The sequence below is a fragment of the Solea solea genome, chromosome 3, assembly GCF_958295425.1.
Source record: "Solea solea chromosome 3, fSolSol10.1, whole genome shotgun sequence".
Classification (NCBI taxonomy): Eukaryota; Metazoa; Chordata; class Actinopteri; order Pleuronectiformes; family Soleidae; genus Solea; species Solea solea.
In genome coordinates this window covers 17123819-17357727 of record NC_081136.1, presented here as the reverse complement: position 1 = coordinate 17357727, position 233909 = coordinate 17123819, and the positions used below count along the sequence as shown (strand labels likewise).

The following is a 233909-nucleotide window of genomic DNA, read 5'->3' as shown; positions in this document are numbered from 1 at the left end:
GTCTATTGTGTAGTATGTGATTTGACGTATACACTGGTTTTTAATGACTTTTTGACCTAAATGTGAAGAAATGAGGTCAGAGTAGTTGCTGAGAAAGCATCCTATTTTACACAGAATCATATAAACTTAACAAGCAGGGAAGAGAATCATCACCTGTTTAGAATCACATGTGCCGTCTGGAGGTCACCTGAGTGACGCTAAAATGTACTAGTGATACAATAGCAGCAGATGAATTCATTCATTAATTATCTACTGCTTTATCCTCCACATGACATAGGGTGAAAGGGGGGGTCACACCTTGGATAGGTCACTTTAGGTTCAACATAAAGAGACAAACTACTATTCACTCTCACATTCACACAGGAAAAATATGCAAATTCTATACAGAAACAGACGAGGTCGCGAACCTGAGCCTTTTTGCTGTAAGGCAACAGTGTGAGCCATTACTCCCCCATAAAAATAAAAACAGTTTGGGAAACTTCACATCATGACGTGAAGGCAAACACAAAAGTGAAGACTTTGGAGACTGAAACCATGAGCTGCAATAAGAAAGTTAGGTTAAACTATATGTAAACAATGCAATGTATGTATAGATCTGGGAGCCCATTATCTTTTGAGTTGTTTTTATTTGTATTTTTTTGCAGTGTGCTCTTACATCAAACTGACAGACAGAGAAACTTAATGATCCCTGAGCCTTTGCATGGAATTACTCTGTAATTCAAACCTCGGGAGACTCCATTGTGTTTACAGCAACTGTCAGATCTCTGCAAGATCAATCCACTTGTTGTTTTTCCTGCTTAAGATGTTTCCCACGCTTCTGAATTCTGCTTTATATCTGCCTTTATGTCATGCAGCCTCACACTGTGGCTCTCTGTGCTCCTGTTGCACAGGTCAGAGTTTCATAAAGATGTATTTTAGCGGAATTTCAATTGTTGAGCAAAAAGTTCAGACAATCTTCCTCCTGGCATGACCTTAAAAGATAACAGAGCAGAGAGTGGTAATTGGAGGCACCACTGCTTGTGACCTTCACTCCCTGTTTGTAGTCTGCCTGTGAAGTAGCTCCATGCTTCTCCGAATGCAGCAAAAGCTGTTGTGTTTCAGGTTACTAATCCATATCACTTCAGAAGAACCTCCTGTTATGCCTTGTCAGAGATGCCTGGTTGACTGGGCTGGCACGTGGAACGTGCTGCCTGTTGCACCCACTGCCTCTGTCCGGTGAAATGTAACAGGAGCCTTTTTGCTGAGTTGCAAAAAGAGAGTTGGTTGCACATGGAAAAAATATCCCTGCTTGTCTTGCATCATCTACTCAATCTACTAACATATTTTCTTTTTTTAATAAAGCGCAAAGTTGCTGGCTTGTGACCTTTCTACTGAAAAAAGGTTCTATCGTGAGTGTAGATGAGGGTATGTTGGCCCACATAGGCAGATTCAACACTGTGGAGCTGAAAGACAGAACGCTGGCACCACTTTCTGTCACTCGGCCGATGCCACAGCTGGTAGGGCTTTATACTGAAGTGTGATCGGCCCACGGCCAACCGACTCACTGTCCCTCTGCCCACAGTCGAAGCTGTGACACAGTGTCAACTTTCAAAGGCCACAAATGGAGCAAGTGTGGAAAAACACTGTGTGTGTGTGGGAGAGAGAGTCCATTCAGAATGTAGGTCAGATTCTTTCCAAGGTTCTTGTGTAATTCTTAATAAAGTGGAAGAAATTTCAATTTTATAAGGAAAAAAAAAGCCTTTGATGTGATTTAAGTGACTTTCTGGTCTGAGTATTAATATGTTTTCATCCACAAAGCAAAAAAGTTGTCCAGAAAAGAGAAAATATGCTGTGAGTGTCAGTATCCTGCGTGAAAATGCCCTGTTGATGCCAGAGGTCAAAGGAGAACGGACAGATTAGTTGACCTCTGTGTCTAATGAAGTGGCCAGTAAGCATAAATATACATGAATACAATGATCAAGCAGCTACACAGAGAGACTTTCACACTGGTTGACCATATCTCACTCCTCTGTGAACAATAAACACCAGCTTTCAAACTGTAGCCAAGGTGACCGACGCCTTTTGTTGTCCACTTGCTCCCTCTGGTGGTGAATCTTTGAACTGGCAGACATAATTTACAAGAAAAAAAGACAAAAGACGGGTATATTTTTTTTCCACTCTTAAGTGGCAGTGAATGCATTCAGTGAGATAATGATAATAAAAGCCTACAAATGTATAATAACTGTAATGTAAATGAAATTATAGAAACCAGAAGTCTCAAACTTGTTCACTATCCAACTGATATCAAGTCATAATGTATGACATGAGTATTAGGGCCACATTGAGAAAAAAACAAAAAAAACAATCACAGACAGAGAATAAAGTCGTAAATTTACAAGATTTTTAAAACTCATGATGGAATATTGTGATATAATTTTAAGCCCACCCCGACTGAACAGTTGCTTTTTCCCAAAACGTCTGACAATTTTTGACTTGAACCCGCGCGGCAGCCCAGCTCGTTTGAGTTTGAGACCCCTGACAGACACCATCACTGCTGTCAATATGTCAAATTAATGTTGCTTATTGTTTAGTTAACGAAAACTAAACAATTGTACAAATAAAATATCATATCAAACTTAATAAATAAGCAAAGATGCATTTATTATGTAATCTGTAGCATTGAGAGAAAAATCCAGCCATAAAGTCGTTCCAGTGTCTTAAAATACAGCGTTCTGAATTGACATATTCATATTAACAAACATTAAAGTTACTTCCACTACTGCAAAACTCTTCTTAGTGAAATACAAAACTGATGGTGAATGTGTGGTGTTGTTGTTGTGCAGTTGTCTGTTTGGGGCTATTGAATGACACACTCACACTTGTTTTTATAACCTCGTGAGGACACATCATTGACATGATGCATTCCCTAACCCTAACTCAAACACATGTACACAAACATAAAAACATAATAATATAAGAACAGTCGCTACACCAAATGTGTGATGATGTGAGGTCAGTGCACAGTTTAAGAAAATGTAGGTAAGGAGGTTTGCAGTTTCATGTCTTAAGTGTTTATGTATAAGTTCACTCTCTCTCTCTCTCTCTCTGAGTTTGACAATCACAGTCACACATACACACACAGGGCCGGCCCAAGCCTTTATGGCAATCTAAGAGGAATTTAATTTTGTGTTCACCCCCCGCATCAATTAAGAGTAGCTGGTGCTTTACTATTATTGATATATAAATTGCATTAAGTATAGCTGAGTTATTTACACCAAACACTATTGTTTTTTAAACCCTAGAAGGGGCAGTAAAATCCCCCTAAATGTGGCCTCGTATTAAATTAAATTATAGAGTGGTGATACTAACAGATGTGCAAATGTGCACTAAATGAGCAACCTATAACTCCAAAATAAAACCAAATAACTTAAGATCAACACTATTTAGATATCTAAAGATATCTACATTTCTTTAATATGTTCAAATGTTTATGTTTTTTTCCACACACACTATTGGCCGCTTAGTTGGCTTATGCCTTGGGCTGGCTCTGTAAACACACATACAGAAGTCATTCAGTAAAAAAACACTGTTCAATGCTTTTTCTGCTTCACAGAAAACACAACGTTTCACTGAATTTGAAAGAAGAAATATCAAACATCTCAATAGTTCCTCCGTGAGATCAGCACGGGGGGGAAGTCGTGACGAATCCACTGATCAATCTTGATGTCACTGCCCTCCTTTTATTTTTATCTTGCTGCAGCTGAAACACACAACAGAGTATTCATTAAAACAACAGTGGTAAAACTGACACACTCTATATTAGAAGACAAAAAGACCAACCCTTTATTTAAAAAGATCATATAAATTCACCAGATTGTTGCTTTTTGGATTTCATTTGGTAAATTTTGATAATCAAACAGCAACATTCTCCTAAACTCATTAGAAATGACTTTGTGTTGCTTTTCGTCTGCACTTTGTAACTGTCTATTTTAGTTTATTAGTTTTTATTCTGTGTTTTTGAACTTGTATTTATTATGATTTATTATATACGTGTGTTACTGACCTCTTGGGCCAAGTCGCCCTTGTAAGAGAGATAAGCTCTTGATGGGATCAAACTGCTTTTTTCATCAAATTCTGATGTCTATGAAGCACACTTGCTTTGATTGATTATAGTCGGAGCCTGAAGATGTCAATGTGGAAATGTTCAATTTTAGAAAAATACCGCCCCCTGGTGGTGTCAGAAAAGTACATCTGTTGCTCTCACATGAGAATTGGTGATCACTAAAAACACATTGTATGTTATTGGTGGTGAATTATCATGATAAAACCTAAAATGATGTTACCATGGCAACGGTGCAAACTCAAATAGTGGTAAAAATGACAAAGAATTGGTCGGGAGAGCCAACAGATGGCCACATGCTCACAGAAGTGAGGACTGTGCATGGAGAAATGGCTCCACAGTGCCCCCTAGAAAATCAACAGTATCTGCAGCTGGTTTCAGCTAAACACTTGCAACTGGGCAAATATGATTATCAAGATAATAATTAAAGTTGTTGGTCAGTGTCTGTGTCAAAGTCACTCCAAACCCTGACGTGTTCAGTAACAATCTGTTTTTGTTACGCTGTATAACAGCGTATAAACTGTATACAATACTATTTATTTGTTTTTATAGTTATATTTGCTTATATATCTCTGTTTCATTGAGAATAAATGGCCTAACTTGTTTAATTTGTCGTATTGCATTCTTCCTGTTTTTCCTTCCTTTCTTTATAATTAAAAAAAAAGGATCAACAAAATGGTCAAACCTATTTAACCCTTTAAAACCTTAAAGCCTCACAATGTTTTGGTTTATTTTAATCATAAAAGGGCCAGAAAATGTCCTGTTTGTGTAGTTGCATTAATGCAAAGTGCGCTTGCGCAAACGTGTCGCCTGCTCGGCGTTAAAAGGTTTTAATTAAAGATGGGAAATGATCAGATTTGATTTGCTATTTAAGATACTTTTAATCAGTAAAAATGCGATTTCTTTGCTGGGGAAAGCTTTCAAGCATGAAATCCTTTGATGTTAAAGCTGCAGTCCAAATAAACCCAGTGAGCTGTGCACTTTTTTTATTTCTTCCCTCAGTCAAATTCCGACAGAATGACTGCATTTCCCTGGGAAAGTCATCCAGGCCTGATTGTATTAGGGAAGGAAGGTAGTGGTTTAGTGGCCACGTTTAGTGAAACGTTGTGTTTTGTGCGTGGATGTGCGTGGATGTGCGCGTGCATCCACCCTCAGCAACAAACACGCACACGCCTCGGCAGCGTCTGCTCCACACTGACATTTACTGGCCACACAATAGCTCCTGTCCAGAATAATCTGTGTTTGTGTTAGGAAGTCACTATCTTTCTAGCCCTGCTGCTTGTTTGAGGGCGGAGGGCCCAAAATGACAGGAAACGCCTTCCGTTACCCATGCTGCACAATGAGATATTAAAAGCCTGCCACTTCCCTGAACTGAATCTGTGCCTGGAGACACAGCTTCAGCGAGCGATGGAAGAATGCACAAACAGAAGGACCCTGGAAGGAACTCTCGCGGGAAAGAGACGGGAAAGCAGCTCACCATGTTCTTCTCCGCCCGATGACTTCACCCTGAGGAGCATGACACCATCTTTGCTGCTTTCAGGTCTGCTCTGGAAAGATGCGCTGTGGGACAGACAGATGGAGGATTCACTCGTTTACAAGCCTTTAAAATAAGGTTTTTCATATTATAATAAAAGGCTCAGACTTACTTCTCAGTTCCGGTGTCAAGGGTTTCTGTTAAATAGAAATGGAGAGAAGGATTTCACAATCATACACACACACACACATATGTATATACATACATGACTTTGGTGATAGGTACGTTATAATCTGATTATACAACACATATAAATCGACATAATGTAATTAAGTGTATAACAGCAGAACTTTTCAGACCTTTAATCCGTCATAAATAGATTATTCTGAGAATATTGCTGTCCAGGTAATCCACTTAAATGTTGGCAGTAAATACTTTATATCCTGACATAGATTCCATATACAGTATCATATCACATGGCCGTACGATCTACTCTAACACGTACCTGTGTGGTCGTTGATCTTCTTGCTTTTAAATTTGAAGAAAATGGCAGCAGCAGCTGCAACGAGGAGAGCAGGCAGCAGAATCCACCACAGCCTTTTGTCTGGAGAGAAACATGAGAGAGAACTCTCACCATTAACAAGTAACAACGTCAGATATATGAAATAAATAACAGTCACTTAACATGTAAAGCATGATATGTCTTCAAAGAATACACTTTGAATGCAGTGCAAACAAGTGAGCCTCTTGTTAGCACGACAGTATCGACAAAGCAGAAATTAAAGCTCACCTGATTTGGCAACGGACAAATCACCCTCACTCCCTTTCTGAGAACCTTTCAAAAACAATACATTCATTGACTGAAACACAAGCTTCAATTGGCAGTTTGATGTGTACAAATGTGAAGTAGGCCATAACTTACCAGCCCCCTTCTCTCCAGCACCTTTTGGTTTGACTTGCACGCCTAATTCATTCAAATCAACAATTAATACCAGTAAAAAGTAGGCGTAGTAATCAGGGTTACATGCTCATGTAAACAAAAAGAATAAGAAATAACAATAATAATAATAACAATAATAATTAAGTGTAACAATGACGACTTTACCTGGGGCAGATGTGTTTTTGGGGGCAGATGTGTTTTTGGGGGCAGATGTGTTTTTGGGGGCAGATGTTTGTTTGGGGGCAGATGTTTGTTTGGGGGCAGATGTGCTCATGCCTGCAGACACAATAATAACATTGTATTAATAATTTGACACTACATTTATAAGTTACACTACATTGACTCTAATGCCGACAAAGCCCCCCAGAGATTTGACTACATTTTACTGACGTTTGCGACATATTACCTGGACCAGATGTGGCGCCCACCTTTTTTATAAATCAAGATTTCTACTTTTAAGGTTTCTAGTCCGTCGAGATCTACTACATTTTATAATTCGTTATAACCAATGTAACCAATATTTGGAGAAAGCCAGAGACGAGAGCGAGAGTAAGTGAGCGAGCGGATTTTTACGAGCATCAGTGAACGCATCACAGAGGAGACGAGAGAGAGAGAGAGAGAGAGAGAGAGAGAGAGAGAGAGAGAGAGAGTGCAGGTGACTTTTTAGCGCTCTCAGTCCAGACCTTAAGCACACAGACATGGTTCAAGCTCGGGCAGAGATTCTGAACTCTACCTGGCTGAGGGGGGAGCGTGGCGTTGGCGTTGGCGTTGGCGTTGCTTTGGTTTACAGGCGGAGTATGTGCTAAAACACAAAAGAAAACAAAATAGGTGAGTGTATCAAATCAAATTGGTGATCCGACTTAAAAGAACTATCTTTATGTTGAATAATTATCCATGATACACATGATTTCATACCTGGAATCTCTGTTGTCACAGATCGGTTGCCTTGGTTGTGGTCGCGATGGCTTCTTGCTTGCACCTCTTGCGTGACATTGTTGACCCCTAAAAAAATGGATGAACATCAAGCACTTTATTACTTCAAGTGTCACTAACAACGGTACTCAAGTCATACTTTTCTGAAGTCATGGAAGTAAAATGATATGTACAACAAATTCCTCTGCAGCACTCATTCATCATGCATCTTCAAACAAATCTGTTGACCAGTGTAAAGTGAATTTGAAGGGAGTCTAACGGTTTTCAACGGTGGTTTCTAAAGGTGGAAAATTTGTAGGTCCTCCTGTGACTGAAGATGTGGTCAACACTGGAGGTTCAGTTGAAACTGGAGAACAAAGAAGGAAAATTCAAAACCATTGTACAAGATGATGGTGATGGAACTGTTATTGGAAGGAGCAACTTGTTTCTCTGTATTGATACACGTGTTGCTAATCCATGCAGGTCCCTGCACTCACCTGGTGTTGTTATCCTTGATGCTTGCAGTGTAGTCACCTGTTCAGACGTTTTGGTGCTGTTACCTGTGAAGGACGCAGCGACGACAGTTGTCAGCTGACAGACGTGTATTGTATTTATATTATTATTTATTATGAGCTGCCAACAATGTCATTTTGTTTTCCACTGGGGAGTCATTGTAATCAAATGGAAATGTGTGTGTGTGTGTTGACTGCGGAGGGTTGTGACGTCATCGTGTGCGTGCGTCAGTGTGGTTGGAGATACACTATATGTACATAACTCCTGTCTTCTAATAGAGAATAAGCAATAAGCGGATGTGTCTCAATGACTAAGCAGTTGGAAAATACTTTAAGATAAGTGATGACAACTAAAGTAACTAAACACTAAATATGAAGTATTATGAATTACAATCAAATTCAAGTCAATATGTTCTTTTAATTTTGCACAGTTAAAGTGAGGCAAATAACATTTTTTTTTCAATATATATATTTTTTGCTGTAATGGTATTATCAAGTACTCAGTATTGGCAAGTACTCAAGTTTAAGTAATGGTACTTGTACTCAGTCAGAAAACTGTGGGTATCATGAAAGATGGAAATCTGGGCTCTACTTGATATTGCAACAAGAATCGTGGAAACATTTCCTTATAGGTATGAATGGAGAAGGTAAATTCCAGCCAAAAACCACTTTGTTTAAATACTACAGTTTTAAAGATTTATTCCTGTATGGAAGTTCAGCCATGTCAAATTTAAATGATCTGTAAAGTAACAGTGTTTTAACTGTAACTATTTAATACTATGCAGAATATCTTTAATCTCGCCTATAGGGCGCCAAACTGCATAGGGCCGGCACCAAGACGCAGGCACTGTTTCAATTTTGTACTTATTTGTACATCCTCTTTTATTTTGGTGTAAAGTGAAGGTGAGTGTGTGTAGTTTAAAAAAAGAAGGGAATAAATATATTGTGGGTGAGGGTGGGGGGGTGGGGGATCAGCTTGGCACAGCTTTAAAGGCCGATGTCAGACAAGTGTCAGACTGGGGGATGTAAAGTCAAAATAAAGGTGGAGGAGGAGGAAGAGGAGGTTGACATCCTCATCTCGAAGCACCACAGCAGTGTGAAGCTGCATCCTGTCCCCCCCACACACACACACACACACACTATTGTTGTCTCCCTGACCTGAACAGCACAGCTTCCTGTCTTCACTGCTGTCAGCCGAGATCCCGTTTCACAAATCTCACAGCAGAGCAGTCGGCGAAGTGTTTTCTCTTTTTTTTTGCCTTTTATTATTCCGACTACATGCAGCTCTGTCTGCATTCATAATCCTTCAACAGGGGGAAAGCGGATGTCCTAGTGGAGCGAGGTCTCATGTCCTTTAATGTCATTTGATAAGTCGGGTATTTCAGTTACAAGGGAAGACATGGGTTATTTGAAATGAGTCCAAGTTATGATTTGTGTATGTCAGATCAAATCCAAGGTCATTTCAACGTTTGAAGTCCAACTGAGTATTTTGGGAGGAGTTTTAAGTCAAGTTTCTGAAGTCTTAAATGTTAAAAATAACAGTCACATCTGAATGACATCTCTAATCACAAATTCTTTACTCATTATTTCATTTCAGAACTTGTCTTATATTAATTTGCGGAACATTTTAAAATCTTAATCCTCTCTCAAAATAGACATGTTCACGTTCCTGAAGTTTATTAAACACGTGCTCACCTGGTGTCTTTGAAGTCACATTGACCAGGACATCACTTGTTGCGTTTTCTGATGAAACTGTAAAATGTAATAAAAAAAAAAAACCCCACAAAGATTTAAAAAGGAATGATCTTTACATTAATGTTTGTGGATTGATTTTGGGGGCAGCAGTGGTGAGAGTGAGGGTGTTTCCTCGACATGTTTATGAGTAACTGCTGGTATTCTGGGACGTTTCAGTCTCAGGACAATACTCGCTATCTGCTGTGAGATCACCTATCTGCCCAGCACGGAACAAATTAAAGGAAAACAAACAAACCAAAAGCCACCTTTTTATTTTCAACCAAGAAAGCCTGATGTGTCACGTCAGCATAGATATCCTCCAAATGTTAAATACTAACAATAAAACAAATACGTTCTCTTTCTTCCCTTTTGACTAAATATGCATCCTTTTCCCAAATGTCTGGTTTGATAAAAGTGGAGCACAATTGAAGGCGTGGACACACACACAATCTAATCTCAGTCTGGATAAACAGAAATACTCTCTGACTGCACGTTCCAAGTTTGAGTTGTCTTTGCACGTACCAAAACCAAAACTATCAAACAATCATGCACTTATTGTAAGTCGCTTTGGATAAAAGCGTCTGCTAAATGACATGTAATGTAATGTAATGTAAAAAAAAGTCCAACACACTCAAGCTGAATGATTTCTGCTGCACATTATTCAAAACAAACAAAAATAAATACTCTTAGTTTCTTGCGACGGTGGAATAGAATAGAAAACACCAAAAAATGTGGAAATATTTCTGATTTAATTACACAGTAAGTTAAGCTTTGTTTTATTGACACATAAGGGAAGCTAAAAGAAAATTACTCTTTTCGTAGTAATTATACATTGAAAATGGCTGAAACAAACACTTCAAACAGGCAAAAAGCAGTTTGAAAAGTTTCCTCACCTGGTGTGAAGACTTGAAGGGACGCGAACAGAAGGAACACAAGCAGCTCGGTCGTCTTCATGATGATTCTTCGCCCCTCAGACTCCAGACTGAAGTGTCCAAGCCTCGGCTGTCCTGCTGCTGCTTACTTTGGCACAACCTTTCAATAAAGACGGAGAAGGAAATACACTGGCTCCCCTTCCTGGCGTAAAGTGGTCGTGTTTGAATGCATCGTCAACTCCCATCACTTATCACAACCGACCAGTTGGGAGGAGACTTGTCCAGAGGACAGGGGAAAAACAACACCAACATTTCAGTTATTGATCACTCTGTCAATTAGAAGAAAGTCAATACACTGTAAATATAGTAAAACAAAGTGAAGAAAGACAAGTTACATGATAAAGATTGGAATAATAAGTGAAAGGAACAGCAATGACTCAGAGGTTTCCACTGAAAAACAGGAAACGCGCGCGCACACACACACACACACACACACACAAATATCACCCTGGGGCTCAGACTTCATTCCACTTCTGTTTGACTCATGAGAGTTTTTCATAGTAAGAAGAAAATATTTGATTATTTTAGAAAAATAAACACACTTAGGGGAAAAAAAGGCATTTAAATACGCAGCTCCTTCTTCCTGGAACTCACTACAGGACTGTCTGAAACTGAAAAACCTGCACTTGTTTTTAATTGAATTGGTGGCAGAAACATAAGTCCAAATGCATGTTATTGATTTTATTGAATCATTTACTGTGTGATTTTATATCATCATCACATACATTTTAAGAGGTCAGTGGTTCTCAAACTTTTTATTCCAAGTACCACCTGAGAAAATATTGAGCTATAATAGGCCGAGTGTAAATTGACAGGAGGCAGATTTATCCCCAATAAGATCATTTGCTCTCTCATCATCCTCCTCTTCCTCACATATACTTCACACACTGGTATAGAAAAATAAAATAGTGTTGTTGTGTATGCTGTAGACTTGAGTGGTTGTATCTGTATGTGCTGCCTGTCTTGGCCAGGACAAAAAAAAGAGATCTTTAATCTCAACTAGTTTCTATCCCTGGTTAAATAAATAAATCATCAAAAAGTCACTTTAAGTCTCACTTTTCAGACCTTGCTCCTCCAAAAATGAAGCCACTGTTAACCCACCCTTCCAAAATAAAATAAATAAAACACCACATGATTTATTTCTCTTCCTATTTTTGCTGCTAGAAAACAAAGAAAGATGCAACTGACAGTGAAGACAAGAAAGTCTGGACTGCTTCTATGCATGAAGTTGCTTCTTGTACATGTTAATTTTGCATTTATTTGGAGAGTAAACCAGTCAGTGTCAACAAATCAGATGTCATAATGCCCTAAAGAGACTGGAGTTAAGAAAGAGGAAAGTAAATTCAGTAAAAATGTGTGTAAACAGGAAGCCTGTGCAGCTCTGGCTCTTCTGTGTACATGCAGGTAAACGTGTGCGCACTTGGCTTTGTCTCAGAAGTTTAATCAAAGAAGTCACTGAGGTCGAAGAAGAGGAAACACTTTTGCTGTAAAACTGCCAGAGAACAATTTTCCATCCTCGCAGTGGCCAACGATCACAATGGCAAACAATGGAGAAAAAAACAGCCATCTCAAAAAGTCAGCTCGTACAATGCAACCTTAACCCTAACCTCTTGCTAATCATACAGAACGTCTTCACCTTAAAATGTAATAAATTACATTATGGGGATTTGCTTTCAGTTTGTCCCCATGACGAGGCCAAGTCCCCCAGGGGTCTCAAATTCAAATGATCTGGGGGGCCAATGAACATCTATGGCGTGTTTCGAGAGAGACGTCCGACACAAAAATCAAGCCCAACAATGCGGAACTGTAGGTCAGTTTAAAACGTTTACATTTTACATTTTAAAAGGGGGCTGATCTAGAGAAGAAAGTAAAAAAAAAAACAAAAAAATAAATATTCAGTAGGGGGTGGGCAATATGATCTTAAGAATATAATACATACTTTTCCATCATGATATTTCACATAATTTCTAAAGTAAAAGTGTTTGTTTTGATTAGAATATTGTATACTGAAATACATAAACATATTTATGATGCAAAAATAAATCCAAACACAGACTAAAATTAGGTAAAACGCTACACAAGCTTATAGACAGTATATATATATACACATATATATATATGTATAATGTGTGGCCTGATTAGAGGGAGAAGGTCATGGGTCATGTTTTCGTTATAAGATGATATTAAGTAGCGGGCCACATATGCAGGACACCTGTGTCATAATATGACTGTGTAAACAGATTTAGGTCCCACCAATATGAGTAATACCAGGAACACAAGGTCAGTGTTTATGTCCTTGTGCTTCATACTGTAGGTTTTTTTTCTCTTGCTGTCTATTATTTATTTATTTATTTATTGTACTTATACAGTTTATTTGATAAGGACAACGCAGGTTACCATAGTACAACTCCAGCCTGCTACAGTATGTACATGCTACAATGCTACGTACATGCTACAGTATGTACATGCTACAGTAGCTGATGGTTTGCACATAAATATAAATACAACATGTCTTCACCTTAGAATTTAATAATGTCAATTATAGGGACTTGTTTTGTCCCCATGAAGCAGATAAGTCCCCATAATATGTTTGTGTGAATAAAGTCCCCACAACATAAGTAATACCGGAAACACAAACACACACACACACACACACAGGTTTACGCAGCTACTGTTGTTGAGACCATGCGTCAACATCCATTTATTTGGACAGTCTAAACAAAGCATTATCCTTCACCTTAACCATAACCAGTTGATACTGAACCAGTTCCCCTTTGAAAGGATGTTCTGCCTCATAAGACCAGGTTTTGGTCTCCATGAGGACTACTGGTGTCAATGCCAGTGTGTGTGAAGACCAGCCAACATTTCCTCACTTCCTTTGGTTTAAAGGTTTCTTAAAGGTTTTGTTAGAAGTCCAAACACACATTATCGCACATCTTGTTCTCAGTGTTCGCTGAGGACACTGATACATTCCTTAGCTCCTAACCCAGAGGTGGAAAGTAATGAATTACATTTACTCCAAATGCTGGCCTGAATAAAATGATGAGGACAGGTGAATTGGTGCTCATTAACGTCCCTGAGTGAGTGAGAAAGTTAAAGCATTTGTGACCTTTGACCTATTTTGACATGTGTTTACATGATTTATTTTGTCAGCACTTTAATTTGTAAAGGTTTGCCTTTAATTAAAAACAATTAATTAATGTGAGATTTGTGTACCCTTGTCCTTTTTGCACGACACAAGAAACCTTATTTTTTACTTAACTTGAGTATAGTTTTAGACTAGAGTACTTTCACTTGTACATAAGTAAAATTTTTAACTAAATAGTGGTACTCTTACTTGAGAATACTTCAGTACTCCTTCCACCTCTGCTCATACCCTAACCGTAACCATCCCAACTAAATGCCTAACCCTGACCCTAAAAACAATTAACCCTGACCCTAAAACTTTCTGGGACCCTTAAGTCCCAGAAAGCCCTTAAACGTTGTGAGGACCAGACAAAATGTCCCCACTCCCTATGTTTAATACGCCTCACAAAGAAACACATACAACAACACACAGATACAGAGGTGAAAGAGACGGGTCCATTTCAAGTTGAAATTCATGCACATTTTTATTGAACAGTTATATAAAATACTTTTCATAGTTGCAAGTGCATGCCTCATCTGCCAACAGTTCTGGAGTTAAATTACAAAAGCAAGGCTTCATGTTGTGTAGTGAATTACTTGGGCACTTAAAGCAGTTCTTAAAAAAGATCGACGTACGTGGTTTGTTTTGTTTTATCTTAAAGTATTGAGCAGTATCAAACCTATAACCCATATACAAAGCAGAGTTCCAAATAATAATAATGGTAATCATGGTCAAATGACACGCTCTGTGGCACGTTGAACAAAAAAAAACCCCAACCAAAGTGATTTTCACCTGTTAATATGTCACAAACAGCTAAATCATGCATTTTTGAGTTCCACATGTAACCACACACCTCACAAGAATTGTCAAACATGCGTAATTGGACTGTGTGTACTTACAAGCGCAGGTTAAAAACATGATTTCTCATCCGTCTTGGATCGTTAAATGCTTCAATTACAAAAAAGAAGTTGAAGGCATAGAGCATCATGGTGTTAATTGAAAGTATGCAGGTATACGTTTTCCAGTATATGTTCACTAAAGCGCGATATATTTCAAAACAGGCCTCCACAGCCGAGGTGTTCGGATTTACTATTTCCTTTGTTTGATTTTTAGAAAACATGCATAGGCAGACACTTTTAAGTTTATTGTACTCTCTTTTTTTTTTTTTTTACACAATATAAGTTCTCTATTTTCACTTTGTTCGCAATACTTAAAAAGAGGAAAAATTAACACTCAATTCCAGCAAGCCACGATAAATCTGCCCCCGCCCCCGCCCGCCCTCGCCCTTCCAAATAAGAGACAAAAAATAAACATATTTGCAAATGATAGATAGATAAATGTAAATTCCAGTTATGAAACTCAAGAAAATAGGTATTCATTACCAAGTTATTTAGCCATTATACAGAAATAAAATCAGGTCAAAGCACACACCAAAAGAACCTGAGGTAAGCATAATATGTACAAAAAAAACCATAAAACGTTCCATGATTTGGCATTTTGACAACATTGCAACATTCTTTTTTTTTTTAAGACTGCCTAATTCATTTCAGAGCTATTTTATAAGAGTAGCAAAAAAAACGTCATCAATAAATAGTCCTTATTTAGTTTGTACACCCTTATATGTTAAAAACATCATCTCATGTTCCGTCCTCTTTTTTTTTTTTAGTGCTGTATTTTTGTAAACGTACAATAGTTAGTAAGAAGTTACACGACGTTCCATTTCCGGTGTGTAAATGAGCAAGGGTCTTCCAAGAAATAAAAATAAAATAAAATAAATCAACCTTTAAGGATGCATGTGTGTCTATCGCTCTCTGTCCTTCTTCCGTTCCCTCTGTCATACTGTGGTGTGGTGCAGCATCAAGCACAATAACGGCCTGAGCGTACAGAAATGTGAACCGCCAATAACTTAGCAGATTGGACTAGGAGCTAATTTTTTTTGAAGGCATAACCAAAGACTAGCAAGTGAGATGTCCCCTCCCCCCCTTCACACTACAACTGTCCCCCTCCCCCACCCCTTCACCCTTTGCATCGTTCATGCCGTGACGGTGGGCCGAGATGAGGCAGGGGACGGGGCCTCCCCGTCGGCCAAGGTGGCGTCCGCTGTTGCTGGCCTTCACTGGATGTTGCTGCCGCCACTGCTGCTGGTGCTCCCCTTGGCGTCTGTGCCGTTGGTCTCCGAGGACAGCGCTTTGTTGAGGGAGTTGAGGCTGGCGTCGGAGGGCAGGGCGTCTCGCCGCGGCGGCATGCGCTCGTTGATGCGGTCCAGGCCCTTCGCCTCCGCGAAGCTAGTGATCTTGTGCTGGGGCGAGAAGCCCTTGATGGCTGTGGAGATGCAAGGAAAAGGTAAAAAAAAAAAAAAAAAAAAAAAAAAAAAGAGGGGAAGGGGGAGAGAAAATTCAGGAGTGATTTTTAAGAGGGAGGGATTAGACTAAGATTACATGAATGTGGGTGGGGGGGGTCACACTTGCTCACATTCATCCACACCTCTCTTTTTCGTGTTTGTCTGTGGTTTGATCTTAGTTCATGGAACTGTTTACATGAAATACTTTCACTGAGACAGTGACGACACAGAGCACCTGTTCTCCATGACAACTGAGGAAGTGAGGGCCCTAGTGACACTAGTGATGAATGCATGATGCTAATCCATAGAGACATTGCTTTAAAGGAATAGTTAGACAAACGCTTAACTCTTATTGCAGCGGCTGTTAGATGACAAGATCTTTTTCATTCTCTTTGTTTCGGTGCTAAATTATAGCAAAAAAGATTTTATCTTAGCCAAAAAAAGAGCGAGACAAGCTCCGCCTCTTAGTAAGTGCTGTCAAATAACTTTTACACTAGAAAATACGATTAATGTGCTTGATGATGATCCCTTCTTAGTGGATCATCTGCCTCCATCTTGTGTCCTCTTCTGTTACACCCACTGTCCTCATGTCCTCCTCCACGACATCTATGAACCTTCTCTGTGGGCTTCCTCTTTTCCTTTCAGCTCAAGCATCTACGATTTTCTACAGCATTAAACAATTGTACTCGAAAGGACACGTAGACTGTATATGAAAATGAACGTATTCCTCTGGTTTGAAAAGTGAAGCCAAGAAGTAGAAAGGTAGTGGCAGTTGGCCACCAGGGGGCGACTCCACTGGTTGCAATATGAACGGGTTGAATGGACGTTTATGGGAAAATGAGCTTCTACTTCTCACTGGATTCATAACGTTAGTGAAGAAGAGTTAATGGATGTCCATTTTGTAAATGATGTTTCCATTTAGAGACAAATCCACAAGTGGACACACAAGTGTGATTGACAGCTGGTGTCACCCAGTAGGTGCCTGGTTGCAGGAGATGTTTGTACATTTTGTTTTGCAAGTGGAGGGACTACATCCATTTTTAGATCCGGTCCATGCACACGTCTAAAATCTACACATGATGCCTCTGCTGGGATCTTTGAAAATTCTCGTAGTCAATTGTAATTAATTGTTCAATAGTTCTTGGCAGGGTGGAGTAAAGGTACTTTTTACCTTGAAGTGTCATATAGAGGAGGAGAATCTTCTTATTTAATTGTACGCAGGGAAGTCTGTAGAGCTCCGTTAGCTGACGCCATGCGACTAAGGCAACAGCGTTTTGGCAGGGAACAACTCTGTTCACGTAAACAGAGATATTTAACGGCATATATATTCAATTTATTAAAATCGATAATTAAAATAGTTGGCATCTAATTTGATAATCGATTCGTTGGGTCTACGTCATTACACGTACAGTTGCTGGGGCAGTAAGCACCAGTAAGCTGGATAACACCCCTTGTGTAGCTCACGTGATCCTGGAAGAAGCGTTTGAGAGGGTTTAGCAGAAGGAAAAATGTACGTCGTCAAAAGTATGTGGAGCACTTTCCATTAAACGCCGTTAGGTGCAAAATGTGCACGGCAGCACAACATCGCTGCATGAGCCCCTGAAGAGGAAGCAGGTTGGAGCCATGGGTGAAGGAGATTCACAGTAAGTTCGTAGTAAGTTAATTTTATCAGATTAATAATCGATGAATCGGAAAAATAATGGACAGATGAACCGATTATCAAAATAATTGTTAGTTGCAGCCCTAGGAAACTTGTCTCTTGACTGGCTGAAGATGGTGGATAGATGTTGTGAGGCAGGATGATGAAACAGTTGGGTACAGACTCATGGGAGAACATTTTACTGGAGGTCTGCAGGTCTGGAATAATGTCCGCTGCAGCTGTTTCCATACCCGAGGATATTCTTAGCATCAGATATATTCTGTCCATCAGGTTCTGTGTTTATTTTTTGCTTGATCTCTGTGGATTTAATGTGCTTTATGAACTCTAAACTGTTGAAAGCAGCACTAATGCTGTTAATCTTTCAGTACATTTTCCATCCAACACGACACTGTGAGTAAACTGAGTCACGTGACATTCCAGAGCCCTGTCATGAATCTGCACTACTCATAAAGCCGAAGTCTTCAGAGCTCGACATATATATTTGTTGAAATGTGTTATTTATGATCAATAGTCAACATTTGGAATGTTTAGTGGTTTAGCAGTAGCTGGACAATCAGTATAAAGGACGCAGCTCATTTTCATGAAGTGACCACACATTAAACACACATTTATCAGATTCAACATAACGTAACTTGACAGAAAAGAAAACACAAAACGATTAAATAATGCTTTTAAATCTATGCAAGGCCCTCCTGGCAACAGGGTCAACAGGTTTTCACTGTGCCATCAATCCATGGGGTATTGAATATCTGTAAAAAGATGAAATGGTAATCTGGTACTTTGTCAAACTAAAACATATAATGGACTATATGAAATGTTAAAAGTTACCAAAAAAAAGGAAAGAAAACAAAACCTTGACTCGGGCACATTTCAGAACACCTGAGGACCCCACATAACATCCACATTACCCCATCACATCACAGCTTTGAACGACAAAAAAGGGGAAGAAGGAGAATGATCAAAGAGACGTAACAGAGAGAAAAAACAAGAACAAGGGAGGAAAAGAAAATACTTCACTTCCACAAACTAGAACCATGTTGAGACTGAGCTCACGTACAAGGACACTACAAAGGTACTTGGGGTGCTAACGACTTGTTTAGTCTGCTTGGAGCATGCAGCAATTAAAGGTTTTCATTGGAGGGTTATGAGGGGTGGAGGTCACATGGTGGTCTGGGACGCGCCCACACCTGGTGTTAACATCTGACCTCAGGGATCTGATTGCAGTGGGACAGGGTAAAATAGGACTGTTCACACCTGGATTTAAAATATGTCCTGGATGTGACTACATATGATTGAATCTGGTGTCCCCACCTTTTACTCAAGTGACATCTTAACTGTTTGTAAGAAAATTGCATGACTTTACAGATTGTTATTCTTATTGTAAGTCGCTTTGGATAAAAGCGTCTGCTAAATGACATGTAATGTAATGTAATTTACAGATGTGTCTGCTGTCAACATGTGTGTGTGTGTGTGTGTAGAAAATAAAATCCTAGGGCGATCACTGTTGTTTCTGTAAATAAATGAACATATGAGAGCTGGTCAGTGTCATAAAACTGATCTGACATGATGAGTCGGTCTTTTATCTCTACTAAAGACGGAACGTCTTCATGCAGCTACGGTTTGTCGTCCTCAAACCACATCCAAATGTGGTTTCTGTAATCAGATACGAGGACACATTCATGATCAGATCACTCCACTGCCAGCATGTCCACGAGGGCCCCATAAGGAATATATTCAGGGTGACAATATGGGTCCCAAGAAGGTCTGTCCACGGTTTTCATGGTGGTCCCACCTGTGTTTGCCCACTCTGTACCCACTTAGTACCCAGGTAGCCTGGACAGTGGGTACAAAGTGGGCATATTATGGAGGTCTCATATGGTTTCAGTAACATGGGCTCCACAGGGGAAGTCCATGACCACAGACAAACTTGCCTGGGGCCCATATTGGCAGGACCCTTATGTGGCCCACATGGACATGCTGGCTGGGTCAAGATGGATGTTAAAACCAGGTCTGAACGGGGTCTTGGGCTGGATCAAATTACACTAATTAGAGTAATGGAATTATAAGAGGAATCAAAGACAGGAAGATTAAATCACTGAAATGAAAAGATCAGACTGACCTGCTTTCATATTGTCTCTTAAAAATCATATTCAATTTGATCGGAAACATTTAGTATTTTAACTAGAAGAACTATTGTAATATTCAGCCTGATCAAGTTTCATCTCAGCCAATCTCCAAGCACAAAAAGGTGATTCTTTTCGGTTACTTCCACCTTTCATAAAGGTATAATGGTAATTAAATCTATGACTGGAAAAGAAGATGACCCTTCACTAGGATGGTGGGGGGGGGGGGGGGCATTGTTTTTAGAGGACGAATCATTGAGCGTGGTGAGGGGCATGATCGGTGTTGTGGTGTTGCTGCATAGCACAGGTCAGACACAGGTTATTAGCAGCTCACGGGGGAAGAAAAGAACACGACACAGCAGAGCCACAGAGGATCCACATGGAGAGAAGAAGCACAGAGAGATGTCTCGACACTACAATGGACTGTCCTCTCGGAGGCTTCAAGAGGAAGTACTAGACAGTTTTATACCTAAATAGCAGCTAGCAAACTACTATTTAGCTCGCAGTTGAGATTGTTCTTGCGCCTAAGGACGTGTCAATAATGAATGATTGTTTTTCGGGAGAATCCAATTTGGATTTTCGAGGCCTCCAGTGGAGTGTTGGTCTCTACCAATTCAGATCAAACTGTAGACTTACATGTAATTATATTCAGAGGACAGCAACAACAATGCACAACTGCTTCCATGGTTCCAAAGGGGAAATGCCAGAATAAGCTTTCATAGCATGACTTCAGTGGATTGTGTGAGGGCAGAGCAGGCGGGTACACTACCTCGGAGAGTTGATCAACCACAGTAACATTGCACTGTGGAGTGACTTAACTGAACACTTTAGACAGCAATCCATTAAAAATACTGACAGGATCTACTGATGGAAGTCTGTGTAAGTTGTATATATAAAAGTAGTGACCAGTATTTGATTGTTGTAAGCTGACATTTATGTTTGTCTGGTGTGAGGTGGACAAACATAAATGTCAGAAGTGACAGACTTCCGGTTTCCGCTTCTGGAAAAAACAGGTATCGTGTGCAGTCAGGGGTTGATACAACAGCAGCTGGTTTAAGCAAAAGGCTTTTAAGGAAACGGGATTTTAATCTTCAGCTGCAAATAACATGGGAATGTGGATGCAACGCGCCGTACAAATGTAAAAGTTGATATAGTTGTGTCATTAAAACTATTCATTTATTATTTCATTGAATGAATTTATTCAAAGCACAGAATCATTTAAAAATATCCTCAGGCCACTTCCTCAGGTCATCCTCCCACACTATAAGATTACACTGTTGTGGAATTGACCTGACATTTACAGTTGTTATTAATAATCACGAGTGGTTGCACAACATTGTCAAGAAGGCAGACTCGCGTTCACAGATACGCGGAGGAAACGAATACCGGAAGTGCTGCACATAAACAGGAAGTCGGACCCTTAGTTACTTCCACGTTCAAAAACAAGGTCTGCAGGAGATGGGATGAGCCACAACTTCTAGTATCTGATAAAATTATACAGTTGTATAAAGTGCCATGTTTTTCCAATGAAGAGATTCATTAATAATTATATCTACTTATAAAATTAAAAGTAGGACTCAACAGTGTAGAATACATTCTTGATGACATGTTTATTTTTGCTTTTGGGTTTGTGGTAAGATTAAGATGTAGTGTAGCATTTGCTTTGCACTCACTCAAAATCACAGTGTCTGTGATTCTGAAATCTCTGCCCTGAAAACCATTCCCCTTTAAAAACACGTGTGACCACAGGATTTCCTAATTACTTACTTCTTTTCCCTCTGTTCCCAAACACTATGTCACAGTTCTGTTAGCCCAACACACCCAACACACTCTATTCAAGCACCAGCGAGATGGATGAAAAACCCAGTGGAGCCCCCTATCTATTGCTATTAAAAGCAACAGAAGAGGGCAGCCAGACCCATTTACCTTCGTCAGCCTCAATAGCTTCAATAGTAGCTGAAGAGAAGAAGAGGGGGGTTGCAAAACGAATGAGAGAAGTGAGCAGGAGAGTTCATTTTTGTCCCAGGAACAAAGTCAATGAGCAGCAAAGACAGCCAATGCTGACAACAAAGGTTAACGTCATCTCCACATTTTTACGACAATGGACACATGGATGTCAGCAAAGGCAAGATGGGGGGTGGGGGGGGTGAAGGGGGTGAGGGGAAAGGATGTGCCTAAGCTTTCTGATGAGTTCCAGATCTGTCGAGGAAAGGTGACACATTTGTGGCGATGAGGAACCTCATATGGAGGATTTGACGACAGATGTTATGATTGATGTAATGCTGGGAAGTATATTAGCTATTTCACTCATGAACAACACACATGGAGTTTGAAATCACACGACTGGAAAGCAGAGCTAAATGTCTGACTCCATGTGTAAGTGTGGGTTCATTTATTCATGTGAAATCGAGGCGACATGGACACAGAAAGCTGTGTAACTGTTGTGTGCAGCATGAAGCAGCATCTGGAACAGCAAGATTAGCATATTTTGATATGAAATATCAAAAGAATGAGGGGGAAAAACCACGGTGTTTTAACCACTTACCAATTTCCTACAGTCATCGCCATGGTTACACATTAAGTACAACTGCGTAGATGAGAAGGTGGCAGCAAAGTAGCAGCTAAACAACATGACGAAAACACTGTGCCACGAGGATGAAAGGACATTTACAAAAAAAAAGGCATGGAAGCAACAGTGTGAGTTGAAACAGAATGATGAATGGAGTCAACATTACAGTAGAAGCACACTGGCGTCTGACTAATGGAAGGGAACAATGTGATTCTACCAATGTTGCAACAGGAATCTCTGAACATCACTCTGCCTCCGGTGGGGTTCTCTTTACTCTCAGCTGCTTCTGAACGGCTTAACTGCTAAAACTCTGCACCATCTACAGTCGTACGTTACAGAATCTCAGGACCGGTCAATGACAGATAAGTGCAATCAATATTTGTGTATACAGCTTTTGAATGTGAAAGGAAACTGGGGCTAAAACTAACGATTCTTTACTCAGTCGAGTGATTGTTCGGTCCATAAAATGCCAGAAAATGTTGACCGTTGGTTTTCAAACGTCAAAATGATGATGTTGATGAACCAAAATGATTCGGTCTTAATGATTTCTTTCATTAAATGAAGCAAAGAAACCAGAACATATTCACGTGTAAGCAGCTGAAAAAACCCCCCAAACATGAAGATTCACAGCATCTTAATTTGCCGTAGCTGAAACACACCGTGATGTTGGGGCACACAACTGAACACGTAGCAAGCTGAACAAGTGCAGTGCCAAAGGTTCAGAGATTGTAAAACATTTTATTTTACCTCCCATGACTATACTGCAGTGTACTACATCATTTTTAATGCTTTAATAGATATTTAATAGGCATTTAAAGGCTAAAAATGGCTCGTACGTGTGTGGTGTAATGGCATGTGTGGTCGTTAAAGTGCTAGCTGATGCTTTGTGAGAACCTGGGAGAGGAGAGGGACATTAATTGGATTTCTGCTTCATTCTGTGAATGGAAAGGCAGACAAGCTGACCCCCTTTTCATTCACAGTTGGCCGTGTCAATTCCAGTTCATCCTTTGAATCACAGAGAGTCCTGCGTCTGTCCTGACGGAGCACTGCTCAGATTCATGAGCACTCAATTTAGGACAAAGAAGCGTCCATTTCTGTCAAGAGGGCGACTGAATTTGAAGTGTTTGTAAAAGCTTTCCCCAGAAAGCTTTTACTTCCTCGCTACAGCAGCTGGCTGAGACTCATTTGGGTGGAGTGTTTGGAGTTCAACATAAGAGGGTGAACTGAACTCTAAACTCGTCTTAACATAAAGAAAGGAACCAATAAAATCAACAGAATACTTGCACAACCGATTATACCTGCAGTTTCTAGGGAGAAAGGAGAAAGAAAAAGATACAGGTAATAATTGAGATTAAAAACCAGTGGTATACAGAGAGAGACGGGACTGGAAGACAGTGTATCAATGCCAGACATCAAGACACATTTGAGTGGACAAAGGAACAAAGAAATTCTGCTGTGCATGAAGATCTACATTGCTTTGTGATTTATTCAGGAAAGAAAATCACCTAATTGATTCTTAAGTGGAAGACAAACTGCATAGAGCAGCTGCTATTGCTAAGTGGTATTAAACTGAATATACAGTATAGAAAACAGTCAGAAATATTTATATTTACAGTTTTAATCTGAGGTTGCAATATAAAATCCCAGGATGACCAGAGATGGGAAAGATGGGAAAAGTTGATAAGGTTTTCCCTAAATGCTGAGCTAACACTTTATTCAGTGCGCTGCTGTTAAATTTGTGAGTGTGTGTGTGTGTGTGTGTGTGTGTGTGTGTGAGAGACAATGCGTTCATAGCTAAGGGTCTCAGGGGAACACAGCGGCATTCTTACCATTCTGCAGCTTCTCTTTGCCACCAGCCAGCACTCCACACGGCAGCATGCCTGTCGGAGTCAGTCCCTTCAGTGTCAGCACGCTCTCACTCTCCTCTCTGTGGTGGGAAAAAATAAATATCACTACACCGTCTACGTACAGTCAAATATTCAGAGGTGAGAGCTTTGGAGAGTCTAACTCTGATTTAATCACTGAAATACTGACCAACTACATCAACACAAAACAGACGCACAAATAATAGACTTAGAACAGAATAGAATTTGAAAGTTTTAGGATGGACTGAAGCACAGAACGGTCCTTCAGTCTGACCCTGTAACTTGGACAGTAATAGTTTGTAATCACAGTTATATGTAATGAAATCTCTAGATCCATTGTTAATATATCAAATACTCACAAGTGCATCTCTTAATATTGAATCATGTGTTTGGCAAACGCAACCGTGTTGAAGGATGATGGTAAACTACACAGGACACGTTAGCTCACCTGAGCACAGAGAATACTCTGGCCATCTTCCCAATGGCACGGATCTTGTTGCGGATGACCTCCTTACGGGCAGAGGCCGTGGCACCTGAAAGGGTCATACAGAGGGTGAAACGTGTACTCAAAACCCAAAGTCCTGTCCTGCAATGTATCTGTGTTTTCTTTCTTCTCATGTTTGTTGCACTTCGATTAGTTTAATCCAAAAGTGCATCAGAAGACCACGATGCAAACACAATGTGGTTATTAAAGCCTGAAGTTCAGTTTATACTTAATAGTCTGCACACATCACAACAACTGAGTCATTTTCAGCAGTCAGTGCATTCATGCTATGTGTATGATGATTATTATTATTATTATTATTATTATTATTATTGTACCAGTAATAGTTTTCACATTTTAGTTCTTTAAAATTAGACACAGAGTGTTTCCCATGTCGTCCTTTTTTAAACCTTGTTACATGATCTGTAAACAGCCTGTTGCTTGCCCAGACGTGTCTGATGATGAGCGCACGCTACATTCATTTTCCTGCACTGTGTTTTGGTGGCGGAGACCCAAACAGGATTTTTCCTGGACTGGAAAAGAAAACTTTGTTTAAATGAGAGACTTTTGCAGAATAACATTTTGCAGGCCCTGGGGAGCCAGTATGGAAAAATATGAGAGTATGGAGGATGGAAATGAAGTTGGTGTGTGGTTGAGAGGTTGGGTAAAGAGAAGAGAGGACAGTCAGATGTCTGTACAAAATATGCATGCCCTAAACACTGATCGCATACATCTTTTAGCTTTGTTGAAGCTTTCTTCATTTGATATTTCTGTGAACTATAGGACTCTATTCTTGTTATCCTGTAATTTCATGTTTTTGTGACACCTACTGTATGTCGGTGTCTATAAAGCAAGCAAACAAAAGATCGATTTGGTGATATATCATCCTCGTGTAATTTAAACATCGATACACCAAGGCAAATATCGATATTTTAATTCATAAATGAAGGGGCTCTAAAGTAAACTGGCTGTTTACTCATGCTGCTCATATAAATAAAGGAAACTTTGGGGCAGAAGTTACCTGGATGAAGAAGAGTGAGCAGGATAATGGCGGAGAAAGCTACACTTTGAACTTTTCATGGATATTTTGTTTTCTTTAGTTCGACAGATATTGTGATGTGTCACAATATGATTGTCTTGCAATATATTTTTCCATTACCACAAAATGTTTCATGATATTATTGGGATTGTGGACGATGTATCGCGTATCATATCGTGAGGTACCCGGTGAATCGCAAGGCAAAATGAGTTTGAGATGTTGGGCTATATAAATAAAAAAATGTTTTTTTACCTCAAATGTGGGAAATGTTTGGTCTTTTCTGTCCATAAAAAAAGGTTAGAACCCTGATTAACTAAGTTATTAGAGCTGGGCCGATATGATACTCAGTGTCAGTATTAGTCCAACAGTAGTCGAAATCACTGGATCAGATATTGGATGGATAAAAATGTAACATACAAAACAATCCAAAACAAAATTCTATGTAAAACATTTTATTGACTGTAAAAATGTCAATAAAAATCAGCGACAGCATTTCAGCTGAGTCGTATTGTGAACTGTTTATTGCCATCCCTAAATAAACCATTTGCAATAATTACCAACAGATTGTCTAATTAACTCTAAAATGATCGTGAGAATGTTTTTGGCTGTATCGTCCACCGTTTTAGAGAAATCTATAACCACTCCTGGAAGGACCAAAGTTAACAGTCTTTACTTCCCGATTGGTTCTTATCAGCCACTACTCGACTGACAGAAACCTTCAGTTTCAGCTTGTCATGGTTTCAGCGTGTTATTCTCACTCTCGTTGTTTCTCATTAGTAATACTTTCTGAAACAGCTTCCTGTTTACACCGGAATGGTCATGTGGTATACAGTTTTAGGTGTGTTAGTATAGACGCAGATTACTTCTGATATGGAGCTGACACGCAGATTGCTTTTATTTAAACATCTTCTTAAAATGAATGTATGGATGTAGCCCGAGTAGAAGTGTTAGAGGATGACATTAGTTCAGAGAACAAGCACTGGACAAAAGTCTAATCGACTGCGGCACACATCGGTGTGGCTAGTGTTTGTACCTTTTTTAGGGGGATATATTAGCTGTCCTTCTCATGAAAACACCCCCAGAAGAGAAGAGAAGAGAAGAGAAAGGACAGAGAGATCAGTGGATGGCTGTAGAATGAAAGAGGAGGCAGTGACAGGGGTGGCGCATGGTGAAATAAGAGGCAACAAAGCACAAGTGTAAAGGAAAAGAAAAAAAAGCGATGCCATGAACACAGAAATCTGGAAAACATAGAGAAGAGAAATTAGATGAGGTAAACCAAGGTAGTGACAACATCACGGCATGAGAGACAGAGAGAGAGATGCAAAAGAAATCGTGTGAGAAAGTAGTGAGAGTTTAAAATATCACTCATGGAAACATGGAAACAATAGCAGATAAAGAGCAGGGTAACAAAACCATAATTGTTAAACGATGAATGGGGCACAGAAAAGAAGACTGAGAGAGGAGAGAGAGACAGATGAGAAGAACAATCCCAATGTCAACTCAGGGAAAATGAAAGAAACACTTGGAGATGAAACGTGGAGATGGCTCCAAAGTCCAAACAGAAAAAGAAAGGAGGAAAGAGGAAACAAGTCAGAGGAAAGTGATGATGTTAAAAGCTAAAAGACAGCTTATTATTTGCTTGAATATTGTATGAATTGTGCAACTGTCTAAATCAGGGGCGTCAAACTCAATCACAGATGGGGCCAAAATTAAAAACGTTGTTTTACGTAGAGAAAAAAATAAATAAAAAATTAAAGACGTGTCAACATTAAACCACTGTTTTTAAGTTATATACACATAAGTTGTAGTCACAAAATAACAGAAATTCAGAGCAGAGGTATAAAGCTGAAAGAGAGGCAGCAAAACACAAATGAGAGTCTGAGCCCTCTTTGTAACCCCCCCCCCCCCTCTGGTTCTGGCTCTCTGAAGTCCACATTAAATCTTAATTAGTTTATTCCTTTTACAGTGGAGATAACTTGATAAGTGTGTCAATGGAGGAGCAGGAAAGACATCACAAATGATCTCGTTGGCCGAATACAACAATATGGCGAGCTGGATGTATGACACACGTGGTCTGAATCACATAAATTCAATGTATTTCTTTTTTTTATTGGTTATTTAAATGCCTTTCTAAAAAAAATACTATGACTAAAAATGACAAAACGTAATTTCAAAACAATGGATTTTGTCTTTTTTATATATTTACCAATTGACTGTATATTCGCAGAGGTCACATTAATTTATATTTATTGTCATGGAACTTAGAATGTCAAATCACTTATCATTATTTGTGTATGTATATATTTTAACTGCTGCTAATATTGTGTTTTCTTAATCTTGTCTCTTATTTTCTGTCCTGAGTGTTATTTTAATTCTGAAGGAGCAAACATACCACGCCCAATTCCCCCCTGATTCTAATTTTAGAGTCAAAATGGGACATAGGGTTGAAATCAGGTGATATCCTCACACACTTAAAGAGAGAGAGCGAGGAGGAGGAGGAGGAGGAGGAAGGACTGGTGAGATCATTTCCCTTTCGGCAGGAAGGAGTGGGGCAGGCAGAGTCAAACTCATTGTCGATGAGCTTTAAAGTCGGGATGACTGGATCTTGTAAACATCTTTTTTTTCTGTTTACTGTATGACTTTCTATGTAGGTTGCACCTGTGGGGATGGGCAGGAAAGAACGATGTTGCCATATTCAAATTAGTGCTGGGCAATATAATGATAATATATCTATATCATGACTTAAGATTTTGAATACCGTCATATCATGACAGGGTAGTTGTGATGACTTTTCTTGGTTTCAAAGGCTGCTGCATTGATAATCATCATCATTTATTATATTGAATACATCTGTGAAATATACTAAATACTATATATTGATTAAAATACATGGAATCACCTAAAATATATTAACTTAATAAGTTTTTAAGCCTACTTTGTGTTATAGCAGAATTTGACCATATTTATAGTCATTCATTGGTTCTAGCACACATAAATATGCTTCATTTAACATTAACAAGTATTAAAACTGAAATGCAAAACGGTAATAAGTGCATTTTAACATCATGTAATACAGATCATTTTATTTTAGAGTGTATTGTCACAAGCACAAAAATCTTTTCATGAGTCCAGAGAAACAACTTGTGTGCAGCTTTACATCCCCATATCTCTCCTATATCAGGATAAAGCCTAAACATATCCAGATATTATCTATAAGCTGTATAACCCAGCCTTACAGAAATATTGATTTGATTTATTTTGGGATATAATCAATATTGAATGATATTTGTGCATGTGTGATTCGGACAGAGTGTGTGTGTGTGTGTATGTGTGTCTCTGACAACTATGAGCAGAGGGCTCCCTCTAGCAGAGCCACAAGTCACTGCAGTGAGAACAGTTATGCTGCGCTTACCATCCAGCTCCTCATCAGTGGTCAGCTCATCATTGGAGCAGATGCTCAGTACGTTCACAAGCATCTCAGTCACTGCAAGGGAAAAAAAACACATTACACTTTACACATGAGTGTTCTTAAGTGGAGGGAAAATGTTCTGTTCTGTTCTCTCAACTTTTTTGGACAGCAGCAAGCACTTTTATTGTGTCCTCTGATAGTCAGAGCAATGAAGTAGGTCAAACTGGTCTTTGTCGACTTAACTTTGAGCCTCCATCGCACAAACAAGCTCCAAAATCTGTAAACCAGGGAGAAGATGCACCAAGACAAAGTAAGTTTTTTCTTTTTCCCACACACTCATTGATCTTGAACTGGGATTAGCTCCAGCGACCAACGGCCCTCATGTGGAGGATAAGACAGTAGACAATGAATGAATGAATTAGTCATTGAGCTGTAACACCACTGAGGGAAATACAGCGCTGGTAATCCATTGTCTTTGTTTTGATCTTTGTTACTTAGTCAAATGTTCATTCATTCAGTGAGGCTGCAGCAATGTTGGTCACCTCAGCAGTTCCCTGGTTTGTGTTGCCTGATAAATATGGTTGCAAAAGGAGTGCTACTCCACCTTGTTAACACCTCTGGATTCTTTCACACGTTTTTCATGCATTTTTAGGCCCTAAACATGAATGACACCTTAGTTAGACAGACTTAAACATCATATATCAAAATAAACATTAATTCATGCTTGTATTACGCTGGCTTCTGGTTTCGTTTAAAATCAATCGATTTAAGACTTAGTTATTAAGGCTCTTAATGGCCTTGGAACCACTTTTCTTTCAGATGGGCTTTAAAAGTATGAACCTGTTAAGAACCCTCAGGTCTTCAGGTAGCAGCCTTTTAATTATATCCTTTTTATTTATTATTATAACATTATTATTTAGTTGGTTGAGGTCTCCTATTTAATCCCATTTTATTGATTTGCATTTGGCCAAGTAAGTGCATCAGGTAATTATTATGCTAATTATTATTATCTTGCGTCATGTTTCTCGCTCATTGTTCTGCATGGAATCTTTTTTTTCTTTTTTTTTAATTCACAAACTCCATGTAATGTTCTTTTACCCTTTTTTACCTCATGTTCTGAGCAACTTACTGTTTTAAATGCCATATGTCATGTGTTTCCTGTGAAGCACTTTGAGCTGCATTGCCTTGTATAAAAATCAAGTTTGACTGATTAATTGATTGACTGACTGACACAGGTTCACCAGGATGACACATCCACACATGCTGCCTGCAGTGACTGTACAACAGTGCTGGGAAGGGCTTGTGCAGAAGGGTCACACCTAAAACAGGCTTCCTGGAAGGAGTGCATCAAATTAAGTGACATGGATTTTTGACACATGACGTTGGGAAACAAAAATAACTTAGAAATCTGATACTACAGCCAATATGAATGGATTTTCCACATTTCTTGAGACCAGGACAGACTTACAAACTAACTCATGTTCCTCTCTACTGTTCCATATGTTTGCATTGCTGCTGCTCACCCTTTTCACCGACAAAGGGTAGGGACCAGGTGAAGACATCCATGAAGTTGGGCAGCCAGTAAGGGTGAGGTGAGCAGTTGAACTGTCGGATGTTCATTACGTTGTTCTCGTACTTCAGCACTGCCGCTGGGAAAAAAAGACACAAAGACAGTTCAAATGTCTCCCAGTGCTGACATCCTGCAAGGAACTGCACCAATTTTACTTTACTGATAAAAATGCTCATGATATTAAATTAATTAAAAAAAGAATCACAGTCGTCTTGGGTGACTATCTCTTCCTTCTTCTCGTACGGCCTGTACGGAGACTGGGTCTCGTTAACAGTCTGAGACATTCACCAGGTCTCTTCATCAGACCAAATTAAGGTTAAATCCTTTATCAGAATTCCCAAGCACTTAGTTATACACTATGTATTATCACCACCTTACCAATAACCAAGAATATGAGAGAAATCAATCGAAAAACGGATCTGGAAATGAGATTAAGATAAGAAATAAATAAAACCTGCCGTTTTGCTCTTTAGTTGCGTGATTGAATGTTTCCTGGGAGTACTTGGTGGTTGAAAGATTTTTATCTATGTTTTTTTACAATAACAAATTAAATGAATAAAGACTGTGATTGTCATCAAAAGCGAAAGTGAAACCTGGATAAAAGTCAAGATGTTGTCACATTCCAGGTGATGGCAGCAAATAAAATGACTTTGTCCAAGTCTCTTCCTGTCAGACGGAGTCATTTAGGCAAAATGACTGGCCAATGTATGTAAATTAAGGCTTGAAAATGCACATATGCATCAAACAGGAAGGCAACCAACATTTTCGGAGAAAAACAAAATCTATATCCTACTTTCACCCACGCTGGAACATTTCCTCTGCGTATTGATTACTGCCCCCAGTTGGTGAATCATGTCTGTCATTTACACTATTGGATACATGACTAACATCACAGAAACACACAGCTCAGCATTTGGCCTCTTTCAGCCCCAGTACTTTTCATTAGTTAACGTTAAAAACATCAATTTCTGTTGAGTGGGAGTGGAGGGAGTGGGTAGAGACAGGAACCTAAGGCAACGATGGGCAAAGCTTACAACAGTCATCATCGCTATACTTCCCCTTTCCAGGCAATTTCATCAAGAAATGCTGACCAAACAAAGAGTGCGCCTGAAATGTATCTAAATCTAAATCTTATACTTTATTAATCCCCTTAGGGAAATCATTTCTCTGCATTTGACCCATCCTAGAATTAGGATATATATATATATATATATATATATATATATATATATATATATATATATATATATATATATATACACATATACATTATTTAAACAAATCACGCACAACAATAAACTAACAAACCATCCCATTCTGTAAAGGTGTTCTTAGATCATCATAGTGAGGACAATACAGAAGAAAGTGTTACTCATTCTCAATTTCACCTAATTCATACAATTTGTTTTCTTCATGATCAGTTTTTAAATCTGCCAACTTCAGGGGAGAAGGGTAGGATTTCTGTTCTGAGCGACTAAGGACCGCTGACCCATCGATAGATTTACGTTAACATAAGGCAAAACACAATAATTGTGCTTGACTTGAATATGCAGTATGCTCTTCAGCATGGGGAATTGTGTGATTTACTCCATATGAAAATCTTCTTATTCACCCTGTTTTCTGATATATTAAGCAAACACATTTTCTTCTAATTGGCCCAAGATTGACACCATTTCTTATCACATTTGTCCACCTAATAAGAAGCTAAAGCCAGCTAACGGACTGGAAACAGGGAGGAACAGCTACAGCTTCCAGTGACTTGCTGGAGAGCCTATCTGGTTGCCCGGCAACTGCACAGTGACAATAAAAATCAAACAAAACTCAAACCATGAAACAGTCCAACACAGAACACCTCATAAAACCAGAGCTTCCCTTTGTTTGAGGGTTCAATAAAGAAGATAAAACATGTTTACAAGGAAACTTCAATACTGTCAGGTTGCATATTTGACCATACTTAAGAGTGCAGTTTAAGAGATAATATGTAATTTATTAAATTAAATAAATATTTTTTGCATTAAAATATAAAGACAAGACTAATGTTATATATTTAGTTAAGTAGTCTACCTAAATGTTTTCAAAACAAATCCATATTTGATCATCTCTGCAATAACTTCCATGGCAAACCGCCTACGAGGAAGGACATTAATTTGTTGTCTTTTGTTTTAATTGTCTGACAATTTGTTTTAATTGTCTGTCTTTTAATTACTGGATCTACGACTAACTAGGGGTGGGAATCACATGGTACGTCACGATATGAGATCCATGGTCCACGATAACAATAATATCATGTTACAACTATTCAGTGATAATCCATATATTGTAAGACAATCATATAGCGTTACGTCATGATATCTGACGATAACATAGAGAACAAAGTGCATAAAGTCTATGTATTGAACGTGGGTGTGGAACCTCTTAACGTAGCTTTCTCCGCAATAATCCCACTGAAAACACTTCTTTAACCAGGAAACCTCCGTCCAAGTTTAGCAACGCCCGGCAAGTGAAACTGGCAGGAACTTTTTAGTTTAGAGTGCCTTAATTTGTTTTAATTTAATTTTAATTTGGAATTAAAATATCGATATGGGAATGAGTCCCACTCTAAGACTATTTTCAAACTTTTTTTTATTTAAGAGCCCCTAAAATGCTGTTTTCATGCAAACGTGTGGATAAAATGCCGACATGACAAAAAAAACCCCACTAAAAACCTAAAACAAAAAACAAATTTTCACACGGACAGCCCCTCGATCTTTTGTTATTGTTTTCATCAAGAGACTCTTTGCAGCATAATTGACATATTATGCATTTAGAAGGACACTACACTTACACATTTCATACAGAGTAACTTTTAATATTTATTTACCTCTTTAATAGCCTAAATACACCACTGCCCCATCACCAACCTCCTGGTTTGTGTGCTACAATGTCCATCTTGGAGTGAGAGAAGATGAGATCTCTTCACGTGGTTCAACAGAAACATTTTACTGTCAAATTGTTGGAATCTTTTGATCACTTATGTTAAGAACGTGCTGTTGCTGAACTCTATATCTTGTCAGGGCAGGACTTACCTTTTTTTGTTTGTTTTTATTCACTTTTATTCTATTATTAAATTGGTTATTTAAATGTCACTGCATTGCACTGTTCTATTTGTAATGATTCTAAAAAGTGTTAAAAAAAGGAACTTCAAGTGATTGAAGCAGTTAAGACTGGTGCTTTGAGCTGCTGTGAAACATTAAAGCATCAATTTACAAAAAAAATACACAGCAACAGAGCAGCACTGGCTGGTGTTTAGATGTCACAGGGCGACACATGGACATTACATGTATTTATGTCTGTGGATATCACTTCATGTTTTACAACACCTTACCATAATCACATGCACTCAGGTGGTCTCACCAACATGGAAACCACCTCCCAAATAGTGACCACGGGATGCCCCCATGTGACCTCACTCATGATTAAGGCGTGTGTGTGTGAACGCGGGTGTTGTTGAGAAAATCAGGAGAGCCGCCAAACACAAATATATCCCTGCTGTATATAGCGGCCCCAGTCTCACACATACACGAGGACCGCCTGATGGCCCAGTGATCCGCGGAAAGCGGACACCGCGGCTGGGTCACTGTGGGGGACTTTCCTGCCTCGGCCCCTTTCAGGATCAGGAATAGCAAGTCATCAAATCTGGCATCCCGAGCAGTTAGAATAACTTCGGCCGCAACATTAAATGGGTCAGAGAACATCCAGCCAGGCCAGGGTTTGCCTCACAGTGTATATGTGAGACTGTGTGTGGAATCGATGAGGCATGGTAATGCATAGAGAGCAGTAACTATACAATTCAAGTGCTCCCTTAAGTATTAAAAAGCATTGCATTCCACTGCTGTCACCTCTTCGTGGCTCGGAGACACATCCTCCAACACAAACAGTGCAGGGGGAGCCTTCATAGAGTGTAGAATTAATGTGGCATTATTATCAATATCAGCAAAACACTCCGTCCAACAAAAAAACATTGTTATTCTGACACTCACTCAGATCGCACCGTAGGTGTTTATGCATGTGTGTGTCGGCGTGTATGAAAGCGATTGTACGCGTGGGCAGCCGTTGCATAAACATCACATTCTGCATAAACACCGTCAAGGCACTTGATTGAATACAGTCATGGAATCCCAGAGGGAGAAAGGCAGGGTGGGTGGGTGGGGGGGGGGGTTGGAAAGGTCACCTCCCCTGCCATCGCTCCTTCAAAATCAGATTCCCTTTAAAGGAACAGAGACACGCCGAGCAACACAAATCATGTTTGTTGAGCTCTGGGTGCAAGCAGTTCAGACGTTCTTTTTTCAGATTATTACAGGAAAAAAAAAAATGCAGATTAAGGCAAGAGAGGAGCAGAACTTTGCTTCCCTGAACCCTCATTAATATAAAATGTTATTTCTCACACCGAGCAGAGTGGGTCACTGCCCTTGTGGCAACCAGCTGTGATTTCTGTTCAACTCCAACTGCTAAATTTTAAAAAACTGCATGGCAGCCACTAGATGTCTCCGCTGCTCCAATGATGGCGTTAAACAGGGTAGCTGAGGCCAAGGCCTGCTGCCACGGTAACACAGATATTGCCAGGCTACGCCTGCTCATTAATTATTCATAAGGGAGTGCCTTGAGCCAGTTTCCCTGGTAACAGGGACTGTTAGATCTGCTTTAAGGTCAGGGGGAGATTCCCACTGTCCTGCTCTGATGCTTCATGCTGACTATATTTCTCTGTTTGAGTTTATTCCACTACAGATGTTGACACCTGTTCATACTTCCATTTGATGTCAGACATATAGGGGACTGAGTGCCACCAATGCCTCACATGGATACACTCCAAAAATGTTGACCTGATGAACTTTCAGGTACGCTGACTGTGACAATAAGGCAAATGGCAGAAAACACCCGACAGAAGATAGTTGCGAATGTTGTCAGTGTAATTTCACGGAAGATTGGACGTCCGTCTACAGCGACATAACATTTACAGCAGCATGGTGCTCTCCTTTTTCTTTTAAATCAAAGTTTTATTGAGTATTTACAAATGAAGGTACAATAAAGGAGCTCCCATTTTGAAATGAGAGGACCATCATCCCTACTCTGCCACTGTTCTACAAGAATACAGTCAATGGAGCAGTCCTTTTGATGTGCCCCATTCACTGTCATAATGTCCAAAACAATCAACTAATGCAACTGGCAGTTTAACACACTGCATGATAGGAAATGATTGTAATGTAATCAGATTCCTGTCTTCCGCAATCGATGAGTATTGCGGAAATGAAAATCTCACTCAGCCTGCACTTTTTTCACATCCCATGGTCATTTGTTTTCCTCTTTAAATCACAGCATGGAAACAGCACTAGTTACCGACGACCTTCTCTTGGCGTCAGATATTGGTTTAGTCTTTATACTTGCAATGTTAGATCTTATGGCGCTTTTCCATTTTACAGTTCTAGCACCACTCAGCTCGACTTTTTTTTTTGCTTTTCCGTTAGTGACAGTACCTGGTCCCTGGTGCTTGTTTTGGTACCTGCTCTGGCAAGGTTCCAAACGAGCTGAGCCGATACTGAAATGTGACGTCAACAGACTGGCGGCCACTGATGGGTCAGAGTATCATCACTGGAAGAGTCGACATCCGACACAAGAATCAAACACGGTGGAGTGCTACAGCAAGCATACATGGCTGCTGCCCACAAAAATACACCTTGATCCGTTTAAGAAAGTTGAGTCGAGTCGAGTCGAGCCAAGTAGTACGAGAACTGTATCATGGAAAAGCTCCATTAGTGACACTATTGAATATAATATTCTGGTGCAGCCTATTAGGATCAAATGTACTGCTCTTCTGTTAATGATAATACCTCTGTGCTCCTTTTGTTCCATAACAGTTCATCTTCTTTTTTTCCTATTTGATGCCTTATTTTAGTTGCCCATGTTTACAGAACACTGAAAGGAAGCCCAGAAATAACCAGAGAGTAGTAACAGATGGGTGGGCATCTGTAATCAGAGATAGTCTTCTCACTGGCATCCACAACAAGGGGGAAAAAAATGAATTCCCTGCTGTGCCGGTGTCATCACTGCCCTAACGTCCATCCTGCTGTTCAGTCCAGTGGAAGCAGGCCCAAGAACCAGTCATACCACTTAATTTCTCATCTTGTCAAATCATCCCATCTCTACTACCTACCAAATCACCACATGACAGCAATCAGGCTGCGACTAACGCTTATTTTCAGAATCAATGAATGTGTTGATTATCTTAGTGGTTTGGTCCAAAAAGTTGAACATGTTTCATTAACAAACCAAAACTATTCAGCAAGGAACACAGAATATTGTCACATTTAAGAAGCTGAAAGATCAGATAACCCGCTTTAATAATTAAAACATACTCAAACCGATGAATCCATGATTGCATTCTTTGATTATCATAGTAATCGATGAATCGAAGCAGCCCTAGACAGCAAGCAAGAAAATGAGAATTATAGAGACCATGGGGAACCATGGGTGTCTTGAAGTCCTGGCCCTTTCTTTTAGCCACACTGCATACCTCTTTTTTGTTTAAAAAAAAAAAAAAAAAAAAAAAGTGTTACCCCCATTCCTCCTTCTGAAACAGTCATTCTAAGATTAAGCAGGTGTGCGATGAACCTAAATCATCTAATCACTGTTTATGAGGTGAAGTTAAAAAATAAAGCATCAGCAGCACTGGAAACTTCAAAGTGATTCCACTTTCAGTCCATTCCAGCACCATAACCATTAAGACTAAGGCTGCTGGCTTGGACCAGTCAATAATGATGCAGCAGAAAAATAGTCCATTAATACAAAATTGAAAGCAATCTCCAAAGTGAACAACTGCCAAATAGCCAAACCCCTCCCGCCCCCCCTCTCCACTGCAGTTACTTAAGGATTTGAAATGGGGAAAGCTCAAACAGTGCAAACTGCTAAATCACTGCTGTGGCGTTTTCATTTAATGCCAACCACACAAGTGTGCCTCTTTTCTGATTTCACTGAGGGGGGTGCAGGGGTCAGAGCTGTGACGGACAGCTGGTCAGCGCCTGACGCTCACAGCAAAACCAACAGTCGACAGAAAGAAAGGGGAGGGATGAGTGGCATCTTGAACCATGGGTTGGATTATCCTGACTCAGCTACAAGTTCAAATTTATTGAAGTGGAGGAGGATTGCCTTTTTGATATCCTACGCCCCCCCCTCATGTCTGAGAGGAGATACACTTTTTTCTCCTCCTCATGTGGAGAGATCCGATTGGCTCATCTGGCCAACTCCCAGAACCAGATTGATGGGACCTGCTGATGTCTCCTCCCTCCTTTTTTTAAAATATATGTGCCCACTCGACTGGCCATCAATCACAGGGCTGCATGCTCAGTGGGCTCTGAGCTCAGGCAAGAAGCTGAGAGCAGAACAATTCATTACAGAGGCTTTGCTTCTCCCAGTGAACCCCACCCACATGACTGATTAGAAGAGCATCAACAGGACTGATAGGCCTCTATTGGTTAGCTGTGTGTGTGTGTGTGTGTGTGTTTGTTTCCATCGAGTGGAATGAGTGTGGCCCTCTTTTATTTACATTATTACCCGTGGACGAGAACACCGCACAGATGAGCGCGCGGCGCTGTCTGTTTGTACACAGGTATTTATGAGACAGCTCTCATGGTGAACTATATATTTGTTATGAGAGGAGATAGCTGAGTCTCCCTCATGTACATGTACATGTTGTCCTCACTGCTCTATTCTGTTGTGTCGCGTTTGATGTCGCTCATTGACGTCGCACCAGTACGACGTCACACCATCGGATACAGCCCACACTCCACCTTCTATATAGAAGGTTTTCAGTCAAAACGCAAGCCTGCCCCAGAGCTTTACCATTCCAAACGGTACCATGTGTACCAAACTGAACTGTACCATAATGGAAACACAGCAATAGATGATGTTTTCATTTTAAGCAGGCAGTAATGAGAGAACTACAGCTGCCATACGGTAAAACGCAAGCGTGTGATTAATGAACTCAGTTCTTAAAAACAAACATAATAATCTTTTTTCCTCCTGCTCTGGAAGGCATTTTATTGACTGCAGTGCAACAGGTTGCAGCAGATTTCCCAGGCAACTGCTTGCCAAAACTAAAAACAATATGCATATGACACCGCTTTGTTTGTTTGTTTGTTTGTATTGTTCTGTGTTGACGGCAAGACCTTGAAAGATTAGTTGGCATGGAACAAATGGGGTCCTAATAATAAACAGCGAACCAAATGAGAACACACCGGCCGGCTCTCTGTTTCTTGACTATCTTTACTGCACAAGTAGGGAGGGTGTGACAGCAGCTCGCAGGAAAAAGGAGCAAACACATGCCACCTCATCTCAGATCGATGAAAACACACCTGCAAATGGACCACTGCAGAAAAAAAAGATGGCCCTGGCTTACTTGCATAATGTGCTCACACCAGCAGCACTGCAGTATAAAGCTCCATTATGGCATTTCATTATGAGAGGAATTTAAAAAAAACAAAAAAACAACCAAACATGCCCCCACAGCCACAGCTACTGTCTGTTCTCGAGGGGGGAAAAGTGCTGACTCACAGCTCATAGCCCAGCCTATCTTGTTTTGTGGGCACTGTAGTGCAGCATAGGGCAGCACCGGGTGCCAAGTGAAGTGGTGGCAGCAAGCCATTTCATCTCACAGCAGATCAGACACTCGCCGCATTACACTGACTCCAGTCAGTTTTATACTTTGTATTATGGGTATTGGGTAGAGCAGATCTTCAGTGGAATACCAATGAGCTACACACGCTCTTCAGTGTGATGACTACTACTGTTAACACACCAAAAAATGAAGAAAGGCCTCATCAGCCATTATCCTTTTTTTTTTTTTTTTAATCAAACACTAAATATAAACTTTACACAAAACACACAGCATTCTTACTGAAGACACTCATAGACATAATGAATTCCCTAACCCTAGAACCAGGTCTTCATCCCCAAAATGCCCTACACAAAATGTACTCACTCTCTCTAGGGATAATATGTTTTTTGGTCCTCACAAAGATGCACATACAAAAACAACACACCCACACAGAGTCTGGTTTCTGTGACTTCAGAGGAAAATATATTGATTTACTAACCACATCTTAACCATGCAACATGCCTTTAGCTAAAAATGTTATCATTTATATCTGTTTACCTATAATGTGACTGCGTAAACAGATTTAGGTCCCGACAACATGAGTAATACGCGAAACACACACACAATGCTATTAATATAATTTTCCTTATATGAAATGAAAAAGGCATTTTGGGAGGTAATAATATTTTGCCTGAGACCAGAGATCAACAGCTCAGAACCAGTATCTGTGAATGTGACGGTGATGTGAGGGCAACGGTGTGGCTGTGATACTGTGGTAAACCACTGTAGATTAATAATGACGGATGACTTTATCATCTTACCTTTGTTGTTGTAGACATCTAAATAGTTGGGTGCAGAGAAGATGGTGATAAGGGATGGGAAGCCAGTGGTCTGACTCTTTCTGTACATGCGATATCTGGGGGAAATGTCCAAATGAGAAGCAAGCATTAGTAAACATTACAACATTTAATCATGGGTTACTCACTGGTGTTCACTCCCAAGGATATGATTAACCACTAGAGTGTTTTTCCTGGAGCGTCTTGTTTTCACTGTCACTGTGTTTGTCCCATGAGCTGATGCATCAGCAAGGGTGGGAGAGGCAACCCTCCAGAGAGCAAATCCTTGTGTGACAGGTGAAACGTGCTCTGATGAAGTCGTGATAACCAACAAACTGAACATCCGAACCGGACTGTGCTATTAGGGCTGAAAGATGGATCTGGATTTGTAACGACATTAACACACTGCAAAGGCTGGATTTAGGGCTGAGCAATATATTTTTTTTATCATTTGATATTGATGTACTGTATATCACAATATAAATGAAATCAATATGTCTGTAAGGCCGGTTGATATGGCTTATAAATAATATCTGGATATTTGTAGGCTATATCCCGATATGTACAAGACATAAAGCTGCACATGGATTGTTTCTCTAGTCAATACACTTTAAATACAATATCTACTGTTTCTGTGTGTATTACATTATCTTAAAATACACTTATTACCTTTTTACTTCAGATAATACCTCCTTTATTTATTTATTTTTTTTTAAGTTAAATGAAAGATATTTACGTGTGCATACAATGAAATCGTTAAATGTATCGTTATGTATGTATTAGTGAATGTAATTTAGTGTATTTCACAAATTTAAGCAATATACTAAATATGATGATTATCAATGCAACAGCCTTCAAAACCAGGAAAAGTCATCACAGATACTTCATAAAATCCATGTCTCATGTCACGATATAGATATAATATTGATATATTGCCCAGCCCTAGCTGTAAAACAGTAGTTGATATTCTGCAGTGAGCAAAATACGTCATAAACACTGTGATTAGACATTTTACCCACAAATCTTTCATTCTACCTACACCTTGTTTCTTTAGTCTCACAGTCTGTGCTGTGTTTGAATAAAGTAAGCCTAAGTTAAACTCGGCACTTAACTCTTTAGCATTATTTATTCTCTGCCCCACATCTTGCAGCAACTGTTTATTCTCAGATGTTGAGAAAAATAAAACTAAAACTAAACATCATTATAACATTTGTGGACTTCAGTGGTCGGTTTGGGACAGCAACCTCATTTGAGACATGGCCAAGTGTCCCATGTGACCAGGTAGTGGGAGTGCAAGGGTAAACAACTGCACGCTGAGCCTCCCACCACCTCAACCTCACTTAGAGGGAGATCAGCTCGACACATCCACCCACCTGCATGTTTTTAAAACCACACATTTCAAAGAGGCTTTCCGAGGCGCGCTGTTACTGTGAAAAATTCTCATCGTTACAAAAAAATCAAATAAATAAATGATGTTGACAAGATCTGCACAAGTCACATGAAGTCTGACAAATTGATCCCTCCTGCTGGTTTCATATTCTTGGATTTACACGTCTTCTCTCAGAGTAAAGTGACTCTGCTCTCAAAAAACCAGTACACACGGGAAGCTTTTCATTTCATACTCTGGTCTGAATCACTCTGCTGTGTGGCAGTGTGATGGGGAAAAAGGCGAAGAATTTCAAACACTCACCCAGCATCCTGTGCTTCATGGGCCCGGATGATAGATAATAAGTTATTGTGTTGTAGAAAGTCACAGACTGCAGGGTAGCTGTTGAAAAAAAAATGAGACAAACATGAGGTTTACTCACAGATCAGGGAAAAAAGGATCAATGGAAATGTCTAAATAAGTCATGGGCATTATTGATTAAGCCTCGTGAAACGGTAAATATACAGTGCAAAGTACATTTGTTTTGAATGCAGCTGTGCCTCAGACAATTAGCTGTAGAGCTCTTATATATATGTATATGAATACATATATATATATATGTTTTTTTATATATATATATGATTTTTTTAATATTGAGCAAAGAAAATGAAAATATTCACTTTTAAGAAACTGAGGAAAAAAAATAAGAAAACGTCTAAAAAAACATTCTAACTGATCAATCAAGGTATAAAATTAGTTAAATAATTAACCAATCAAGGAATGAAAGGTTGCAGTCCTGTATAAATTGTCATAAGCAGAGGGGTAATGACTGTTAATCTGAATAACTGCTGAAGATTGCATTATCCTTCTGTAATGAAGCTTTTCATTTTAGAATGAAGCACAGAAGAAATGTTCAGAATGACACATGATTCACAGCAGACTGTTTCTTTCAGGAAAAAAAAAAAACAATTCCTTGTGAGTGAACGCTGCTGTTGATCTGTTCAGGCTGTGAGCACAGAAACTAAAAAAAAAACAAAAAACAGTCCAAGTCCAGTCCAACATAAGTCATGTTTTCCATCCTGCAGCCTTTGATCCTCCAGCAACGCCTTCAACTCCCAGTTTCCTTGAATTAATATTACAAATATGCACAGATAATTCATCTAAATAAAACTGTGTTAACATGTTGGAACCAACAAACATGTTTGAAAGCCCAATCATGGACGTCAGGATTTATGAATCGTGGGATGAGTAGAGTGACAGCTCACCATGAATGAGTGACACGCTTGCATTACATGTGAAACACTCCGTGATTGTGGGAGGAATTCTTCAACAAAAGCAGAGGCTAAAACTCCGGCGTCGTTGGCCATTTCATCTCTCTGCCTGATTAACATAACAGTCACTTTCACAGCAAAGTGGATGGAACTCTGGGACGTGTTTCAGTCTCTTCTGAGACACACAATAGATAAATCAATTGAGGGCAGCTAAATTATAATGTAATCTGCTTCCCCATGTTGTCGTTCCGCTCGGTGACGCTCCAAACAAACAGCAGCACCGCGCTGCATAAACAAACCCTACCACGCCAAAACCTCTGTGGTTGGATGAAGAAATGTGATGATGATGATTCTGTACTAAACTTCTGGCTTAACGCCTCTGCTAAATCAAAGCACAACAATGAACACCACCCACATACAACAATTCAAAACCAAACTATACATTTTGGCTTTAAAAAAAATCAACAAAAGAACAATGGGATTGGTTTTTTTTTTTCTCAACACAACAAAACGTTTTTTGGTGATTTTGGTCCACCTGCTTTTTAAAACACAATAACGCCACTGAGACTGTTGTGGAGGCTTTATTGCATCACTTAATATAAAGTCCACAGGGAGGGGTCTGTAATGAAGGCTTATTCAAATAAATCAACTTTAATTTGGCTGGCTTAAGGTAGATCCTTTTAATTTGAAATTGAAGGAGTCAGAAAAGGTCCAATAACAATCATAGTGCATGTAGAGATGAGAACACACAACTGCTGGGGAGAGATAAAGAAGAAAAATAAATCATTAAATATATATGTATTATTTTAATTGAAGAAAACAAAATCTGGAATAACTGCTTTCTTTTTTCGCACTTGATTTCCTGCAGCAGATGCAGATTGGTGCCATATGGAGCCATTGGTTCGACAAACCAAATTTTGGCCTAATTTGTTTTTTGGCAATTTGCATTTCGAGTTCAGAGCATCTCCCATCTGTCTTACAACAGGGCATGGTGTTAATGAGCTCCTTGGACAATAGTTACACAAATTCATCAACATGTTAAAATAAAGATTAGCTTAGATCATCATCAATGGGAAGAATCAGTTTGTTGTTTTCTCTATCTATCTATCTATCTATCTATCTATCTATCTATCTATCTATCTATCTATCTATCTCTATCTATCTATCTATCTGGTCAATGTTGACCGATACTGATTTTTCAGGGCCAATAACGATACCATACCGATATTTGGAACCGATATGCATTCATAGTAAAAATTTGAGCTTAAGTGGCAAGATAGCAAATGGCCCTGAGGAAGAGATGGCAGTGGAGCCACAGTAGTACACTTATGTACATCGGTGATCATTAAAATAAAATACTGATGCCCATAATGGGCAAAATGCCAAATATCGGCCCCCAATAACCTGCAAAATCCTTGGTTCTTCTTGTGTTTACACGGACAGATAAATGATTTAGGTTTTTTTTGGAGTCATAGGCATTTTCTAGCAAGTGGGAATATCCAAATATCGGCATCCAGAGCTAAATCTGCATTTTGGACAAGAGCGCATGACAAAAATAAGATGGCGCACTGACCCTGTTACTCAGTTTAGAAAAAAACACATACATATGTATAAGAAACATGTCATTTCAAGCAGGAGTTGTGTTAGTAAAAGTGTTACAAGCATTCCTGAGGGGAATATATCGGTGGTTGCAAGACTGAAACCACAAAGAGGGCTAATGGCTTCTGGGGAGTGGTGTTGAGGAACAGCACTCTTTCATTCTGGCTTAAACCGTCTCATAAATCCTGGAGGCCAGTGTGATGCCAATTAGTGAACATCTGACTGATGAAAACAGGACTCTGCTGGAATTCTGTCCAAGTGGCAGAAGGTTAACAAGGATGTTGGTGCAACACAAACATCTGTCGTTTGAGGTTAAAACAAGTGTGTGTGTGTGTGTGTGTGGGGGGGGGGGAGTGTTTCAGTTAGGCCTCTGCTCAGTTGTAACATTAGTGGCAAAACATTCTTTCAGTGCAGAACTAGTGGTATCAACAGTGTAAACTAAGGAAAGATGTACAAAAACATCCAAATAAATCCTCAGCAGCAGCAGCAGTAGCAGCAGCAGTAGTAGAAGCAGTAGCAGTGCTGGGAGTTCATTTCTTAACATGGACATTAAAATACCATTAAGTCAGTAGTTAGGAAACACCTGCTACTAAAAAAAGAAACAACAACAACAGAAAACGGAACGCATATCTGGAGCCTCAGGACATTTCTGTTGGTTTGCCCCAGGCACACCAGGCCGGCTAAGCATCGCTCAGGATGTAATGAGCAGAGGGAGCACCCAAAACATTCAGAGACAGGACTGTGCCTTGTGCTAATGTGCCAGTTCATTACATTCTGTGACAGTGCGAGCTGCCTGCTCCCAGCATTTCCTCTGTTTGTTCAGTCACTCTGCTCCATCAACTCCAAGCTAATGTGGGTTACGTAAATACTGGCGGAGGAGTCTTAGGGATGACGCTAGTGTGCAACATGTTCTAAGAACTGACCATCTCCTCTTTGCAGTGGAGGAATCCAAGGGATGAAAAGATGAGAAATGGAAAACTGGAAGTAGACTTTCTTGATGTATTACCTCTCTGACAAGATGACGGCTACTTTCTTGTTTTTGTTTTACGACATTTGTTGATGATTAACCGTGTTTATATCAAAACAGTCTTTTGTGATAAAGGTCCATTGTATTGAAAATCACTTAAGTAATAAGGTTTCCACGAAAAATACAGCCAGAACTAATCAGCAGCTGATTTATTTTCCCTACATAACGCACCAGACGAGAAGACAAGCTAAGATCATGCTCTTGTCAAACAAATAGCAATGAATAACAGTGTACTTATCTGCATTAGCCTGGCTGATGCATCTCAATCTCATGTGAGATTGACTATGAGTCTGGAAAGAGTGTAGTGAAATGTCACTTTCAGGCGTGACAAATGGACATGGATAAAAATGCCTCTGTATGCAATTGGATAGACCTGCATCCAATCAGACCAGTGATCCAGATGACGTATGCAGAGCGACAGAAAACGTGTCAACAAACGTGCTTGTTGTAGTTTTCTAGGAGTGATGGCTATCTTGTAATGGCGTCTAATGACTTTTGCCCGGGGGAGCTCCGTGGAGCAAGTCGCTGAAAGTGGAAGCAGAATTGAAAGACAGCTGCTCTTTGGTTGTCACCATGTTGGATGTATACAAAAGCTGCAAGATGTTGCTTTGCTGTCATCATCACATTAAGTCCACCTCAAGAGCCAGGGGTTTGTGATTGCTTCCCCTTTTTAGGAGATTCTGATGTTTTCAGGTGTGTCTGCAGAGAGAAATCAAGTCGATGGCAGACTTGGCAGACATTTTTTTTCTTTTTTAAAGCAGAATTATGCAGGGTTTTTACCCTACTGTCTGTTAGCTGAAAACCAGCCTTGCACCTTTAGGGCCGCAGACGCAGAGTCCTCAGAAGCAGGAGGTTTGGTGAAGTTTTGAGTCTTGCGATAAAACATGAATTGCTTCGCGGCACTACACACCACGCACCCCAGCCAGGTACTGGCTATAAAATCAAGGCAGCAGTAGCGACATTTTAGATGTTCATAATGGCACCGGCTCTGTTGAAGCCCTGGAGAGGGCGGGGTGGGGGAGTGTCAACAGTGAGCTTTTACGACAGTGAGGATGCAGCAGTAGACAATGGACGGATGGATTGATGTTTATTGTGGTGTAAAAAAACATGTGCTCTGAAAGTTCTGCTTTAATTGTTAAAGTGACAGCATCCTCACCTGTAAAAGTAGGAACACCCTCGCACTGTGTTGTGTGTGAAATGCTCTTGGCTCTTCTCGTTTCCAAAGTCCTCCAGGGGGTCAGACCACAGCAGATCACACATCGGCCCGTATGCCGGTGGCTCTTTGAATCTGTCTAGCTGTGGAGGAAAATGTGAGCACTCTCATCAGTCTGTTGGACTGGAAACATTACACATGCTGCTTGCATGCAGCTGCACAGAAAACACTGTGGGATTTGATTTTGCTTGTGAGAGTTACAGTGGCTGCTGCTCCACCTGCTCAATAAATAGTGACTTCAACTAACACAACTGAAGTGCTGTTCAATTCTGATCCTGTATGGATGGTATTTAATGGATGACAGCACTACTCTTTCAGTACCTACAATGCTTTTTTGCCATTCTTGGAGCAATGAACATAAATGATTTTGCTTTCAGCCCAAGATGGCTCTCTCGAACTAAAGCTTGTGGATGTACTGGATGGGTATCGTGATGGACACGTCAATAGAGAAAATTCTATTATGTATGCCCTCTGATTGCAGCCACAAAATCCATTTGGAAAGATTGAATTAGTTTCAAAGCAGGATCCTTCAACATTTTTTAATCAGTGGGACGACCAGACCAGTGCGTATCCACGTCCAAGTCCTGAGTAATATGTGAGACAGATTGGGGGGGGGGAGTTGCTTCACACACACTGCAACCAAGGTTGATTTCAAAGCACATCATGCTAAAATGAATATTTTCTTTGCTCATTAACTTTGAATTAATGCAGAGAATACATGAAGTGGACAGAAAGTTTCAATTTTCAACAAATAAACTGAATTTCTGGAGTTATTAATGGCCACCAGCTGCTGTATATTCCAGCATGATTTCAGAGGACATTACACTGACTTACATTAATTTCCTAAAGACTTACTCTAACCTTAACCATAACTACTACTGGACAAACCCTAACCTTTACCTTAACACCATAAAATCTAATAATTTATGTATGGGGATTTGCTCTTTGTCCCCATATGGAAGACAAGTCTACATAATGTAAATGTGTAAACAGATGTAGGCCCCCACAACATGTGAAATACAGTTACACACACAAAAACAAACAGTATATTCATATAATTGTTAGAAAAAAAATGGTTTCAAATCAGACATACTTTCCTGATGTCATCAAGATTTGTGATTTCTGGAGACAGTCCTCCGTGTACACATAGGAACTGCTGGTTCATAAGTGCAGCCAGGGGAAGACAGTCGAAGGCGTCCATACATGCGTCATACACCCTTTCTGAATACTTAATTCTACCTGTCATGGGGTGGAAACAAGGAAGGGAAAGGAGAACAGGCCAAGTCAAACAACGCAGCTCTCATACATTGGGGGCAGTGTGCTCGTCTGGGACCAGGAGGCTTTTCAAAGAGCCAAAAACTTCCCTAAAACACCTTTTAATAACAGCACAATTTCACAGCACATTTGTGTTTTTTTCCTTCTCTATACAAGTCCAATAGAAACAGTTCTGAGGTGTGTAAATATCAAAAAAAGCCAACTAAATCCTGTACCAGGCCAGAGGGCACTTTTAAGTGAGTGTTTGAGGTCAGTGGCTGAGCTGGATGCATAATAAACAGCTTTTTACAAAGAATAACTCAATTCTCCTTCCACTCTGTACAGTGCTTCACAGGCAAATACTCAATTAGGATCAAAGGTAGAAAAAAAGACAACATCATTACTTACATTCCTGCTTAAATGTGAAATACTCTGTTAAATGTCTACATTCATGATTCCCACGAAGCAAAAACAGTGTTTTGGGGTACAGGATCTTTAAGGCCCACAAGTACAGCACACACTGAAACAAAGAAGAAACAAACAGGCAGAGTGGAAGGGTTAGCTTGTCATCTGTGTACAGTACGTCAGACGTTTGTCTAGTTCAAAGTGTGGCAGTGATACAAGCAATTCTGCTTATAATAAAACATTCATGCAGTACATTTTTGTGGCACATTTCCTGCTTGAAAAAAACGTCCATCTAAAGACAGTTGCAGCGCACATACTCCATTAAAATATGTTTTATTCATGAAAGTACTATCTTTCAGATGATGTCAGGAAATGTAAACAGTCTTTAAGGTGATGACTAAATGAAGTGTCAGATTAAATACATGTATTGGGCTTCATGTGCCTCTCTCTCTCCACATAAACACTGAGATGCACTGTGACTTTTTGCTATCCAGGCTAAGTTATAAGAAAAGTCTATTACCTGCAGGCCCATTTGATCTACGCTCAAAGAAGCCTATTAATAAACACAGCTTCAGTCGGGCACACGGTGTATGTCACACCCGTTTTTAATGGTCCTCGTGAGAGCACAAACAAACACACAGAGAGACTCACTTCAATACTGAAATATCCTCTGTCAACATAGTCCCCCAGGAAAAGGTAGCGCGTGGAGGCTGGTGATCCTCCTACTTCAAACAGCTTCATCAGGTCAAAGAACTGCCCATGGATGTCTCCGCACACTACAATGTAGCACAGAGAGGGGACAAAAATACAGTTTGTCAGCTATTTTTACTACTGAGTGACAGCAGATGAAAGAATCTTTGACGCAATCAGAAGCTTCTTGCTTGTTTCCATATTTTCCATCAGGTGCAGAGTCTGATCTACATTGCAGGGTAACTAAACCTCATCTTCTGCAGCTGACTCCGCCTTGATTTAGAAAAATACCAAGAAGTGGGCTGAGAGCTGAGTGAGTGAGAGAGAGTGGAGCAGTGAGGGGGATGTGGTCCGGCTGTCTAACGAGATGCACTGTGCTTCACGTGGTGGAGAGAAAAGTATGAAAGAGTGAATTAGTGATGCAAGCTTGGACTAAAATAACCAAAAGATTGAATGCAGTAGCTGGTGTTTGACCAGAGAGAGGCAGTAGAAGCTGATTTGCACCTGGATCGACAAATAAAAGTACTAGATACACATATACACTGGTTACACTTGAAAAAGGTGGTTTAGGGGTTTAGTTACTGTCATAATGGATTATAGAAGTTGTTGTTATGGTCTGTCTGCGTTTATATAGTGTTTTTCTAGTCTTGATGAATACCACTCAACCATTCACGCCCATTCATACAGCACATCTACAGTATGTGCAGGACATTACTATCACAACCTTCCATTTGACAGACGACTCGCTCTACCACTGATCAAACATCGTTGCATACTGTAATCTGGAAAAAGCCATTTAATTGGCCATTTGTAATTATAGGGGAACAACAATATTTTCTATCTGACAGTTTACACAATGAGCTTTATTTAATACATTTTCTTTTGGCATGTTTTTCCAAAAAGTGCCTGTTTGTAACTGGAAAAGGCAAAGGCATAAATAACCGCTGCTCGACAGCTCTACTCACGCTTAGTCTTGGAAATTATTCAAAGGCAAAACCAAACATTTAAACAAGGGTAATTTGTGTCATGGGGTGAACATTCCCAAGTGCTTTTCCCACCTGAATCCATTCCATTCAGATGACAACAATATACTGGTTAATACTTTTGTTTCTATAATTCTATTGAATGAACTAATTGTTATGTCAAGGGATAATAAATCACAAAAACTGTGGTTTTTGACGTCTTTCCTTTTTACTACTTCCTCTTTCTGCCTCTTTACAACCAACCAGACATTTTAACTAGCTAGTAAGACTTAATGTGAACACACACCTATATTTGCCAAATAGACTAAAAGTTAATTGGCTGGAAAAGCTGTCAGTGGTATCCGTTTCTAAACATGCACTATGAAGCTAATATGGTTATAAATGTGGTAATTATGAACAGCTAATTAAAAAGTACATAACTACACCACTTGACATAGAACTGGGCAATAACTTTATGACCTGGGCAATAACTTAATAATCTGGATCTAATGAGTAAAACAAAGATTCAATACATATAAAATCAGCGTTTAAGCATTGTGCATATACATTGTGAGACACAACTATGGTTGTAAAGGGGCGGAAACTTTATTAACCAGAAACCTTCCATAGGAACTTTAGATCCAGAATTTTGTGAATATTCCAAATTGGAAACTTTCCATGGGAATCATAGGAAACTGTGTCATATACAAATATGAACATTTTGTTTTGTCATGAGCCGACATGCATGTAGAAGGATACAATTAAAAAAACGTGACACAGATTAATTTGTGAGTAGAACTTTGACAACGTTTAATTAGTTAACTGAACAATCAATTCCTTCATTGAAAACAATATACTTGTGCAATGAGCTCAACAGTATAGCTTCAATAGTTCAGGTTTTTAGAAATCATATGTGCCTGTGATTAGGGAATAGCATTGGTATTCAATGAATTTACATCAAATCTGATTGTTTTAGCCAAGGTTAGGCTGTATTATACTGTTTACCAAGTATTTTTAATTTCCCAAAATTCAATTTTGAAAACTTAATTCCCATGGAAAGGAATTCCTGGAATTATGCAACCCTAGAAACAATACATAATTGCCTAAGTGTCTAGTGCTTGGTTCTCTGCTCTCAATGATGTTGTCTATGTACAGTGCCTTGAGAAAATGTATGTTGTTATTCGGTGCTATACAAATAAAACTCAATTGAATTGAATTGAGCCACACAGTTGGTGTAGAGGTTAGCACTCTTGCCTTTGCAGCAAGACCTGGGTTCGAGCCCTGGTTGGAACAAGGGTCTTTCTGCATGGAGTTCACATGTTTTTCGTGTGTGCGCATGGGTTTTCTCTGGCTTCCTCCAACAGTCCAAAAACATGCAATATGGGGATTAGGTAAATTGGACACTCTAAATTGCCTGTAGGTGTGAGAGTGGATAGTTAAATGGTTGCTTGTCTCTACATGTGGCCCTGTGATGGACTGGTAAACTGTCAGCCAATCTCAGCTGAGATTTGCACAGCATCCCCCCGCCATCCTTGTGTGGAGAATAAAGTGGTAGAATATGGATGAATTGAACGATTTTTATTGTTTGGACTCCACTCTACATTTTAAAAACACCATGAAGTGTTTTTTTCTTTGACTGAGGAGCAAAACTTTAGGAGTCCAACTGTAACTGTATTATAACTTTATTTTTATTTTGAAAATGTTCTTGGCCCATATCTCCCAGTCCGACTAACAGCACAGCAGGCGGCTGTTAAATGGTGTCAAGGGAGTTTTCTGTGGCGAATGGATCCACATTAGACATCAGCAACCGCAAATCAATCTACCTGAATTGGTTTTCTGTCACCCTGTGTGACCCCTTTACTTTATTACACCCTGGGGAGACAAGAAGAACAGAGGCCACAGGAGATTTGCTGCTTAACCATCATTGGCTGACAGGAAACGAGAAGTTGCTAAAGTTTGGCTTGAGGGGGTCCGATACACTGGAACTAATTATTTATTACTGATAAATTGCATCATCAGATGTGGATCCAATTTGAGTAGTTTAATCAACTTCCTTGAAATTGGGGGACAAACTACACAATAGTATGCTTTTAATGGACACAATGATGGTGTTTTGAAGTCTTTCTTCCTTTTCCAATGTCAGTAGAGCAGGATACTATTTTTGACATGAAAAATATATAATTATGAGACAGCTGCAATGCTACATAACATCACTAATTAAAGCCTCCTACATCATTGGCTGCAAAAAATAAAAGCGCCATAATACAGGCAGTATAAACCAGCTGCCCTGCTCTCTAAAAATCAGCACAACCAATGAAAAACCCACAATGGTTGACCATTAGGGTTGAAACATTTGGGGAAAACATTGTTTTTCTGATTTGATTTGCGACAAATGTTTTGTTAAATCAAACTGTAATGCGAGGATTAAAACCTAAAGATATGATTTTTCTCCAAATGTGTACGTATTCAAATTTTTACTTTTTAAATTGACATAGGCCACGCAGCAGGGAAGTGGCCTATGACGCCTGTTCTCACCAATGTGTGCGTGGGCTTTGTCCGGATTCTCTTGTTTCCTCCCACAGTCCACAAACATGCAGAGGTTAAGCCCCTCATGTGGGGGATAAAGTGATAGATAATGAATGAATGAATGAATAAATTGACCTACAGTACAACAATCAAAAATAGAAAAAAAAATGTATGCACCCTTAGCAATTTGCAAATTGCATTATTTTGAATTAATTAAACTAAAACTCCTGAGTTTCTGATGGTATTTTACTTGGGATGTTGGTTCCAAATTAGTTGGAAAAACTCCAGGAGATCCCTGGATTTCATTGCCCACCATCCAAGCAGCCTTTTCCTGAAGCCAGTTCCCTTCCACAAGAAGCCAGACAGAACTGACACTGAAATATTCGTCTCTGTGCTGGCCTGGGTTAAAACCTGGCTTGAAAACAACTTTTATTAATTTGCTGCACTGCAGTTGTTGCAGTGTCCTGTTGCTTTTGATCAGACAAATGTACATGAGCTGTGAAGACGTGTTATAAAGGCCTGGATTTACCATAATTACTTTAGCTAAAAGGGGCCACACGGTGGTGTAGTGGTTAGCACTCTCGCCTTGCAGCGAGAAGACCCGGGTTTGAGCCCCGGTTGGAACAAGGGCCTTTCTGCATGGAGTTTGCATGTTCTCCCCGTGTGTGCGTGGGTTCTCTCCGGGTTCTCCGGCTTCCTCCCACAGTCCAAAAACATGCAATGTGGGGATAGGTAAATTGGACACTCTAAATTGACCATAGGAGTGAGTGTGAGAGTGAATGGTTGTTTGTCTGTCTCTCTGTGTGGCCCTGCGATGGTCTGGCGAACTGTCCAGGGTGTACCCCGCCTATCGCCCGATGTAGCTGAGATTGGCACAGCACCCCCCGCGACCCTCTGGCAGAGGATAAAGCGGTAGATGATAACTGACTGACTTTAGCTAAAAGTAAAAGTGTGTTTGAAAATAAAGTGCTGGTCAATGTGTGGGGTGTACCTACTAGGGTGGGCTGAAAAGACCATGTGGTTTATTTCTCAACATAGTCTCTCCTATAGTCTACAATGCAACACTGATTGAAGAAGTATGTAGACTCTACATATGTAGAGTATGTAGACTCTACATACTTCTTCAATCAGTGTTGCAGCTCTTGGACCCCTCTGGTATAGAAGCTCTCATCCTGATAGTCCTTGATCTGCTTCAAAACGTGCCAAGTTCTTCTACATGACCAGTCTGTTGTGATTTTGATCGGGGGTCAAAAGTTGTGGCACCCACTGAGATGAAATCTTCAGCAAGTCCTTTGTGCAGAATGCTATATACTCCTTCATGGGATTAACAGTCAAACATCTGTCATCAATCACCATGTGGTGAACACCATCGATGTATTCTTGGGTGATTGCTGTGGCAGGACGTCCGGACCATGGGTAATTTGCAAAGCTCTCCCTACCCCTCTTGAATACACCTGCCCACTTCTACACAGTTGATAAAGCTGGGGCACAATTCCCTATTGTAGCCACCATGACAACATGAATTTCCTTAGCGGCTAACCCCTTTTTCTGCAGATGTATGAAAATTATGTCCATAGTCACAAAATGTCTTGTACTAATGTTCAAAGTTTTTAATTAGCTATCAAATGTGGGTTTATCTACAAGGTAACATTGTATCTAATACCATAAAAGGTTGAATTTATTGCATGCCAAGCTCTGGCATTACTCTACCTTTATTCAGCCTATGAACTTTTCAGCCAACCTTCGTAATTTCTAAGGCACGGGGTTGACATGGACTGTGGAGAACGCTGCAGACTGTCAAATGGTATACGTTTTAGCCATGACCTTTGATGCATTGACCCACCATCACTGAAGGTTAGTTTCAACAAATACCAAGCCGCGACTAATTAAATCTCCACACTGAGTGTGAACAGAATGACACTTAACCCTAACAGACATGCAACTCTTCCCGGAGCAATCAGCCTTTTCATTGTGAGCCACTTTCTTCACCTGGGAGCTGTAGTAATAATAGTTTGTACTACTACTACTACTACTAATAATAATAATAGTAATAGTAATAATAATAATAAAATAAAACAAAAAACATGCACTGAACAACCCGCAATATTCACAATGAACAGTACTGCAGTGATATCAGTAAAAAGCCTGGCATCCATATCAGTTGTCAAAGCAATTCATCTATTCTTCAAGCAATTAGCTAATTATCTGATTAACGACAGGGTGAATTGATAGCAATCCAATTTGAAAAGGACACACGTTCCTTTTGCTTGCTTGGGTGTTTGTAGCTTTATGAACTGTATCTAGCGGCAAGAATTACAAGACGATTCAGTGAAAAAGTCTGTCAGGAAGACACCCAATTAGTCGGAGCTGGAGGACAGAGTCGGAGAGCAATTATCTCCAGTTACGAGGCTCGTGAGACAGCTCTGAGAACCAGTTCTCCTTGACTGTATCGTAATCCTACGCTTTACCATTTGTTTTGTTATTAAACCCACACTGTGTAACAGTTTAAATCCACAGTGGGGACCAACTTCAATTTGTGTCCGATTTCAAAAGATGTCCTTAATCAGTCTTGCAATCAGGCCCAGTCTACACACAAAACAAAAAAGGTTTTTCTGGTAGCAAGAACACAAACAAAAACAGTGTTTATATACTGATGAAGCAGAAACTGATCTTATGATAATGTTAACCTCATATTTCTATGTATGAATAGGTTGCATTATGCATTCAATTTACCCTGACAATGTAAATATCACTGTTTTCATATGAAATTAGGAAGGCTTAAGAGAATCAGCACAGCCCTTTATTTTTAACTTGTGTCTAGCTGTGAGGAAGGAAAGACTTGGTGCTTCTTGTGTTTCATCCGATTTAATTTCTAAAGGAAAGTGTCTCATTTGGGCCAAATCATGCAATATCCGTTTTAAAATTGCACATGATTACATGCTGAGTAATGATCATTTTATATCAAGCACAATTCAAATGATTGGTATTTTTTTTATTATGATTTGTGTTTCTTTAACATGGATGATACAGTACAAAACATCTTTTGGTATAGGCAGACTTATCGATTATTAATCATTCCTAAATTAACTGATACGTTGAGTGTTAATGTCAGCAGAGACTGGCGAGTTGAGGAGAAAATAAAATGTTCGAGGGTGCATCTTTTAAATCTGCTGTGTGAGACTATTTTGCATTTAGTGTCTATGGCAGCAAAGAAACGAAGCTCACCAATAAAAATAGAGAGCGTCTGCAAGCACTGTTAAACGTGAGTACTGTGTATTGTGAAAACCTTTAGCCATACTGGAAGCATTTTGTTTGGTATGAAACAGAAAACAAAATTGCTTTTTTACAGGGTTCCCGCATGGAGACAGACAGTGTGCAGTGCTCATAACACAGCTAATAATTACGACTCAACGTTTGTTCTGCATCGAACTAGTCGACGTACATCAAGCAATGCAGGGTGCATGAAACAGTAGGTGGTGCCGTAACAAACAAGACATTTACCTAAATATCAGCTTCCATTATTTATTGCACAAAATGCAAGCACTTTCAATTACCATGTCGATTCAGGGCATCTTTCGGAAACATTAAAATTTCCTTCAAAACTATTTTTCTAATTCACAAACTTTCAAGGATTTTCAGGACCGGTGGGAACCCTGTTATGGAACTATGTAATGCCACTACTGGCTGAATTCATTTTGCACTTTATGTTGTGAATATTCTTGAATAGAACATGTTATATTTGCACAAAACAGAATATGGAGAGACTGTGAACATTGCAAATGTTTTTTGCAATTTAGAGATGCAATTAAACAGAAATAAGCAGTTCTGTAGATTCATTCTACATGGTGATGGATATGAGAGGCTAAAGGCTAGTTATTGCTATGGAAACATCACAATGGCAGTATCTATCACTGAAAGGTAAACACACACAAAAACAAATCTAAGCTGTGGCTGACCTGATAAAGAACCACTGAGAACATCACCAGTGGCAACAAAGAAAAGCAACTATTGTGAGGAAAATGTTCTGAAAAACCTTCATTCGGCTGAAGGAATGACCAACAACAAAATAATTATAGTGGAAAAAATGTATTGGGAAAAGCTTCAGGGAAATGAAGAATATGTTCATATTTTCAGAGGCCAGGAGTACAGTGAGGGAGTGAGAGGCTACAATTTCACCTGAAGCGCACACACTGTGTGGGAGGACAGCACCCTCCAGCTGACCTTTTAGAACAACTGTCACTTGCTGGTGAGGAAAACAGAGTCGTGATTGCAAGAGTTCAATCAACTGCTGAAAAAACCCAAACACCTGATGTAATGATCTCTGTGAGTTGTAGTCAGAGGACAATGGCTGATGCAAATCCACCAGAAATGCTACAGTGGCTCACTCCTCCATCTTACGGCTCTGCTTTATTACAGCAAACACACAATCTGCTCGAGTACACCTACAGACACGCTCTGCCTCCCTCCCTCTTGTCACACAACACACAAAAACGAGGTGAGAACCAAAGCCCACAGAAGAAGAGCAGGTGGGTGTACATTATCTGGAGTGAGAAACAATTTGTTCTGGCCATCTCCGGCTTCTCTGCTACAGTGATCTCCCTGAGTAGCAGCATATCAGCGGGCAGCAGCTACTGAGTGGGTGGTGGGCATTACACAACCTGGCTTCAGAACCTACACAGGCCACTCCAAAGATTGGGCTCGTTGAGCGAGGGGGGGGGGGGAATACACGGCAATACAGACTGTGCCAGCTCATGTTTGGATTGAGACTACATAACAATACCACAGGTTTTATGATAGCTCTCTTTCTGAGAGATAACATCCTGCAGAGACGGTGGGGGCGGAGTTTATAGTCTGCTGTCAACATGAATCTGTATAGGATGTTTAAGAAGCTGCTATCAATGGTACAAATCTACAGTTTGTGACTCTGACACAAGGTAATTCCTTAAAAAGTAAAAATACATACAACACAACATGGCAGAATGAATAAACCACGAGTCGTAATTTCAAAGTTATAACATAAACCATGATTGACCCTTTACATTTGTTTAATAAAAGAGCTGCTACCAAAATGTGTTTCTGTTATGGATAGAAATTCTTAATTCATAAACATAATGGAATAATTTGATGTAATCTAAGCAAACTAAGTATATATATATATATATACATATATATATATATATATATATATATATATACAGTATACTGTATATATATATACATATATAAGCTATATAAAGCTGTTTCTCTGGAAAACAGATGAACATTTTTGAGATTTTTGTGCTTCTCAAAGAAGAATGACAGTCCACAATACTGTACACTGTAAAATCTAATTATATTAAAATATCTGAATTACACAATCCTAAAATACAATTATTACAGTATTTCATCTCAGATAATACCTGGTTTATTTCTTTGGCTTTTTAATGTCCAATAACGGACATTTAAGTGTGTTAGAAAATGGAGTACAAATATGGTCAAATTCTAGTATAACACAAATAATTAGGCCTAACATTAAATAAGTGTTATTAAATGACTTTAATTTTGGCAAGTCCATGTATTTTTTGATTTAGATAATTTAGCGTATTTCACAAATGTATTTCAGTATAATAAATATGATTAGCAGTGCAACATATTCTAAAACCAGTCATCACAAGTACCTTATCATGATATGATGATATTCAAAATCTAAGACCATATCTTTTCTCATGTCACAATACAGATATAATATGCATATATTGCAGAGCCCTAACCATGATGATAATGCACAAAATGAAAAATATTAGGCTCTATTGTTTATTTTGTTGGGCAACGATTAATTGGTTATTAATTGATTACTGATACAGACTAATTGACTACCAACGATTGCTATAATTGATTAATTGGTTTGCATCAAATGATTATTTTTTTATAACTGGTTAATGTTTAGTTTATTTTCTTGATAAAACCATAACATGTTTGGTCCATAAAATGTCAATCAATCAATGTCAATGTTTTCCAAACCTGGAAATAATGATGTTCTCAAATATCTCGCTCTGTCCACAAACCAAAGATATTAATTGGAACATAGAATATTTTCAATTTCATTTAGAAAGCCGAAAAATCCCAGGGCTAATAAGAAATACAGAAAAAGAGTATTCTGTTATATCAGCCATAAATTTGCATAATCTTGAACAATTTAACGTCTGGTGTTTAACCGCATAAGTGTGCACTATAAGACTGTTTCATAAAACTGATGGTTTGATCTCCTTGTAATGATACACAGAGTAAAGACACTTTACACAAATGGCATCATCAAGGTCCTAGTTACAATAAAATTAATCAATTCTACACCCAAAGTGTTTACATGTCCTCAGAGTAAAAATCACTATTTCATTAGACTCACTATTAAAACAATACTCAGGCTGCAACTGGCGATTATTTTCACGATAAATCAGTAAGTTGTTGCAAATGACGATGTTCTCACATTGTTTTGCCCACAAACCAAAATTAATTAGTTGCAGTTGTTATATAAAGAAAAGAAACCAGAAAATATTCACATCTAAGAAGCGAGAAAAAAGGTGAAATTTTGTTAATTATATTAAAAATCACTCAAACGAGTTAATGATGATCAAAATAGTAGTAGTTGTTGCAGAATTAAATAAAACACCAACAGCTAAGGCAAAAGTGTTCATAAAAATATACCAGATTCTACTGTGGAGGTACCTCAACACCTCAAATCAAACGTTTTCATGTTTTTTTACACACCAGTCACTAACGGGGGCCGAGTACATACACTGCAAACAAGTGCATGTGCAGTGGAGAAGCTTGCTGTTGCCTGGTGATGTGGCTGGAGGAGCTTTATTGGTGGGTGACTTGTGCGAAGGCCATAGGAGCAGCTTGTACTCAGTGTCCTAAGCCAGCACTGTTCCGTCTCACACACACAAACACGCACACATACACACCCTTCTCTTCCCTTCCTCCCTCCATGAAAACCCCACCTGGCCATCTGGCTCAACCAGGAAGAAAATAGAGGTAGCTGGCATGTCATGGTGCTTTGCATCGAAGATAAATATTTACATACTAATTTGCAGACCCCGTGTCAAGCTCACATTGGAGGTGTGCTAACAGAGAGAGACAGAGAGAGACAGAGAGAGAGGGCAGTGTCCCTGAGAGTGAAAAACGTTTTTAACAAAAAGTTAAATACATGGCAGACAGAGGGAAGCAAAGGTTGGCGCCTGTGAACGTGTTAGTAAGGGAGACACGGCAGGTTCACATGAACACGCAACAGAGAAATCCTTGTTGACAAGGACTACTGGGTGGGAGTGGGGTTGAGACACAGGTGTTGAGTGGGAGGGAAAAAAGTCGCCATGCTCATGTGCACACACACGCACACAAACACGCACGCGGACACACAGAGTCTGGTTTCCATGACTTCAGGAGGACATTACATTGACTTATATTTATTTCCTGGAGGCTTAACTCTAACCTTAACCACAACTACTACTGGCCTAACCCTAACCCTAACCTTAAGCTAACCCACATGTCCAACTCCACATTTCTGCGCCGGCATTGTCGTATTTGAAACAGCAACTATTACTTTTTAATACTTGCTAAAAAAAAATGATTTGAAAATGTTTTCACAATTTCTTTGTTATTTGGAGCAAATAAACTAGAAAAAAAATGAAACCTGAAAACTTATTTTAATAAAAAACAAACAATCAAACCGATTACAAAATAATTCAGTAACTAATTAATAATTGAGTATGCAAATACTAATTAGTGATAGGGCTGCAACAATATTGTTTATTATTACATTTCTGTGATTTTTCAGCTTCTTAAATGTGTTCATCTTAAATGTTCTGGTTTCTTTGCTCCATATAACAAAGACACCAATTAAAATAATAAATAATAAAATAGTATGGTTTGTGCACAAAACAAGACATTTGAGAACATCGTCAATTCCAGGTTTTGGGAAAGACTGATCCAACAGTTGTCAACCTTTTAAGCCATTTTATGGACCAAACGATCGATTATGAAAATAATCAATAGTTGCAGCCCTAATTAACACAATGTCACTTAAAGAGGTTTATGTTGTTGTTGTTTTTGCTGTGATCAAGGGGACAGTTTCCTACTGTGTGATTTTTACAAATAGAACCACTATCTCGCAATTGAAATTCAATTGGGGTGTTTTGGTTTAAAATGAAGGATCTTTTTGCAGAGTTTCCATTTGAGGTAGAATTTATTTGCTTGGTGCACAGCTACTTGGAGCGATTATTCCTTTCATCTCACACACATTCGCAAACCCAAAGACATAGGCAGCACATAAATCATTATACAAACCTGTTTTCATCTTTTTTTTTGTTGTTGTTCTTTTTAACAGCTGGACGTGATGTTCTCTAAACATAAGGACCTCTGTAAATGTTGCAGACCCTTGCTTTTGTTAGAAATTGTACAATTGGGAATGCAAATAAGAGCGAAGCCTGTCTAATATAAGCACTGTCCATTCTGGACTACGTTTTGGGAATGATCCCGCTGATCTGGGAAATGATGGGTTGCCATAGATCCTTTGAGTAGGTCTCTGCCTCTAATTAAGACGACATCAAAGACACCTCATCAGAAAGTCTAATGGAGGAACAGTCCAAGAGGGACAATGGGGGACACTTGACCAGGAAGAAAGACAAAACAATGGATTGAATCTGAGCATATGTATTAGTGAGCCTATTCCACCACAGATGCAGGGATGAATAATGTGTATCCTACAAACTAAAGAGGGAAAATGTTTCAGTTTCACTGCAGTGCTTAATAGTAAATGTGACTCTTTAATCACAAATATTCCGTCGAGCTTTTCCATTTTAAAAGGACGTTTCAATGCAAATGAGTGGGAACAAGCCAAACTAGATGAACTGAAGTTGAGTGGTTCCTAATATAACATACACGGTATTGGCTAACTGTAGGACCCCATTAAATGATTCATTTCATTAAGAAAATTCAGCATGCACGCACACATGAGGAGAACACACTCTATTTGTTTCTATTCAAACACATGTCTACAAGTAAATATCCTAACACATAAAACAAACAGATGGGGCAGCACAAGTTATTTTAAGTAAGCAGAGTGTGATCTAAATTGTGATTTGGACTGGTGTACTGTTAATTCTTTTGGTAAACCTACAGTGGATTGAAATACAGACACACTAATGATCGCGACAGAAGTTTGAGTGCAGCACAATCAATAATTATAATACGAATACAGTGAATCACAAAGAGCATTTTGAAACGGGGTTTGCTATCGATCAAACTTGGGTGTGTGAGACAATTCTTTTTTATTATTATTGTTGTCCTGAGAAATTTGGACAATTTGAGATTTTTTGCTTCTTCAATGTGATTATTTTCTGGTTTTTTTTTGCTCTGTATAACAAATAAATTATTTAAACTGGATAACATAACATTTGAGAACATCATGATTTTGAGGTTTGGGGAACAACATTTTTGACATTGTATGGGCTAAACAACTACTTGATTGGTGAAGCGACTAATCGACAGATTAACCGATTATGAAAATAATCGTTAGTTGCAGCCCTAATCCTAGGTATGTTTTCATTTTTATATTAGTCTATTTCTCTGTATTAACTCCTGTGAAAATCTCTCCTGACCTGTGACAGGAGCATCGATGTCCAGCAAGTTCTTCTCTGAGCGCAGGATTGCAGCACCCTCTCCTATGAGCCTCAGAGCCACCGCCTCCTCCACACGGCCCTCCTTGGTTAGGTGAGCTTTCAGCACGTCCACTTTGGGCTTCCCCTCACTGTCAAACACCTCTTTAGCCGTCAGCCGGTGACTGGGGGGGAAGGGGACAGCTGCAACAGTAAGAAGAGGAGGAAAGTGTAATTATTACAGCTGATAACATGTCTGCAGAGCTTTTATATACACTGACAAAAGGCTTGTGGGGACACACTCTTAATTCCACATTACATCGAAGCCGTTTGATAACAAGGTTCTTTGTACCTTCCAGGGGAGTGACTCTCAGCAGGAGACGGAGTCAGCCCTCCCTCTGAGATAATTTACCAGATTGCTGCTATGATCTGTGACTCATTCAATTCCCAACATTTGTAACAGACCCACACAGTTTCTGGTTTGCTTGGCAATATTCATAGATTATACTTTATAAAATAGAGAAGAGAGACGTCACGTTTATTAACATAAAACGAGGACAAAGTCTCAATAACACAAGTGTATTATCTTGCCGGGTTTAATGTGTATCCGTCGCTATAGTTACAAAAGCTTGCTGTTTTTGGTGTGTGAATAGAGATGTAGAGACATAATATTTAGTCTGACACATATTTACTTACATAAGATTACAATGAAGTCTTGAGTCAAATAATATCAGAGTTCTCTTTGGCACAGAGACCTGTGAATCAGTTAGGTCGACTGGTAGATACGTTCTGGTTCAACTCAAATTCTGATAAGTCAACTTGTTGCCGTGTTAATTTCATACAGTCTTTGGTTAATTTAATTTCATCTGGAGGAATGTACCAAGTGCTAATGGGGGTGTTTTCAGAGCACCCCTGTTCAAGAGAACACCCCCATTTTTTCAGTATTTTGGATTAGCCCAACCCACAGGAGACAGAAAGATTAAAGAACGTCTATTTAGAACGTTTATTTAATGTTGAGCTACAGTCAGTCATCCTCTAACATCAATGTCAAAGACATCGGCAGTGTGGCAGCATTTAACAAAACTAAATAGCGATAAAAAAGTCAAATGCAAAGTTTGCCAGCAACAGTTTGCATATCACAGCTCGACTACAAACATATCATATAAAAACGTTAAGCTAACTCGTCTTCGTTATGTTGCTCCGTCCTTTTTGAGTACATGATCATATCAGAATTGGCATATTTCTATGTTTTAGTCTACAGAAATACTGATTTGATTTATATAGTACTGTGATATATATCAACATCAAATTATATAAAAGAATCTAAAAAATTATGTTTGCCCATATAAGCTGACATCAAATGAGTGAAAAGGAACTTTACTATTTCCACTATATGAAATGAAACCACTATATAGAGGGAATTTTAGTGGCCTTCTCATAAGCAAAAGCCTCTCATGTGTTAATATGTCTCTTTGACCCTTCACCTCACAGGCTTATTACTTACTGACAGAAAAGAAACACAATTAGAGACCACATTCTGTGGACTTTTCCAATTCAGAGGCTTTAAAGAGTTAAAAAAAAGAAAAAGAAAAAAAGAAAAACAAGACAAGCTCTTAATTAACATCCACTTGCAGAGTGTATAGCACATGGGTGTAACAAGTGCAGTAAGACAGCAGCAAAGACTGTTGAGTTGGTGGCTGTGTATGTGTATGTTATTGTCCATCCATCCTAAATGTGACATTGGTGGTAATTAGACCTGTGCTTTATTATTTGTGTCACACTGTGCTTAGTGACACAGTATTTTGGATGTAGGCTGCAGTAGTTAAAGCTCTGTAACAGGAGTATGTTATAAATCTTCTTCTTCTTTCAGCTTCTCCCTTCAGGAGGCACCACAGCGAATCAATCTGCCTCCTTCTGGTCCCTCACTCGTGTCCTTCTTCCAGGGTTCCTACACCTTGGTTGACATCAAATTTAAGGACATTTCAAGAACTTTCCAGGACCAATTTCTCTCAAATATGAAGACCAAAGACCATCAAATTTAAAGAGGGCAACTTATAAGAGCTGCTTCACCCATGGCTTCCACTTTTACAGATTTACAGCACGCTCTGCATCTGGCCAAGTGATTGTCCTTGGGATCTTGGGCAAGCCAGTTTTTGTAATTTTCTTTGGTGAGCCAGAGATCTTGGAATTTACATTTCACAGGCATCACGTAATTTGCTCTCTCTTGCATATCGTTACTCATTAATTGTTCTGCATGCATATCTAAGATAATATCCTGATTGTTGTTTTAAAGATGTGCAAAATTACATTCTTAAGTAATGACATTGCATATAACCCTAATAGATGTGATCACATGACCGCTCTCTGGCATCCTCCCTGCCACACTGGTTAGCCTCGTGACAGGGAGCCCCTGCAACTAAGTCTTTGAAATTGTTTTATTATTTGCTCTTGATTGTTTGCTGCACAATTTACCTTAAAAGAGGAGCCTCTGAATATTTACCCATAGTTCAATGTTTCTACAATGAGTTAAATTATAAATCTTTGAATTTTTACTTGAATGCTTAAGTTTAAAGAAAAATAAACAAGAGTTGTTTCCCCTTTACATTGTATCAATTGAAATAATCTGCAAGCAACAATTAGTGAGTTATAACTCAGACAATTACAATCACATATTTTGATGACATTATCATTATCATCAAAATCCATGTAGCCCACCCCTACTCTGAACACAAAGTTGGTTCAAATCAAATAAATGCTCAGCTGAGCTTCAGGGCATTTTCTGAAACAATATAAACCCAGTGTCTGGCCACAGGTATCTGGGGCACTCCAAAACTCCCATCTGAGATAGAGTTACCACAGGCCCCAGGTTGGCCTCCTCTGAGCACCTGCTGTGCAACTCTAGCCTGAGGCCAAGGCCTTGGTGCTTGAACGACTATGTCACGCTGACCCATGAAATGTATAACACGTTTGAATGAACACCCACGAACTGATATGAATCTGTGAGGGGGGCAATTTTCCACCGTTTGGGAATAATTTTGCAACATGACTATGTCCCAAATACTGAGCAAATGATCAAAAGCATTATAAATCACTAAATACTGGACTGTTCAGCTTAGTCTGCTGTCGTAAAATAAAAAACCAACAACAATGTAAAAGTGTATAACTGTCAGAAATGGGCATTACGGAGGTATTTAGAACATTTATTGTATTTTTAGCGTGGTTAAATCCTCGGTTCCACCTTTGCTTTCAAAAGGTGTTGTTTCGATAAGTATTTGATTCATCATCGAGATTGTGACACCACTAATCTCTGCATTAAAATATCTTAAAATCTCATGTTGTATATTTTGTTAAGTGGGAAACTTATATTCACAAAAAATAACTTTTCCAACACTTTGAAATCCATTAAATGTATCGATTTAAGTTAACAGACTGTTTTATTTTGGTTGCCTTTGAATGAAATCATCTGCTTTATTCATCTCTTCAACATTTTTTTATTGTTTGTATTTCTCACTATCGGGTCACAATTATTATTTGCTGCCCATCCTGCTGTCGAAGCTCTCCCCACATACACACGGGCAGCCAAACGCGACAACAAATCCCATAATCCCACGTCTTTTTACAGCTCCACATCTGCTCCAATGAAAGTGACAAAGCATCAAACATTATTCATTCATTCATCCACACATTTTCTATCACTTTATCCTCCACATAAGGCTCGCAGTGGGGGAGGTAGAGCCAATCCCAGTTGACATATGGAGAAAGGTGGGGTACACCCTGGACAGGTCGCCAGTCCAAGCAGAACATTATTCAAAAGAAATTAACTTGCATGGAAGCTGTGGTTGTTGGCACACTGGCAGCCCCAACACATCATCCCTCCATTTCCTACTGCCATGACAATGGAAACACTATGAACTTTCCCCTTGTGGAATTTCTAACAGCCCCCTATTAACAAGAGTAACACCAGCCTCTGCCAAAACATTACATGGCACATTGTAATTGTAGGTTCTACATTCTAAAGAATAAGGCGTGACACCCATGACAGACGAAAAAACTGCAAGTCCCAATCTAAGGAAAAAGTACAACATGGATTAACACCTCAATTCGTAAAGGAAACTTCTGTTGTGTTCAATTATAGGAACAAGGAAGATTAATGGCCGTGTCAAATGCTGGTTTATGTAATGGTTCTCATCTTTCTCAGTCAGTGCAGTAATTAGCCAAACATGAGCTACTGATTGTTAAAGAACAGCAAAACCTGAACATCCTTCCTCTAAAACAACAGCATCTGAAACATTCCCATAAAGAAGTGGTTGAATACTGTAAATAGCCCCGTGAATCACTGTTTCATACAGGGCTTATGCAGCTGTGAGAGCATAAACTGACCCGAGGCAATCTGCCTGGAACTGGCAAACTCCAAAACGGTCTCCATTAGCCCGTCACTTTTTGCCTTCATTAATTTTACCATTTCTCTGTGTTCCCTTCTGTTATGTAAGCAGGAAAGTGCACTGCAGCCTTGAGTCTAGCATGAGAGAGAGAGAGAGAGAGAGGGAGAGATGGCAAGTGAGAGCACCAGAGAGTGAAAAAAAAAATCTGATTTTAAGCAACACAATGTAGGATTTGCTCTCAGGGTCCCCCTACAGTTGGGAAACACTATTGGGACTGAAACATGAGCCATAAAGAATAATTCTGCAGACGCATTGAATACGGCGGGACATCCAGCAGCTCTTTTTATTCAGGCTCAGTTTGTGGCTGTTTGTCTTTACAAGACGTTAAGCTTTGTATGAAAATAGACTGAGGGCGTTTGCCTCGACTTCCATGGCATATTTACACCAACTGCTTGTAAAGGGAGTGACGTTTTTCTGTCGCCCAATCAGCTGACTGTCGTGGGTGGAACCAGTAAGAGCCTGTCAGGTTGTACTGCACCATTTACTCTGGTACAACCAAGGGAAGGGTGACAAAAAATGGAACGGTAGGAGCTGGGTTTTTTTGGTACCACTCCTAAAGGAAATGCAAAAAAAACACCATTCCAAACCTGAAAACCCAAAGGTCCATAGTGCCAATGCAGGTGATGCAGACCTGCTCAGGCTTTGGCAGGGGTGCCATTCTTTTGGAAACTGATGTTTGATAATCCAATAACGATGCTGTTTCCTATTTCACGGAAGAAATATTTAGGGCTGTAATCAAGCAAAGACATTCTTGGTTGACTGAAGCCCTGAAATTTCGACTAATCGGTGGGGGGTAAATTCCAAGATCTCTGGCTCACCAAAGAAAATTGTGTGAAATCAATTTTTAGTCAGAATTTTAGTCGAGTCAGAACCTATCGACTCATAAATCCACCAGTCGACTGGGACTTTACAGCCGTAGAAATCTTACATTGTGTTGCTTTAACTTGGTGTGATCATTTCTCTGAGATTTGACATGCTAAATCAGCTTGAGCCTTATTTAATAAGGTATAATATCCTGTCAGGGTCAGCAAGATTTACAGCCTTGTTTAGACAATTTCCTTTCTACAGTGGATTATCACACAGTATTAAATTTGAATTTTGCACTCACAAAGTTTCAGATCATCAACCCCTTGCAGCCACCTTTATTCAAGCTGCAGTCATGAATTGAATAATTTCAGCAGATTACCGGAGACACTGAGGTGTGATTTTCTTGAAAAGTGTGCACTGCTGGGTGTGCATCTGAATTTACTGAGAAGCAGTGGGAAATCAGGCAGCTTGAAATGTTCAGGTTGGTGTAGTTCAGAGCTGAGGCAATCTCTCTGAGGAACGAGACAGCGGGTGGTGTGTGCAGTCATATGGAGCTGGACAGATCAGCTTAATTGGAGAACGTGAGACAGACTGTTGCAGAGCTCACTGAGTGGCTCCTGGCTTCATTTAATGAAGAACACAGAGTGCAACTGTGAGCCTGGCCTCATCCAGCAGTTCAGATGTTTGCAAAAAAGTGAATATCATTTTCCTTCTTCACCCGGTCAGTCTTCGTAAAGTTGTGTGCCCTCTACCTCAGAGTAAAAACTGGAAAAAAAACAACAACCCAGCAGTATGCACAGATAACTGTGAAAAAAAAAAACTTCAATTAAATGTCTGTACTTTGTGGTTATAAAGCATCAGAAATCCTTCATTTGTTTTAAATGATACTACTTACAATTAGTGCCACTACTAACAGCCATAGTGCCGCACAGCAATACCTGTAGCAAAACACTGGCTATGTTATGTTTATGTGCAACATTCATTCAAAATTGTTATGATTGGAATTTTCAATTCCATTGTTTACAAGGATTAATCGATTATAAATTGATTACTAAATTAATTGTCATATCGTTTGATATTCAACTTTGGTTCGGCTGTTATTTATAATAATCTAGACAGGTTCTCGGATTTTTCACCTTCTTAAATGTTTATTTGCTCGCTTTAACAAAGAAATCAAAGAAATTATAATCATCTGAATCATTTTGGTTTGTGGTCAAAACAAGACATTTGAGACATCATCAATCAACACTTTTCAACCAAACAATTAATTAATTAAGTAATTGTAATTGTCATTAGTTGCAGCCCTACACAGCTATCTAATAATTACTTAAAAAAAAGGAAGTGGGCATTTGTCTGAGCTGGCCTGGGATTGTGGCCAATGAGTGGGTAATGACACAACAAATGAAATCCTTTAAAAAAAAAAAAAACACACACACACACAGATACAGCAGACTGCTTGGCAAGAAAGGTAACAACCAATGATGCATTCTTTCAATTCCAGAGCCAGAAACGCACATTCTGCGATGCACAGCATCTTTCCATCAGATGGTGAATTGATCCCCAAGAAAGTGCTTGACGGAGCATGATGCAGCAGGAGACTCTGGATGTCACTGCCCGCGTCCAACCCTACGCCCACTTCCACTAGACAAGCCAACACTAGCAGTTTTCCTCCCCTAAGACTCAGCATGACCAGTGGAAATCTCAGCTGGACCAGAGTCAGAACAAAGACTCCAGAACTATGTGAGTGCAACAAAGGCCAGTTCATACCAAACTACCAGAAGAAACCTGACTGCGTGATGATATGTTTGTATGCAAAAGGCAGTGCAGCATCTGATCTAACACATGATACTGATTCACAATGCTTCTTCCTTTAACACACCAAACAACACCCTGATCCAGTTTCCCTTTTAAATAATGGTGCTGTTTTTTTGTTTACCCTGAGGCAAGGTAAGACGCAAGCTAGATCTCTGTTGAATGAATCAACTGGAAATCCACAATCTGATCAAATGGTATGTTAAGACATGCAGCAGTATTAATTTGCCATATGCAGCCCACGAAGAAAAAGAAGAACTACACTCTCTGCCACTGCCCCACTGACAAATGTAGGATTATGTGTAACAGTACATGCATGTGTGAGGGAAGAAAAATCCATCCAACTCAGACATTTCCACCTTTATAATAAAACAGCCAATGTGTGTGCCGTGAGGCTGAAATACTTCTTATCTAATTGCAATTTTTCTGACAGGTATTGCAACTGCAAATTAATTGTGACTTCTTAAAATTCACCTTCAGTTAGTATACACTGGGTGTGAGTGGTATTGTGATACCACTTTTGTGTGTCCACTACCACAAACTCGAGCACCTACAGATACCGGTATCAGTCCAATTCAGGCATTTTACACCTTTTCATCTGTGAAGGTGTTAACACCACATTTGTGCTGGCCATTTCAATATATTTTAAAGACATAATTCTCCAACTGTGTAACACATTTTCTTCTCTCATAAAGAAGCCCAGAACATGGCCCATTATTTTATTTACATGTTTACAGCAGATTGAAGCATATCCCATGCTTCACTCTGCACAGACTCTAAACATCTAAATAGGATTTTTGGATTTTGGATTATATTGTATTTTACATTTTTATCTATCCAATATACGATATGAACCCAGAGATTTTGACCAGTACCGATGAGACGATACCAATACGTATCGTAGTATTCCTCAGTTATTAACTTTCAAGTGATATTTAATTAATTAAATTATAATATGGAATATTATATTTTATTTTTTGTTAATAGAGCCCCTGAATTCAACACACTGCACTTTAGGTGTATTCTTATTCGAGATGAGCCGAACACAGTATCTGTATCGGTCCGATACTGGTCAAAGTCACTGGATCGGATATCAGCCAGATAAAAACGTAAAATCCGATACAATCCAAAATCAAATCAAAGTCAAAAAGACAAAAAAGAAGTGATAATGTGCCATCCCTAATTCTAATGCAAGAAGTATTATTATTATTATTATTTTTTTTTTTTTTTAATTTGCATAAAACATAGAACAATTAAATAGCAGCCTTTGCGATTTGCAAACTTTGTTTCAGATTGCGTTCAGCCCTATTGTGCTGCATGCATGAAGGACGATACATATGTTGAGTAGGACACCAAGTGTGAGTGTGCAACTCACTCTCCAATGATAGCCGAGGTTTGTTAATTAAATTACATAACGACATTGAATTAGACCGGGATATGTTTAGGATGTCCAGGATGAACAGACCGCCTGAGTTTCTGTAGGTGGTCACAAACACAGGACGCACCGCAACTTCAAATGTCATCTGGCAGCAGTTTTATTGCTTCATTAATACAGTACCAACAGTCACTTCAGAAGCTGATTATCCGGCATGCATAATGCAAAAGATTGACATCCTATGGCTGTTTGCTGACAACAAAGAGCTGCAGCAGCCGAAACAAATGACACACTATAATCACAGTGTAATTAATTATTTGTAATATGGCCGACCTCACACAGTGAAAACACTAACCTAAAAAAAAAAGCAAAGAAAACACTAGCCTAATGTCGACAGCAGAACCGAATTACGTTATTTTACACTATGTGCAGTCAGTTTTACCATAAAAACATCAAATTGATGCCAGTAAAAATACCAAAATTGCGGAAAGTATGCCACCAGTCGGCTTTGAATTCGCGTAAAAACTGCCAACTGCCGCGTCGCCAGCCATTTTGCTCTGCAGTAGCAAAAATTGCATAATACATATTCTCACGGCAAGGGTATCCAGTATAAAACCTTTGCCTAATCAAATATGCGGCTCACTGAAAATACCTCTGGCAAATGCTCCGCTTACAGTATCATGTGACTTAAAATGAGACTCTTGCGGCCTTTAACCAAATTTTGAAAGACAAACTTTGGTGCTTGTTTACGGAGTTGCATTAATTTCCACCATAGGGAGCCTTCGAATGCCGCCTTCTCACCTCGAATTTTCAAAAGCTCCACCCACTCAGTCACTCTGTGCCCTCACCATCTGTATTGCCCTCATAATCCTTTTTTTACTCATGTGTTCGAAAAAACTGCTGTACAGGATGTGAGTAGAAAAAAAGACATAGAAATGATGCATTTCTCAAATGCAATTAATACAATATAACTCCCAGTTGCAAGTAGAGCTGAAACAATTACTCGATGAATCGATTATTAATCGATTACTAAATTAATCGACAACTATTTTGATAATTGAAAATTGAAGCTTTTTTCATGATTAAAACATGATTTCTGATTGTTTAAGCTTCTTAAATATGAATATTTTCTTAATTTCTTTGCTCTGGATAACAAATTAATCATTAAAAGTCAATCATTTGGTTTGTGGACAAAACAAGACATTTGAGAACATCATCATTTCCAGTCCATAGAGGTGTATTATAATTATTGTCACACCAGCAAAGCTTCACTGCCAAGCTCACATCACAAGTGAGATTTCAAAAAAGCAGTCATCTTCTAAAAAAAGTGTAAACAAACTTCACTCACCAAAGAAAGTATCATACTCACAAAATGACCGAGAAAACCCATTGAATGAAAGGATGGTAAAATAAATAAATTGTCAACTGGTGACAGCTGTTCATCATTTAATCCATAACAATTATCAGTAACTAAATGAGCTCTTGCCTGGATGAGAAGCCATTTCATTTTCTTCTCAAAATCTGGTCTTTAAAGCACCAAGCACATCACTGAGCACGTGGAACTTGTTGCAAGATTCTGCAAAAGCAGGTATTAACAGGCTGGATTGTGTCACTGAGCTGGTGTCGCAGCTGTATCCATGTACCTGGCGATTACAATATTACCCAATACAGCAAAGGAGGGGGAAAAAACGACACTGTTCTTCCAGTATTTCACCACATATGGTCAAGCTATAGAACACTGGCTGCCATCTGGACGTCAGGGGAAAAAAACAGATTCAAAAGGCCTCAAGGCTTTCGGGCTAGCGGTACAAAGGTCACCTCGAAATTGGCATGAACCTCTTTACCATGCATTAGCAGGGATAGAAGCCGGCCCTGACCGAAGCGCTTAGCGGTGTGTGGCTTTGAAGCTTGGAGCTTTTGAGTCGGCCGATTATATCTGTGTGCAGTATGGGAATGGAGTGGTTACTCCAGTGGTTAAGGCAGGAAGGAGAGCAGAGCCAACAGCACTCACCTTCTTTCAGTGACAGACAATAACAGAGGGAGCGGAGGAATGCAAAAGTGTGCAGAACTGTCAATTATGACTGAATTTATCATTGTATTCAGGAGAGCAAATTGAATCATTTGCATACACAAACTATCAATCATTCCTTTTAAGAACTTGTAATCTTGTACTGCTTAATTTGCTCCCCGTCATTAATAATACATGGCCTTAAATTACTATATTATGCCTTCAAATTACCCCATTCATCCCCAGCCTCTCAAATTAGTATAGCAGGACAGTGAATAAATTGCAGTAAGTTGGAATGGAAGTCAAGAGTATCGTTGTGGTTAGTCCAGGAAAAGGAAATAGCACCCAGACTGTGTTTTAGAATAGTAATGCCCTCAAACTACTGAATTTATTACCATAAGATTAATAGTGTTAAAGTTAAAACATGTGTCTTTGTTTGTTCAATACTCCACTACAACTGGAGCACAAATGTTCCTGTATAATTCAGTGAAAAATATACCCTATAAGGTGCTGGATAAATGACAGTCTAAATGGTCCAAACAGTTATACAGGACATGTTATATTTGACGTTTTGGCACACTTTTTCAACTCAGTTTAATGTTGCAGAACTTTTTTGTGGCACATCTTCACTCAATTTGAAATGCAGTAAGATTAGGGGTGGGACAAAATATCAATTTCCTTCCTCATGCAATAGGGGAATCGATTTGCCAGGGCAAATATCAACATTTTAATTGAAAAATCAAGGCGCTCTAAAGTAAACAGTCCCTGCCAGTATCACTCACCGAACGCCGCTACTTGATGTCTACTCACGGCAGAACTGCTCAAATGAATGAGGGAAACTTGCAGAATAAGAGTAAGAGTACATTTTGTTCTCTATGTTGTGAATAAAAAAATCCTGCACTTAACTGACAGACTTTTGTTTTATTCAATTAGACAGATAACGGGATGAATCGCTATATGATTGTCCTGCAATGTATTGATGATAACAGAATTGTTGTATCGTGATGTTATTGGTATCGTGGTCCATGTATCACGTATCATATTGTAACGTGAGGTACTCTGTGATTCCCACCCTTCAGTAAGATGCAATTATCTCATCACTTTAGAATGGTTTAATTATTGCAATCAAATTAAAATCGTGAGGTACCCAAGGATTTCCAAGTATAAAACGCAACAAACATTTGACTGCATTGCACTTGCATGTAGAAAGTACAAGCTTTGAAAGTATAATACATTTCTCTAACTACCTTAGTCTATGGCCTGTGGTCAGTCTCAGAATCAATTGAATTCCTGATGAGCATGATTAAAGCTAACAGCGGACTCTTACGGTTACTTTAAAGAGCTGTTGACTATCATCATCCACTGCAGAGATATGAGCTTTTACATCGCATTGACAAGCAGGAGAGATATTAGATAAAAGCGGTTGCCAGGGAAACAGCACTGTGGAGTCTCAGTCGAAAATCTTTCATCCATCAAAATATTGGCTTAAAAATTAGTCGCCAGCAGCATGTTATTGCTCTGCGATGGTTTGATGAAATCTGCCTTATCGTATTCCACCGGTACATGCTTTAAAAAAAAAGGATACATCATTACAGTTTGGTGGAACCCAAACAGCAACAGAGTGTGATAGAGCATCTGACAACTGTTGGCTGTAATAACATGTATGGCTGACTGTACACCCGCAGCTTCCCCATCACTGCCAGTCAGTCATCGAGAGATCCTCATTATTAAGATAGACAGGTCGCGCACACTAAACAAGACAACACTACACCCAAGACCTGCATCCACCCTTGCATTGCTGTCAGGGCTATCAAAGGCCATCAAGCTCTGACAGAATATAGCCCATAGCAGCGTTTCACAGACACTGGCGACAGCAACATGAGGCTGACTGACAGGCAAAACGTTAATCCTGCTGTTGGCTCAACAGATTTTTTTTTTTTTTTAGATGAGAAAAGTAGAAAGCAACAGCTGGTGATCAAAATGCACCGCTGCTCAGACAGCACTCTCACTAAGACCTTGATTAATAAGTGAGGTTAGAGTTGAAGCGTGGTTGTCATGGGTTGAGTGGATGGATGGATGAATGTATGCATGTATTAGGGCTGGGCAATATATGGATATAATATCTATGTCGTAACATGAGACAAGCTATGGGCTTACATGTTGGATTTTGCCATCGGGATAAGGTAACTCTGATGACTTTTCCTGGCTGTTGCATTGATAATCATCATATTTATTATAATGAATAGATTAGTACAATACAGTAAATACTATAAAAAACATTTTTATATTAAAAACCCCATGGAATTGACAAAATTATATTTAAAAAGTCACATAATAACTTTTCTTTAATTTTAAGCCAAATTATTTGTGTGTATTTGTGAATTTGACCATATTTATAGTTGATGTCATTGTTTCTAACACATATCCTTGAATATCCTTCATTTTACATTAAAAAGCCAAAGAAATTATTATTATTCTCTGAAATCGTTCTGGGCAGTATGACCAAAAATGTATCATGTAACAGCTTCACGGTATACAACAGGATTGTTTTATGCATGAGCATGAGTGAGTGGTCAAAAGAAAACTTTGACCACTTCCTCAGTCCAGGAAAACAACCTGTGTGCAGCTTAATATCCCCATATATCTCCTATATATTATATAACAATATTTTTTCCATATTGCCCAGCCCTAGCATGTAAGGATAGATGGATGAGAGTAGGCGGGTGATGATGATGTGAGGGCTAGAGGGGCATTTTCAAAGGGAAGTCCCTGCATTGGTTTTCTGGTGGTGATTGGGCGCGTGGCGAGCCGATCAATGACACAGTGAGAGGCCGCCAGAGACCTGAATCACGGCTGGCAAATGGCTAAAGTGATTTGGGGGCCAGAGTGGGGGGAGGTGCATGAGTCAGCGAGAGAAAGAGAAAGAGAGAGAAATCAGTCAATTAAATAAAAATGCAGCAAGAGGCTGGATGAAGAAAAAGATCGTGGTGGAATGATCATCTTTCAATCCATCAAAAACACCCAGTCCCTGGCTCACAGTCACACATGCACCTGCACATAAACATCCTCACAGCAGATTACAGACTAGGGATGAAATTAAAGATTATTTTCATAATCGACTAATCTGTCCATTATTTGTCGTTTGATAGACAAATGTTCTCAAATGTCTAACTTTGTCCACAAACCATTTCATTTATTCAGTTTTAATGATTTTCTGTTTGTTTTATGGAGAAAAGAAACCATAAAATATTCACTCTAAAGAAGCTGAAAAAATAACTTCAATAGATGAATAAATTATGAAAATAGTTGATGAGTAATTATTATCGATTAATAGTTGATTAATTGATTTATCGTAGCAGCCATTCTACAGATCATAAGACACATAAGACAACATGAGGAGCCTTTGCTTCATAAAGTACTGTAAGACCCAAACATGGTCTAAATAGTTTTATGGCAGAAGTAGAAATGGGACAGATGGACAATTAATCACATTTTTTCTTTTTGTCATAAATCACAATAGGGCTGCTGGTTAACTATTATTTCCATAATGGAATTATCTGGTTATTATTTTCTGGATTAATTGAGCAAATTTTATTTTAAGAAAACTCAGCTTGATTTAATTATTATAAACACTCCAGACGAACTCAAGCACATTATCGTGTGACTGATTTCTGTAAGTGTCATTAGAAATTTTGTGTTTCTGAAATGAAGTACAGGAAAAAAATACATTTCTGTTATGGGGTGCATACATTTAAGATTTTGCCAAGAAGACAACACTGATTAAGTCGTGAATTCCGAAAAAAAATTGCTTTGTTTTTCCCAAAGAAGGTATTTTCACAACCAAACCTTTATGTACTGTCCAAGAGGATAAGCCAGTCTATCACATTAATAAAGAAATGGACTTTATAAGGGAAAATAAATCAAAATCAAAATAAATCAACTCCAAATAAGAGGTTTTTACGAGCTAGAAATGCAAGTGTGCACAATGCAAGTGTGTCTCTGAAAAGTGATACAACTTTCAAGATTGCATTTCCAGACAAAAAAGGATTTCATCAATAATACTTCAGAATTTACTGTACAGTACATATTTTTAGGTACACATATCAAAATGACAGTGGTCACAGGGAGTTGGGTGCAATTCCACAATAAATAGTGCGCCAACATTGGAGAAATTTAACCAGTACGTTCCAGCTGCTATAGGAAGCTTTGATGAATGACTGGTCTGTTAAAGTGAATTATTACAGGCCATTACAAGTTTGGGCACGACTGTGTGTAAGGTGTTGAGAGCCAACGGGCCGGCACAAAAAAGCCTCAGTCTTTTATGTAAAACACCTTGCACATTTCCAGGTTTGCAGAGATGTTAACACTCTCTGGCATTTCCTCTGAAAGCCTCAATGACAAGCCCTGAAGAAGACATTCCCTGCTAGCTTTGCCATGCTGAGTCCGCCCACCCCTCCGCATCCCCCTCCTCCTCCACAATACCGTAACACAGGATTAGCTTTCATTAGAGAAGGCGCTGTAATCAGCTTTAGAGCAGAGCAGAGACGGAACAATGGAGGAGGCTCAAAGGATCTGGAAGACAGAGTCGTATGCCATATGCAAGAACCTGTAATATGTCAGTTTTTATGGCCATACGTATCTGCATATTCCTCAGTGTTAGTTCAGGAGTACTACCTGGACAAAAAAAAGCATAAAAACAAAATGGTATTCCTCTTAAACTTTCTTATGTGAATCCGCTTTCTTTTTTTTTTTTTTAAATCGTATTGGCTTTTTATCCACAATTTTTTTTTTTTTTTAAGAATGGGTCCCAGAGTGGGGAAATCCCATAACGCTAAAAAAATTATATCATTCTTCCCTATCTCTTGTTCCGGCATTCACTGTCACTTATCTTCGTCGCTGTCGTCATCTTCTTCTTGTGTTTTGGAGATTGTTTGGTCTGTTCGATTTATGATTTTCTGTCCATAATCAGAACCATTGTATACATTGTAATGTATACTTTTTTGAATAAAGCTTAATTTAAAAAGAAGTTTGTGTAAACATCTTCTCTGCAAACGCCATCTTCTCTGTTTTTGGTACAGCAGGGTTGTAGTGCCACGTAAAGACCTGCCATATGTGCTACATTGTTGTTTTGCAAAAATAGGGCAGATGGACAAATTCCCTGATTATTCTATTATTATTTTCCATTAGTCTGGTGAGAATTTTCTCGATTAATCAAGTACTTCATTAGTTCACCAAGTGTCAGAAAATGTTGGTTTTTATAGGGGGTTTGTGTGGATGAAGACATTTTTTTTTTTTTGTTAAATATATCATGTTCACGGAAAACTTCTATCCATTAGGAAAGGGCCTGTTTCTGTGTGAAGCCTTAGGCCAAATCAAGCAGTCAATCATTGAAACTGTTGAATAACTGACTGCTATTTCAACACAGTTTTGTCTTGTACAAAATTAAACAATGCAAGACAACATGTATTAAATGTTTTCTGTATCTATAAAGCACTTTTCTACTTCTCTTGATGACCACTCAAGCTGCTTTACACTACAATTTTGCCATTCACCCATTCACTCAGCATATCTCCCATCATTCACATGCCGTCAGCAGCAATGTGGGCTGAGCTGACCACTGAGCTGCTGTGCAGAGCATGTGTTTATAATAATATGTTGCAGGTCTTGTTCTGTCGTCAAGTGTAACTAGTTAGGCAGGCAGCTGGGTGTCCAGATTCCAATCTGCAATCTGGACACAAACCTGGCCCTTCCCGGGCACAAAAACACCTTTGTGGGAGTGGTGTCAAGGTGGCGCTTTGACTGGGAAGGACTGACAGAATGACTCTGTCATATAGTGGGTCTGTCAGGAAAACTATGTCCCCCACTCACTCTGGAGAGGTCCACCAGTGTCCAGACAGCTGCTTTACAAAGTGTTCTTGTTGGTGGCTTGTTCTGTAAGTGTGCAGTGACTTGCAGACAGACAGCTGGACATGACACAGATCCACTGGACATTCTTTGCTTGTGTTGCAGTTGTTAAATAAGTTAAACATATAAAACCCAAAAGAATGACTAGTTGCAAGCACTGAATGGGCCCTCAAACCCCTCATGCATATAAGTGATGGTAATTATATGGCACTACCACCGATAATTTGTTTTTTCATAGCAAATGCAAATGCAGACCAGTACCTGAAAGCTTTATGGGAATGAAACAGTGTTTGTCATTGAAGGCGTACTTCCTGCTGCCAGTAGGTGGCACAGTGAGTGGAGTGCCTGATGCATGAAACATCTGTCCATCCATTTTCTACCGCTTTATCCTCCGAGGGTCACGGTGGGTAAACCCTGGACAGCTCGCAGTCCATTGCATTCCCTCTCACTGTCACACCTACGGTCAATTTAGAGTGTCCAATTTACCTAATCCCCATGTTGCATGTTTTAGGACTATGGGAGGAATCCGGAGAACCCGGGCAAAAACCCACGCACACACGGGGAGAACATGCAAACTCCAAGCAGAAAGGCCCAATACAGTGATGACAGTATGAAGACAGGTTGACGGATTAATTAAGGCACAGCTAGATACGACTTTTTTTTTTGTCCGATAGCAATGTTTTTAAGTATTTTTTCAAATTACCAAGCTGTTAACAACACATTATGCTGATTCATTCATTATCTTGACCGTATAACAAATATTCCACTCTTATGAAGAAGAAACACATTACCCACATGGTTACAGTCTGTGCTTAATGAAGCATTTATGTCAAATAAAGCTTTGTGATTTTGTATTTTGCCTTAAAAAGAAATCACTAAAACTTCCATTATTTATCCAAAAGACCTTATTTATAAGACCTTATATTAAGTTTATACATTATTATTATTTAAAATATGTTCAATAAATATTAATTTAAGAGACTGTAGCCCAAATCGGTTTTTTTAAGCATATCCAGATTGTATCTAGTTGATTTTTTGGCAGTGTGGACAGCTAAAAAACACATGAATTCCGATTTTTCCAAAAGCTGATTCAAACCATGAAACATGGTTTCAAATGTTATTCTGATCAGACTTTTACAGATGCGTTTAAATCTGAACGTCTCTGTCACTCATATAAGTTTTCAAAGTGTCTTCTGTCTTCAACGGCATAGATACTGGAGAGACAGAAGGTAATTGGAGGTGTGTTAAACGATCAACACCGTAGAAGACGATGGTGTGGCCCATAATTATAGAAAGGGAAGACTTTCAATGTCAATATGGACAGATGTAGATGTGGATCTGATCACTTGCAATATATAATGTGATCAGTTGGCCAAAGTGTGTCAGGCTGCTAATTGTTGAAGACATTAGCGTTATATCTATCTATAAAAGGCCTCAGCTGCCTGAAAAGTCAAATCAAAAAGACATCGTGCTTCAACACATTGACACTGCACATTTATGCACTATTTACAGTAGCAACAAGTGTGTTCTAAGCCATACACATCTGTGACATGTATGCAGATGTGTATTGCTAATGAAGTATAATACTAAAATTTTAATGTTATGGTACCAACATGTAAGCAGCTGTTTAGGGAATCCTTCTTGCTCTACAGTTACAGGAGGTCACCGCTTGTCTTGACCGAGGTTGCACTTCCACATCTCAAATGCCTGATTAGAGATTTTGTTAATGTAAATATGACACGCAAATTAATTGAAAAATGTTTCAGGAAATTTAACTGACTTGAGTGTTTTCTGTCCTCATTCACAGCTTGCCTCGGAGATAATATGCCTCAACAGGCGTGATCACACCTCCCAAGGAGGGCTCGTTGGCAGCTGAGATGTTGGCATTTCTAGAATGCAATTACTACACACATACAGAGGGGATGAGGCCAGTCTATATTTGCGTCCACACTTGGTAAACGGAGCACACTGGACCTGAGACTGACCCAAATAAAACACCTTCTGAACTGCAGATAACATTCCTCTTGATTACTTAACCCCCTTCTCCTCCTCCACCTGGACGGAGAAGGTTACCTGCTTGGTGTGAATACGACACAGCGACTATCAGGATCATCTCTGGACTTGGACAAGCCCTCTCAACCATACAAGAATAGCCTCATCGCATATGTGAAATGGCATTCCTCCATGCTGTGTCAAAAGGACGAGGGAGGGTTGGAAATGGCAAGCAAAATTGAACTGGTTTTAAATAAACAAATGCATCAATAAAGCGAAAGTATCTAATTTCAACAAATACAAAAACACACATTTGATGTCATAAAAATCATTTTTCTGGTGTCAAATATTTTTTGTCCAAGAGATCCTTGGTTGAATTTTCATTTCTGGCAGACTGTGTATTTTCAAAAGACAGGTGGTGAGGCAATGGGATGGCACAGCCAGCCACCTCCTGCTACCTCTTGCCAAGACAACAAAACCCCTAAGAGTCCCCTGCCTTTTGCCATTGCTTCTTTTCCCCCTTGCCCACACCCAGCTCTCAAGCCCATCTCTGTATCTAGGCCATAACTGCATGGGTGTGGTGGGTTCTCCTGCCTGCAGGGGCAAATGAGTGCCAAGAAAGAGAAAAAAACGCATGGGCCGGGATAGGAGGGACGGAGGGAGGGCAACAAAGCATTATTTATCTATAGACCAAAGTAATTCTGAGTCAGCAAGTGAGAGATAACCGCACACACACATCTTGTCTTGCCATTCTCTGCTCCTTGGAGGAGCTCTATATATCAGCAGAAGCTGTGACAGAGCCTCTGAAGTAGCAGCTATTATGCAACCCATCTGGGCAAAAGAAGTGACTGTAAAGTAAATCATCCCTCTCCGCCGCCAGCCTGACCTCCATATCGCAGAGAAAGCACTTTTAAAATTCACTAACGGAGTATTACGCAGGAGGCACCATCTGTGCAGGCTTTACTACCAGCCCTGAGATTAAAAGCAGTTAAAGCATCACATTCAAAAGCCATTCCCACAGTCGCCGTTCCAATCAAAGATGGGGAGGCTAAATAAGGGCCAGTGTAAGACTCTAGGTACTGCTAGGGGGTAGTGTGGGTCAAGCAGTGGCAGGCTGCAGGTCTTGTCCCCAATCCCCTCAAGCCAAACAAGCCTGGTACCAAGGGTAATGCGTCCTTCAGGTTCAGGTCAGTGAGTAAAGTCGCAACCCAGACAGGTTTACTTGACAGCTTGACTGCCCAAAGGAAGTCTTGACTCCTAGACTCTTTTTTTGTCTAGTGCATATATAGTGCATTTGTCTAGTGCATATACATATCTTTTTTTAAATTAACCAGATACACAGGGTTCTATAACCTACGCTTTTGGATACACGTATGGTCCAAAACAAACAGAGAGTTAAGGGACAGCAGTAATCAATCTTCATATTAGCCATTTCCTTCGCTAAAGGCAAACAAAGACACACAAAATCAAACACGACCAAATACACTGGCAGTGTTTACCAAAGGTATTAAAGTTTGCAAGCTCTCAAACACAAATATGTTTACTTTCAGCAGCACTGCTGCACAGCATAATACTGTGCAACTGCATAGCTTTGCACTGTATACACCATCTGTTCGACTAAAAAAGAAGTTCCTGCCCTTTTAACTGCCAGCTTCAAAACAGACAGTACTCAACAGAGGTTTAATGCAGCTTACAGCCATTAACAGACAAAGTTGCTGTCGTGAAACGTTCGAGACAGAAAATAACCACGAATCTGGGCTGGAGGGAAAAAAGCTGAATTGATTTCATTCCGGAAATTGCTGCCCTAGTCTTGGATTAAAATCACTTGGAGATACATTATCTGCCAACCGACCGGCTGATTTGTACCTCAATTTGGCCGTCCACAGGGCTTGCCACATTCCTCCAGGGGGGATCGAATTACGGTCTATACAGGGAGATGGGCCTGATGCATTATGGGCGTTTTGGTCTCACAACATGGGCCTGACACAGTTGAAAAAGCAGCATGAGCAAGCATGTGGAACGAAAAGAAATACTCAAATGAAATGACGGTGGCTGAGAGGAAGCACTGCAGTACCAGTTGAAACCAAGGATGGCAAAACCACAGCAAAAGAAAAAAAACTGGAGGAAAAAGACAAGAAATGTGTTTGTTGGAGGGAGGCTACAGGGGAACATGACAAGGAGACAGAAAACAGTTGAGCCAGTGAAAAAGAAAATAATCGGCCTCACACAGTATGTGTCACTTTTTTTACAGGACAGGGGAAAAAAAGCAGTGCTGCTGACTAAAGCAACTGTGGAGCTGTCAAAAACATGGTACCCTTTAGTATTCTTGAGACTGTGTGCCACAGACATGGACAAACCTGTGTTCACAGCAGTAAGTGTACACCAGTGAGGGCTTCTGTGTCACTCAACAACCATGCCAGTTTCTGTTAAGGCTGAGCTAGCACGAAAGCAGTGGTCACCAACCTTTTTGAGCCCAAGATCCCTGACCTTGGCCAGCATTGAGAAGAAAAAAAATACTTCTCACTCAAGGCCTTTAATTTAGGCAAACACTGGCATATTAATTAGATCTTGGCCTTTACTCAAAGAACAGTAGCTGAACTGAAGCTGAAAGCTGAAACAGGACCGTTGACACTGGTTTGCTTGAGTTTGGTGGCATAACATACATATACATGTCATTAACTAATGTAAGAATGAACTCTTCCTCCCATTCTGGATCTAAATTTGTATATTTTTGCCTTGTTTCATCCCAACCATTCCCTCTCATCAGTCAAGTTATCGACAGCTGATTCAAGAGAGAGGAAGGCACTCACGAAATGTTCACGAAAAATAATCAGGCATAATGTGATTTCTTTGGAAAATCGGTTTACTTATTACTGGAAAAAATATTGGATTGTGAAGCACCATGCAGGCCCAGGGAGGACAGGGCTCTGTGTGGGCCAGTCAAGTTCCTCCACACCAAACTCCTCAAACATTTCTTTATAGTCCTTTGTAAACTGGGGCACAATTGTCTTGGAATAGAAAAATATAGCATGTAGAATTTGCAAGGCCGACCTCACATATCGTGTGAGCATGTCTGTAATGATTTATTCTCCTATTAGTTGAGTAAAGGATTCAATAACCAATGACTAGTCGATTACGAAAATAGTAGCTTGTTGCAGCCCTACAGGAATAACAACAACAACTTGATCTTTGACAAACTGTATCTTTGCCAAAAAAAACAATAGTTTGTGTGTGCATGGGTGAGTGTGTGTGTGTGTATATGTGTATTACCTGGGTGTGACAATGTGATAAATAACCAGCAATGGATCACATTTTGGCCTCAGGTGTTCACACAGAGTGGGGATTAGCTTGTTGAAACACTGAATTGTATAAATCCAGTTTCAGGGAGTTAAATGAATACAGATTAAAATGTAAATAAGTGGTAGAGGAGGCTCCTGCGTTTGACATTCTTATGAGTCACTGTCAAAAGAATATGAAGACACACATGTATGGACATGCACAACAATGCATGAGCTGGAGTCAACAGGGAAACAGGTTCTCTCTGCATGCAATCAATAAAAGCAAACTGCAACCATTCATAAGCACGCGGCTCCACTTGACAGCCAAAAAGATACAGTAGTTCACGAGCCCTCGCTGTGATGCTAATGGTCCGACAGGGAGTGGTATGGCATTAAGGCTTAAATGATTGGTCATCGAAATGTATGGCTCCCTGGCTGTGTTTGGACAGGCACAAAATCAATTTGAGCCATGGGACACACTAACCTCTCCACAATCTGGCTGGTGGAGACACACTGTGAGCTCAGACTGACGCGATATCAGTTTTCACTATGATCGCACTCACCCAGGCCCGACAACTGCGGAGGCCAACATCGGCTTTACTTTCAGGGGGGGGGGGTCATGACTGTCTTGTGGTGAGCTAGTACAGCCTGTCACAAATAAACTCTTGTGTCAATTAGCCTTGAAATTACAAGCAGACTATTCCCAGAGAAAATTCATAGCTGAGAGTCAGCAGCTAGTGAGGATATGTGACTTTTTTTGAGATGACCCCAGGGCCCAAATCAACAGACAAAACAGCAAAGGCAGAGTAATAGATCCACAGTGCATCTACCCCCGAACTCCCCACTAATACACTCACACATCTCCCTCACGACTCTGGCTGTGGTCAGCCTCTGCAGAGGGCGTTTTGAGAAAGAGAGGGAGAGTGGGCGAGGCAGCGTTCCTCCTCCCTCTTCTCTCCACGTGGGCGGGAGTGACTGAGTGGCCTTCCATCATTAGCTCCAGGCCAAACTTAACCCCTCTTTGCCTGGTTGTCTTGTGTGAGACATTTTTCAGAGTAAGTGTTTGTCACAGAGCCAAAACAAAACCAGCTTGATGCTAACGTCTTGCCAGATTCATTAAAAAAAAGAAGATGAAGATGCTTGAAATGTGGATTAGAGCAGTGTTTCCCAAACTTTGTAGACAGGGACCCACTTTTTAAAACTTTTACGACCCAACACAACATAAATTTAGTAGAATTTCTGTTTGAGATTTACCAGGTGTTTTTTTATTGAGCAAGAATTTTTTCCAACTGTCCTCATGTGATATCAATTACACATCCTAAATATTCAGTCCAGCCCCTCTTATTTGCATTCTCCATTTGTGGACTTTAGGTTATTCTAAGTGTGCTTTGTAGCCGGTGTGAGTATCTTTAATTCATATCCTTTAATTCATTTTTTCAACAAAAAAAGAAAAGCCACAAGCTTGTCACAATATTGAAAAGAAATCCAAATACACATTTTCAAATTGTGTATTTTCCACCAACACGAGGAATAATAAGAGTTAATTTTTTCAGCCAGGTGTTCTATAATTAACGCATGTGAGTGAGTGTAAATAAACCTTGGGCCTTGCCTCACCTCCAGCTGTATTTGTATAGCTGGAGTTTCTTTCTCGCATGCACGCACACACGCACACAGGGTTCCCTAGTTAGTAAGCTAACAACAGCTAAAAGAAAGAATAAGTCCCTTATGGGTTGTCTTTTTGTGCAGCAAGTCAGCAGTGAGTGAACAGAAGAAAAACAGCACAGCATATACTGCTAATTTACTGTAATTAGGACTTTCCCCAATTAAGTCATTTTATGTAATGGAGCTGTGAAGTAACAAAAACTATATGAATATGCCAACACATCCATTATAAAAAAGAAAAAAGAAAAGTGGCTCACACAAAGTGGCTTCTTTTCCCCACTGTCACTTTAATGAAGCTTATCCATAACACTTGATTAAACATATTGACTGATCTGTTAATTAAATGGAAGCGTGTGAATACAGCATGGCCTCTCTCTGTCCTCATCTGATAAAAATCTGTCAGGCAGTGGATCCATTCCTCGAGCTGCAGCTGAAAAGATGAAGTGGCAAATAAAAAGGCGAGGGAGTGGGTTTGATCCTGCACTGCATTCTTTCACAGTGCAGCAAACAACTGGCAAAAGCATCGCACATGATACTCAATACGAGTCCCGCACATTCTTCACTTCACTGGTCTCCCGGCTTATGATGAAGAGTGGCCAGTGTTGCAAACGCCCTGAAAATTGTCAAACTGCGATCGAGCCCCCGTCACTGACTGAGAATCACTGGGCTACTGCAGTGGTGCTGATGCCATGTTGGCTAATGCTGTTCCCGGTGGTGCCTATGCTTCAGTGATCAGCCGAACCAAACTCCCGCCAAAATAAACCTATAGTGGAATGCAGTGGTACACAGTGAAGTAAAACCCGAGTGAATTGTTTGAGAAATCTAGTTCTACAGCTACACTTCAATAGCTACGATTCATTGTTTAAACACGCTGGGGAAAAAGAATGTAAATCTATAGTCATGATTAAAACATGGCCAAGAATTGCTCAGTTCATTCATCAGTGTCAAACAGTCAATGTGTTTACATGACATTGAAAAAAAAGAGTTATTGTATTGGTCTGACTAAAATAGGATTTTTTAGTTACATGTGAGTCAAAGCAAAAACGAGTTTCCTAAAGTCAGACTCTTATACTCATAATGTGATTGGGAGTCAGATTGTTATATATTATATACATTTTGTTGGAGCACTGTTTGCGCCCAGTTCCCGTCCCCCACTTTAAACCCCGAAATAACAGAAGACGCTGGTACACAGAAAAATAAGGCCCTATCCTCAAGGAAACAGAAGATGAGCAGATTAGCAACATTTTCTTTATAGTTTTAAAAATGTTTTCATCCACATGATGGCTCTAAACACTGTAGTACATATGCCAGGCCTTTAAAATGATGGAAAATGATGTTGTCTAACACTTTCTTGTGTTTGGCGATATTTTTTCTTGTTCGCCATGGCTTTTTTCATTCCATCACTGTTTCTGTGATTGTTTACAATGTAATGTATACTTGTTTGAATAAAGCCTTATTTAAAAAAAAAAAAAAAAAAAAAAGTTTGTACACAGGACACATGCCTTAAGTGCAAACTCAGTGTCTTCTTCTCTGATTTTGGTGTTGCAGCACTGTTACACCGACTGTTTGAGATGTACAGTAGTTATATGATGTAAACATGACCTTGCAGCACATGTTTGACTCATCTGTGACACCTGTAATGTCAGAGAAAGGCTGTATACTTCTAGCATCTCCTGTGTTTTCCTTGACACGCACACACACACATGCATGCTCATGTGGTGGAGATGAAAAAACAAATCAGCATATTCATCAGGTCTTCATAAGAACAGCATCGGGTATGATGTGTGTGTGTGTGGGCGTCAACAAGTAGCGATGCCTACGCGATAGCAAAGAGGAGGCAATTTCGACTACAGAGTGTTACCATGACATATTGCACACCTTCCCCGATGTTATTCCCCTGATATGTGCAGTGAGTAGATGAGCACATCCCTCCCCCTCCTTCACTGACTTTTCTCGATTTGCTAATCTACTATTTACAGGCAGCACACAGATGGCTTTATTCCTTTACTTGCCCATATTTAAATACAAACGACCATTTGGCACAACACAGGAGAGTTTGTCTGTCTTTGCATCCGTCATACAGCAGCAACATTCAGAGGCCTAACATCCAATTAACACCAAGTTTTATGTTTGTCTTTAAATTACTACTGTTGGATTATTAATTTTTTTGGTCCTTATTTTCCTTGTTGGTTTTTGTGGATTTCCTCTTTTATTTTGACATTTCCTGCTTTGACAGTTTGACACACAGAAGCTTTACCGTGATGGCTGTCCATGGAAAGACTTTCCTAGAAAATCTATGAAAATACTTCATGGAAAAGTCATGGAAGAAAGAGGCATGACACACTCTAGAATCCATTAAAATGTGGAGTGAATCAGATAAAGGAGATCTTTTTCATTTGCAAAATGAGGAGTTTTAGGTGTAAGATCTTGGATCACTTACTGGTCAACTATTACTTCATTTGCCAGCTCCCAGAGATAGTTGACGAAACTGCCTCTGTAAGTCTAGTACTACATAAGTGGGATATTTCTTCATCTGCCATTTTCTGAAATATTGTTAATCAAACAATCCTGTCTGTTAAAAAAGAAAAACATGCAATAGAATAAAATGTGAAAATAAAAGCTAACCTTAAATAAACAAGACAAAAGCATATTAAAGTTGAATAACGTATTTGATAAACTAGCACTAAAGATAATAATTCAAGATAGAATACCCTCCACCATTCTCTCCCAAACGTTTTTGGGGCTCGCTTAACTTTAACTTGACAAATTAACTCCACTGGTCAATTTCTGAGGCTGCAGCTGCAGCTGACCGCACACGCAGTAAGATCACTGCAAAAAGCCAGAGACAATTAATCAATTAATATATTATTATTCCAGTACTAAATTAACCGCCAATTATAGTTGTAGCCCTACTATCATGTCTTTTACTAGATTCATTGGCTTAAATGTATGCCCCGGCACTGTTGTCAAAACTGACCGACCGAGTGGAATAATAACTCAACTGAAGTGGTATCCTTGTTCAAAACCTGAATTCACGCCCACAGCTTCATCCACAGTCACGCTGAGCCACTTTGATTTGCTTTTTACTCACATACTCACAGCATATACCCACTCCCACACACACACACCAAGCACAAGGTGGACATGGTTGAGAAACAAAAAAAAGTAGAAATGTGTGGCAAATTATCTGTTTACTTTGAATTTAGAACAAAAAAGTTGTTAAGCTTGATACAGTGTTATGAGGAAAACTGTCCTCTTTTAGAGCCAGAACTAATAGTAACACTATTTTTTTGAATTGTTGTTACTTTATTAATCCCCATTTATTAATCCTCTACAAGAACCTTCCTAGTATAAGGAGCAACGGGTGTTCAGGGACACCCCAGCCTTTTCTTTTGACCTGGTGAGGATTCAAACCAATGTTTGACAATGTTTTTAATGCATAAATCTAACTCTTTGTGATTCATAATGTGGAAGAATATGCTGTTATTAATTTTAGATATTTAATTTTTGTTTAATCAATTTACAATTTAACTTAATAGTTTCCAGATATGGCTGTGATTCACAAAATCTAATACATACATAGTTATCACAAATTACTCATTCACTTCACAGTGACTCACAATCCTTGAGACCAGCTTTTGGCAACAACGGCCACTACGGATTGTTTTCTGCATCTATATTCTTGATAAAATTCTCAATGAAGAAGAAATGACCCATATTGTATCTAATGTGCACATGAATGTTCTATTTTTTTCTTTTCTCCGTGCACAATGTGCCCTCTGAGAGAAAGCTGAGTTGAGAAAGTAGATTAATTTACTCTTTTGGCCTCTAATACAACCCAGCGACCCAGTTGCTCTCAATCACTGGGTCAGCAGCCTCTCCTCCCCCACACACTGTTCTTGGTGCCCAAAGTGTAGTTACATGTGTTGTAGATGGTGTTTTGATTGATTTGTGACTGTGCTGCGCCGAGTGCTGGGTAGGGATCTAATGACACACAGCTCCTATCTCTTCCCAAAAAGGCTTTTGTTAGCCGCTGTGGCTCACAAAAGGACTGTGTATTGGCGTCTACCAGGCATGAAATAGCAAATGCTGATGATTTGTTTATACACAGGCTATTTTTTGTTTTTGCTTTGGTGCAACATTATCATCTATGGTACAGAGTGGAATTCTACCATTTGGCCCTCAGGAGAATGTGGTGCATGTTAAAGCACCATATGAAAAAGCCTTGGAAGTACTGAGTACTACTAGTACAGATTTTGACTGCAATGGCTTGCAAATCCTGAGACTGTGCTCATAGGCTTAGTGTCAATCAAAAAATGCCAAGGTAGGTAAACAGTTTTTCTCCTCTCCCCGTATAGCTTTACTGAGACCAAACATCCATTTGTTCACATGAATTAGCAAAACCAGCCGCTAATGCATGGAGTCAGATTACAACCTCTGAGTAGAGCCGCCCTTTATCCCCCTATATAGAGCTTAATCTGTCCAAATCCACTGCTTTGCTGTGCCCTAAATCCACCACAGAGCCTAATTCCTCCACAGTATCAAGAGTCACAAAGGTGAACACTTAGGTTCAGACTATAGCCGTGTTTCCAGCGAGTGGAATGGTTTGGTACCATACAGAACGATTTTCATTAGAACTAGTACCAAAATAACTGGCCCCTAAACAAACAGCCACAAACCAAGCAGGAAAAGAGCTTCTGGATGTTCTCCAATGTTGTTGCGTTCAATGCCGCGGGTCACTGTTGTCTAGAGCTGCAACTAACGATTATTTTCGTAATTGATTAATCTGTCGATTACTTTCTCGATTAATCGTTTGGTCCATAAAATATCAGGAAACCTAAAAAATGTTGATCGGTATTCGTCAAACCTGGAAATGATGACGTTCTCAAATGTCTTGTTTTGTCCACAAACAAAAATGATTCACGTTTAATGATTTCTTTGTTATCCAGAGCAAAAAAATAAAGAAAATATTCACATTTAAGCAATCATAAATCTTGTTTTAATCATGAAAAAAGCTTCAAACCAATTAATCGATTATCAAAATAGTTGTCGATTGATTTAGTAATCGATTAATAATCGATTCATCGATTCATCGTTTCAGCTTTACTGTTGTCGCACCTGTACAACATCGCACTACACGGCCATTGGGCACAATCTACACACCACCTACCAGGTACTGTTCTCAGTTGAAACGCAAGCCTGACCCAAACTGTAACATACTGTACCAAACCGAACTGTACCGAGCATGTAACACAGACTGAGTGTGTCATCCCTAGGCCCAGAAAATGAGGGCAGAATCACACAATTGAGCGATTACAATCAATTGATGCGGAATCTTACAAATGTTACTAACAAATTCATGTTTTTAGACTAAACACGATAAAATAGTGCATTGTTGTGATACATAAATAAGTTCATTTTTAATTATGTTGTTGGTTTTCATTCAGTTACATTTTAAATCACATTTTGGTAATATATGTGTCAAATATGTAAAAAAAACAAAAGAAAAACAAAAAGGAATTTGGAAAGAAGAATAAAATGGATTTCATAGGGCTCTACGTCACAGTATTGATGATGATGACACTGTGAACTACATTGTTAACAGAAACTGCCAAAGACGAGGCAGGGACATGACAGGTTTTGATCAATGTTTGGTCATCATCTTGTCACTCACAATTTGTGCTGTGGGCAACATGTCCAGGTCATTTTGACTGTCAAAAGATGCTGAGGACAGGATGTAGCTGGTGGGTGATAGGTGTATTTAGCTGACGGACAACTCTTAATTACTTATATTATGAATTATATTGCAGATCTTCTTTTTTTTTATAACTGATTACATGTGCCAGATATAGATGAAAAATGTCCTACATTTTAGGGCTGCAATGATAAATCGCAAAGCGTTTTGATAAAAGATTAATTGGTTTGAGGCTTTTTTTTATTAAAACAAGCTGCTCCATATAACAAATAAATAATTCAAACTGAACATTTTGGTTTGTGGACAAAACAGGACATTTCCAGATTTGGGAAACAGTGGTCAACATTTTTCAATGATTAATAGAAAACAAAAAAATGTAATAATCGACAGATTATCGAACCAGCACAGCTTCCCTTCACGGCTATGCAAGACAAACACGCTGACTAAAAAGTAGCAAAATTCAAATCTAATTCCAGAGCAGAGTCAAGTGACATGTTCTGTGAACGCCAGTCCAAAAACTGACAGATTTGGGGATGAGGCAAACTGGACACTCAAATTGACCATAGGTGTGAGAGTGAATGGTTGTTGTCTCTATGTGGCCCTGTGATGGACTGGCGACTGGTTTTCCTCCGCCCTACTGTATGTCAGCTGAGATTGGCACCAGCTTCCCCCACTACCCTCATGTGGAGGATAAAGCAGTAGAAGATGAGTGAGTGAGTGAGTGAGTGAGTGATATCTCGTGAGAACTCTGCACGCCCATCACATCACCCCTGTCCTCCAGAACCTGCACTGGCTTCCCATCCCACAAAGTCCTTCTCCTCACCTTCAAAGCCCTAGATAACCAGGCCCCCTCTTACCTCACTTAACTTCTACACCCCTACACACCATCCCGCAGCCTCCGGTAGCCAACCTGCTACAGCCACCACCCAGGACCAAGCACAAAACCGGGGGAGACAGAGCCTTGTCTTTTTCATTCTTGTGCTTTTAATGTAAAGAGACTTTGAGTTGATGAAAAGTGCTATATAAATAAAATGTATCATCGACACATTCACTACAGAGTCATCAATAACTAATCACAGCTCTAGGGCTGGGCAATTTATGGATATTATATCTCTATCATGACATGGCCTTAAATTTTGGAAATAGTCATGGTGATAAGGTAAGTGTATTTGATCATGTAATACAGATCACAAACAGTAGATATTTTTTTATTTTAGAGTGTATTTACAGTGTTTTGTCACTCACTTTTTTAAACATTTCAGAAGAAAATATTTCATGAGTCCAGAGAAACAACCTGTGTGCAGCTTTATATGACAATATAGCTCGTATATAGCTTAAACAAGTCCAGATATTATTGATAAGCCATGTTACCCAGCCTTACAGAAATATTGATTTGACTATGTCATGATAGCCATTGACATTGACAGCCATTAACAACATAGCTGTTCTCAATGTCTCACTTTAAAGACCTTGAGTGGATCAAAAGCTCAGTTAACTCACACAGATCAGCTCTATCCAAAGCATTGTTCAGTATCTTCATGAGGATATTTGCATTTGTTGGACATCCAACTTAAGTCAACTACAACTGCCCAAAAAAAACATAAACCTCAAATTCATAAATACAGTTCATGATCATGTAGACTGTCGTCTCCATTCCACAAGTGCAGCAAACATGTGTCACTATTTGCTGTCTACCATCAAGCTTAATAAAAAAATTACAGCACTTGCCAAAAAAACAAATTGAGGATGAAATAACTGACAACTTGTTTTGCACAGTTTTACTAACACCAGGGGACGTCTGACTCCATAGAAAGTATGACAGTGTACTTCCACAAATACACAAATTCACGTAGTAGCAGACTGGCACGGGATTAAAATCACAAACAGCCTCAGCAGTTTTTAAGAATCACTTATCTTTCCCACAGCAACTGTAGTCCCATGTAAATAACGCTTATGACAATGAGTAGATGTTATTCAGATTCATTACAGCTTAAGGAGAATTCATAATAAATGGAAATGCTATTATATCTCTGCACGTTTACTCTGCATGTGGAACACATAAGGCAAAAATCTGTATCTGTAAAAGTATGAAGCATTACTTAATCTGTTCTATAAATGACTCAGCTGGGATCAGTGGCCAGGGATCAGTGGCTGGCATTACGTCGCCGTCACCGCCACCATCTCTCTCGACCCATGCCTGTCTGAGCATTGGGGCCTCTCCTCAAAAGTCAAATGTCAGATGTTATCCATCCCCTCTCATGGAGAAGGACCCGGAACACCATCAGGGGCTCGGAGGCCCTGTTTCCCAGCTGGTGATGGAAAATCATCATTACTGAGCTTTTTTTTTGGTAAACTTTGGAAAGCAGTGGTTGTCAAATTTAGTTTTCACATGCAATCCTACAGTGTTAGTTAAGCTGCAATACTTCAATATTCATCCAATATCTTGCCCTAAATCTACAGTGTGTAAAATTTAGCAACATCAATCTGTGAAATTGCATGATGCAACCGAATATTCCTCAGTTTGTTGGAAAACCTATGCAGCCATTACCACTTAAACTCAATATATGTTTCGTTTGTCCATTGTGGGCTACTGTAAAACATGGTAGAATTCATGCAATTAGATGAATGTACACAAATAATTATAATATTTTTTTAGCCAAATTAAAATAGTGTGATCTAACTTGTACACAGTGGACCTTTAAGATACAAATGCAACAAATGTGAGCACAATGATAATAAAGTGAACTAAAAAATATTGGTAGGCATGCACGATGTTTGACTTTTTGCCAATATCCAATATATCAGCCGATAATCAATACCGATATATCCTTTTTTTCGTTAGGTAATTTAGTCTCTCCTGTAGTTAAATTAACATCATTTTTTGCATACATAAGCTTTCTAAATTTTGCAAAAATAAATATAAATAAAATGTACACATTTTGAAGCCAATATCAGCTGATTACAATATCATGCATCCTTTAAATATAGGGCTGCAACTAACTATTATTTGCATAATCAATTTATCTGTCAATTACTTTCTTGATTAATCAAGTATTTGTTTGGTCCGTAAAATATTGAGAAATGTTGATTGGTGTTTACCAAACCTGCAAATTTCTTATTTTTGTCAACAAACCAAATAATTTATTTTCTTATATGGAGTACAGAAACCAGAAAATATTCACACTGAAGAAGCTGACATTTTATTGAAAAAATTACTGAAAAAACTCCAGATAAATCAATTATCAAAATTATTTGCTAATTAATCAATTACTAATCAATTAATCGAATAATTGTTGCAGTCCTACGTATTAGCCAATCATTTGAAACAATCAATTATAGAACTGCTTATATTATCCATTAATAAGTTAATACCCTTTAAATATAAGGTACTTCATAATAATTCATTGCTGACAAACAAATAATTGCTTACGGGCAAAATGGGATAAATAAACTTGTCAATCAAAATAATAACATAATAGCTGTCAATCATCATGGCTAGTAACGGGCATAAATGGTTAATAATTGTGGTACAAAACCAAGACAACCAACTCTGATCAAGATGAATCCTTATTCAACTTCAACTGGTAGCTGTGTGCCAGGGTCAAATACTGATCAATAATTCTATTCAAGAACCCAAACGGGAGTTACAGTTTTTACATTTATTGGTCTTGTTGTGAAAATTCCTCATATACTTTCATATACTTCTGTCAGGGTGGAAATGGTGTGACTGCTCCTGCTTCAGCTGATAAGTCCCAATGAGTAGTTACCATTAGGGCTGCAACTAATGATTCTTTTCATAACCGATTAATCGCTTGGTACATAAAATGTCAGTAAATGTTGAAGGTGTGTTTTCAAAACCTGGAAATGATGATGTTCTCACATTTATTTAAGAAGCTAAATAATGTGAGAACTTTAATTGAGTTTTAATTGGAAAAAAAACAAACCTCTAACCAATGAAGCTATTATCAACATACAGTAGTTGACACAGTGTTTTGCAGGTGCATTACAACAATAATAACTTTTTGAAAAACATGCAAAGCACTTATGATAAGTTGTCCTGGCACCTTGACACCATGCCTTGCAAACAAGACAGCTGAAAACACATTAGTTCACACATTTAGCCTGCAGTTATTTGGGGAGGTGCTTTGTACACAGACAGCGTTCATGTTGTCACAATAGTGATGCGTTACCAAAACACCAAACTCCTCAAAACTCTGATGGATGAATAATGAGTGAAAATTCTCTGTTGATATCAGCTTCAGGTTTTAAAGTGAGTGGCCTCTCAGATTCCTCCGGCAGCCCCATCTAATGACTAATCGATACGTTTTAATCTGATTAAGACCATTGCGCAGGGAGGAGGAAAATACAGCTTTGAGATGTTCAAGGTGATGGCATCTCCTCGTATGATAAACAGCCTCAGATCCATATAACGTGACCGGACAAGTCTCCCGCTGATATTTCTTAAATCTCTTCAAAAAGCCGTACTTGTCATATCTATTTTTCATTAGCCTTCAAGTTGGTGGAGGGGGGAGGGGGGGCGGGCGGCGATCTCTTGAAATATTCATTCCAAAAGCACCCAAGACAGGCTGTGGCTCCCCTTTTAACACTCAACCCTCATTTTTTGAACAAAAATGTAGCCACAACATGAATGTTGAGCTCTGCACTCGCTGCAGAGAAGACATTGGCAAGATAATTTGATGAGGATTTTTCCCTTTTCAAACAGCACGAGCCTAAGAAAGCGATGAAATGGAACCACAATATTAGTGATAGAGCTTAGCGAGGATTGTCTTTAATGCGGTGTGTAGAGTCAGTGATTCCAGTCATGCTCTTTTGAACCTTTTTCTCCTCTTTAAACACAATCCTAATGGTCACAGAGAGATGATCTAATCATTTCAACCCTGAGCGACTAAGCCAAAATAAAATCCACTCAACAATTCCTCCCGGTGCTTGAGCTCACTGGGATCACAGCACATGCATCATATGTCTGTGATGTACTGGTGCTGGAGAGGATAATGGTTGCAGTGGGGAGGGAAAGGCTTTACGTTTAGTCTTCCACAGTGAGAAATTTCATTTTGAGTGACAAGACGGTGCATGTATTCAAGAAAGGAAAGAAACAGGCATTCGGGGAGAACTCAGGTTGGAGAACTGCCTTCAACTGGTGTATGAAAGTGTGCAGGCTATATTGACTCTAATCTGTGCTTGCTGGCTAAGTCGACTTGATTATGATCTTTATTGCATTCTTATGGTAGACTGCAAAGGTGGAATGTCAGACCTGCAAACACAGGAGGGCAGGAAGAACCAGCCCTTATGGCATGAGCCCAAAAAAAAAAAGAACACACCTACAGATAAAACACACAAAATACATACAGTAGTATAAATGTGCTGCAGGTGGAGGGGGGAATAAATAAAATATGCTTTGTGGTGCATGCAAAATGAGGGTAAATCGCCCTTGGGTCGAGTGCGATGGTTGTGCAATATCTGCATGCACACTATGAAGCTGTGCACTGTATACAAACACATTTATATGAATGAAAATGGCAGTGTATCCGCATGTATTCACAGCTATTGACAACAGTGTGCGCTCACACAAGCGGCAATATGACGCCTCATGGGCACAATGTGACATATTTCGTGCTAAATGCTCCACAAACTGAAGTTACCCTCACTTCCTAGTTTACTGCTGCTGCTGTCACAGCTCGGCTAACACCCTCCGTGGCCAGCAAACAGTCCCCCCCCCCCCACCCCCCCACTACATTCACTGTTGCTGCTGCCGCTGCTGCTGCCACGACCGTCAAGTCCTCCTGTGCTGCTTCAGAGCTGTGTGATAGTGTGTCTTTCTCAGTGTGCCATGAAGAGTAACACTTACATTTCACCACCCTGTCCGTCGTAGATAACTTCGGCTCATCATTCGGCTTGTTTTCGGACATTTCCAGTGTGTGATATAATATTGCGATATAGCAGGGGGGTAAGAAGAGACCGAAAAAACGCTCCTTTTGCGTTGCTCTTGCCTGAACAACTCTCGAGTCTATCCGAAGAAATAGACCGCAGTGAGCTCACTCGGTTATCTGCGGCCAAAAATACTTGCAACAGGGTTACAATTTCACTGCTGCTGCTGCTGCTGCTGCTCTGGAGGAGCTGCCGTCTGATTTACTGTTATTCTGGATCAAGTTGTCTGAGGGTAGCGCGCACTCTAACCTGCTGGCACGAAAGACCCGCCCCCCAAATCATACGGGCTCCTCCGATTGGCTGAGAGCGACAGGCTTGCCATTCACTTTTTTTTTTCTTTGCTGAAGGGCTGTTCCTGTGTCAGTCCAGCCTGCTCACAACAACTGCATGAATTACTTATAACACATTTGTAGGTGGATGTGCACAGCAACACAACAAACAGCAAAGAAATGAGTGAGCGGATAATAAACACGGACAGCTAGACATAAGTCATGTTTACAAATGCCCAAATTAAATTGATTATTGTAACTCTTCATATAATATATGAAGAATTACAATAATTCCTTTCAATATTAATATACCTATATTATATGTGTGTGTGTGTGTGTGTGTACGTAAAAACACAGCCAAAACGTAATTAAATGAAAACATGAGCATGATCAACCATTAAATCAATCAATAGTATATTTAAAATTTTTGATTTAAAGGTAGCTGCTAACAAAAATTAGCAAATAAATGAATGCAACTTCGATTTGGCTTTGATTAAATATACATTTTGAACCTCCCTTAATATGTTTTTTATAAATTATATTATTTTGTCAATATTTGTTTATAGATAGATTAAATATAATTAAGTTTAAGTTTCACTCTGAAAACCCTTTTTTATTCATATTCAAATTCATATTCATATTATTATTATTATGATTATTTATTATTGTTATTATAATATATGTTTATAGATTTGATGGGTTGAGATAGATAGATTAAATCTCTTCTGGATGTTTGCAATCCCCTCAGGGTGAATCCTAAAAGTTTTACGACACTGTGACCTTCTCAGTTTAGGTTTCCCAAGAGCTCTTGTCTAGCGCCACCTTCGGGGCAAAATTGTGGCATTGCACCAAAGAGATGTCGCTGTTTCAAATTGCCTTGTTACAGAGGTGAAGTTCTGAATGTCTTTTTTGTGTCAGGATCTGCATGCATGATCTGGTGACTCACCAGGTTCACCTCAGCGTTCACTCACTCTTTCACTTCGGTTTTTTTGCATTTCAGTGACTCCACTGCAGAGCTAAAGGCAATAAAGAAATAATCAATGGCATAATGCTGTTTGTGAGAAGGTAGTATGGTGAGAGTCAGGAGGCAGTTAATGAAGCTCCGACTTTAACATTTAACATGTCGGGGTGTCTGTGTGTGTGTGTGTGTGTGCGTGTGTGTGTGTGTGCGTGTGTGCGTGTTAGGTCAGACCATCAGACATTCACACCACATCAATAGTCTCTGGCTCCAGCCTCAGGCTCCATTGCTCTCTGTTTTACACTGATGGCGCTGCAGAATTAATTCAACTCTGGTCAAATCTGTGACTCAGGTTTTTCACTTCCTATTCACCTGTTGTATGCTTGAGAGTGGATTTAACTTGTAATTTCAGGTCATTTACTTGTTTGTAATTTGGTTTTGTTAGTTTCTTTGCTTACATGTAGCATAGTGAAGTGAGAAATATATATGGCACTTATATATATATATATATATATATAAGTGCCAGTGCTACCTTTATGTGTGTCTCTCCTATATATTAAGTCCATATTAAAACTTATGTTACACATTTTGCCAACTTGTATATTTAGATTATCCTTAACATTTCCAGCGATGATTTAAACTTTGTCATTTTCATTTCATTTTGGTTTTATTATGCTGTTCCTGAAGGACACAAATGTGGCAAGAAGTCAGTGAAGCTAACTCAACATTAGTGAAACATATTTAAAAACTTCCAATAGATATTGCTCTTGTTTAACAATTAAAAAAAACTGTGGACACTAAACTAACTAAACTCTTGTGAGAACAGGACATTTTATTACTCTGGGCCATAATAATGAATTGGACAGATAACCAGTACTACTGGACAATTCAAGTACTGCTTACAGCCAAATGTGTCTTTATCTTGTGAAATATTATGAATTATAATATAATTTATCTTTATTAATTGAGCGCTAAAGTTTGGGTTTTCAGTTTGTAGTCTAGTTTTAACTTACACGTCTTCCACTGCTGCTTTGGTATGTTTTAATTAACTGCATAAAAATATAGAAACTCTTTAATTATACATTAAGTAAACATAGTCATTCATCTTCACCCTTTTTTGATTAAAAAAAAAATTAGCACATAAATGAATGCTACTTAGATTTGGCCTTAACTAAACATGCATTTTCAACCTCCCTTGTTGTTTTTTATAAATAATATTATTATTATATTTATTATTAGATTTGACAGGCTGAGATGAGGTAGGTAGTTAGTTAGTTTGTTAGGTAGGTAGGTAGGTAGTTAGGTGGTTTGGGTAGTTAGGTAGGTATGAGGTGGTTTGGGTAGTTAGGTAGGTAGGTAGGTTGGTTGGTTGGTTGGTGGTTGGGTGAGTTACTTAGGTAGGTAGGTAGGTAGGTGGTTTGGGTAGTTAGGTAGGTAGGTAGGTTGGTTGGTGGTTGGGTGAGTTACTTAGGTAGGTAGGTGGGTAGGTAGTTAATTAGTAAGGTAGGCAGGCAGGCAAGTTAGTTAGTTATGTAGGTAGGTAGATATGCAGGTTAGTTAGTGAGTTAATTAGTATAGTATAGTAGTTTACTTAGATTGTGACAGTAAAAAAAACAAGTTCTGCAAATTTCAACCCTACTAAAACTGGTTAAATAACATTTAATTGGACTGAATAAATTGCCTTGAATGAAGAAGGAAAACCTCTCATCCAGTCTTGTTCCGTCACCAGGGCAGCAAACAGCCTTATTTTACTTTGGTAATGCTGGTATAAGAGGAAACTCTCTTATCTGATCCCCCCAGACAATAGCAGTGCTGTTTCCCTGATGATACTCTGAAGTCAGACCTGCGGACACACAGCACAGCACAGCACAGCACAGCACAGCACAGCACAGACATGAGTCACACAGGTAAGCTGTTTCTGTTTGCATTACTCATTCACTAATTCATTATTACATATTTCCCTAGGATTAAGGAGTTGATTAATTACTTTAATATTGTATGTGAGTCTTGTTGATTTATTACTTGCAAAGCCTCAGAGCAACAGCTGAAAGTTAATATTGGTGCAATACATCTTAGGAACTATAGTCCAAAAACTTTTTCGTTTGACCTTTGTTGTTTTTTATGTTTTTTTGTTTTTAATTTCACATAGTTGAATTATTTTATTACACTGAATTTACTTTTTAAAAAAGCTTTAAGATCTATTCACAGTCAAGCCATGTCACTGCTTCCTCTACATTAAGTTTGTTAAATATTGTTACAGGGCGATACTTTTGTACATCTTTTGGGGTCATCGTCATATCTGTTATCCAAAATCTAAGACCATAGCTTGTCTCGTGTCACCATATTCATATAATATCCATATTTTGTATCCATCTAAGGTTAAAAAAAACACAAAAGTGATATTGAAGAGCTAAAAGCATTCAGGTCAAAGGTGAATAAAGTGAATGCCTTAGATCAGTGTCTGGTACGAAGCTGCACAAATGTGTATGTTAAGATATGTTAAAACAAACAATATGACAACCAATGTTATTCTCCATGACAGGTGTGAATAACAAACTGGGGGCCCAAAATCTAATTCAGATTAGGGCCCCATAAAGGCTTGGGCTGGCCCTGTTGCCGTGCCTGTATTATGTTTGAATGTCAATAGGAAGAATGAGATGGTTTATAGAATGATCAAAACTGTCTTTTCCCCATAGCTACAGAGCTGTTAATCATCTATCACACTGAGGCACAGCAATGGGCGACCTACCTGAAGTCAGTCTTCACTGGTCCCATCTCAGAGACTGGGATCTGCTGCTACGACATCACCGCAGTGTCCAGCCGACAGGCCGACTTCCTCGGGTTTGCTGAGTACAAGTGCAAACTCCTGATCCTCTCCACAGGCGTGCTGGAAAGTCTCTCCAAGGTGGGCCGCTTCTTCCTGGCCCGTGTGCTGAGTCCTGCAGCTCATGTGGTGGTGCTACTGTGTGGGGTGGACGGTCTGACCCCTCTGCTGGAGCAGGTGCCTCTGGACAGCCATGAATGCCTGCTGATATCCAGCGAACAAGAGCCTCATGAATACCTGTCCACTGTGACTGATATTGTGAAGAAAGGTATGACACACTGGCTCCAGAGAGTGTTTTTGTTTCACTTTTCCTCACTTTGTCTCTTCTCTCAATGATTTTGGCCTGATACTACATGGTCAAGATGGTACATGGTACAGAGAGGAGGGTAAAAGAGTAAAATAGGGAAAGGGCAAAATGTCTAATTGCAATATTTATCCTTGCAATTTGATTTGCAAAAAAAAAAGTAAATATGCCATTCAAAATTCATAATGTAAGGGATTTTAAATGTGTATTACAAAACTACTACAAAGATGAAAGCTTACACGACAAACGGAAATAAAAAAAAAATTAAATTTGCATAGAAGATAGAACAATAAAGATTTGAAGAATTAAATGGCATTGCTTTGTAATTCAACTTTAAAAAAAAAAAAAAAATTCATCACTCTGCACTACCACCTTTGATTGAAGATGTAATTATTTTGCATACAAATACCCTTGGAGGCCTCCAGTGTGATTCCAAAAACTGGTCAAGTATGAATTGTCATACTTAATATTTAACTATTTAAATTCAATGAGCATTATTCCTCACCAAACTTAATTTTAGTCTTTTTTATTACATGAATATGGCATCAATGTCATTATAAAGGCACTGGAAGAAATCACTCAGACGTCATTTATATAACACTTTTCATACAAATAGAAATTATAGCCCAAAGTGCCTTACATGATCAAATCAGACCACACCTTCACAGACACAGATATGGTCTCTCAATTAAAAGCTACCATCTGTGAGTCACAGACATGGATGCAACAGAGGGATATTAAAAGAGACAAGACAGGCAACACTGTCATAAATAAATGAGAAAACACGGAGGTAAGTAACTGAAATTAGGGATAAATAAAAACCAAAAAAAAAGGCAGGGGGTGTTGAAAGACACAAGTCTCCACGCATTCAACACCATTCATAAGTCTTTTAACACAGTAGATGACCTTGCTCTTCATCTGCCGTTAATGTAAGGCAGACAAATAACAGTGAATTTATGTGAGAGTGCCAAAGCAGCACTTTGGAAACCTGGCGTATTCTGACTTTTTTTTTATCTCCAGAGAACTTTGGCTGCTGAAGATTGACAGCCACAATTTTCTAGCACCAGCTGCGATTGAGATTTTCGTTTTGGGTAGAAGTGTGTAGTGTAGTGTTTGTATCTCTGCCATGTCCTCATCTGCCCTGCCAATTATCCTCTGCCTCACTCCCTGTTTTTACTAATTGTGCTATTGTATCAAATCATAAAGCGGATGAGGGGACTTGTTTTTAACTTGCGTGTGTGTGTGTGTGTGGGCAGGATGCAAATAGCTATTCTTTCGTCCATAGCCACCACCTCTGATCATGAGCCATGCAAATTAAAGTGCACTCTGTATCACTTCATTGTACTGATACAGTGAAGTGGTTGAGGCCGGGTTCCCACAAACAGTTATATTTTAACCAAGAAGTGCTTTTGCTCTTCATACACAATGATGCTGTTTGTTTGTAAGAGCACACACACACACACACACACACACACACACACACACACACACACAGCAGACATGTAGGTGGTTGATGATGATGTCACATCTGCATTTGTGTTTGAATCACTCAAAAAAAGGTCAGCAATGTCGGTATGAACCGTTTTTTTTCCCACAAATTAGAGTAATCACCTTCTGTTTAAAATTGCAAGGGCTAGATTTAATATAGTCAGGAAAATACATAATAATATGAACAAGAACATGGTGCAGAAAAATAGAATACTAAAAAAAAAAAACCACAAACACATGAATGGAGCCAGAGTGTCAAACTCAAATGACCTGGGGGTCAATGAGCCCTCTAGTTTGGTCAACAGGAGCCAGTCTGGAGAAAAAAAGTAGGGAAAAAAACAACTGTTCAGCGCGAAATTCCATCATGATAACGCAAAAAAAAAGTTATTTATGATTCTATTTCAGAGAATGTGAAAGTAAAAGTGCTTGTTTTGGTACGTAATGGCGTATACTTCACAATGAAAACATATTTGTGTAGATCTGTAAATATCAAAAAGAGAGAATTAAAACATCAAATGCATGTGCATGTGGCCCATGGACCCGCCAGTTTGACACCTCTGCTCTAGTCTGTCGAGAAGGGGCGGGTCACGCAAAAACATTTTTGAGACGCAAAATGAATCTATAAACGCCAAAAATAAATCATTATAGCTTGATATTAAGTGGCAGGCCACTAGAAATGACTCCTGGGGATGATAGATTATACCACACCTCAGTCTTTTTTACCTTGCTGACCTTGTGGCCAAACGGTTGTTTCTGTCTCAAAATCACTTGGTTTCATTCGTGAAGGTAATATTTGGCAGATTATACCTCACCCAGTTCTTTTTACTTGTTGGAATACACTTAAACGGCCAGTACAACCAATACAATATTTTTGCACCACCTCATAATCACTTGATTTCATTGATGAGGGTAATATTTATCAAATCAAACCTCACCCATTTCTATTTACCTGTTTGAACACCCTTAAAAGGCCAGTACAACCCATAAAATGTGCATTTCCACTTGCCAAAATGTGACTGCAGCTCCGACCTTGTGGCTTCAAGGTTTTTTCCTGGCTCAGAATGACTTGGTTTCATTCATGAGGCTAATATTTGGAACATTGTACCAGACCTCTGCACTAGAGGGACAAGTCAGCGAGGGGCTGAAACGCTGGAGATCACAAATGCCTGGAGAAAAAATACTGGACAATTCATCAGACAGTTGGTGGTGGACACACTAAGTCAAATGCCCCGAGCTAACACCTGTGCTACCCAATATAAATGTCTTTGATGGTGCACACCTCAGTGGGAGACTCAGTGTCTAAGTCTTTTCCAGGTGTGTCAGCCTCAGCAGCAAATGTCAACCCACTGACATGTAAACCATCTGAGCAAAAGGTGGAACAAATGCAGTCAACTGGAGTCCACCGCATCAGCTGCACCACTGCAGTCGTCCCATCCCGAGTTCCCTGTGGGGTGAGGCTCTTATCTACTCAGTCGGAAGCCATTTGGTTTTTGCATAAAACACCACAGACACTGGCTACACCGCGGCTCACTGTGTGTGTGCTGTCTCTTTATCAGGCCTCTGTGGAGCTGTTCATTCTGCTGAAAGATGAGGCACCTGGCACTGACATCGAGGTTGAGTTTACCGGTGAGACTCAGACACTGAGAGTGAAGCCTTTGCACTGGAATGAGAGGACACTGTGTGTTAATGCACCTGGTGAGCAATGTGATCACACAATTGGTATTGCTTTATTTCTGATTTTTTTTTTTACTTTAGGGGTCGTCACAGCGGATAGTCTGTCTCCATCTTGTCCTCTCCCTTGTGTCTTCTTCTGTTACACCAACTGTCCTTATGTCCTCCTTCACAACATCCATGAAACTTATCCGTGGTCTTCCTCTTTCCTCTTCTTTAACATACCCCAAAATAAAATCACTATCCCTCCTCTGCACGTGACCAAACCATCTCAACCTTGACTCTCTTACTTTATCTCTAAACTGTTCAACCTCAGCTGTCCATTGAATATGCTCATTTCTAATCCTAATCAGTGACTGCTTTTTTGTCATGTTAAAAGAAATCAATCCAGGTGTACAAAAAGTACATATATATATATATATATATATATTTTTTTATATATATATATATATACATATATGGTTTCTGTATGTTTTTTTAATGCAGATTTTCCAGCAGGGAATGTCAGAGTGAGTGTGTATAGTAACAGAGTGCCACTGAGCAAGGCACAGCTGCAGTACTACAGCAGCATGGACGAGGTGGCTCGCCTCCTGTCGAGGGTAGCAGACCCCGCCGAGTTCATGTGTCAGGTAGAGCTGTTGAAGGACAACTTCACTCACACAACACCCCATGGGATAGACATTTACTCATCTGTGAAAACACTTCGACAATATTTTCTGTGACTCAGGCTGAGAAAATACATGTAAGTAGAAGGGTTAAAAATAATTAAAGGATGGGCATTCATTAATGAAATCGTGCCACTGGATATATTATAATATAATATAATATATATATATATATATACATATATAAATATATATTTTTTTTGGGTAAATGGTCTGTATTTAAATAGAGCTTTTCTCGTTTTAATGACCACTCAAAGCTGCTTTACACTACAGTTTTGCCATTCACCCATTTACACTAATTTACTCACACATTCCTACAGCACATCTATGTGCAGCTCGTTTTTCTATCACTCGTCTTTCATACCCATTCACACGCTGCCGACACAGACGTCAGGAGCAACCAGTGATTTGCGGTCAGGAGAGGCAGGGAAGGGTCATCATGACAAGTAAAATACTAACAATGATAAAAGAAAATCAATTTGTCCATTTGACTGTTCTATAATGTTTGTAAGATTTCAACATTTCTCTGGTCTAAATCGTTTCCTGTTTCCTGTTCAAATACACGGGAGAAGGATGAGGCCGCACACACTGATTGACACAGGCAGTTGGCGCATGCCCCTTGCTGCCTCTCTTTATATCGCCAATATACATGTTTGATTATACATGTACTACACATGCTGACGTTCCACAGTCGGTCTAATATATTAAATGAATGTGTGTGACCTATTTAGTCTTTCTGATCGGGTGTAAATGCGCAGTGAAAATGCACAGGGTGAGGCAGAAAGTACCGTGCCGCACTGATAGGGGGCAGTGCTGAGCCCCAAAGGCACAATGGGTAACAGGTGCATGTCGCTGCGTGCTCTTCTTCTACGCAGTGACGATATTCTTGAAGGATTAGGCGCATGGATTTACAATATATATATATATATATATATATATATATATATATATATATATATATATAAAGGTAAGACCAAACACAATTTTCAATTTTTATTAAAAAAAAGGAGAGATTAGCCCAAAAAATTTTACATTTTAAAAAAAAAAATTGAATTTGACCTTGAATTTGACCAAAATTTAAATATAAGCTTCTATTTTGGATACGAGTGCTTCCCCAGTCATAAACCTCACTGCACGTCACTGCGTGCAACATGGGGTTAATTGTCTTGACCAAGGACACATCGAATTGAACCCACAACCTTTCAGTTGAAAGACGACTCCATCTATCACTGATCTACTGTTGCCCCAGACACACACACACACACACACACACACACACACACACACACAGTTTTGCATAGCTATTCTTCTTAGGACACTGCACTGACTATCATTAATTTGGGCAGCCTAAACCTGTTAACCATGACCAGTTAATGTCTAACTTAAACCTAACCACAATTCAAATATTAGCCCTAAACTCAACCAGTTCATCCGAAATGAGGTTCTACCTCATTAGGGCCAGGTGTTGGTCTCCATGACAACTACTGGTCCTGACAAGGTCAGTGTGAGGAAAGGTCCTAAAGAGGTAAACAAATACAAGTGCAAGAACATACACAAAATATTGTGGTCACAACATTTCCTCTGAAATTTCCTGTTAGACACTCTTATGCAAATATATTCAGTGGTAATGGGCCTTTTGTAAAGCAAAAATAACCAAATTAATAATGGCTGTGTTCCCTTTAGCTTCTTCAGCTACAGGGTGCATGCTGCTTCACTGTCATGTCACACTGTTCATACATGAACTGAACAGAGCCATCATTAATGGTTTTAATGCCTTTTCTTTTGTAATCTATAACTTGTCAAACTGGCTGCCAGGCAGAGAGCCCATAGTTTGCTTGCCACTTCAAAAAGTAACTTTGTGTTCTGTTAGTAATTCATCCCGTTGTAACTAATAGGAACTAGTCCACTTCACATTATTAGAAAGAGTGAAAATAAAAAGAAACAACAATTATATTATAACTTATATTATTTTTGTTCTAAAACCTGGTCTGAGTGTGAACTGTCCATCTCCCCATGATCTTCAGGCTCTTCAGCTGTCCTCTGTGGACATGTTAGATGAGAGGCTGTCCTCTATGCTGCTGAGGGGGATGCCCACTGGAGGCTTCCATGCACTTCAGTGTAAGAAGACACCTGAGAAAGGTAGAGCACTGCAGGATTGCTTACTCTGAACTAACGCTGAAAGTGACAATTACTTTTATAATCCATTAACCGCTTGGTCCATAAAATGACGATTGGTTTTTCCTAAACCTGGAAATGATGATGTCCTCAAATGTTTTGTTTTGTAAACAAACTAAAACTGATTTATTTGTTAGATGGAGCAAGGAAACCAGAAAATATTCACATTTAAAATCAGAGAACTTGTTATAATTAACCCCTAGACCAAAATAGTTGACGGTTAATGTTGCTTTCATTGTTGCAGCCCTACTCTTACCCTGAGCCCGAGGGTAACCCTAAATATTCAATAAAAAATATGCAAAAAAACAAACAAACATCTTTTAACAATTGACTGCTGACTTTTTATTTTTAAATCTACTTTTACAGGAAATCTGTGAAATATTTAATTGCAGTATAAACTGACAAGTCCAAAATGATGTAGCAGGTGTTAACAAGGGCTGCAACTAACGATTATTTTCATAATCGATGAATCTGTCGACTGAGTCCTTGTTTGGTCTGTAAAATGTCAGGAAATGTCGATCAGTGTTTCTCAAACCTGGAAATGACAACATTCTCGAATGTCTTGTTTTGTCCACAAACCGAAATGACTCCGCTTTAACGATTTCTTTGTTATACGGAGCAAGGAATTTAAGAAGCAAAAGTAGTGAAAGAGCATAAAGCTTGTTTTAATGATTGAAAATACACTCAAACCGATTACCAATATAGTTGACGGTTCATTTAGTGATCGATTAATAAGCGACCTATTGAATAACCGTTGCAGCCCAAACATTAAGTGCAAAGAAAAAGAAAAAGATTTATTTTCTGGTTAGCTTCTTTGCTCATTACGTGGCAGATTGATGGCTTCATCAGCTGCTGAGATTGATCCTTAACTCTGCTAAAAAAGGGCACAGGGAAATCCATTTCCATGACAACCAGGTCAATAAGTGCCTCCAAGCTGTCTTTCTTCGACTCTCCTGAATATGTTAAATCACCTACACTGCACTAGGTCAGCTTATCACACTGGAGAGGGAAGTAATAATATCTCTTCCTCATTGGTGTAATCTTATGTGTACAAGTATGTAGCTGTTCACTTTCTTTCTTTCTTTCTTTCTTTCTTTGAAAATACCTTTCCCTGCTCACTCACATCAGAGAACCACCGCACAGATGTTCCATCACTCCTCCACTTTGCTGCCCAGTATGGATTCAAGAATGTGTCCAGCCTCCTTCTGCAGTGTCCGGGTGCTGAGAGAGCGCTGCACACGGCCAACCGGCACGGCGAGACTCCCGCAGAGATCGCCAGGAGCCGTGGCCATACAGAGCTTCACGTCTTACTCAAGGAAAAACTGGTAAATACAACCGGATCAGTGAGTTAAACATTGCCACAGTTGGAATTCATCCCCGAAACATCCAAGACAATGGAGTTTTTGTGTTATTGATCCTACCTACAATGAAGATGGTTCAAAAAATACCAATATCTGATGACAGCCCCTCATCTCTGGTGATTTGTGAGCCAATTAGAATCACCCAGTGGCATTATTAGTCCACATAGAGCTGGCTGGATGCAATATTGGCTGAATGGAATTCTTTAGTTTTTCAGTTGCCTGCTGACAGCTGAGAAAAACAACACAATGCACCCTGGCTCTTGAGATTTCCCAGCACTCAGGGAACGTGCTCACTCGCAGCAATAAAGTATCACGACTGTGTGGAGCTTTATCAATAATGAACAGAATGGAGAGGATAGAAAGATGGAGAGCAACGAGAGCGACCTGTGCATCAATCGTGGGTGGGGGGTGGGGGGTGGGGGGGGACTCATCCAGCTCATGGCTGAGTTAGTGGATAGATGATAACGTGCTGAATATGTTTGGCCCACAAGGTTCCTAATGGAACACCCTGATACGGAGCATAACGGCTGTGTGTTTATTCATGCATGCACGACGGCTCACAGTGCAGGTCATCTGCATACATTCAGACAATTAATGCAGCTGCTAATGTTGAGGTTTTTCCTGCATAATGGCTGCCATTTTCTGATGTTAATATGGAGGGGCCCCAAACCTTCCATTTCACTGTGTAGTGACAGTAACACAAGAGCAGCATGTTTTGCCACTCACTCGCTAATGAGTGGCAATCCACATTTAATAGATCCCCGAGCATGCACACACATCCCTTTATCTGATAATCCTGGAGGACACTAGCATCATAATGTTCTTTACGATGCTAATTTCATTAGGCAGCGAGGACATTATCATTGAGAAAAAACATGCAGCACCAAGTGGTTTTACGGTGTTTACTGCAAAAAAAACCGAAGCCAACCATTATAACATATGCAGATGAACCCTCTATTTAAATGGAACACTGAACTCTTACTATTCCTTTGATCAGGCTTTATTTGAAGTGTCCACTGCTCTGTAACTCACCACTTTATATTTATCAGACACAGATATTGATCTGCTCATCCAAGGCCTTGTTTAGACTGCAGCCCAAATCAGATTTGTAAGCATAGCCGATCAGAATCTGATCTTCCTGACCAACTGATAACATTACGTATTACATAAGTGATCCAATCCCATCTGCTTGTGTCCATCGTGACATTGTCTGGTCTATAGTTACAGAAAAACAAAATAAACACAATGACGACGGAAATCTGTGCCCGTTTCTGTCCCAAAGGTTTATGTGGAGCCGCGGCACGAACTCTTCTGATTTCGTCTTCGTTAGCGTGCCTTCAATTAACTTCCGTCTCTCCGGATCCACGTCATTGTTGTCGTCGTTCGAGACACTTCAACATCCTATCGGAGCAACTGAGACATTTAGATTGAAACGGATCGAGGTTTGCATCAGCTTTGGAAAAATCTGGTCTCATGTGTTTTTTAGTTGTCTAGACTGAAGCTTAATACAATCTGGATATGCTTCCAAATCCGATTCGGGCTACAGTCTAAACAAGGCCTAACACTTACTGTTGAATACAGTCTCGCTCTGTATACAAGTATACTATCGATGCCTGCCAAAAGGTAGCAGAGTTTAAAGTAATTAATGAAAACAACACTCAGTACAATTTATGTGCCAAGCTCCCGCTCCTGAAATCATTTTACCTACATTTTACACACTGGATCTTTAAAGCCTGTTTCAGCTGATACATTCCATTCCTCAGTTTAGAAGCATAATTCTCATTTTGTCCTATGTCAATACACAATACCGACAGCGTTTCAACTTTCTCCAAAGCCTCACATCAACCTATGGAGAATTCCCTCTCCAGGGGGAAATCCAGACACTCTAACTAACAGCTGTTGCAAATGTATTCATCCTCCAAGCAACATTGCTAATTGAGAGTGACTGCAGATGGAGCTGGGATTGATCAGATCGCTCTAGTGAGTCGAAGTGCTCCCTGTGAACCGTCAGTGAGTCGGCAGAGCTGACAGGGCGCAGGCAGAGTCAAACACAGGTCACCCTACAGGGACTGTATGTAACATAAAAGACAAGTTCAACATTAGCCAACAATCGCGGTTCTCTTGGAGGGTAATTAAAGTTCATCATTGATCTTGACAGCTAAAAACGATATACTGTACATTAGAGGTGTAAAAAAAAAAAACACCTTATCCTATCCTGTTTTTAAAATAAAGTTGCTTCAGTAGAAAACGAAGGCTTCAGTTTTATGATTACAATTGAGCCAAGGTCATACCCCCACAAAACCTTTTCAGGTTACACTCCAGGATACGTCTGCAAGTTTAGCTTCAATAAATGTCAAATGACATTGCCCTTTTTCAAAATATAAATGCTACCTAATCTTGCAATCACTTGACTGTGCGTTCAAGACAATAGCACTTTTTGTGAGTGACAGCAGCTTAGTTGAGGTGTCTTTCAACTGGAAGGTTGTGTTCGATTCCTGGGTCCACTCGTCTATATGCCGATGTGTCCTGGGGCAAGGCACTTCACCTCACGTCGCTCTTGAAGCGACGTGTAGCGGCAGTGTGTGAATGGGTATGAAATATGTGTGCTAGCGTTAGTATGGTTCCTTTGAATAATAGGAAGCCTTAACTTTTAAGGTTGATAAATGGATGTTGTTTGTGAAGGACAGTGTGCTTAATTCCCACTATTGACTATTTATGGGTTATATAAAAATAAGGACCTTTTGTTTATCATTTTTCTTCAAAATACAAAGTTACTTTTGTGAAAAATGAGGAAACGAGGAAGATGACAGACAGTAATCTTCAGCTTCAGTATATGAAAGCTTTACTTAATAAACTAATCAAACAAACCCCGGAACCCCCTACAATACTCACGCCTTCTGCACACATCATGAACAAAAATTAATCCTAAAAAACCATTTGTCCTGAAACTGAAACACTAAACCAGTTTAAGTAGCGTTTCCACTATTTTTAGTACCTGCTCTGGCAAGGTTCCAAGCATGCTCAGTAGATACTATGCGATGATTGGTCAGACTGCAGGCCACTGATTGGTCAGAGTGCTGTCATAGGGAGAGACGTCCGACACAGCCGAACAGTGCTAAACTGTAGATCAGTTAAAACTACTTAACAATCCTAAAACCATGGGTTAATCTCCCAAAATGAACAGTGAAATCTCAATATTTAACAGCGGAGTCTGGTGTATTTAGCGACCAGGGAGCAGCATGAACCCTGCCGCTGTAGTCCGTGGAGTAGGAGTCTGTGCTCCGGAGACGTCCGACACAGAAATCAAGCCGAACAGTTGACGAACTGTAGATCAGTTAAAACTACTTAAAAATCCTAAAAACGTGGGTTAATCTCCAACAACTAGGAGTCTGGTGTGTTTAGGCACAGCGCTGCTGATTGCAACCGGCGAGCTGCATCACAGACCCTGTGCTCTGGTCATAGAGGAAGTACTGAACAAATATGTGTGTGTCGCGTGTAAAACAAAGTCACCGCAGTTTCACGCTGCCGTGCAGTGCTGATCGTTGAGGTGAACGCCACGTTGAGGTACTTTTTTTGTAGTGGAGTTGCAACCTAAACCGTGCCGTGTTATATAGATTATTTTTCATGCCTCAAAGAATAAATCAATTAAGAATTGGTAGGCGGGGTTTCATTCTTGGTCTCTTTTTTTTGCATGGCAGTTTCATTAACTCATCTGCACTGTCTCCCCCCCCCCCCACACACACACTTCCAATTAATCAACCCATGATGCATCAGTGATTTGGGCGTCAGTGGAGCAGCACTCTTGTCAATAAATCCTGGATGAATGGGTCCCTGGCTTCGCACCCGGGCTGAATCAGTCACAGGGCCTGCGTCAGATCCACCAGTCTGCCATGGCACCACACTTCTTTGTTAATTAGCTGTGAACTGCTCCAGAGGGGGAAGCGCTGAATTATTCAGAGGGAGCATAACTAGAATACAAATATAGCTAATACTCCGCTGTTATCTACAGCGTTTGTATCCTCAGACTGTAATGTTGTGCTTGCTCATGGTAATTACAAACACAAACACATTGTCCTTATTTCATATTTGAATACTGCGGTCACTTGGCAGTAAGGTGGACTCTCTACAAATATTTAAGTCTCACCAGATGGAGCGCATGAGCTCAATAAATACAAATAAACTGTGCAGCTCAGCAAAGAGCTATTTCTGTTGCACCCAGTGTAATGCTATTCAAATGCAGGGGAGCCACATGAGACGACACCCTATACCGCTAGACTTGGGATTTGTTACTATGTTTTCTGTTTTCTTAACTCCGCTCAGTCAGTATCCAGCGTTACCAGTGAACTCCTCAAATTTGCCTATTATTTAAATGATTCTGTCGTCCTGGTTCAGAGAATAAAGCTCTCTTCACTCTTCAGGTTGTGTGCGTTGGGCGTGTGGATTTTACTTTTAGAATCTGTTTTTCAGCCACGTTAAGCCCATACTAGAATAATAATTGGCCAGATTTCAGTCCCAGTCTGGCCCTTCTGACAATCGTGGGTGCCGTCCAGTTTTTGGGCTGGTTTGAACATCACATTACATTACATGTCATTTAGCAGATGCTTTTATCCAAAGCGACTTACAATAAGTGCATTTCGACATTTGGGTACAAACAAGAGCTAGAAGAAAGTAAGTGCTTCAAATATGCCAAACTATAAAGTGCTACTCATAAGTGCGATGTAGTGCTTTTTTTTTTTTCTCGTCGTCGCCGTCTTAGTCGAGGTAGAGTCGAAAGAGATGTGTTATTAGTCGGCAGCGGAAGATGTGGAATGTCTTCTCAGTGATGACTTCATCCACAGTTTTTTCGTTTATCAACACGAAAACATCGCGCACACACAAGAGCTATTAATTGACAATGCCGACAGAATCACGTTGAATCATGCGAGTTTCTGTGAGATCCCAAATCCCTGCAATCTCCTCCTTTTAAAATTGTTTGATTAAATGCCAAGTGTGTGGTCCTGTGTCTTGACTGGATCGCAGGATTTAAATATTGAAAATCGGTTAAAACGGTTCATTGTGTCTGTGGTCTGTTTTTAAAATCAAGTTACGGATTTGAAAATAGTATAGGGCAGGCTGTAGAGGAGGAGCTGCAGGTGAATCTAATATCTTTTGGTAAATGATTCACATTTAAGAAGCTGAAATATAATTTATCATCACTTTAAAAACTCTCAAACCGATTCATCGATGATCAAAACAGTTGCTGCAAGACATCAGCATGTTAGCACCTTCAAAGGAAGCAAATCCACACGACTCTTTGGTGTTGGTGGAGAAAACTGCAAAAATAACACTTTGCTGAGTAAAGTGTAAATATATAGTGTTGCAACACCTAACTCATTACTAAATGAATTGAGTGTCAAGTTCTGCAAGTTTTCTTTGCTCCATATAACAAATAAATCATTTAAATTCAAAGATTGTTTGTGGACCAAATAACGTATCCATTAATCGATAAAACAATTGAAAAATAATCATTAGTGTCATGCAAAAAAAAAAAAACAGGAATTTTATTGCATGGCATTAATGTGATGAGTTCACTGTCATATAACAAACAATGTTATCCTGAAACACATCAGACACAGCGGCACTAGGAGCCTGTGATGTGAGCATCTCAGCCTCTGAAAACAGATTCACAGATTCACTCCTCCCTCTTATCCACCCCTAGATTCACTTTTCACATTTTGTCCCCCCGTCTAACAAAACCATGCTGCTTTGTCTGAAGCGCTGCTGCTCGGGTTGCAGTGGTGAGAGTGAATGTGTCTGGAATGCCTCGGGCTCCTGCAGCTTCAGACATCTGTGGAATGATTTAGCATTAGCGGCTAGTAAATAAATACCCCTTCCCTTATCCAGCGACAACCTCCGAAAACACCACACTGTGCTTTAAAGCACAGCGTCCGTCTATTTTAAGTCAACGTTCGCGCTGCGGCTGCAATTAAGCCGTCCTCTCTACCTGTTGGGCCTGTTATGAAACTCCACTGTTCAGTAATGCATTCACAGCAGCCAATAAGCATTTTACAGTAGTCTACTGCAAGCAGTGTAATATTGTAATTGAGTCACGAGTGGCTGTGTTGCTTGGAAACTGCACACAGTGCGTGGCAGGTTGCATGGAGGATATTATGATCAAAATGAGCTCGGTCTCATCTATAGACATTAAATTCAGAATGCATCTTCTTAAAATGGCAGTGGAATCGAATGTAATCCTAAGGCATTACCATCTCTATTGTGATAGAGGCTTTCAGAGTCATGCGTGGTGATAATTAACGTGGATGTAAAATAGCAAGAATAGCAGCAGCAGCGTGGAGTTTATTTAATATTAAAGCTGCAGTGCATGGCTTTGGTGATTTATGTTGTTGTTGTTGATGTCTGGTCTTTGTGAATAAAACAGATGTAATAATATTTGTAAAAGTGAGATAGCAAAGCTGAAGATACTGAGTGACCAGGATGGACAGGATTAGAAATGAGCATATTCGAGGGACAGCTCAGGTTGAATGGTTTGGAAAATAAAGTAAGAGAAGTGAGTTTGACATGGTTTAGTCACGTGCAGAGGAGGGATAGCGATTGTATTTTGGAGAAAGTATGGTGGTGTGAAGGAGGACATGAGGACAGTTGGTGTAACAGAAGAGGACACAAGGAGAGGAAGGCAGATGATCTGCTGTGGCGACCCCTGAAGGGAGAAGCCGAAAGTATGTCACGTCCTTCATCTGAGAACAGGCTCTGTCAAGCAATACTATCAGACCTGATAGAAATCATTCAAATGATCTGTGGACAAAAATAAGACATTTGAAAACATTATCATTTCAAAATTTGATCAACACTGATCAACCTTTTCGAGAAAATAATTTATTAAGAAATCATTTCATTATGAAAACAATCGTTAGTTACGGCCTTAAAAATGGTGAAGGCAATTTCTTATTTCTGCTTTTTAGATTTCTGTCAAAGTAAATACTTTTGACTGCAGGTCTTTTCTTATAGTGGAAATATGGCGGCAAATTAATATCTGTATCTCATCGTGATTACAGATGTCATCTAAATATCAAGGAAAGGCTCTTCAGTGGCTCACAAAATGGTATGTTTGGACTGAAAGGGGAAGATGGTGTGATTTCATAATTACCCTGATCACAGCCCCGTCTGTCCCTCAGCATGCTATTAGCAAACAGGCCGACTCGGCAGCAGCAGCAGCAGCAGCAGCAGCAGCAGCTCTGTTGTCACAGGGACGACTGCAGTCTTTCAGCCCAGCAGACAGGGTTACAGCACACCTCTGTAATTCCTGATATAGACCTGAAATTGCTTTCCCACAAGTGAAGTCCTGGGAGGGAAGTGGCGAGAAACCTCAATTAATAAATCTGGATATTTGTCACATCTGACATGTAAACGCTGAATACCACGGAGGCAGGTATCAAGATATAATGTGACAGAGCATAGAGAGTGGTTAGGAGGTCGTCACCTCCACTGTAATCTTTCATTTGTATGCCTTAGCAAGAGGAGAAAATCCGAAAATGAGCCTACAGAAAGGATGTAGTGAGACAACCAAAGATTGATCCACATGTATTTCACATTTTACATTCTCCACATGAGCTGTCACTGGAGCCAACCAGCTGACACAAGGCGAAAGGCGGGGAACACCCTGGACAGGTCCCCAGTCCATTGTAGGACCAACCCACAGAGATGAACATCCATTCACTCTCTCACACGGTCAACGCAGGGTACCTTTCCAAGGGAAGGGTGCCAAAGAATGTAATGGTTGGGGCAGATTATTTTGGTATTATTTCTAATGGAAATGCAAAAAAAAAATGTGTGCCATTGCTGGAAGGCAACAGCGCTAGCCACTAATCCACTGTGTGGCACCACTGATCTACATTCTTACCTAAATTACAAACCTGCATTGTATCAACATTTGTCACATACCGAGACACAAATAATCCACTGTCAAAAAGCAGCTTAAACACCGACAAACAGATTGTTTTGTATTGTACTGTCACCAGTGTTCTCTTTGAGCTGTCTCCTTATTGTATGGATGAGTCATAAAAACTTGTCTCTTCATTCTGTTGTTGCAGAATATGTTTAACAACAGGAAGAACAACAATGATGCCACTGTGGACGAAGTGATGAGCACCGCAGGTGAGTGAAGCACTAAAGGAAAGCTGCACAGAATAGTGGAGGCTTTTTTTTACTTCTTCCCAGAATATGATTATTCTACTGCGCCGCTGAACGCTTTTCTCATGCTGATGGGCACGCCATGCAGTGCTGCGTCTGAGTAACTGTCGTGAAAACAGCATGCAGAGTTACATCATGACATTCAAGCAGTAAACATTTTGTGCATTAGGGAATCCTTCCACTGTAGAGGGTGAAGGGGAGGAGGTGGAAGATCTCTACGCTCCACTGGGGGCGAATGATGAATATGACACCATTGTGAACTCAACAAAGGCAGCAGTGGTTATTGCCAATCGCCCACCAGCGCCCACTCCTCGGCCTGAGAGCGTCCAGGTGAAGGAGGACAGAACCTCTTACATCACACAAGGTAGCCTATGACTTATCTCTTTCAACTCGCAGATATGATGGAGCTCATTTGGAGTAAAACCAACGCTGAGTAATGCACAGCATGTGAAGGGGAGTTTGGGAGCTCGTGTGGGAGGGAGGAAGTGCCTGGTATGTGCTTTGCCTTTGTCAGTGGAGTACTGCTGGAATGAGTGAAGAGGCTTTTCAGCCATGCAGTTTGTTTTCATCCCATAAACCACGGGAACACGCTTGCTCACCGCCACACAAAACAAACAAAAGCGAGGACAGAGGAGGACACATTTGACCACATCAAGAGCCAACAGGCCCTAACCGTTCAATTTCAGCCATGTGAATATTTCATGAAGATAAAAACATCCAAAAATGACTTATTAAGGCTTATAAATCATTAAAATGGCTTCCCTTGTTCCATCCTGCAAAGGCAAACATGAACACATACATCCACATTTAATTGTTACCATCATTGTCAACCACTGTATTCTACACATGAGGGTCATGGGGGGAAACCCCAGCTGGTCACACTCTGGAAAGGTCGCCAGTCCATCGCAGATGAACCACAATTCACTCGAGTGTCCAATTAACCTCTGCATGTTTTTGGACTGTGGGAGGAAATTGGAGTAGCCGGAGAAGACCCACAAGCACATGGGGAGAACACCACGTGTGACCCTTTTGTTATCCCCCGCTGACTCTATTAAACCTGTCCCTAACAATGAGGTCATGTGAATTCAATCGTTATTGGACCTACACCGTATCGGTATAGGTCAAATTACTGGATGAGATATCAGACAAACACAAATATAACATCTGATACAATCCAACAATCCAATATATCCCATGCTTCACGAGGCACAGGCTGTTAACATGTAAATAAAAATCAGCAACAGCATTTTAGCTGAGTCCTGTTGTGGGCTGTTTATATTTGTTGCACAGCTGGAGAATTATGTCTGTTGAAATGGCTAGCACAAATGACCGATATTGGTATCGGTAGATACTTTGTATCAGTATCAGACATCAAAAAGTGGTATCGTGTCATCCCTACCAATTATGCATCTGTTTAGTGAGCGTGTTTGTATCCTATGAGCCAATTATCTCACTTACAAAGCAAAATACGGAACGGAGTGCAACACTGAACTCTCTGCAGCCTATCCATCCCCTCAGTAATGGAGAGGGAAGTACGCGGCTGCCATCTGCAACCAATCTTGGCCAGACCAAGGCCAAGTCCGCCAAAATAAGTCATTACACATGTTTTCCATCGTCCTTGTCCCCAGAGCGCACGAGAGAAAGGAGAGGGATTTTGAGGTTTCCATCTATTGAGACAGTGGAGCTTCAAACCACACAAGGATCACATTTTGTTCCTAACTCCCACTGCTGCAGTGAAAGATGGGAGAGGTAAGATGAGGCTCGGTGGAGGATTAGGCGAGGGGCCAGTTATTGGAGAGCACTGCAAAAGTGGAAATACTGAGGAGTTTTTCCTTTTGTTAGCGACAGCGTCCTCAGCTCAATGACACTGAAATGCTGAAATGTGAATGGATATTTGCTCCGATGGATATGACTTACACTACATAAAGGGCAATGCACCCTTCGCTACAGCAAAATACAGTAATAGCTAAGGTCATGTGACAGCTCTGCAGCAGTATTCCACTCACTGAATTGAAGCCATGAAACCAGACTTTGTGTTACGAGCAAAAGAGAAGCTGTGTTTGAAAGGAGAGCGAGAGAGAGAGGGAGAGAGAGAGAGAGACGCTGTCATGGAGGAAGTCGTCCGAGGCAGGATTATCTTGCAGGGTGTGGATGTTGAATTTTAATCCAGTGTTGGTCACTGTCAGCCGCAGCTCCACCGCCTCTGACAGCTACACAGTGCAGCCTTTCATTCTGAACGCTCAGTCACTACTGAACCAACAGCATCATTCAGAAGGTCTAATTTGATCCAGAACAGAATACAGTATGTGGGTGTTTCCTTGGAGAGAAAACCCATGTTTTATGACAGGAATATCGCACGATTCCAGCCTTTTCTCACATATATTCAGGATCTGTCATAAGCTCTGAAAGAGTAGTGAAAGGCCATTTTTGTCTTGTGGTTATTTACACTAGGCTTTGCACAATCCACTCAGGGGTTAATGCTTTTAGATTTAGAATATGACTCCATCTTGTGGAGAGATGATAGAAGTGCAGGAGCACATTGTTTTCACTGTGGATAAAGTCAGTAAATTAGTCACATTTTTCTTTTACTTCAACTGAATACAATTATATGCAAAACTGTGAACTGTGCTGTGTTAACAGTGTTCCAGAAGAAAATGGCAACAAAGGGCAATGCTGATCTGGGTTCACTACCCACTGTGCAAGGTAAGTTAGAGATAAAACCCTAATATTTAGTCTCGATAAAGCATCAAACATACTCATATTACTACACTGTAGAGCTGGAAACCATGGCATTTAGTCTCAATAAAGGGTTGACCGCATCAGAAATATTCATACCACTGCGATGTAAAGCTTAAAACCCTAATATTTAGTCTTGATAAAGGGCTCACAGGATCAAAAATACCTGTACTACTTCATTGCAGGGTTTACAGCATCAAAAATACTCAAACCACTGCACTGTATAGCTTAAATCCTAGAATTAGTCATTATAAAGGGTTTACAGCATCAAAGATACTCATACCAGAAATATTTGCCCAGTGTCAAATTGAATCTAACATGCATAACTTGCTGTTTTGTCAAATGAGTTAAATTGTCACAATCATTAGAGAAATGAGTCATCATTGCAGCAAAGCAAAGGGCACACAGACAGAAAAAGGTATTTGAAAAAAAGAGTAGACTGGAGCTTTCAGGAGGCAATAAGAGAAAAGTGTGAAGACACACAAAGCTATTTGTCTGCTTTGCTGTAATGCTCGTGACAGAGTGACATGTCCATAGATCATCCAGAAAATGACTTAACATCCTCATGACTCACTGACACTGCAAATGGGGTTAGGGAAAACACATTACTATCTAATCCTCGTTATGAATGCCATCTGGAACAGGTTTCTGATTTCTGCTTTTTCTGCCTCGGTATCATATCTGAAATCTACCTCATTCACTTGTTGCCGGGTGATCATTGTGTGTTGCCTGTCACTAAGAATGTCAGATTTCCTTTGATCGCTTGTTGCTCTTTGCAGCACACGGGCGACACAAGAGCATTGGGTCCACTTACGACACCTTCACTTCCAACCAGAAACGTGGACAAGAGCAGCTCAGTGATGTCCAGCCCAGGGTGAGGGCCAGTTCACTCAATGTGGATGATGCCATGCAGCGTGTCAGTGACTGGCAGATAGTTCAGAAGGGCATGGATGCTGCTCAAAAAGTAAGAACTGGTGTTAAAATGATATGCATTCAGGACCTGATAAAACTCCTGCTAATTTGCTTCATATGCCACACCAACCTAGACAACAATTCCACAACAGTAAAGCAAGTGGGTACAGGAAGCCATTTACCATGTAGTAAAGACGTTTTCAAGAATAATCCCAATATCTGAGAGACAGGAGAGACAGGAGAGACAGTCGTTATTTTGCTTTATGTCCAGCTTATTCTAAGGGCGGCTCATGGGCTACGTGTGGCCCAGAAGCAAACTGTGGCCCAACCTGTGGTCCCACCAGTTAATGCATGGCCTGATAAGTTTGATAGCATTTGGAATCTGTTATATACACTATGAGATGTGCTTATACACAGTATGACATGCAGAGAAAAGAGAAACAAATGTTGCTAATATTGTGCACTTGTTTTGCTTTGATGCACTTTATTTTTTTAAATTATTATTTTAAGGTAACTTAAATGATACACACTACTTATTTTTGTTTAGTTTGAAGATATGGCCCAACTGGGTTTGTAATTGAAAAGCCCAGCCTTATGTGTAAATCAGGAAAGCACATCGATTGCGTGCATGAGTGATGTGGACTCTGATTTAAGTCATTCATTAATCAAACATTCAGACATTTTCTATTTTAAAGTGGCTGATGATTATTATCAGCCTGACTCCAGAGGAGCTGAGGACACCTACTGGCAGGGTACTAGAACAGACAGCATGTGCCTGAAAATACATAAATAAATAAATACTTATTGCCAAGACAGTGGCATTTTGCACTAAGGCTTGGAGTTTCCATAACAGACCTTTTATTTTGAAAGTTTAAAGTTAAAACAAATATCTCTTTAAGTGTTAACATGTAATCAATTAGTACTTTAGTAAATGTTTACTATTATTAAAATTCAAATAAAAATTCTTAAAAAAAAAAAGGTAAGAATGCATTTGCAGGGTTCTATTGTTGTAGCTCAGAGGTCTCAAACCTGTGGCCCGCAGGCCACCTGCTGCCCTTCAATCCATTTCATGTGACCTGCCACTTTACTGTTTGTTTTTGATATTGAATGAAATCTACAAACTTTGTAGATTTCATTGTTTTGTATATTATGCTGTATGTCATTACACATCAAAACAAACTCTTTTATTTGTTATCGCTACATCATGATGGAATATTGTGATATAACTTCAAGTTAATATCACCCACTCACTTTACAGATCCCTCCCACACATGACGCTCATGTGGCCCCCAGGTCATTTGAGTTTGAGACCCCTGTTGTACCTGCTTGATGTGGAACTATGTTTTCAAATATCCAATACATAATATAATATTTTAAAGTTACTTACTACTCTGATGAGCTGTAGATAAAAGTAGAAAAACTGTAGTACATTATTATCAATACACTGTAAACAGTATTTAAAAACTACAGTAGCACCTATCTGAAAACATCAGCGAAAGCACCTTCATTCTTTTATTGTGCTGTGGTGACTCATGTTCATGTATGTATTTACCTTTGTGGACACACAGTTTTTGCTGGACCTCCATGGAGGCACTAAAAGATTTATGACCCGACTGCAAAACCTCAATCTCAGTCAGCAGCACTGTGCAATAGTGTCAATAAATGGATGCCTGTGTGTGGCTCTAATGTAAACGGACTGATGTTTGTGTCTGCAGGAAAGGATGAGTCAGCTCAGAGCCGGTCCCATCAGCAGCAGCAAGAACAATGAATGTGTCTACGGTAAATATCCCTGCATCCTGGATATGTGGGTTAAACTTTGCTCCACAGAGTTCAAAGACTTCGACATTAAAAAATAAATAAAAACAGCAATATTCAGAGGTTACAGCTAAAGCTGCAGTATGTAACCTTTGATGAGTTTTTTTTTTGTTGTTGTTTGGCTGCGTCTCTGAAAATGGGCTCTGTCAGGAAATACTATCAGTCCATACGGAAACGGCATTTTCCCCTAAACACCCAGATGCCCTCAGTGTCCCAGATTGGGAAAATCGCATACATTTTTGTGTAGAGAACCAATACACAAGCTCTCTCTTCCACTAACATTCACTTTTGCCATCCTCTTCCTCTTGTGTGTGACAGTTTGATCTGTTCGCTTTGTGATAACTTTTATTTTCTTTCCTGTTGCCCTGGCTTTCATCATACACAGTGCACATCATGAATGCAGAACATCATTCTGCCAAGGGGGTGATGTATAGTATACTGCTCTTCCCTCAACAAATGTTAAACAAACCCATTAGAAGGTGATCAACCAACATTTAACGTAGTGTCAGCAGCTGACGTTTCCTCCTGGGCTAATGAGGGCTGATGCTCTGGCTGATGCTCAGGCTCCTGAACTTCTCCAGCAGAACTTGACACATATGCTTTTGGGGTTTTAGAAAAGAAGAATCCACATTTCTTTTCTTTGCCATTGTTTAACCTCCATCAAGTGACTGCATTTAACTTAATAACATGAATGGCTAAAAAAAAATCCTTTTCTCTTACTAGGCAAAGTCAACATTGTTCATCAAACACCAAGTAAGTCTGTCTAAACTTGTTTGTTGTATCTTTGGTGGATGGGCATTTCATGCTATTCGAATATTTGATGATAATAATTATAACTTTATTTCCACTAAAGTTCTTTCTCAGATTAATAAAAGTCAAACAAGACAACAAGAGATTTAAAAACAAACAAAATTAATTAACAATATTAATCAACAAAAATGGTAATCAAAGATTAAAATAAATAAAGCAATTGAGGATGAAGGCTTACACGTGTCAAATAATAACTCTCAATATAAAGGGTCATGATAAGGGCAGATAGATTAATGAAGAAGTGAATGAATAAATAAAGTCTATAAAAAAGGCCTCTGCAAGCCTTATCTCCTCAGGCAGGTCGTTCCAAAGACTCGGTCTCCTCTAGATTTGAGCCTCAACTTTGGAACAGTGAGAAGAGTCCTGCCCGAAGAGCCGAGGCTGTGCGGCAGCTTGTATGGGGGTCAACATCTCTGAAATGTACAGTCCCACACACAAAGTGATCAGTAAAATATTAAAATCAACTCTAAAACGAAAAAGCCAGTGAAGGGGAGCCAGTGAAGGCCTGATGTGACAGTGTCTGTTAAAAACAGTAAGATGGTGTTAGTCATCGAATATTGGAAGCTCCAATGCATGAGCACTAGTGAGAGCAATGCAGGGTTCACTGTGCGTTGAGCAGCTGACATGATGCATTCACAGACCTTGGTAAATGTCATAATTGACCTACGAGGAGAAGATTCAATACGCATTCAAGAAATCTCTTAAACTTCAGCAAACACACATGAAATCCCCTGCTGCCACATTGTGATAATAGAAGCACCACAAATTAGGTCATCAATAGAGGTTTTTATGCAATGTTTGTGTTTTATGCAAACATCTTTTTATTATTTACAAATAGTGTAACTGATTTCCTACGGTCAAGCAAATAATCGAATACTTGTGTCCATCCCTGCTTTTTATTTTCTTTTACTCAACACTTTGCTGTTGAAATATGTTTATTTGATGATTTCCTCGCAGGTGTTATGGGGAGTGAGAGTCGAACAGGCAACCAACACAAGCCAGCCAGAGGACAGCAGGTACGTTTATTTCACTTAACACACAAAATAAACCTTGACCGAGGTTAGCATCAGTGCATTCAAGTTACACCCGTCCTTAGAGGAGCAGTAACTTCTACCCCACTGATTTATTTCACAGTCAAATTTCTTCAAGAGAGCTGACAAAAGATGAAGGTAAGAGAGAAAACAGGTGAACAGATTGTGATTTCCTCTCAATAATATGATACTGAAATCATTTTATTTTGTTTCCAAATTACAGAATCCAGCACTCTACAAAGATCCATCCACTGATGATACAGGCTTCATCTTTTATAGCAGTGGTTCTCAAACTTCTTATACCAAGTACCACCTGAGAAAATATTGAGCTCTCGAAGTAACATCATTATCACCAATGTTAAAATACAGTGGCGTTAATAGGCCGAGTGAAGTCCGGTACAGACATTTCACAAGAGGCAAATTTATTCCCATTAACCCTTAGCCTTCAAAAAGGTAACGTTATCACACCTAGAGCACCTAATGGTGCTCATAAAAGTACACAATCATAAAAATAGTATATATTTATATTTTTTAAATCTTTTTTTGTGCTGTATAGTATACTACTCTTCCCTTAACAAATGTTAAACAAACCCATTAGAAGGTGATCAACCAACATTTAACGTAGTGTCAGCAGCTGACGTTTCCTCCTGGGCTAACGAGGGCCGATGCTCAGGCTCCTGAACTTCTCCAGCAGAACTTGACACACATGCTTTTGGGGTTTTAGAAATAAAGAATCCAGAATTCTTTTCTTTGCCATTGTTTAACCTCCATCATTTTTTACAATGTAATGAAGAACTTCCATCCGTGGCAGCGCACCAGCTGATAGACGCCAACAGAATGATCTTCGAGGTGAAAAATAAATCTAAATTGTCAATAAGCTCACTATAATGGCCACGGCATAGCGGGTGGGTCCTGGAGGTAGTTCTGAGCCTGGAGGCTTGAACTGGAGCGTCAGGCAGTTTGTGGGTGCCCAGATGGTGCCCAGTCTGCTAGTGTCACCTCTTCCCCATCATAAGAGTCGGTGGAGCTGGTGGGACACTAGACAGCCCCCGGGTAGCGCATCGTGCTCCATGGGCTCGGGTTCAATGACTATTTTTAGCGCCTCCGTGGTGCCACTGTAACGCTTCATTGTGTGTGGTATGACATGAGACGTTCAGCTATGCTCCTTAGCTATGCACAGACACCTCCTCACCTGTGCACCTGTGATCGCTGCAGCGCGGTGGACAGGTGCACAGATCGGGGTTTTTTTGGTTCTAATTGCAGCTGTACATTTGATGGGCTGGGAAATCTCCTGTGTTTTGGACATTTAAAAGCTTTAGATGTCAAGGTGCTTTGGGGATGGTCCTTTTGAAAATTTGGTGCTCTGAAAGTTTGGACAAAAAAATTCACATGATAGGAGGGCATGGAAAAGGTGCCACTTGAAAGCGACCTGCGCTTTTACGCATTCTGTCACACTGTAAATGCAACATGCACGCTGAAGACACGTGCGCACGTACACGTGTGCGTGACATGCACACATGCCCATACACATGTACTTACACACCCAAGCAAAATTACCGCCTCAAAGCTTGTGTGGAGAGAGGGGGGCGGGGTTTAGTGGGAGTGCCCTTGATCAGAAAAAGCAGTTTTTTTCTCCATGTGCCATTATGGCAAAAATGATGTCATCGTGATGGAAATCAGTCAGAGCACACATTTAAAGCCTCATGCTTCAAATGATGTGAACAAATTAGAATATTAATGTTTTTTACTTTATATTTGGGCAGGACCAAAAATAGTGATTTGAATGGGTTTCAATTAGCACATTTTGGGGCGTAGGTGTAATAGTGCTAGGATTTTAGTTCACGTTTTTTACAATTGACTTTTAACAATATGCATGAACAAATGAAAAAGTTATGCTAAAAAGAAAAAGTCAAAACACCAAATGCTGTCTAGGTGAATTTGCTCTCTGATGATCATCATCCTTTTCCTCACTTCAGACACTAGTATAGTGAAATACTAATATAGTGAAAGATGGAGTGAGAGATAAGTTGACTCTCATTGTTATCATTATTATTATTATTATTATTATTATTACTACTACTTTATTAGTTTCATTTTCTATCCACTCTGGTCAAAATTCTTTACTTCACGTACCCTGGTATATACAGTAGAACAGTCTGAGAACGATGGTTTGATAGTATATCAGTGTTCTGGAGTTTAAAGTAAACATTATTTTAAAATAATGAATATAGATGTTTATTTCACTGGTATATAGTTATATATAGTATAGTATTTGTTATAGAGTTGATAATGTATGCTTGTTTAATTAAAATTGTGCCTTATAAAAGTTGATGTATTTCTGACTAAAATTCTTGTTTAAAGAAAAGAAAATAGTACAAAATGTGTAATGTATCATTTATCATTTAATACAATTAAATGATGAATAAACCTTTAAATTAAATGTTTCTTATGAGCCTGTGATCCAGGAAGCTGGACTGAAAAAAAACTTCACATTTTTTACCTCTAGAGGGCGATATATCTTCAAATATGAGTCTATACTGTATATCCATCAGAGCATACTGCTGGAATTAAGCAAAGACATCTGGGGAGCAAAGAAAAACCTCCAAACAGTGTTGTCATATGTTGTTATCAATGTAAACAGAAAAATTCAACAAAAATGAATTGCCTGTGACAGTGTGTACAATTACACACAGGAAACATTTGCATCAGCCGATATCAAAATCGATCTACAAATGAAGAAAGGAAGAGATAGAATGTTGCAATGAAGCTAAGAATAATGAATAGAAAAACATCCACTGAGAAGTACTGTCATACCAAGTAAGTGTAAAACTAAAATTCTGTTCAACTTCGCATCTCTAAAGATTTATAATAATTCAATGAATAAAAATGGAGGCAAAAACTACACCCATTACATTTCCTGTATTGACATGTTAATAATCAAAATTTGCTGTGGTTTAAACACACACACTCACACTCATATTTCTATCCATTTTAAAACGTACATTGACTTCCATTCACTTGGACAGCCTACCAAGGCCTTATCCCTAACCTTAACCATAACCAGTCCATGCCTGACCCGAAATCTTAGCCTTGAACTTGAACCCGCTCTCCAGAAATTAGGTTCTGCCATATTGGGACCAGGTTTTGGTCTCCATGAAGACTACTGGTCCTGACACGGTCAATGTTTATGCCAAAAAAGGTCATATGAATGTAACAAATACAATAACACACACACACACACACACACACACACACACACATATAGTCTGGTTTCTATGACTTCTTCAGAGGCATTCAGAGACATTGACTTAAATTTATTTCCTGGAGACTAACTCCAACCTTAACCAGAACTACTGGCCTGACACTAACCCTAACTCTAAACACTAACCTCACCATAGCAATTGATATTATTTCATAATATACATTGACACACACACACACACACACATATATAGTCTGGCTCTTATGACTTCTTCAGAGGCATTCAGAGACATTGACTTAAATTTATTTCCTGGAGACTTACTCCAACCTTAACCATAACTACTGGTCTGACACTAACCCTAACTCTAAACAGTAACCTCTTAACCTCACCATAGCAAATGTTATTATTTCATAATATACATTGAGACACACACACACACACACACACACACACACACACACACACACACACACACACACACACACACACACACACACACACACACACATAGATACCAGTTTGTTGATACAGCCCAGCCTGTGCCTGAATGAATGAATAAGAGCTGCATGGGGAATTCAGTGAATGCATGGCTAAATCCAAGCTCAGTCTTGAAACCTAGGCAGAGGCTGAGTTGTGTGCCAACAAAGCAGCTGGGTACACGCCGGGCACATTTTTCTGTTCAATCATGCTCTTTGTGAATAATATCTATTAATGCCGTCTCTACTTAGACCTGCCAGTTAGCCTTTGGAGATGATCCGGCTTCAGGACCCCATGGCATTTCAGGCATATGGTTGCCTGTCACCTGCTGAGTATGTTTCAGTCCACGCATCGAGCGTGGCCACAGAGATAGGCCTTGGTTAATCAAGTATGCAAATATCCCAGCGTTGCCAAAAAAAAAAAGAGATTCCCCCTGTCACAGAGAGACAGATAACTTCAGTTCGCCCACATTGAACACACATATGTATGTGGGCAGCACCACATCAAAGACAAGAGATCAAAGATTCACTGTTTTTCAAAAACCCCGTGCTGTATATCCACCATGATGGGAATAAAAACACAATCTGAAATGCAAATGATCTAAACTCTGCACAGCTAATCTTAAAGCTGCTTTCATCAATATTTTATAATGCTATAGCATTAATTGACTATATTATATGTCTAGGTTTACACTATAGTTCAATGCTGCAGTTTTCTGATTGTAACTTTTTCAAACTTTTGGTGATTTTTTATAGTTGATGTTTTTATGTCTCTCTGTGAACAGAAATAACATAATTTGTATGCTGTAGTTCATCTGAAAACTATGTCAAGCAATACTATCAGACTTGACAGAGGGAGTGTTCGTGTGTACACAGTGGCAGCACAGGGGCGGGAGCAGGAAGTGCTTATCCCATCAAATTACTGAATAGGGACGAGTCGATATGATACTGACTATCTGTATTGGTCTGATACTGGTCAAAATGACCGGATCATATGTAAGAGAAAAATGTTAAATCCGACACAATCCAAAATCATGAAGACTTTAAAAGTGTACATTTAAATCGGCAGCAGCATTTTAGCTGAGTCATGTTTCGGGGCTACTTATTTCTCCAGAATGTGTGTTACACCATTGGCGAATAATGAAATACCCAAACTATTATTACCTTGATGGAAACGCAAAAAATACCAAACCGTTCCACTCGATGGAAACACACATACGTGGAACACTCCACTGATGATAGGTATGAACGGAACTGTGGGCTTATACTGTACGTGCAGGTTCTCCGTGGACGTGGAACGGTAAGTGTAACCTGGCATCGTGTGAACATAATTTGACAACACTATAGTTTTAAGTCAGGGATATTATATACTTTATGCATTCTGTAAAGATTTTTCTCCTTTTTTATTTGCTTAAATCACATAAACTTCTTCAAAGCAGCATTAATTAATTATTGACCACATGTGGGCAGCGGAACAAGCTGTGAACAAAACACTGACCTGTCACTTTCACCTCATAATTATCCTTACAGTAGATATTACACGTGTTGGTAAACAGTAAACAATGTAGCAACACTCAATTGGAGTTGTTTTTCTTTCCACCTGTTGCATGGAAGTTGGATTTTCACTCTCCTGTACTTCTGCCTCCCCCTTGACTCCGGGCAGGTGGCACACAGTGTAATTATCAGAGTTTTTATTTATGAATTCATGTCTTTGTTTTTGAGCTGCCTGCTGCATATGTAAACAAGGTTAATGAGAGAGGTGAGGCAGAACTGAAAGTTGCAGTCAGAAACCAGAAGCTAATGACTTTAAAGACATGCTTTGTAGAGCAAGAGGTAAGTGGGGCAAGGTTGATTCTCTGTGGACTTTTTTTCAGTCAGCAATAGGGGTGGGTCAAAATATCGATTTGGTGATATATATCGTCGCCCTTCCTCGTGCAATAGGAGAATCGCAAATATCCTGCGAATGTAAACAGTCCCTGACCGTCACTACTTCATGTCTCCTCGAGGTGGTGCAGCTCAAATAAAGTTCCCTCACCTGAGTGAGACAGATATTTTGATGTATCACTATACGATTGCCTTGCAATATGTTGATTATCACAGAATCGTTGTAACGTGATATTATTGGTATCGTGGACCATGTATCGTGTGGTACCTTGTGACTTCCACCCTTATTCAGCAATGTGCTGATATTCACTGTGTAATCGATTTGAAACATGGCGTATTTGCCATTAGAACTTAAACATATAAGTTGCTTCCAGTATGTGTGTCTTAAATTTAAATATCTGGAGTTAAACAAAATAGAACAGTTAGCAAAAAAGCTGTGATTAAGGTTGAATAATTCATTTTCTAAAAGAAGATTTCTCGTGAGAACATAATAGGGCTTTGCTGTAAACAATGTCTGACATGGAAATATCACTTATGGTAAAATTTACACTAAAACGCACTTAAGGCTTATAAATATAATCCGACAGTGAGAATATACTGTAAATACACAGTACAGTCTTTGCAAAATCGCATGTGTCTTGTCAATATCTTATTAAATAAAAAAATACCTCCCGACGTTTGATTAAACTTTGTTGGTGCATGGTGTTTTTCTCCGGCAGTACATCTCCATCTTTTGACTCTCGCGAGATCACTTGGCACCATCTAGTGGACTGAAACATCCGTCATCATTGATTTGTTTGTTTTTTAATTCTAACAGACAAAAAGTTAAATGTTTATTTGTAACATCAGTTAAAAATGTATATGTTAATAATCAATAGTTGGTGTCCCCAAAGCGAAATATCTCAAAATATAATAGTTTAATTATTTATAATTAATGTATAACATTTAGTATCTTGTCTTATGTCACGATATCTGCTAATTACATCATTTCAAATTCTGATTTTGATTTAAAAATGATTAATTGTGCACCCCTACTTGAGCTACTGTTATGAGCTACAGTACTTTTCATATACACAGTTGATAAGTTGAGCTTCAGGTTTGTTGTTGGCAGTGAAAGGAAGTTTTGCAAAAAGAATTCTGATAAACTTCCCATGCTGCTCCTCTTCTTCTCTATTGAAGCTTCAGGCTTTGTCAGATCGTGGACAGACGGGATTATACAGTCAACGCATCAATAAAACTGTTATGACACACTTCTTAACTAGTGATGGCCTCGACCTACTGAGACATGGAAAAGCAGAGCCATCGCCTCAATAATCTGCCGAATACGAGCAGCTCTAATTCCCCTCTGCTGCAGAAACACTCAGGAGAGTACACAGACAGTGGGATAACTTATCAGGGATAACTAGTCTACTGAAGAGGGCATGCATAAACAGCAGCCATTCAGAAAGCATCCATTATACACCTTGGCATGTATGCAACACACTAGCAGAGAGGGACGCAAAGCACACACACACACACACACACACACACATTTCTCCTTGCTAGGTCCTCTCTCCGGCCCCAGGATTAGGGCAGAGGATTGTGCACAGCTGCTCTCCAACATCCCTGATAAAAATCAGGCAATTTCACAGTCAGTGGCATTCTTTCATCCCCTAATCCACACCCCGCATACAGTATAGATGAACCGCAGTGCGATGAGAACAAGCTGCTCCAAGCCGAATGTGGACACCTTCGATTGGCTCTAGAGACGCAGAGCATCCAAACTTGTTGGGTGCAGAAGAAATAAAGTGTCCAGTCCAAAGCTGAAAAAAAATGTATTCATATGAAAGTCGTGATTGTTGGCGTCAAAGATTCTAAATTGATTCCAAACTTCTCTCAGTTTTTATTGGAATAGCCAGTTTCATTTCAAAAGACCTGCATCATTACAGCGTAGTAGAAAACCAAGGCTTCAGTTTTATGATTACAATTGAGCCCAAGGTATTTCATACCCTCACATACATGTTTCAGGTTATACCCAAGTTTATCTTAAATAAATGTAAACAAAAATGGTGATGGGAATAACGGTGTTATTTTTTTCAGTAACAGGGTAATCTTACTAATTCCTGTTTCAATCATTACATCGCCATTACCTTTACTGACAATATTATGTGGTGTGTTACTATAATTAAGCTCATTGAAGCTGTTTTCATCCGACCAGGCAAAGTTTTTTCTTCTTTACTTTACTTTGGTGAGGGGGACGGACAACCGCATAAGTAATGACGATTGGCTAAGGTAGAGTAAAATTTCTTTGTAAGCCAATCAGAGGCAGAGTTGGGCAAACGTTTACACCTGCGCAGACGCACACACAAACAACAAAGAAAGCGATGGTGAGCCCAGCGAATTCTAAGATGTTCAGACATTACTTTTCCGGTACTTTTTCGGTGTTACGGTTTCAATTTTCAGCCAAGTGCCTCCTGATTTTCGGTTTTTGGTGGATCCCTAACAATAATGTATTACATTACATAGGTGTCTTATCTCACACTGACCCTCAGCAACATTAAAATAGTCTAGATTAGTGTACAATGTTTTATGTTAATAATTTATACATTAACACTTTTTTATCTATTATTATGTCTTATTTCATTCATTAAACATGCTTAATATTCCGTTTTATTATAAATAATTGAACATACAGTTGAATTTAAAGTTTCATGGGGGGGGGGGGGGTTCATAGTTTAACGGTGGTTAGATCTGCTGTCACCTGGCGATATTCCCGCACTGGAAGAGGAAGTGACTTTTTTTATGTAAAGACAAATACAAGCAACAGCAATGCTGGACTATAAAATTGAGACAGCAGCCTACAGGTTGGAGTATGACGGTATGAGTATGGAGGTTCTACAGCTCAAAAAAACCTGGTCATCCAGCAGTGTGAGGGAATAGACATTTATTTCCCGACCTCCTGCGCTGTTGCTGTATACACACAAATGCTCCCTCAGTCAGATTTTCACATGCAGGATGCTGCATACAAATAATGTTACAGTTTATTGTTTCTGTTCACAAAATCACTTAGCAAATGAATAGATTGCTTTCTATTTTTTTTTTTAAATAATTTGTTGGTCATCGACATGTTAAAGTAAATTAGTTGCATATTTGTTGCAGAGAAGCCATTATTTTCGATACTTTGTTAAATAATTTCCTTAATCATTGCATTCTATTATTCTTTATGAGGTTTTTTTTTTCTTCCCCCACTTCTGAAGTCATTCACTTTACCCATTTTGTCTGACCCCCAACCTCCATTTGCAGTGATTCTTTAGTGGAGTTCAAACAGGGGACAAGAAGGTACTTCACGGCCAAAAAGAGAAGTGGTGGTGGTGGGGGGGGGGGGGGGGGGACATATGAATCAAAAGGCAAGGAAATGGAATTCACTGTACAAACGTCGGGGGAATTTCAATCTCCACTGAGGCACAGTAGAGCTCTGTTCAGCCCTCGCAGGCTGCCGGGTGAAAAGAGCAGCAGCCACAGCGGGGTACATCTATTCTGACCAGTCCTTACACACACAGACTGAAAATCCCAAGCGAGGTTTATTTGTTTAAGAAGCAACAGACGCAGCTGAAAGATCCTGTAGCTTTAACACCAGAACAGGCTAATTTTATGGCTTTGGATATTCAGACGGTGAATAAATACAATTAAATGTTCCTGTTTACAATTTGAGCCTTTACGCTTCAGTGACATAGAACAACAAAAAAAGCAACAAAGATATTTGATATAAATGAGGACAAAAATCTTATGGAGAGGGAGGAGCTAGTGCTGGGAGTCAAATGAAAAAAAAACACCAGTTCTCAGTTGTTAAATTACTTAAGAGGACAGAGTTGCCATCGTTTCCCTTCCCTTAATTCTGATTAATGGGGGGAAGTTTGGAAGTTCTTCTCGAAGAGGGCAGCACCTTGACTATATTTTTCAGCAGCGATGCATTACTTTGAAATAGCTGATGCATGGAGATAATACTAATAAGGGGATGTTGCGTATAGTTGCTGGCTCCTCCACAAACGTCAGAGGTCAGCAATAGATTCAAGCTGTCACCATGGTAGAGCTCTGCTCTCACTCAAAGACACATATTTAAAAGGGTGTTTAATGACCAGAACTTAGACATAGTCAAATTCTATTAGTGTTGTGTCAATGACTACAAAACATGCAGTCTGCTGGGTTAATGTGACAAATTATTTTAGATAAGAAACATTTGAGTTAAGATTTATGGCTCAGAATTTAATTATTAAGGGTTAGGGTATGTATTTGCAAAAAATATTAAGCTTCAGTTCATTTGGTGTAGTCAGATAATAAGTTAAAATAAGTTTTACATGTTTCCTTCATTCTGTGCAAATTATGCCTGTGGTCTCACCATACTTTTAGTAGAGCATCAATTCACTCTGTCTATAATGTGTCAATGCCGATATGCTGATATATCGGGAGTGCTTGGGCCAATAACCGATGCCATACAATTTTCTCCGTGCCCAAATGTAAAGCTCATTTAGTATCTTCTCTAGTGAAATTGACATAATAATTTGCATATGTCACACCACAGCAGATGTAGATATGCATGTGTTTTTTTATTTATTTTTTTTGAGTAAAATAAATGAACATAAAGAAATTTGGCTGGAGCGGTTCCCAGTTGGCGATTGAAGCGGGATTCAAACAGGTGACCTTCAAGTGCCCCATACGATGAAGAGACCCAGTTTAACAGGTGTTGTGTAAGGATATAGAGTATATGATATATGCCAAAAAAGTATTTCATACATGGAAAAACCATAGACTGTGTATAATAATTGAACGTAGACTTAGAATGTGAAAAGGTAAAGCCAAACAAGTCGGATGGAAGTAGCAGTTAGCCACCAGGGGCAACTCTGCCGGTTGCAAAACAAACTCAATTTGAGGGAAAGTCTACAGGGAAATGAGCTTCTACTTCTCACTTGATTTATAACCTTGGTATACTTTTTTCTGAGGAGTTAATGCTCTTAATCGCTAGTTTCACTAGTTTCTTCTTCAACAGAACATGTTGTTAAATTTGTAAATTGTTTTCTAATTTCAAGGAAAATGGATGATAGAGTGGACACCAGTGTGGTATAGTCCTATAGGAATGGCTGTGAATTTCCAGTTTCAAAAGCAGACATGCCGCTGGACGAATCAGAAATCTTGCACAATGGGAGTTTGTTTTGCAGCCAAAAGACTATGTTCATTTTTATACATGGTCCATAGGAGAAACACAAAGCTGAGAAGTGATCGTTTCGGCTAAGCTCCCACAGAAGACTGAGTAGAATAAAAGACTTCATAAAGTCTATTTACTCAGAACAGAAGCAAATTATTTATACCAATATTGTGCATGTAATCGCCTTATGTATCAGGAGATCATGACACTGATAATGAATGTATTTGTCTTCTTGATTGCAAACACAATAATGAAGGTAAAAATGGTGCCACATGTGAGGTAGATTTATAGAAATCCCACTTTGGGTGTTTGACAACAAAGAGAAGAGTGTGATTATTTCAGGTTCACCTTCCATCCATCTCCTCTTTAATGATGGAGAAACAACAGCTTCTGGCTGATTGATGCTGTTGAAGGCCAGCAGCTCCAGGACTGATCCGCTCACCTCTCCCTGGAGCACGCCTCAGCCTGGCATCTGCTAAAGGGCACAGGTACATTACTCTGTGCCCTTGTCCCACCCCTGCCTATTTGATCGGGGGCCAAGAATGACCCTGCGGAGCCTGCAAAGGCCCCCTCTCTATGGGCCCCAGGCACCAGACTCAGGGGCCCACACTGACTCTGCTGCTTTTTGAGGCTTTGGGAAGATTAATAGGCCTCCTCTGTGGAGCGCCTTTGTGAGGCAGCGCCCAGGCGTGTTCAAGCTGTTGGGTTTGCAGGAGACGAAAGGAGCAGCGGCTAATTCCTCTGCAGGTCAGTTTGTCTGTTGCTACTCTGTGTTCTCAATGACTTGGAAAGGTCACATCCGCACTGGATGAGCCAGCGGAGGAGCCCAATGAAGAGCACCAGCTGTGGTCAGAACATATCATCTGAACAACATCGATGCCACGATCTTGACCCAAACTCTCTTTTTCTGCGAATAAGCAATCGGGTGATCCTGATCCACAGCTGAACAATCAAACTTGCATCCACACAACGCTGTTTACCACCAGTTTAGTTTGGATTATGGATTACTAATCACATGAGTGACACCAAACATGCAAATGTACATATCATATTTGCACAGCCGTTTTCAGCTGGGGGGGTGCTAATCATATGCAAACACACGGGTCGCTGCGATGTGTCGTGAGCATCACTGCGGCTTTATCTGTATCACCCAAAACCCAAGCACCGCAGATTTCAGACAGCAAGATTTCTCTCCTCACACACCTGCTGCAAATACCAAAAAACTGAGCCAAGAATATCCTTGCATGTACTTTTGAACTTACACCAGGAGAAAATGAAGCTAAAAGTTTCTGAATTTCTATGCAAAGGCTTTTGGCCTGAAACCATTTTAATGATTTTTCTCCTCACTTGGTTGCAGGTGAGGGCCTTTGATTCTCGTCAAGTCACACCTCCAATAGTGCAGCCACCAATAACAGCTTCTCTCACCCACACGCGCACACATACACACACACACACACACACGCACACAAACACACACTTCTGGCTGCTCCAAGTTCCAGGGTATGAAGGGATGAGCCAATCCCAGTGCTCGTCTGAAGCTGGATGGTGGCCATCGTGTTATTAAAAGCTACGGGTGAGCTTTGCTGCTTGCCTTTCCTCTGCACTGCAAACACTTTATGAAGAAATATCTTACCATGCCAAACAGCACTGGGGTGGTGAGGAACTACCACAGGGGAAAAATACTTTGAGTTCTGAGAATGTGAATTTTGTGCTTGTTGCAGTGCACCTAATTGCTCTCACCATTCAATTCAATTCAATTCAATTCAATTCAATTCAATTTTATTTGTATAGCGCCCAATTATAACATACATTATCTCAAGGCCCTGTACATAGACAACATAGTTTGAATCAATTTATGAGTCAACACATGATTGATGTCTTCATCTCATCATTGATAATATTCAGTGATATTATCTTCATCATTATCAGATAGAGGAGTACCGTCTCCTCACTCAGGACTGTATACTGGTAGAGCTAAAGTGCCTTTGATGAGATGAGATCATATTTTAGCGCTGGCTGCCTGCTCTTTGCCTGTAGCCAAAAACAGCCTAATTGTGTTTTGTCCCATATGTGAATTATTATTAACGACGAATCATTTACTACACTTCCTTTGCCAATTTCCTAAATTAAAAAAATACCATGTTGAGATTTATAGCACACCCCCCATTTTCTGCACCGGCTTCCAGCATCACCATGGCAACTTCCAATCAGCAAGGATGGTAGAGCCTGCTGGCCGTGTGTTTGGCGCGAGGCTCTAAGAGGCGCAGGTGGAGCACATATGGAACAATGGCCTGGTGGAGGAAAAAAAAGAAACACCCTGCTTGGCTGTATGTGCCAGCAGTGCCCAGTTTAATCCCACCGTTACCTTCTAGTGCTCTCTGATGGAGACGTTCTGCTGCAATCACAGCCTCAGACTGCTGCTGGGCCCATGCCAGACTTCACTTGACAAAGCCAGATCCAGTGTGCTTTTGTCAAACCGTGTCTCTGAGAGCCGTGGATCCCATCATCTCTTGATCATTTGGTGGAACTGTCCCTCACTGTGCTCCACTGAAATGCCACTGACCTTGGCTGATCCTAATGTAAAGGGATTTTTTTCCCCCCTAGGATACAGTCTCATGAAGATTTTTTTGTGCTGTCTGAGGCTAATATGCACCGTAATGTCTGTTTTACTAGATGTGGGTGCATTCATGGCCATACATTACATTGACGCTTGGCTGTTAATGACTTTTGTGCCTCATATGGGTAGTAATTGGGGTAGTAATGTTATGGAAATCACTAGCATGTGCAGTAAATAAATCAATCATCCAAGGGGCCTTATCTATCACTGCACATTTAAGCAGTCAGCTCCTATGTAGGTTAATTAAAGCACAATGGCCGAGGAGAGGACCTGGCACCCGTCCTGCTTATGTTTAAGCCTTCTCTGGGCCCGCTGGGCTGGTGCTTTCTACAGCCAGATGAAATTTGCCCATTTCATCCACCCCCATCCCCAGCTGAATACATAAATCATCTGAAAGGGCCTCCGATTCGACCCTAAATTCCATGAACAATGATGTTTGTCCACAAATACCAAACATAATTGCTGGATACTCTTCAAAGCAGAAATCATGGTTCTGTGCACTTATCACAGGGCATATAGTGCAGATTTTTGCTAGTTACTTCATCTGGTTTTGGAACAAATCAATTATGGTGCTGTGCCACTTCCAGCATGGTTATTGGGTAAATGGTGCCACTGATTTGCTTTAATGTTTGGTCTGAGCTGTGAGATAAGAAGGACTGGCATCTGTATGTAAGGGTAGATTGGTTGGTTAGGTACGAGGTTAAGGTGAGAATTGAGAAGTAGAATCTGATACTATGAGCCAGGAACCTTAACCAACTAACATGACATTTATTATCCCAGGTTATATAATTTCCGCTGTAATGTAATGATCCGTAATTTCCTTCAGAACACAGGAGATGTTCTTAAACCACTTGATCTTGTATTTTAATTAATAAATAAATAAATAATAAATAATAATAAATTTGTCAAATTGAGAACATGTGATTTGTGGCCACGAGGACTGAAGGCACATTTGACAGAGCTGGTTATGACTTCAGTAAAGCGGTCAATAACTTTTAAATGACTTTTTATGTTCCAAACTCTACATTTAACAGTAAGCCGATCCTGTGAGTGTTACCATAGCAGTCAAAAGTGAGTGCCCTGGTGTGTTTCTCACCTCTTTGCTGACTAACTGATTAATTACAGTCTGAAAATGTGTGCCATATCTCCTGCACATATTTTTATTTATATCACAGTCATAGGGTGTGTTGTTTCTACTTCACACTATCCTCACATTATCCCCAGCTCCTCTCTCACCCTGTGAGAATCACAGTGAAGGCACCAGGCCGGTGGCCCTCAGCTGTCACTGATAACAACTGTATCTCATTATCCTCCTTGTGGAGGCCACAGAGGTAGCGGTGACCGTAAAAGGAACACCATTCTCCTTCCCTTCCACAATGGGCTGCTCACCGACAAAGGGTGACTCTGAAAAGCTTGAACTCAAGCCAACAGCTCTATTCATGTAGCCATGAACGGCAGATGTCTCCATGGAGGTTTTAGATCTAAGACGCTCATAGAGACAACTGCAACACAAGTCGACATCCTGAGGCATCTGCAGCGTGAGGAGTAGAGGTATTTTAATTTTGGTGTTGGGCCTCAATACAGTATGTGTTTTTCAGCCTCTAATGTCTGCTTGATTGACTTACACCTTCATTCGCGCTTTATTCGTTCATGTAAGCATCCCATCACAGGAAAATTAAAGCTGTGGATACAGGGAGTCACGCAGTAATGCCATTCATTCATTTTCTACCACGTTATCCTCCACGTGAGGGTCATGGAGCTGCTGGGGTCAATCTTAGCTGCCAAAGGGCCAACACACACTCCCTACAGTCAATTAAGAGTGTCCACTTAACCTCTGTATGTTTATGGACTGCGGGAGAAGAGCTGAGAACCAGGCGAAAACCCACGCACACAGGGAGAACATGAAAACTCCATACAGAAAGGCCCTTGTTGGACGAGGTTGTGTGTCTTTCTGCTGTACAGCAACAGTGTTGGCCACTACACGGCCGGTGTGGCCCCTTAGTAATGCCATTTCATAACAAAATTACCCATGTCATCATATTGCAAATGAGTAACCAATAGGAAGGGTAAGACAGTGCAAACAATTATTTGTTGTTCATTTATTTTGTACACTGTAATTTGAACACAAAAGGTTCTGTGAGTGAGTGAGTGAGTGAATTGTTTTATTTCTAGACGGATGGAAGTGCAGCAACAGTAAACTCTGATGCTGCATACAGGTTGGAGTATGACTAAAAACACAAAGTAAAGCCCATGTTGTTGTTTGACAGGATAAACACTTCTTGCCCCCGCCTGCCCATGTGTTGCTGGTGTATGCTCCCTCAGTCAGGTCTGACAGTGTTGCTTTACAAAGCCTGTTTTCAGATGAACGACGCAGTATACAGATAATGTTATTTCACTTCTGTTCATGAAGACCAAAGGTGCACTGCAGCATTAAGTAACTGATCTGAAAATGAACAAAGAACACGATTATCTATTCGGCCACATCAAAATCTACAACAACAGCATCACATATAATGACAGTGTTTTAATCCTCCATTTTGTGTATGACTTCAGTAAAAAAAAACACAGCTGGGAAATTTATATTAAGAAGAATTGCTTTATGAAATTCAGAAAACAATAGCATCCCAATCACCACACAGTTAAACATCTCCGTCAACACCCTGAGCCATTATTAAAAAAGGGAACAAATCAATCATTAGTGTGTGTGGTACCCCTGCTTTCATTAGAGAATCATATAGATTAAATGTTAATCATAGCTAACTCTATACCAGTGGGCTTCTGCCAAGATGACAGATGGACAATTAATGAGAATAATGAGGGGATCTTAGTCTATACACGGATATGGAGATGCAACAACAAGCATAACACCACACTTGGCTTCCAGAAAACTGTTATATTGACAGAAATAGAGGAAGATAATCAGGGTGCACGTGCAAAAGTGCTTCTTTCCCAAAGTCAAAGACTATGTGTTAAAAATATGTGAGATCACTACAATGTGGGAGCACACATGTGTTTTAAGATGTTTTCATAGTGAGTGCTGCCACAGGAGACTGCAGGGAAATTGGTGGCAACACCTGTCACACACATTCAGCATCAGATATTAGCATCCGTCTCCTTTACCGGTCTGTGAACGATGAATAATTACTCTTGTTTAAAAATCTGCCTATTAGCACTAACCAGGTTATATTGGACATCTGTCTCAGAGAGCTGACTGATATAATTGGCTGCCATCATATCGTGCTTTAGCTATAGCAAAGCACGCTGGCATGACAGGCGTTAAAAGTGATGCCGCTGTTCACTCTTGCTTTGTGACGTAGCTCCAAGATGTCAGTTTCACCAGCGAGTGAAATTAAATTGTATGAGATGAAAGTAGTGGGAAAAAACGAACACATATGTCCGCACGTGGCGCTCCGTGGCATGTTATTGGCACTGTGTTTTCATCAGGTCTGATGACATATGTTTAGAACTCGGGAGGCTTTGGGCAGGAGGGAATTGCGTGGTGTTTGAAGTCAACTGCCGCATTAAGCAGAGACGCCGCACAGTAGTGTGGAGATGCTCTCTTGTTCAAAGGGATGGAAGGAACCGCTCCGGGGAACGTCCAACATCAAGAGCTGACCCCGGCACTGTTTCCCGCTCCCTTCTGCCATGCGTGCCGCCGCCGTATGCTGTGATTCCCAAAGACTGACAGGCCTGTGCCATCTGGCCTCACTTCGGATTCCCCGGACACATATTGGGAATCCAAACTATGCCACCTCCCTGTCTCTCCCTTCGCTCTGCACTCTCTCCCTGTGGGTCGTCTCTGCGCCTCCACTTCATCCCTGCTTGAGTGTTGGCTGAAGTGGAAGGGGTCTGCTCTCCAAGTGATCCTAGTTGCCCTTTTCCTCTTTAATCCCCTTCTGATGGGAGCCCTTTAAATTTAGAGGGAAACAGTCGATAATTTTTAAGATGAAGGAAAATCCCCTGAGTGCTATCCACCTAGTTTGGTCTGTCTGTGTTCTTCTGTGCTGAAGGCTGTATGGTTGCATTACATGCATTACATGACCTTCACATTGCTTTTCCCTGAACTTTCCCGGAACTTTGCAAGTCTGGTCACTTTTTCTCTAGTTTCTCTATGGAGCTACCCCTACCCAGATTCTGAGTTTAATATTTTTCTGACACCACCGTAAACATCCATCCATCGTCAACTGCTTTATCCTCGCTGTCGTAACACTCGTAAACACTCACAGCTGATGCTCCTCCAGTGCATTTGCTTTCAATGGAGCCAAACACACACAAGCCGTAGAGCCATGTGCATGCCGGTCGGTATCCGTTTTGCATGCTTCTGTGTTTTTCAATTCAACTGACAATTGAAAAAAGCCGGTCCGATGTTTTTCTCGCAAGACTCGAGACTTCACAACACTACGGACTCAAGGTTGGTGGCCCGATCTATTTTCTGTTAACAGACAGTGGGGGGGGTGGAGACAACACCCCATCTTCCCGCAACAAGACAAACCTGTTAAATTAGGGTAAAATCCTGTATAGTTGTGCTTAAATGCTGAAACAGAAGTGACATGGAAACAAATAAAAGTTTATTTGTGGTTGGCGTAACTGATGTTAGCTTTATGATGGTACTGGTATTGATTAATCTGGTAATAGCATCACAACCCTCTCTGAAAAATTTTAATATTGTTAACATTCTAGAAGTGGATATTCAAGACACGGGACACTGTAAACCCACATGCAAATGCGCAAAATGGAAAGTTAAGGGGGTAAAATTAAATCAAAATTGAGCCTAAGAAATTTCTGCAACTGGATTACTGTCACAAATATTTACCATCTTTACACCAAGGTTCCTATTTGAGAATTGTGACTGTGGTGAAAGCATGTTATAGACACACACAAAGAAAAGAAGAGGCTCCAGGAAGAGAGCAGTGGTGGGCTGTACAGTATGTTCTGTAGCACTGCCACAGATTTCACACTCTTTTTGTGTTTGTCTCTTTCTCTTCCTCTCCTCTGGGCGTCGTCTCAGTGGGGAATACGATTCCCTAATAACTGGGGAATCAAAGTTGGACAGCACCACTGCTGAGAGTCATAAAGGAAGCAGTGGAGTGGCTGGCCATTCATTCATCCGGGCCCTTTACAACATATACCAGATGGACGCTGCACGTCACCGGGTGACATCTCAAGACAGCCGCAGCCGCCTGCCCAGCTTGGAGAAGATGAAAGTTAGGAGGGAGACGGGAGGCAGGTTGCGTCAAACAGAGACAGATCTGATCAACAACTGCACGGATATGAAATCAAAGTGGTTGAAGCATGTGGCGTGAGGCATCTGGTATTCTCACAAACAGAAGCTAGCGTAGCTGCCAATGCTTTCAGGGGAGAAAAGAGCTCCCTCCCCCATTCATCGGCCTCAAGCCAGTGGAAATGTTACTAGGTTGTGCTATAAATCCACAAGAGGTGCATTGTTTGACAGTGTAATTTGAAAGGTTATTTTCTTTATTTAAGGAAAGGAATTGTATGCATGTTCACAACAGACAAAGTTCCAAAACAGGAACCGTCCAAGTCATGTTTGCATGGTACACACAATTTAGGCCTCTAAAGCAAAAGCTACTGTCCATTTAGAGTAAATCAGTAGTAAAGGTGGTATTAGGAATCTGGGCCTGCTGGAAGAAGTCACACCACTGCTGGATTTTAGTATACAATATAGTTTCTTCTCCATCAGTAAATATTGCCTGTTACTTGGCATAGTGCTGGGCGATATAGGAAAATCTTATCACGATATACTTTTTTATATCACCACAAATGGATATAAGTTAAATACATTTTTCTGTAATACCTGCTCTATATGTTTAGCTTTTAATGTTAATTGAAGGATATTTAGAAACAATGACATTGACTATAAATATGGTCAATATGGTCTTCTGCACAAATAACACAAATAATTAGCCTTAAAATTAAAGACTTAAGTGACTTTTCTAAATTTAATTTAGTTAATTCCATAAATAACAAATCTATTCAATATAATCATGATTATCAATGCAAAAGCCTTTAAAAGCAGGAAAAGTCATCACAGATACCTTATTAAAATATGACCATATCAAAAATATAAAAAGACGATATTTCGTCTAATGTCATGAAAACAGCCCTCATTTGGGATCCTGGATTCTTCCAAACAGGACATCATTACATCCTCACAAAACTGAGAATTTGATCATTTGATGTAGGTTTACTACAACAAAATGACGTATCTGTGTATGTCTGTATATCCACTGCAAAGAACCTATCAAGGCCTCCTGGCATTGATTTTTACATTTCATACGACTTCCTGCAAAGAGCACTGTGAGCATCTGATCCCCTAATCTCAGAATGCCAGCTTTCACTCAATGTCATCTGCCAATGAGCTGCAACCAGGCGCCCATCCTGCCTCTGGCACCAGAACTGCACCCATCCAGCTTGCGTGCGCTAATACCCGCCGTTGCTAGGCTACAACGAGAAGAATCAAATTTAGGTGGCTTCCACAGCTGCGCTGTACTGTTGTGCACCAAGGGATATACATGGCAGCGTTCCCAGTATGCACCTGGATGGAATGAAACAGGAAGAAGTGGAGAAGTCTAATCTGCTAGGCACAGTAGTGGCTGTCTGTCCTGCGTTTGTCCCGAAAGTATGTCCGGAAACAAGAGGAAATCACATTTCACATTATGGATTTTCAGATTTTTTTAAGAAGCTTTGCACTGTTGACTGGGTAAATGTGTGTTTTGATTTTTACTGACAGCAGGAAGGTCAGCAGGGGAACTTAAAGTATTGGGAAAAGGGGGGATTGTATCTGGAAATTGTTAGCTTGAAATCTCATTGCAAGCACTTTATAAAATGGTGCAACAAAGTGTTGAATGGATTAAAAAGAAACATGTGTTTTTTTTAGCAAAACTTGAAGGAATCTTGTGATAACACAGAAATCTAAAACAGCCCAACTCACCACTGTGGAGTCATAATATGATTTCCAAGCTTTCACTTATCAGCATTTACAAATGCTGTGATCTCTGCCTCTTCGAAATCACATCATTGCATCACTGAACCCTCTTTTCTGAGATCTGGAGAAACAACAAGAGTTTTGAATATTTTACTGCATACATGCCCAAAAACCATAAAGAGCTTCTCCACAGTTGACTTCCCACATCTTACTTATAATGTAATCAACGAGGCGTGCTGCTCAGAGATTGTTAATTTCACAGGGTTTACACAACTACAGTATAACATCTCAACAATCATGGTTCTAAAAAGACTTCCAAATGTCTGCCAAATGCTGAATTATTAGATCTTGGAAAACAGTCTGACATTAACTGGAGGGCTTAGTTGAGGGAAGTTCAAGATCTCTGTGGACTGTCAGTCCACTTAGATATTACACACGGGGTGAACATGCATTTTCACACAAAAAGCCTGGCCTTTTTGCTGTATAGCAACAGTGCTAGCCCCATGTCACCGTGTGGCCCGCATACAGATTGTGTGCCATGAAATTTCTCTACAGCTCACATCTTTGTGCTTGAGGGACCACCATAAAAAATATGCAACAATCAGTAGCCAGTTAGCTTATTTTAGCATAAGGCCTGAATCAGGAAAAGCATAGCTCATGACCATAGACTGTAGCTGTGTCTCAATAGCCAATAGTCTACATCCTCCAAGTGTGCATTTGCCGCCTGGGTGGACAGTAGGTGTAGTAAGTAGCAGGAGATGTTTGTGAACTTCTAATTTCAAAAACTGGTCAAATGGAGGATTCAAAATGGGGATTTGTCTTGCAACCCAAAGACGACATCCATTTTTCTGTGACAACAACACAACAGTAGATTTTATGTACAAATAATGTCTTCAGACAGAACCAGGCTTCATGTTTGATCGACAACACGTGATAGTATCACATCATTCTATTATCTAACAAGCTTCTGAATGATTCCTTGAACCAATTAAAATTAATGAAAATGTGTGACTTATATAACTCTTGGCATGATCATCAACAAATGTTATAATCAATTAATGGGGTTGAATGATAATAAAAACAAGTTCTCTGGGGTTTTTTTCAGCTTCTAAAAAATAAATATTTTATGGATAAGACATGGATAAAACAAGACATATCAAATGGTCAACATTTTCTGACATATAGTTGCAGCCCCAGCTACAACATACTGTAATTGAAGTTTAATGCTCCAACTCTGTGTTCATACCACAATCTAATTTCTTTGTAAAAGCCAACCTCACTCAAATTTGCTTGTGTGAAAGAATAAAAATGACCACAATCAGCAAGAGTGTACCCTGCCTTGGCATAGCAAGTGGACATGACTGCTAATCCTTTCACGTGTGACTTCAAAGCTGGACTTAACCAGTGGGTGGAGAGAAATCGTTTAACACAGCATGTCAATGCACGCTAATAAATATTTTAAAAAAGTCTGGGTTCCTGGAATCGGGATCCGCCTACTCCTGTGCTGTGTATTCAGCACCTACATACACACAAACAACTTTGTCGTGGAGCTACACTGTGCAACTGAAAGCACCACATCTAACAGATATATAGTCACCGAAAGTGCTAAGAACACCCCCACACTCACCAGCTCCTCCTTGATATTGTGAGCCAGAAACAGATGCTGGTTTCACCATGTTGCCAATGGCAGACGTGCTGCCAAATATTCAGTCCCCTTCAGTAGAGGAGGCTCAAGTGATGCTCAAGTGCATCCACTCAAGGAACTGCCTCATGTGTTAAAGGATCCAGATATTAATGTGGACATATATGAAATTATACTTTCACCCTTTTTGGCATTACCATCAAATAAAGTCCCAATTCAAGAAGAAAGGCACAGGTGTTATTCATTTCCTGACCTCACCCCCCTCTCTCCATCCTTGCTTCTTCACTTATTTCAAGGAAAACTCTACATTGTCATTCACGACTAATTGGGAAGAAAATATCTGGGGAATGTTTTTGTGCATGTTGTTGTTGAAATGGGTGAAATGGGAAGGTGAAAGAGAGTCAGCAGTGTTTGTTCTAGTGATCGGTGTCTTATTATGTTACTTAAATAAATCAATAATTTTTGTCAATACAGAAAATTGAAAATACAACCAGGCACCACCAATTAGGTTGCTTTTCAGAATTATATACTTGTAGTGGACAAAATTAAAAAGACAGCTATGAAGCTCAAAATGTTACACAAAAGGCACTTGATAAGCTAAGAAAACATGGAGCATTATTCATCAAAAACATATTTTTTAAAAGGCTACTTAATCCAGTTGAAACATAGAAAAATAGATCGAACATGTTGATGCATTAATATTAACAATTTAATATATAACAAATATATGGTGCTTGATTCAGATTAGGGCTGCAATGATTATGCAATTAATCGATTGCTTAATTAATCGTCAAATATTTTGATAATTGATTAATCGGTTTCAGTGTTTTTTTCAATAATTAAAACAGAATCATTTTGGTTTGTGGCCATCCGAGAACATCGTCATTCCCAGGTTTGGTAAACACTGATCAACATTTTTCAACATTTTTCACATATTTCACAGACCTAAAAATAAGTACTAAAAATAATCGACAGATTAATCGATTATGAAAATATGATACAACCAAAATATTAGGGATGCACGATAATATTGGCACAATATCGGTATCGGCCAATATTGGTTTTAAAAATGTATTATTTTCCAAATATCACGATCCACATGAACATCCATATGAACAATGATAAAAACAGTAGGATGAATAGGCTGCCAACTCCTTGATTTCTATGCTTACACCCTCTCCAACTATTATTTTGTTGTTGACTTATTATTGTTTTGTACAAGAACATGCATATATACATCTGCTGTGACATCAACATAATAAACATTTTTTTTTTTATTTCAAAGCAGAAGAGACTAAATATATATATTGGTATCAGTTACTGGCCCTCCCAATATATCGGCAAATTGGATATCGGCAAAAAGTCCAATATTGTGCATCCTACGAAACATAATTCTATAACTCTTAACATTTCAATATTAAAAATAAATGATCTGTGTTTGGCTGTCAGAAAAGGGCATACATTTAATTGAATATTCAGTAATAATTAATTTAGGCTAATGGTAGGACATCTTTGATGATTTGAGTAATTACTATCCTGATTTAAAAAAAATCTAAATCAAATGGGACCGAGTAATGCTGAAATGATGGAGGCATTGTTAACATACATTGACTGCCGTTTGAAGGCTTATGAAATCAAATAGCTATATATTGCCTGTGGGAACTGGCATATCTGAAGACCTACACGCTTCTCTCACACACAAACACACATAAATGCACACACACGCTCAGTCTCACGCCCCCATGTGAACACTCATCTTTAACGAGGGGAGAGCTGAAACCATGCATGATTGTTTTAGAGAGGCTGCCCTAAAGGCATGTTATCACTCAGTGTGGGACTGCTTCTCCCAGTCATACATCCTCTCTTGTTGATTGTGCAGCGCAGATCAGTGGCAACAAAGACATCATTAGTGGGCCTTTGGTCCCCACCAGGCCCGGGCTAATTATGAATGGGGGGCCCGGTAATAATTCAAGGGCCCATCGGTGCAGCTTGAAACTGAAGAGAGAACTTCACAGATTCAGTGGTGGCGCACTCAGCCCATCTGCCTCCATTTCCCCGCCACCTGCCTGAAGATCTGACCCACGTCAGCCACGAGGATGGAGCACCCATTACACACAAGAGAGAGGCAGGGGAAACATATGGGATTTATGCATCACTTTTAATGGATGATTTGCAGTGGTCATTAAAAGCTTTGTCCAATTACCTGGTTAAAGCATCATGGCCTGGTAAAGTGTGTATTTATTTGTCACTCCTCTGACTCCTGCTTATACAAATTCTAATCCTCAAATGCAAAAAAAAAACCCAAAAAAAACAATAGAGGAGTAGATTTTCTGTACAGATGTGTACTTGTACCTTCCTGAGAAAATTCTGGGGAGAATGTTTGGGTTGGTTTTGCTTCGCTCTGAAGACTGAGGTAACATTATTGTGTCAATGTTATTGATTCATATAAAGAGATTATACTTTCAGCCAGAAGAGGGCAGTATCCATTCTCTTAATCACACCCTTAAGTGAGCTCTCTTCTTGGCCCGAGCAATCAGGCACAAACATTGCTCCAATTCCAAACCCACAAAAGAGGGAATTTAAAAGTAAACAAATGAGCCCGATGGGATGATCAGCATTCTGAGATTCATAGCATAAACTCTTTTCCCATGTAGCTGCCTCATCATTTCAACATAGGCCTTCAATCCTTTTCTCAGTGGCTGGATCATGTGGCGATGAAGCTCTGATTTATAATAACTCTAAGATTTTACATATTTAAAAAAATTCAAATAAAAACAAGCTAAAACAAGATGGGATGGAGATTAAAACGCACCTTACAAATTGGCTGTAGGACTGCGAGGAGCAGTTCAAATTATTTATATTTTAATGTCTGGTCACATACTGCAGTAAGTATAGCTTATTTGAAATGTGAGCCATTTTGGATAAACTGAATTTATCAAGTATTCAGGGAATCATGAGGTGTAGGCAAATTAAGGGTGTGCGTTTCCCTCCAGATGCTGATGAATAACACAGTCAAGAATTCAGAGATGATTCTGTCACTGATACGAGACCTGAAAAAGACCCATGTGTAATTTGTATGACATTATCACCCACTACATCTCCCAGAGTGCCAAGCAGTTTGATTACAAGTGATGATGGAAAGGCATCCTGCTCAGTTTTAACAATATTCAAAATCAAACGTGTGTACATTAACAGTCAGGCCAGGTCAGTCATTAATATGCAAGCTCTAATTTGGGCCTCCATATGTAGAAGAGTTTGAATGGAGCTGCTAATTTGAAAATAATCGAGAGTGGCATGCTGCCTTTGTCGGTAAGCAATGACATCACCGAGTGGATTATTTCAGGCAGCTTGTGAAAAAAAGTTTCCCAACGATGGGTTCACTACCAGTTTTAAGAGCAGCCCGGGGGCAATGGGTCCCTTTGTTTTCTCTCTTTTTCCCACCCTAAAAAAAGATCTTATATCGAACCACATGGTGAGGGGTTTTCTGCTCCTCCGTGCTTTAAGTACACACCAGTAACATTTTACAAGACAAAATTTAAGACCTGGCCATGAAGGATGTCATGTTCAGAACACGACTGACTGGCTGTGACTGGAACGAGCAGGTCATATTTGTGGCTTATAATGCCTCCCATTCCAATTCGAACAGCAGTCAGGGACTGATTTTGAAGAAAAAGGGGGAGCTGAGCAGAGTCACAGAAACACGGGGCTGGTTTTGATCTGGATTCAATGGCCTGGAATAACTGGCCCCCAAAGAGCTCTTGTGTCAAATGGTATCTGTGACAGGGAACAGAGAAGGGGGGATAAACATGCTGCATTTAACATGTGGACATAACACCTCCCCCTCACACCATCTGGAGGAAAAACAACCTCATCTACAACTACGACAGACCTTGTTTTGGTTGCATTTCATAAACCCCAACTTGCAATTGATCTGAATACTCATGTGGCCTCTGAAGGAGCCTCCTGAAGAAACTGGTAAGGAATTGTAGGAATATGAGTATCAAAATCTTCCCCTTTGACAAGAAACATGCTATAGCTGTAAAAATGCATCGATAAGTTGGCCGACATCCCTCTCCTTTTGAATCGTCTTCTGCTTTGTAATGTGAAGGTGTTTGGAGGCAGGTCAGGAGGCCCTCTCTACCCAAGGCCTCACCTACTTCCTAATGAATTCCCAGGGTCCATCAACCTGCAGGCGCTCCCATACACGCTAACCAATGATTACACCTTAAGGGGGAGTGGAGGCGGATGGAGGAGAAGAGGCTGGAGAGATCCCCAGTACACAAATACACACATGCACACACTCTCACATACATAAATACATACATACGCAACCTCACAGACAACCACCATCACTACCGGTACCATCACCCCCCAGATTGGAGGCAGGTGCAGCAGCAAATCAAGCCTCATTAGCTGCACCTTCTGCTAGCATATACCGTGGACAGATGGAAGCTCGCCCTCACATGTTACCTCACATCAGATGGCAGTTGGATGAGGGTGGCTAGGGGATAACAGGGAGGTACGCTCGCCCCCTTCTGCCGGCACTACTTCCTCTGAGTTACAAGATGCCCCTGAGCACAGACCTAGCACCAGAATGCTCCTTAACCTTAATCCCTGCTGGCGACTATGAGTTTACGGAGGCTATCTTACATTCAGATCAGCTGTAACTCATCCTGGTTGGAGAGGTGCATTGCTGGCCTAAGGAGGAATCAAGGGCCTACAGAAGCCTTTTCTTCTGAAGAACCCATGTAAAAATAGTTTGGAACATGTATGCATTTGCATGCTCAAGCATATGATAAGCTAAGACACACTATGGGGCTGTGAGGTAGGCGACAGAGCCTCACCTGCAGGATATCACATCACCCACTTGTCCTCAAGGCTCTGACATCAGATCCTGAGCAGCTAATTGAGGCAACAGGGCAATTCATTGGTGCGGGGTGCCGTGTCAACACCTTTTTCAAGGTAACAGCAGATTTATCCCCATTCCACTGGGAACGGGAACGTGGGGGGAAAAGTGTAAAGGGGGGAGGCCATGTGCAAATTGATGCTGTCTATGTGATAGCAAATATTGCACATGTGCTTTTCAACACAGGGGAAGGCTGTCAGAAGTGGGTGAATTTAGGATGCTGGAATTTCCTGCTGTGACCCCGGAGGTGTGGGTCCAACTCAGTAACATGTGTAAGGAAAGATGCCCCCCATGAAGACCTACAAACAGCATCACAATCTATCATATGATATGATTTCCTCAAATATTACACAACATTCCAAAAGAACAGCTCGACAGAAACATCTCCGACTTCTACAGAAGTAAGTTGAAGGAGAAAGGAGTCAGTGGAAAGTGACTGGAAAGTGCAATGCATTAATACTACAGGTGTCTTTTAAGTGCTTTATCAAGATAATGAGGTCAGGCACAATTTTATGACTGGGATAAGTGGTGTTTTCACAGCTCATCATGAGCAATTAATCAAAAAAAATATTTTTTGAACATAAATGTGGGGCTTTATGATGATAAACTCAGGATTTAGTTCAAAGGGGTGGGCATACGGAAATTGTTATAAGAGTGCTGGTGGTGTTGTAGGAAGACTAAGCTGTGGTACAATGGCTACTTTGTCTAGACTTGGTAGTAAGCAGAGGGAGGGGCCAGTGCAGTGGGAAGGGAGTGATGGAATTAATGGATTGAACATAAATAGTTGTCTTGGAAGAACAAGTAATCCTCTAGTTTTGGGGTTTCTTGTAAGCAAACCACGGTGAGTTATTTATTACTGCATATCCAGAGAATCTTGTACAGCAAAAATGTGTTTAAAAGTGATACATAATCCACCTCAAAGCTTCTCTAAGCCATATTTACATATAAACAAAGGCTCTAAGTGGAATTGTGTGAAGAAAAAAAAGCGAGAAAGGAAATTACCACCTAACTCTATAGTTCCACTTGGCTGTACTGTTGAAGCATCTTTCAGGTCATTGTTTTGTGTTGAACCCCAGAACTATTTTGAAAATAGATATGCATATGCCAGGAATAAACTGATTCAAGTTGTATCTTGCGGTAATCCAGTTAACCTGACATGATCCCAAGGTCATGTCAGGTTAGCTCTGTAAGGTGTTCACCTCCAGTATGAGAAGAAGCTGTGTTGTTAGACTGGTCTTGACACGCCTTACTTAACAGCAATGTTATAAATGAAAGTGAACTCAGGTGAGGTTTTTAAAGGAAATGTGTGATTTCAGAATTTTGGGTCAAATAAACTTCAAGCCCGTGTCCACTTAGTACCCATTTAGTACCCAGGTATGAAGTGGGCATGGACTTGAAGTGGCCAAACATGGATGGGGCCACCATGGCCACCTTTGGACCCATATTGTAAGCCCAAATATAACCCTTATGGGGCCCACATGGACATACTGGCTGGGAAAGATGTTAAAAGTAGCAGCATTTGAGAAACTGTCAAACAATACTGGTAGTGAGTTAGGTTAAATTATGTATGTATGTATGTATGTATATATATATATACACTGTATATATATATATATATATATATATATATATATATATATATATATATATATATACATATATATATATATATACCCTGGATATGCATAAATATATTTGTGTTTATTTGTATTTTATTCTCTTTGTGGCTCCATAATTTGATACCAACAACCATGGACTGACATGACATATTTGGTTTATGTTTTTTTATGTTGTGGGTTTGTAAATGGCATTGTTAAAACTATATAAAAAAAATGTAAATCGTAAAAAAAAAGAAAATGTCAAAATTTCTGCTCACAAGTCCTTGTGTGAGAGAGTGGTGTCCGTCTTGACATTTTCTGTAATATTATTTAAATCAAGCTGCTGAGGAACTTCTGTTTGGCTCACAGCTAATAAGAAAAACAGATACACATATGGGACTTTGTTTTTTTCACTCCCTGTTTCATCCTTCGATCCACACCCAGATCCATACACCATATGGGAAAGTGTGGATGAGAAGATCCGAGAGCTCGGTGCATGTTTAAATGCAGCTCAAAGAATCAAAAAAAAGTCTCCCGCTCTTGTCTTGTCCATTCCCCTGGGCACATGAAAGTGAAGGTTACACTTGCAGCCCTTTTAATGATGGTCCCTCTTTCTTTTTTGAGGGGTTTTATTTCATTTGGAAGAATTCATCACCGTTTATCCATTCCCTGTTGTCAGGTTTGAACACGCAACACCATATGTTGTACGCTGCCTCTCTACCTCATTTCTAAACCTAAGACTTCAGATTTGTCATTTTGATATGCCTCGGCAGAGAGCCTGCTTCAGGCAGGGCTTTGTTAATATGAAACCACTAACAGTAGGTTACCTACATTTAAAGTGTAAAATGCAGGGACGCCGTATATGATTAAAACGCTATTACTGCCATAATCTTGTGATTGGAAAACAAAAGCACTCAGAAAGTGTCAGTATAACCTCAAACATGTACACACAATTCTCAGTAAGTCAGACAAAGTTTTTTTCACTCCGGGGGAGTACTCCAGCCAAAATGACGTCTGGAAGCCATTAGCTGAGTATAGCAGTCAGTGTTTCAGCGGAGAGTACAGTAAATGTTAAGCAGGTGAGGGATTCGAAAGCTATAATGATGTGAATTTTGCTCATCAATCTTCTGTAAAGGTTTTTGTCAAGTCTGCAACTTTATTTTTCAAGATGGGCACCATTTGAATTTTTTTATTTTTTTTTTGTAAGTCTCACACACTGGAAAATATCTGTTGATAGTTAAAGCTGGAACACGCTGCAGGAGTGTTAGCCTTACAGGATACGCACACAGCAGCAGAACCTTATGGCAGCACGTGAGTATGTTTAAGGAGCTTACATGAGGCAGATGTTTTTTGGAAACCATACTTAAAGATACTAACACAGCCCTGCCTGCATTATACAAATAAAGCAAGCTCCCTTCCAACATAAACAATTATTCCAGCTACTATTTTCACAGGTGGGAGTGCAATATTACTGTGCCAGAGCCTATACATTGCGCCATTCATCACCTAATTAGATTTTCATGAAGTAGATTGCCTCCTTATTGGCTGTCACTTCGACTCTGTGCTGTCAATGAGAGAGGCCCCTCCTGTGGTCGGCTCTATCAGCCCATCTTTATTTCACATACCTGCCAACACAGCTATAAAGAAATTACCCTAATCATCACGGTAATTAACATGGGTAATTATTGATAGTGCCACAGAGTGATAGACAAAAGAGTCGGTCTCTTTGTTGAGCACTTTGATGCCAGTTTCCGACGTTTTCCACTAATAAAAAAAAGTCCAGTGGATGTGCTGTATACGGCATACATCATACACTTGCTAATGTGTGGAGTGCCAACCAGCAACAGCGACTTGACCCCCCCCCCACACACACCCCACTTCACCACGTACACACACACACAAACACTCTAGTGCTGCCACCCCCTGCATCCGCCTCTCTGTTTGCCAGGAGCACACCTGCAGCTTATTATCCCATCCTTTAGGTTTATAATGTAGCACAGGTGCCAAAGTGCCACAGCATCACTACAACAAACAAACACACACACACACACACAACAGGCAAGCACCAAAATGGGCATACACACTTACAGATGTGAAATGATTAATTAATACTATAGAAGGTAAAACCTAAAAATCGTTCCCTCCCAGTGTTGGAAAACACATGGAGCATAGGGAAGAGTCAGCTTAAAGAGGGAATACTGAGCATTTTAAATATTGGTATGTGAGTGAATAAAGGGTACAAGGTTGGTGTAGTGGCTAGCACTGTTGTCTTACACATAAAAAAAGACCCAGGTTTTCTCTGCCGGTTTCCTTGTGCAGTCCTAAAACATGCAGAGGTTCATTGACCATAGGTGTGAACTTGAGCATAAATGGTTGTTTGCCCCGTGATGGACTGGCGACCTGTCCAGGTGGTACCCCGCGCTTTCAGCTGAGTGGAATAAGGTCATATAAAATTGAAAGATTCAAGTATGCGACATGAGCTAATTTCACTTTGATGATGTAGCTATTGATCTATTATATGGATGTGGGGCGATTTATTCCAATAGACTAAGGGCTGCAATGATTAATGAATTTATCGATTATTAGATTAATTGATCAATCGTCAGGTACTTTGATAAACAATTAAGGTTTGAGTGTTTGTTTAAGCTTAGCTTCTTAAATGTGACATTTTCTGCTTACTTTGCTCCATTTAACAGAGAAATCATTAACACTGTTTGGGTTTGTGGACAAAACAAGACATTTGAGAACATCATCATTTACAGGTTTGAGAAACACCGATCAACATGTTTCGACATTTTCTGGACCAAACAATTAATCAAGAAAATAATTGTCAGATTAATGAATTATCAAAATCATGCTTGGTTGCAGCCCAATAGTGTAGTAATGATAATAATAAGTAATAATATTAATGTGACATGATTTGATTTAAGGAGATATGCTTTAATATAATGTGATGTAAATACAACAAAATAAGATTTTTGAGAACATCCTCATTTGGCAAACACATTTTTTAACATCTTCTGACATTTGGACCGAACGATTTATTCATTACTAGAGAAAATAATCGAAAGATTAATCAATTAGGAAAATAATCGTTATTTGCAGCCCTACTCTGAACCAGGTCTGGATCAGCCTTGGGCCTGTGTGCTTCCCTGTGTGGTGCTTAACTAAATAAATACATTCACTTCACTGTCAAATTTTCATGCCAGACAACATTATTATGCCATGAAGAGCATCTGTTTGATGTCTTTTAATGTCTAGCATACTGTTTATTGATATTGTATATGCTCAGGGAAATAGAAACATACAGTGATTTAAATAAATAAACCACAGGGAACCACGGGCGAGCTGAGACACTGACCACAGGCACCACCATCCAGACTCAGTGACAGACCTTGTGGTGACATCTGCTTTTACTCAGGGAGAGCACTTCAGCACTTAATAAAGCATGTAATCACACTGTTGTAACTTGGGAGCGGACAAAGCAAAGCAGAATGCGTCACACACCAAATTTTTCCTTTTTCAGAAATGTCTGTTTCTGCTTATCTGATTTTAGTTTTATCAGCAATTTTGACATTAAGACCCTAATGAAGATGAACAGTTACTTGGCTCTTGATGATTGATTACAGGTCTTTACTGCAGAGCAATAAAGCCATTAACAACAATAGCACTACTGAAAAGGTGTTGGTCTCTGTTCCTGCACACACCTGCATGCAATTTTCTACATGTACATGGACAGGAAAGAGGAAGCAGTTGTAGTTTTTAAGCTTGATGTAATTTGGAGACTTGAAAGCTGTGCGTCTTTTTCAAGAAAAGAGGGTTATATGGGGGGGGTTGGTTCATGACAGCTGGGTTACAGTTCTTTATTGTTATCACCCAACAGGGTAATGTTGATGAGATAGACAGACCATGCCACATTGCTGAAATACCTTTGCCAGGTCGTCTCTCAGGTTGTGCACTGACACTGTGTTAAAGGCTGCACCAGCTTTGTAGAAGCACAGGCAGGCGAAACTGAAACTCACTCTGAGTGCGTTCCCTGCATCTCTTCTCATATTTCAGCTAAACTGCCTCCTTACCAGGGCCAAGGAATGCATCAAGCGCCATAAATCAGTGGCTTGATAGGAACTTGGCGTCCAGACAGCGGTGCAGAGAGCTGTGTTGTTGCGGCTACAGTACAGTAAAGATGTTTTAAGGTGAACATTACCATCTTGGTAGAAGAGAAAAAAACAAGGAGGAGGATACTTTGACACGGGGAACTTTTGGTTGAAATGACAGAGCAATGAAATCCCTTCTCGCCTCCTTCATCACACTGCATTCCTTTACTTGTGAATCACTATGATCACCAGGAGGAACACAGGCCTCAAACCTGAGTCTGGCCTGCAATTTAAATGTGTTGTGTACAGTATAGATTCAGGAAATAGGTCATACGTACTGAGGAATGAGCGCAGGTGGGCTCTCTTTCTTTGGCATGGCGAGAAAAGAGGGAGAGAGTTCATGTGAAGGAGGCAGCCGGCGCTGTGTGTGCCAGGTTTGTTTGTCACATCTCCGCCTGTCTGCGCCTTATGCAAATGGGCAGGGGGGGCTGGGAGGGACCGCTCCATGGGAAACTGTTGGTGCTAATCCAGCATGTTGAACAGGGGAGGAGAGGAGTACTTTTCAATAAAGCACCCCCACCCCTCTGTCAAGTCATGCACACACAAACACACACACACACACACACACACACATACATGAATGGTGTGTTCTCATCCTACGCGCGTGCATGCCTTTGAACAAACAAACAAGGCACACACATGGGTTCAGTCTCTCTCTCACACACGCGCGCACGCTCGCACACTGAACACCTGTTTCTTTTCTGCGCATCTAAACAGACATGCTTTAATATGTGAACAAATCCCACGATCTTAAGACCCACTCTCAATCCGCCGGGTGTAAGACCACGGCGCTTTCAATGAGATAACAACAACGCTCAGTGTGATCGGCCTGTACTACCACCTATAGATAGACTAATAACACACTCCAACCACAGTCCATGACTTAGACTATGAAATTTATGCTAATTTGTGTGGGAAAAACACAGAGGCGAGAGCACTATTTAAGACGAGTGCATTTTCAGACAGCTCTCCTTTATTTCCCCGAGCTCTCTTCGATAACGTTTTTTAGAACAGATGAAGGCTGTTGACTTGATCTCACATGAAGACCTTCACTGAAAGGAATTTCTAAATACATTTCAGTAAATATGATAGTTTAGATCAGTGGTTCCCAACCTTACTTATGTGGAAGACAAACCAGGCCTCCGAGCACGAACCCGAAAAACACAAACATAAAGTGAATAATTACAAATGTTTATATGCAAAAATAAATATCAGTAGTAGGTTTTTTGTTACTATTCTCACAGTGTTTATGGCTAAAAACTCTCTGGTGTTTCCATAAAATCAAAACCAAGGCAACTCTTGTGATGTTGCCTTGGTTTCTTTTTTGACACCGGTGAGTCTTTGGTACTTTTACATTTCGCAGACCTGAGATTTTACCGTACAGATACATGTAACAGGAACGCAATCATTTTAGCCACTAACTGACCTGATGAGACTTGCTTACGCAGTAATGGTCAGGGAAGTTCAGATGGTGTTGGTAATAAATAGTTTCATATATTTAAAGAATTAAATGTGTGTAGTGTGTTGGGATTTTCTAAAATGGGTTTACAATGGGCTTGAATGATAGATTGAGGTTAAAAAAAGAAAAGCTTGATTCAGTAACTGGCTCTTATAGCTGGGCATAAACATTAGAAACCAGGGATGGCATAATACATATTTTTTTTTGGGGGGGGGGGGGGGAGTCTGATCAGTCCTATATCAAAAGTATAGGACTGATATCCGCAGTTGTAGTTTACAACAATTGACATAGGTAGGGGGTGATGGAGCAAGAAGAGTTTTATAGATAAACAATAACCAGTGAATATTACAGTGGGTGGGTAAGGATGGCCAATTGACATAGGAACATAGAGTGCAGTGGTGTGTCTTGAAAGGGGCCAAGTTTTTTAAGTGCACCCTTGCATGCTGTAACAAATATTCTTCTCCCATGAAGAAATAAAAAGCCCACAACATCTAAAAATACTGTTTTTAATTTTTTTTTTACAGTACATAAATAGGATTTTTGGACCAGTATTGGACCGATACTGAGCTCATCCCTATTATTGCCAAAGCTGGTGCAAGATAAGTGTATGGCTCAAGATGTGGACTACTCCTTTAAAATGAAATATCTGTGTCCACTTGCATTTCCAAAAAATATCAGTTTTTTTTTCTTTTTGTATTGAAATCCAGGGCATTGTGTGTTATAAACACTGCCAACATTAATCTTCCCGTTATAAACCAATGAAAGGTCAGCACAAATTCAGCCTTAATGACTTCCTGCTTGATAAAGAGCACAACACTCACACTTTGATGCCACAGTCTGAAAGAATCAGATTAATCCATTACCTGATTCCAACATCATACAGGATGAATATTATATTCCTGCCATAAAACTTGAGGATGTGACAGAGTTCTTTGTGCTGGCACTGGCTCAAGTCCAACTGCCCAGTCCAGCCTCTGCACTCACAGGTCTGTGTGAGAGTACTCACTGTGCTCGCACTCAGCCAACCCCCTCCGTCCTCTCTTTGGTACACAGTCAGAAACATGTCCGAGAACCACAAGGCGCCGTTACCTCTCCTGGATCTACACGGGTAAAGAAAGGAGGAGGAAAACACAAAGGCAATCAACAAATCCCCTTTGCCTGAGCCCTGAGAAACATAATAGGACCAAATCATCATCTATTTAGCTTCGTCAAATCACTGACAGCAGGCCTTGATAAAGGAGAGTGGAAAATATGTAGGATGCAAGACGCTGCCAAGACCCTCACCGACTAACCCCCCCCCCCCCCATTGAAGCCAGATGTTGACTGAACCGGCCAATTTTGATAAATGGCATAATGATTACCATTACAAATCTGGTAATTTTATATCAGTGTGCCACATTGTTGGTCTGCTTTAATGATGGCCAAATGAACTCCGGCTCATGCCTGAGGCCAGGTGGGCTTTTCTGTGTATGTGAAGCATGCAGTGCCTCAACCGGCCATTAGGAGCGCTCCCCTGCTGTGGACAGGGCACCTGGTCTTGCGGGCAATAGTGATGATGGCGCCTGTTGTTGTCATCACATGTCCAGCTGAGCCCATCACACAGTTCCATAATGAGACATAATTGGCTCTTTAGTCCGACTTTTGTCTGTTTCAATGTCCTAAATCCCATTATGAAGGCTTAGATGAGAGCTTCATGTACATGACACAGTGACCCAGATGGATGTTACCTTGTATGACCCTGCGAGGTCCCGGCAGACTGGCAGACCACAGATTCTGCTGTGGACCAAACACTGTAGTCTGTTCCTCAGGGATTGGGGTATTACAGTAGATTAGCACGGGTATGTGGGGTCATGGGATCGCTCCAGGACATGAAAACTAATGTTTGCTTTCAGCGACAACTGTCACGCAGACACTTGATGTGAACCAATGAAATCCAATTAGTTTAATGCTTAAAGTCAAATGGCCGTCTCTGCTCTGAACTGACACTGTCCTCACTCAACCCCGCAGCTCTCACTAACTTTGTTTTCCTCCCTCAGCCTGGTTTCAGACTCTCCTGTATGAGGTGATCCTGGATGTTGCAACACTTATTTTGCAGTGCAGCTCAGTTCAGTTGTCCTCATTTGCCTGAGGTGCTGTGCGGGTGTTGTGTAAAAGTTCAACCTTTGATTTTAGTCACGGGCAAAGGAAAAAGCAACACCCACTTTAGTGTTATTAATTTTTTCTTATGGACCACTCTTTACATTAGGGGCGGGAACCCTTTTTACGACCAAGGGCCATTTTAATTTTTCTAACATCCTTTGCTGGGGCCACTAAATTATTCAACACATATATCACACTGACCTCTAATGCGATGGCTCGAACTGTTTCTCTCTGATAAGGCGTTTGATGTCCTGTGGTAGTGATGATGATGATGATAGCGGTTAAACTTAAAGTTGTTCAAAGTCCCTATCAGAAAAGAAAAAAAAAGTTATCACAATAACCATTTTCAAATAAGTCAATATTGACAACTATCATATGATAAGAAAGAATGTACTCTTGAGTGAAAAAGAAACCAGTACATTGTAGTTTTTAATGTTTTTAAGTACAGAAAACAACACTTTCAAAACACACTTCAAAATCTTATTATTATTAAATCTTTGTAATTTCACAATAGAAGACAGTTATTAAAAAATAATGTTATCAATCAAGGGTAGAGCTGCAACTAACAATTATTTTCATAATAAATTAATCTGTGGATTATTTTTATGATTAATTGAGTAATCATTTGGTCCATAAAATGGCAGAAAACGTTAAAAAAATGTAGATCAGTGTTTGTCAAACCTGATAATTATGATGTTCTCGAATGTCTTGTTTTGTCCACAAACCAAAATGATTATCAAAATAGTTGACGATTAATTTAGTAATCGATTAATAATCAATTAATCGAGTAATTGGTTCAGCTCTAATGAGGAGTCTTTAAAACAGTGAGTGCCACTTTGTTCTGTCTTCTTAGTTTTTAGCCGTTTTAGCTTCTTAAATTTTTTTCTAAGCAAAACTTTATTAACAAATTACAATGTACAAAAACACAGTTTATCCATATCAAGGAAATTTCAGTATCAGAATAGGTAGTACGAACACTATTTATAGTCCAGTTAAGGACAGAGAGAAATTGAACATGAAGACATAAATAACAATAAAGGAAAAAGAAAACAGCTGACAGTTTAGAGTGGGGTTTAAGTTTCTTACCTGTTAGCTAATGAGGGCGACAGAATCTCAATTGCTTCATTAAGAGCATTCCCTTTTCTCTTCCGTGACTTGCAGCTTCCCCACTATAATTCGCCTCGAAATTTGACACTGTCATGTCTTGAACTTAAACAACCAAAAAACGTATTGTCGTTTTCTCTGAGAGAGAGATAATTTTTTTTTTTTTTTTAGTTTTTGTTGTTGACAGTCGCCATGATGCTCCTCGAAGGTGACGCGTGTCCTTCACTCTATCCGTGACCCGCAGGAACAATAATACAGCCCGAAGGTACCACCCGGAAAACCACATGAAAAACACATGACTCTGACTATTATATGTTTTTATTATTATTTCACGTCTGAAACGTGATTTTTTTTTTGTTTCTGTTCCGTTGTTTTTTTGTTGTTGTTTTTTTTACAAATTGGCTCATGCTCTATACTGTATACTGTATAATGAAGCACACAAGCAACAAGTGACCAGTGAGCAGCATTTCTCTGCCACCCATGTTTATGAAAATATCTGACCTTTATCAGAAAATGCTATAGCCTGATCAGCTGTCTGACTGTGCGTTAAATTAATGATACAATGCTTTATTTTGCAGAGCAGTGTGTGTGTAATGACTTCCAATGAGAGCACCTCTAAATATTTTATTGATAGCCATCATTGTAATTTATTTATTTAAATATCACTAGAGAATAAACATTCAGACCCACTTCTGCTGTCTGAAAAAGTGTATCTACAAAATTCAACCCTCCTTTACTCAGACTATACTTCAATTTATTATTATTATTATTATTATTATTATTATTATTATTAATAATATTAATATTATTATTATGGTTTATGCTTCTATATAGACAGCAGTCAGATGTGGCAGTTCACTTGTGCACCAGTTAACAAATGATTAAATCAGGAACAAGAAATCAAATATGAATAACATTCAACACAAGAAAGACCCAAACATGAAAGTCATTTTTGTAGCATAGCTCATTTTATTGTTTAAACAGTTTTGCATAGGAAATATATCCACTTCCAGTAATTGACTGCAGTAAAAACAGCTGCTAGCAGTATAGGCTGGATATAACAGTAACAATCACAAAAAAAAAGTTGAGTCTTTATTTACACTGATTTTAATCTTGTGGCAATTTTAGCCCCTGCACCAAATGTAACCAGCTTGAAGGCATATAACGCCTAATGCGCGGCGTTTTCTAAAAATCAACAAAAGAAGGGATATCAAGGTCTTTCGCTATACAGTTCATAATGGACACCTGTGACTCCTAAAACTGTAAATGAAAACAAAAAGAAAAAAAATTAAAGGTTTCCAAAAGTCCTCTAAAACGTACATTCAGATACATACATAGACCTTTGCACACGCTTGCAGTGTAACTACAAACACTACTGGAGACTGTTTACATATTGTTTTGTTGGTGTTGTTGTTGTTGTTCGCTTCACGTCTTAACGCTTACATGAGTCATAGAATAGAAATGTGTGCACAGAGGGAAGTAAAAGTGCCACAAGACCCCCCCCCCCCCCCCCACCCCCCACCTTCTAAAATAAGAAAAAACAAATCAGCTCTGCAGAGAAAACCGGTAGCTTATTTTGAGAATTTCATCTTTTCACATCTTGTAGCACTGAAACCTCCCAGGAAAAAAAAAAGATGATCAAACCCTTCCTGTCATACTCTGACAAGCCTGATGTGGCTATTGTATGTCGACATAATTAGAGAAATTAACAAATCACAATCACAGAAACACCAAAGTAGTTAATAAAGAGCATATTTCTCCACGGGTTTTGCCACAATCTGTTCTGTGTGATGCTGTTTTTGTTTAGTTTTTTGTCCCCCCTCCCCCCACCACCACCCTTCACATATGAAAGTAAGTCTATCACATTTTACAATTATATACAACAGACACTTGGACAGCGGGAACAGGCACTGCGTTGCTATCTCTCTGTCGTCTTTTGGTGAATGTTACATCCCGTAAAAATGCTGGTTTTCATAATGACCTGATGCCAAGTGACTAGCAGCTATAGCCAAAGTATGGAAGGTGAGTGTATTGCTCATGTAGGATGAAAGATAAGTTATAATGTAATGTAACCATAAATGTGTATATATATATATATATATATATATATATATATACATATAGGTTCATACAGAATTTTGAGATTCAGGTATATTGCATGAGTGCCAAAGGTCATCCTTGCATAAAGTTGTCCTGTTTTCTCAGTGATCAATGATATAATACTTTCAGAAAATAGGGTTAACGTGAGCCTCAAAATCCGCCTGGGCTGCTGATGGGCAGAACACTAATTCCAATTTCATAAATTTTTCTTTTTCACAGGTTACACTCACACCCTGCGTAGCAACACAATCAGCTGGAAGGTACATTATGCTTTGCAAAGTAATATTTGTTTGTAGTGTATACTGTATTTCATCAGGCATGTGGAAAGTGCAAAATGAGTGATGCCGTGATGCTTTCACTAATCGTTTTTTTCAGACAGCTGGATCAGAAAAATTGTGAAATGTAGCACCGGTCTTCTCGCAAAACACTTCCTCTGTCAAGAAAAATAATAATAACAATAATAATAATAATAATAATAATTAAAAATTTAAAAAACTATCTGATAGATTTACCACTGCAGATTTTTACCCTGCTTCACGCTTAAGGTCACATGCAAAGTGGGGGCTTCTAGTCCTGGTTCGGTGACATCACCTCCCAGCTACTGCAAGGAATAACACACTCACGCCACCATCTTGTTGGACAAGAATTACCCATACCCTTGATTTAAAAAGAAAAAAAAAACAAGAAAAAAAGAGAGATAAATCACATCACACTCACAATGGCCACACAACAATTCAAATACTTATGAAGTACAATAAAAAAAACTTCATTGTTGTTGTGTTTATATTTAAAGATCTGTATAGAACACCTCCCTAATTTATCTTGACGTTACAAACAGGAACACAGCAACTTTAGATTCTACTAAATGGGGACACCTGGAGACTTCTAACTAAAACCCAGCTTCCAAATCTAATCAACTAAAGTTACATTTCTTTTTTTCCTAAAATGGAACTGACTCATTTTCCCCCAGAATTGAAGATTCATTACAAATAAGGGCCTCAGAGACGGAAATCTCGACAATGTTTACAGTGTACAAACTCCTGTCTTACGGCAGGCTTCTTCTCTTTTTTTTTGACTAGAAAGACCCTCATCTTGTCTTGTTGTGTCGCATCAGAGGCACTCGATACACACACACACACACACACATTCACACACAAACGCTCCGGCTGCCAACGCAGAATTCACAAACAGGATATTTACCTTTAAGTGCAGTCTCCTCTATTCAAATAAACACCTACAGCACAGTGACCCTGACACTACCTCTATCTCTCTCTCTCTCTCACACACACACACACACACACATAACTGGGGACAATGCACTTCAGTGGGGTTTCCAATGGCCAAAGGCTGCAAAGCATTATAGTTTTTCTTTTAAAAGAATAAAACAAAAAATAAAAGACAGAACAGTGCACATAGAACGGGGTGACTTTTTCCTTTCTTTAAATTTTGTTCCTAAATAAGAGTGCTGGATGAAGACGGAGAGATTGAGCTTGACTTGAGGATAATTTTTTCTGCTTGCAGGGAACATTTCTTTCTTGATTGTGGGGGAAAGAGTGCAAAAGGTGTTGTAGCAGCACCGGAGTCGCTGCTCTTCTCTCTCATCTTTTTTCTTCTTAAACATTAAAAATGCTACGTCTGATATAAATAATGCCCTGTGATACGCCTGAGAGGTTTAATTTGAGACTAGAGTGGGGGACAAAGACGATTGCCTATGTGCTATTTAAGTGCTATATATTTTTTCCTTCTATTTAGACGATGAAGCGAGAAAACACCATGCTTCTCATGGTCTAATATTTACTTCAGCATACTCTAGGGGGGGGGGGGGCGCTCTGCTGGGAGGGAAGTATCTCAGGAGTTGACATAAGTGTATGTCATATATACATTTGTACAAATCTGCTACTTATAAAATACTTTCTAAAGGCTTGCTTGAGCCTGTCTGGAGCTGATTTGGACAGGGCTCACGAGCATTAGTCGGTGTGTGATTGTTGCGCAGGTTACAGGCCACTTCACTGATGTGTTTAAGGCATCTACTTGGGGATTGCATTCGATGACGTCAAGAGTAGCACGCAGATAGGCGTAGGGTCTGAGACAAGTGCGCGACATGTTGTCCGTACACAGCTGAGGCTCTGAGGGAGCCGACACAGGGTTACTTTCTAGGCAAAACGATTTGTTCGAATGATTGTCGCTCTCAAGTCAAGCCGTCTCTCCGCTGGAGGGAGAAAAAAAAGAAAAGAGCTCCTTCGAGGTCACACGCTAGCACCCCAAGTGGGAAGTTGAAAGTGAGAGTCACAGTCGACCAATCAGTGACTTTGCAGCTGAAGAAAGACCACAGCTATAGAGAAAAATACCCCCCCCCCCCCCAAATTTCCGAATTCGAAATACTCTGGGAAACGTCTCACTCGGTTGGCCTGTAAAGTGGAATGGTTCGGTTTGGTACAGTGCGGTACGTATTCTCATTCTGAGCTTGATCGACGATTAGTCGGCAAAAAAATGTAATAGCCGTTCAGTAATTGTGTGACTAATCGTTTCAATAATCAATGACGGCATTCAAAATAGCCGTTATTTGAAGCCCTACTGTGTCTTGTGTGATGTGTACCAAAGATGGTCTTTGTCTTTGTCTCCCACTTTGACTGATGGTCTGTTGCACTTCAGCCAAAGTTGCCATCGGGGCCCACAGCCCACATCCCATCTACATATCCATCCCCGAACCGTACAGCACGGTACCAAATTGAACCGTACCATGATGGAAACACAGCGTATGTGAACAAAAAGAGGGAGAGGAAGGAGAAATAAAGACCTTGTCATACACTGCATAGAAAGCAGTCCCCACTTTGGTCAATAAAAAAAAAGTAGAACACCCACAACAACAACAACATCATCATCAACAACAACAACAACAACAACAACAACAACGACGACGATATCAACAAAATAAATGCATTACAATATTGTCTATTTCCAAACTAGCCTCTAATAATTGACGCATCTATATAAGCACTATACCTACATAGGCAAAACTTGGTATTGCATAATTTTCATAATTCTGAAATTTCCACCCTCCTCAATAGTAACTGGAAGATGAACAAAATGAGCATTGAAAAGTAAGGAAAACAACGACAAAAAAAAGATGACAGGTTATTTGAAAAACCACCAAAAAATACTGAAGGAAGAAAAAAATGCTGGTTGATTACAAACTTTCAAACGGCAACTATACACAGCCTTGATATGCGTATGTAACTGTGAGATAGAGTAGTACATGAAGTTAAAAATCAACAGTTTTCATTCAGAGTACAAAACAATTCTTATTCATAAAAATGTTAATTCTTTTTTTTCTCTCTCTCTCTCTCTATAATGATAAATGCAGCAAAAAACAAGTGTAGTGACGTCTCTATATTCAAAGGCAAGGCACGTAATGTGGACTATATGTCATCGTGCAAATTAACTTGAGAAATTGTTTTTTTTTTCCTTATATATAAATATGTCTGGACTGGAGAGGCAATGCCGTGCACAATTCTAGATTTCAGGGATCTGCCACCACTTGGGTTCAAAAAGCTGCAGCTTTAAGCCGAATGTACATTTACCATGAATTAACACTTTGCATTTCCATTTTTTACCCCTCCCCCCTGTAAACATAAGCTTTAGAAGCTGATGGCCAAATGCATATGCTCTTGATCTTATCATGAACACTTTAAAAAATAAAATAGAAATGCCATTTTCTTTTTTTTTTACACACTAGGTGCGTTTAATTACTTATGTTCATTTATTATTTTCCCCCATAAAATAAATTAAAAAAAACCTCTGAAAGAAGTGCTGGGTTTGCTCAGCGCTGCAGCTCAGTGCTTGCCTTCAAATGTTTTTCATGCTTCTTCTTTTTTTTTTTTCTCATGAGGAGACGGTCATGTGACTGAAATCAAATTCAAGATGTTTTCTAAAACATTATACCCATAAAAACCATTTTATATTTATCCCCCTTCCTTTAGAGTCTAAGGGCCGACAGACTGATAGCTTCCCTTCAAAAATTCAATTGCACTTGCCTCTATGGAGATATTCTCTGTCTCTCTTTCTCTCTCTCTCTCTCTTTTGAGTCCTTTTGTAAAGGAGATGCAAATTCTTTAACGAGGGGTCCGATCTCAATTTAGTGTTTTCTTAAAAAAACCGCACTAGGAGTTTTCAACTCTCGCTGTGAGTGTTCACATAAATTCTTGGAAGTAAGTAGCGACACAGAATAAACAAAGTCAACACATTTTTTTTTTTTTTCTGAACAAAGAGTCATGTCACAGTAAACTGAACTCATAAAAAAAAAAAACGGAAGAATAAAACACTCTGAATTCTATTCTATTCAATTTTTTTTTGTTTGTTTTGTTTTGTTCCTATGGTGCACACAGTGGGGAAAAAGCCTCTTTTTAAGAGGTTTGAATTTAAAGAGCTTAGAGTCTCAGAGCATCCACCAGGCAGAGGTTGTTTTTAACACAGACCGATTCACTTATGTGTGTGTGTGTCAAGATTTTACATCGTCATACGCCCCTAACCCCCCCGCGCGTGAAAAAAAAAGAGCAGGAATCGCCGTTAAGAGACTAGAGTGTCATGCAATCAAATGTTAAGGCATCTATACATCACAGTATTTGAAGGAACTGAAAAGTTCTGCAAACACAACAACTGACTGGTGGGTGATGGGTGGTGGCAGGTGTGTGGGATGGTCTAGGCGTTTTTTTTTTTTCTCCCTACATTTCTGTCCTCTGAACCAACCGACCTTCATCTTCACTTCGCGGACAGGGTCCATCATGGAGGAGGGAGAGGAATCGGTGATAGGATCGGGGTGGAAGAAGGGAAGGGGTGAGATCTGGGGGGGGGGGTCAAACGTGTGCAGCTCATGCTGCTGCTGCTGCTGGTTTCGCCCGCGGCCACTGCGGACTCCTGTGGCGCCATCTCAGCACCGCCAAAACACCCGGGTCGTCCGGCCTCCGCGTGTTCAGTTCCCTGTCTCGGCGGGGACCAGGGGCTCACCAATGATGTTTATGCTGTAGTTCTGGTGGACATTTGTTGGCAGAATCGGAGTCCCGTTCGACACTTGGAATGGAACTAAGCTCGCCCAGGTACCAGGACTGTGGACAGACAGAGAGAGAGACAGAGAGACAGACAGAGAGATTAGTCATATGCCAATGAACATGTTTGTGCAGCATGTGATCAAATATTTTCTTTTAATCATCCTGACCAGGACACTGAGCGTGAATGAGCAGCATCACTGCTCCACTCTCAGTTATCAAGCTGTAAAGCTGTAGTGCGCACATTTTTCAGCGCAAACACAGGTCCGTTACATTGCAGTTCACACAACGTTAATTAAACCCATCAGCTCCGAACGACCAGACTTTGGAAATATGTGTTAACATTGTCCCAAGGCCCATTTACACTGCACAAAGGACAGAGGTGGATGGAGACTTTTAGTCCGTACATCGCGTTAATTCCTGCGATGTGCACAATGATGCAGAAAAGGAGCAATACCACTAGATTTCATGGGGGCAGTATAGAGTCAACAGTCCAATCAGTCAGGAAAATGTGGAAGAAGAGTCTATAAATGGAGACGCACAGAGGTAGGGTAGTGACAGAGATAATGTTTGGGACGAATAAGTAAGTAAATTTAAGTATGATTACTTATATTTGAGTATTTGCCAATACCATCACAAGATTAGACACTATTGCTTCTGTTTGAACATTAACAGTCTCCTCCAAAAGTATTTGAAGAGTGGACTATCGCCTTTATTTTAGCTATAAAACATTTGGGTTTGACAACAAAACATGATGTTGTCGGTTGTTTAGATGTCTTTATCAAATGAGCTACTTTGCTCCTCTTGATAGTCTAGCAGAACACAGGTTACAGTCTGCTCTGCATTTGTCGTCACTGCTTATCTTAAAGTATTTTCTAACCGCCGAGTCATTGCGACACATCCGCTTATTGCCACACACCTGCGCAGCTCACTTTAAGACACGTAAGGTGGTATCAGGTGCAGCACAATCAGAGTTAGTTTTACAAGTACAAATATGAGTACACGAGGGCAGCAGTGGACCTGACACCTGGTACTTGTATCAGTGCATCCCTGCAACGACATGTATATACTCAGTCAGACCAGAGTTGGACTCAAGCTGGACAGGCAGCTCCCACCCTTGGCTTATACCCAGAATAAGTCTTATAAGAATAAGACTGATGACGAGACTGATTTTATGCTCTGTCCAGTCAAAGAATTAAATATGTTAAAGTTTGCTTTTTTTTTGTCACATTTAGGAATCATTTATCATATTTTTTGTTTGGACAAATGGAAATATCCAGTTCATTTAAGCTGAGGATTTCCACTTGATTCCCAGTGAAGGACATCATGTGAGTGGGCCCTGACGCGGGCCCTCTTCTTTGAATTGATGGCAGTATAGAAAAGAACAAGGGGGGAGTGTGATTGGTGGTGGAGGAGGGGAGGAAGGGGAGGGAGGAGGGTGGGTCGTGGGTAAAAAGTGTAGGTCGGGGGGGGGGGGGGCTACACAAAGCTGTCCCATCCCTATTCATCTCACGCTAATGGCAAAACAACACAGTGATTGTTCCTGGAGAGCAACGGTGCTAACTGAAAACGCAAGCGGGAACAAACAGCATGTTGTTCCCGAGGGGTGCTGCTGCACTACGTAGATGTCAGATAATTAGCCCCTCCTCCCCCTTTTCCCCCCCACAGATCCCCAGTGTGCGCTCATCTAACACCCTCCCACTTCTCACATCACCCCCGCTAAGTCTGAGAATACCTGTGTCGCACACTTGCTGTCCGATTCAACAGTAACAAACTTTTATTTCTTTTTTTTGCGACGCACTGAAGTGCACTGCGGCTGAAAAACCTGGAACAGACGGAGAGGAGAAGGAAAGAAGGACGACAAAGGAACAAAGACAGTGAGGACAAATGAAGAGGAAAAGAGCACGGGAAAATGCTAAGGGAGAAGACGAATGACACAAAGACGAGACGTGTGTTGAAGAGAAACAAAAACACACACAGACAAGGCCGAGGTCGACGGAGTTGGAGGAGGGAGTGGGGGAGTGGGGGGGAGGACCTGATTCTTGGCGAAGCCTCACAAACACAACAATGTCTGCGTCCATGAAAGCAGCTCATCAAGCCAGTCTGAATTTTATACAAATCACCAGTCACTGCTCTTTTTACCTAAAATAATACAAGTGCAAATTCAATTCACATCATGGTCTAAATAGTGAAAGAAAGACTGACACAGAGGAGAGAAATAAAAACAAACATCCTTCAAGTTTCAAGACGTCAAAAACAAAAAACACCCCAACACTGTTAAACAGTTTTTTCCTGTGCAATCCGTTTTCATACTGTCCTCTCTCTCTCTCTCTCTCCTGCCTTCTTCTCCCCCCCTGCCAAAAATCATCGGACAGGAAACGGGGGGATTAAGTTTTTTCCTACCTTGCTGAACAAAGAGCGCACAGAGCAGCCAAGTGCTGCACTTTTCTCTTTTTCCCTCGTTTGCTCTCCTCCCTTCTTTCCTTTTCTTTCTCCCTCTGCTCCGTGTTCACTCCTCTCAGGTAATGGCTTACATTAGTGGGACCACACAGCTACAGAAAGCAGACTTACGGGCCTTTTGTGCACACTAAAGCAGCGGATCGCTTTTAATCTTGTTAAAATCGATACAGACTGTCAGTCTCTGTACGTCCTCTTAACCTAAAGCTGCAGCTCAGGTAGAATTTAACGTAAAGGATACTTCACTCATCAGTATGAATGCTGCCTTCACGTGCTATCAGAATGATGGTCAATTTGAGTTCCCGTCGTGCACATGAACACCATGATTTCCAGTGGGAGATCATTTTGATGCACGAGTTCCACAGGGGAGATAACTTAATGTTTTATCTACTTACACTTAACATGTTATGTGTATGTAAGTGTAAGTAGAAAAAAAACTTATTCTAATTCTAATCATCCCTTTCTAAAGATTAAAAAAAAAAAACCTATTAGGAAACATAATTAAAATACAACCTTCCATTATAATATGATGGTATTGCTGGTTATTTCTCGCTCCATTCTAGTTTTTACTTCACATTTCTGCAATCCAGCCTGACCTTCACCTTCTGTATTTCTTAGGTAACCTTCAAGATGACCTCCCCTCACCCTGTCCAGCGCCCAAACCTCACTAATTCTACTCTCTGCGAGCCGATCCCGGTTGTACAGCGTGCTTCGTTTAAGGATTAGCTCCCTAAATTAGATTATCTAATGGCATCTTAATGGATTGCTGACCCATTTCCTGCACAATGGCAACATGCGTGTCTGGCAGCGTTTTAATTTGGGGCTAGTACTGAAGAGGCATAGTACTGAAGAGCGCTCCGTTTAAGGGGGCGAGCGAGATAAAAGAGAAATCCGACCGATTTCATCTATATGTGGAACAAATGTAATAAAATTACAATCCCATCCTAGTAGAAGAATAAAGTCAATTCAGTTGGAGTCGGTTTTATCTGTACTCATTACTGTACACCCACATGTAGAGAGAGGTGGAGGGGTTTGCTGCTGTGTGAGTGGAATAAGAGACCTGGAGCTGCTGCAGGGGACATTTTTACTCTCCTACCTCCACCGGCCTATTAGGAGGCCTTTTGAAGGGGGTTCGGCGAAGGCAAAACAAGCTGTACACACACACACACACACACACTTCCAGGGAAGCGGGGAGAAGGGAGACGAAACAGGAAAAGGCTGAGCTCAGCTTGCTTCATGGGGAAATGGTTCAGGTTTTTCCTTCCCCACAGGGGGGGGAGATACAGTATTGGAGGCAGGGGGAAGATTTCTCTGACTTTAGGTAAAGGAGAGTGAAGCGTGACCTCAGCATACAATCAAACAAAGCTAAGCTTGTTCAAATGTGGAACGTTAATGGCTACAAATGTGACCTGAAATGACTTTGATTCCATATGGTTCGACTGGGTTTGTTCTCGGAGGCTTTAGGGAAAAAAATTTGTTGGGGTAAATGATAACGGAGCAGTGAAATTAAACCATTAAATCATGACTTATGTAAATATATCTATGATTTTGATCTAGTTCTTTGCTTTTTTTTAAATGTATTTAGACATTTGATATGTATATATACCTTAAACAAATACAAAATACATCACAAACTGAACAGAATTAATGCACAAGGAAGACATAAGACAATACTGGTTTGGATACTTTCTAAAAACTAGATTCAGTTAACTTGAATGACAGATAAAGAAAACAATTCAAGGTAAGAACTGTCAAAAACACCAGGGGGGAGGAGAATAGAGAGGAGGGGATGGAGGAGAAGGAAACAGGAAGCACCAGGACAATAAATAATTGAAAAATACACAACTTAAGCTCAAAAAGTCCAAAAGGTTTACCTGAGTGACAGACTAAACCACAATTAATTACATTTATATGTGACTTTATATGTAAAATATGTGAATTTGTGAAATATAAGGAGTAGACAATTAGGCAAAACATACATTATATGGCATTTCTGTGTGTATATGAGTGTGTGCGTGTGTGACACAGAGAGATGGCATGAAAGAATGAAAAGGTTACCTTTGCCAAGCAATCCCCAAAGTGTCGTCAGTGGCACTGGGGCCATAATGTCTGCCGTTTTGAGTCACGCTCCAGTCACACTTCCTCAGCTGTCAATTGAAACCTAGCGGTCAGATCACTGAGCCAAGACAACTTCCACTTCAGATTACACTACACAACTCAACACTCTATACACAGATGCATGCAGAAGAGCCTTTGAAGCAAGAGCAGCAGAAATCAAAATAAAAACAAAGGACTCCAAAGTGAGTCATAACTGGGACGGACAAGGTTATGAAAAGGAATGGAATCACTTGTATAAAATATCTAAAACAAAACACAGAAATCAAAGAGCATGCAGTTGAAGTTAGTGGTCACAGCTAACCTGAAAGTTAAAAAAAAATAGTTAGTTGCATAATGTGGGTGGCATTATTTTGGTAGATGTGAGTAGTCAAGTGCTTTGTGTTGCTGGTTGCTGCCAATGAAGCCATGCAGTCCAGTGGATGCATGCACCCTGTCTTTAATCAATGCCGCAGTGTAAGTGCACTATCAGAGTCAGGATGGAGTACACATGCCCTCAAACATGCAGACGCTTTTTCATTAGCTAACTGTTTTTATTGATTAGGGGTCAGAATCACAATGAAGTTAAACAGGCACACACACGCGCGCACACACACACACACACACGCAAACAAACTCTCAAGACATGCCAGCCTTACATACTGATTACAAATTATTGCTCCAAAAAAAAAAAGCCACACACAAACACGGTGTCTCCTTTACATGCATTATGCGAGCGCACGTGTCGGCAATCCAGCTGAGAGCTATCTCTGCCAATACCAGCCTAACCTTGCCCTGTGGTCAACACATTCATTTAGTAATGTATCAGGGTAGAAACTGCACTGTTAGCACTCTGCGTGCACTGGCAGACGTTTCTGCAGAGGCACTTAAGAGGGATTTAATCAGATATATATATATATATATATATATATATATATATATATATATATATATATATACGCACACACTGAATATTCAAAGACATTTGCCGCGGTCAAGAACTGCCACTTTTCCTTTTATCCCTCCTCCAAACACCTGGATGAAAATAATCAGAAGACGCTGATGGTTTCCTACTTTAGACGCGTTTCAATTCAGTAATGTGGCTCCAAGGCCTGATTTCATTTCTTTTCTGGACAAAATGTGAAGTTGTTGCAAGAAGGAAAGAAAATGAAGAGATAGTAAGTGTGAGTAGCTGCTGCAGAGACGGGTAAATGACACGCCAACGATTTTGATAATCGATTTGATCAACCATTCACTGAGAAAATAATCGACAGATTAAGCGTTACAGTGATGAAATGACCTTCCGTTGTGTAACAGTTACTTTAAAAAAAGTTATTTAAAAATGTTTTATATATATATATATATATATATATCATTCAACACTGTAAAGACACTGTAACATGAACTGAAAATCAAGTGACCTTACATGGTGTACACTTACGTACGTCCACCTTATATCTAATAATATATGTGTATGAGACTTTAAACTGTTTTCAACAAAACTGAATGAGTTTATCTTGTTCCATCTATATACATAATATATCAGGAATTTACATGTCGCTGTGGCTCTAATCTCTGGTGGTTTGTAGTGTGTGAACTATACATTTATTGAATTAAGTTATTTAATAAGATTTCAAACAACAGTGTTAAGATGTGGAGTTCCACACGCTTCTATTATGGGCCTACTCTATTTTTTGTAGTCGTTTTGGTCAACAAGCATGACATATTAAATGTATATAATATGTTTGTTTATATGATTTAACAACATAAGCTGAAAATCAAGTGATCTTAGATGTCCAATTACCTCATGTGCAAGGTCACCGTGAACATTAATGTATGAGCACCTTATACCTAGTAACATATGTGCAAGAGACTTTAAAATTCTACGTGGTTAATATATGTTTTAATGAGTTCAATTGCTTTAAACAAAACTGAATGAGAAGCAGTTTATCTTGTTCCATCCAGTGTGTTTTGTAATTATCGAAGGATGAGAGACTAAACCCCCCCCCCCCCCGCTGCTCCCGCACTCTCCAGCCTGACAAAGGCTTGGAGAGAATGTGCGGGTTGGGCCAGACGCTCGGTGCCACCGCTCCTCGAGGGGCTTGCCATCTGTCCACTGGCATCGGCACATCAGAGTGGCACAGGCAGCGGGGAAAAGGGGGAACGTTAGCAAACAGATGCGGGCAGATTGTGGATTAGGATCTTTCCTTAGATAATACCAAATGACATCTGATCATGGATCTTTCCCTGCGGAATGCTGCATGGTGGCATTCCCTCGAGGGGTTAACCAAGGCGAGAGATGAATGGACAGTTTTCACACATTCGCTGCCTGGGAATCGTAGAGCAGGTGTGGGAGTGTGTGGTGTGGTTGTTTTTTTGTTTTTCATTTGTCTGTCTGTGTGTGTGTGTGTGTGTGTGTGTGTGTGTCCAAGGGCTTCTATTTAAATGGTGCCACATTTTAAATGGCTTTTTTATGAAAAGTAGGTTGTTAAGCTTCACCAAGTCTTTGGGTGACTTTCAAGTAATGTTGTGATAATAACTATCACTCATGGATGGAATGAAAGCGGTCTGAGCAGTCCGAACAATAGGAATAATAATAAAAAAAAGAAAATGACATTTCCCCTGTTTACCTCTGTTTCTTTTGTGCAGCCTCAATGCTCAGTGCAACGCTCTACACGTGTGTTGTACAGTATGTGACGTGTTTCCTTTTCCTACCGAGCCAGGCGATAAACAGCTGAAACTAAACAACTAAAACTGCCAGAAAAGCCACATGGATCCCACATAATAAACGTCCCATCTCCAGATGAGGACAATGACAGAGTATTCAGTGAAAGTGTTTTGTCCTGAGGGACTTGGCTCAGTGGCAGTTGTGCGCTACACGCCTGGATCCCAGGCTGTTAAATCCAACCACAGAAAACAAAAACAACTGTGACAAGCACAAGTATGATGAATCTGTATGGAGACTGTTTTAGAGTCCGTCACGCCAAGAGGAACATTTTATTTATTTGGATCTGACATGTGATAACCTTCAACAGAGGTGTCACTGTTGTGCTTACAAATCCTCTGTTTTTATTTCACATCTTTTGATAAAACGCTCTCGAAGCAGAGCATGATATTTGAGCTGATGTCTTGGTCCTTGCCAGGCCTAAAGTAATTAGTACTGGCTTGCCACAGAATCACACAGATGTGTTAAGATAATTCAATTTTGGAGAATTACAATTTAGCAAAAAAAAAAATTATTACATTATCTTACTGTATTTATAAGGAAGGATGTTTTTATACGTTTTATCTGCCTGATTTACACTTCAAAATCTGGAACAAAAAGTCCTCACAGCCCCTGGGAGCCAGGCTTTGGACTGAATTCAGCAGGTCACGCAGCTACGCTCAGACTGCCGCTGCCTTGTGTAGTCACTTTCTACACCACTGAAAGAAGTAGCAGGGCTACTAGAAAATGCGGAGGATGAACTGTGCAACATCAGCCAAGTGAATCCTCCCTGAACTCCTCCTGCATCCAACAACTGCTGACAAACATTTATTTTTTTTTTTTCACCTACTCTGATTTCAGGAAAATGAGAGACAGAGAGAGGAAAAGAGAGGCAGAAAGAGAAGCAAGGGAACAGAGGCCAGCTTTGTCGTTTTTACTAAACATAGAGGAAAAAAAAAAAAAGAAAAAAAGGCGAGCTGAGGAGAAACCCAGCGATCATCATGTAGCCGCGTGCAGATGCATTCAATTAGTTGTGGTTGGAAAAGCCTTGGCCTCGGACCAGCACTTTCAATAAGATGGGTGGAGGCGAGGGCTCTTTCTCTGCCGTCCGGCAATACCGCAACACTCCTAACCTCGTAGTCGCACAAAAACACACCCAGCCGCACACACACTCACAGACACACACAGGGTCACCACACATGTCCCAGGAACCACTGCTGGAGCAACCACTTGACGCCAACACAAAATATTCGGGTTTGTGTACCATAAATGAGGGAGTGTACTGATTACATGTGGTATGTGTGTGTGTGTGTGTGTGTGTGTGTGTGGGTGTACGAGAGAAAGTGAGAGTTTCTATAGTAATGTGCAGAGGAAGTACAGCTGAGCACATTTCACTCTCAAATGCACCCACATGTCCCATCCATCTTCTGAGTAGTGGCCACACAATGACAGTGAATTTCCTGACGACTACATTTCTCTCTTTAAAGTGACCTCAGGAAAAAAAACCTGTACGCACTCACTACAATCATATATAAACTCCACAATCAATAGTCAAACTATACTTCATCTATTTATTTAATGAATGTGTAACTGATGTGATTAATTCTATGCGATTTACAAAGGGGATTTGAATAAAAAAAAAAATCCAGATAAAACTGAATTAATCGACAATCTAAAATTAAAATGAACATTGAAAAAAATTAAAATTGTGTTTAAACATCAACGAAAGAAGTGAAATATCAGTAAAACACTAAGCAAATCACTTCGATTAAGAGCATGACTTGCTGTTTTAGCCAAGCTGGTCATTTTGCATTTACTATGCAAACAGTGAGCGCGATGCTTGAACACTAGCCTAGCGGTATTCTAACCTAATCTTTGAATTCTCAAATCTATTGAGAAGGTGTAGTGCTTTCTACCAATCGAATTCAGAGTGTGACTGGTTTTTGCACAGGGCGGGAACTTCTGATCTGATGAGAGGGGAAAATGGGGGGATGACAGAAATGAAGGGATAAGAGCAGCAAGTGAGCTGAGGGAGTGCTGGAGAGGGGGCTCTCACCTGTTGCTGGTGGAGGAAGGTGGGATCTCTGGGGCTCAGGCCTACAAAACGATTAGCCGTCGGGGTGCCAGGGGCTGAGTAGCCTGGGTAACACACAGCATCACAAAAACAGAGAACCACGCTTGCATTATAATGAGCATTTCAGGAATTTGTATGGAGCTGTTGCTCTCATCCACAGGGATTTCACAAAACCAAATGTTAAGACGGAGTCCCACATAATTCTATTCTGGGCCTACTCGTCCATTTTTCAGTAATTTGGACATATATGATATATTAATTATATATATCATTATGCTTATAATGATGTATATATATATATATATATATATACTGTATATATATATACACATATAGAAATATATATATATATACACATATGTGTGTATATATATATATATATATAGATATATATATATATATAGATATACAAACATACATACATATGTATATAATGATGCACCTTAGAGCAGTGGAAGTACTTAAACTAGTGACGTACAAGGTCACTGTGTACACTTACCACCTTATTTCTACTAAGATATGTGAAAAAGACTTGAAACCTTTAAATGAACTGAATGGCGAATAAGCAGTTAGACACACACAAAACAATTTACAGAGCAAACAGCTGAGTGTGGGAGTGGTGAAGGATTGGCAGTGTGTGTCAGTGGCGGGGTAAACACCAACACTCACCTTCTGTGGATGTGGTGATTGGCTTGGTGTCGGGCATGGAGAGCGAGACGGGTCGCACAGCGCTGTGATGTGGGGAGGGAGCCAAGACTGGCGTGAAGTGGCCTGGAACCTTTCCTACCACCTGACCACTGCTGTTAGGCTGCAGATAGGTCAAAGACAGAGTATGTTATTTCAGAGAATCATTTGTTATTTTTTTGGCATCTTCTAAATGAACAAACAACTAAATTCAGATTCAGTTTTTAACCCTTTGGTCCATAAAGTGTCTGTTGAAAATGTTGAAAAATGATGACGTTCTCAAATGTCTTGTTTTGTTCACAAAAGGAAATTATTCAGATTGAATGATTTCTTTATTGTATGAAGCAAGGAAACCAGTAAATATTCACATTTGAGAAGCCAAATAATCTGTGAACCTGTTTTAATTATTATTTAATCAATTCATTGTTGCGGCCCTAGGTAGAAGTGAAAACATATAACAATAATATAATCCAAACCATGTGCATATATAGAGAATTAGAATGAGAGAATCCACCACATCATAATACAGGAAAATAAGGAACTAAGGTGGCTGGACAAGAGGTGCACTTGTTTTGTTTTCCATCAAACCTCTGACCTCACAAGTGGGCAGCCAAGCTGTGTCCAGTGCCTTGTGTTTACAAGCTCTCGCTCGCTTGTAAATGTGCAGTAAATTGGGCCGATCACCATAAAATAACACAAGCGTGTAACAATATACACTTTTCTTATACGGTGAGCAGCATAAAACAAGCTAAACATCCACTTGCACCCTTATGTCCATTGAATTACGCTTGCCCATGTTATTATTTACATCATTGAAAAAAAAAAAAAATCTCTGTTTTTGATATGAATAGATTTTTGTGAATCATAAATATGTTTTTATTGAGAAGTATTCACCATTCCATGTCGCTTTTACTTTGAAATTCTGTGAAATACCATCATGGACATCTTTATTACAAAATCATTATGGAATATTGTATTCTAATTTTAAACTCATATTATATATCATATATATAATCATTATTTCCACCATTTGTATCTAGACTGGCCCCCTCTTGACCAGACTCGATGTTCATTGGCCCCCAGTTTGACACCCCTGCTCTGTTTGCCCTCAAAAATCCCACTCACTCTTACACTAAATGCTCCGCCTGAAGAGAACACTTGTAGTACTTGCAGTCGCTGCATTGTCACAGTTATTACTAAAGCTCTGGGGGGGCACAAGCAACAATAGATCCTTAGTCACCGCCGCTGGATTTCCGACATGATTTTGAACAATGATTTTAATGGCACTCATAAATGAAATTTAGGAGGACGCGGGTGTAAAAAAAAAAAAACACACACACACACACACACACACACACAGAGAGTAGCGGTGTGACTTGTGTTACAATGGTGTGAATGAGCAAGTACAGAGAGGGACTGTATATATATGGAGATAGAAATAAAGGAAGCTCGTGGGAGCTACTCTTTCAGGACGGCTGGAGATCGTCTGGGGCGTTCGTCTCAGGGCCGCCCCGAGTTCAAAACTCAAACAGGCCTTTCTGCGAGAGAATTGTGTCCACAGGGTTCCCTCCGATGTGAATAGAATGTTTAATTAGAGTGTAATATAATCTGCGTTAAAGCAAGCATAAAAACATTCTGGCACTCGTCCACGGGATTATAAGCACTGTGTTATTTGCTGAGCCGACAAACCCCCCCCCCCACCCAAACCAATCCTACCCCAGCTGGTCTTCGGGCTCTCTCTTCCTTTACCATTTTGCAAGCCAACCACTACCAGCCCCCCCCTCCTTTCTCCAGCACCCCAGCAGAGGGCCAGTTAATTCTGCACAAGAGCCGGGCCCCGGCAACGGCAAATATTTACAACCTTTATCATTCCCCGCGGTTTTTCTCTCGAGTAACAGACCCTCCTGCCCCCATCCACCCCTCATCCCTCTCCCTGCTCTGGGGATGTAGCCGTCTACAAGGCTTTTGTTTACAGTGAGAACAGTGGGGATATAAAACTCACATAAATATCACAAGGCTTTCTCATCTGTAGAGGCGCCTTCTCTCTCTCTCTCTCTCTCTGTCTCCAGCACACTATCTGCACTGTGTACCCAGAATGTATAAAGCCCCTGAGCTATTTGATTTACCACAACGTCTTAATACAGTTTTACATGTCACATGTGACTGCAGTTGCAAAGGTCTCGTTGACTTTTTTTGGCTATTTTTTTTGTTCTTTCCCTCGAGGGGTCGCCACAGTGGATGATCTGCATATTTGATTCGGCAGATTTTTACTTCCTGCACATTATCTGGGCGAGTGACTGGCACTCGGAGTCTAGAATTAACAATAAGCAATGGGATTGGGTCCCTTTGCTAAAGTGGAACCCAGCACTTGACCTGGTGGGGATTTGAACTGGAAACCCTCCACAAGGAGGGGGGTTATATTAAACGAAAAGCAAATGCATCTTTATCTCAAAGTGGTCAAATTAATTCTTAATATTCTTTAATTCCATGCATATTAGTCTAATTTAATTCAATACATCTTACAATCAATATTGTAATTATTGATTTATCTGGGACAACTATTATATTTCCAAGTTTCTAAATTAAATTAAAGTGATTTTTAGGCTTAACTTAACAGAAAGGGGGTCACACTTTAATAATAACGCTTCTCTAGTTTATCTTTCTTCATTCTTCCAGCGATGATGCAGTATCAGGAGCAGTCAGAAGTTCAGGCTCTGTAAGGACACCCTCTTGAACCAGTAACCAGTGATTTACATTTAATTGTAAACTGTGTCATAAATAAAGAGAATGACCAGCAGCAGGTTTCAGATAAAAGAAAAAAATATAATATACACCAATAAGGGAGTAATGAAATAATGACAAATGCATGCTATAAATTATCGTATTGTGAATCACTTGAGGTCAGAGGGACGTAAAGCCAAACACGGTAACAAACAAGTATTTAAGACCGTGAAAGTCGTGCCAAAACAAGCTTCAACTCCTGGCCTGAGCGCTCGCTTCTTCAAAGACGAGACACAGAGAAACACAAAGAGAGGACTGACCTGGCTGCTCTGCGGGCTGGACGGGTCGTATGACGGCACGTAGCTCTTGAGGGAATCAGCAGGGTTGAGGTGGGGCGGGTAGCGGATGGTGGTGTGCGAGAAGTAGGGCGACGGCGCCGGGGGCAGGATAGACGAAGCCGAGAACTGCAGGGGCGAGTGTGGAGGGGGGCTCCTCGTCGATATAACTGCCACAGACACATGAGTCAAAAGGGAGAGACATACAGAGTATGTGAGCGAGGGAGACAAGATTAAGCAATCCTCAGTGACTATGTGTGAAAACAACCTTGTCCCTGTGTTGTGTTTTAAACATGATTTGGTAGGCTGACACTCTAACGGCATGGAGACTCTTATCCACATGGAAACAGAACTTTCCCAATTTGTTCTTAAAAACGTTTTTTCCGTAAACAAGGTAATGTTTCACGAAATGTTTTCCTACACACAAAACCCCAGAAAATGACTCAACGCTGTAGTGTGCATGCCAGGCCTGTATGTGGTGCTGTAACGCTGCCACACATATACACCAAAGACAAAGAGGAAGATGTGTTGCTCGAGATATTTTTACTCAGTTTTCTACAATGCTGTTTGCATGTGGATAAAAAAAAAACGAAACCATCCAAAACATTTGCTTATGTTCTTGTGACTCACCACTGTGTCCTACACCTGTTAGGCCTGGGTGATGAGGCTGAGAGAAAGTGCTGAGTCGTGGCGAGGAGTCCTGCGGAGAAGTGGGGCTGAACAGCGGCTTGTCTGGCTTCTTCATGGTGGGAGAGGACATGTCTGCTAGTGGAAAGGAAACATGTATGTATTCATGATTCTTAATATGCATTTGTTTGGGCTTATTTACACAGACTCAATGTTCCCAACGCCTGTGTTGCATCAATCCGCTCCTGATAAGAAAGTGACATGAAATGACTTCACTAATGCACAAAAACAAACAATAATTATCTGTGTTGCTGAAAACGAATAAAAACCTTTCCCCATAGCTTCTGCTATTACTTCCCAGTTCTTGTGAATGAAAAGAATTCAGTGCCAAAAGAAAAAAAGAAAAACGAATTTTGGCTAAAGGATTGAGCAGAATTTGATCTGCATGGGAGCTAGTTCTGCTACAAATGCAGCAGGCAATGAAAAGTAGCTTAGTTAAAAGACAGTAACATTTTGAAATCACACATAATCTCTGGAAACATTTCACATCACTGGCCTTGCCCAAGAGGAAATGTAAGAACCTGGAATTTGTTTGGTCTGAGCTGACAACTAAATCCAGCCAAGTGACACAAATACTCTACTTTGTGCAGTTGGTTTCTTTCAAGAGGATTTAAGAATTTCAAGTCGTAATCTTAAACGGAATATTACAACACAACATGTGCTAAAGTCTGTCGTACGTGTTGTCGGACAAGCTTTTGTGATTCCCCAGCAACAATATTGAAGGTGCAGTGAAAAGATAAGACATTTTTACAAGTTGCTCATTATTGCTGCTCTTTATTATTGCTGTCACGACTGCGCGGTTTTCTTTTCACTATTCCCAAGCAAGGGAACCTGAAAGCAAATACTGTATACTGTGTGTGAGGGGCAATGGCAAATGTCTGCTCAAGTGCTTTTCTGGTCTGTCACATACCATTTTCAAATCATACATCTCCTTTCCTGTATATGAGCTATAAAACCCTGTTGTTGAGGCATTCCCGCAATATAAACTGTCCTGTGCTGTGAAGGATCCACCCGGGGGACGGGAAGAATCACTCATTTCCAGAGAAGAGAGCAACAAAGGTGGCTGGAATTCAGGGGGATTTCCCGATCTGGGGTTGCAAGAGGATACAGGCTTAAATGGTTTCACTCTTTTTTTTTTTTTGTCAAAAGGAGAGGCAACTTTAAGAAGATTGACAATGTTTCCATTTTCCTCCCTTCTGCTAATTAAATCCTTCAGAGAGTGAACCAGACTGGGACATTAAAAAGCTATTACTAAACAGGAATTTAAACTGCTAAGAAAAAAAAAAAAAAAAAAAAAATAGTCCAATGAGATTAGTTACATATTCTTATTTGATTTGTTTTTGGATAAAATGAGTCAATGTGTACCAAAATATGGAAAAAGATCACAGAAAAAAGTTTTTTAAGTGCACCCTACAGTACTTTCCCAGAGCAAAACACATGAGAAAGAGTATTCCTTCCACTACACGGTGAGGTTTTGTCGAATGACAACCATGTGCGAGAAATGACCGCTTGGCACATGGGAGGCCTCATATGGGTTTAATATCACCCCACTTCTCATTTATTCTCCCCTGACAGAATAATGGCTGTCTTTGGAGAGTTTCCTACCCACTACTTTCCCTTTCTCCTCGCCCCAAGTGTCTAAGTTTACGCAGAGCAACACTCAGGGCCTTGTGCAATGGGACAAACTGAAATTTCACATACCCACATTGGGCTGCGGTTAAATCCCACCAGTGCCTTATTGCTACTTATTGTGTTAAAATAAAAACCAGAGCGCAAGACAGAAATGCTACAAAAGAGGTGAACAAAATTCAGACCGAATGCTAAAACCGCTAAAGAAAAGTTGGGGCATTTCCAAAGATTTTTGCATTTCACATAACAAAATGTTTCCTATAGACTCTGTTGAGGCAGTGCAGTGAGACACAGTATGGAGAGAAGTCAGCAGAATGGAGTGAGAATGGATCTGGAAACACGGGACAGCAAGGCTTTAATTAAAAGGGCAACGGGCTTTGCTCTGCAACGGGACACAACGTAATGAGACATGCGAGCTGTCCCAGGAGGATCTCACTGTCTCTCGTGCACAGAAACAAGGCGGTGAGCATAACTCCCTGACACATGGCTCTCAGTCTTTTCTTCTATTCCATATCCAGTAAGCTCGACTTCTTTGGTCGGCTTTAATTCTTAACTCCTTCACAAAAGATCCTGTTTGATGCACAGGTTCATCAAAGTTCTACATATGTACAGCTCCATTTCTGCCGTGTTTGCCCTGAAGGTTGATTACTCTGCAACCTGAATTTCTCCATAACAGTCTCTCACAAGACATTACAGTTTGATCAGCTGTAATTTGTTGATAAAAAATCACCATAACTGTCCTAAAACCTAGCTGGAACAGTTTGTTCTCAACGGACACACGACAGCGTAAGGAGCAGGTGTGAGAGTGTTCAGATCTACATTCAGCAGTTCAAATGGGTTTAAGCCGTTCTATGACTGGGGACGCCTGTGGCTATCTCTGTCATGGTATGTATTTTAAGAGGGTTGAGCAAGTTCATGTGCAGATAAAGCCAGATGCTGTTCATCCTCAACGAAAACCATGGTGGCATTGACATACAAGAACTTATGACAAGGCTCAGAGTTAAAAAAAAACAACACAATGAGAGGTGGCTCTTCTATGCCTCACTAAATTCTATTATGGGAATGCAACACAGGGTGTAGCGGATAAAGTGTATGCATGCCTGACAAACCTCCCGTAGGTAAATAAAGGTGTCAAAAAACACACACACACACACACACAAGAGGAGAATCACCTCCGTCTCTGTCGTGCCAGTTTGCCCGACTGCTGGCGGGTGAGCTGGGTGATGAGTAGAAGTCAGGTCCTGTTGGGCTCGTGTCCATGTTCTCCTCCATGTTGACAGTTTTGGGCCTTTTGCTGCACACAGAGAAAAACATTTATAGCTTTAACAAAGGCACTCGTTCATTTGATCGAAATAGACCTTTACGAATGCAAGATTAAGTTTGTGCTCATTTGGAACAGTTGGAACAACGATAATGGGAAATATTAATAATATTAAGCTAAGCTGTGCTAAACGGAAGCAAGCACTTGCTACATGTTAAAGTGTGTAAGAATGTGGGTTAAATGGCAAAGGGTGAATTAATTGCCTATAAGTATGTGTGTAAAATAAGTGTATGATTTTTGTACCCTTATTACAATGAGCTTTTATGTGTACTTCAGAAAGGGGGCTTGCTTTACAGAGAGCGCAGGGCGAACGGACAAACTAGCCAGAAAGTGCGTTGTGGACATTCAAGTGGAAGCTTACTATGCAAATGGACAAAACTGCAATCTGCAATCTCACCAATAGATGTCACTAATTCTTACTTATTGGTAGAAACAGGACTTTCCCTAAACAATATTTTATAATTTTATAGTTTTTAACATTTTTCCGTAAACATGGCTTTGTTTCAAGAAATGTCTTTTCCCCCCAAATGACTCTAAATGCTGGATATAGCAGGACATGGCACTGTAACACTGCCACACCAAAATAGAGACATGACAAGACATTGAGCATGCAAATAAGAATGTGTGCTGTGTGCAACCCTTTTCTTAATAACACCTTATGTGAATAAGTATATATTACAATGTATACAATCACAAAAACAGAGACAGAATGAAGAAAGCCAGGGCGACTCACGAAAGAAAATAAAAGTTGTCTCAAAGAAGATAGTGACAGTGAATACAAGCACATGGGCGAGGTGGGACTATGACACATCACCTAGACTTGTTTTCATTTGTTAACTCACTCGATACATAATTTAATTATTATTTATCATTTTAGCTCTGTGTTGATATAAAAGATATAAAAGCATCTGCGCTGCCCTTGACTGAACCTCACTTGGATATTTTTGTGTGATAATAATATCATGAAGGAAAACAAAGTCAGTGCTCTGCTGCTATAATAGAAAGACCTCTGCGCAAAGAGCTTATTTTGTTGCTGTGACTTCCACTGACCTGCCGGGAGGGGAGGAGAGCGAGCGATGCAGCCCCACGCTGGAGTTCAGGTCATGGTAGTAGGGTTGGCTGGGCATGTCAGCCATGGAGAAGTTTACCGCTGCACCGTGGGTGATGGGCGCTGTAGAGGACACAGAGCGACAACAAAGACAGACAGTTAATGCAAAGAAGGAGTTCAGCGTCAGCACTGTTGTCAGATTGAGGACTGTCTTTCCCCAACCTTGCATCCAGAGACGCACAATTAATTACACGATGGCGTGACAGAAACCATTATTGATGCTCTGCGTTTAGAGGCACAGTGTTTCAAATTAAGCGCTCCCTATTCACAGGTTAACTGTCTGACCATCACGGGCAGTTCTGCTGAGCACTGATTAACAAGCCACTTCTTTTCCCTTGCTGTGCGGGCAGAGAACATCTTCACTGTAATAAATGAACCTTTTATTGCACGTTTGTATATTACTATTCTATTTATGAATAAAGCCAATGTCATTCATAAGTAGCAGACAACCTGAAAATAAAGAAACAGTGGAAAGAAGGGTTGTAAAGGGGCGGAAAATTCCCGGTAATTCTCCAGGAACCTTCCATGGGAACTGTAGTTTTTGGAAATATTATTATATTATATGAGAATTAACTGAACTGATTTTGAATAATTTAAACAAACTGCCATAAACAAATACACACATTTTGTTATAAGCAGACATGCATGCAGAATTATACAGTTAAAAAACATGACGCAGTACAAAAAACCAAGCAGTGCTGAACAGGTTCTCACTCCTCCCCCGCACATGGGGTGTGGAGTGACCGCGATCGACAGAGGCCAACATTATTTTTTTTTTGGATAGAGTGAATGTAGACCACAACCTGAAAGCGTTATGTAACTGAAACAATGTTTGTCACTGAAGGCGTATTTCCTGTTGCCAGATGGTGGCACAGTGAGTGGTATCACATGTCATCCTGGATGGATTTAGACGAGGAAGTATTTTTTTGGCAGATCGGTCAATGTACGGCAAAGTTTCAAGGCACTTTCTGAATAAAATTGGGAAATATGTGTTCTGCTGCAAGATAAGCTAAGCTAAGCTAAGCTAAACAAAAGCCAGCACTAAGGGCTGCAACTAACGAGTATTTTGATGATCAATTTATCTCTCGATTAAATGAACTTGTTTGGTCCATGAAAAATCAGAAAAAGTTGAAAAAAATATTATCAAAATAGTTAAACGATTAATAATCGATTAGTAAACTTTGCAAACCTAGTTGGAATGCAAATGTATGTAATGCTAAAGATACAGGCCATTGTTGCTAAAATCACTCATTTGTGATGCTTTAAAAGTTCAAAAGCTCAGCGAAACCCAGAGCAATTTAAAGTGAATTCACAGCCATCACCACTTTCTTCACTTCTCCGTGGCCCCCTTCAGCACTCAGCAGTTTCCCCACAAAGTGATTTACGGTGGAAAAAGGTGTTGTTTTTCTCGCTGTGGTCAAGGTGAAGGATACTGTTTCAAGGGAGGCCAAGCCAGTGTTTACAGAACAATAGGAGTTCACCACCACCCATCCCCGCGCTCTCCTTCTCTCTCTAATTCAGTGTGTGGCCCGCGAGGCAGCCTGCAGCTCGCGCGGTTGCTTGGTCGGGAGTCGATGAGTGGATGGAGTGTGTGGCGCCATCTGTTGTGGTCTGAGGTTCACCACTGGCACGATCCCTCCGCCAGCCTCTTGCCCTGGCAGCCCACTGTAGCTCTGGCAAAGGCCCCAACCCGCTGCCACCCATACCGAGCTGTTTGTGGTGGAATGCATCCGGCCTGAGGACGCTGAATACAAGACCATTGTTTTGCTTTTTCATTCATAGCTGAGATTACTCCCCCCGCCCCAACCATCTCTCTCTCTCTCTCTCTCTCTCTTTCTCTCTGTTGTTTTCTCTCGCTTCTTGGCTTGAAACAATATTTATGATGCCACTTGGCCACCCCGACAAGCATCTTATTTAAAAAAATGTTCAAGCTAAAAAAACTTCTTTCAGCTTCTCCTTTTAGGGGTCGCCACAGCGGATCATCTGCCTCCATCTTGCCCTATTGTCCTCCTCTGTAAGAGCAACTATCCTCCTACACAACATCCATGATAGGGGTGGGTCACAATACCAATTTGATGACATATCATCGTCCTTCCTCCTTCCTTCCATCAGGGCTAATATCGATATTTTGATTAACAAATGAAGACACTCTAATTGTCTAAGCATTCCCTGCCAGTTTTCTTCAGTTACAGAGATATAGTCATGTATCGCTATATGATTGTCTTGCAATATATTTATTATGACGGAATCGGTGTATCATGATATTATTGGTATCGTGGAACCATGTATCGAGGTTTCCTGTGATTCCCATCCCTAATCCACAATCCCTTTTTGTGGACTTCCTCTTTTCCTCCTGCAGCTTCATCTTCGACATCTTCAAGCCGCATAACAGTGACTGAAAACTGTATAAAACAGACTGTGGTCTTCATAAATCCAGATCAACAGCTTTATTCGCCCGTACTCGCCGCCTGCTCTGTTGACAAAATATTTTTCCACTTGCAGTGGAGGCTCCTGTTGCATTAATGAGTGTACTCGCTCGTGGAAGCACTGCCTTGAACTCAGCAGCTCACTTTGATGGACTTCAAAGAATGTCTCAACAGCCTGGAGAGTCCAGAGAGGAGGACGATGACGGACGAGCGGCTGCTTAGATATCTTCCCAGGGAAGGACCAGCTGAGTGAGTGACAATTCCTGTGCGTCCATCGACCCTTTTTAAAATTCCATCCTGACTTCAGTGAAATCGGGCTCAGTCACACGAGAGCACGTACACCAGCACAGTGGCCATCTGGTTGAGGGAGTGTGTGTGCGTGTGTGTAAGGGGGGATTAAACGCTAAACAAAAACACAGTCTTTCAGAGGATATTCGCTCTCGGACCAGTGAAATGACACCAGAGACACTTTGATACAGTTGGTAAACAGAATCCAAGGTCAGCATTAAATGTCTTAAACTGGAACCTGCATTGTTTTTGTCTGGATTCTCACCAGAAGGTTGTGATATCAACCCCTTAAAATAGACTCTCTTAATGAAACTGCTGCTGCCAGCTGGACATATTTTATTTCAGCAGAGAAGATCTTACCAATCGTAAGCACTGCTAAGTTGAAGGAAATTAAACGTTTTCTAAAAAAAATATGGCAAACAGTCTTACTTTATTTACCTTGTGAAATTTCAGATTTATGACAGACAGGGTGGGTTAAGTTTTATAATGAATCCTGACACTGACTGTTAATCTCTCTCCTTTATATATATATACTGATTTGTATTATACTCATTTTGCAACAAGTCTTGATCAAGACTTTTTGTTACACTGTGCACTTTGAAAATCAATAAAATTTCATTACAAAAATACACGTTAATTATGTACACGTTAATGTTAACAGCTGCTTATTCTGATTCAAAAAACATCGACTTTGGCTTTTTTTCCCCGTTTATATAAGCATCATATATCCATTTTTTTTTTTTAAATGCTGTTGACTGAAGACGTGTGCACAAGTCAGAGGCACTTTAACTGTTAGTGTGCGTGAACACACGGCAAACAAAACCTTTATAATCTTTCATTTGTCATGTATTGTTGAGCTACACAATTAACTAACAAATCACTGTTGCCTCAAAATGCACCACAGCAGTGAACAAGGGTACATACAACAACAACATGCAGGCATGTATTGTTCTAACACTGGGGGGTTTTTGTGTAACACAAGCATGTTTCAGCCGAGGACAGTAAAGGTAAACGGTGCTTCGGGGGGAAAAAGAGGACTGGAAGAAGAACAACTGTCAACGAATCTGCGGAGGGCAGACATGTCTATGCAGATACACACAGGTTTGTGCAGATTGCTCTGCGCTCTGGTTCTCTCTTCGCTGAAAAGCACACTGGCCAAACTGGATTCACCACCACACTGCTCTCAGGTGGATGACAGTGAACATACAGAGTTGGTAATTTATGAACGTTGCAGACTTTTTTTTTTTTTTCACATATGAACATAATTATAATTATTTTTTCAGTTATTTAAATGCACCCGTCTGTGTTTGATTCATGTCCACACGTGTGTTTTCAGTTATATCACCTGTTAAGAATGGAACTTGATTGACACCTCTCTGACTCTGTAGCCGTATCAGTGATGTTACAAAGGAGTTGAAAAACAACTGAAAGAATCATGACTGATAAAGAGTCAAATCAAGGGCAGTGTGTCACTCGTTCATTTTAATGGCTGTAACTACCGATTATTTTCACAATCGTTTAGTCTGACGATTATTTTCTCGATTAATCGACCTTTAGACCTTTAGTCAAAATCCCATTTAACGGTTTTAAACGGACATAGTTAGTGTGAAATGCAGCATGCTATTTATTGGTTAATTAAACCAATTGCTGTTGAAGCTGCTATGACCAACTGTCACTCACAGGGCACCATGTTGAAAATAGGTATAATATTTTTTTCTTTTCAATACTTTTATTGCAAACCTGTTCACTTATAGTATTTTTATTTTTTGCCTCGTATATTTCATATTGCTTATTTTTAAAATCATACTGTGGTAATGTCTGCTCCCAACTCCACTGTTTCAACAAGTGAATTTCCCCAATGTGGGACCAATCAAGTCTTTTTCAATCAAATCTATTGTTTTCTGGTGTTATTTCTTCTTATTATAGGCCTCACTTGTAAATTAATTTGAATTCTCTGTGTAGCTTACTAGTGCAACGAAGAGTAAATAAAAGAAAATAATAACTTCAGAACAACAGGTTGTGCAGCCTGCAAATTAATATATATGAATATAACAATAATAATAATGAACTTACTTCTGGACACTCGCACCAGTTCTGAAACACTGAAGACTCCTGATTTGATGAAGCTGTCTTCCAAGTAGACTGTAGACAAAGGCACACACACAGAAGTGAAGCATGTCATCATTAGTTAAATTAATTTGAAATTCTTTGCAATTTACTAAGTCTGTAAAAAATAAATTATGATTTGTGTTAAATGAGCACAAACATTGGATTAACTGCCTACCGAGTAATCTCAAATCTATGGCTGGGTTGTTTTTGGGTTTACTTGATGAATTAATGTGTTTCTTTATGCTAATACATAATTTCAGTTTTTATTTCAAGCTTTCTGTTGTATTACATGGGAAGGTAAGATAAGATAAGAGTGAAAACTTTATTTTAAGCGAGTAGGAACGCATGACTAGATTAGCAGATTAAACACATTAAACGAATGAGCCAGTGCCGCAGGTGCTGCCTAGTTAATTAAATAACCAAGTTAAACTTCACAAGTGTCAATATTGACTCTGTTATGCTAAGACACAGTGTAAGTATCGCCACACGAAATTCGCTGGGATCATGAGCTGCATTTGAGGCGCGACAAGGTTGTTTCCGCTGCAGGTGATCTCCACTCGTACTATTTTTTAGAATAAACAAACAAATAATTATGATGTTTTCTTTTCATGATCTTCTGAATGACCTGCCCCAGAAACAGACAAGTAATTGACACCCAAATGACTTTGATTCAGTACTGAAAGATAGGCAGCTTGACTGGTGCTTACAAAGCCTAATGACTCCTGTGAGCCAACGGCTTTAGCAGGGAACTGCGCCACCGCCAAAAAACCTCCCAGGCCTGAGTCATTGGATCGCTGGTATGTTTTCCTTGGAACTCACATGAGCAGAACCTGCTCTTGAGGTAGAAAACTAATTACACTTCTCAAACTATTTTCATACCAACATTGTGACGACACTGTGCAGGTCAGTTCAGGGGAACGGCGCTGTCAAAAAAAAAAAAAACGTTCTCCACAGGTCTGCTGGCACACCTTGTTGAGCTCTGTTACCAGCCAAATTTGCAACCTCCTGTTATGCTTTGCTGTTTTTGATGTTGCCACCGGGATGATGACAATTCACATTTAATGATCCAATAAAATTTTTATATTACACCATGCAAAGATTAAAAATGTCTCCTTTCAGCCAGTGAATGTCAGAGTGAAGCTAAATAATAACTTCAAGTTTTTAATTTACGCCTTTTACACTAAATGTGTCAATTTGGCTTATGTATTCTCAATTGATGGCTCATTTGTAAGCAGTTTAAGAAGTGGAGTAATAGCATAAGATGGACCCCCAAGTTTTTGATGTTTCAAAATAGCCGTTTTTTTGCACACTTCACAGCAGACTGCTACCCCTAACCACATGGTTTGTGACCAGGCTGCAGCTTGTTTTTATTACAGCAAGTCACCAGGTTCACAGCAGATCAGCACCGTAAAGGCCCGATCCACATGGAAACGGAACGAAACATAAACGGTCTTTTTCTTTGTCGTTTTGGAAAGGTTTTACGTAAACACGGCATCATGTCAGGAAATGTTGTCATCCACACGAAAATGACTCGAAACGCTGTCCTAAATATGCCAGGCCAGTAACCAAAAGCAGAGAAGAAGACGTACGTCATGTGCACTGCGTACAAACGTTCTTTTCTTTCTTTCTTTTTTTTTTTTTTTTCAAATAATGTATACAATCACAGACATGCTGAAAGCCTGGAAAGAAGGACAGAAAATATAAGTACGTAATCGTAAAGCAAACAGACCAAGACCCAAAGTAGCGTATTGTTGTCTACATGAAAATACAAGGGTGGCATTTTTGAGATTGTCCCACTCTCGGACCCATTTTCAAAAAAATAGAATTTCCAATACGCCATTTCCGTGTGGATGAAACACTGATACGATAAAAAAAAGCGGATTCACCACGGACAGCCCCTAAGTAAGTAATGCTGTCGACTGCAGTGCAGTGAGCAACCTGCAGGGGCACAATAGAGCAAAGACAGAAGGGAGAACTGGTGCTGCACATACCTGGAAGAGGGTTCTTGCCTGGCTCATTGTTACTGGGACTTCCTGACTGCTGTGAGTCTGCAAACATGTAGAGAGAGAGAGGAGGGGCCATGTTAGTATAACATGAGGACAACAACATACCGTCTTCCTAAAACACAGTTTCCTTGTCGTCACTCATTATTTTCAGCTATAATCCTCATGGGACTGTGACAAGAATATTTGTTTGTTTTTTACGTATAAATACATCTGCATTTTACTATATCTATAAAAGCATTCACTTGTTCACTTTTTCATTCACCTATTGTTGATTAACCACCGTCAAATAAAGAAATGACTTGAGGACAACAAGAGGACAAAGTGCGATTCGGGATATTTCCTTCAAGGGAGACTAAACCTTTTCTCTTATCTGCACATTAAGGAAAAGTGTGCCGACTGCACATTGAACAGGACAGTGTTGTTTGAACAGCATGATCATGACTGGTGGGGCAAACTGAAGAGAGAGCTCTGTGTCTGACTTTCAAAGTTTTCACCAGCAGACGGCTGGGTAATTTTTCAAAAGGGGGCTGAGGGAGTGTTGGGAGGGTACAGAATGTGTTCAGTCCTGCTGTGCAAGGTACGAACACAGAACAAAATGTGGAGAGAGGACAGGAGGGGCGGGAAAATACAAGGAAACATGAGTGGAATTCTTTCCACCGGCTACGCTGCTCAGGCTGTGGTATGAGATGGCCCGGATTGACGTCTTTTCCCTCTGAGCCCCGCTGGGAGGGGAATCTATCAGCTCCTGCTCTCATTTATCACTGACAGGCAACAAGGGTCCTTTTCCTTTTGCATCATGCAGCACATACGCTGTAAAACATCACAACAAATGATAGGAATCATTGTGAGATGGCAATCTGTACACACAATGATGGTTGGTTTTTTGTGGTGAGGCCTTGTACTCACAAACCTTTTTCACACTAAGTTACTGTCCACACAAAAACAAGTCTACGTTACCCTAACCCTAATTGTATCCACACAGAACTGACGTTTTGGGAGCACTGAAATGCTGAAATGAAAACAGGTCTCAGAGTGGGAACATCTCCAAACGCCACCCTTGCGTTTTCATGAAGACAACTAAGACGCTACTTTTGGGAAAACAAGGACGTCATAGTCCCTCCTCTCTCTCGCACATGCATTCTCTGTTGCTTATCTTCGTAATTTGGTCGGTTCACTTTATGATAGCTTTTATTTTCTTTCCTTGGTCCCCCGGGCTTTCTTCATTATGTCTCTCTTTCTGTGATTGTATACATTGTTATGTGCCACGTAGAGGCCTGCATTTTTTCAAAATGATGTTTTTTTTCTCTTCTTCTAAATTGTGACGTAACAGACACATTGGAAACCAAATGAAAACAACAACAACTACTGTAGACAAAGCATCTATTGAGCTTCTTTTACTCTGGTCTCTTTTTGGATCAATCTGGGTGTAAAACGACTAGCGGCCGGTCGATGAATGTGTGTTGTAGCGCTGCAACAAAAATGGCGCATCTCTGGCAAAAATAAAACAGAACCAGCCAGCATGTTCATCCAAATCTTTTGTTCCCGCTGATGCCGATTAACGCTGAAGCCAATAAAAACCTGCAGTCATGTGATCTTGGAGTGCATGCAAATCCTGCCTTGCCTCACAGTTAATGGCGGAATCTGAGTGGAAACCCATTGCAAATCAACCTGGGCCAAGTTTAAAGGGAGTTTATCATCCAGACAAGCAAGACAAGAAGCTCGAAATAGTGAACTCAGATACATTTGACAACAACACCCATGTTTCTGCCACAGGTCTCATGAGCTGTATTACACAGGCAACGGAGAGAAGCGCAGAAGGAGGGGTGAAAAAGAGAGGGAAAAAAAGGTTGAAAGATTTATCCCTTACTTGCTCTCTCTCTATGTCTCTCTCCCACTCACTCTTGTTCCCCCTCTACTAAATTTGACTATTAAACAGGACTGCAAAAACAGAATGTTCTTGGCCGAAGCTCAACAATGACAAAGTAGGGAGGGAACAGGACCATACGTTAAGAAGAGAAAGAAAAAAAACAATCTTACCAGAGTGCTTAGCTCTAAAAACATGCGAGACACACTGTGCAAGTTACAGTCCTACGATATATCTCAGCTCTTCATCCAATAAAAGTAAAATCTTGACTCCCCCAAAACTTGTTTCAGTGCAGTCTCTGTTAAGTCTCTCGTGTATACAAACAAAACAGTTTGACAATGTTTATTTCTGACTGGCTTATAGTCTCAAAAGTGTCACGTTCCTGTAAATGAATTCAATTTAAATGTCTGTATTGAACATGACCAAGTCATTTTCGTTCAGTCCGTCATTGTCTACCGCTTTATCCTCCTCCCGAGGGTCGCGGGGACCTGGAGTCAATCCCAGGCGACATGGTGCGAAAGGCCCTCGACAGGTCACCAATCAATCACAGGGCAAACATGTAGAGACCAATCATTCACTTTCACATCTACAGTCAGTTTAGTAGAGTATCTTGCTTACTGAAGTGTGTCTGCCTCCGCTATTTAAATGGCCCTTGATAGCAAACCAACACACACACTCAGTCTCTGAAGCAGGTTTTGCGGCTGAGTTGAGGTTTGTGTGGATTTGGCAAAGGGAACTGAGTGGCCTTGCCTCCTTGTCTTCTCCTGTATCACCCTCCCCCCTATATGCCACTTTCAGACTCATCCATCAGTCTAGTTGTGGCTGCCAACGCCAAGCTCACTCTCTGAGAACTGCTGAGAGGGAAGGAAACCAACTAGGGAAGAGAAAAGTGTCGGAGGAGCAGAAAAAAAAGAAGAGGTAAAGGTGGGAAAGGAGCACCGGGTTGTTTAGATCAGATTAGAGTTTGTGGTTTGGTTTTGTTTGGTTTTCTCCTCCTTCTCCTTTTTCTTCATCAAGTGCTGAACAGGCAACCATGACAAAAAGAGCAGATGGTCATGGCAATTAGAGATCCCAGGAAGAATCTTCCAGCATGAGGCCCCACTGTAGCACCAGGAGAGACCACCTGGATGACTCAAGGTGGGATGCAAGCATATGGAGCATCTGCCAGGCCTGCACCAGACCTAGAAACACCTCCCCTATTGCATTACATTTTACCTTTGACCCAAGAAGGGCAGGCTTCATACTTCTATTTCTTCGAATATTCACTGTAAATATGCATTTCTCAGGCTGTGAGTTTGCTCCAGTCTTCTATTTAAGACATTTCACATCTAGTACATGTTGTAACTCAACAGGTATTCAAGTACAAGTCAGTTTTATCCAATTAGAAAGATTCTGACTTGTATTTTAGTTTTTTTAAACAGCTCAGAAAATGGCTGAAATACAGTTGGATAAGAGGAGCCCAAATCCTGGTATCTGTATCTGAAAGGTGTCCTGTGCAGAAGCCCGTCCAATCTGATAGTCTTTAAATAAACAGTAGTGTAACCTGTAAATAAACAGTTGCGGCCAAGGAGGCTGAGCTTTGCCCTGGAAGCTTGGCAGGGCTTGATCACAGAGCCAGACACCACACACACACACACACACACACACACATACACATAAACATGCACACACACACGGCCCTTTTCCAAAAACAACATTTCTTGGCACCCACCGTCCCTGCCACTTGTTTAAATAAACAAACTGGTTCATGAAGGAAGTGAAAAAAAACAGCACCATGTATGAATCAGATTATCTGCTGTTACTCAGCAGAAAAAAAAGAAAAAAAAAGTTGCAGAGGGATATTTTGGACGTGTCCATGAGTTCTTACACCTTCTTGTCCAGAGGGATACTTATCATTCCACTGTAATGATTAGGGCAATTAGGGGTAATGGCAACAGAAATCTGGCTCGGCAAGAAAGTTTCTCAGAGCTTGTGAGTCGTCTCTACACCCAAGTGTGTTACTCGTCTGGATTTTATAATAACTTAAACACTCACACACACTCTAACTAACCCACCCACTCGTTTTTTTGGCATGACACCCACTAAAACGCGGAGCCCACATGCACATACTGTACAGTGCGCATTAAACTTTTTTTTTATGTGACAGCGGTGCACGTTCCTTGCAGACATGTACAGATATACTCCATTGAAAAAAAACAAAAACAGTGCGCACGCGTGACACGCACACCCTGCCGATGCATACCGCTGTCGACATTTCAGGAGGAGAAGCCTGTCTGGCAGCCATTTTATGCCGAGCGGGGTTCTGTGCACATGTATAACACTCTGGCTGCCAGAGGCATGGGTCCCGAGCCAAGACGCATTTCAGCAGCCTGGGGAGGCGAGGGGAGGGTCGTGTAGAGGAGAGGTGGAGAGGTGGGGTGGACTCCCGGAGAAGTAGGGAAACAGTGAGAGGGAGAGGGGGGCTGAAAATATCGACCTAATTACGGAGCAGCTCTGATGCGTAATGTTTCGACAATACAGCTGCTCCTGGGTAAATATTTGATGTGGCCGAGCAGACTTTCTGCTCGGTGTCCTCCTGCCTTTCTTTCCTGTTTCGCTGCAGGAGACTCCAGTGTGTCCTTTGCCGCAAATGCACGCCTGAAATATGAGTGTGTGCGTGTGTGTGTGTGTGCAGCACAGGGTCATGCAAGTCTTGACAGAATGCATAAATGACTGTCTGCTGTACGTGCAGTGTGTGCATGTGCGTGTGCGTGTGCAGTGTGTGTACTTTGTGCACTGTCCTGCTCTGCTCCTGGTTTCTATCATTCACAGCTTTGCTGATGACCTCACACTACTTGGGCTGAGTTCCAACAGCCGGCAGAACCTGCTCTCTTCTTCAAATCTTTCTTTCTTCCTTCCCCTCACTATCTGTCCATCGCTGTCCCAGTGCCTGCAATAGTATCTGTCCTCTATTGTACCTCATCTCTGAATCTACAGTTCACTGTGTATCTGTGACAATATCATGTAATCTGCTAAAGCATGAGTCCTATATCTTTTCTTTTTTTTTTTGTGATATCTTCTTCACTTTTTCATTCTTTTTTGAATGAATGTGGTTCTCTCCTCGGTTTGCCGCCTTTTTAGCCTCTTTGTCTCTTTATCTCTCTCTTTATTCCGTCCCTCGCGCTTTGTTGTCTAAACAAAGTGGCCTTTATCAGGATGAGCCGCAACCCAAACAAGCCAAACAAAAGATTCGGGCGAGGAAATCTGCCCGCAGAAGAGGGAGGATCTTATCGTGCCAGGCATTGTGTGCCAGCCTGCCAACTGGCGATGATGATCCCCCCCGCCATCACCACCACTAACCCCCTCCCTGCTCACACACACACACACACACACACACACACCAAATGCTGGCATCGCAGTACCCCCTACCGCACTCGCCTGGACTCCTGCATGGCATTCTGCAAAGGTTTGGCACCTGACCTGGCCAAAAAAAGAGAGCGACGCCGAGGGAGAAGACAAATGATGTAGCCGAGTTGGACGCCATCTTGTGTCGTCTCACAAGGAGGACGAGCGTTGACTAAGTGATAAAACACAAACATTTGAAAAGCAGAGTCGTATCATAGTGGAACTATTTTACCTATATTTGGTGGGTCATCAACCCTCTACAAAAAAAAAAAAATCTGACACCTCTGTGCAGACAGAAATCGATAGTCTTGAATTCCTTTTGACAAACTATGACTATGTTCCACCAGTGGCACACACACACACACACACTGTGTGACACTGTAATGATTATCTCATAATTGGAACAAGGCGAGTATTTCTTATTGACTTACAGAAGCACCTAGTAATCCAGATAGCTACCCTATCAAATGACACGGACGGGGGAATGCAGGTACAATAGGATGAGTTACACACACACATGCACCCACACACACACACACACATTCAGATGAACATAAGAGAGAAGCTGGGAGAAAGTGAGAGGGGGCAAAGTTGAAACGTCTGTGAGAACAATGACATTTTGCTTCTTTTCTCCAAGACAGACACCACAGACTTGTTCAATGGAGCGGGAAGGGACACACACACACACACATATGCATGTACACACTCAGTAGGACTGTCGGGGTTTGAGACTTATGGAATCAAGTGGGATCCCAGCCCAGACAAGAACAATGACAAGCCATAGTGTGTGTGTGTGTGTGTGTGTGTGTGTGTGTGTGTGTGTGCATGCATGCATCATCAGTGTGTGTTTGTTTCTAATCAGTGCATGCTAATGCTGGTGGAGAGCGGGCCCTCTTTCTCTGCGCCGGCTCTCTGTGCCTTCTCCTCCATAAACTCTCACGGCAATGAAAAGAGGAGAGCATTTTAACCGAGCCGGGGAGGACAACAGGCTCCTCATTGAGGTCACCAAACAGTGTGGACGGGGAGGGAGCATATTCAGCGGCGAGTGGGCCCTGAACAACGGACTGAATGGCCTGAAAGATCATTAGCCACATCGGCCTGAGAGGAGAAGGAAGAACCGGGGCGAGCACAAAGAGATACACTGGCTCAAAACTAAAGATGCAGATGAGGGTTAAGCCGTCTGAGTTCAACTTCCCCACCTTTTTAATTTCGGAAATAAAGTTAACCCACCTTGACACATATGGACAAATCACAAGCGTTCATGGTAAAAGTTAGCTGTCCTGCACTGTACACACTGTCGGTGTTGCATTCAGTCACTGCACATCATCAGTCCCAAAAAAAATTACCAGACCGGCCTCCACTCACACTCACACACACACACTGCTCCCCACTTACTTTGTTTGTCCTTTTCTCACACTGCAGCCGCTCCTTTTGCTTTTTTTATTGCCTTCCCTTTTCTGTTCCTTTTACTGTGTCCTCTTTCATTTTGTCTGTCGCTGACACTTCACTCTCAGCTTGCTGCCCAAACTTGTTTTTTAATCTCCTTTGTGGCACCTGGCACCATCCATTACATTAAGTGATAGTATTAAGGCATAGTCTTAATGTGAACACAAATCTCTCTAACAATTTTGATAATCTTACCAATCATTTAAGGTAATTATGATATAAAAATGCTCATTTGTTTCCCCACCAGGTCAAAAAAGATGAGCTAGCCCTGAGCAAGCTTCCCACTGCCCACTGCTTCTAATTCTCAGAAGGTTCCTAGTAGAGGATGGGTTAATTTCAGGGACAAATTTCCCAACGGACATTTGAGTACAAAAAAAAAGAAAATGTCTTTGAATTTGGCATTGTTTGTATATAAACTCAAGTCATGCTTTAGGAAGATATTTGAATATTTTACTTTTTACCATCAAAATGATTTGCTCACTAATGTGGCAAATGAAAACAACAAAATGACTAAAAGTGCTTCTTTGCATAGCCATCTTTTTCTTTCTTTTCTCACATGCATTCGCCGGCTTTCCAAAGTGAAGTCTCATCATTCACAAGTGTAATCAGCGTTAAGTCTGGCCTGTGAGAAAAGGGAACTTTGCATCTGCGTTGAAACAAAGGGGCCCGTCAATGGCCAACCTTGGCATCTTTGTGGTATGCACCAAACAAACAATTAGCTTTGTTGTGGTGTAATTGACTGGCAGGACCGGGTGGCATTTACATTTGCCCGCTGTTGCCACCCTGCCATTCGGCGAGCCAGGATAAAAAAGGATAGGTCCATGCAAGGGTGGAAGGTTGGCCACATCACTCTCCTTCGTAGACACTTTTTAATAACCATGGTGGCAAACTTCCAAGCAGGAGTGTTTTTTTTGTTTTGTTTTAATGCACGGCTGTGGCGGAAAGAGGGAAAGGAGGGTGGAGTGAGGACGAGACTATAGATTTCATTATGCATGCGTGTTTTCTCATTCATTGTAGTGGTGGGAAGGAGAGAGGGTAAGGGGTGTGAGGTGGGAGGGTTGGGGGAGCCAAACCAATGGCATTCCGTCATTGTAGTCCTCCTCCTACACACACACACACACAGACTGACACACACACAAGGAGCAGTCTGGGACCGAGCCGCTATAGGCTAATGAGGTGACACTCACCGTCTGGAGACTCGCCAAAACAGTCCATTAACTCCTAGCCAGTAGTTAAGAGGAGAAGAAGGAGAAAGGTGGTGGTGGGGAGGGTGGGGAGGAGAAAGGATGAGGCGGGGGGTGGGGGATTGGGGGGCTGGCTGAGGTGGGAGGCTAGCCAATGGGTCGGTGGGCGGAGCATGTGAGGGTCAGGAAGAAAAAAAAAAAGAAGAAGAGAGTCTGAAGTCTTTCAGGATGTGAGGGTGGGGGGTATTTCTGCAGTTTTGTAGTTGTGAATGAATCAGCGGGGTAGCTGGTGGGGTGGGGTGGTGTTAGTGGGGGCCATGCACGAGCGTTCACTGTCGGCGATTATGCTCCGTGGAGGCAGCTCTTGAGGAAAAGTAAGCCTGTGTGTGTGAGTGTGTGTGTGTGTGTGTGAGAGAGACGGAGTAGAGTTGGCGGGGTGGGCAGTAGATGCAGCGAAAGAGAAGAGGACAAGGGAGATAGATCCAAAACCCCCTAGTCAGGCAGACAGACCTTTGACAGAGGAGCTCTGTGATTCGTGTCTTTCATCTTCAGAACCCCCCCATCCACTCGGATAATTATTAGACAAATGCGGCGGACCCCTGCTGCTTGAGTGGCAATGGGCATGGGAGGCCAGAAACACAGAGAGAGGGTTCAAACCTGCACGTCTCGACTGGTCCAGAGGGAGGGGGGTTTGGACAGAGGGAATGTTAGCTGCTCAGGGTGTTTAGGGGTCTGGGAAATTCCCCGCTCTCCCAAGAGAGACAAGTTGGCCCACAGATCATAGTTCAAGGACAGCCTGGTTGTGATACTCGCAAGGCTTAACTGCTGATAGCCAGCACATTTCTTTCAGCTCCCATATACTGTACTCCCCCAATAATGTATTGTTTGGTTTTCAAAGGTACTTTATATTTCTGAAAATCATCTGAAACAAATTCCCAGATTTCGGACATGCAGTATTATGAATGTATTATGAATGGTACATGTGTGGTTCTCTGGTCCACACTGATAAGGGAGCACAGTTAGCAAATGCAACGGCACCTACATCGTTATCATCAATCAACCACAAACATACCCAAACAGCCTTGCCCCTTAAGCAAACACGCAAGAAAACATTCAACTGTGTTCAACAACTAATTCCAGTAAAAATCACATTGAATTTAAAAAGATAAAACGATTTCAATAAAACCTTAACAAGTTTGCAAATAATAGGTTGTTCTTCTTAAATCAGTTACAGAAGCAAAGCCATCTAAGACGGATTCAGTCTTATGCAATGTTGATGTTGTGCATGTGAGTTCTCTGCCAGTTCCTGTCAGTGACTGTCGCATATGATGGTGTCGGGCCTCGGCCAAGAGGAGTTCCCACTGCCTGAGAGCAGCAGGCCAAGCCAGGGCAAATGGGTGCTCCCTCACAGGGCAAAATGGCTGAACTCCAGCTGGGCAGGAGGCCACAGAGGAACCCTGCCACCCATTGCCACTGTTTGCACTCCCTGAGCTCTGCCAAGTGAGCAGTGGTAAAACTCGCACACACACACACACACACACGCCCACTCACACACCTTAAAGAGGGGACGTGGAAGGAATTATCCGATCATAGAATGCCACCACATCTAAGACCAGATCTTGGCCCAAAACAGACAAAGAAAACAAAGCGTGCCCTCATTCAGACTTATTTTGCTGGCACTGCTCCCCTGGAACGGGACATAGGGTGGAGAAGGGGGGTTGGGGGGTGGGGGGGGATCAACCACAGAGTTTAATGTGTCATTACAAGCATAAAAACAGACTACTGACATTGCCAACAGATGTCGAGCCAGTTTATTTTTGCCATTACAACTCCAGTAGGGAATGAAGCAGCAGGTGCAAAAGAACGCAGTCCTGTAGCTTTCCTTCTCTGCACAATCCAGTACACTGTGCTGCTGCATTATCACCTCACCTGATCTGTTATTCAGAAATGCATCATGGGAATAAGCCTGGGTGTCAAAACTTAATCCGTGTGTGGTATTTACTCAAATCTACCATTGAAACCTGTCAAGTAGAGAAGCTGGCGATGAAAGTGTGGTTAGATATGGAATCGTGTTTGCTCAGATAATTAACTCAGCCAGTGAGATTATGTTTTTGGCCACATTTGTCTGTCTCTGAACAACACAGCTCAAGAGGTGTGGTGAATTTCTTTTGGGTGAATGTAGGTTAAAAAAAATTCCAGATCACCTACTGAGCTCTCGTGCTTTCTATACTTGATACTTGGATTTACATTAGAACTAATCACTAACATTAGCCTACATGTAAGTAAGATATTACTTGTGTACCATATGTCTGAGGCTTAGCAAAGTACAGAGCAATCTTCAAGAGCCTTCATTGGAATAATGAACACGCTTTCCTGAAACTCCTCGCTCCCCCCAAAAGAGTGAAGTAATGATGGAAACATGTGTAAGCTCTTTAGGTTGTAAGTTGTTCAGATGGAGGAGAGGAGCTTGTTGGTGGGTTTAAAGCCGGCTGCCTGCCGCATGGCCAGTAAAACCCCTCCTTTCCTGTTAATGAGCCTGGAGACATGACTTTCTGAGGCCCCCAGTCGGAGCCGGACCAAATCAAAGCATCCAGGGGGATCGCGGCTCTGGGCCAAGAGGGTTTCTTGAGGGAGTGGGGTTTGGGTCTCTTCACTGGCACAAGACCAAGGAGAGAAGCTTTTAGGGCAACACAGGAGATTATATGAGTCATTTGACTAAAACCACTGCTCTTATAGAGAAAAGTATTGGTGGTTCTCGTGGAATCACTGCTCCAGCTAAGTGCCAGTCTGGTGAGACATAGTCAGATGAAGCAGTGTTTTAAAGACACAGCATCATAAAACAGGTTCTCACATAATTCAATAGGCAGTGACCGCCACAAGGTCAGAGAGTTGGCAGACTTCCAGAGACAGGAGCTCCTCTTGGACACTCCCAGTGTCTGGAGATATCCAGCGAACAGCAGCTAAGGTGCAAACCGTCTTTTCTCTTATGTGGTTGTGGGTCCCACATGTATAATTTAAACACAAGCACCCGGAGACTCAATCCAGTCAACAGCCCGTCACTTACCACAATAAAGCATCATTTAATCATGACAAAATATCTTAGGCTTGCAAGGAGATCAAAATGCAAATCCTATCTCTCAGGGTTTGCAGAGTATTCCCTCTGCCACGCCACAAGCGTCTGATTTATAAATCATACTTAAGTGCACACTAAGCGTAATTTTCATCACTGGAGAGTGAGACAGAGAAGGAGAGAGAACTCTATTCGACATTCCTGGCAAAAAAACAGAGCAAATCTGTTCTGTGCTACTAAGGCCTGCTGGGGCAGCCCACTCTGCCACTGCAGCAATAACAACATGTGGTTTGGCTACACAGCACCACTGTACAGTGGGAAGAGTAGAGGCGCTAAATTAATTTCAGATTCAGTTGTTTGAGAGTCGTAAACAAAGTGCAGCATCCAGAGAGACAGTTTGGTCACATGATTGGAGGATAGTACATCAGTAGCCTCTCAGAGTTTAGGGATTGTAATATTAGAGATTATACAAATCTAATAGACATTGCTATGGTATCAGTGTACACACCGTGCCGGCAAACCTTGTGTCAATTTTAGATTTGAACATGCAGGGTATTTTTTTTTTCTTGTTGGCAATATAATTCACTGTCTACCGCTTTATCCTCCACATGAGGGTCGAGCTGGTTACACCCTGGACAGGTCGCCAGTCCATCGCAAACTCACACGTACAATGAATTTAGTGTCCGATTAACTTCTGCATGTTTTTGGGAGGAAGAACCTGGAGGAAACCCACATCCTTGGTCGGACCGGGTCGTGAATCTGGGTCCTTTTGATGTAAGGCAGCAAAAGGACAGAGAGGATATTCGGTATCAGTCTGACACTGGTCAAAATCAGTGAATTGGATTAATAATGAGATAAATGGGGAAAAAAAAAAGCAAAACAGACAAGTTTAACTTTGTTAAAAAGTACTGATCAGTCTGATATTGTAATTAGTTGGTGGTCAAGGCTGACCCAGACACAAAAAAGTGGTATTGAGCCATTTCTTCTTATCACGATAAAAAAAGACATGGACTCAACATGGCAGGTTTTCCATTTGTGAACATTGAGTTTTTCTGAAAATATATTCTTGGTCTGACCACGTTAAAAAAAGCCCAGTTGTCCTCAGAGCTCTTTTTCAGCCTTTCCCACGAGGCTCTGGAACCATAATCTCTTGAAATATTTGCACAGATGACGGCAGCACTCGGCTGTTTTGACATGGAGCAGCGTGAGCAACATCTCGCACTCACTTTTTCCATCACTTTTCAGTTCAGGAACAGGAATTCCCCCTTTTCCCGCTTTTCCCTGCAAGCTACTCACACATCTCCTACCGGCCCGTATAACCCTCCCAGCACTCCTTCCTCTACTTCCTCAGCCTGCTAGGATTTGTCCACTCAGGGCAACATTGTGGGGGCCTTTCGCAGACGTTTCACAGCCAGCTCCCACAGTCTACGCCTTCCACTCGTTTGAGCATGTTGTTTTAACTTTATCTGAGATGCCAAAAGTTCATTCACGGCGATCAAAGGTGGTTGGGAGGCCAAATAAGGTTGATGCTAAATGCTGCCGGGTGGTTGAGGAATGAAATGATTCCTGTTCTGCCTGGTGCAGCTCAGTGAGACACGCACGGCAATAATGAATCGAGAAAAAGAAAATACAGACTGAAGTTGGTAATGTTTATGTTTGACTGGGTCTTCATTCTGCCGTGCTTCGCTCACCTCCACTGAAGCTGGTGCTGCTTCAAGCAGCATAGGAATTTACAGTACACACGTGCAGTTTTTTAATTTTTCCTAAATAAAGAAGGAAATATTGCAGTGATATTATGAAAATTATCATTGTGAACAATTTGGATAACTGTGTTTATATACTCGGTCAGTAGGAAAACATTTTTCAGTTCAGTATTTCAAAGTGTTGATATTGAAAGTGTTTGTTTTGGTATGGTTAAAAAAAAATTAATTAATGTTAAATTTAATAATGTGATAAACATATCGTAATGTTTTATTATTGCAAAAACATTGTACGGATCATAGGCCAGTTTTCATTAAAAGGAATATAATATGAATGTAAAATATAAAATCAACTGGTAAGCCACTTTGGGCCCACGGACCACAGGTTTGAGACCTCTGCTCAAACACGGGGTTCTGAATTGTTTCTAACATTTACGGATTGCCCGCGACCCTCATGTGGATCACAAAGTGGTACGAATTTGATATGGATGGATTTATGTATTGACTTATTTAAATCAGCATAAAACATAGACCAATCGAAAATAGACGGATTGCACTGCAACCTACACCATTTTATGTGTTGTCTAAAATTGCGATTTGGATTGTTCAGCCCTTGCCTGAAGTCCTCAAGGCTCTTAAAGTACTCAATTGTTCATTGTTCACTTCTTAAATGATTCATACTTTTTTTAATTAGCAAGTAAAAACACATAAGGCTGAATCAAAATCTTCACTTAGTTGTTTTACTTTATAGTAGTGCACTGAAATCTGTCCAAGGAACCATAAAACTAGTCTCCTGATACTATAGCCCCAGTTCTGCATCACAGGAACTGTAAAGAATATCAACAGAGGCAACTGGGGCATGCCGTGTAATCCACCTACATACAGTATCGACATAGCTTCTTGTTTCTTTCTAACCTGCTTGAATGTACACGTCTCTCCACTGACAGTCATGCTACACTCACGACACTCACAGGGTTGGCAGCCCTGCAGAAATCACTTCCCATTTGCGGTGCGGGGTTTGGTCCAAGCCACTTAAACTTGGCAGTGCTTACCTGGAAGAGCCTACTACCCGTAGGACTGCCACACACTCCCCACCTCAGCCACTGTAAAGTACGACAGCTGAAGTCAGCCACAGGAAGGAGGTGGAAAGTGCTTTTATCAACGTTTCCTTGTTGAGCAGGTTAAACGGCTTTTTCAGTGTCTGATGCACTTGGGCAAAAGCCTCTAAATATTATTTGCAGTGTCATAATTGTGACTGGGAGGAAACAACGTGGATTAAATGTTACAAGGCGGCACATACAGTGTAGAGACTACAGTACCTTCCACAAAGGAAAGAATTGTGCACACAAGGTGACTTTTTTTTTTATCAATTGAGGGAGAATTACACAGATCGTATGACACCATATGGAATTCTTTTTACACATAATGTATTTCCTTTGCAGGCACTGTGAAAGGCGAGGCCTACAGGGAGTCCTCTTTAGGAGGAGAGGGAGGGAGGGAGAAGGAAAAAAAAAGAGCTGTATGTATGGCGAGGAGGGGGGTGGGGGGGGTCGAGGGGTTTAGCGGGGCGGTCCAAGCACGCTCAGCGAAAATATGCCTCATGCACTCGTTGAACTTGGGGCCTGCACGGGCTTCTCTCAAGGTTACAGGAGAGGCCTGTGCGGAGAGGAGCAGGAGAAAGAAAGCCTGCAGCAACAGTCCACATGCAACAAGGTTAGAACTGGAACACTTTTGTTCTTTCAACTCTACAAATACTTGTTTCGTTTTCAGTTTCTTGTGAACACTAAAATGTGCAACATTTTTTTTTTTTTTTAAATTGTGAAATTAACGTTTCAATCATTCACTTCAAAGTATCTCAACGACACGTTTAGTCGCTGACTGTCACTACTGCAAGTGTCTGTTACTCAGATAACAGAAGCAGCAAGCGACCACCTTTGACACCCAGTTTCCTTTCCTCCGCGGGCCCAGGCCGTGTATCCGCTACCGCACCCCTGAGCCCTCGACCACACAAAGGTAGGAAGCGGCCGTCGGAGCAGGGCGCATTGTGACGAGGCCACTAAATCACCTCTAGTTTTGTCCACCTCTATTTACGCACGTTTCACCAGAGGAAACCATAAAGACAACAAGGCCCAGTAAGAAGGCGAAAGGCACAGGCTGTTAGCTAATTGAATGATATGAATAGTTAGGATATACTACAGCTATTAATGTGATACACACATACAGACATACACCTGCACAATTTAATCTGATGTAATGTAGCGCATGCTGCAATAAATACAACTTCCTAAATCAAACATTAACGTTTTCTTCATCACTCATTCACATGACTTTTCACAATTATCTTTTACAACTTTTACACTGAACAGCACAAAAAAATTTGATTTTCTCTGTAATCTCATGGAAACACTTGAAATATAAATTATACGACGACTAGATTCACTTTTAGCACAAACTTTACAATACTACCTTAAAAAGTATCGGTCTGATACTGGTCAAAATCATGAGATCAGATATTGGTACATCAAACGTAAGTGATCATGGGGAGCAAATTGGGCTCATTTTAAGGCAAAATATGAAAAAGGCAAAACAGGCCATTATAATTTTGTAAAGTTTTTGAATCAAACAGATTTTTATCAGTCAATACAGAATCCTCTAATATCTGTACAGGTATCGGACATAATGATATTGCACCATCCTTCATAAAAGACTATAATGGTGTAATTACAATGTTTCTTTGATGATTTAGGGCTGGTTTTAAAAATGTATTTTATAATCTCTGCCATTCCCTGTATCCGTTACACAAATCCTGCTTCACAGTCACACGATGAAGCACTCACGCCACCCTCTGCTGGACACCTAGGTAATTACTTAAAACAGTCTGATGCACTCCTAAGTTTAAGGTTCAAGTTCAACTACTGTAGAACTGCACTGTGCATTAAGATAACTACTTTGGGGTCATGTTTTAATGTAAATGTAAATATTTTTAATGATGGACCACATGAGAGAGATAAAAAAAACAGCAAAATTGGTCTGAAAACTAAAATTATCTCAGAATGAATTGTCAATCAAATCAGCACCATGTAAATAACAACTATTGCAGGACTGACTGACTGACAAGTCGCAGAAGGGGTCAAGGAGCAAGGGGTAATAAATGCTCCACTGAACGAATTGGTCACTTGGCTTTTCCCAAGAATTAGGAAGCCATTAGCACCTCATAAAAAGGGCCACTTTTCTGTTTAACAGCTGATTAGCCTCTTGTTCAGACAAACAGCCAAGCAAAGAGATTCAGTGCTATCACGCAGTATGGAATACACGGTTCTGGCATATGTACAAGCAAAAAAGCCACTGCTTCAATGAACAGATATAAGATTAATGAAGGCACCAAAAACATTTCTTCAGAGTCAGTCGCAACTCGTTATCAAAAAACAAACACATTAGCATAAAGATGAAGTGGGTCACTCTCATGACTTCATTAAAGTAGGCCTCAGCTTTGCCCATGTGGCCAAACCGCAGATTGCAAGTTCAGCGGTGCCCACTAAAGTCCCTATCGAGCCACTTTCGTAAACAAGAGGAGGCGGGGGCAAATAGCCCCATCGAACATAATAAAGGGAGCTTCAAAGCAGCTGTGGAGGAGAATCAGTTGGCGTATTAGAAGCCACTTGGGGTTGTCAGTGTGATGGCTTAGATGTCACTGGAGAACATCTTCATGGACGTAAAGCGGGCAAACAAATTAAGAGGGATGAGCTCGCACTTGGTGGATTAGTTTTAGATTTATGGAGGGAGACTTGGAGCCAGAGTGGTACAGAGTGGAAAACAAGGCTGACAAAGCCGAGACGGTTTCCACACACAGTCACAGTGACGAGAGCACCTTCACTTATCGAGTCGATGAATTACTGAATTTTAAGCATGCGGCATTATAAAAGTCTAATAGCAGAGCTATCTTGTCTCTACAGTTCTTCCAACAAAGAGCATCTGAGGTACATTGCAAACCGGCTCGACTTGACGGGGCACTTATTCATTAATGAAGACAGCAGCCTCATTTCACTTTGTTAACCTTGGCAACTACAGACTGTATGGTAAACACAGCTTTGAGAGTATGGATGTGTGTGTTTGTGGTGTTTGTACAGACAGCACATTATGTATACTGAGCAGTTCTCCTGCCGCAAGCGCTTCCTCTCAAAACAAGGTGTGGTGGTGCAGGTGCTATGTGAGGAGGAAGAGCCTGCAAATGTGAAAAGGCCACAGTGTGTTCATTCATGACAATTCAAATTACACATTTTCAAGTGAGAGGATAAAAAAAAACAAAGGAGCAGCCCTCAGAACATCCCGATGCCTTGATGATTCAAGCAGTTGACTCTCGTTCTTGGCTGCGGAACGAGACACTCAGCAAACCCAAATGTGAGACGATGAGAAACGCACATGCAAGGGTATTTTTGGACCGGTGCAATTTCCCTGTGACACATTTACTGCAAAGGACCTCAAGAGTGATAACACGCACAAACCGCAGTGAGCTGAGAAAGTGACAGCAACACTCTTGGAGCCACAGGAGAGACAGGCCAATTAATGCCAAGAAGTCCTAGTAGAGTAGAGTAATCCCACAACCTACTTTATGTGGAACACTCCCCTCTTTTGTTGATGTGTGGATCATTAATCACATTTCATATCAAATGCATTTCCTTTGTTGCAAATATTAATTCCCACAGCGATGTACATCAAATTCTCCTGCTCACCAGAGCAAGCAAACTTCCCATCGCCAATTGTTGGGAGACACGAGCTGGTTTTAGTGTAGTGTTAAATAAAAAGTATTTTTACTTTTATTATTACTAGGTTTTAGCACTGCTTGTGTGAAAATTCTCATTAATGAGGAAAAAACATGTGACGTTTTAAACTCCAATTTAACCTATTCCACTAAAAGCCGAGCTCGCTCAGCACACACAACTGGCCCTTGAGACATGAAAGGGCATCTGCGATGTTTGGTTTACATTATATCTTAGTGGTTTCCACATAGTGGCCGGGGGGATAAGCATCGGGAGAAGTTTATCTTTGTCACTGTGCTCTATGGAATATGTAAACACTGTGTAATCAGTGCTGCAGTGCAGTGGGGGGAGAAAGTGAGGAGCTTCAGGAATAAGCCGCCATCTTACAGCAAAGATGCAGACCCTCTAACAATGTTTGTTGAGGTTTTTTTAATGTATGAATCCAAGATAACTTATTTAAAAATAAGTTTCACTCTCATATGTCCTTATCGCCCCTGTCTGTCTATTGGCTTAACTCTTATCAGGATGCCTTTGTCCCCGTCAACCACCCTATGAGGCAGTGCCGGCCCTTCTTGTTTTAGATGAAGAGCCTCCCGCCAGTCTCAAGCCCAAGTTTTAATATGGTGTCCAATCAAAAGTGATTAAGCATCACAGAGCACAAACAATGCTGGCCCTCAAATCTCTGTAAACCCTCTTTCACTGGGGGCGAATGAAAGAGCACTCTGTCTGCAGCAGCAGCAGCAGATGACAGACGCGCGCTTGAAGATAAGTCTTCTCCATGAGGCCTTATCCTACCAACACCCGCCGTCCAACCAAAAGAAATAAATTAACGGGACGCCACCTTGAGAGCATCAGTAAGAGAAGGGTAGAGTATTTATTAAATTTGCCAGGGAATGTCCCCAAACACAGCAGTGAGTCTTGAGATGATACCTAAATCCGGTGGCACCAGACAGGCCAAAGCTAAGTGGGTGAGCCACCACGGATACCTCAGCTGAAAGGAATTTAACTGAGCCTATAAAAGACAAACGGCGTCAAACACACACGCTCATATGAAGACAATGCAGCAAACAAAAGCCTGCTGAAGTACAAACTGAAAACCAAAAAATACTAATGGAGAAAATACTCATGAAATCAACCAAAACTGGGCAAAACGTCCCTGAGTTCTATGTCTCGGACATAAATCACCCACAATCATAATGCATGCTGTACAGTATGCTGCATGTAACATGATACCCTGAACTAATATGCTGGATACATGTGGTTCCTTTAAGACATATGGCAGCATGAAGACTTAAGACAAGCTGCATACTGGGGGCAGCAAACTAATGCCAAGTGGATTCTTTTCCTACCGTTTGCCTTTTTAGGGTTGCAGTTTACACAATGACACTGCGGCTAAACAAACGATTCAGCTTTAATTTAACATGAACGTGAGACAATGTTGCTTAAAGACATGTTTTCAGGAACCTCCATTTATGGCTGGACTGACTGGGTAAAAACGGTACAGTGACTAATCACTCCATTATTATTGAATTGAAAAATGTATGTAAGTATATATACAGTATATATGTATATATATATATACATATATACTGTATATACACAGCATATATGTATATATATATATATATATACAAACATACATACATACATATATATATTTACATATATATAAATAAATAGATCTTTTTTTTTTAATTAAGCAATTTTGTGTATTATTTGTTATCATTAACACTGTTATACTTGGAGGTGGGAAAAAATCTGCCCCAAATCATTTGCCATTGGCCGCACTGATCTCTAATGACATTAAAGGAAAATTGGTTAAGTACAGTCAGACCCCAGTTTAACAGAAAATCATTCAAGTCAGATGTTTATTCTTTATTAACTTTGAAATGTCATTTTAAAAAAACCTTCCAAGTTGCGAGAGTATCACAGCATCCAAATGGCAGCATTATTTGGCAATCCATTTGCCCAAATGATGATTCAATAAGCTCATGCACATGCAGACACATTTACAAACTTGAGAACAGAGCGCAGCAGACAAGCGTCATCACTCAGAGGTCAGGAGGGGAGGAGCTGGCGCTATGACAACAAGACATCAGCCGTCTGCAGCCTGCTGCCGTCAACAAGTCAGCATGAGCACTACCATCTGACTGGGCTTTCCTGACACTGCCCCCATGCACTCAGCCAAAACTAGCTATTGCTGCTGCTGCTGTTACTGGCTCCTGCTTTCAATTTGACTAGAATGGGCCAAGTAATGGCTTCAGTGTTTTGTGGTCTGCCGACACATATGGTCCATGTAGGGATCTGGTCCTGCCCCCTTCCAACCCCCCTCCACCCCCAGCCATTCCATTGATGGTTTTGGTACACGGAGGGGAGATGTGGGCAGAGGGAGAACGACACACAGCCCCGGGGGCTGGCCACAGTTATGGGGAGACATGCATGGGCCTTGTTATGACTGCCATGAGAATTGGGCTCCATCGGTTTACTGCTGCAATCTGAGTGTGGAATTGACCAAATAGTGCTTGTTCATTCGTACCAGCAGGGTTCAGGTCTTTTGGAAATAAAATGTTCAGGAGGTGCTGTGCTAAAATTAAAAAAAAAAAAAAAAAACCCTGGTTACACAATTCTTAAAGCCACAATGCATAACTTTTGTCGATTCTTGTTGTTGTTATACTCCAATATGTCTGCAGCCGCCTCGCTTTACTAGCACAACGTTGCTGTTGCCTCCATCTGTCTTAACTTAAAAAAAGCACTTCCTGTGTGCAGCCACGCAATGTCTATGGAGCTGATAGATTCAATCAGCATTGTGTAAGCTCTTTTGACAATGGTTCGAATCTAACAGACATCTGTTTGTACTTACACGTTACACGCTACAATTTTGACACGCAAGGAAACAAACCAAGGCCTGCTATACTAACAGTCAAAAAAAAGAAGTAAAATTTGTCAACTACTCATTGTAATGTCATCTCATCAAACTTCTCTTTATCAATTATGTCACCACAAATGCCATCGCTGGTCATAAAGCTACCTCTGCTGTTGGCCCTATGACCTAGATTAAAGGTTATTTGCTCAAGTCACAGAGGCAGCTCCTTCAGCTCAGCCTTGTTGGGTTTCCTTATCTGGTTTTGTCTGGACAAATCCTGGACACAAAGCACCCATTTTGTGCTCCTCTCTGTAGATCCTGTTACAGACTTCCAGACACGGCGCGGTCCACCAGCGGTGCCTCTGGGAGCGCATCGTTTGGCGGTGTGACGCGATTAGCTGCTTCCTCATACTGTTTATGTGCACTTTAAGCTTGCTTTTGTGCCTTTATGGGGGTAAAATGATCAGCAGCAGCAGCTGAATGATGTCATAATGTGAGAATTCAGATGTAGTGACCTCTCCATCTCCGTAACTAACCAAAGAAAATACACAAGTGGATCCATTAGTGCTCCAGGATTTCCCAAAGCCCCAAAGTTCTGATTGCTACAATGACCGCATTATTGCTCAAGCACCTTCTGACTGTTACTATTTTTGAGAGGTATATAAGGTCAGTTTCCTAAAATGGAATTCAAAACATGTTGTAAAAACAAGGCTGACAGAACATGACAGAAATATTGCTGCCTTTAAAAGTATAACAGTTGTTATTTGTCACTGGAGACACACACTGCAGACACACAAGCACAGCGAGTGTGTGCAGCCGAGACGCTGACGTTGATCTGGTGGCCTTATTCCTCCGGTGCTATGGAAGGACCGAGCACAACAATCAGTGCGAGGGAGACGAGGGAGAAAACGAGGGAGCAAGAGAGAAAAGAGAAGCGCTCACTGACCTCATTCTGACAACAAGCCTGGGAAGAGCCGTTCCCTGGAACTGTTTCGCAACACTGCTGTTTATACAGGTGCTGGGTGAGTCGAGCAAGATATGCAGAGAGCATGCGTTTTGCAACACCTCATTATGAATACTAAACCCAGGCAGCATGTCAAATCACACAGGCTCACACATGCACATTAGCGCTCTTTATCCCCGCTCCAAAATGTGACTCGCGTTTTGTTTTAGTTGTGACATTTAGAGGCTGCGGCCAAATCATCACTTTTTGTTTGAATTTCATAGTCAAATTCCTTTTACGTGATCCAGCGTCTGTCAAACACCACTATCACTGACTGCTACGTCCAGTGAGTGCTTGCCTCCTGGAAGCGCGGCCTCTGGTTGGCTCGTGTGTCTGGCTGTGGCGCTGTCTCCTGCAACAACATTCTTTTGGCCAGAGTTCAGACTCGTGGAAGGCCACAATAGCACAAAGGTGGCTGACCACACCATTGTTTATGCTACAGCGCACCACTGCCAGGTTAAAGGGAAAGGAGACTATAAGTGGACGGCCTCTGCTTGAAACTGAGCTACCCTTTTCCTGCATGAGCAAACTACAGCCAAGCATGGGCAAAAGATACCCATCTGCAATCTTCTCGTGATGTCATCACGTTGTTTCAAAGAAAGTATTGTACAATATTTTGAAAAAATACAAACATTCATGACATGGAAGTCATTTGATACAAATATGGAGGCATTTCCATCATCTCAATAAAATACAATTTACAAAATAATATTTCAAATGCATATTTTATCAGGTTATCACCCTCTGATTTAGGTTGTATTTGTTTGAAAAGGAAGACAATTTTATAGCGGGACAAAATGAAAATCTGAAACCAAAGCCATCTTACAATAATAAAATCTTTGCCAAACTAAATAGACACTTGAACACTGCAGACAAACCCATGCATGAGTTAATAAAATGTCTACTATCTTATTTTTTTTTCCCCACTAACCAGCGAGGTGAACCAAATCCATTAAATCTTAGAGGGAGATCCACATAACAGCTGTTTGGTAAACATACCAAAGTAATTGTGTCAAAAGCCTTACTTTAGCAGAGATTAAATGCAATTAGAAGCTGTTTATCTAACCACAACAAGTCCCTGTGCCAAAGAAAAAACCTCTGTCATTGTTTCTAGCAGTTCTTACTCAGAGGAATTACTGCTGGGAATATGATGACTTTATTCACAAGGAGCTTCCTACAGGAAGGAAAGTTGATACAAACAAAGCATGTGTTCTCCACATAGGAAGGACTATATGGATGGGGGAGAATGGTCAGTTGGTTAAAGGTCTTCTGAGGTGAATATGAGGAATTTAGGTCAGTGCAGCCGAGACGTTTAACCAGCTCAAGCCGCTGCAGCCTGGGTGGAAATAGCATGGGAGGCCAGGGAGAGGGAAACCAGTGCGTCACAGCTCCCGGCCCGATTCCAGACTCCCCCTGACGCAAACAAGAGCCATAACATCCCTAATGATCGCACATCATGTACGCCTCGCACACATTCCACCAATGGCAAGTGCTTCCTTCTGGCCTTTGACCTCAGAGTGGGTGTGCCTACCTTTGACTGTACATGAAAGCTCAGAGTATGTGGTGGACTAAATAGTCTGTAAGGTTTAAATGCACATTAGCGAAAAATCTTTAATCCAAATACACATACTCTCACTGTGACACTGCTAAAATCTGGAAAAATCCTGTTTAAGACCGAATAAATGTCTTTAATATGTTTAATATTTGCCAAATCCTGATAATCTGACACTCTCTCCCTTTCGTTTTCAGTTGCACACAATCGTGCTCCGATTCACGAGTCCAAGTCAACGCCTCACACACACACACACACTTCTGTGCGCACACACACATTGTAAACAGTCTTTATTGAGACGTGAGTGCTTATATAAACATAGACAAGCCCTATTGAGGGTCCAGGCCGGGGTCGGACAATAAGAGGGGGAAAGTTGCTGGACGTTCCTCACAGACGGTGTGTACAAAATCCAATTATCAGAGCCATGGCATTAACATTCCAGCAGTCTGGCAGGTGACGGCTCCGTCTTTTCAGCTCCCCCTCCTCCCTCTTACGCCGCCAGCATGGGACACAGTCGCCCGCCAGCACCTCGACAATACACACACACACACACACCCTCATGCGTCCCTCCTCAGATCCCCCTCTCTCTAAGATCCCCATGTATTGAGACATATATAGAGGGAAGAAGGCAAAGAGTGGGGAGGCAGTTGGGGTAGCGGGGGGTTCCACCAGCGACACTGGTCTTTTCTTCGGGAGATCAGCGCGACCGGCCCTCGCAGGCAGTATCAGTCAATGGGGCATTCTTCTCTCTGTCTCTGGGTGAGAACAAGTTGATCGCTGATAACACTGCTTTGATTGCCATAATGGAGAAAACCACTACTTGTTTTGAGCATTTGTCCCTAAACAGTGAGCGCTTTGTCAGTCCTGGGTGATGGTAGTGGCATACAAGATGCCGATTAATAGTAAAACAAAAACTATGTCCTCAGCGACAGGGGCCAGATGATAACGGATTAAAATAAATTCAGAGCCTTTGGGCCTCTCGGTTACAAAAAAAGCAATTGAACTAACCCCGAGACCAGAACACTGAACACACTGAGCTTAGCCCTGTATCCATTAAAAATACAAAAATAGTTTTCAAATGCAGACTTTTATGGTTTGTGTTGGTTAATTATATGCTCCAACTTCCAGCATTAAACCATCAGGCATCATAAACGCTTCTTTTCTTTTGCTTTACACACTGTACATTTAGTCCTCAAGACACAGTACACACGGGATGTTCAGTGCATTGGCCTGGTGTCCAAATCTATTCTGTTCTTTCCATCATGTCATCCTCTGTGAGAGACACCTACACTTCATCGCCGTCATGCAAGCGTGGAGTAAATTATTAAATTATTATTTATCTTAGATAATTAAACTGTTGTTTTTTTGTTTTGTTTTTTTAAATGGAGAAAAAGTTCCCAGTGCGAATGTTACCTCAGCCCAGACATATTAGATTTTTTGTGTAAAATGAATGAAATGAAAGATAAAATACATTCTCGAAAGTGTGACGATCTAATCCCATTAGCGCTACAACATGAAGATTTCTGCAGATTCCTGAAGTTCTGTCACTCAAGCAGTACTGTTTACATTATTGTGAAGTGGAGCGTATTAAATGATTTGCAAACAATATTGAAAGCCAAGGTGCATGAGTCATTACCTAACTACCTAACTTACTTTGAGTCCAATTTAAGAAAAACACGTGATATTTTTTTGTTCACCTGCACGTTTTTCATGTCTTGCATTATCTAAACTCTACTTCAATAAAGCAACATGTCTTTGCTTTTTATTCTCCCCGTCTTTGTGTTTCACTGTCCTACTGCACAGTAAAAATGTGAGTCAAGTGTCTTGTGGCTTTCTCCACCCTCACCAGAAAGCCTGCACGCAGTTAATTATTCTTGGATGGCGGATAAAAAAAAGTACTTTCTTTCTTTTTTTCTCACTAGCTCAGCAGCGGTTTCCCATTCATAATAGTTGGCACTGGTTCTGCGCTGGCTGCCAGAGATCACACCCCAACCATTTTCATTTTCCTTCATCCAATTGTTTCATTCATGTCATAGATTTGGCAGGGGTCCACGCTGATTTCCTGGTGGCCGTCGACCCTTCAACACCCTTCTTTTGAGTCTGAAACTCCTGTTTGTAGCTTTGTTTTGCATCAGAGTGAAGAATATGTGGAAACAGCGATTCACACGAGTTTAGATCCACGCGGCGTCTTTCTGTTTTGGCATCATCAAGTGAACAGTAGTAGAGACGTACGACATATTGCTGCCCAACAATATGTGAAGGACTTCACCAATTGAAAGCTTTCCAGGAAAGGTGGATGGGTATTGTTTGGGCATGGGAGTGAAAGAGTTGGCATGAATCTAAAGTTAAAATAAAAAGAACCATTCATTAAACAACAATAGCTGGACCGCAGTCCAGATCTGGACCCAAATGCCATCGTATCTGTACCTGAAACTATTTCCATAAATCATTGATAACTGTCACATTTTTATTACAGCTTTTCCAGCTTCTTTACGACACTAGACGTCCAGGAAATGCAGACCAATTACATGCGTTGTAAATTACCACGTGATGACACTCAACAGCCAATCATATTAGTGAATTGGGGGCCACACGGGATGCGTAAGCAGCTGCTTTTTTCCATGAACCACATGCATTTCATCAGTGCAGATAGGGAGAGAAAACGATCTTTCAACGCAGTTTCAATGTCTATATCACATATGACACATATGCACAGCCTCATACTGACGATGACATACTCCAGGGAGAGATGAGGAAGGGGGGAAAATAGACTGCTAATCAGAGACAAGTAACTTCACATGGCGTGATCTGAGAGGAGAAATGTAGACGGAACATTTATAGTCAAAACAAGAGACTCTGGAAAAAGTTAAATTAATTAAATGTAATTCATTTTTCATTTTTTCTATATTTTAAGTTTTGCTAAAATGTCAGTAGACCTCTCTGGATTTTAATTTACTAGCCTGTCCTACAAGATTGCAGAGGAAGTGAATGAAATGTGTGACTCACTCTCCCCCACACTTTAAGTACATTACACAGTGCCCTGAGATATCTGAGGCCCAGAGAAACAGCAGTTTATCATCAAACAACCACTGGAAGTATATACACTGACAGCAGAGCTGAACTGCACATACACGCGTACGTAAAAACACACGGCTCCCACCCACCTGTTGGGCTCTCGCTCCGCTAAGTCAATCAGCTGCAGCTGCGTGCATGTGTTTCAATGCACTCACTCGCGTGACTTCATAGTCTACGTGCACGTGATCATCCGAAAAACGCTCACATGTACGTGTGCAATCTCAGGGCTGTAACCTAATCGCTGTGAGTGACAAATAAAACCCAGTGCTCTTGAGTGTCAGAGAAACATGGAACCAAACAAGGTGGCTACCGTGCTCTCCTACCCATGCAGCCCTTGTGGTGTTCACCACCTCCCATCTGAACGGAGTTAGAGGTTGGCGAGCTGGAGTGCAGAGAAGAGTCTCCTGGGGCAGTTGGCTCATGGAGCGGGACCAGAAGATGGCTGCACCATGGATTAGGGCCCCACAGTGGTCCATTGTTAATTGGGCGCCATGTGTGAAAGCTACAGAGAGATTAGTTTGTACAGCTGCTGCCATTTGTCATAACTGCCCTTAACAAGACACACATGGCAAACCAAGTTACAGCCAGTGGTTTTTTAACAGAAAACGGAGAGAGAAAAAAAAGGTCTAGTATGCATCTTAAACTTTGTAAAAAACCGACCTGCGTAAGCGGAAAAAGCTGTTCTGGGGAAACACCACGTTGGATCAGCTGGGATCCCAAAAGAGATGATGACTTTGAGCACTGCTCATTTAGCTATGTGTAGGTCATCTGAGGTCATTACCATAACTGCTTAAAAAGGTATGTTAAGCTGGGAAAAAATCCCAGACCACAGGCTGTAAACAACTCTGTGAAAACAAAGAAGGAAAGAAAGCTATTACATCAACAGGACAGAGTTTTATGACAAATTATACAGGGTCTGTGAGTGGGACAATAGCTTGTTGACCTCTCGTTGGCCAAATTTCTATGGTAATTCAGGGCACGCTATGTGTTTTAAGACGGTGGAGCAGAGTTATTTTTTGGTAAGAATCCGCAGTGTAATTGTGGGTTGTAGGCCTGAGCACATGTTGGAGGCCTAATTACAATCCTGACATGGTAAATCCAGAATGAGCTTTAAAAGCACTCTCACTCGCAGTTTTTACGCTGCCAGATACTGGAGCTCCAACTGTTGTTGAGGAGCTGTGGTTTATACAATCTAAATGTAGTCTTTTGAGCTGGAGTGGGCTTATACGCGTGTATTGGCCTATGAATGTTAACATATGTTTGGTTATAAATTTTTATTTTATTTTTTTTTTAAATTCAGTCAACTAAACTACCAGCTGCAGCCTTGTACTAGTGGTAAGAGTGTACCAGTGGCCAATTTCAGAAGAATTCAAGCTATCTGGAGCCTGATCATATAGGCTTTCAGAGGACACCATGGCAACTGTTCTTCCACTGTAAAAGCACTGGACTACTTTTTTCCTAAAACCAATAGTTTTAAAGTGGCAAAACTATTTTTTCATTATTAAACCCGCTGACTCCAGTGTTTCAAACGGCTTAAATAATTCAAACATCTCAATTTGCATGTAATAAAAGTTTACAAGCGTCAGGGCAAAAGAGAAAAAATGTCCGTGTTAGGCTGAGTTTTGTTTTGGAATTAAAGATTCCTTCAAGATAAATTAAATTCTCAAATTTTTATGTGGAAATCATGACAGAAATGTGTTGATGTAAAGAGGCAGCGTGAAAAGCAATTCTCTGTGTCACAGTGGAGGAAGTACTTCAGTAGGAAATCTGCAACATCTGCTGGTTTGGTGGTCCCGAGATATGAGATTTTCATGCTGTTCCAATCAACATGGTGTCCATATTTTCTCTCCTCCTGCCACTCCCTCTATACGGCTCACTTTAATCACGCACAGCCCCGACTGCCCCACTGCTGCCTTTCATAAAAGATAGCATGTTTATGTAAGTGCTAAAAATGTCAATGACTTATTTTCTTACCCTTCTTGCCTTTTCGTCTGTTCTATAACATTTCATACCACATGGAACAATAAAAAATAAAAAATACAACCATGCTGGAAGTTGTTTTGTTTACAACACTGAATATATGGCGGCTTCTCCTGATCAAGATTAGCTTTCTAAATTTAGGAGCTTTTTGAGACGCGGGCCTGACATATGTGAAGGAGGAGTGGAAACTCTTTGGCAAGCTTTGACACTCAATGGGGTGCTGATGAATCCGTCCCAAGCAGGCCATTCCCAAGCCCCAGACACCATATCCCCACATTGACCTGCTGCATTGACATTGGAGAGGAATCCACTGGGGATTCAACCCCTCCCCCCCCCACACCCGACCCAAACAGCAATGTGCCCACCCAAAAGTACAATTTGCGCAGCACTGCAATGGCAGGCCTTTCTATTGTCTGCCCCGCTCAGGTCTTGTCCAGAGATCGGTGATGAGACGTACTGTACTGTACCGCCAGACAAAAGAAGAGACAACCATCACTCTGGGCCACTGATCGGCCCTGTCTGGACTGAAAAGACTTTGATGGGGCAAAGCAGGGTGGGGGGAGCTGCACAGAGAAGTTAGTGTCTCCTGGGCAACCACTCTGATTGTCTGTCCCTGCCCAAAGGTCCCCATCACACCCCACCAACTACCCCGTCTCGGTTTTTTTTTCTTCCCTTCACTAGTTCCTAACAAGCCTTCTCCCTGGGTAAAGGCTTTTACATGAAAGTCTCAGCCTTGTACTTGAGGGTGCTTCACTCCTGGCTGAAATGAAAAAGGTCAAAAAACACAACAATCTCATGTCAATAGTCTAGCAGGTAAACAGGAAAACTGTACTTTTTTTTATGAGCATGGTGGTAAAGAAGAGAGACGGCAGTCACTGGCTGGAGAAACTCGGCCGGCAGGGAGAGCCTGCTTTGTAAGACAGGACAGTGAGGTACAGTGTAGTGCCTGGGATGGGGGTGAATGTACCCATTTGTCTTCATTTGGGAGGACCGGCAGACAGGGTGGGGGTGGGGGATCTATCCGTGAGGAGTGGGAGGTGCCGGTCCTCCAGTCAAGTGGCCTCGGGGGGATTTGAAATGCATTTGGGGTCCTCCCCAAAAGCCTGGGAAAGTGTGGTGAAGCTGAGATCTTAACCATAGACTAATGACACAAACTGCAGTCCTTAACTAAGTGTAGACACCAACGCAAAATCGAGTCTCCTACTGAAATACACAAGAAAAGCCTTTTCAGCACAAAGCCTGGGCCTCAGAATGCCAAAGAAAGGCCTTGTCGGCTTTTTTGACGGATGGAGCAGCGCAAACTGTGACACAAGCAAATTAAACACACTGTAGAAGAGCAAAGGAGAGTTGTAAATTTTGTTGAGAAAGAAAGCATCCACATTTCTCAGTGGCCTCTGCTCCGAGTTGCCTTGTTTCCATGGAGATTTATGTACACATGGCACACAAAAGAGGACTAAGGAGGTAACACGGCCTGTTTAAGCCTTGAGGTATTTGCTTGAGCAAAAACCCCACTGCTAATAATACAAGCCTCATACTGAGCCAGGCAACCTGGATGAACTGCACCTAGGTTAGTGTTTAAGAAAGAGAAGGAGGGGGAAAAAAAGAAGGTACGGGACAGTCAGAGGAAGACCTCAAACTACCAAAGATCCTGGAGACGGAGTGAAAGCATTTAGACAAAAAACATATAAGCAGGAAAAATAAAAGAGAGAAAAGACAGAGGGCAAGAAACAAGGAAGAAAGCAAAGAAGGCAAGCGAGCAAGAAAGAGCACCACAAAACATAAATAGCTCCCGGGTTAAGAGAAAAAGGATCAGGAAGACATTTAGTGGGAAGCGGAAATCAATAAGGCAAGCGGTGAAGCTGGGAGGGAGTTCTAAGTGGATTAGATTGAGAGAATGTGTTCGATAGGTTACGGCTCTGAGAGAGAGGTAGCCAGACACCGCAGGCTCTATTGCATACTAATAAGGCAGCGAAGTGCAGGGTTGAGCAGTTCACTCTGAGGAGTTTTTCTATATGGAGTCATCGGTTACGGTTTTTTTATTTTATTTTACATTCCTGCGTAATGTGCTCTGAACGTACACTGTTAAAACATATGTCAAAGAATAAAATACAACTTCAAACCTCTTGAGATATTTTCCATACTATCTCACTAGAAACAAAAATTAAAACTAGTCACGGAACTTGATTTAAAAAAAAAAAAAGCAAGGCAAACAGTAGCGTCCTCAATGCTGTCTGCTTACAACAAGTTTTGTTTCACACTTCTGGCACAAAACCCAGCCTCTATTTCTCTGGCCCAGTGCCTGAGTCTGGGACAGCTGTCATGGTCGGAGTCTGGAGCATGGGGGGAAAGCCAGGGAGCGGAAAAAAAAGAAAAGAGACAGGGAGAGAGAGTCATTTGGCCAGGCTGTGTGCCGCAGGGGTGATTCCTGATGGCAGAGGAGGATAAGGGGAGGGATAGATGTTGTGCTTAGTCACAGACCTCAACTGTGACCCAGAAGGTCAGGCCTCTGCACCAGTGGCCAGACCAAAGCCTCGAACCTGGCCAGGCAGGAAAGAAGACTACACCACACAGCATGGTGAACAGATAGTGACAAGTTTTAAGGCTCTTTCACACTAAAATTAGCTGGTATATCTGGGATTTTTGAACCTGGCTTATCCCACTAAATTCTCATTGTCCGTGGTTGTTCTGCCCTGTGGTGTTTTGGTTGTTTTTATTCACTCCTTCATGCATGAACTGTGACTTCACGGACGCGCCAATAGCTCTCTGCTATAATCAGTGGTTCCTCTTTTGCCTCTTTTACTTTAGTCTCTCTTTAAATCAATCGTTCAGATGATCAGATTGATGGAATAAATTAAGGATTGCTACAAATTTCAAATCTAACGCCTGTGCTATTTGGCGTCTCCATAGAGTTGTCGCGGGCATAAATACTGCAGGTGAAGAAGAAATGAGTGTGTGCCATTTGACCCGGAAGTGATGCCGGTTTAACATGTTCCCACTGATGGAAAACCCATTAAAACACGGGATGAAACTGATTCTTTTTCACCAGAGGGAATGACGGCATTAGCGACCCACTAGACTATTGAGGTGTGTGGGTGGTGGTGGTGTTAGTTGGGGGGGTTCCAATGGTGCATACTCCCCCTCACTTAGGCCAGTGAACCAGGAGACCACCAGCCAGACCAGTGGAGGAAAACTGTTGCCAAGAGACCACTGGTTACACTGCGGTTTGACCCCGATTGAGGAGGTCAATAAGAGGGGCTTATGAGCCACACCTCCCACCCCCCCCTCCTCCTCTGACCACCACCACCCCCCGGAGCGGAAAAGTCTTTCTCCTCCACGTGCCCCAGGGCCTACAACTGCGCGTTTACACTGATCTGATTTGCTCAATTAAACTTCAGAGGACACCCTGCCACATCTCCCCGCAAAGGTCGAGACCTCGGGGGGCCAGAGGTTAAGTCTGGCACTCGTAAAAAACAAGGTCGCCATTAACGTGGCAGCAGAGTATACAGAGGTAATCTATCCTTTTCCACAAACCATCATGACAGACAGTGGGGGGAAAAAAAGTTAGAAGTTATTGAAAGGGGGATGGGGGGGGTCAAGGTAATGATGTTTTATGGCTGTGTTAACTTTCAGCACTAGAGTAATGGGAAAGCTGCTTGACCTTGACTTCTTCAGTCTGCCATTAGACATTCCCTTTCTGTCACTGCTTATGAGGTAATCCGCTTTCTTTTCTGTGCTATGTAATCATCTGAACAAGCATTCACACTCAATTCCACTTCTTGTTTCACTCAGTTTAAGTTGAGGTCAATTAAGAAAAAAAAGGCAGATCATTTCCAGGATTTTTCCCAAGCCGAAATGGATTGCTTATGTATTTTTATTTTAATTACACTTTTTTTTTGAAAAAAAGGTACACTGCGTAAGAATTTGTGACATCTAATAGTGAGAATGCAGATCATTTGGCCCCCCAAGAGCATCATAGAACTACAGTCGCCTTTGCAGACTGAAGAACAGACAGGCAGAAAGGATGTCGTTTGTTTGCCCGTTTGGGGGCTGCTGGAGTAAAAGTCCAAGATGACGGCCTCCATAAAGCAAGCACCTTGCCTGAAGTGCACATATTACATTTCTGCCAATTAACCGCTGTAAATTTCACACACTGGACATTTCATTTCATCTTCTACCACTTTATCCTCCACATGATTTCATATTTTCATATCATAATTATCTGTTTATGTAATGAGAACCATACATTGAAATAAGCAGGGCCAACACATTTCCCATTGAAAACAATGACCACATTCCTGCACCTATTGAAGAAATAGTGACGAGCAGTTTAAACCCAATATAAACGAGGCCTTTCAGAGTTCTGACAAGTCCTAACATGGTGATTATCTACATGCCTTGTTACAACTATTCCATCAATCTGTCAAACTAGATATTCAAAATATGAATCCAGGTGGGCACAGGTAAGGATTCGGTGAAAAAAACGAAAAACAAAAAGAATTGCACCTCTTGTTTTATCTGATGAAGCTGAAACGTTGCATCAGTGTTACAAAAGCAGTGTGTGTGAGTGTGAGAAGCCAGGGCCGTGTATTGAACACAGTCTGCCAGTTGGCACAATGGATGCCACAACCCCCACTCCCAGCCCCCAGCCTACTTCCCAGCGGGCATTCATCTGGGCAGGCACATGGGTGCTACAGCTCTGCCTGTGTCCGTGCCACCAGAACAAGGGGGTTGAGTGCCCCTCTCTAAATTCACCCAGCACACTCAGTGCCAACCCAGCGACCTTTCTCAGGCAGCGACCCACTACAATCAAGAACAAATTGTGAACTTTTCATTTTTGCCAAAAAAAAAGAAAATACGGGGAAAAAAATACTGTTGAGTCAATAAGTGCAGCAACATATTTAAAGTTGTCTGATTACACAACACGACAGAGGTGAGCCACTGCCAGAAAGCAGGAAGAATATTAAAACCACAATTTTTTCCCCGTAGTTTGTACAAACGCCAGGTTCTTTTCTTTTCTTTTCTTTTTTCCACACAGACCTCTTTACAAGTTTCTTTGTGTTTGATTGTATGTTTGTTTGTTTCGTGCAGTTGCAGCAGAACAAAGGCAGCGGCTTCCATTCTGCCACTGTCAAAAAACTTTCCAACGTGCCCACTGCATTGCGGATGCCAACCAACGAATCAAAGGCATGCTGCAAGCAGACAAAGAGGGTTTGATGCCAACCTCCAAACCTCTAACAACCATCGCTGGTGATTTGCCTGCCTCCCTGGCACGGTGCAGCACAAAATGGCGCCCAGCCGCACGCCACCACAATATGGCTGCATTGTCTGGAGACGGACACTGCTTGGTAACTTGAGGAAAAGAAAGATGCTGTAAATTGCAAATTAAAAAATAAACGAAAGGGGGGTGGGGAGCATCGCTGTCTCCATGATGCCAGTTAAAGAATGCTTTTTTATTATTATTTGCTAATATTTTGAGTAATAATTGCTCCGACACGACGCTTTTTGTTCACTTGAAAAAGAGAACAGTATGTTCGACCCTCTATTTAAAACACTACAATTCATATGCCTGCCAATAATTTTCTATCCCTCCGCGGTGGCCACGTTTTCCTACCATAAAAGCTGGTGAAAAGAAAACATCAAAACCTATATTGCAAACGCTACTTTACCGTCCAAATGGCGTCTATTTTGCAAAAACAAAAAAAAAACGGGAGTGAAGAAGCATTCTCAAGTTGGTAGTGAACAGTTAAAAATGCAGCACATGCAAAGTAGAGAAGCGGTGGCATCCGACAAAAGACACAAAAGAGGGTCTGATGCCAACCCCCGGTGCCAGTGGCAACCATTATTGTCTCTGTGCTGTGCCTTCTGCTTTCCCTGGCACTTATCAAACACAAAATGGCGCTCAAGGTTTGATGATAATGAGCAGCTAGCTATATCACCCATTCTACCTCGATGGGGAAAACGTGCTGGTGGATTTTCAGTGTTACAGCGGTAAATGTAACGGAAGTCAATTTCAATAGGGAATAGAGTGTGTGTGTGGGGGGGGGGCGGATTCCTGCGGTGACAACAGATAAAGGGAGGAAGCTCAAAACTAAGGGACATGAGTGAGTGATATATTATTACATGCTGCAACACTATTTTGTAGAAAAGAAATTCATTTTCAAAGTGTTGTTAAAGGAGTTTAAGTGGATTCCTAAAACAAATCTCTTAATTTAAATATGATGAGTTTAAAGAGAATTAAAATAGGAAATTCACATGTTCCATTTCCCATAGCAATTCATCTCTTTAGATAACATCCCTCACCTCTTTAAAAACCAATGTGGAATATCAGAATGATAAAATATATTTCTCAAAACTGTGAAAATTGACAGTTTATTTCTTCTACTTTTCAGATTATAGAACTAAAATTAATTTGGGCTTAAAATGTCAGTGGTGAACATCAGGCGTTCCAGGAAACGCCATGGTTTATGAGTGGGCAGCATGGAAAAAGAAAAGTAAATTCAGAAAATTAAAAACTATTTCAACCCAGCTGCTCATAAAAATGTGAACACGTATAAGAAATGTTTTGACAACCTTGAATTTCAGACGACACTGATGAAAAAAAATGTTAGCTTTTAAAACTGGCTTTTTCAGGAATTAAGAAGCATTTCAGCACAGGCACACTCACTCAATATAAATATAGCTTGTATGTATACTGACAACAAATATTAGAAATTTAGTGCAAATATTAACCAAGACTCAACGTGTAATGTGATTTTCTGTCAACAATTACTTTAACATTAGGTGTGAGAAGGAGTGTTGATTTAACAAAGGAAATCTGGATTTAAAACAAAATTGCTTTAAAGACAAGAGAAAAGTAATTCATTTATATATTGTTACATTAATAGTGTAATAAAATGCTGTTAATGTTAAGATGTAAACCTAAATACGGTGTGTGCGTGTGTGTGTGTGTTTCAGATCATACACACCTAATCCAAACCTGTATAATTAGTGAACATAATAGGTGCTGCTACTGTAGCACACATTTAGTATTGTTGTTCTACATTTAGTATTAGGTACAGATTGTATTTCTCTTTTGTAATGAGCCGTATCTAAAAAAATAAAAAATGTATGCAGCATATGTGAGGCACTAATTCTTAGGGTTTTTGTGTGTTTGTGTGCCTTCAGCAGGGTATTTAGCTGTGATTTCAGCAAGGCTGCCAAAAACTAACACATGTGACCATTGACCTCACGGAGCCTTTGTTCACACACACACACACACACAGTGAAACAAACACAGACACACGAGTGTGAGCTTCCACCTACCGTCCTGGACATAGTACGCTAGAAACAAGTCCAGCTCCTTGACCGATACTGTTATGTGGTGCGGCTGGACACAAAGTGCTGGGTTGGTGCAATGTGGAGACTTGACGAGGCGCTCGCCATCTGTACTTTCCAGAGGGATGCCTTTGAAGAGGATGACCATCACCAGGTCCAGGCGCCAAACTTTGTCGGCCTGCCGCAAACAGTCAATCCGGCGCATCTTGCCCTTCTGGTCCGGGTTGGACAGCACACAGCACGCGTGCTTCTTGCCTGTCACGCTGAGGACAAAGTCCTCCCGGTACTCCTGCCGAATGTCCTTACGCAGCTTGGCCAGCAGCCTGGACGCCCACTTCTGCTTCACCTCGGGCTTCTCGCTCAGAAGCTCGTCCTTCACCGCGCGCTCCTCGTCCTTGGACATCCGCTTCTCGTGCTTTTTGAAGTACTTGCGTTTTCTGGCCTGGAGGTTGAACCACGTGTAGGCAATGGCACGGACGTGAGGGAGAAGTGCCTCAATGAAGGGATGAAATTCATCCTGCAAGGGGAAACAGAGAGAGAGACGGGGGGGGAGAGAAGGAAAGAAAAACATGATCAGAAACTTGTGTCGTCAAAAAAACACAATGAAGAAATATAGGTTTAGTCAGCTACTAATCCATAGCAGAAGGGAAAGCAGACCACGAATCAACAATTCCTCATCATCAGGCACATCATATCTTATTGTCTGTTTCAGCAGCACTCATTTTTACCATTTTAGATGTATCTGTGTGTGCTGCAGCTATGACAAGGAAATTCCACTGTTTATATCAACTGCCAGCACGACAATAGCACCAAGCCTAGTAACTGAATGCACTCGTGTCTCAGCTCTCATTTCCCGAGCATGTTGTGAGTGGGAACTCCTGAGCATGCGCCCCGTGCAGTTGCATCTCTCTGATCAAACTATTTCCATGAACATAGGAGGGTGGAGGACAGGTTTGTGGGCAAAAAGGATTGCAATCACTATATATGACCTTATATATGGGAGTTTCCTGTTATGCGAGGACATTACAAAGGGCGTCGTAAACACAGTATGTACGAAATGTATCAATGCAAGCCGTGGAGGAGGAAATAGGTGCATGAAACGAAGCGGTTGCGTGAAAGGTGTTTGCACGGGTTAAATTAGGACTCGCTTAGAAGTTCGTGCCAAATCATTTCAAGCATTACGGTTAACACACACACACACACACATATATAAAAAGACACTTGCCCTGCTTCATTCCTTACACCTGAGGTCACACAGTGATATTAATGTCACCTAAAATGTGTCCTCTCCTTTTTAATTAAATCATTCTTGAAACGTATTCAACTGATACATGGTCAGATATTTAAATTAATATTTTTAACAATATTTTACCTCATTTCTTTATTGTTATTATTTATTATTTACATATTTTGTCTACTCCACATTAAATTTGAAAATGAAAAATGACTGCAAATGCTAAGCTGCGCAAATATATACATATATACATACATGCTGAAGTTATATGTATATATACAGTATGTGTATATATGTACATATATATACATATATGTACATATACATACATATCTTCAGCTGAACACATGACAGAGTTTCTCTTGAGAAAATAAACTCCAACATTAATTTCTACGGCAACACAGCACTCACAGGCCTACAGGCTTTCACATCAATAACACTGGAGTAATTCTAAAGCAAATTATAGTAATCTCTTAAAGCTTGTCCTCTGTACATGTAGGAATGTACCGGACGGTGTGAGTGATTTAGGAGTCGTCAGAAATTACAGCAGCTGCGGGATAAGTTCAAACATTAAGTTATCTTTGTTTTAGGTCGTTAAAATGTCAAATCTAATAAGTGTGCACTGCCCCCCTGTTTTTTGTTTTTTTTTCCAGGGAGCTTTTGTGGAGTTAAAACCACATATTGTTCTTTTTTGAATGCAGCCAGGCGGCGAGGGAAACCACAGAAATCCACTCCCTATCTGTGTGAGCGCTGCTGCTGCTGCTGCTCTGACAAGACACATTTGCACTCAAGGGCCAATAAAAATCTGCTCCACTGTAACAAAGTTAAACATACTAATATTTCTTAAAGATACGGCAAGGGCAAATGCTTTAATCTCTTTTCTTTGTTAAAATGTATTATATTAACTATGGATCCTATGAGTCTTTTAAAGATGTACAAATTCAGAACTCATTTTACTGTCAGCTCCTCAATAAAGTCACCAGTTGAAGCAGTAAATGTGATGTGCAGCAACTCTGACTGAAATCCTTTTTCACGTCTAGTTTCCTGTTCAAAAAACACTTTAAATATTCTGTTAATTTTTTTTCCTCTTCTTCCCTCCCCCTAACCTCCTTTAACTTCAACCAGTCCACAGCCAAATGCTGTAAAGATAAATGACTTGGCCAGGGCCCTGTGCAGTGCACTTCAGCTGAGGCCATAAAAGCACAATCCTCTTAAGTACAAACTAAACCACATCTCAGTCAATCACTTACTTATGCCAAGTAAAATATAAACAGTAAAACTGACTCAGCCAAAACAGTCAGCTCCTCTGTGCAGCCCTGAATCAGCCTTATCGCGTGTTTGATCTTCCTTTTCAGTGAAAGTGGCTTTATCCTCCTTCAGCCTCACTGCCCCCAAAATATAAGTTTTTTCTCAACAAATAAAAATATACACGTGAAAAATAAACGGCTCAAGCCAGGCGTTGAGAGTGTGCGTGAGGTTATTAGAGGGCGCAAATACTGCGCTAATTGTACAGAAATCCTTAAATGGCATCTTTACGCACAACTTTACGCACAAAAAGCGCATAATTATTGAGACACTATTGACTTTTTGCGTATATAGGACTGTTTAAATGTATTGTTCTTAAAAATGTTTGGACACTGGTTGAAATCTGAAAATCTCCAAAAGTAGAAAGTTGAAATCACAACAGTTAAGGTGCTGAATGTGGAGTAATATACACTTAAAAGTGTTGCAATTACACACAGCGTGCGCATTAAAATGTATATATTTAAAAATAATAATAACAAAAATTATAATCATAATAATAATAATAAATAAATGAATAAAGAGACACAAATACCTGAGTAAGACAAATTGGAGAGTACATGGTGAGACGGCTACACACAAAGTGACTGCGCTTGGAATGATTCCTCTGATCACTTTATCGCGCCATTCCTGGACCGATGTAAGAGAGTGTGGAGCAGCTATCCGCGTAAAAGCCAAAAAGGGATAATTATTATCCAAAGGGCATCCGTGAATGTTTGCGATCCAAAGATTGTCAGCTCCGCTGAGAGAAAAAAAAAATATTTTTTACGCAGGAGATTATAATTTGTAATTTCTTTTTCTTTTAAAGTTGGCACGCAGTCTGTGCGTTCTCCTCTGATGTGCGCGGCTCTTTGCCCGTGTCGCTGCAGCGGTATCTGGTTCAAGAGAGCATGGTGGTGCCGAGCGTGTGATGTTCACCGCTGCTCTCGCCAAACTTGATATGGAAATCGTCCGGTTCACCTTCGCTCCTGCGCGATTTCAGCAAATCAGACTCAACTTTTCCTCTCTTCTTTTTTGCTCTCTCTCTCTCTCTCTCTCTCTGTGTGTGTGTCTCTCTCTCGCGCGCGCGCTCGCTCTCTCTCTCTCAGCCACGTAATTACACAGTCACACTCCTCCTCCAAACACACACACAAAGCTCCTATCTTCTATCCAGCACCTTCCTCTCCTGCTCGGCTGCACTGAAACACTACTAATTTACCCCCTCTCTCTTTCTCTCTCTCTCGCTCTCTCTCTCTGCGCGCACACACACACACACACAGAGAGAAGGAGCGAGACAGACAGTCAGACAGACAGACAGACTCAGTCTGCAGCGCTCTTATTTCTAACAGCCTCGGGGACTTTGGACCGCAGCCTCGGCCACAGAATGACACGGAAATGCGGAAATTTCGCTCCGCAGATCTGGCAACCTTGTCGACAACATCACTTTAGACAATTCACTTCACAGTCTGAGTTGCGAAACTGTATAAAGTCTGCAAAAAAGTTGCTCAGAATTCAATTAACAACTCGTTTTTTTTCCATTATAGAGCCCAAAGGAGGATAATGATGACAATAATGAATGTTTCATGTGTTTTGGGTTGTATTTAATGCCATTTTATGTCAGTAGTGATACAAATAAATAGAGATTTTAATGTAAAAAGTTGCTAAATTAAAACAATAACTTGCTAAATTAAAGGACTGGAGGTGTAACACTGTTACACTGTGGCTGCAGAGTGTGCGTGTGTGTGTGTGTGTGTGTGTAACAGAACTGTCAACAGTCCACACACAGTTCATTTGCCAAATTAAAGGGGAAATAATGGGATGTTAACACAGGCTGCGGGAGAATGTGTGCCAAGTTTACGGCACCTTTTGGCCCCCAAACCGTGCCACCGTTGTGGTCCGTGTTAAGTTAACCCACATTTCCCAGTCGCCAGGACAGTTGTTGTTATTATTATTAATGTTATCACAGAGATGTATCACAAACACTTTAAAAAAAGAAAACAATAATAATCCTTGTTCACGTACCATTGCACTGTACTGCATTGATTAATAGGGAAATCCTGGAGTCTGGTTGAAACACTCAAGCCGGTAGCTTCACATTTCTCACGTTCAACTTTGTGCTTTTTTCTCTCTTGCAGAGCTCGCAGAAAAGGGGGGAAAAAAGTCAACACCGGAAGACAATTCTTGGCAGATATCGGTGAAAAGAAGTTGGGAGCACCTCGCGCCTTTTCTCTTTTTTCTTGTCTTCCTTCCTCTTCGACTCTTACGTTTTTTTGGATCGGTTTTTTGGGGTTGTTCAGCAGAGTTGAACGTGATCCAGAAGAGGCTGAGTTTTCGGCACTGGGTTTGTCTCCGCCTTCACTTTCACTGTCTCACTGACTGACGCCCTCCGGCTCTGCTGCTGCCACCATAAAGCTAGACATGCTTCAGAAACCTCAGCTTCCGCTTTGGTTTTTCTAAATAAAAGCCTCATTGACGTTTCCTCACCATAAGTTCAGAAATGGATGTCCGTTACACACTGCCAAGTCGTCAAAGGTCGAAAAGTTTCTAAATGTTAGGTATATATCAGTCTATATTTTAACTTTTATTTTAAAACAAAATACAAATAATGGTAAAAAAAATATATATAAAAAAGATCCAGTATGTAACATGTACTGTAGAAGGGTTTAAATGGCAGAACTTTTCTGATGACCTCTCAAAGCTGCAGTTTCTGTCACAGCCATCAGGAGCGACACATGTTTAAATGTCTGGCTCAAGGACAAAGAGCTAAGAATAGAACTGCTCACCCTCCAG

General features: G+C 40.5%; 3 protein-coding genes and 1 long non-coding RNA gene across 17 annotated transcripts; all 4 read right to left on the bottom strand.

Annotated features, from left to right (window-relative positions):
* Positions 1 to 2619: 2619 nt before the first annotated feature.
* On the bottom strand, positions 2620 to 10784 carry LOC131457354 (mucin-7-like). 3 transcript variants are annotated; one of them, XM_058626352.1, is made up of 13 exons: positions 10565 to 10784; positions 9633 to 9689; positions 7923 to 7985; positions 7706 to 7792; positions 7429 to 7515; positions 7247 to 7315; positions 6699 to 6789; positions 6496 to 6539; positions 6364 to 6408; positions 6079 to 6177; positions 5746 to 5770; positions 5577 to 5659; positions 2620 to 3739 (listed from the first exon to the last, which is right to left on the bottom strand). In XM_058626352.1, exons 1-13 carry the CDS (start codon positions 10623 to 10625, stop codon positions 3726 to 3728), a joined length of 825 nt encoding a protein of 274 aa, XP_058482335.1. In that variant the 5' UTR covers positions 10626 to 10784; the 3' UTR covers positions 2620 to 3725. The 3 variants fall into 3 exon arrangements, with proteins under 3 accessions (XP_058482335.1, XP_058482336.1, XP_058482334.1); XM_058626353.1 differs by having other exon boundaries at positions 6717 to 6789; XM_058626351.1 differs by having other exon boundaries at positions 6496 to 6537; positions 6679 to 6789; positions 10565 to 10780.
* A 3404-nt stretch (positions 10785 to 14188) lies between these two features.
* Positions 14189 to 97331, bottom strand: LOC131456093 (protein phosphatase 3 catalytic subunit alpha). Of its 5 annotated transcripts, XM_058624085.1 has the most exons (15): positions 97036 to 97331; positions 62198 to 62398; positions 49039 to 49163; positions 48391 to 48502; positions 47822 to 47967; positions 46672 to 46811; positions 41943 to 42020; positions 40238 to 40332; positions 30744 to 30869; positions 29224 to 29295; positions 26845 to 26871; positions 24737 to 24821; positions 24253 to 24350; positions 21781 to 21810; positions 14189 to 16052 (listed from the first exon to the last, which is right to left on the bottom strand). In XM_058624085.1, exons 1-15 carry the CDS (start codon positions 97094 to 97096, stop codon positions 15844 to 15846), a joined length of 1605 nt encoding a protein of 534 aa, XP_058480068.1. In that variant the 5' UTR covers positions 97097 to 97331; the 3' UTR covers positions 14189 to 15843. The 5 variants fall into 5 exon arrangements, with proteins under 5 accessions (XP_058480068.1, XP_058480071.1, XP_058480070.1 ...); XM_058624088.1 differs by lacking the exon at positions 21781 to 21810 and having other exon boundaries at positions 97036 to 97330; XM_058624087.1 differs by lacking the exon at positions 26845 to 26871 and having other exon boundaries at positions 97036 to 97330.
* Positions 97332 to 116032: 18701 nt separating this feature from the next.
* Positions 116033 to 161836, bottom strand: LOC131456095 (uncharacterized). 2 transcript variants are annotated; one of them, XR_009239871.1, is made up of 4 exons: positions 161610 to 161836; positions 160725 to 160829; positions 159391 to 159484; positions 116033 to 116169 (listed from the first exon to the last, which is right to left on the bottom strand). It is a non-coding gene; the product is annotated as an uncharacterized LOC131456095 (long non-coding RNA). The 2 variants fall into 2 exon arrangements; XR_009239872.1 differs by lacking the exon at positions 116033 to 116169 and adding an exon at positions 141205 to 141587.
* A 737-nt stretch (positions 161837 to 162573) lies between these two features.
* On the bottom strand, positions 162574 to 233486 carry LOC131456092 (nuclear factor 1 B-type-like). Of its 7 annotated transcripts, none has more exons than XM_058624080.1 (12): positions 233142 to 233486; positions 228593 to 229121; positions 193398 to 193454; positions 191371 to 191439; positions 186526 to 186646; positions 185327 to 185448; positions 182469 to 182603; positions 181824 to 182008; positions 178768 to 178906; positions 178081 to 178163; positions 173285 to 173373; positions 162574 to 168829 (listed from the first exon to the last, which is right to left on the bottom strand). In XM_058624080.1, exons 1-12 carry the CDS (start codon positions 233157 to 233159, stop codon positions 168697 to 168699), a joined length of 1680 nt encoding a protein of 559 aa, XP_058480063.1. In that variant the 5' UTR covers positions 233160 to 233486; the 3' UTR covers positions 162574 to 168696. The 7 variants fall into 7 exon arrangements, with proteins under 7 accessions (XP_058480063.1, XP_058480064.1, XP_058480061.1 ...); XM_058624081.1 differs by having other exon boundaries at positions 182469 to 182600; positions 233142 to 233485; XM_058624078.1 differs by lacking the exon at positions 233142 to 233486 and adding an exon at positions 231676 to 232314.
* Positions 233487 to 233909: the final 423 nt, after the last annotated feature.

Excerpts from the sequence above, each read along its gene's own strand:
- LOC131456092 (XM_058624078.1), bottom strand. The coding sequence starts at position 231,702 with ATGTACTCTCCAATTTGTCTTACTCAG. Across the intron at positions 185,449-186,525 it reads CTCTCCTCCCCTCCCGGCAG|CAAAAGGCCCAAAACTGTCA; the intron begins GTCAGTGGAAGT and ends CTCTGTGTGCAG. Across the intron at positions 178,164-178,767 it reads AATCACCACATCCACAGAAG|GCTACTCAGCCCCTGGCACC; the intron begins GTGAGTGTTGGT and ends TGTGTTACCCAG.
- LOC131457354 (XM_058626351.1), bottom strand. The coding sequence starts at position 10,625 with ATGAAGACGACCGAGCTGCTTGTGTTCCTTCTGTTCGCGTCCCTTCAA. Across the intron at positions 5,771-6,078 it reads GAAGATCAACGACCACACAG|AAACCCTTGACACCGGAACT; the intron begins GTACGTGTTAGA and ends TCTATTTAACAG. Across the intron at positions 5,660-5,745 it reads CTTGACACCGGAACTGAGAA|CGCATCTTTCCAGAGCAGAC; the intron begins GTAAGTCTGAGC and ends TCTGTCCCACAG.
- LOC131456093 (XM_058624085.1), bottom strand. The coding sequence starts at position 97,096 with ATGTCCGAAAACAAGCCGAATGATGAGCCGAAGTTATCTACGACGGAC. Across the intron at positions 46,812-47,821 it reads ATCTTGATGACATCAGGAAA|CTAGACAGATTCAAAGAGCC; the intron begins GTATGTCTGATT and ends TTTCCTCCACAG. Across the intron at positions 24,822-26,844 it reads AATATATCCCCCTAAAAAAG|GTGCCACGGCCTCTGCCCGT; the intron begins GTACAAACACTA and ends TGACCCTTTCAG.